The 250137-nt window shown below is 43.4% G+C and overlaps 3 protein-coding genes and 1 long non-coding RNA gene across 46 annotated transcripts; all 4 read left to right on the top strand.

Moving 5' to 3' along the window:
- The first annotated feature begins 22010 nt into the window (after nt 1–22010).
- LOC127664671 (uncharacterized) lies at nt 22011–26606 on the top strand. 2 transcript variants are annotated; one of them, XR_007973220.1, is made up of 5 exons: nt 22011–22142; nt 23994–24057; nt 25053–25153; nt 25698–25857; nt 26139–26606. It is a non-coding gene; the product is annotated as an uncharacterized LOC127664671 (long non-coding RNA). The 2 variants fall into 2 exon arrangements; XR_007973221.1 differs by lacking the exon at nt 25053–25153.
- Nucleotides 26607–64964: 38358 nt separating this feature from the next.
- Nucleotides 64965–219110, top strand: LOC127664680 (T-cell ecto-ADP-ribosyltransferase 2-like). Of its 42 annotated transcripts, XM_052157002.1 has the most exons (6): nt 131114–131193; nt 133355–133470; nt 134226–134360; nt 214856–214924; nt 215407–216133; nt 217768–219110. In XM_052157002.1, exons 4-6 carry the CDS (start codon nt 214871–214873, stop codon nt 217848–217850), a joined length of 864 nt encoding a protein of 287 aa, XP_052012962.1. In that variant the 5' UTR covers nt 131114–131193; nt 133355–133470; nt 134226–134360; nt 214856–214870; the 3' UTR covers nt 217851–219110. The 42 variants fall into 42 exon arrangements, with proteins under 42 accessions (XP_052012895.1, XP_052012889.1, XP_052012721.1 ...); XM_052156761.1 differs by lacking the exons at nt 131114–131193; nt 133355–133470; nt 134226–134360; ... (1 more) ...; nt 215407–216133; nt 217768–219110 and adding exons at nt 65004–65099; nt 135764–135832; nt 136304–137030; nt 138110–138238; nt 138710–139047; XM_052156772.1 differs by lacking the exons at nt 131114–131193; nt 133355–133470; nt 134226–134360; ... (1 more) ...; nt 215407–216133; nt 217768–219110 and adding exons at nt 65004–65099; nt 135767–135832; nt 136304–137030; nt 138110–138238; nt 138710–139047.
- LOC127664865 (T-cell ecto-ADP-ribosyltransferase 1-like) lies at nt 177664–179901 on the top strand. The gene is made up of 3 exons (XM_052157104.1): nt 177664–177726; nt 178187–178913; nt 179891–179901. The coding sequence occupies exons 1-3, from the start codon at nt 177676–177678 to the stop codon at nt 179899–179901; spliced, it is 789 nt and encodes a 262-aa protein (XP_052013064.1). The 5' UTR covers nt 177664–177675.
- On the top strand, nt 198040–201487 carry LOC127664858 (T-cell ecto-ADP-ribosyltransferase 1-like). The gene is made up of 3 exons (XM_052157092.1): nt 198040–198108; nt 198567–199293; nt 200975–201487. Exons 1-3 carry the CDS (start codon nt 198055–198057, stop codon nt 201055–201057), a joined length of 864 nt encoding a protein of 287 aa, XP_052013052.1. The 5' UTR covers nt 198040–198054; the 3' UTR covers nt 201058–201487.
- Nucleotides 219111–250137: the final 31027 nt, after the last annotated feature.

Here is a 250137-nt window from a genome sequence, read left to right on the forward strand (position 1 = left end):
TTTAATCCCTGCCTTTGGAAGGTGGGAACCTGAGAGAACGGGAATTCAATGTCTAGGTCAAAATTACATTCTTGGTCTAGGTCAGTCCCAGCTGTGTGAAATATCAAATATCAAAATCAAAATACAGAAATCCTAGAACAATTTCCCTAGTGTGTAAACAAAATTGTATTTTCGATGAAGACCTGTTAAATAACTTGTACCCCTCCCCACTTTTATTTCAGATTGCTATTGCTTTTCAAAAAGATGCCTAGAGCTGGCCGTGCAAGTCCTTAATCCCAGCATTCCAGGCAGAGGCAAGCAGATCTGATCTCTGAATTTGACAAAGTCTGTTTACTTAGGGAGTTTCTGGACAGTCAAAGCTATGAGCCAGAGTGACCTTGTCTCAAAAGACTTTAAGACTGTGTGTCGGGCAGTGGTGGTGCACGCCTTTAATCCCAGCACTTGGGAGGCAGAGGCAGGCGGATTTCTGAGTTCAAGGCCAGCCTGGTCTACAGAGTGAGTTCCAGGACAGCCAGGACTGTACAGAGAAACCCTGTCTCAAAACAAAAACAAAAACAAAAACAAAATTAAAAAAAGACTCTCTGTGTGTGTATATACACATAAATACATGTATATATGTATATATGTGTATGTTAATATATTTTTAAAGAAAAGGAGATGTTTAGGCTTAGCAGCCAGTGCCTTTACTAGTTGAGCCATCTTGTTTGTTACATAATAGTGAATCTATGAATTGTGCTTCAATTGATACTTTTGTAGTTAGCAGACAATTAGCTATTTACATACCTGTGTGTGGCCTCTTGTGTCTCACAGAATTATAAGACTGGGTTTGAGATTGTCTGGGGTGCTGTTTTACCCTTGTTCAAAGCTATACCTCCCACCGAGTTGTTCCTGACCTAGAGGCTACAGAGAAAGCCTTGTAGGTAGAATGCTTCCTGCTCTTGCACTAGAGCCTCTTAAGCTAGACAGAGGGAACAGTTTGACTTTGTCTGGGTTGCCAGGACTTCTGACAGGCCCAGGCACTTTGCTGGTGGGTTCCCAGGGGTGCCTAGCTGGCTTGTTTGAATCTTTAAAGCGGGTTTTTGGGCTTTCCATCCACCTGATGGCTGAGAGCAGTCCTAAGCCTTGGCCTGCATCTGTCCCACCTGAGGCTCATGCCCGTGTTTACCTGGACATGGAACACACTGGCTGGCATCCATTTTCCTAAGAAAGGCCAGTACTTGACACTTGCCCTATTCTTTGCTTTTTCCTTCTCCACTTCTGGAACTCTTCATAGGAAGTGGATTAGTCTGCATTAAAGCTTGCAGGTGTTGGAGCTGGAGAGATGGCTCAGAGGCTAAGAGGAACTGGCTGCTCTTCCGGAGGCCACAGATCAATTCCCAGAAATCACATGGTGGCTTATAACCATTTATAATGAGATCTGGTGCCCTATTCTGGCCTTCAGGCATACATGCAGACAGAAGACTGTACACATTATACATAAATAGATCTAAAAATATTAAAAATAAAGCACCTTGCTGGTGTTTCTTTCCAGCTTGCCACTTTGACATTGCCTCTACTTCTATGGAATCTTTGACAATATTTAGGAAGTGTTTCTCATGCCCAGATCATGAAGCAATCACACACTCATGCATGACTTTATATTTTATTTCTGGTTATTGGTCTCTTTTGAGTTTACCCCAGTACACCAAGGACCCCCAGCAAAGCCTGTGTTGTTCTGGATGGAAATGCTGTATTATTTACACTCCTTTCACGGTGTGGTGTGTAGATGACCTTCTAGCCCCTTCCTCCTTTGGTTCCCTTTTGTAATACTGTTACACTGTTAGGTACAGATGAGCATTTGTACAAAAGGGGGGGGGGTTGTGTGTGTGTGTGTGTGTATGTGTGTTATACATCTCTATATGTGTCCTGTGTGTATGGGGGAGCCCAAAGGAGGCCAAAACAGGCTCTGGGATCCCCTGTAGCTGGGGTTTCAGGAGGTTGTAAGCTACCATTTGGGTGCTGGGAACCAAATCATGTCTGGTCCTCTGTAAGAACAGAAAATGCTCTTAAACACTGAGTAATCTCTCCAGGCCCATTTGTTTGTTTGCTTGCTTGCTTGCTTGTTTGTTTGTTTGTAGAGACAGGGTTTTTCTGTGTACCATGGCTGTCCTGGAATTCAGTTTCTAGACCAGGATGCCTGATTCTTCCTACTGAGTGCTGGGATTAAAGGCGTGTGCCACCACATGTGCCCTCCGGCCCCTTTTAGTATTACATAGTAATTTTGTTTGTTTGTTAGGACTCAGGACCTTGTGCGTGCTAGAGACGCACTCTACCACTGAGATACTCGGTCATCCCCCTTTAGGGTACTTTTAACCCCACACCTATGGCTAATGGCTTCCAGGACTCTCCTGACTCTTCCCATTTGTGGTTTTATTTCTCATATGTGTTATGTACTGTGTCCTAGAGGAGGGGAGAGCCCTCAGCTCTGGAGATTTCACTGCCTTTCACTGTCTGACTCTTGTCTCCCTAGGAAATATTGACTTCTCCAAATTAGTTTTATGTTCTGTTCCCCCACTTCTTGTGGTTTTTCTTGGTCCCTTGCCTTGGGCTCGCCAGAGCTGTGGCCTGCAGTGGAGATAGCCTGTTTCTTTCTTTCTGGTTAGTGTGTGTGTAGCAACCTTGGTGGGCCTCCCACAGGATCTTTTTTTTTTTTTTTTTTTTTTTTTTTTTTTTGAGACAGGGTTTTTCTGTGTAGCTCTGGCCGTCCTGGAACTCACTCTGTAGACCAGGTTAGCTAACCTTGAACTCAGTAATCCGCCAGCCTCTGCCTCCCAAGTGCTGGGATTACAGGGGTGCACCACCACCACCCGCCCGGCTTGTCCTACAGGATCTTAAATGGGATGTGTGGTCACCTGGTTTCATTCCTGTGTTTTGAGTGCCACACTGGGCACCCTCCCCATTTCTTTCATTTTCTGTGATGATTATAAGTTAGTCAAGCAGGACAGATTATGAGATCCAGCAATATTCTTTAAACATTTTTATTTTACTATTATTTTAATTATGCATGTGTTTATGTGTCTATGTATGTGGGTGGAGGTGTCCAAAAATGCTAGAGGTGTCTTTTAGAAGCTGAAGTTACAGGTGGTTATGAGCTACCTGATGTGGGTACTGGAAACCAAACCACGAGCCTCTAATAAGAGTGTATCCTCTTAACTGTTGAGCTATCTTTCCAGCCTCAAGTATATTCTTTTTCAACATAGACATGCAGGCAAAATACTTGCATACATAAACTTAAGAAAAAAGAGGGGAAAGAGGAGCAGGAGGAGGAGTATAAAAAGAGGAAAAGAAAGAAAGAAGAGGAGAAGGAGGAGGAGGAGAAGAAGGAAGGAGGGGGAGGAGGAGGAGCTGTTTTCCAAAATGAGTGGTACATTTGATACTAGCTTCTCAGTGGCAAGCTTTCTAATCACAACCAACTGCAGGTGGTAGTGGTGGGGAGCTTGGGTTTCGGCTTTCCTTCCACTGATGGCCAGTGGGTAGAACACTGTCTTCTTGCTGTCTTGGTTGTGATATGGTGCATCTTTTTTGTACCATGCAGCTATCTCAAAGCATGAAGTAGTATGGATGTCCCCATTGTCTGAATATCCCTTCCCCTCTTTAGCTATGTCTTTCTAGTGTTCTGCTTGGCTCTGGGCTCACACTGCCTGTCCATAGCACAGAGTTCTGATATTGGCCTTGTAGAGCAAAGAGGATCAAAGGGGCTGTTAAGTGTGCCCAGCCCATGGTGCCAGAGAGGAGTGCCGTTTGCCCAGAGTTTGGGTCCTGCAAACTGGGGACCATTTTAGAGACTAGGTAGTACTTAATCAGCTGCCCCAACCTGAGAGGAACAAAAGGAGAGCGAAGGCCTCTGGCCTCCCAGACTGCAGGTCAGATAGTAGAAGAGGGTTGCTCAGACCTAATGTCCCCAGCACTGATGGATCTATCTTAAGACCCTTCCCAGTAACTTGGTATGATTTAGTTGGATCTGGTTTGACTGAATTTAGTCTGATTGGATCTTGTTTTAAACTGGTTGGCTCTGATACATTTTGTTTAGGTCTTGTTTAATTGGTTTTGAGGGGCGGGAGAGAGGTATTTCAGATCTGGTGAGATCGGATCTGAGATCTCTCTCTCTCTCTCTCTCTCTCTCTCTCACACACACACACACACACACACACACACTATAATTTTTAATGGAAATAAGGAGGAAAAATACTTTTTTTAGTTTAGTTTACTTGTTTAGTGTGTGTGTGTACTTGTGTGTACTTGCATGTACTTGTGGAGTATTGTATGGTGTCTGTGAGTACAGGTATATATGTGCCCTAGTGTGCATGTGGAGTTCAGATAAACTGGTTCTCTCTTACCACCTCCTGGGCTCTAGGTATTGATCGCATGTTCTCAGGCCTGCACACAAGTTCCTCTACCTGCTGAGAGCCACCTGACTGGTCTCAACATTTACACTTTAAATGTGAAACTTATTTTATTTGGAAAGACCTTGAAATGTATTTTTTTTTCTTTCCTAAGATTTATTTTTATTTAAAATTTTTTCTTTTTCTTTTTTTTAAATATTTTTATTTTCTATATTCTTTGTTTACATTCCAAATGATTTCCCCTTTCCCGGATCCCCCCTCCCCGAAATGTATTTTTTATTACATGTATCTCTGTGGGTATATGAAGTGAGGTCCAGAGGCTGGAAGAGGGTATCACGTCCTCTGGCGATGAATATAGATACAGGCACTTGTGAGCCACCGTGGACTGGAAATAGAACCTGGGTCCTCTGCAAAAGCAGCAAGTGCTCTTAACCACTGAGCCACTGAGCCACCTCTCTGGGCCTTGGATGTGAAATTTATATGATATGAATATATTTCAATGACACTATTTAAAAAACCATAGACATGTGACATAGGTCACTTTTCATATTGGGAAATGTATATAATATATATTGTAGTGTTGAGGATATCCACCAGAGAAGACTGCTCGGACACTGCTGTAAACAAATATAAAGTTTTTATTAGCCAGCTGGACTGCACTGGTGTCCAAGAACCCACTATAGCACTGAGCCTTTCTCAGGGTGAGCGTTTAAGCACAAAAAACCATATCCTGTGTTGGCAAACTTCAGTTAACAAGAACAGTTAGCCAGAAGCAGAACTGCAGAAGCCAAAAAGTCCATTTAGAGACTTTTCCAGGTCTGTGGGCTTTGGCGGATCAGGTCCTTGCTTTCATTCTGGCAGCTGGTGCTGTCTCCATGCTGAGTTTCTCGGCCTAAATGGTTCTTCCGCCATGGAGTCCCTGTGCTAGGTCTCAGGGGACTCCTAAGGTCTGGATGTCTGTCACAATAGTTGCATGACCTGTGTGTAAAAATACTTTGGATGTGTAAAATAACTGTGTAACTAATAACTGTGTAATGTAATAAAATAGCTTTGAGGAAATGGACACTCACTGATGACAGTATAAAAGGAAGAAGTTCAGCAGGAGGCTGAGACACCACAGCAAAGCAAAACATTGGAGTTTAAATTATAATTGCACTGGCACATCCAGAAATTAAGAAATTATAAAAAATATTTGTTTTCTTTTTTCTTACCTTCTTTCTCCCTTCCTTTCCTTTTTGTTTTCCCTTTCTTCCTTCCTTCCTTCCTTCCTTCCTTCCTTCCTTTTTTCCTTCCTTCCTTCCTTCCTTCCTTCCTTTTTTCCTTCCTTCCTTCCTTTTTTCCTTCCTTCCTTCCTTTTTTCCTTCCTTCCTTCCTTCCTTCCTTTCTTTCTTTCTTTCTTTCTTTCTTTCTTTCTTTCTTTCTTTCTTTCTTTCTTTCTTTCTTTCTTTCTTTCTCAAGACACTATGTAACCCTGGCTATCCTAGAACTCATTATGTAGTTCAGACTGGCCTCCAACTCACAGAGATCCCCTGCCTCTGTCTTCCAGTGCTAGGACTAAAGTCATTATGCCTAGTTTTTTTTCCCCAAATATTCCTAATAACAAAATATTTAAAATAGCCTGCTGTCTGATATTTGTTCACAGGAAAATTGATTTAAATACATTAAGACACAATGAAATGGACAGACAATGGGGACCTAATTTTTTTAAGTAGCATTTCTGTGTAGCCCAGACTGATGTTGCACTGTCTACAAGGTTGAGGATGGCCTTGAACGCCTGATGTTCCTGCCTCTACCTCCCAAATACTAGGATTACACTTTGGCAAAGGAAAATAGTTGTCCTTGTAACAAACAGGCACAGTGCAGCTGGGGCATTAGGATGACATGCAGAGAAAAAGGAGAGTTTACTTGCCCCACTGAACTTGAAGCATTTACTGTGTGTGTGTGTGTGTGTGTGTGTGAATTATATAGGCTCTCTAACCATACACAGAGAGCTGCTTCGGTGTGAATATTCACTGGTCAATTGCTCATGTTTTACATCAGAGGGGAGACACTTCTGTATCACCCAAACTGGCAATCAGCATTTTCTTTGTGTTGAAACACTGACATCTTGTGGATTTCGAGGTTAATACAGTGGAATACCTCTAAAATCAGAATTTTTGTCCACTCCACTCTGCTCTATGCCTCTCAGTAAATATATGCTAGGTATCCATCTTGGACTTTTGCCTACATTTAAAACTTGAAAAGTTTTTGCAGGGTATGATGGCACATGTCTTTAATCCTAGCACTCTGGAGGCAGAGGCAGGGCACTGAATTTGAGGCCAACCTGGTCTTCATAGTGAATTCCGGGATAACCAGGACCATGTAGAGAAATCTTGTCTCAAAACAAAAACAAACAAACAAACAAACAAACAAAACTTACAAAGTTTTGATAATATTTATTCTCACTTACAGAAACTCAGAGAACATGGAAAAACTGAAGCTGTGTAATGAATAAGACATGGAGAAGTTCGCCCTGCAGCACTCCAGTCAACAGGCAATATCGATACAGTGTTGAGTTGCCATGGAGACAGCTCAGCTGTCTCTGGGAGACCACAGAGGCTGAGTGTCAGGGAAGGCCTCTGAAAAGGAGGTACCCACTATCAGTTCTGGTCCTCTAGAGAACCCCAGGGTTCCTTGAACCCCAAGTGTAAAGTAGAGAGGCCAAAGGGTAAGAAAAGAGGCTCAAATCATCAGGTCAGGCAGGTTAATAGGTCCTCTAAGCACGTTTCCTGGTAATGGACTGGAGGCACTGGAGCCAAGGCTTATTTTGAACCAGTGCTTCCTCTTATTCTGACCATGAACATCTTGCTCTGTTCTCTGGCCTGTGCCTGCTGCTCAACACATCAGACAGAAGAAAGAAGGCTCAGCAAGTCAAAGCACTTGCCTGTTCAACTTCAAAGCCTTGATAGAAGGAAAGAATTGATTCTTGACAGTTGACCTCTGACCTCCACATGTATGTATCTGTATAGATAGAGATGTGGGTATCTATAGATACATGTGGATATATATCCACACGATATCTCCATCTCTATTTTTTCTCTCCCCTTTCTCTCTCTGTCATATACATATACTAATGCTACTACTAATAGTAATAATAATAATAAATACTTAAAAATAAACAAGGGGAAGAGAGAATTTGCTTCTTCTGATGGTTTTAGAGGACCCAGCCGTTGGTCACTTGGACTACACACTTGGGCAGAAACATGACAGCAGCAGGAGTGTGTTTCCAAGGAAAGCAGTTTGCCTGGGGCAGACAAAAATGGAGAAAGGGGACTAGAGGAACAGATGGGGCATGCCTTCAATCCCCCACCTCCTCTAACTAGGGCTCTGCCTCTTAGCTTCCACCAGCTCCCAGTAACATCATCATATTATGACTCTATCAAGGGGCTAATCCTTTCATTAGGTCAGAGACTTCACAATCTAATTGATTTTGAAAATACCATCACTAATGACATCGCCTGATGATTTACTCATCAAGCCACTTAGTCCAATCTTGCTGGCAAGTATCACAGACTTCAGCCTCTGGCCAGGGAAGAGGGAGGAAGCGGCACTAGGCAAGGGAAGACAAAGAATGCTGAGGCAGGCTTAGCCCACCCAGGGCTGGAAGAGAGGCCCAGGGCAGACTGAGATGATGGGGTTTTTGTTTGTTTGTTTGTTGTTGTTTTGGTTTTTCGAGACAGGGTTTCTCTGTGTAGCCCTGGCTGTCCTGGAACTCACTCTGTAGACCAGGCTGGCCTTGAACCCAGAAATCCGCCTGCCTCTGCCTCCCAAGTGCTGGGATTACAGGCATGCGCCACCACGCCTGGCTCGAGACTGAGATGATGTAGACTTTGGATGCCCTGCCTGCTCAGGTACCCACTGAAAAAGCTGGCGTTTGTGTTGTCCCTGGACTACACTTTCTGACTGTTGGGTAGCAAGCGCTTGGTCAGGAGAGCCCGAGTAGATTACCACCATAACTGCCAAACCCTGAGCACTGGTCCTTTAATGATCTATTTTCTAGAGCACTCTGTGCTGGCTACTGTAGGTTGCTGAGATTGGAGCAGACACAGGGTGAAGAAGAAGGTGATCTTGCTTTCCAGATTAGTGTAGAGGGGCCTGTGTGATTAGGGAGCAGGGTTCAGAGGACAGGGTGAGACCCTAGACAGGGTCACTGCTCTTGCTAGGGGCTTCATTGTTGTTGCCCTTTAAAAAGAAATGATTCACATCCTGTCTCTCATTCTTGCTTTCTTGCCCCTCACTCTTTATCTTTTCCATCCTACTGAAATGTCTCCTTGAGTAAGTGGGACCCTGTCACTTTCCATCCACAGTAACACCCTGGGTACAACTTGATCTCTAAATGCCTGTTGTCTGTTGCATTTTGTTATCTCCTTGAGTCAATGTGCTGGGATTATTATAATTTTTTTAAATATTAGACATAAAGAGCCTATCGTGAGGTATGTACTAGTGAAGACCATTTGGACATTGGTTCAAGACAATAGAAAGTCTATCACCCATCTGGTGACTACACAGGGTTTTCAGGACTAAAGTTCAGTCCCAACCCTTTCTCAGGGTGAACTTTCAAGCACAAAAATCACACCCTGGGCTGACACACCTCAGTTAGTAAGAACAGTTAGCCAGAAGCCAAAACGCAAGGTTAGTATGTCTGGGGGCTTTCCTACAACTGTGGGCTTTGATGGATTAGTTCTTTGTTCTTGTTTTGGCAGATGTTACTATCTATGATCTGGGTTCCAAGGCCTGAATGACTCCTGTCATGGCGTCAGTTGTGCTAAGATCTAGGGGCCTGTTCCAAGCCCAAAAATCTAAGAAGGTAAACACAGGGGACTTTAAATCAGGGAAGGGAGCTAGCCATACAAAAGAGCTCTTTAAGCTCTGGAGATCAAGCAATAATTTAGAAATGACTTTAGTTTTTTTGACATAGGGTCTTGCCTTGGTTAGCCTGGTACCCACTATGTAGTCCAGAGCTGCTGCAGCTTTTCAGGGAAGGGGTTATTAGGAGGAAAAAAATGTATGACTGCATTAGTTCTTTTTCTTAAGGATTTGTTTTCATTTCATGCAGATGTGTGTTTTGCCTGCACGTATGACTTTGCGCATGTAAGTGCAGTACTTGTGGAGACCAGCAGAGGGCACTAGATCCCTTGGAACGAATTGCAAAGGCTAAGCCACCAAATGAAATGTTGGGAATCTAACGTGGGTCCTGAGGAAGAGCAACAGGTACTCTTACCTGCTGGGGCATCTCTCTATTCCCAGTGCACTAGGGTTTTTGTTTTGTTGGTGTTTGATTGATTGGTGGATTTTGTTGTTGTTTTCTTTTGAAATAGTGTCTCTCTATGTAACTCCAGCTGTCCTGGAACTCACTGTATAGACCAGGATTGGCCTCGAACTCACAGATTTCCATTTGCCTCTGCGTCCCAAGTGCTGAGCTCACTGTCCTGGAACTCACTCTGTAGACCAGGCTGACTTCGAACTCAGGAATCCGCCTGCCTCTGCCTTCCAAGTGCTGGGATTAAAGGCGTGTGCCACCACTGCCTGGCTCAGTGCACTAGTTCTTACCAGCCTGAACTGGGCAGCTGCTACACGAATGCTTCACTTAAGGAGACCTAAAAGAACTAGAAGCTGGACTGTCATTTTTATTATTATTTTCTTTAGTGTTGGACATTGACCCAGGGACTTACACAGCAAGCGCCCTACCACAGAGCTGTATTTTCAACCCTTTCTCCCTATTAATAGAGGGAAAATAGCTTAAAATAAGAACATACATCCAGTTTCTAGCAGCTATGAATGAGTCAGTCAGTTATACAGAAATCCGGAAAGATTAGAAAATTGGAGACACAGTGGCCCAGGGAATAATAATGTGGCTTGCTTTGTAGACGTGGGTCTCAGGGATTGGTGTTGCTAATATCACTGGCCACTGTCTACTCTCGTGAAGATGCCCGTCAGTGAAGCGTTCAGAGCCACTCTTCTAAGAAAACGTCTATGTCAACCGTGATTTTCACCACAGGCCCAGGCACAGATTAGCTACTGTGATGGGGGATGGAAGATGTGCAAGAACCCAGTGTTGTAGGGATTGGACCAATTGGCTGAGTGTTGTAGGGATTGGACCAATCGTCTGAGTGTTGTAGGGATTAGCCCATGCTGGGGACCAATCGTCTGAATGTTGTAGGGATTGGCCCATGCCGGGGACCAATCGGCTGAGTGCTGTAGGGATTGGACCAATCGGCTGAGTGTTGTAGGGATTGGCCCATGCCGGGGACCAATCGGCTGAGTGTTGTATATGCCAGGGACCAATCGGCTGAGGGCAGGGCCTAGAGCAGGGCGGATGCAAGAGCGTCAAGGGAAGAATCCATTCAGTATCATCTCCTGAGAGACAGGACAGAGAAGACGCACATCTCAGTGTGGGTTGACCTACTCTGCCAGCCTGTGTCCTCACAGGCCTTATTTATACATACAATCATTCCCTCAGAAACCTTATTAATTGATTACACAGCTTTTCAAAATACACTTCTAAAGTCGTCCCTGATTCCGTGAGAATACTGAAGGAGGAACAAGCAAGCAAATAGCGGCTTTATGAGAACCAAAGATAACATTATGATAAAATCAATTTCCTCTCAACTAACTATCTTCTTTCTTCCTTAAGATTGGTGCTGGGAAGCCTTGTGGTTACAGAAGTGCTAGGCAGGATGACTCTGTTTGAATTTGATTCTGTTTCAGTTTGGCACAAGATTAATAGATCAAAGGTTATTTCCTGCTACCTGTTATATCAAACTTGGCTTTCTACAAAATTCCAGTCTCTCTGACCCCTGTTTAATTTTTCCTTTCCTTCCTCTGTGTTTCTTTTCTATTTGGCATAAGATCACCTTTCTTTTTCTTTGATTCTTAAAATACTGTGCACCCCCTTGCTTAAAGCAGTGGCAGACTGTTCTTTGTGTTTCTATGATGTCAGAGAAGTTCTGGTCTGACAAGTCTGTTCAGGAAAGCAGGCGGCTCACTGACCCAAAGTGCTTCCTCTGTGTCTGTCTTGGACCCTTGTTTCAATACGATTCCTGTCTCTACTGCAATTCTGTAAAGAATGAAGGAACATCAGGATCCCTAACACCGCTCCCCTTTGCCTTCAGGAAGGCACCAGAGCTTGTCATTAACTGTATGAGCGCCGTCTCTTCCTAGTCAGTCAGTTCCTAAAACTAGTGATTCAATTACAGTTTGTCAACTCCTAGAACTTCCCTAAGTTGTTGTTGTTGTTGTTGTTCTTCTTCTTCTTCTCCGATTTTTAAATTTACTATATGTAAGTTCACTGTAGCTGTCTTCAAACACACCAGAAGAGGGCATCAGATCCCATTATAGATGGTTGTGAGCTGCCATGTGGTTGCTGGGATTTGAACTCAGGACCTCTGGAAGAGCAGCAGTCAGTGCTCGTAACCACTGAGCCATCTCTCCAGCTCCAAGTTTTTCTTCTTTAATAATTTTTCTCAAAGCCTCTGTCTCATACTTACTAATAACATTCATTACCGATTTAAATGTTTATCTAAGTAATAAGTTCTGAAGAAACACTCAATTTTCTGCATAACTGTTCCTTCCCTCCCCCCCCCCCCCCCGCCTCCTCCAGGAATTTTCATTAATTTCATTTCTTGTTTGCATCAGTTTCCTTTTGTTATCTCAGCTCTGGCTTGCAGAGAGAGGCCTTTAACAGTGAAGAATATATGAATAAGCAAAAGGTGTGCAGCAAATTTCCACCAAGGGCAGTGAAGGGTCAGTCTAGCTCATCCAAGCACTGGAACTTTGTCAAGCGGCATGTTCAGGACACTTGGCACAGCCAGGACCATTCAGATGTGGTACTGCTTGGTACGTCAACAGAAGTGATGAGTGCTGAGGCCAGGGTGTGGTGTCATTCCTTCGGGGCTGACCATGTCTGGTGGTGTGATGGCTAATCCTAGTTGTCAGCTTGACTGCATCTGGAATCAACTAAAACCAAGCAGCTGGACACGTTCATGAGGAGTTTTATTGATTGATTTATGTTCTAGAACTCACTCTGTAGACCGGGCTGGCCTCTAACTCACAGAGATCTGCCTGCCTCTGCCTCCCAAACACTAGGATCAAAGGTGTGCATCATTACTGCCCAGCTACACACACACACACACACACACACACATACACACACACACACACACACACACCTGATCAGCTCTGTTTTTTTTTAGAGAACCCTAACATGGGTGGCAAGGTTATTACAATTGTTTGGTGGAAAGGGAAGTGAGCCCCACTACTGACATTGTCACCTGCTCTAAAATGGTTGCTGCTCTTGTCCCGAGTGCCTTCCCCCACACTGTTGCCCACAAGAGCAGCTTCAGATATCTGATCAACTGACATGGCACCACAAATCATGTTGCCTTTGACCAAAAATTTGTCTTAGGGTAAAGGAAGTGCAAAACAATGACCATAAGGCCCAGTGTCCTACCATATTTCGTGTATCTGAAGGCCGCGGGCAGGGCTGCTGGTGAAATGGCTCCAGTAAGCTGCCAAGCTGAGGGCTGTGTTCTGTGGGTAAGACATTGCCCTCCAAGAAGAATTGTGTTCATTATCTTCTAGCCAGCATATACAGTTGGAACAAGATGACCCTCTTTGGGCCAGGGGTGTAGCTCAGCGAATGAGCATTTACTGAGCACAGGAAGCTCTCTGTGTGATCTGCAGCACTGCAGAAAGGGAGGAGGGGGAGGAGGGTAGGGAAATTGGACCCCCTAATCATCACTTCTAGTGACTAACCCTAAATAGTTATTCTTTCCCTCAACATGTCCTCTGGGAATGGTGGTGGAGAACTTTCCGCTGAAGGCACCATAAAGCCACTAGTCATCTGAATCTATAGCGCAGATATGGTCACTGTGCCCGTGATCTCAAAGGATTTGAAAGCTATACTGATGTAGGCTATTTAGCCTGATGATCCTAACAAGCAGCAACAGCAGCTGAAGACACTGAGGAGAATATTTGCAATGCAGAATTCAATGGTGTGTCTTGCACTTCTACACTTAGAAATAATTGAAGGAGTGATGGTAAAAACCACAGTCTACAAGGTCAAGGAGACAAAGAATGTCATGCTTGAGGAATGAAGGCTGGCGGCACCCTACAAGGCTGGAAAGTAAACAACATGGTGTGCTAGAATGGGTAGTGAGAACTTTTGTTTCTTTAAAAGCACAGATATATTATGGGAATGTGTTTTAATATTATATTTAATTCCAGGTGTGGGTTATGGGGCTGCTTCAGGTTGTCCCCAGCAACTAAGTATGATTTGTCTTGTGCTCTGACAGGGGTGTGATTTTGCCAGCTGAAGACATTTTACACTTGGAATTCTGGGGACTCTTGAGAGGATATATAAATGCGATAGCCCCTATAGAAATGGCGGATTGGCCGGCTGGTTGCTGTCGTTGTGGTTTGTTAAGTAGTTGTGCACAAGGAGACAAGAGGATGAAATTGGATATCCTGACATGAAAATTGGACTTGCCCTGAGGGACTCGATAAGGGAGTAGTCTAACGATATCAATGCCCTCTTCCCCTCTCCTACCTAGTGTTTGGGGGTTGGAAAGGTGAGAAGGGTGGTAGTGAAAAAGAACCCAATAAAGTAGCCAAAAGTTCAGTGACAAGAGTGGAATTCATGGGAGGACACAGTAGAGGAGAAAGAGAGTCATGTCAGTCACTACAGGAAGATTACTACTTGCTCTTGTTTTGTTTTGTGTATGAGAGTTTTGTCTGCTTGTATGTCTATGTATTGCATGTGTAGCTCATGTCCAAGGAGGCCAGAGAAGGTGTCAGATCTCTTGGAACTGGAGTTATGGGTGGGTCCTGGGAATCAAACACAGATCCTCTAGAAGAACAATAGCCAGTGTTCTTAATCATGGAGTCATTTCTCCATCCCTACAGCTTGCCTTTACAATTTCTGTGTATTAAAGCTCTTATGGAAGTTACAGATAGCTACTGTTTTTAACAGGCCTGGATTTAGTAAATTGGATATGAGATAAAAAAGAAGAGCTTGGCCTGGCGTGATGGTGCTGCCTTTTATCCTAGCGCTTGGGAGGCAGAGGTTCGCAACTCTGGTCTACAGAGGTAGATGGATTTCAGTTCATGACTCTGGTATACATAGTAAGTTCTAGGTTAGCCAGTAGTAAACGCTGAGATTATATCTATATCTATATCTATATCTATATCTATATCTATATAATCTATAGTACCAAAATGGTGAAAAGATTGATTATATCAAAACTATTTAGCTTTTCTTGCGTTTTGGCTATTACTATAGGAGTTAATTTTTGTTTGTTCACTTCTGGTACCATCACTGAAGGTTTCATGTTCTCATATTTAAACTCTGTCAGATCCATGGGGCTGGAGGGATGGCTCAATGTTTAAGAGCACTTGCTGTTTCTGTGGAGGACCCAGGTTCAATTCCCAGCACCTATGTTGGATGGCTCAAACCAACTGTAACTCCAGATCCAGAGGATCCAACACTCTCTTCTGGCCTCCCAGGCTCCAGCATAGACATGGTGCAAATGCATACAGTCAAGCTGCACTGTAGATTCCTAAGATCTGCGTGTGTTTCTCCAGGGAGTGGACAGGGAGCTTCCTTGCCTATCCCCACGCTTTCTCTCCATTGCATGGCCCTCCTCCCATCAGACAGCAGGGTACCTCAGCAACGTAGACCCGAGACAGAGACGGTTCTCGCTGTGGGTGTCATGCAAAACTTCAAGTCTTACACTTGAAAGCCAATTGGTTGATGCAGCACACTCGAATGGTCTCTCTCTCTGTGTGTGTGTGTGTGTGTGTGTGTTTTCCTCCAAAATCCTAACAGTTCCACCACGCCGTGGGCCTCTTTTCTCACAGTGGACAATGTACAGTAGAGCAACCTGCCTTTCCTTTTCAAAGCTGAATTTCAACATGTCCCAGGCCGTGGACTCCTTCAGCTTGAGCTGCTTGAGTTTATCTTTCATCTCCCAGAGGGCGTGTGCTCTACCAAAGTACCCAGAATACCTGACACTCCTTGCTCATCAGATCCAGTGAACATAATGACATTAATACAATGAGCCAGCCTTGTATTTTGTAGGCTATCAAGACAATTGAGGCTCCGTCTTAGCTATGTGATGCTGGAAATTGAAGGTTGATGTAGCCCTGAGGTAAATTAGTGAAGGAATACAGCTGTCACGCCACATGAAAGCAGTTTGCTTTTAGGTTGAAAAGGAGACATTTTCCAGATGCCAGGGGCTGTATTGATTAGCTCCAATAAAGACACCATACCAAGGTTGCAGCTATAATTGGATTCCCTTCCCAATTATGTTGATAGTGATCTGTTGTTGTTCTTCAGGATTCATCAAGATTTTTCATCTGCCAAAAGGACAAATTAAATAAGAACATGGGAAGATAATTACCAGGCATCTTTCAGACTCTGGCAAATGGTACCAACCCTTGCAGAAACTTCTGTGGTACATTCATTACGGCTGTGGTACCAAGTGAGATGGTTTTGTTCCCCCAATTACCTACAATAAATAGGTCCTGGCTACTCCAAGTTGGTAGAAATACTGCTTTTGACCACCATAGTTTTCAATGACTCCCTTGTAGAATTTGTTTCCAGTAACTTTCTGTCTGATAAATTCCTCTCTCTCTCTCTCTCTCTCTCTCTCTCTCTCTCTCTCTCTCTCTCTCCCTCTCTCTCTCTCTCTGTATGTGTGTGTGTGTGTGTGTTGTGAATTGGGAGCTGTGGTCACCGTTTGACTTCTCTGGAATCCTCTTGGCAGTGGATCATGATAATGATGATAATGAGAGACATTTCTGTGGTGGAAGGGGTAGCTGACACTCATTCTGTGGTGGAAGGGGTAGCTGACACTCATTTCTGTGGTGGAAGGGGTAGCTGACACTCATTCTGTGATGGAAGGGGTAGCTGACACTCATTTCTGTGGTGGAAGGGGTAGCTGACACTCATTTCTGTGGTGGAAGGGGTAGCTGACACTCATTCTGTGGTGGAAGGGGTAGCTGACACTCATTCTGTGGTGGAAGGGGTAGCTGACACTCATTCTGTGATGGAAGGGGTAGCTGACACTCATTTCTGTGGTGGAAGGGGTAGCTGACACTCATTTCTGTGGTGGAAGGGGTAGCTGACACTCATTTCTGTGGTGGAAGGGTTAGCTGACACTCATTTCTGTGGTGGAAGGGGTAGCTGACACTCATTTCTGTGGTGGAAGGGGTAGCTGACACTCATTTCTGTGGTGGAAGGGGTAGCTGACACTCATTTCTGTGGTGGAAGGGGTAGCTGACACTCATTTCTGTGGTGGAAGGGGTAGCTGACACTCATTTCTGTGGTGGAAGGGGTAGCTGACACTCATTTCTGTGGTGGAAGGGGTAGCTGACACTCATTTCTGTGATGGAAGGGGTAGCTGACATTCATTCTGTGGTGGAAGGGGTAGCTGACACTCATTCTGTGGTGGAAGGGGTAGCTGACACTCATTCTGTGATGGAAGGGGTAGCTGACACTCATTTCTGTGGTGGAAGGGGTAGCTGACACTCATTTCTGTGGTGGAAGGGGTAGCTGACACTCATTTCTGTGGTGGAAGGGGTAGCTGACACTCATTTCTGTGATGGAAGGGGTAGCTGACACTCATTTCTGTGGTGGAAGGGTGAGCTGACACTCATTTCTGTGATGGAAGGGGTAGCTGACACTCATTTCTGTGGTGGAAGGGGTAGCTGACACTCATTTCTGTGGTGGAAGGGGTAGCTGACACTCATTTCTGTGGTGGAAGGGGTAGCTGACACTCATTTCTGTGATGGAAGGGGTAGCTGACACTCATTCTGTGGTGGAAGGGTTAGCTGACACTCATTTCTGTGGTGGAAGGGGTAGCTGACACTCATTTCTGTGGTGGAAGGGGTAGCTGACACTCATTTCTGTGGTGGAAGGGGTAGCTGACACTCATTTCTGTGGTGGAAGGGGTAGCTGACACTCATTTCTGTGGTGGAAGGGGTAGCTGACACTCATTTCTGTGGTGGAAGGGTTAGCTGACACTCATTTCTGTGGTGGAAGGGGTAGCTGACACTCATTTCTGTGGTGGAAGGGGTAGCTGACACTCATTTCTGTGGTGGAAGGGGTAGCTGACACTCATTTCTGTGGTGGAAGGGGTAGCTGACACTCATTTCTGTGGTGGAAGGGGTAGCTGACACTCATTTCTGTGGTGGAAGGGGTAGCTGACACTCATTTCTGTGGTGGAAGGGGTAGCTGACACTCATTTCTGTAGTGGAAGGGGTAGCTGACACTCATTCTCATGAGTGACAATGTTTGTCTTTCATGACATAGAAAGAGTGCTTCTGAGATGCAGGGGATTCTGGGAAAGAAGCCTTGGCAGCAAGAAGTGAGAACTGCAATGACTGTGGCCCTACAAGAGCAAAGCAAGAGAGCTAAAGGTCTGGCTTGTCCCACCAGGCCAGTAACACAGGTCGGCCAACGTTCTCACCAAGATGGCTGGTAGATGAGGGAATGGCAGACACCAACTATGGCCCTGGATAATCCTGACAAAGTAGCTCAGGTGTTAGTGTTCCCCTGGAACTTCATAAAACCTGGCATGATGGTGCATGCCTACAGTCCCAGCACCTGGGAGGTAGAGGCAGGAAGATCAGAAGTTCAAGATCATCATCAACTACATACTGAGTTTTAAAGGCTACATGAAACCCTGTCTCAAAAACAACCAACCCCCTCCAAAAAACAAAAGACAAAACAAAACAAAACCAAAAAAAAACCCCAAACTGTCAGCTATTATCAGCTCTAGTAATGTAGTACTTTGATGTCTTAGTTCTACTAAAGGCAACTGGGCATACACTTGGAGAATTAAATTTTTTTTAAAAAATTATTTTATTATGTATATTGTGTTCTATCTGTATGTATGCCTGCACACCAGAAGATGGCACCATCTCATTTGATCTCATTACAAATGGTTGTGAGCTACCATGTGGTTGCTGGGAATTGAACTCAGGACCTCTGGAAGAGCAGGCATTACTTTTAACCTCTAAGATATCTTTCCAGCCCCTGGAGAATTGAATTTAAATGTCCCTTCTTAGAGGAAAAAATATGAAAGCATCATTTGTTTTTCTTAAGATCTAGTGTTGCTGGGCGGTGGTGGTGCACGCCTAAAATCCCAGCACTCTGGGAGGCAGAGGCAGGCGGATTTCTGAGTTCGAGGCTAACCTGGTCTACAGAGTGAGTTCCAGGACAGCCAGGGCTACACAGAGAAACCCTGTCTTGAAAAAAAAAAACAACAACAAACAAACAAACCCAAAAATCCAAAAAACAAAACAAACAAACAAACAAAAGATCTAGTGTGACTGGGTAAGAGTAGGCCCTTAAACAAGGTTCAGCGTGCCTGGCAGCGTGCCCAGCCTGACTCGCTTACCTGCTTCTCCAGGTGTGTGCCCTTTATAAATAGATTGGTCTCATTTCCTTCTGTCCTTTGGTCTCAGGCTGTCCTCAGGCTGCCTAACTTATCTGCAGCAGAGTCTGTCACAGCTGCTGAATCTGAATCTCACCAACTGTTGCAGCACCGTGGCTGGGCTGACTGGATCCATGAAGCTCTGGCTTCCCCACGGGTTCTCCAGAGTGGACAAATTGAGAGCTCTGTGGGATCGAGTTTGAGCAGTGGGAGGAAATGTGAGAAGACAGAGACAGGAGATAGATGGCCTCCTGCTTCCCAGTCAGACTGCTTTTGTACTGTTCACTGGTGCCATCTGGACTCTCAAGGGTTCCAGTGGCAACCCAGCTGGATGCCCTGAAGATGCTGTGGTTCGGATAAGCATATCCCAGATCACCGTCTCCGCTTCCTTGCCTGACTCGCCCTTTCTTTCACTCTTGCTTTTTTCTACAGAACATCAGCAAAATTGCTTTCCTCAGGCTTCCTATTCTAGGGAAGTTGTTACAAAAGAGATGGGAACAGAGAATGAGATCCTTGAAACTGGCCAAGCATAGGAGCAGCTTGGGTAGAATGGACGGCCTGTTGAGTGCAGGGGAGAGTATCCGCGCATGAGTGCAGGGGAGAGTATCCGCGCATGAGTGCAGGGGAGAGTATCCGCGCATGAGTGCAGGGGAGAGTATCCGCGCAGGACTCTGTTCTTGTATGGGGCTCACATTCAATCCTCGGCACCCACATGGCACCAGGTTTCAGGGGATCTGATCCTCTGGTGGTCTTCCTGGGCACCAGGTATGAGGTATGAGGCACACAGATGTGCATTTTGGCAAAATACCCATACACATAAAGATTAAGAAAAGTTTTAAAAAGTTACATTGTGTGTGTGTGTGTGTGTGTGTGTATGTGTGTGCCAGATTCCCTGGAGCTGGAGTTAAGGGCAGCTGTGAGCTGCCAGACATGGATGTTGGGAACTGATTTTGAGTCATTGGCAAGCGTGTCAGGTGCCGTCAACCACTGAGCCATCTCTCCAGCCCCATGTCTACTTATTTTTAAGACATCCCTGAACTTAGATAACTTTCATGTCCTTTTATTTTTCTTTTCATTCCCTCACCTATTTTATGTAATTCTCACTCTTTATCTTCTTATGAAGAGTCTATTTTTACTTTCTGACATCTCCCTCATAACTATTGTTCTCCCTGATACGCTGTCTGCCTCTTTCACCTTGACTGACAGTGCGCCTGGGTGAGCGCCCCCAGCCGACACAGCTGATGCAGAGGACTTCAGGACCCACTCTTAGCAGGGTGGGAGGGCTTGATGACCTGTGCACAAAACCACGAGTTTATTAATTTATGCGTTTAGTTTTTTATTTTATGTCTGAGTGTTTTACCTGCATGTCTGTGTTTGTGTACCACATGTGTGCCTGACGTCCAGGGAGACCAGAGAAACAGATCAGATCTCCTGGCACTGGGGTTACAGACAGGAGCTACTTTGCAGATGCCGGGAACTGAATCCAGTTCCTCTGCAAGAGCAGCGGGTGCTGTTAACCACAGAGCCCTCTTCCAGGCCCCTGGTTTTCTCCCTTTCATTCTGTTACGTAAGCCTAGCTTCCTCCATCACTCCTACACAGGCTGCTTTCCCACTCAGTGACCCCCATCTAATATGTCATGCCTTTTTATTTACCTGTTCTCATCTGATTTGCAAAACCAACCCAGCTTTCTACAAATATCCAGCCACTGACATGCACGCTCCTACTTTTTTTTTTCCCGGTTTTTCAAGACAGGCTTTCTCTGTGTAGCCCTGGCTGTCTTTGAACTCACTCTGAAGACCAGGCTGGCCTCGAACTCAGAAATCTGCCTGCCTCTGCCTCCCAGAGTGCTGGGATTACAGTTGTGTGCCACCACCACCCCGCCTATAAATGGTTTTCATTGTTCATTTATTCATTCCTTTGAGACATGGTTTCACTACATATCCCAGCCAGCCTTGGCCTTGAAGTTGTTAGTATGTTGCTCAAATTGGCCTCTAACTTGTAGCAATCTTCCTGGCTTACTTACATAGTTTCTGGGTTTACAGGTCTCAACCATTATGCCAAGCTCTGATACATATGTGTCAAAGACAAGGTATTACTAGGCAGCCCAGACTAGCTTCAAGTTCAAATTCTTCCTGACCCAACCTCTTGGGTACTGAGATTATAGCTTCTATACTCAGCTCCAAGCCACATATCAAATCATGGTTTTAGTCTCTGATTTACTGACCTCTGTTTTATGTTTTCTTTGTTTTCCTATATGTGTGGGGTATGTGCACATGCACATGGCTGTTATATGTCCATGTGGAGAAGGACATACAAGAAGATGATGTCTGGTCTCATTCTCTATTGCTTTCAGACCTATCTCCTTGAATATGAGCTCTTTCCTCTCTTCTCCTCTCTTCTAAGCTCTCCTCCCTCTCCGTCTTCCCCCTCCTCCTCTCCCTCCTCCCCCTCCTCCTCTTCCTCCTTTCTCTCCCACCCCTTTCTTTTTTCTTAGATAGGATTTCACTGGCTAGTCCTGGCTAGCCTGGAGCTAGCTATATAGACCAGGAAGAACTCAAACTCTCAGAGATCGAGCTGACTGCCTTCCTGGAGCTGCTTTCGCAAGGCCGGCTGTCTGGTGGGCAACTGGGGTTCACCTGTCCCCACCAGAAGATATCGGCTTTATGGGAACACACGGTCTCGCCTGACTTTTTTGTCTTTAACTTTTTTTTGTGGGGGGGGGATAATTTTTGTTTGTTTGTTTTTTTAAGACAGGGTTTCTCTGTGTAGCCCTGGCTGTTCTGAACCTCACTGGGTAGTCCAGGCTGGCCTTGAACTCAGAGACCTGCCTCTGGGTTAAAGCACTACCACTGCTTAGAGTAAAATGACTTTTCATTCTTGCTACATCCTGGACCAAAAAAAAAAAAAAAAAAAAAAAAAAGAGCCTGTTGTGCAGATTCTGGTCTCTGTATCACAGAAGAGAAAAACATCTGGAGGAAAGTACTCAAAGCAGAGGATGAAACCAGCCTTACTTTAAAAATGCAAGCCTCAAGTGTGGGCGGCCACCAACAGGGATTCATGAAACACTTTTAGTAAATGGTTATTTGCATAAAGAATATCAGTTCTCTTTTGCTTTTGTCTCAAGACATAGCCTAGGCTGGCCTTAAAGTCCCAGCAGTCCTCTGGTCTCAGCTTGCCAAGTGTCCTAATCAGGGGTGTGAGCCATCATACCCAGAAAGAGGGCCATGTGGAGCCGCAGCACCTGCCACATGGTGGGTGCTTCTGTGGAAGCTCTCAGGCTCCGTGAGTAGCCGACTAGAGCTATCTGACTAGAACGATTTAGTACCTTTGCTTCAGGTCAGGGCTCCCTGTTGGGAGCGGAACAGAGGCAGAGACTAGAACAGTGATCATCATTTGAGGGGCGTGGAATGCTGTGGGGAGGTGCCCTAGGCATCGGGGATGCTGGGCAATGATGTGGTTTAGGAAGAGGTAAAATGATCACAGTAGTTCACCTCCATTTTGGGTCTACTCGATGCTGACTCTGGTTCTGAACTCATTGGAAAGGTCACTGTACAGGGTGTTCTTAGAACATTATTTTTTTTTTTTTTATTTGATATAGTTGATTTACATTTCAAATGATTTCCCCTTTTCTAGCCCCCCCCCCCACTCCCCGAAAGTCCCGTAAGCCCCCTTCTCTTCCCCTGTCCTCCCTCCCACCCCTTCCCAGTTCCCCGTTCTGGTTTTGCCAAATACTGTTTCACTGAGTCTTTCCAGAACCAGGGACCACTCCTGCTTTCTTCTTGTATCTCATTTGATGTGTGGATTATGTTTTGGGTATTCCAGTTTTCTAGGTTAATAACCACTTATTAGTGAGTGCATACCATGATTCACCTTTTGAGTCTGGGTTACCTCACTTAGTATGATGTTCTCTAGCTCCATCCATTTGCCTAAGAATTTCATGAATTCATTGTTTCTAATGGCTGAATAGTACTCCATTGTGTAGATATACCACATTTTTAAGCTCAAATCCAAATGGATCAAGGACCTCCACATAAAGCCAGACACTCTGAAGCTAATAGAAAAGAAACTGGGGAAGACCCTTGAGGACATCGGTACAGGGAGAAAGTTTCTGAACAGAACACCAATAGCGTATGCTCTAAGAGCAAGAATTGACAAATGGGACCTCATAAGGTTACAGAGTTTCTGTAAGGCAAAGGACACCATCAAGAGGACAGATCGGCAACCAACAAATTGGGAAAAGATCTTCACCAATCCTACATCAGATAGAGGGCTAATATCCAATATATATAAAGAACTCAAGAAGTTAGACTCCAGAAAACCGAACAACCCTATTAAAAAATGGGGTACAGAGTTAAACAAAGAATTCTCACCTGAAGAACTTCGGATGGCGGAGAAGCATCTTAAAAAATGCTCCACTTCATTAGTCATTAGGGAAATGCAAATCAAAACAACCCTAAGATTTCATCTTACACCAGTCAGAATGGCTAAGATTAAAAATTCAGGAGACAGCAGGTGTTGGAGAGGGTGCGGAGAAAGAGGAACACTCCTCCACTGCTGGTGGGGTTGCAAATTGGTACAACCACTCTGGAAATCAGTCTGGCGGTTCCTCCGAAAACTGGGCACCTCACTTCCAGAAGATCCTGCTATACCACTCCTGGGCATATACCCAGAGGATTCCCCACCATGTAATAAGGATACATGCTCTACTATGTTCATAGCAGCCCTATTTATAATTGCCAGATGCTGGAAAGAACCCAGGTATCCCTCAATAGAACATTATTTTTAACAGTGGAAAGCCAGAACCAGTGTGAATGCCTAATGCTAGAAAAACAGCTAGTTGAGGGAATAGTAATGTGATCTTTTTTAAAAATAGACTTGACTTGCTAGAACAGTTTTAGATTTGCAGAAAAATGGGGAGGAGTACAGAGAGCGCCCTTGTGCTCCGGACCCAGTCTCCTCTGTTATCAGCCTCTTACCTCGGTGTGACGTTTGTGGCAATTGGTGAACAATATTGACTCCTTATTATTAAAGTCTGTCCTTGATCCAAATTTCCTTAGTCTTCACCTGCCATCCTGTGTTCTTTGGGACTCTGCCCGGGATGCCACATTATATTTAATTGCTATGTCTCTTCAGGTTGCTTCTGACTGTGATGGTAGTCATATAGTGGGCTTAAACAATGAGTATCTTCTAATGACATGTAAGTATCTGGGGCTAAGCATGTAATAAGAAATGTAAATAAATGCAAATATGCTGGATTAACAAGGATATGGTTGAATTTACTTTATTAATTTAAAAATGGATTTCTGGATGGTATTTTCTGTTTTGGTTTTATGAGACAGGGTTTCTCTGTGTAGCCCTGGCTGTCCTGGAACTGTTCTGTACACTAGGCTGGCTTTGAACTCAGAGATCTGCCTGCCTCTGCCTCTTGAGTGCTGGGACTACAGCTATGAGGGTTCAAACTCAGGTCGGGGCTTGCAGAGTGTCTCCTGAGCCATCTCCTGATCCCCACATTTTTTTATTTAACCATCTGTGGATGGACATCTAGGTATAGAACATCTGGTTCTATACCTTGGCTGTTATGACTTATTCACATATCTTCTATTCTTTTATTATCTGGTATAAGGTCTCAGTCTGTAGTCCAGCTGTTGTGAATCTTACGGTCCTCATGCCACAGGTTCCTCAGTGCTGTGATTATAAAGCAAACACCTCTGCCCAACTTGCATTATTTTTCATTAGAGTCTAATGCTCATTCAAGTAAATGTCAGTCCTTTCCCTATCATATCCTTATATTGTTTTTGACTCTTGGGTAAACAATACCCCTACAACAACCCACAAACAATAGGTGGAACCCACTGCAGACCTTGGAAGGCTGAGGAATGCAAACACACACATATGAACGCACACAAGCGTACTGTGAGTGCATGCATGTGTGTGTTCCTATATCTACATATGTATATGTATGTATATGAGAGTTTGATTTCTGAGTAGAATGACATTTCTTCTGCTTTCTTCTCATCTCACTTAGAGCTGGACAATAACTATGTATCTGGTGCTGCAGGTCAGACAGGGAAGCTTCTCCAATTTGAGCCTAGAGATTGTCAGGATACTGAAGATTATTTGGTGTAGCTGGGAAATAAATTTTTATTTTGTGATTCTTTACTTCTCCATTTGTGTTTCTTTTCTCTCTTTAAGGAGGAAGCTAACCCCTCTTTCCAGCAACGAAACCCCTCACTACTGTGTAGAACCAGACCACATAGTCAAGGGCAAGCAAGTTTTAGACCTTTTGTGCCCAGGTTAGATATAGGATTTTCTGGGAAGCTGTTATCCAGAAGAGGGGAACTGGTGGACAGAGAACAGAGCTGGATTTTCTGGAATCCAAAAGATTTTGAAGCCACTTGGACAGAATCAAAGGCTTTGGTGGCAGAGAGTGGCCAGATGTTCACTGTCTTAGAGTCTATTGCTGGCCAGATGTTCATTGTCTTAGTTAGAGTCTCTATTGCTGTGAATAGACCCACTGATGAAGGCAACTCTTCTTCTTCATCTTTTTTTTTTTTTCCCCGAGACAGGGTTTCTCTGTGTAGCCCTGGCTGTCCTGGACCCAGTCTGTAGACCAGGCTGGCCTCGAACTCAGAAATCCACCTGCCTCTGCCTCCCAAATGCTGGGATTAAAGGCATGCACCACCACCACCCGGCCCAGAAGGCAATTCTTATAAAGAAAAACATGGGGCTCCTTACAGTTTCAGAAATTTAGTCTGTTATTGTCATGGTGGGAAACATGGTAGCGATCAGGCAGACATGGTGCTGGAGAAGAGCTGAGATCTATATCTTGATCTGCAGGCAGCAGAAGTGAACTGTGTGCCACACTGGGCCTCACTTGAACATATGAGACCTCAAAGTCTGCCCTCAGTGATAGACATCCCCCAACAAGGCCACACCTATGCCATCAAGGCCACACATCCTAATAATGCCACTCCCTATGAAAAAAGCATTCAAACACGTGAGTCTATGGGGGTCATTTTATTTAAACTGCCACATTCACCAAACGTCTTTCTTCTGCTTCCTGGCATATTCTGGGGCTCCCTCCCTCTTCTTCCTTGCAGGAGTGTGTGGCCCTAGCACTGCGTTCTGGCCAGCAGAGTTTGAGAAGTAACGTTTGGCATCTCAAGATGTTCTCATGGAAGGGAAATCGGCAAAACAGAAGCAATCACCCAGGCTGTTCTCTACTACTCAGGGAGAACACCTGTCTTCTCCCTCCTCTCTTTTCATATACAATTTCAGGTGTCCCCACAGACACAAACCACATATTACCTCATGCCCACTTTGGAGTGATAACACAGTTACCTGTGTCCTCTGTGTCCAGCTCCAAGTTCAAGATTCCTAGCTACAACCTGTACCTGGAGTTCAAAGTATTTCTCATGACGTGACTACTGATAGACTATCCAGCAGCTACAAAACAAAGTGTTTCCCTCTGACTCTCTCTCACAGTGCTTTTCCCCACTATTGGGCACTCTCTCTGGGTGATAGAAATCCACAGAGTTTGGCAAAATGAGATAATCTTAAGAACAAGAGATAATTGTCTTGGTCTCTTTGGGTTGACCTCTGCAACGCTAATGGGGGGATTCGTGGGAATGTGGCATTTGCCTTACAGGCTAAGAGATAAAAGCTACCCTCAGATTGTGCTACTTATTGGGGCTCAGCGGGATGCTTTTGTATTTTTCTAGTAAATCACTGTCCCTTTCTACTCAACCCCCAAATCTTTGTGTTTTGTTCGTTCGCTTTTTGAGACAATATCTCATATAAGATCTCATTTAGACCCTGAATCTCTTACATAGCAGAGGACGACCTTGGGAAATGGGGGAAGGATATCACTATAGCATAGACTGACCTGGAATTTACTCTGTGGTCCAGGCTGGCTTGGAACACATGGCACCTTCCCACCTCAGCCTGAGTACCAGGATTAATAGGTACATGTTACCTGTGATGGGGAGCAGCATTGTCAGAAGGTGTGGCCCAGTTCGAGTAGGTGTGTCACCTGTGGGTGTGAGCTTTAAGACTCTCATTCTAACTGTCTGGAACTGTATTCTGCTAACAGTCTTCAGATGAAGATGTAGAACTCTCAGCTCCTCCTGCAACATGCTTGCCTGCACACAGCCATGGTCTCACTTTGATAATGGACTGACCCTCTGAACCTGTAAGCTAGCCCCAATTAAATGTTGTCCTTATAAGAGTTGCCTTGGTCACGGTGCCAGTTCACGGCAGTAAAACCCTAACTAAGACATTCCCACTCCTAGTTTACTTTCTTTACTCAAGCTGACCACCAACTGCTGAGTAGCACTTGGGAGGCTGAGGCAGGGGAATTGTCATGAATTCAAAGCCAGTCTATGCTACGTAGTGAGTTCCAGGACAGGAGGAGTTACAGAGTGAGATCCTGCCTCAAACAAACGAAATGACTTCAAAACAAAACAAGCAACAAACATGAGTTTTATGGAGATTTACCTAAGAACGATGTCTTTGGTTGATTGACATTTCACTGGGATAAGAGATTCCCCTCTAGAAAGAAAATCTAACCCCTGCACTCAAGTTTCAGGTTAAAAACTCCCACCTCTACTTGTTCTTAACATCTGCATCCCTGTTTCAAAGAGCCATGCTTCTGGAGTATTAGTTTGGTGGCAGATGGGGAATATATCGGTGGTGTGAATGTAGTAATGAGAGGGGAACCTTTTTGCTGGATCATGGAGAAGAGAATAATCGAGGGAGGGAGGCACTCCGGGAGATTTGCAGCTACAAGCTGATGGATTTTTGAAGTAGGTGTGAGACGCGAGGGAGCGGCTGAATCGATGAGCACTGACTCCATCTGCAACACTATCATGCGCCCATCTATGGCTCAGATTGAGAGAAGGATCACTTCTGCCCTTTTAGTTGGCAAAAATTAGAAAGCTAATTAATGCTAAGTGTTGGCAGGAAGTCAGTGATGTGGGGATACTCACACACTGCCCGTGGCAGAGCACACTGATATAGCATTCCTACTGCATCCTGGCAGGACTCATTAAAGGGAGAGCTCATGTATTCTACCACCTAATTATTTTCTTCCTGCGTGCACATCCAAGGGAAATTCACACATGTCCAAATGGTAGGTGCATGAGGGTGCACATTGCAAGCTTTGGTTTGTATAAGAAGTGAGTTGCAGGCAATCTACTTACCTGTGACTGGGAGACTAAGTAGGCAAAATATGAGGTGTGGGACATTATCCATCAGTTAGGATCAGCAAATGGGGTGCATATTCAGCACTGTGGCAAGGTCTCACAAATATTGTAGGGCTATAACAACAGAAAAAGAAACATTGAATTATGTTTCTAAAACAACAGAAAAAAACATTGAATTATGGCACAGGTCATCATATAAATAAATAAAAAGTTTCATAATTAAGCCAAGTACTTGTGTACACATGCACTTCCAGCACTCATGGGGTGGGAGTCGGTGGGTCTGCAGGAGTTTGAGGCCAGACTAGGCTGTGTCTGGGCTATACAGGATCCTATCTTAGAAACAAACCAACATAAAATGAAAAGGATAGATACCCAGTATATTAGACCAGGTGCTCATGGTTGGGAATGAGGGATGGCAACAAAGTTGAGTAAATAATCAAAGTAAACTGTATCCTCTTCTGAAAGTAAGGATTTAGGGGAAGAAGGAAGAAGAGTTAATGTCTAGGGAAAGAGTAGTAATTGGAAGGTTTGAAGAAAAATGGCCCCCATACACTCATGTACTGGAATACTTGGTCTCCAGTTGGTGGAACTATTTGGGAAGGATTATGAGGTGTGACCTTGCTGGAAGACTATCGCCAGGGATGGGCTTTGAGGCTTTGAAAGACTCAAGCCATTCCCAGTATGTGTCTATGAGTCCTGCTTAAGATTATGGTGTAAGCTCTCAGCTGTTCCTGTCGCCATGCCTTTGCTCCACCACCATGGACTCTCACCTTCTGAAACCATAAGCTCAATCGAATGCTTTCTTTATACACTGCCTTAGCCATGCTGTTTCATCATAGCAGTAGAACAGTAACTAAGACAGATGACAAGCAAGAATTATCTCATTTTTCTACCTCTCATCATCTATTCAACCCTCATGTGAACCAGAAATTTTTTCTTACTCAGATTTTTTAAAAAATTCATTATATATATGAGTACATTGTCACTGTCTTCAGACACACCAGAAGAGGGCATCAGAGCCCATTACAGATGGTCGTGAGCCACCATGTGGTTGCTGGGATTTGAACTCAGGACCTCCAGAAGAGCAGTCAGTCCTCTTAACTGCTGAGCCATCTCTCCAGCCCCCTTACTCAGATTTTTATAAGAAATGAAAAGAATGCAGCCAGGCCATTAAAATAGATTATCTGCCACTCACAGAACAAGGTCTTGGTCTTATGTTCCTCATGTCCACTTAAAATTCACATCTGGATTGCTATTTTTGTAATGATTAGGTTTTCTAAATTTCAGAACACTCAGAAACGTCAGGATAAGGCCAGCTGAGACAGTTCAGTGAGTAAAGGTGCTTGCTGAGCAAGCCTGGAGACCAGAGTTCAATTCCCAGAGCCCACATAAAGGTTGAAAGAGAGAACCAACTCTACAAAGTTGTTCAATTCCATATGCATTCTGTATCCCTGTTCTCTGTTTATGTTGTGCTGGGACTAGAACCTAGGACTGTGCATGCTAGGCAAACACTCCACTAACTGGTAATAAGCTGCATCTCCTGCCCTGACTTTATTTTAAAGACAGAGTCTTGCTGTATAGCCTTGGCTAGTCTGGAATTTATTATGTAACCTGAGCTAACCTCGAACTTGTAACAATCCTCCTGCCTCTCCTTCCAAAGTGCTAAGATTGCATACAAGTATGCATTACCATGCTCAGCTAATTTACTTTTTAATGTTTTAAAATTTTTAAACATTATTTATTTAATGTGCATGTGCATGCACATACATGTTTATTTGTTTATGCACATGTGTGTAGGTCAGAGGTCAATCTTCAGGAGTTGTTTCTCTCCTTCTATCATGTAGGTCTTACGGATTTAACTTAGATTATCAGGTTCAAACAGTCTCCTCTATCCACTAAGCTATTCCACAAATCCCATTTTCTAAGTTTTGGCACAGCATCTAGCTATGGAATCCTTATTAGCCTGAATCTCACCCCAGAGATCAGGTTGGCCTCAAACCTGTGCCTATCCTCCTATCCAGCCTCTTGAATGCTGGATTCACAGGCATGTAGCACCATGTGCATTCTATTCATTATTATTTTGTTTTCGTTGAGCTAGGATGTCATTCAGACCAGCCTGTCCTTGACCTTGCTGTGAAGCAATGACCTTGAAAACTAATCCTCCTGCCTTTACCTTCTAAGTGCTGAGATAATGGGCAAGTGCCACTACTCCAGTCCCAGTTTTAATTAACTTTTCTATCACTCTAAATAGTAATATGTTTTACTTGTTAAATTATTATTTTATGTTTATTGGTGTTTGCCTGCATGACTGTCTGTGCATGCAGTGTTGGTAGAATCCAGAAGATCCCATGGGACTGGAGTTACAGGGAACTGTGAGCCACCATACGGTACTAGGAATTGAACCCAGGTCTTACAGAAGAGCGGCTAAGCTGTCTTTCCAGCCCCTAACTTTAAATGTTTAAAGAAAAGAAGTAATACCCTGAATTTTCACATTGCACATTGTCCATACACTTGACAATAGCACCCAGAGCCTACATTCAGTGTGTTCCATAGATTAGGTTTTACCAAGGCTCTGAATCCATTATCATCAAGGTGGGAAGCATGGCAGCGTCCAGGCAGAGAAGGAGCTGAGAATTCTACATCTTGGTCCGAAGGCAGCAGAAGACTGTGTGCCACACTGGGTATAGCTTGAGCATATATGATCTTAGAGCCTGCCCCATAGTGACCCACTTCCTCCAACAAGGCCACACCTTCTAATGGTGCCACTCCTTATGGGTCAAGCATTCACATACATGAGTCTATAGGGCCAGGCCTATTCAAACCACCACAAAGGGCTGGCAAGCCGAGTTTGGCCAGGGCTCTTCTTTTATTGGCAGTTTGGAGGAGAGGATGCTACCATCCACTGGGGAAAAGTACCTTGTTGCTTTGGAAACATGGGTAATACTTCACTTTCCATTTTCTGTTTTCTTGCTTTTTTTTTCACCAGTTGGTTCTGGAACACCTAATTTCTCCTCCTGAGCCACAAAAATCGTTAATACACTGAGGAATAGCTGTCCAGGCTACACTACAATATCTGTGGTAATCATACTCTGCTGCGAGGCTCTATTTTGTGGAAGTCCAGATAGCTATCGGGGAGAGGATGACCTCAGGGGATAGAACCCCATGGCTTCTGTCTGTCTACAGAAGAGTAGCCGAGGGAGTCTACCCATGCCAAGGCCAATACCTGCTTCACACCCCAAGCTGTGCCCATGGGCAGGAACTGCCTCAGCAAGGGCTCTGTTTTTGTTTCCTGTTCTGAGACAGTCTCATTTTTCTCAGGCTGGCTTCAAGTTTTCAAGGCTAGCCTTGAACTTCTGATCCTTCCATTTCTGCCTCCCAAATGCTAGGATTATCAACCCCCATTTTCTAACAAAGATGTGGTCTCCCTGACAGTCTGTAATCCCAAAGGGCTGTGTTTTCTCAGAGGAGAGCACTTTTGTTTAAATTGCCTCTCCTGTTCACTCCTGACACACACACACACACACACACACACACACACACACACACACGCACGCACACGCACACGCGCACACACACACACACACAGCAGGTATGCACATCATAGGTGAGGGCTACCCAGAGATGTTTGCTCCAGAGAGAAGGATTCGATACAACAATGAAGGACAAGAAGATAATTTACTGGAGAGAAGAACCGGAGAAGCACAGACTTATTGTCGGGGACCAGATGTGAAAAATATTCTCAGTGCTCTGCCTTGACTCCTTCTAATCTACCTTCTGTTTCAGAACATGAACTCTGAACTTTTGCGTGTAGGCGATAAGGAAATGACAGGCCTCTGGGTTGGTGATGAGAGTGGGTGGGAAATATTGGCCTGACTCTTTCGTGACTTGCATCGCCCTTTGAATTTCCTGTGTGGTTAACTCTCTCTGCCGGCTGTGGTGGTTCCTTGAGCACACCCTTTCTCTGCCTTTCTCTCTTGCAGGTGGCCCTGTAGCTCCCAATATAAACTTCCTGTGAGCCAGGCATGATGTTGCAGGTTTGTAATCCCAGCACACAGAAGCAGAGAAGTAGGATTATAAATTCAAGGCCAGCCTGGGTTACATAGTGAGTCTGAGGTTAGTTTAGCCATAGTCAGACCCTTTCTCAAAAATGAAACTGCCTGCCTGCACTTGAACCTCTACAAATCGACAGAACTGGGGTTGAGAGTGAGATGAATATATGGATGAGAACAATTTCCAGAAGGGCTTAAAATTCAGCTTGAGAGTTTAGACTTGATTTACATGCTGGGTGAAATGTTACTGACACATTTTTTTTTTAAAAGAACATTATTTTCACATTCAAGTTATTAATTTCTAGGTTTCTATGGACCTTGCATTACCCATGGAGTTCTGGCTAATAAAATCTGAAGTTGAAGATGGCAGCCCTCTTATCTCTCAGTTGCTAAAGGAGAAAAAGAAAAAAGAAAAAAAAAGAAATTCTAGGGAGAGAAGTGTTATTAAGGTGTAAGGCAGAATGCAGAGCTCTGAAGGCAGTCCTAAGGCAAAAAAAGATGAAGGGGAAAATAGTCTGGAGATCGTAACTGGCATGGAGGATTTTTATGTGTAGTCATCCTGATCAATATTTTATCTCCTTTTTAAAAAAGTGGCTTTGTAAGACTCTCTGAAAGTCTCCTCGAAAATATTAGGTCTTCAAAAATTTAACATTGTTTCCTATGGTAAGACATTTTGAATCTCAAAGCGTTGTGTAATAATTGGTTGTCAGGGGAACCATGCGACTCTGCTCCGAGTCTGCAACTCCACAACATATATTATAAATAACCAAAGTCCTTTTATTCTGCAGAAGACCCTGAATGCTTCACATGTGATTTGTCTCATTTAGTACCAAGTCAAAATAATCAAGAAAGGAACTCCAGCAGGCTGTGTCCCAAGACGAGACATCTCAGTGTTAGATTTGAAATGTGGCAAATGTGTCTTGTTCCCTTTGTCCTACAGGCACAGGAGCCCAGAACAGGTCTCCGTTGTTTCTCTGTTGAGGCTGTTCCAAAGCTTATAGTCATCTTTAATATGTAGATCCCACTAGCTAATCACAGAGAATGAACCATTTAGGAATCCCAACAGCCAGACTTGGCACATACCTGTAATTCCACCATTTGGTAGCCTGAGGCAGGAGAACTACCTGTTCAAGGCTAACCTGGGCTACCTATTGAGACTGTCTGAGGAAGAAAAGGGAAAATACCAGTTGGTGCAGGTTGGTCAGCTTGTACTGGGATTCCTTCTGCCAGAGGCACCCAGATCTTCCCTGACCAGTTTTTCCCTGTGGTAGGGCTCCCCAAGAAGACAGAGTATAATCAGAAGTCTGTTTAGTGCCTTTGTCAGGGTTACTATGGCTGTGGTGAAACACCACGACCAGAGCATCTTGTAGAGGAAAGTTATTTCAGTTTACGCTTCCATATCACACTTCATTATCAGAGAAGGAGGACAGGAACTCGGACAGGCAGGAACCTGGAGGCAGGAGCTGATGCAGAGAACACAGAGGGGTGCTGCTTACTGGCTTTTTCCCCATGGCTTGCTCAGCCGACTATCTTATGGAACCTAGGACCATCAGCCTAGGGATAGCACCACCCAAAATGGGCTGGGCTTTCCCTATCAATCACTAAGAGAACAGCCTACAGCTGGATCTTATGTAGGTATTTTCCCAGTTGAACAGGAATTCAAAGCAAAGGGGATTTGACAATGTGAATGGTTGATGGCCTCAAGCCTCATGTATAGTGGTTCTCACCCTTCTTAACCCTGCTACCCTTTAACACAGCTCCTCATCCTGTGGTGACCACCAACCATAGAATTATGTTCACTGCTCCTTCATAACTGTAATTTTGCTACTGTTATGAATAATAATGCAAATGTCTGCATTTTCTGATGGTCTTAGGTGACCCCTGTGAAAGGGTCATATGATTCCCCAAAGGGGTCTGGACCTACATGTTGAGAACTGCTGCTCATGAAGGTGAAATTCCCAACCTATCCACTCCTGGGACCAGACAGCTGCTGCATTTCTCACTGTCTCTCAAATGTTTGGTAATAGGACCTTGATGGTGCAGCGCAGAGCTGTCCGGTGTGCATGCCCAACTACCCTCTAGCACTTTCAATACATCGGACCAATCTTTTTCCTTTAAATGCTAGCTAAAAAAATAGTAACAAAACCACAGTTTTCCTAGAGTTGTCTTTTTTTTCCCATAGTTTTTATCTGACTTACAATGGATTCATTACCTAAATAGGCTGAGGAAGCATTGATGTAAATAAAGCCATGTCCTGCTTGCCTGGGCCCCTGTTTCTGTGAATGGCTTTTCTATGTTCCCGCTGTGCTTCAGGATGTGTTGTTCCAAAGCACTGACTCCCCTGACTCCTCTGAGGCCCTGTTTCCCTTATCCACAGCAGGTTAGGAGAACAGAGAGTTCCTCAGTGCAGCCATGAAAGGCTGGAGAGCAAGCGGAGCTGTTGTTTTAACAACAAAATCCAAAAACATTTTATTTACCAAATGAAGACCCAGAAGTCAGACCTGTGATGACAGCCTGCCAGATCAGAGATGCAGAGAAAGCCCCCAGATGACCGTCATGCTCCTCTGATGTTCCAGAAAGAAAAATCTCTCCTTCTGCATGTTATCTTAAATACCCTTTAACTCTAAGTTCCTCCTTTATTTTTCCTGGGTTTTCTTTATGTTTAATCCATGTCAACTGGTTGCTTGCTCTGCCTCTGGACCTATGGATGACTTTATTCAATCTTGTTTACCATAAACAGAAAGCTCTTGGATTAAACGTGTATGCTAGGCTGAGCCACACCACTACTAGAGACAGGTTTTTCCAGTATACAATCTCAGGGTTCACAGTGTGATCAAATATCCTCCAACAAGGAGGGACTGACATACACCAAAAGGCCTAAGGAACCTAGAGGCACATGACAAGTCTTACATTGTAAGGTTGGGGTGCTGTGATGGTAAAAGGGCTTCCTACACAAACCTGGAGACCCAAGTTTGAGTCCCAGACCCGTGTAAAGGTAGAAGGAGAGAACTGACTCCAGACAGTTGTTGGTGTCTGGTCTCCACAGGTTCATCACACAGTGATTCTAAACAAAGCTTAAAAATAAGAATTTTATATCAGTTATTTTTAAGGTAATAAACATTTCTTTCTTTCAACCAGTAGCCTGTGAGCTGATACCTTTAATCGAGGCAAGCTGGCAAGCGTATGTGGAATGCATCAGACAGAAGAAGAGAACTTGATTGGTTTAACATGATTGACAGGAGTATATTTATGGATATCTGCACTGTAGTATTTACCATGAGTGCCCACAAGTGCTTTTGGCAGCTAACTTCTCAAGTCTTCTGAAGGAGACAGGGGTGGCCTACAACCAATTAGAATGACAAATCATCCCGGTTCTAAAATCAGGAGACAGGAAGCAGAGTGGACCTAAAGCCGCATTTTCCTCTGCCGCCCTCACTTACCACCGAGGAAGACTCTTCACTTACCACAGCATTAAGCTAGCACAATGCAGAGAAGCCCTGGAAGCAGTGCCAAAGACAGCAGCGGGGACCCACTGAGAACTGAGCTTACAGGAAATAACGGGATTCCGGATGGGCAGAAGCCAGTGGTAGCTCCTTAAGAATCAAGGTGGCAAATTATGTAATATATTTCAGGGACAGAAGCTATTAGAGTGTTTGGCTTCTGAAGCTTTGAGGTAGAAGCTAATTGATTATAGGTTCCTTAGGCAGGAGCAGATGGGCAATCTACAAATATGGCTTTGTCTATGTGACAATGTTCAGCTCAGCAGGAAATCACTGCCTTACACCCAGTTACCAAAGGAGGTTCCCACGCACAGATTACTGACTGAAGGCAGGATGCAACCATTTAAAGAAGGACCTGGGATGTGTAAGTATATCCGTAAAAGGCCTGCAGTATCTTGCTCAAGCGGCTGTTATATCTGGAGGAAAACAGCCCTACTGTGGGGGAACTATCTATCAGGTAATGATTCTGTGCTCGATTACCCATGGCTCCAAAAGACCCATGGGTCAGAATGTGAGTTTATGGAAGTCATGTGACACATGGAGTTTAACCCTTTCTCGGTCTGCACAGTGGATTCATTGGAACCAGTTATTTTCTTATGTCCCACATCTATAAAAGTCGATATAATTACTAATTGGCCGCATTTCTTTATCTGCTGCACAATTCATTCTTTACTGTTCCTTCTTCGACTTACCGTTATGGGATTTATAGCTCATGACAGAAATGATCAGGAGAAGAGATGCGTAGATGCTCCGGTTAGAACAGATTTGGTGTATAAAGGCAATCATGTCTCACCACAATGCCCAACAGCCATCCATGGTAAATAAATTAAAAAATCAGATGGACAGGATGATTTTGTATGCATGTAACCTCAGCTGGCTTCTTTCTCCAGCCACATCAGTGGTTGCTCGTTGGGACAGATACCAATGAACACTCTGCTCAAGCTAAACGTGGATAGCCCTTCAGCAAAGTTACCATTACTACCAGCTCTGGTGAGTGCCCAGTTGCCACAGCAAAGCTGACACTGCCCCAAGTATGGCACCATTCTCCAGTGGGACTAGCCAGAGGAATCTGGTGGGAAACTGGAATGCTTCCTTCACTGGAAACAGAAATTACACTCTTGGGAATAGATGTATTTCCAGGCTTTTCTTTTCTGTTCCTGACATTTCTGTTGGAATCATTGTTCAGAGAGTCACAAAGATTATCATCTTTACCATAACATGAAACTCATGACTGACAAACTTATTCGATAGCGAACATATAACTAGGATATATGTTATGCAGATACCACTGGCCTGGAAGTGCTGTGAAATGGTGTCCTGGAGGCACACCTGTGTGTATACCTCTCCCACACTTACACATAATTGAAAAAAAAATCTTTGAGAGCCAGGCATGGTGGCAAACAACTTTAATCCCAGCACTTGGGAGGCAGATCTCTGCAAGTTCCAGGCCAACCTTGTCTACACAGCAAGCTGCAGGCTAGCCAAGGATACATAGTGAGATCCTGTCTTTTTTTTTAAATTGGGTATTTTCTTTATTTATATTTCAAATGTTATCCCCACTCCTGGAAAGCCCCGATCCCATCCTCTCTCCCCCTGCTTTTATGAGGGTGTTCCTCCACCTACCTCACTCCCACCCTCGATTCCCCTGCACCGGGGCATCTATCGAGCCATTACAGGACCCAGAACCTCTCGTCCCATTGATGACTGACAAGGCCGTCCTCCCCTCCCCAGAGCCATGCGTACTCCTTGGTTGGTGGTTTAGTCCTTGGGAGCTCTGGGGAGTCTGGTTGGTTGATATTGTTGTTCCTCGTATGAGGTCGCAAACCCCTTCAGCTCCTTCAGACTGTTCTCCAACTCCTCCATTGGGGACTCCATGCTCAGTCCAATGGTTGGCTGCAAGCATTTGCCTCTGTATTTGTAAGCCTCTAGCAGAGATCCTGCCTTTTTTGTTGTTGTTGTTTGTTTGATTTTTGTTTTTTGAGACAGGGTTTCTTTGTGTAGCCCTGGCTGTCCTGGAACTCACTCTAGACCAGGCTGGCCTTGAACTCAGAAATCTGCCTCCCAAGTGCTGGGATTAAAGGCGTGTGCCACCACTGCCCGGCCAGAGATCCTGTCTTAACAAAATGATTACAATAAAAAAATCTTTTAAAAGAAATCTTCATTAAACTCATAGACAACATTGTAACTGATAAATTATATTGTTAACTATAGATGACATAGATTTGTTTACAACTTGGTAGCTAACAGTACACACACAGTTTCCTCTCTCTGGACCTTCATTTTTCTGAGGGTCTTTACCTCTAAAGAGAAGCCCTGGGGTGGCAAGTGGCCAGGGTCTGTTGGAGATGGTGGATCTCAAATAAGACACTTTTTTCTTGAAATGATAAATAAAGACCACAGCACTTTGTTTCTTCCCGTGTCAATCACTGGACAGTCTCTGTACACACCTCATACATGAGCGCTGTGACAAGAAAATGTGCGACTTCAGGCTGAACAAGAGCGAGGTCCATGCTGAGGCCCCTGGGCAGCCTGCAGCACACACTGGATGGAGAAATGAGGTTACTTATTCACAGGACACCAGCCAGGCAGAACTAGGCATGGATGGTGATAGTCACAATCAGTCCATGGGCTGTACTGAAAAAATAAAAATGCACCCAGCTGTTAAAAAAAAAAAGCAATAGGAAGCAAAAGAAAAAAATGTAAACTGAACTTGAAAGCTCCGAGAGAAAAAGGAAACAAACCGTAGCAGAATAAGCGATGCCGTCATTTCCTCAGAGCAGCCCTGGCTGCATGTGCTGCATGTAGCGAGACAGAATTAGCAGGGCTTCAAGAGAATTCCATCAAATCACCCTGCTCCTGCTTCAACGCCTCCCATTATGACTTGACAGGCACTTTTCAGTTTCGCCCTCCAGGAAAGTGAGGCACAGTTTATTGAGACTGTTGTACCAAGTTCCATTACAGCGAGAGTGGAAATATACCTCCTGCGTGATTTACCTCGCATCTATTTTTCAGCAAATAGCCACTCACCCACTATAATTTGGTGGCTTTGGCATCCATTTTCTGAGGGGGTTCCACTGAAGAATGCTGTTTTGTTCCACAGGAACTTAACGGTACTGATTCTAGACAGTGAGGCAGTTTGGAATGTCAGCTTAAAGGCAAACAAATAAATGGCCAGGCAAAGGGAAATACAATATTAACTTTGAAAAAAAGCAAAACAGACAAATAAATGAAAAACTGGCAGTAATTTCTACAGCGTTTCCGGACTTCTACTGAGCCAGGATCTGTGTTGGAGATGGGGCTGCTGGACACATCACAGAGTAGACGAGAGGCTGTTTCCTATCAGAAGCCCACAGGGCAGAGAACACTGAGCTAGCAGTGTGTTGCTGGAGAGTAGTAGTAGGTTTCTAAAAGGCGGTGAAGCTACGAGGGAATAGAGCAACTCAGACTGAGATGACCGGCCGAGCTGGGCGTGGAGGTGCATACCTATAATCCCAACACTGAAGAGGAGGCCAGATCCGAGCTCAAGGTTATTCTTGGGTATAGATCAAGGCCAGAATGGGCTGCTAGAGATTCTTTCAGAACCAAACAAGACACAGGCCATTTCTAGTCCAGTAGAACTCTAGCTAGATTCCCACTGTGCCGAAAGGACAGAGAGATCTGCTGGATACCATTGAAATGAGCCATTGAAACTGAGCCTACGTCTAGGGACATCTCAAAGGGCCACGGGAATCAGGAGATCTAGTTCTAGGTGGAAGAGTGTGGCTGCTAGATATTTCCGGGCAAGAAACCAGGCATCTTAACAAAGCAGGGGGCCAGAGTGATGGGCAGATGTCTGGGGATCAAGCACCTCTATGAGATGCTCTGGGATAAATAAAGCAAGGGCGATAGCCAGACTGAAGTTAATGGTCAAAAACACAGGGTGGGAGTCGGGGTGGGGAAATGGCTCAGCGGTAAAAGGCACTTGCCACACATGCCTAAGAACCTGACTCTGGACTCATTAAACCTATTTAAAAACCAGACTTAGCAGTGCAGGTGGCTGCGACCCTAGCATGCTTATGGGCAATAGGAGGTAAACAGGAGACTCTCTGGTCACTTAAAGACCAGATATGCTGGCTTATGCAGTGGCTGGGAGACCCTGTGTCAAACAGGGCGGAAAGATAAGGACTGACCGCTGAAGACGTCTGGGTTATCTTCATGGTCTTTTTCTGAAAATTCTCTGGAAATTAGCAGCCCCGTAGACACAGGAAACAGAAATTCAAATGATGATTCCAGAGAGAGCTTTGAGCTTTTCCAAGGAACTTTTGCAAGCTTTGAAAATTCCCGTCACGCCTTAGAGGAAACAGCACAATCCGGTAAACAGGCAAGAGGAGGAACGATGCCTCTCCTCCCAGCCTGAAGATCAAATGATTCCCACCAGATACAAAAAAGCAGCAAGGTCTCACCAGGCAGCGGAACACCCATTAACATATGAATAGAACTCAAAGTAATATCCGTCAGCAAAAGTTTATTGATTTCCTGAGCTAGGGAGCTGAGAATGAGAAGCTCAGAAGGCACGCGCCCATCCCCAGCCAGAGAGGCTCCAGGTCTAGACAGGGAGGGCATCTCCCACCTCACACGGGGCTGCGCCGGGGTTTCAAGGTTGCACAGAGACTAGGGCTCGGAGGTTGAGCACAAACAGGTCTCCACCCGTCCAGATGGACAGCTGAAGCCTTTACGGCTCAAGGCTTTGTCACTAGAAGGTAGAGGAGAGTCTAGCCAGGTGTCCATTGGATGGGGACTGGGCGCCCCTCCCCCTGCTTTATTGATTACAGTGGTGCTGGAAACATCTGAGCGGTCCATATTCTGAACCCAAATTCTGAACCTTTTATTCTCTTCCCAGGCTGAACGTGCTGCAGAGACCATTCTCCCACCTTGCTTCCTGGTCCTCTGCATGGACCCTCTCCTGAATAGACCTTGCCTGTTTTCTTTAATGTAGAACAAATAGAAAAGAAAAGAAGAGATCTCGCTGCCTTTTTGTTTGTTTGTTTGTTTTTCTTTTGGATTTGGCTTTTCGAGACAGGGTTTCTCTGTATAGCCCTGACTGTCCTGGAACTCACTCTGTAGACCAGGCTGGCCTCGAACTCAGAAATCTGCCTGCCTCTGCCTCCCAGAGTGCTGGGATTACAGGCGTGTACCACCACTGCCTGGTTGCTTCGCTGCTTCCTAAATTTGTTACAGAACTATCAGAGAGCATGAGAAGTAGAATTTCTTTTTCATTCACAGTGTCATGTTTTGTTTTTCTTGCATAGAAGGCTGTAGCTCTCATAGTTTACACACACACACACACACAATTTTAGAGTGATCCTTTGAGATTTGTTTATTTTATATGTGCAAGTGTTTTGCGTGTGTGTGTGTGTGTGTGTGTGTGTGTGTGTGTGTTTACCATGCCTGGTGAGAGGTCAGAAGAAGGTATGAACTGCAGTTACAAATGGTTATGAGCAACCATGTTGGTGTTAGGAACCAAACCTAGGACCTCTGCTCTTAGCTGCTGAGTCATCTCTCCAGCTACCCATATATTTGCTTTTGCTGGTGAACCTAATGTCTTGGACTTGCAACTGGAGAGATGACTCAGCAGTTAAGAGCAGAGGTCCTAGGATTGGTTCCCAACACCCACACAGTAGCTCACAACCATGCGTAACCACTGGTTTCCGTGGAACCACAGTTCCAGGGAGTCCAATACTTTCTGACCTCTGCAGGAACTGCACACACATGGTGTATATACACACACATAGGCAAACACTCATACACATATTATAAAAATAAGTAAATCTCGAAAACAAGATCTTAGGCATACATGCTAAGCAGCCTCCCTGCCACCACTGCTACTCCCCAGTCTCAAGATCACCTAACTGAGCCTTGTGAGCTCATGATTTATTTGAGGACTTTCTGATTAACACATGTTCCGTGCATATCTTCAGTGTGATTCATGACTTTGTACACTTTCCATGGTGACACTGAAGACATGCGTTGTAGCCCAGAAATAAATGAAAGAAATGGTCTACAAGATGCTCCTCCCGTGTCTTTGGAGTGTTCTGTAGGCTGTGCTAGTTCCTAGCTAGCTCATTCCTCCCACTTACATGAGGTGGATGGACAGAGTACTAGCAGCACTTCCATGGCATTTTGTGATGCCCAGAATGCCCAAGGGAGGTCCTAACAACCATCCAAGGGCAGAGTATCTTGATTTTGGTGAAGCTGGGGACTGGATAAACTTTTATGAGGGCTATTATATGAGTACATGAATAAATACTTGACGGCATGCTTGGTCTGCAGACTATAGATGGACCAAGCCCCCGCACATTATGACAACCAAAAATGTCTCTAGATATTACCAAATGTCCTCTTCTGGGCAAAATCACCCCTGGTTAGAAACCACTGTCTTTGACAAATCCACACACCTTTCCTACTGGAATATGTAACTGAACACTACATTTTGTTGAATCCACCTTCCAGAACTGACTGCCAATTTTATTTCCTCTCTGATTCCAATGTCTTTGGTCTCCTAAGGAAATGTACAGGCATCCTTAAGGAATGAATGTAGCTGAGAAATTACCAGAGGCTGATGTGCAGTGGCAGATGTCAGCCACTGGGTGGCATCTGTACATCACTAGCTCTGCAGAGCCAAACTGGATCTCCCCAGAAGCAGACAGATGTAACTCTGCCCAGACCAAATAGATAAGATCTAAGATCGGGCCTCACCTATTTACAGAGTACTGCGACCTACTTACAGAGTGCCCTGTATCAGGCATTGAGAAGGTATTTCACCCATAATAATAAGCAGATAGCCTTTACTGGATATTTACCCTATGCCAGCCAGACCCTAAGTGCTATGTAATGTGTACTCATCACCTTGAACTCTAATAATAATCCTAAAACGTAAAATTAGTCATTATCATATGTTATAGGAAAACAAGTGAACAAAACCTTAGAAGTACAGCAGAATTAAGAAACTTGAGGGCTGGAATGTAGATCAGTGGTAAAAAACTTGCCCTGGGTTCAATTCCCCAGTACTGCAATAAATAAACAAACAAATAAATAGATAAGTATTAAAAATTACCTAATTATTGCAAAAATACTCAAGAAGGTCATGTAACTGTCAAATATCTAATGTATGCTAGACAGTCTTGTAGATGTGAGATATTAAGTTTAACTCAATTATTAAAGAATGGATCTCAGAATATGAACATTAGAGTCCAAGCTTACACAGCTGGCCACCTTCATGCATAAACTCAAGGGATATGTATCAGAGTCCAGCACGCTCTTCTGCATCATACTGGAACACGAAGAAAGAACCCTGAGCCGTGTCTCCTTCTGATGTGTCTCCCCGAGTTTGCTCTGTGACAGGATGCACCTGCAGGGTGGCAGAAATCACTCTGGGCACCCAAAGGTGGACAGAGGACAGAGCAGACCTTGTTTCCATGGGGCCTACAGTAAAGGAGACGGAAGGGAGCCGCTGACGAGCAACCCATCCCAGGAGTCATGCTGGGTTTGTGCTGGATGTGAGTCATGCTGGGTTTGTGCTGGATGCGGAAGCGGGCAGTGAGCCTGAAAGGCCGGAAGGCTGAGAAGAAGACAGGGGGAAGTGAGCCGGTGTGAGAAATAGAACCCGTTCGCGAGACAGCCACGGCCACTGTTTCTACTACACCCAAGGTTTCCACACGGTTTAAGCTTTTTTTTTTTCTTTTTTCTTTTTGGTTTTGGTTTTGGAATTATTTATTTTATTAGTGGCATGGACTCTGAACTGGATTACCTGGATTTGATCTCTATAGCTATCTTAATGTGTCTTTGGGCAAGTTTATATCTGTAAACTGGGAGCGAAATCCCCCCATCCTTTCAGGCTATTGTGAGGATTAAATGAGTTAGCCAATCTAAACACTTACAGCTGCTGTCCACGGCGCTGCCCACACTGTTATACTGCTGTACACAGTTAGATTGGACTTTCTCCATGTTACAAATCAACTTTTCTCCACAGCACTAAAACTTTCTTTGTTAAGCCGTGTGAGCTTTTGTGTCTGCTTATACATGGAGAGGAGATAAACACCTCCCCAGAGGCCTGGTGGTCACTCCAGAGAGAGAAGGTGGGTGGACTTGATCAGTGTCTCTTCTATAGATCTTTTTATTGCTGTTTTGGAAACACTACCACCACCACCAACAACAACAAAGGACAAAGCAACCTAAAAATAGAATAAAGAGTCCAGCAACAGATCTACAAGTTATTTATGACTGGATTTATGACACTTTGTCAGGGCTATTTAAAAAATCAGGTCGTTGAGATAACTGTGTTGGAAAAAGGAACTCTGACCCCACTCACACAGTCACTGGAAGTTAATTCAGAGTGGGCTACCATCTTCAGTGTGCGGCTAAAATGAAGGAGTCGATCTTCTTGGAGGATATAGAAGGAGTAGGTTTACTAAGAAGAACATGGTGAGCTGAATTTCACCAACATGAAGAACTTCTACACATTAAAATACACCATTAACAGAGCAAAAGAGAGGCCACAGACAGGAATATATATTTGTAGAACATGAACTGGCAGTGTCATCTCAGAAAAGTACATTAGTACATTAGTTCCTGCATACTATATTAATTTACATATAGTATGCCAATATCTCACACATATTAAGCTGTCAGTCAGCATTCCATTACTGTAACAAATACCCACGGAAGTTAACGCAGTGGAATAAAGCAAAAAGGGTGTGGCTGTACATACAAGCAGGAGTAGAGCATGAGGTAGAGGGAGAGAGGTTTATTTTAGTTCAAAGTTTCTGAGATTTTAGACTGTGGCTGGTTGGCTAGTGACTTTGGACCGATGACAGCACACCATGGAAGAGCATGTGACAAAACAAAACTGCTTACCCCATGCCCAGAAAACAAAACAAAAACAAATGAAAACAAAAACAAAACAACAACAACAAAAAAGAAGGTCCCAGGCCCCCCTGGAGGGTATAAATCTTCCCTCCCACAAGTCCCAGTCCAGTCCTTACAGGTCCTTACAGCAGGAATGTTAATCATCAATGAGGAATAACGAACAAACAACTAATACATACAAAAATCCAGAAGATTCTGAAAGACTTGGTGCAAAATGAAGGTTGCTGCATTCTAGCCAAACATCAAAGAAAAAGAATCCGTGACTTCATCACCCATATGCCAGCAAGCGCTGAGTGGGATCGCGGGTCCCACCTTCATCTGCAGCGAGGCACTGAGCTCCCCGCTGGTGAACAGTGGGAAAGCAGGGTAGGAAGTCGGGATTTTCATTCCTGCTGAGCCTTAATAAGACTCCCCCGTCCTGCAGAGACCATGCAGGGAGCCTGGCCTTTAGCTTCCCACAAGGCAGTCCCAGGGAGCCCTCCTCCTTTTGTACAGATGGAACCTGGCAGTTGGAGGCTGGGTGGAAAGTTGTCTCTCCCACACTTGGCAATTACGAGGTGGAGCATGTAGCCCCTTAGGCTGCTAGAACAGATTCAAGAAAAACTCAGAGTCGCAGCACACCAACACCCAAGATTTCGGGGTTTAAGTCAACCACTTTTTCGATCACACCATGCTCACCTGTTCAGGCTTTCATTCACCAGTACCCCTTGTCTGGGTGCCGTGAACCCCAGAATTTACGTCACAGCCACGGAGGCTGTAACAGCTCCAGAGCAAAGTACGAGGCAGTTTGGCTCCCCACGAGTCTTTCTTTTTTAGCATGCAGATGCCTGTTTCCTGCTGCATCCTCCATTACAGGCAATTCTGTGCTCACACGAGGGCCAGAAAGAGAACACGGTTTCGACGCTCTGCCATGACCATCGAGGGTCCTGGAACCTTGACTAGGGGCAGCAAAGGAATGAAGAAGGAACAGACACATACAGGAAGGAAAGTCGGGGTCCAATGGGGGTCCAAGCAGTGATGAATCTGCACCTACTCCGTCCAGCAACCTGGAACCACAACCTGGAACCTCGGTGCATTTATTATGCATAGCACAGGGAGTGGGGCTAGTCTAGGTAGGAGGTCTTCATAGAAGAGCAGTCTCAGGCTATAAACACGCTGGAAGAGGAAGTCACCGTTGCTAGTTTTTGTACATACTGGTCAATCTACTCTAACTGGGACCCCCAAGGAAGGGTTTGACATCCTTTAGCCTGGCCATTAAGGGGAATAGTCTCCCCCTGCCCACATCAGAACTTCACTCAGGACCTCCTCTGCATCCTACAGAGTTCTCCCCTCTGTCTCTGTCTCTCACTACAGGGATCTCCCTATGTAGTCCAGGCTGGCTTCAAAGTTGGGATCCTTCTGCCTCCTGAGTGAAGGATAGCCCAGTGTGTCACCATAGCTGCCGCTTCTTCAGGGAGTATTATCCTCAGCAGAGCACAGCCCCACCCTTACAACTTCATCTAGCCAATTAACCTCTCTAAGACTTCAAATGACCTCACATAGGGCATTAGGGAGTTAACAGATGAATTAAAGAGGAATTAAGCAGTTGGTGTACAGGATCGACCAAGAAGCAGGAAAACCCTAAACTGAACTTCAAAAAGACAACCTCTAGAGGAGCTGAGGAGATGGCTTAGTGGGTAGTGTTTGCTACCGACTGAGTTCAGAACCTGAGTTCAGATTCCTAAGCACGCATGCCCGAGTGCTTGTCCAGTGAGTTCAGTAACCCGGAACTGAGATGTGGAGTCAGTGAAAGAAAGGATTCTGACTTGGTGTCTTTCAAGCAAGTGGCCCCAAGTAGCTCCAGCCGTCTTTGTTATGCAGAATTTCAGAGCATTCAAACACACAGGTTCAAATTTTCCTTAATCATTATCCAAGAATCTCAACAAGTACTTAATAGAAATTCATTTTAAGTTCCCCTTATTTCCTTGTCATCAGTGATTACCTTATCCCACATCTAAGCCGTATAATATTGCAATCCAAGCGATTAAGTCATAGCTAAGCACACCTGAATATTGCCAGCCAAAATGATTTCAGTATTGTACTGCAAGCCAAGCGATTATCTAGCCAGTTTGTGTGCAGGCCGGCAGGTGCTGTTTCAAAGTAAAAGTCAATTATAATCCCAACAAACTTTAACAGAAGTATAATCTTTGTATTTTATCACCTTCTAATTCAGTATGCTCACAATGCACTGTAAGTGTCTTTATGCCATCATCTATATTTTACAGTATGGTCCTGCCCTGTACAACTTTCCTATAAAGAGCAGAAACTGACAATTAACACTTCTCCATCAACTCACACTGCTCTTTCTTTTGTATAAGCCCTTTCCTAAGGCAAAGATGAATCTATCCAACTTATATCTCTTTTAAGCGCACAGCAAATTTTACTTCCTAACTTATCCTAAGGAAGAACTAACTTGACCTGAGAATGAACTCTTTACTGTTGACCTTTAGGCCATATCTTCTCTGAGTTATGAACTTTCCTTCTCTTCAATGTATTGGCGTGCCCAGGTTTTTAGAAGAAGCAGCTGACGTTGCCAAGCTCCTTCCTTTTTCCTCATATATTCCTATCAATTTTGAGACCATCCAATAAGGGATCCCTTAAAGGTCTTAGTCAGTCACTCCTTTACTGAACCTTTGAATAACCTTTTGAAGTCATGGCTCTATCTCCGAAGGATTGATGCAGTTGCTCTGGTTATCATTCCCACTGGTCCTTGCCAAATGGGAGAAAAGCTCCAAGGGGCCTTGCCTCAGGAGCCATTCACAGAACGTTCATGCTCCTTGACAACATGGTTCCCACCACATGCACATAAAAATCCAGATGTGGGAGCAGTGCAGGGGAGGCAAGTCAGGCTCTAAAGGGCTTGCTGGCCAGCCAGTTCAGCTGAATTGATGAGCCACATGTTTAACAAGAGACTATTCCAGAAAGTGAAAAAGAAAACAGAGAATGACTGAGAAAAACACCTGACAGTGACCTCTGGTCTTCTCCTCGTAAGCATGCACACACACACACACACACACACACACCCCACACAAAACAGTTACACTCACATACATTCACTTTTAGACATACACAGTCACATTCACATACACTCACACTCATACACACAGACACACATAACACTTTCTCACACATAACATGTACAATCACACAAAACTCACATCTATACACACAGAGTCACTTGCATATATACACATATCACACAGACACACACACCACAGTCATGCTCACATATACTCTCATACATATAACACACACTCATACACACAAAACACCCACACGGATAGTCTCTCTCTCTCTCTCTCTCTCTCTCTCACACACACACACACACACACATACAGACACACTCATACACACTAACTTATAGATACTACCAGCAAAATTATATCAAGTTTTGAGTTATCTGGCAAAGAATAAAAAATGAAATTATGTCATTTGCAGGAAAATGGATGGACAAGAAGTGAGGGAAAATACAAATATGCTTATTTTGTTTTGTGTTTTGAGACAAAAATTCCTGTCGGTAGCCCAGGCTATCTTTGAGCTCACTATGTAGCCCATCCTGACCTTGAACCTTCTCTGATACTCTGTCCTCAGCTTCTCAAAGCGCTGGGATTATAGGTGAGCTACCATGATTAGATCTATTTTCTTTTGAGCTCTCTAAATTATATCTGATAATTACAGAAAAATTTGTAATACTGTCTGATCTGATTTTAAATGCAAAATGTGGGGGCCCTGCTGCTGGGATTAAGATCCAGGGCAAGCAGCTGAGGTGCCCATTTGACATAACAAAGCTGACCTAGCCTCCAGGTTCTCCTCTTGCTCCTTGCCCCTTGTGCTGAATCAGCAGCTGAAACTTGATCCATTCGCAAACTCTTTATCCAGTGTCTGTATTACCTGTCCAGTTTCTGTTGTATTGATCATTAGGGCTAGCCCTTTTGAGGTTGATTTACATTCATATTTTGGAGAAATCAGTAACTGAGATAGTCTATGAATCATCTGTGCTATCTGATTGATAAAGAATCTTTGTCTCAGGTGATAAGAGCTTTTTTCTGGTCAGATCTAATTTTTCTGCCTCAGGAAAACTCTCCTTCACATGTCTGCCCCAGGAAAATACCATCCAAAGATACCGTAAGTTTCTACTTCACCAGTAGACTACAATGTTATGTATAGACGTATAAAGTCTTCAGAAAAACCATAAAAAAAGATACACAAGGGTATGGATGGACTCAAACATTGTAAACAGGTCTAAGGCGTATCTCGGTGGGTAGAGAGCTTGCCTGGCATTCATGAAACCCTGGTCAGTCCCCAGCCCTACGTTACCTGACTAGGTGCAGTAGCTATAGTCCTAGGACTCAGGTGATGGAAACAGAAGGATCAATAGTTTGTCACCTTTGGATACATAGCAAGCTTGAGGCCTGCCTGGCAACCTTGCCTCCAGACCATTGAAAATAAAATAAATTTCTAAAAAACATTTCAAGTAATCATAGGAAAGTAAGAAACAAGAAGAGGGATAGGGGACAGAATAGTAGAAACAAAATGGTAGATTTAAGCCCTAACATGTTAATACCTATGATATGAAAATGATCTAAGGCTAGCAACTACGATACATAAATATCAGGGCAGGTGATAAAATATGACCCTATTGTATATTCTCTACAAGAAATTCACTTAAAATATAATGCTTTAGGCAAGTTAAAAACAAATGCATGGGAAAAAATATATATGAGAATAACATTTAAAAAATAAAGAGGCTGGAGAGATAGCTAAGAGCATTTGTTCTTGCAGAGGATCTGGGTTCAATGCCCAGCACCCACTTAGTGGCTCACAATCATCCATAAGACAGGACAAAGGACTGTGGGGCGGCCATCTGTTACAGACCAAAGTCTGCCGCGGGATAACCAGGATTCTTTGGTCCAGGAAGGCACAGGTCCAGCGGGATGACAAACTGACACGACCACAGAGGCGGTTTGAAATCTGAATGTATTATTTTAGATATCTCCTAGTTCAGTCAAGTTAACATCTCAAGTTAAACATTACATCCATCTGTAAAAGGCTAGGCTTTCTGGGGCAATACAGGGTGTTTACCCAAATTCCAGGGTGCATGCGGTTAAACGGTTTCTTCATCTTGGTCCCACCGTCGAGCTAGCTCAGGAGCTGAGGAAGGACAGTTCCCATGCCTAGCTTCCTGGCAAAGATGGCGGCATTGTAGAACTTGGGAAGTTACCTGGCTCGCGCTGTCTTCCAAGAGTATTAGCCCCTAACCCGGGGCGAGATCAGCTCCTGTAGCAGCCTCTATCCCCCAGCCTGATGAACTAATTAACTAACTAACTCACTACTCAGAGTGTCTCTCTCTGAGTCGAAAGTATCTACTGCCTCTTGAATTACACCTGGATAAGCTAAAAATGTTGTTTTGCCCAAAACTCCCTAGGTGGGGTCTGCAAAACAATGTAGTTCCTCACAGGCCTCTGTTGCTATCCAGGTGAGCCTGGGTAGAGATAGCCTGTCTGCATAACAAGCAAAAGTCGAGAGTTAAAAGCGGAACAGGATTAACTTGTCTGCTGCTGATGTCTCTGAGGTATTCAATTCAGCTGCAAATTAGCAACTCAAAAAACAGGAAGCCTGGCCTCTGGGATGGGGGGAAGGTAGCTATGAGCTATGCATCAACTCAAATGTAAATTCTTACTACCTGGCCCAACAGCCACTTGTATAGTAAGGTTCTTCAGATGGAGGGCCTGTTGTTTCAGAATCCCTGAACTGCCTTGAACTGCCCTGCTAAAAATGCTTTTTCTACCATATTTGGAATATTATAATATATCCTGTTGGGAGGTAAATGTAATTACACAAATGATTAGAGCAAAGCATAGCAGATCTTTTTTTTTTGCTACAAGATGGATTCTTTCATATCTATATTTGCTTGGTTATACTATGTCCCAGCCACTAGGAAGGAGGAGAGTTTTCAGAAGTATAGTAAATTACCAAGTGAGATTTTCAGCTTCTGAATATACAGGGAGTTCTGCTTTTCCCAGGAGACATTTCTCGCCTCTGTCTGTAGAATATCATTTTACAGGCTTCACTGGGCCACCATGGCACCCATCTCCAAACAATACATCTGCAACCCAACACTTATACCTAAGGCTCAAGGAACATCTCAGAAGCAGATAGGGGTGAAAAAGATTGCAAGAGCCAGAGGAACAGGACGTGCATTGCAAGCCTGTCTTCTACTTTTTACAGGTAAACTACATCCATAAAATCTCAACAATGCCTCACCAAGACCTGAATAATAGCAGCAGCCGATGTGCTTCAGTGGATGAGGAAATCTTACAAGGATCTACCCCTAAATTAAGAGCTACAGGCAATTAAATTCTGCTGGGAGACAGAGTATTAATCTTCCCCAGGGATGAGACCCCTAAATGGTTATCCAATTCCAAGTGATCAGCTCTAAAAATGTATACATACAATAACACTAAATGGATTTAGCTGAAGAATGTGTGTGTGTTTGTGTATGTGCATGTGTGAGAGAGGGGGAGCAGGAGAGAGAGAGGGGGGAGGGGGGAGAGGGAGGGGGAAAGAGAGGGGGGAGGGAGGGAGGGAGAGAGAGAGAGAGAGAGAGAGAGAGAGAGAGAGAGAGAGAGAGAGAGGGAGAGGGAGAGAGAGAGGATTACTGAGCCCTTCCAGGCCTGAGATAAGAGTTTCCATAGTTGCTTAAAAGGAGGCTCCAAGGTCTGACACTATTACTGATGTTTACAGACGGGAACCAGCATGGCTGTCCTCCAAGAGGCCCAACAAGCAGCTGACTGAGACAGACGCAGATACTTAGATCCAACCAATGGACTGAAGTCGGGGATCCTTGAAGTTGAATTAGGGAAAGGCTAGAAGAAGCTGAGGAGGAGGTTTCCACATAGGAGGACAAGCAGTCTCAACTAACCTGGACCCCTGAGATTTCTCAGACACTGAGCCACCAACAAGGCAGCAAACACTAACTAGCTGGTCTGAGACCACACATACAGCAGAGGACTGCCTGGTCTGGCTCCAGGAAGAGAAGATGTGCCTAACCCTTGAGAGACTTGAGGCCCCAGGGAGTGGGTATGTGGTGTGGGTGTGGGAACATCCTGTTAGAGACAGGAGGAGGAGGAATGGGATAAAGAACTGTGGGGAGGTGGACTGGAAAAAACCTAAAATTAAAAGAAAAAAATTCAAAATAATTCTTCATGTCCTATTTATTTAGTTACTACTTCCTTTTCTTTTCTTTGAGACAGGATCTCACTCTGGAGCTACGGCCTTCTTGGAACTAACAGCACTCTTCCTGCCTTAGCCTTTTAAGCGGTGAGCTTACAGGCAAGAGACACCAAGTCTGGTTTAAAGAAAGACACTTTAAAAAAGGTTAAAATTATAGGCAATTTCACTCATTAATATGAATTCCAGAAATATCTTTAAAGTATTAATTCAGTAGTGTAAAGCCAGGCATGAAGGCAGGTGCCTATAATACCAACACTTGAGAAAGAAAGACAGGAGGACTAGGAACTGGCTAAACAATGAATTCAAGGCCAGCCTGGGCTACAGAGATAGCCTCTTAGAAAGGCATATGCTGTGTCTAGGGAATGGAAAGATGGCTTATCTGTTAAATGTATGTTCTGCTGTTACAGAGGACCTGGTACTCACTTCAGAAGACTCACAATAATCTAGAATTCCAGCTCCAGGCTGTCTGACGCCCTCTTCCAGCCTTGGAAGGCACTGCAGTCATGTGCACACCCCCATCCCTGCAATACAACACATGTAATTTCTACAACGTGCAAAAACGCAAACTTCACCCTAAATGGGGGAAACAACCTCAGAAGCATTCCTTCGAGGTACGGGAAGGTGCCCGGGAAAGCCTGTGCCCGCTGCTTCTAGCTAACATATTGAAGACTTGAGCTAGAACATCAGAACAAAGAAAAAGGATATTAGGATCAAAATATTGATAAAGAAGACATGAAAATTCCATTCTCTGAGAACAACACGTGCAAACAAGGGGTGCTGCTAAGTCACTATAGATATTACAGCATTTATAGATAACAGACGATCAAAGACAGCTGTCTCTCCTCAGCTGCAGCTAGAGAACAGGACGGGAATAAAGAAACAGAACAAGCTTGTCTGAGAACTTCGAGTCCTTGGGACTGCATAAATCTATAAGGAAGTTTTCAAGATTTCTGTCTCAGATATTATAAAGAAGCCAGTTCTCCCAAAACGAATCTTCAAACTTAATGTGATTCAAAATAATATCTCAACAGTGTCAGCACAGAAGTCTTCAGATGCCGTTAAAATACATACGGGAAAGGAGAAGGGCAGACATGGTGGTGCATGCCTGTAATCTCAGCATCTGGGAGGTTAAGAGAGGAAGACTGCTGAGAATCTAAGCCTCACGTGGGCTACACAGAGTTCCAGGAGGGCTTAGGCTACAGAGGGAGACTGAAAAACAAAGAAAGAAAGAAAGAAAGAAAGAAAGAAAGAAAGAAAGAAAGAAAGAAAGAAAGAAAGAAAGAAAGAAAGAAAGAAAGAAAGAAAGAAAAGCAAGCGTAGTGGAGGGCTAGGGCTCACCGGGGTGTTTCAGCGGCTGAACTGAAGAAAGGGAAACAGAACCTGAGAAAGGGAATCAGAACCCAAGAAAGTCCGGAAGAGGAGAGACTCGCAGGTTCACAATGAGTTCATCTCCAAGTTCTGTAAGGAACTTCTCCACTCAGCTGACCAATCAGCAGACTTCTGGGATAGAAACCAGGACATCTGCCTTTATACCGCGGAGGTACTAATTTCGAACTGAAGAATGAAGCTGGGGAAGGAAAAGAACAGGCCAGAGAGGTTATTCTTTACCCACAATTCCGAGCGCGTAAACCTCCCATGAACTCATCTGTGGATTCTGTCTGTGGTTGGGGGGTCAGGTGTAGGACAGAGTTAAAGCAATACTTTCAATATTTATAAAAGAACCAACTCAGAATACCATAAAAAAGAAAAACTTAAATTTCACTCCGAAGTCCAAGTTCAAATAAATAATTTTTTTTAATCGCCGGCTTCCTTAATCTCACGTTCTCTGTATAATAAACACCTGTTTGTTTGTGTGTTTATTTGTTTTTGCATAGTCGCCTCTGTATTTACTTGTTCGGTGTTGGGAATTTAACTGAGGACTTTACACATGCTAGGCAAGTGTGTTCTACCACTGAACTGGAGCCTGAGCCTACAATCCTCACTTTATTCTTCATTCTCAAGATCTATTTTCTTTAGCCAGGTGTAGGGGCACATGCAGAGGTAGGAGAAACTCTGTGAGTTCGAGGACCTCATCCATCCTGATCCACACAGTGAGTTCCAGGACCCGCCCCCTCAAAAAAAAAAACCTAAAAAAAGATTTACTTATTTAGCGTATATGAGTGTTTTCCTTGTATGTAACTGCACCGTGTGCGTGAAATACCCACAGAGGCCAGAAGAGGGCGTCAGATCCTCCAGAACTGGAGGTACAGATGGTCGTGAGTGGGATCCTAAACCCCGGTCCTCTGCAAGCGCAGGCATCCCTTTAGCCCCATAGTCATCATTTAATGACCATGTAATCTGGTTTTAAGCATTTATGATGCTCTGGATTTTGACTTTGGGTTTTGTTTTTCAAGATAGGGTTTCTCTGTGTAGCCCTGGCTGTCCTAGAACTTACTATATAGACCAGGCTGGCCTTGAACTTACAGAGATCCACCTGCCTCTGCCTTCTGACTACTAGGTTTAAAGCCATGCATCACTACTACCCAGCGAATTTTGTCATTATTCTAAAAACTGTCCTATGATCATTTTGGGCAGTCATGTTCTTTATTATTTCAGAGCCAGGGTCAGAGAGATAGAGATGTATGCAAGGTTTCCAGTAAGTACATTTTCTGTCTTCTGGAGCCTTATCAAGGGGTCCTATTTCTATAGCTCTCTAGACACCCTTTCCTTGCTGTGTGCTTAATGTTATCTGTATTAGTACAATTCCAGTTTCTACAATAAACCCTGACCACTCAGTGGAGTTATTTAAGCAGCTACTGGCCAATAGTCTTTGATAAAATCAACATTAACACCATCAGCCATGTGATGAGGGGAAATATTACAGAGCATTTTATTTTTTTTATTTGATATATTTTTTATTTACATTTCAAATGATTTCCCCTTTTCTGGCTCTTAATTAGTGGTTGTTGTGGGAGAGTCTAGCCCATTGTAGGTGGTGCTGTCCCTGGGCTGGAAGTTTTGGGTTCTATAAGAAAGCAGGCTGAGCAAGCCATGAAGAGCAAGCCAGTGAGCAGCACCCTCCATAGCCTCTGCATCAGCTCCTGCCTCCATATTCCTGCCCTGTGTGAGTTCCTGTCCTGACTTCCTTTGAGGATGAACTACAATATGGAAATAAATCCTTTCCTCTCCAACTTGCTTTTTCATGGTGTTTCATTGCATCAGTAGAAGCCTTAGCTAAGACACCAATGTAGAATGATAACAGGATGCTGTATAAGACAGAAGAACTGGGGGAGGCTCTCCAGAGAGAGGGTTTTGAGGTTTATGAGATGTTTGTGTCTATGTCTTTCCACTTGTCTGTGAAACCAAAACTGCTTTAAAGAAAATAAAGAGCTTGACATGTTGACAGTGGTGTATGGGATAGGCACAATTAGAAGTCTTGAAGGTGTCTTGGATTAAGAATTTTTGTCAAAGGTTAGGGTTGTAGTTCAGTGGTAGAGTGTGTGCCCAGTATAAATGAGACATTAGAGTCAATCTCTTGTATAGCCCCAGATAAATTGCCAAGCTTCTGACACAAGCGAACATAAGGTAGATCTATGTGACTAGAACATAGAACAAAGACAAGGAATAACACAAGGTGCACATGCGTGCACATACACACAACACACACAAATACACTCACACACACAGCACACACACATACACATATACACACATACACACAACACACACACACACACAGAAATAAAGCATTAATCCTTGAAGGACTTCTTTCAATAAAAATAACTTGCTCAAAGAGAAAAACAAACAAAAACACGAAAAACCAAACCAAAATGAAGAACCCATGGCATGGTGGTGCATGCTTTTGATTCCAGCACTTGGGAGGCAGACTCAGGCAGATTTCTAAGAATTTATGACCAGAGAGAGTTTTAGGCCAGTCAGAGCTATGTAGGTGAGATCCTGATAGGGGTAGGAGAGAGAAAGAGAGGGAGGCAGGAAGAGAAAGAGTGTGAAAGAGTGTTTACTTGAGGTTCTGGGTTCGATTTTTAGCAACACACATACACACACACACACACACACACACACACACACACCACACAGGAAGAAAATGAAAAATAAGATACTATCAAATAACGAAGACAATTTTTCTTGATGTTAAAAAGTTAGTCTATAGGTTATAAGGGCCCATCAATTTCTCAGAACAAATAATTTAAAGGCTCATTCACCTCAAGATCTATCAGGTTTTTTTGTTTGTTTGTTTTGTTTTGTTTGTTTTTGTTTTTTGTTTTTTTGGATTTGGTTTTTTTGAGACAGGGTTTCTCTGTGTAGCCCTGGCTGTCCTGGAACTCACTCTGTAGACCAGGCTGTCCTGGAACTCAGAAATCTGCCTGCCTCTGCCTCCCAGAGTGCTGGGATTACAGGCATGTGCCACCACTGCCCGGCTCTATATCACTGTTAAAGTTCAGAAATCCAAAGAATATTTTGGAAGCTTCCAGAGGGTAACAGAAAAGGAGAAAACAAAATCTCTAAAGAATATATACCTGACTGGATTCTTATACAGACTTTTATAAACAGTGCTTAAAATGAAAAGAAAGCTGAATACTTTGCACAACTTTCTTAAGGGGAAACTACTTTTAACCAGCACTATATACCCAACTAAATGATGCCTTATAAGGTAGAATAGAAACATTTTTCAGATGTAGAAAATACAATATTTTCAAACCTCCTCTGTTTGGAGATTATACTTAACTAAAATAAGTCATTCATTTAGCTAGGTTTCAAAGCAAATATTTACATTCAAATAATTTATTTGTGGGTTTCATTCCAGAAAGCAAGGATCATGATAGAGAAAATACAAAGAATGAGACAGGACTAGTGATGTCTTATTGAACTGGTCACCATGAATAATTAGTTGGCTACTATTTAATGAAAGAATATTGACTATCCAATTAAAAAAGGGAAAGCCTATCCATCCATCCATCCACTCTCCCACCCACCCACCCACCCACCCACCCATCCATCCACCCACCCATCCACTCACCCACCTACCCACCCATCCATCCATCCACCCACCCACTCATCCATCCATCCATCCACCCATCCATCCACCCACCCACCCACCCATCCACCCATCCAACCATCCACCCACCCACCCACCCATCCATCCATCCATCCATCTACCCATCCACCCATCCGTCTATCTATCTATCTATCTATCTATCTATCTATCTATCTATCTATCTATCTATCTATCTATCTGTTTTTTTAAGACAGGGCTTCTTTGTGTAGTCTTGGCTGTCCTGGAACTTATTTTATAGACCAGGCTGGCTTCAGACTCTCAGAGATCCACCTGTCACTGCCTTCAGAGCACTGAGATTAAAGGTGTGTGCCACAATGTCCAGCTTGGGAAAGTTTTTATTACCAAGTGCTCTCTTCCATCATTCTGAGTTGTTCCAGGAGCACAGTGATTTTCCAGCACTTTCATGTGGCACATTTATGAGTGTGGGATCTACACATGCTGTGCTAAGAAGACACCCTATTAACTGAGATGTATCTTTAGGACTATTTTTTTTTTTTAAATCCAAGCCTCACTGTGTAGCTCTTGCTGGAGGGAAAGCACTTCGACTCCTTTGACACCCTCTGTTAAGTCAAATCCATCACAGGATCTTTGCAGCTGTCATCTCTGAAGTGCAGGGGAATTGGGGACAGAGTCACAACTCTGTGTAGCTGGTCTCAGGCCCATCATTGATATTTATTGTTTTTCTTTAATACCCAACAATGGTGTTATAATTATTGTCTAATACAATCTTTCAGAAATGCTAAAAGGGAAGACAAAATATATTTATATGGTTTGTTGTAATAAGCCACACATAATAATAATAATGTAATAAGCTGTGTCTAGGACCCTCCACTTTGCCTTTAGATGTGAGTTATTATCTAATGGTATTTTCTTGCTCAAACACAACTTCTTATATGTGACTGTTTGGGTGTGATTGTTGCATGTGTCATGCTTTTATATAAGTTCAGTTTCATATTGGTGGGAGGTTTTGCAACTGCTTTTTATTCGATGAGGAACAAAAATATTTATGCCTCCTAATTATTACCTGGATAATTACTTTTACTGACACTCTTATTTATTAAAATAGACTTTGATGTGGTAGGATGCCTGTAATTTCAGCACTCAAGTTTGAGGCCAGCATGTGATACATACTGAGTTCCAGTCCAGAGTGGAGTATAGTGTGAAACCTTGTAACAAAAAAACCAAACCAAACAAACAAATGAAACATGAGAACAAACAACAACAATAACAACAAAAAAGCTACTACTGAAAATAAAGCCAGGCTTGGTGACAAGCACCTGCAGTCCCAGCACGTGGGCCCTGAGGCCAGAGATGAGTTGACCATCATCCTCAGCTATGCTAGGCTCAAAGCCAGCCTGGGCTATGTTGAGACCTGTCTCCAAACAAACAGACAAACCAACCAACCAACCAACTAACCACCCACCCACCCACCCAACCAATCAACCAACCAACCAACCAACCAAATAACCAACCAACCAGCCAACCAACCAACCAACCAACCATCCAACCAACCAACCAACCAACCAACTAACCAACAAACCAACCAACCAAACAATCAATCAACCAACCAACCAACTAACCGACCAATCAACCAACCAACCAACCAACCAACGAACCAACCAACACTTATTCCTGTAATTTTACCCTGGCCACTCCTTAGGTTCCCGGTTCTAGTAATCTTTGTCTAATAGATGAAGATGAGACACACTGCAAATGCAGAGGCCAGGCAGAGGTTTGTGGTGCTAGGGATTGAACCCAAGCCTTATACTTCCCTTATAGTTAGGTTTAGCTAGATGACCAAGTTTCAGACTTCACTCCCAAAAGACTGGGTGTTTGTTCTTTCTTCTTGATTTTCTATGTTCTGTCATGTTTCTTGGAACATAGACGATTCCGTATGACCTTGGAATAAACCCTGTCATAGGATGGAGGAGTCATGATATGTAAAGAAACTCAGGTCCCTATGATGTCATCAAACAGCCAAAACATGGCCCTGGAGACTGAGGCAATTAAGAGTAGAAAAGTTTAGCAGCCAGAACCATTTTCTTGGCTCAAACTACCTTTCCCAAGAATGTACTTAGCAACCTGCAGCCCAGTCTGCATTGGACTACCTGGACACCCCACTGCAGACAATGCAATTGATCACATCCTTGGTAAGTGCCCTTTTGTGGCCAATCACACACTAAGACATAGCGTTACATGTATACATGGCACAACACAGCTATCCCCTTGAACATTGTGTCTCTATGATAAATGTTTTCTTCTGGCTTTGTGAAACCTGCTGCACATTTTTATTGTGTCTAGTACCCCTCTTTCATATTTAATTAATTCTCTGTCTCTCTCTCTGTCTCTGTCTGTCTGTCTGTCTCTCTGTCTGTCTGTCTCTGTCTCTCTCTCTGTCTCTCTCTGTCTCTCTCTCTCTCTCTCTCTCTCTCTGTGTGTGTGTGTGTGTGTGTGTGTGTGTGTGTGCGTATTCCCTGCACATAGAGACAGTGATATCCACAGAGGCCAGAAGAGGACATCGAATCTCTAGGAGATGGAGTGTTATGTTGATTATGAGCCATTTAACATGAGTGCTGGGAAACAAACTTATGTTTTCTGATGAGCAATTTCTCCAGCCCTCCTTTCATATGTGTTAGACTTTCCATTTTAGTCCTCCTAAAATAAATGAAGTTTAATGTTTATGTTGAGAGTTTAATCTCTATAGGGCAGTTTGATCTCAATGGGGTTTCTCCAGGTGATTCCTGGTGGATATTTTGAACATCCATTTTGATGATGTATTTCTATCTACCTTATTTCTCTATCTATCCTCTCTCTCTCTCTCTCTCTCTCTCTCTCTCTCTCTCTCTCTCTCTCTCTCTCTCTCTCTCCTATATATCCATCCATCTATCTACCTGACTGCTACTTGATGTGTACTCTTTTACTTTGGCTTGCTGCATAAATAATAACTTAATTAATTCAAAACCTCAAATATGACTATCATAGATCATTCTCAAGACTATACAGACCAGCAATAATGTGCTAATATTGTTTGGTTAAAAGAGGCAGAAAGCCATCTCTCCCATAGAATTTACCCAGGCTCTCCTGAAGAGCTCAGGAGCCCAACAACCTGTGGCTGAGAGGCAGGAGCAAGCCTGGGGCTTCATCTGCTCAGGTGGTGCTAGAGATTCAGGACAGCTGGTTGGTCTCTCAGGCACCCTTCCCTAAAACTTACACGTACCCTCCATAGATCATACAGCAAACAAAGGCCATTTCAAAGGCTTAGTGACAGACTGTTTCAGGTAACTATAACGTAGGGGACAATAGACCTGACGTTAGTCTCTGGTTTCCATATGTTCATGTGTCTGGAGCATACTGTGCAAACAAGGGGACACAACACACACACACACACACACACACACACACACACACACACACACGAATTGACTCTGTAGATAAAGTGTCCAGAAATTGCTTCTGTAAAGGAAATGATAAAGGTAAAATGACAAGCTGTTTCAGAATCCAAAGGAGGGGAGTTCAGGGTGCAGCTGAATGAAGAGAGGTATTTGTAGAAAGCAAAACAAAAGAGACTTGTAGGAAGAATTTGTATGCCATGAGCACAGTGAATTAAGTTGGGTAGGCTTATGTACAGAGTTGATGAGACGAGAGCTTTAGCTGAGACACACGCCCACAATGCCAGCACTTGAGGTGAAGGCAAGAAGACTGGAACTTAGTTATTACTTCCCACCCTACTACATTGTAACATCAAGGCCAGCCTGGGCTACATAAACTCCATTTTAAAACAATCAGCTATTATTAATGGTCTTTCCATTATGTCTTCCATTATCAACTGTGGATTATTGATACAAATACACATTCTATTTTATCTTATAAAATGGAATTAATTTTTGCTATGGAACAATTGGTTTTAGTATCTGTATATAAATTGGACTGGATCAATATGGCTCTGTATACCTCAAAGGACCACCAGTGCTTCACACAGATGGGTGGACTTCCACCCAGACAGGCTGCTGTTTGGACCATTAGGTAAAATGTTGGGGTTGTGCATTCTCCCACACAAAAAGTAATCAAGAGAGTCTCCTGAGGGCTTCTACGACTTAGCCTCAAGAAGCAAGCAGTGGTGTAGAGCTGAAAGGTTTCCATCTATCCTACTCTTAGAATCCCCTTTCTGGATTCCCTTGGGCTTCAACTTTTACTTTAATGGAACATTGATACATTGGTATTTCACACTGACACATTTCATTTTAATCGTCTTATATTTAAGATGCTGGATCTGTAGGGCCTCGTGTAGTCCAAGCTGGTCTCAGTACATAAATAGATGGATGCACCAACTGGTCCTCCAAGAACACCACTCCAAAAGAGGCTCCTCCTTTAAGTTCCTCTTTACCCTAAGTTATAAAAGGATGCCCCTTTGAGTCAGTACAGAGGAAGAAGATGCATAAGGCTGATCAAAAGTTCTGATAGGCAGACTAAGTTTGAGCCGAATTCAATGCGAACTTTTTTTTTTATTTTATTTTTTATTCGATATATTTTTTATTTACATTTCAAATGATTTCCCCTTTTCTAGCCCCCCTACTCCCCGAAAGTCCCATAAGCCCCCTTCTCTCCCCCTGTCCTCCCACCCACCCCTTCCCACTTCCCCGTTCTGGTTTTGCCCTATACTGCTTCACTGAGTCTTTCCAGAACAAGGGGCCACTCCTCCTTTCTTCTTGTACCTCATTTGATGTATGGATTATGTTTGGGGTATTCCAGTTTTCTAGGTTAATATCCACTTATTAGTGAGTGCATACCATGAGTCACCTTTTGAGTCTGGGTTACCTCACTTAGTATGATGTTTTCTAGCTCCATCCATTTGCCTAAGAATTTCATGAATTCATTGTTTCTAATGGCTGAATAGTACTCCATTGTGTAGATATACCACATTTTTTTGCATCCACTCTTCTGTTGAGGGATACCTGGGTTCTTTCCAGCATCTGGCAATTATAAATAGGGCTGCTATGAACATAGTAGAGCATGTATCCTTATTACATGGTGGGGAGTCCTCTGGGTATATGCCCAGGAGTGGTATAGCAGGATCTTCTGGAAGTGAGGTGCCCAGTTTTCGGAGGAACCGCCAGACTGATTTCCAGAGTGGTTGTACCAATTTGCAACCCCACCAGCAGTGGAGGAGTGTTCCTTTTTCTCCACACCCTCTCCAACACCTGCTGTCTCCTGAATTTTTAATCTTAGTCATTCTGACTGGTGTAAGGTGAAATCTCAGGGTTGTTTTGATTTGCATTTCCCTAATGACTAATGAAGTTGAGCATTTTTTAAGATGCTTCTCCGCCATCCGAAGTTCTTCAGGTGAGAATTCTTTGTTTAACTCTGTACCCCATTTTTTAATAGGGTTGTTTGGTTTTCTGCAGTCTAACTTCTTGAGTTCTTTATATATATTGGATATTAGCCCTCTATCTGATGTAGGATTGGTGAAGATCTTTTCCCAATTTGTTGGTTGCCGATTTGTCCTTTTGATGGTGTCCTTTGCCTTACAGAAACTTTGTAATTTTATGAGGTCCCATTTGTCAATTCTTGATCTTAGAGCATATGCTATTGGTGTTCTGTTCAGAAATTTTCTCCCTGTACCAATGTCCTCAAGGGTCTTCCCCAGTTTCTTTTCTATTAACTTCAGAGTGTCTGGCTTTATGTGGAGGTCCTTGATCCATTTGGATTTGAGCTTAGTACAAGGAGACAAGGATGGATCAATTCGCATTCTTCTGCATGCTGACCTCCAGTTGAACCAGCACCATTTGTTGAAAAGGCTATCTTTTTTCCATTGGATGTTTTCAGCCCCTTTGTCGAGGATCAAGTGGCCATAGGTGTGTGGGTTCATTTCTGGATCTTCAATCCTCTTCCATTGAACTGCCTGCCTGTCATTGTACCAATACCATGCAGTTTTTAACACTATTGCTCTGTAGTATTGCTTGAGGTCAGGGATACTGATTCCCCCAGACTTTCTTTTGTTCCTGAGAAGAGTTTTAGCTATCCTGGGTATTTTGTTATTCCAGATGAATTTGTTAATTGCTCTTTCTAACAACAGCTGATAAACAACTTCAGCAAAGTGGCAGGTTATAAAATCAACACAAGCAAATCAGTGGCCTTCCTATACTCAAAGGATAAGCAGGCTGAGAAAGAAATTAGGGAAATGACCCCCTTCACAATAGCTACAAACAGTATAAAGTATCTTGGGGTGACTCTTACCAAACATGTGAAAGATCTTTATGACAAGAACTTCAAGACTCTGAAGAAGGAAATGGAAGAAGACCTCAAAAAATGGGAAAACCTCTCATGCTCATGGATCGGCAGAATCAATATAGTTAAAATGGCCATTTTGCCAAAAGCAATATACAGATTCAATGCAATACCCATCAAAATCCCAATGTGAACTTCGTACGATCTAGTTGTCTGACCATTGAAGCACCAGAATCCCACTCTCCCACACCTAACCACTCACCATGTGACTGCCTCCCATCCTCAGGTAAGGTGTGCGAGATATAGTGTGTGGAGTTTTAAAACACCCTCACAACATTTGTGTTACCTTCTTTTTATAGCCACCCTTTTCTTCCTCACACCCTGGCATATGAAGGTTTTGTCTATTCTGGTCCTGAGAGTTTTCTGATTTAGGCTTTTAGCATCTTCCTGCTACAGTAGCCTTTCTTAACATTCTTCTCACTTTTCTATACCTCTGAGATAGGGTCTTATGTAGTCCAGGCTGGTCTCAAGCATGTAGTCGAGGCTGTCCTTGAACTCCTGATCTACCTACCTCCACCTCCCAAGTGATGGACTTACAGGCACATAAGTCACCACACCTGGGAACACTTGCAGTTTTCAGGTTGGCATTTCTCTGCCAGGAGGAGTTTGTGCCTTTCGTTCAATATCAATCATCAGGACCACACAATGATATGTTCTGTCCAATATGTCATTATGGAATTATAGGATAGTGTTAGAACAAGCCAAGACACAGAAGTCTGCTGAACCAAGATTGTCAGAAAGGTCTAGAGCAAAGGGAGGGTTAGAGCCAGGAGCAGTGATATTATAGTCTCGGCCACTGAGGAGACTTGAGAACAAGACTTCACAGCCAGCCTGGGTAACATAGCAAGACTACGTCACAAAAAGGACAAGGGAGAGAAGGAGGAGGAGGTTTTGGAGGGGATAATAGGGAAAAGGAAATAAGAGGAGGAAGTTAGATTTCTCACTTGTAGGTTCTGAGAAACTGAGTTCCCTCCAAATATACACCAGCACAAGCGTACACTCTTCCAAGTTCTATTTATGTGAAAGTTCACTGACAAAAAAGCTGGATGCATAGAAGGCCCCTGCTTCAGTGAAACGGCTTTCTCTCTCTTTTTAAAGTATCTTCCCTACACATGGTACATGGTAGAACAGGAGGTTATAGGCTTTTGGCCATCTGATCAGTTACTGTGTTTTCTATATATAATGTCACCTTGTCACTGGGTCTAAAGACTGAGGAAGATGATGAATTCGTTGTAAGGATCTAGGATTGAAAGAATCAGGTAGTTCCCAGGGGACACTCTAAGGTCAACACTTTGTTCATATGTTCTAGTCATATGAGAAAATTGTAGCAAGGATGCAAAAATGAGCTTTAAAATTGGTCATTTCTCTTCACCTTTTCTTAGGTCCCCTAAAGGGCTCAGTAATATGGTGGTAGTTTTGTTTTGTTGCCAGGGTCTCACTGTGTAGTCCCGGCTGGTCTCAAATTCACAGAGATCCTTCTATCTCAGCCTCCCAAATCCTGGGATTAAGGTGTGAGCAACTACAACATAATTTGTTAGGCAGGTGTACAAAAGTCAACCAGCTTCTGCTTCTCCATTATTGACACAACACAACACACACACACACACACACACACAGACACACACACACACACACCCCAATAAAACTAGTTCTGTGGCAAGAGAATCAGGAGTTCAGGTTATCATCAGCTACATAGCAAATTAGAGGCCAGTCAGGGCTAATGGGACTTATCTTACACAGAAGCAAAATTAAAAATTTTAGAACAAAAAAGTTAATGGAGTGCGGAAAAGGCATAGTAACAAATACAACTTACCTAATTTAAGTTGTTCAGAAACTACCTGGACGCCTTTTCAACCCTAACCTGAAAGTGAAAGCACATTGTCCACAGGATGAAAGGGACCCCAGCACTGCCTTCTGCAACACTTGCTTTTAGAAGAGGACAGAGACCCAGCTGCCAAACGCCTTCTCAGGTACCTAACAACTCTGAACTCTGACCGGTGAAGGGGAAGGTCTCTAAAGTGGAGGGGACTCCAGAAAAATCTAAGGATGTAGCAGTGGGGTCCATGCCTGAAAGGGTTAAAGCCAGAGGTCAGTTCTGGGTAAGAAGTAGCCCAGGTAGGAGATGGGGTCAGATCTAGAGAAAGGTAAAACAGGCATCAGGCTATAAATGCTTCTAGAAACTTAAAAATATAATGAAGTTTACTTCCCAGGCCCTGCAGGATGCAACAGGAATCCAGGTACATAGTCAGTCTCTTATTTTATTTTATTTTGGTTTTGGGTTTTTGAGACAGGGTTGCTCTGTGTAGCTCTGGCTCTCCTGGAACTTACTCTGTAGACCAGGCTGGCCTCGAACTCAGAAATCCACCTGCCTCTGCCTCCCAAGTGCTGGGATTAAAGGCGTGCACCACCACTGCCTGGACAGTCTCTTATCCAGACCCTTTCTTTCCTGTTCTTGCTGGGTTTTCAAGCCAGAGCACGGATATCCTTCATCAATGCCATCTTCCTCCCAGCTCCATGCAAACATTACCTTCTTTGCTTTACTTATCCTTTATTTTTTGTGTGGAGGGCAGCTTTTGAGGCAGGGTTTCTTATAGTAGCCTGGGCTGTTCTAGAACAATCTCTGTGGATCATGCTGGGCTCAAACTCAAAGAGATCAACTTTCCTCTGCCTCCCAAATGCTGAGATTAAAGATTTCAATCACTACTGCCTGGCTACCTATTTTTTTTTTTAAATTTATGAGTTCACACCTTTGCTGAAGAAATTGATAGGAGCATATTGAAATTAATGAAAATAGTTCTTTCTATGTAGAGAGATGTCACATCAACACTAACATTCATTATCTTAATGCTATAATTTTAAAAATGTTGAGAATTAAGAATATTGGGAGATGTATAGGTAGAAATTGATGAAATAAATTAATAGGTATTTAGGATTATATGTTAATTTCACTTTGTCTTGTATTAAATATTTGAGTGTGTGTCTGAGTGTCTGTGTGTTTGTTTGGTTTAAGATGGGGTTTCACTATGTAATGTAGTCCTGTTTGTCTGGGAGCTTGCTGTGTAGATCAGGCCAGCCTGGAACCCACAGAGATCCACCTGCCTCTCCCTCCTGAATGCTGGGAGGAAAGGTGTACACCACTCAAGATGACATGGTTTTCATGTTTTGAACAAGGGCCTCATGATGTCCTGATACTTATAGTCCAGGGTGACCTGAACGTCTGATGGTTCTGTCTCTCCCTCTGAGGAGCTGGAATTATAGCTTTTGCCACCACAGTCAGTAATTCTGAGCTCTTCAGTTCAGGAACTCCTGGGTACCAGGTTGCCCCTTTACTGACTGAGATACATTTTCAGCTTATAATTTAAATACTTTAAATGAAAACTTTTACATTTATTTTTTTAGACAAGAAAGTTTTTGTTTTAAATTTTATTTTGTAATTTTTATTTATCTTTACACGTATGGTTATTTTGTGTGTATGTCTGTGCCTCAAAGGGTTGCAGAGCCCTTAGAAGCCTAAAGAGAAGGTCAGATAAAGCTGGGACAGGAGTTACAGACAATTGTGAACCAACACGTAGGTGCTGGGATTTGAAAAATGGTCCTTTACTAGAGAAACTACTCTTAATCCCTGCACTGCGTCTCCAGCCCTTATTTCTAATGTGCAGCTCCTCTCTGCCATTCTCAGGATGTGGGGAGAGTATTGTCTTGTCAGATTAAGTAGAAATTCTGTGGAAAGTAATATAACAGGCTTAAATAATTATGGAGTGAAATTTCTGCGGTTTTCCAAAGACACAATGTAGGAAGGAATGAAGGGATGGGTAGCAAGCCATAGAGGAGTGAGCGCTCCTCCTCACGCTTTACCTGCAACTCGGGGCACACTTTAAATCTCCACCCACAGGAAGCAGTGAAAACAATACACATTCATAAGACACCCCTCTAATTAAGGCAGGCTGTGCTGGCCTGTTAGCTTTCTTTTTCCTTTTCTTTATGTGTGCATGGCTCCTACTCAGGTATGTGCTTGCATGTGTGGGTACATGCATGTATGTGCTTGCATGTGTGGGTACATGCATGTATGTGCATGCATGTGTGGGTACATGCATGTGGAAGCAGCAGAGGACAACCTCTGCTCTCTTCCCTAAGGCACTGTCCACCGTTTTGCTAAGACAGGGTCTCTCCCTGGCCTGAGGCACATCGAGTAGGCTGTTCTGACAGTCTAGCAAAGCTTGGGGTCTCACAAACCCATTCCCCTCCCACTCCCAGTGCTGCAATCACAAGTGCATTCACCAGACCCTGCTTTTCTCCTTAGGGTTCTGGGAACCAAACTCAGGTCTATGTTTGCAAGGCAAGAACTTTACTCATTGAGCTACAACCTCAGTTTGTGTCTTGAATTACTTTTACAAAATTCTTGATGCTGCAAAGGTTATAGTCCATGTGTCTACTTAGTTCACAGTCTGATAGCTGGAAAATATCATGACAACGCTGCTGGCTGGTTAGGGTTTTCCTGGCAGAGTCACAATATGGAGGAGATGCCATTGCCATGTGCAGAAAGGCATACGTGGAAAGAGAGGAAACCAGAGAGGCTGAGGCCAGACTTGTTCTTGCAAGAACTGAGTAGGATCCCACAAGACTTAATTGATCTCTTCTGAGGGTGATGCCCTCCAGGTCCTGGTTCCTTCCCAATAGACCTCACCTCTTAAAGGTTTCACTTCCTCCATACAGGCACACTGGGAACATTGGTGGACAACCATTCCTAAAGCATAGAACATAGTGAATACTGACACAATTAGGAGACTTTCTTCAGAGGTGTCAAGTTGATTGAGAGCCACAAGGTAATCAAACACGGACAACAGTTAACATATCTGTGCAAAGGAAAACACTACACCCTATCAGAGATCCGAAAACATATATCCTGTTTTCTGCTGGCAACGTACATTCTATGCAGCTCTGTGTATTAGCAAGATTGATTCATCATAGCACCTTACTAGGTAGAGAAGATATAGATGAGTGTGCCACTGGTAAGGAACTCAGGCAGATGGGTTCACAGAGTCCTCATGTGCCATTTGGGGGCAGTGTGGGCAGGAGCCTGTATGTGACATAGAGATTGAGTCATTAACCCAGAGTTGCACCATCAAATGTCTGTTAAACGACTGTGTGCACACCTCTTTCATTGTCTTATATTTGTTTGCAGCAGTTTTCGAATTGATGATGACACCAAAAATTTGCAAGTTCTTCCTAACTTGGTGGCTAATCCAGCAGGTAATATTCTCAACCCACATCCTGTTGACCTCACTTTAACCTGCCCACTTCTTTGCAAGATGACAGTTCCCAGGGTTGAGTCTGTGGTAGCGGATGTTAGAGGACATGAACCTTGAAGAAGTAACGTAAAGATAATATCAGAGGGTTTTGTGTGTGTGTGTGTGTGTCGTGAATATGAACAATCTGCAATGATATCTGAATGTGAAAAGGTCATGATGAGACCTCTTGTTTTGTGTGCTCACTAACGAATTAATTGAATAAAGAAGGAAATATAATATCTGAAGGGGACTTAAAGAGAGAGAATGGGGGTTAAGGGAGTGTGGCATGGCGATGTGGGGGAAGGGGGTGCCCAGGCGGGCCCATGTCCAAGTACCTCTTCCCCCTGAGGAACCACACACACACAGGCATGGTATAGAATAGAGTTTATTCAGGGTAGAGGTTGGGAGTTAGTGGTATAAAGGGCGTAGAGAAAGGCAGAGAGAGAGTAGAGAGTAGAGAGTAGTGGAGGCTGGTCATGACCACGTGGAGAGAAGGGGGAGAGGAGGGCAGCCCAAGGGGCAGAGAGGTGAGAGTGGGATGAGAGAGAGCAAAGAGAGGAGAGAGAGAGGGGAGGGGCAAGCAGCTCCTTTTATGGTCGGTCAGGTCTATGGGGTGAGGCATACCTGGCTGTTGCCAGGTAAGTGTCGGGTGGAGCTTAGACAGAATACCAACAGTATCTATAAACACAACAGAATCAGAGATCTCAGCCTTGTCTTTCTCCATTCTTATGATATGACAAGATTGTGTGCATCCATGAGCTATGTGTGAGGTTGGAGTATGTGACATCTCATGCTGTAGGCTCCACAGCTTCCAGCACAGACTGGAAACTTAGCAAACTTAGCGAGTAACAGAGGACCCTGATTCTTTCCTTCAGGTGACTGGCCTGCCATTGCCTCCCATGCTGGACATGGCTCCCAATGCATTTGATGATCAGTATGAGGGCTGTGTTGAAGAAATGGAGGAAAAGGCACCTGAGCTGCTACAGGAAGACTTCAACAAGAATGAGAAGTTAAAACTTGAGTGGGAAAAAGCAGAGATACAATGGAAGGAGATAAAAAATAGTTCGAGTTATCCTGAAGGTTTCCAAGATTTCCATGGAATAGCTTTTTTAGCCTACACTGGGAACCTCGCTATAGATTTTAACAGAGCTGTTAGAGAATTCAAGAAAAATCCGGGTAACTTCCATTATAAGGCCTTCCATTACTACTTAACAAGAGGTCTTCAGCTTTTGAGTACCCAGGACTGTCATTTAGTTTACCGAGGCTCCAAGACCAAGTTTCATTACACTGGGACAGGCTCTGTGCGATTTGGGCAATTCAGTTCTTCATCTTTAACCAAGAGTGTAGCTGTTTCTCCATCATTTTTCAGTGATCATGGGACATTATTTATCATCAGAACCTGCTTGGGGGTTAATATCAAAGATTTCTCCTCATTCCCTCGTGAAGAGGAGGTGTTAATTCCAGGCTATGAAGTATATCACAAAGTCACAATACAAAATGAGAAAAGTTATAGCCAAATTTTTCTGGAGGACCCACGAAGCAAGAAGAGCAACTTCAATTGCTTCTATAATGGTTCGGCTCAAATAGGCAATATTGATTTCAGCATCTCAGGTGAGTCTGTGTCTGTGTTAGAGATGGAGGTGGCAGGGGACCTCATGAAATGGAAGAGAGGGTGCTCTCTACCGGAGCAATGTGAGAGTGCGCACATGAGGGTGCCGGGAACGGTAGATGGTAGCATTGTTAAAGCCAAGGGCATGCACCTCAGGAACTGCATTAGAGATGATTGAAACGGTGAGCAATGTGAGGAAAAAAACCAGGTAGAGGAGCCCTGACACCCTGAAGGGTTTCTGGAAACACAAGAAGTCTTTGGAGGCAGAAGTGGAACTATGGGAAGAGATCACAGGGATCTTATGCATTTGCATAGAGAAATTTGTAATTTGCATCAGTCTCAGGGAAACCCTGACACCTATTCAGGTACAAGAATGATTCTGCCCTTCTGAGCCAAATGGTTCATGTCCAGTCCAGGTAGACTGAGAGTCACACGTAAGCTCTAGTCACACCAGCTGGTAAAGAAAATGTGCTGCTTCAACAGTAGACCTTCAGAAGTTTCACACACAGAATCCTCTTCTTGGGCGAAGAGGGAAAGCCTGCAGTACTCTCTAGAAGGCCAGGGAAGATCCTGGATAGGGAAGGCTTTCTATCACCATCACCATCACCATCACCATCACCATCACCATCACCATCATCATGATTATTATTATTATTCTAGGCAGTATCTTAGACGATAGAACTTGGGAGGTAGTGGGAGTCCATCCATTTGCTCACTCTCTAGGTATTTGACTACTTTATGCATCCTAAGAACGCTGGAAGAGTCTAGCCAGTACCCTAGCCCTCTAGAGCCTACTGTCTTGGGGTTTGAGCTATATATAGAGTTCTGGATGTTTAGGGGAGATATCCATGTCCTGAGAGATCCCACACTGACACCTCTCTCCTCCCTTCTTCAGGATCCAGACAGAGCTGTGTATCCCTGTTCCTTCTGGTTCTCCTTGGTCTTCTGGTCCAGCTGCTTGTTCTTGCTGAGTGGTAGCCCTCTCCTATCTGCAGTTTGAGGGTTTGAGTGCTCAATGGAGGCCAAGGGACAAACACCTGATTGGTTGTTCAAGATCTGTGTCAGGAGGAAGGGTGGGATCCTTTCAGGAGAGTTCTGATTTAGCATTTATGACTTCGAAAAGCATCCAAGGAACCCCCTGGGTCAGTCACTAAAATGTACACCTGACTTCAAATTTACTACCCTTTTACAGTTTGCTATGATCAGAAGACAGTGTTTGTCTGTGTGGACAGCAGTAAGAGGTTTTTGTTGCTGTTATTTTGGTTGTTTTGTTTTTTCCCAAACATTTCATTGCTTTTTTTCCGTTAATTTAGTATCACACAGTCCAGAGCCACTCATCTTCCTGTCCCTTCATATCAACACTCTGCCCTTGCAACCTCCCCCGCCCCCCCAGAAAAACCAACCAAACAAGGAAAATAAAGAACACAAAGCATAGAATCCATCTCAAGGCGGAAGCTCTACTATGTCATGATATATCCCATAGTATTCCCCCAACCACACGCCTTTATTGCAATGAGCCATTGATCTGGTTCCAGGTCTCGGCTCCTGGGGCACCATCCATATGGGACCCGCACCAGGACTCCTCCCGGTTATCCTGTTGCTGCCCTGTGACATGCATCTTTGAATCAGTAGGACCGGCCCTTTCAAGCATCCCAATGGTTCACAGATAATGTAGACTTTTGGGTGGACGACCTGGAAGCCCTGGAGCTGGCCCTGGGTGGTTACTGAACAGGTTGGCCCACTGCTCTCCCTTATCCACACCACCAGGGCAATCTCCTCAAGTACTGCTCTGGCTGGGCCACCCAGTGCTGTCACTGGCAGGAGGCGGGGTCACCTCTCCTGTCCTCATGCCCTTAGGTCGATTACCTGCATCCATGGCTCCATAGCCAGCTCTACTGTGCTTCCCAGTTGACCTGCAGGGCCCAGAGGTCATGGAGGGCTGGAAGAGCTGTCTTGCTCTCACTCCATCAGGCCATCTACCCTGCGCCCTGACCGCTAGTGCCAGCTCCACTGTGCTTACCAGGGGAGGTGGGGGGGCCCACTCCCCTAAGTTCTGCAGTCAGCAAGGGGCAGGCCCAGCTCACTTGTTCTCAAGACCCATGGGATAGTCAGCTCTCCCCACTACCTCAAGGTGGCAATGGGTGATGGGGCAGAGGCCATCATACCCCCGCTCAGACCACTACTCAGAAGATGAGTGACGGGTTCACTCTCCCTAGTGCTACAGCCAGGGAGGGGTCAGAGCCAGCTCTTCTGCTCTCATGACCTCTGCCCCCCCATCCCTCGTGGCAAGCTGCTGCAGGTGGCAAGGGGCAAGTTGGGGTAGTGTCCATGCCACCTCACAGCAGATGAGCTGATGGGCAGGATCAGCTTTGTCACACTCAGCCTCTGGACCTGCTAACCAGTCCCACACTACCCACCACGGCCAAGTCCACTATGCTACCCAGTCAAAATGCCGGGCTAAATCTAAGGGTCTCTGCTAAGCGCTGCTGTTTATGGGCGAGAAGTGGAAGCAGCTCTCCAGAGCCAGTGGGGGTGAGATCAGTTCTGCACAGGCCCCTGGACATCCACGTGGTCCCAGGGATGCTGCTGCCCACACTGGGACCTTCGCATGGTCTCTGGGGTAATATGAGTCATGTGCAGTGACAGAGCTCCAAGGCCCCGACGTGGCCCTCAGTGGCTGCATCGGCAGGGACTTCACCATGGCCTCGAGGTGGCACAGCTGGGTACTCGCGACAGACTATTCCTGTTCTCCCTCGCATCTCCATTTCCATCTCCCTTCACAATGCCCAAACTGCCAAACTGTCCTGCTTCTCCTTCTGTCCACACTTGTACACTGTAGTGGTTCCTGTTGCAGGCTGGCAATGTGGCTGGTGGGTCTCTGGTGGCCGCAAACGGACCCCTGGTTGTTTACAGTCAGCCTCTGTGCCATGGGGCTGGGCAGGTCTATGGACATTTCCCACTTCCTGGCAGGAAGGCAGGCTGGCCTCTGTGTGTCTATGGCCTGCCTGAGTCATACAACAGAGCTCGGGTCTCTGGGCCTCTCTCTCTGCCACTGCCCCAAAGCAATGGCGGTTGGCTGTTCTTGGGATGTCTTACTCCAACTACTCTGTCTTGCATGAAGGTAAGCAGGGCTCTGTGTGTCCTGTGCCTGCCAGAACCGTACAGTTGAGGGAAGTCTCTGTGAGTGTCTTCCCCCACTAAGTCAGCTTGGCATGTTGGCGGGCAGCCCCACAGATGTCTTCTTCCTCCTCCTTAGGTTTACTGTGAGGGTAGGTGGGGCCCTGTGTCTATGGTCACATGAGCTTGCTGAGCATGGAGAGCAGGTCTGTAGGAATCTTCCCCTACACATACCAGGTGGCATGGCAGTAGGCAGGACTCCAGATGTCTCTTAGATTTATTTTAACCTCCATTGCTTCCCACAGTCCTGGGATACTGTGATGCTCTCATTGTCACTGACTTCAGCACAACAGTCAGAGGCCCCAGCCCAAGGCAAGTCAGGGCAGTAACAGTTTAAAATACATGATTTGTGATAAATGTTGCAATTTAAGGAAATAAACCGTTTATAACCACATCTTGCTTTTCTGTCATTTCTATAGACTGTGGTATTTTTTTTGAGAGACCCCTGTAAATTGTGAGGTCTGATGCCCACACTTCTACAGCTGAGTAAGTTCATGTGGCACATTTGTCACACACAGATGCTCTTGCAGGACGAATTGAATGGGCCTTAAATATAAGGGCTGACCCAGATAAATGCCACTCTCTACTCCATGATAAATGCAACCTGCTACTGAGCCCTGCCAGTTTACTTTAATAACTTTGGGTATGTCTACAGAAATGGGTAACTACATTCATTTTCAAAATATCCTTACTGTATGTGTAGGATGCCTGTGGCCTCATGCCTTGAAATGTGTCTAGGGGTCAGAGGATAACCCTGTGGTATTAGTTCTCCGCTTCCATCTTTGTGTAGGTTCCAGGGATCAAATCTAGGTTGTCAGCTTGCACATGAAGCCTTGTTTAAATGTGGTGACCTCACCTCCCAGGCAGGCAAAGTTTGAGGTATATATGGATCAGGAAGTCTGTGTCCTGTGCTCGCCAAGAGTGGGTTTAGCCTTGGTGTGTAAAGTTTCCCTTACTCCCCATGTTATGGAGTTAGAGAGCCCTGGAAAAGAGCACAGACTCAATCTGGATTACAGTTGTAATTAGTTACATGTATTGTAGCTGTCATCAGGACAACAGTATCCGAGCCAACCAGAGAAGGTTGAACCAAGAGGGGTGTATGGAGAGAAGGATTTTTAAATGTGAGTATGGAAAGAAGACCTTGAGTATCTGCACAAATGAACCAAGGGCTTTTCAGGAGATCTCAGAATGATCTTTGAATGTCTGCATAAACAGGTTACAGAAACCAAAAAAGCAGTTAGCCATATAACAATCACCATCAAAAGAAGAGGTCATGGCTGTACATTTCTGGTGAAGGTCACTGAGTCAGGGTTACTGGGAACGTATTTTCCAGGGATTGGAGTCAGAGTCAAATTGCTATTAGGTGTTCAGATGGATGCTGTGGTGGTTTGAATATGCTTGGTCCAGGGAGTGGCACTATTAGGAGGCATGGCCTTGTTGGAGTAGGCGTGGCCTTGTTGAGGGAAGTGTGTCACTGTGGCTGTGGGCTTTAAGTCCCTTGTCCCATCTGCCTGGAAGCCAGTCTTCTGGTGGCCTTCAGATGAAGATATAGAACTCTCAGCTCCTCTTGCACCATGCCTGCTGACGCTGCCATGGTGATTCTCTCCACTCCTAAGGTGGTGAATGTAGCTGGCTTTACCCCATGGATCCACCACACCCAGGCCGAGAAATTGGAAGCCACAGATGCTACTGGCAAGTGGACTGTCTCTCGCAATGGCGGCCCATTAAGTGTAAGGTTTATTGAGACCTGGAGCCTTCCACCCATGCTTCTCTACTTCCTCCTGAGTCTTATGATTGATATGAATACAGGATCATGGTCCAACCCCCCACAGCCCTCAGGCCTGGATAAGGGAACTGAGAAATATGGAGGGAAGGTGAAAGCTAATGTAGCTACAGACTGGCAACCCATATTTCATCTTGTGTTTTACTCACTGATGCCTGCTTTAAATGTCTGGTTGTACCGGAAAAAGGAAAGACATGGAAGTTCATCTTTTGAGACAAGAACCGAGTTTACAATTCTATGCATGCCTTGTTTCTGGACTCCCTAGTTGCCAGGAACAAGCGAGTTTTTTTTTTTTTTTTGAAAGACTTAGGATTGTAAATCAAGCTTCCTGAAAACACGTGGATGAATAAAGAAAGTCTCTCCTAGGGAATGTACAGAAGAATCATGGAATCTAATGGCCATAAAATTAAAAAATATGAAAATTCCATTACAAAGATTCTGGCCTTTGTGAAACAGGGGAGACCTGAGGAATCAGACTCTATGCCACAGGAAGGGACCCTGGGGATAGAGTTGTTCATTCCCAGACAGAAATTAGCCAGGATTGCTGGTTATACTTAGACACCAGCCCCAAGACTACATAGGGTTAGGGACTAGCCAGGCTATCAGCCCAAAATACATTATGACTGGGAGCAGACTAAATTAATATTAGAGGACTTATGAGGGTCTGAAACTTGTCTATTATATAAAAATTTTATCCTAGGCACATCCCCCTATTCTGATGCATGGTATTCTGCCTTGCAAATTTATTTCTCTGGACAACTGCAATATTAGTAGGCTCTGAGACTACTTGGTGGGTATATACTAATGGCTTGATTTAATGGGCCCCCGTCTGATCTTTTATATAGTGGAACAAATGAGAAATGATACATTTTAACATGGACATTGGGCCTCAAAGAGAGAGAGAGAGAGAGAGAGAGAGAGAGAGAGAGAGAGAGAGAGAGAGAGAGAGAGAGAAGATAATTGATGTCAGTCTCCGTTCTCTCAATTTCCCCAGCTAAGTGAGTACTCTGTTCCTGCACAGCACTGACTGGCCCTTTAGTTCTCCCTCTGATTAGATAAAGTGAGGAGTCCTGCATTTTACTATAAGCAGTATGAGTCCATGATTCGACTCATTTACATAGACTAGCAGGGAATGTACCAGGGACCCAAACCTTAGTCCAACTGATTCCATGATGGAAGTACTATTTAAGCCATAAAACTTACCATATAAACAGCGCCACCTGCCAAAACAAAAACAAAGACCTGATCCATTGAAGTTTATAGTACTGGGAAAGTCCCTAAATGTAGTTTGCTTTTTGGTTATGTAATTAAGCATTATATGTATATGTATATGCATATGTATATGTATACGTATACGTATAGTTGCTATGTCCTCTGTTGTTTCTTAATATCTGTTGGGGATTTCTTCCCCACTTTTTCAGTTTAGCTCTCAAGAAAACAACACAAATACTATAATTTATTAATAATCTGTACTATGCCGGGCAGGTTCTGAGCCAGTCCACATGTCCCAAGCTGTTCAAACCAATTAAAAGCCCCATCACTTGCTCATCAGTCCTGCCTGGGTGGCTTCAGCTATGGTCTGTCCTCAGGGTGATCTCCTCTTCAACGTGCTCCTAGCCCATCCCATCTCATGCCGACTTCCTTCCCCTTCCACCTCCTCCTCCTTCTTCTCATGATCTCCCTGGAGAGTCCTCCACTCGATCCTAAGTCCCTTCCTGTCCTGTCTGCCCAGTCATAGGGTTCAGCCTTTTACTAACCATCCAGGGGATATTGGGGAGCATTCTTTACAACATATTGGTTAGGACAGTGCCCCAAGACCAGGTTTCAGTCTGAACAGGGGCACAGAACTCAGCTTCTGAATACACAGCTCACAGACTAACCCCACCTTTTATGCCTTTTAGATCAATGAAAGGCTCTTTGTCTTACAATCATAAACTATACATAATAAAAGCAATTATGAAAACTATCCTGTAAGAGTTTCATTCACAATCTCCAGTCCATTTGAATTTGCCAATCTAGAAGAAAATGCTCTGTTACAGATCCTATCTTGGTGAGTTTGAAGTTATGTATCTAAATGATTTCTGTCATTCTTTTTATTACCTTTTTCTTGTCTGTAGCTGAGATCATCAAGGGGTCTTCCCTGTCATATCTGATTTTGAACATTTTGGAAGAAATCCATTGCTTCTATTTTTCCTTGGAAACATATACAAAGCCTCTTCCCCAGCACAAAACATTTCCTTCCCTCCACTTGGAAGTAAAGACATTTTTAATGAACACAGCCTGGCTTAATTCAGCAGTTTTTTTCCCAGTATCCAATGTCTCTCAGTAGCTTTTGTTTTACGTTTATTAGCATTCAACAATGTTTTTAAAAAAAGATTTATTTATTTCTTATATGTAAGTATACTGTTCCTGTCTTCAGACACACCAGAATTGGGCATCACATTGCATTGCACATGGTTGTGAACCACCATGTGGCTGCTAGGAATTGAACTCAAGACCTCTGGAAGAGCAGTCAGTGCTCTTAACCACTGAGAAATCTCTTTAGCCCAGCATTCAAGAAATGTAAAGTCAATACAGCAGTATGTAATCTATCTCTGTGTGGTTTGTGACTCCTTTTTGTTTGTTAAGCATCTCCTTTAATTTTCAGGTAGATTTCTCTACCATTGTTTGTCCTATAGGAGTGTGTAGTCTACCTAATATGCTTTACTTTATAATATGCAAAAACTGATTCATTTTGCTAGAGACATATGCTGGAGCATTGTCAGTCTTAATATGTACAGGTATTCCCATAGTGTCCATAACTTCTAATAAATGCTTAATCACAGAATCAGCCTTTTCAGAATTTAAAGCAGTAGCCCACTGAAATCTTGAACATGTATCTATAGTATGGTGCACAAGCTTTCATTTACCAAATTCTGCAAAGTGAAACACATCCCATTGGACAAATTTATTTGTGTACCTTTAGGGTTACTTCCTGCAGGAATTAGAGGTTTGATTATATAAAGAACAAGGAGGATATTTCCTTGTAATTTCCTTGGCTTGTTTCCAAATGATAGAAAAAAAATTTTTTTAAAATCTTTCGTGTCAACATGATATTTTTAAACATGAAATTCTGAAGCTTCAAATGTTTTTCCTAGCAATAGCTATCAGCGTTATCATTACCTGTGCTCGAGGGCCTGGTAGACCTGTATGGGATGTGATATGTATTATGTATAATGAATCGTTTCTAGTTTTGATTATTTGTTATAGTTGAATAAATAGTGAAGTTAATTTGGAATCATCCTAAATAGTTCAACTGTTTGTATATGCAAAACCACTCTTTGTACATATTGAGAGTCACTTATTATATTATGATATTATGAAAATCTAATAACACCAAAAGAATTCCATATAATTGTGATTTTTGAAATAAATCATAATGACTCTTAACGTTATCCGTTTTCTGATGTATATCCTGCCTTTCGTGATTTTTTGCATTAGTATAATCTGGAGGGGCACCAAAAATTGGTCCCTTTCACTATATGAGGGAGAATCCTATTAATTGTTGTTACAAATAGAACTTCCTTTCTGGATATTTGTCCAAAAAAAATTATAGCAAGCTATTTGTCAATGTTCATTTTTTGCCCACAAATGACACAATCTTAGTCTTAGGAAAAGGTACCACAGTTTCAGAGGGATCTATTTATGCTGACAAAGTCTTATTTCTACTTTAGGGTCAATTCAGAAACTTTTTCTTTTTCCTTTTTCTTTTTCTTTTTTCTTTCTTTCTTTGATTGTTTCTTTGCTTCTTTGTTTCTTTCTTTGTTTCTTTCTTTGTTTCTTTGTTTCTTTCTTTGTTTCTTTGTTTCTTTCTTTCTTTTCTTTCTTTTCTTTGTTTCTTTGTTTCTTTGTTTCTTTGTTTCTTTGTTTCTTTCTTTCTTTCTTTCTTTCTTTCTTTCTTTCTTTCTTCCTTCCTTCCTTCCTTCCTTCCTTCCTTCCTTCCTTCCTTCCTTCCTTCCTTCCTTCCTTCCTTCCTTTCTTTCTTTCTTTCTTTCTTTCTTTCTTTCTTTCTTTCTTTCTTTCTTTCTTTCTTTTTTGTGTTTTTTTGGGATAGGGTTTCTCTGTGTAGCCCTGGCTGTCCTGGAACTCACTCTATAGACCAGGCTGGACTTGAAATCAGAAATCTACCTGCCTCTGCCTCCCAAGTTCTGGGATTACAGGCATGTGCCACCACTGCCCTGCCAGAAACTTTTTCTATATAAGCTTTTAATTTTTTGCTCTATGTGCTAAAAATCTCTTCTAAGCTATGACATTTCATCTGCATCAAAATTCCTGTGGGACAATGAGTAGCAGGCAAGACAACTCAAACGCAGGCCATCTTTGGATCAAGATGATTTATTTGTGCAGCTTGTAATTTATTTTCTACCAGAGCCAATTCCCTTCCTTGCCTCAGCTGTTAATTTTCTTGGACTCTTTAAGTCTTTATCAACTTGTAAGGATTGAAACAAATTACCTTGCTCTCAAGAGTTAATTTCAATATAAGTTGAAGCAGTTGATATCTTCCAGCAAGTTCTTAAAATAATTAAGTGTTCTTATTTGATCGTTCCTAATTTGCACTTTCAGTGGTCAAATATTTTGTAGACCCATCACATATCCTAGATAATTAGTAGGATCTGCTCTTTCCATTTTTTTCAGGGGTAACTTTTAATCCCCAACATGTAGTTTCACTTCTGTCAAAATGTCCTTAGTAACTGAGGTATGTCAACCCAGATTATGTTTTTTGTCCATAAACACTCACTCTGAGAAAGGCTTGATACTACACTGTAATTGTCCCTAACACTCATTGTAGTTGATGACTGTCTAATAAAGACTTTCTATTGGCTTAAACCCGTGCCTGAGCAGGCTTCTCTGATGGGTCCCCACAACTCCTTCTTTAAATCCTTGACTGTAAAGCCAGAAGTTAGAGGCTGAAGCTGCTAAGTTCTGCTGCTTGATGTGCCTGGAATGTGGCCCCATCATTAAAATAATTTTCTTCAGCTTTCTGTTTTTTGATGGTTTCCTTCACTGCTTAAACTTTCTCTCAATTCCTTTTCTTGAGTTGGAAGATTGGTTGGGTGACATTTGCCTTGAGCTCATCCTTCCTTTATTCCATTTGGCATTAGGCTTTTCTTTAATTTTTTTATCTCCTTCAGCACCTGTCTTACCTCCATTACTCCTGACATCCTGATGCTCTTTTTCTCCTCAGTCTACATGTTGTATTTTCCCTTGCTCAGGTTGCTCCTTTTCCTTATAGAGCTGCATAAGAATGGTCCCTAGTAAGCAAAACACCAAGTTGCTAGTGAATCTGGCATGGTGCCTGATAAATCCTTCTTGTGTATTGCCCAAATTTGAACATCATAGGCTATTCTGTAGGTCCTTTCATTGGTCAGCCAGCTCTTGACATTCATCTTGGGAGTGTCTGTGGTATTCACTTGCAGAGGCAGGGGAATAGCCAGTAATGTAGTACTTCTGTTGTTAGTAGATAAAATTTAACTATAAAGTAGTATTTTGCTCTTAGAAGAGCTTACCTCCTAAATTTCTTTCCACCTAATGAAATGGTCTGTCAGTTACTTACTTTCATGTCACTACAAATGGTCCAGTACACATACTCTATATTGGCATATGACTATGTGATACCATGCCAGTGCCTAGGTTTCTCTCTGTTAATGAATCCCTTTTCCAAACACAGTTTAGACTTGCTCACTACTGACAGGACACGAACAGGTAATGGGGGAAGTGTTCTCAGCTTGAGAGCATGTCTTGCAGTTTAGTGCATTAGTGCAGCAGTGTGGGAAGCAGGAGGTGTAGGCAGGTGTCTCCTGACCAGACTGTATGCTGCAGCATCTGTACAATAATGTTGGCGTGATCTGAGCCAGCCAAGAGGAGGCTGCGAGAGTAGAAGCTTGAGCTTCTTAGTTAAACTGAAGACTTAATTTGACCTCAACAAGTAGTCTCACACCTTGAGCCACAACTTCCCAACCACCCACCATGCAGCTGGCTCCCATCATCAGGTAAGGTGTTTGTGACACAGCATGGTGAGTTTTAAACTCTCTCAAGACACTTTTGTCACCTCCTTTCTACAACCACCTTCCTCTTCCTCACACCCTGGCATTTGAAGGTTTTGTCTATTCTGCCCCTGAGAGTTTTCTGATTTGGGCTTTGAGCATCTTCCTGCTACAGTCGCCTCTCTTAACATCCTTCTTACTTTTTTTCTATTGTTGGGATAGGGTCTTGTGTATTCCAGCCTGATCTCAAACATGCTATGGAGACAAGGCTGTCCTTGAACTCCTGATCTACCTACCTTCACCTCACAAGTGATGGGCTACAGACACAGAAGTCACCACACCTGGGAACCCTTGCAGTTTTCAGGTTGGCATTAGAATTTCATGCCATTAGTTTAATATCAGTCATAAGGACCACACACTGATATTCTGTTCAATATAACAGTATGGGACTGTACAATAGTGTTAGGGCAAACCAAGACAGTAAGGTCTGCTGAGCTAGGATTGTCAGATAGGTCTAGAGCAAAGGGAGACTTAGGGCCAGGAGCAGTGATTTTATAGTCTCAGCCACTGAGGAGACTTGAGAACAAGACTTCATGGCAGCCTGGGTAACATAGCAAGACCTTGTCACCAAAAAGAAGGACAAGGAAGATAAGGAGAAACAGCAGCAGGAGGAGAAGGAGAGGAAGCAGGGGGAGGAAGAAGAAAGGGAGGAATGAGGGAAGGGAAATAAGAGGAGGAAGGAAGTTAGGGTTCTCACTTGTAGGATCCGAGAAACTGAGATCCCTTGAAATCTATGCCAGCACAAGCATACTCTCCTCCAAGTTGTATTTATGTGAAAATTCACTGACAAAAAAGCTGAATGCATAAAAGGTCTCATGGGTATTTGTCCAGAGCCATATTGGGGCAGTCATGCACTTGGTTGGAGTTTGACATTGGTCAAGGACAATCCCTGGCTTCGGGCAGGAATCTGCCATTAGGACATAATAGGGAAGTAGGTTAAAGCAGGAATTTTTATCCTAGGGTGGAGAAGCTCAGTGAAGGTTAAGTTCTTTGTTCCTCCAGGTCTAGGAATTCCTGAATTAAGCAGGTGACCCACCCAGCTGCCCGAGCAGTCAAGACAAGGACCTCCAAGAGAAGCTAGACAACTTCCACCAGAACTCAGCCTAGAGTCTGGGGGGAAGGGTTTGCCCAAACTGTTAAAAGGTCTGGCGCCATTAAAGTTTCCGGCCTTGATCAGTGAACGTTGTCTTGGCCCTTCTTTGCCCCTTCCCTATCCATCCCTCAGCTTCTGTTCCAGCAACCCAGTTCGTAATAGCTGCAGGCAGCTAAGGAATACAACAGGTATTGCATCAGTGGAATCTCTCTCCCTCTCTCTCCCTGTTCCTCTCTTTCCCTCTCCCTCTTCTTCTTCCTCCCCCTCTCCCTCTTCTTTTGCCTCTCCCCTTCCCCTCCCCCTCCCTTTCCTTCTCCTCTCCTTCTCCCCTCCCTCCCTCCCTCCCTCCCTCCCTTTCTCTCTCTCCCTTTCTCTCTCCCTTTCTCTCTCTCTCTCTCTCTCTCTCTCTCTCTCTCTCTCTCTCTCTCTCTCTCTCTCTCTCCCCCTCTCCCTCTCCAAATTATCTTCCCAAAACTTCATAGAATTTTGGCCACCTGGTCTCTTATTGTGTTTTCTATATACAATGCCACCTGGCCTCTGTGTTTAAAGACCCAGGAAGATGATGGATTCATTGTAAGGATGATTGAAAGCATCAGGTAGTTCCCAGAGGAAATTCTAAGGTTAACACTTAGTTCATATTCTCTAGTCATATGAGATACTTGTAGCCAGGAACAACTAAGGAGACAAAAATGAGCTTTAAAGTTGGTCACTTCTGTTCACCTTTCCCTAGGTGCCCTAAAGTTTCAGGTAATATGGTGGTAGTCTTGTTTAGTTGCCAGGATCTCACTGTGCATATCCTGGTTGGTCTCAAATTCACAGAGATCCTTCTGTCTCAGCCTCCCAAGTCCTGGGATTAAGGTTTGAGCACCCACAACAGGCTTTCCTGTATTTGTTAAAATGGAGTTTAGGGCAAAGTCAACCAACTAATGCTTCTCCAGTACCTACATAACACATGATGGCACACACACGCACACACACACACACACACACACATACACATACACACACACACACACACTCCTGTGGAGATTACAGAAAGGCCCTAACTCTTTAAGGAATAGATGCTGAGGGAGGGGTGTGGTTTGGTTGGTAGAATAATGATTGCCTAACACTCTGAGGGCCCTGTGTTTCATTTTAGCATCAATAAATCTAGTTCTATGGCAAGAGAATTAGTAGTTCAGATTATCCTCAACTAAATTACAAGTTAGAGGTTAATCTGGGCTAATGGGGATTTGTTTCAAACAAAACCATAACTCTCCTAAAAAACAAAACAAAACAAAACAGAACAACCCCCCCCCCAAACCCCAAAAACCCTCAGAACAAAAAATAGAAAATGGAAAAGGTACACGAACAAATACAACTTACCCAATTTGAGTTGTTCAGAAACTATCTGGAGGTCCTTCCAACCCAAACCTGAAACTGAAAGCACATTGTCCAGAGGATAAAAGGGCCATAGCAGTGCCTTCTGCAACACTTGCTTTGAGAAGAGGACAGAGACCCAGCTGCCAAACATCTTCTCAGGTACCTAACAACTCTGAACTCTCACCTGTGAAGGGGAAGGTCTCTAAAGTAGAGGGGACTCCAGAAAACTCTGAGGGCTGGAGTGGGCCCATGCAGTGGGATCCATGCCTGAAGGTCAGTTCTGGGTAAGAAATAGCCCAGGTAAGAAGAGATGGGGTCAGTTCTAGAGAAAGGCAGGACAGGCATTAGGCTATAAATGTTTCCAGAAAAATAAAAATACAATGAAGTACCATACAGTTTACCTTCTAGGTCCTGCAGGATGCAACGGGCATCCAGGTATAAACTCAGTTTCCTATGTACATAGACTTCTTTCTTCCTGTACTTCCTGGGCTTTTAGGCAAGAATATGATCATCCTTAAGCAAGTCCCACTTTCCTTCCAGCTACACGGAAACATCAGCTTCTATCTCTTCCTTGCTTTATTTATCCATTTTTCCTTCCAGAGTTTTAAAAGATATACTTTTAGAAGATACATAGTTCCTGCTGTATAGCTCAGTCTAACGCAGAACCCAAAGTCTTACTGCACCAGCACACAAGGTCCTCCTGCACCAGATCTCCTGCATGTTGAGAACATCGGCTTGTTCCTGTTTTAGTGTAGGATCTTGGAGATTGAGGGCAGATAGGAAGTGTGAGAGACAGAGAGTGAGAAGGAGGGAGGAAAAGTGGGATGGGGATGACAGAAGAGAGCACTGTGGATGTTTATGTTGAGGTCCAAGGTGTTAGCTAACCAGGTTTCCAGGGGAATTTGTCAGGCACAAATCCCAGGTCATGGTGGGGCTGAAGTGACTCATGCTGCACATCTGCAGCCTGTATGAGTTGTGAGGGCATCGGTGCCAGTGACTGAGGCTGTTCCATAGGGAAGCAGACAGCAGCCTTGTGAGACACAGACATTTGGATGAACCACTCTGAGGAACTAGAGAGGGGAGAAGTGAATGGAAAAGCCAGTCCAGGATGGCTGAGCCATGTGTCCTGCATGAGGAAGTCCCTGTACTGAGAGATGTTTCTGCTGGTTCTGGCATCTGGGATTTCTTAAATATGTTGCTTTCAGAATAGAGCTTTGAAGCCTAAGGTTAAAGTCAAGAAAGGGGTGGTTCTGGCTGAGGCTGGAGAAAGCTGGACAGTGGAGATATGCCCTATGTCAAGAGCCTTCACCCTCCATCTGGGTATGGCTCAGTGGAAAGGTGCTTGCCTGGACTGCATAATGTTCTGAGTTCAATCCTCAGCATCGATGAGTTGTCATCTTATGCTGTGCAGGACTTCCTCAAAGCAAACTGAGGTCTGGAGAGGAGGCTCAGTGCTTAAGAGCAGGTGCTTGCTCCTACAGGGGGATCAGAGTTCAGTTCCATCCCCTGTGTCGGGTGTCTCACAGGAGTCTGTATCTGCAGCTCCAGAGGATCTGACACCTCTGGACTGAGAGGGCACCTGCATTCAGGTGTACACACCACCCCCACCCCACCCCTGCAGATATACATGCATATTCATTACTAAAAATAAGAGAAATGAACCTTTATTCAACAGAAAGCAATCTGTGAAAAATTAGCTTGACTTTGAGTCTGGTGTCCAGGAATCTCCTTTGATGACATGTTTCCAGAGAACTTCCTATACATCCAAACTTCAGGAAGCCTTATAAGGAAATAGTGGGATCCTAAATGGCTCTGCTCTGAACACAAGGCCAGAGGAAATCGCTGTGTTTCTATTGCTGTCCAGAGCTTAATTTTACCATTGTTATTGTTTTTAGAGTCTCATTATATCTTAACGTGGCCCGGGACTTGAGCTTGGCCATGTCTGATTTATTCAGGGGGATTTTAAGAATTTAGGAAGGATGGCTAGAGTTTTGAGACTGCTTAAAGAAGGACACATAAGGGTTCACATCTTTGCCTGAGGAAAAGGAAATTGATAGGAGCATATTGCAATTAAAGAAAAAATAATTTTGTTGCTTATATATAGGAAAATGTTGAAGCAATACAAACATCCATTTTCTCAATGGCATAATTTCAAAATTCCAACAGTCATAAGGATTTCCGGAGTGATGTCATCAAGGTATAGGTTAATAAAAATATTAAGTTAGTTTTTGTAATATGTGTCAGATATAATATATGTTGTATTAAATTTTTTTGTATTTGTTTTTTAAGACAGGCTCCCTTTTGCAGTGCAGCCCTGTCTGTCCTGGAGCTTTCTGTGTAGACCAGGCCAGCCTGGAACTCACAGAAATCCACCTGTATCTGCCTTCTGAGTGCTGGGATTCAAAGTGTGCACCATCCACCATGACACTGCTCTCTTGTTGTGAGATGAGGGTCACATGTAGCCTACTGTGTCCTGAAACTCATCATTTAGTCTAGGGTGACCTGAGTTTCTGATGCTCCCATCTCTACATCTGAGAGGCTGGGATTATAGGTTGTGCCACCACAGCCAGTATGTGCGTGTCTGTGTCCATGAGTGCAGGTGTCTGCAGAGACCAGAGACATTATAACCTGGAGCTGGATTTACAGACTATTGTTAGCTGCTTGACCTGGTGCTGAGAATTGAACCCAATTCCTCTGAAAGTGTAGTGCTTGAGGAGTACTTGGTTATTTTTGGGTGATACTGATGTATTTTTGTTTTTTGTTTATTGAATTTCTATTACAATATTTATTTCTTTTTATGGACTGGACCAGCACCATTTTTTTTTGGCAAAGAATTCATTGTATATATCTGTCCATTCTATCTTTTATTGGAGGAAGCTCCCTGGCTGGCCAGGAACTCACTATATAGACCAGGCTGGCCAGAAACTGACAAAGTTACCTCTGCCTCCCATGTGCTGGGTACCACTACCCCGGGTTGTTCAATCTATCCAGACAGAAAGTTAAAGTAATGTGTTTGATATCCTTGAGAGTAGTGACTTACGCAAACAACAGCGATCCTGTGCTCAGCTCTTCTCTAACTGACTATAGTTCTTTTACAGTATTTAATAATTGTTTAAGGTTTAGTGTGTAGAGAAGGTGGGAACTGTCACTGCAGTGCAGAACTCAGCCTGTTGGCTCTGCAGTGTTCCCTAAAGACTCAGGCAGGAGAAGCCAAGCTGAGGAGGAACCAGAAGTCCAGCCTTCCTAAGAACAACTGGTTAGCCTCAATGTGCAGCTCCTCTCTGCCATTCTCAGGATGTGGGGAGAATATTGTCTTGTCAGGTTAAGTAGAAATTTTGTGGACAGTAACACAACAGGCTTAGATAATTATGGAGGGGAATTTTTGTGGTTTTCCAAACGCACAATGTAGGAAGGAATGAAGGGATGGGTAGCAGGCCATAGAGGAGTGAGCGCTCCTCCTCACGCTTTACCTGCAACTCGGGGGACACTTAAAATCTCCACCATCAAGAAGCAGTGAAAACAATAAACATTCATAAGACACAACTCTAATTAAGGCAGGCTGTGCTGGTCTATTAGCTTTCTTTTTCCTTTTCTTCATGTGCTTGCATGTGTGGGTTCATGCATGTGGAATCACCAGAGGACAACCTCTGCTCTCTTCCCTAAAGCACTGTCCTCCATTTTGGTAAGACAGAGTCTTTCACTGGCCTGAGACACATTGAGTAGGCTGTTCTGTCTAGTGAAGCTCGGGGGTCTCACAAACCCATCTCCCTCCAACTCCCAGTGCTGCAATTACAAATGCATTCACCAGACCCTGCTTTTCTCCTTAGGGTTCTGGGAACCAAACTCAGGTCTATGTTTGCAAGGCAAGAACTTTACTCACTGAGCTATCTCCTCAGTTTGTGTCTTGAATTACTTTCATAAAATTCTTGATGCTGCAAAGTTATAATCCATGTGCCTACTTAGTTCACAGTCTGATATCTGGAAAATATCATGACAATGCTGGCTGGTTAGGGCGTTTCCTGGCAGAGTCACAATATGGAGGAGATGCCTTTGCCATGTGCAGAAAGGCATACATGGAAAGAGAGGAAACCAGAGAGGCTGAGGCCAGACTTGTTCTTACAAGAACTGAGTAGGATCCTACGAGACTTAATTGATCTCTTCTGAGGGTGATAACCTCAAGGACCTGATCCCTTCCTAATAGACCTTACCTCTTAAAGGTTTCAGTACCAACATATGACCACACTGGGTACATTGGAGGACAATCACACCCAAATCATAGAACATAGTGAATACTGACATGATTAAGAGACTTCTTTCAGAGGTGTCAAGCTGACTGATTGCCACAAGATAGTCAAACACGAACAACAGCTAACATATCTGTGCAAAGGAAAACACCGCAGCCTATCAGAGATCTGCAGACATGCTTCCTGTTTTCTACTGGAAACCTACATGCTGCTCAGCTCTGTGTGTTACCAGGAATTATCAAAGCCTCTTCCAGTAAGGACCTCAAGCAGATGGGTTCACAGAGTCCTGATATGCAATTCAGGGGCAGTGTGAGCAGGAGTCTGGATGTGACTTAGAGATTGAATCATTAACCTAGAGCTGCTCCATCAACAGACTGTTAAACGACTGTGTGCACACCTCTTTCATTGTCTTATATTTGCTTGCAGCAGTTTTGAACTTGATGGTGACACCAACAATTTGCAAGTTCTTCCTAATGTGGTGGCTAACCCAGCAGGTAATATTCTCAACCTACATCCTGTTGACCTCACCTCCCCCGCCCACCTCTTTGCAATATGACAGTTCTCATGGTTGAGTCTGTGGTAGCAGATGCTAGAGTGCATGAACCTTAAAGAAGTAATGTAAAGATATTATTATATGGTTGTGTGTGTGTGTGTCGGGGGAAATGAACAATCTGCAATGATATATGAATGTGACAAGGTCATGATGAGGCCTCTTCTTTTGTGTGCTCACTAAAGAATTAATTGAATAAAGAAGGAAATATAGTATCTGTAAGCACAACAGAATCAGAGATCTCAGCCTTGCCTTTCTCCCATCTTATGATGTGATGAGTTTGTGTCCATCTCTAAGTCACGTGTGAGGTTGTATGTGACATCTCATGCTGCAGGCTCTACAGGTTCCAGCACAGGCTAGTAACTTAGCAAACTTATTGAGTAACAGAGGACCCTGCTTCTTTCTTTTAGGTGACTGGTCTGACAGGGACTACCATGCTGGACATGGCTCCCAATGCCTTTGATGATCAGTATGAGGGCTGTGTCCAAAAAATGGAGAAAAAGGCACCGAAGCTGTTACAAGAAGACTTGAAAATGAATAAGGAATTTAAACATGAGTGGGAAAAGGCAGAGAAAAAATGGAAGCAGATCAAAAATAAGAGTTACCCCAAAGGTTTCAATGATTTCCATGGAACAGCTTTGGTTGCCTACACTGGGGACAACTACAGCAGCTTTAATAAGGCTATTGGAAACTTCAAAAAAAAAAATCCTGCTAAGTTCCACTTTAAGGCCTTCCATTACTACTTAACAAGAGCTCTTCAGCTCTTGAGTAACCAGGGTTGTCGTTTAGTTTACCGAGGTTCTGATACCACATTTGAATACAATGGGAAGGGCTCTGTATGATTTGGGCATTTTGTATCCTCATCTTTAAATCAGAGTGTAGCTTTTTCTCCACCATTTTTCAGAGGTCATGAGACAAAGTTTTTCATCAAAACCTGCTTGGGGGTTGATATCAAAAAGTTTACCTACTACTGTGAGAAAGAGGAGGTGTTAATTCCAGGCTATGAAGTATATCACGAAGTCACAACAAAAAAGGAAAAGGGTATATCAAAATTTATCTAGACTCCCCGGAAAAGAAGAAAAGCAACTTTAATTTCTTCTATAGCAGTTCTACTCAAAAGAGACAGCATTAGCATCTCAGGTAAGACTGGGTCTGTATAGAAACAGAGCTAGAAGGGGACCTCAGCTAGTGGAAGAGAGGGTGCTCCCCTGTAGAAGCCACAGGAAGATCTTGCACATGTAGCATTGGTAAGCCCAGGGCACGCAGCTCAGTGACAGTGTGTCAGAAATGGTTGAAACAGTGAGTAACTTCAGGAGAAAGCTCTTGCCAGGGGCTCCTCATGATGAGTGACATGTGTCATCTGCAACTATTTCTCCATCCTTTCAGTCTAAAAATGTTTGTGTTTGGGGTCTCTATGCATGTGTACCCATCATCCTTTGTGGCCTAGTTCTTTCATCCCTGACCAGATACCTTATTCAATACAAGCAAAGACTTCTTCAATTTTGTCATGGCAATTTCCTTTCAAGTCACAATTCAAGTATCACTTATTATGGTAATCCTTCCTTAATACTTCCAGAAAAAATTACTGTACCATCATGCCTCTGCCATAGCTTTGGAGTCAGACTCAGTGATATTTTGGTTCAAACATCATTAGTTCTTAGCATATTACCAGCTATCTGTGCCTCTGTTTTTCCACTTCAGTATTAAAGACCCAAATAACAAATATTCTTGTAGGATTGCCTTTAGAATTAAAAGAAATTCATTCAAGGTATATTAATTGGCATGTAGATAGAATTCAACAAATGTTCTTTGATTTTGAATAGGAAGAACACTGTTCACATCTCAACCATTTGATTCAGTCTCATATTGATGAGGAACTCAATACTTACAGAAACACTCTTGCTTACAATCTAGAGACCTTGTCTCCCATCACCCACCACTCAGGATCTGGAGAGTGTCTGACTTACATCCTGACTCCACTAAATGTTGTCCAGGATTCTTATGTTTGACTGAGAGCCCAAGGAGCCACCCTGAAATGAGTTACAGTTAGAGGAGTGAGCACAGTGCAGTCTTAGGTCTAAGCAGTCCTGACACTCTGAAGGGTTTCTGCAAACAAGAGAAGTCTTTGGAGACAGAAGTAGAATGATGGGAAGTGATCACAAGGATCTTATGCATTTGCATAGGGAAATTTGTAATTTGCATCAATCCCAGGGAAGCCATGACACCTACCCAGGTACAGAGTCCACCATGAAGAATTTTGCCCTTCTGGGCCAAATGGTCCATGTCTAGTCCAGGGATGCTGAGGGCCACAGGTAAGCTCTAGTTCACACCAGCAGGTAAAGAAAACATGCTGCTTCAACAATAGACACCCAAAATCTTCTTCTTAAGCAAAGAAAGGAAAGCCTGTAGTACTCCCAAGAAGGCCAGGGAAGACTCTGAATAGGGGAGGCTTCCTATTGTTCTTGTTCTAGTTCTATTTCTTGTTTTTGTTCATGTTCTTGTTTTTTTATTTTTCTTCTTGTTCTTGTTCTTCCTCTTCTTCTTCTCCTCCCCCACTTTCTCCTCCCTCACCTTCTTCTTTCTTCTTCTTCTTCTTCTTCTTCTTCTTCTTCTTCTTCTTCTTCTTCTTCTTCTTCTTCTTCTTCTTCTTCTTCTTCTCCTCCTCCTCCTCCTCCTCCTCCTCCTTCTCCTCCTCCTTCTCCTCCTCCTCCTCCTTCCTTCTCCTCCGCCATCTTCTTATCATTATTATTGTTATTGTTATTGTTTCTATTACTATTTTAGGCAGTATCTTAGAGCACAGAACCTAGGAAGTGGTGGGAATCCATCCATTTGCTTACTCTCCTGGTATTCGAGTACTTTGTGAATCCTAAGGAAGCGGGAACAGTCTAGCCAGGCACCCTAGCCCTCTACAGCCTCTTGGGGTTTGAGCTATATAGAGAGTTCTGGATGTTTATGGGAGATATCCATGTCTTGAGAGATCCCACACTGATACATCTCTTTCTCCTCCCTTCCTCAGGATCCAGACAGAGCTGCATATTCCTGTTCCTTGTGGTTCTCCTCAGTTTTCTGGTCCAGCTGCTTGCTCTTGCTGAGCTGTAGCCCTCTCCTGTCTGCAGTTTGAGGGGTTGAGTGCTGAATGGAGGCTAATGGAAAAGTACTTGATTGATTAAGATCTATGGTGGGGGAAGGGTGGGATCCTTTCAGGGGAGGTCTGATTTAGCATTTATCACTTCCATAAGCATCCAAGGAACCCACTGGGTCAGTCACTATAATTTACACCTTACTTCAAATTTACTACCCTTTACAGTTTGCTATGATCAGAAGACAGTGTTTGTCTGTGTGGATAGCAGTAAGAGGTTTTTCTTGCTGTTATTGTTGTTGATTTGTTTTTTAAAACATTTCATTGATTTTTTTTTTTTTGTAAATTTAGTATCACACACTCCAGAGCCTCTGACCTTCCTGTCCCTTCATATGCACCCTCTGCCCTTGCAATCTCCCTCCCACCCCCGAAAACCAACCAAACAAAGAAAATAAAGAACACAAACAAAGCATAGAATCTCACGGTGGAAGCTCTACTATGTCATGATGTGTCCCACAGTATTCCCCCCGACCACACACCTTCATTACAATGAGTCATTGATCTGGTTCCAGGTCTCTGGAGACCTGAGACCCCATCCATACTGGATCCTCACCAGGACTCCTCCCGGTTATCCTGTTGCTGCCCTGTGACATGCAGCTTTGAATCAGTAGGACTGGCCCTTTCAAGCATCCCAATGGTTCACAAATAATGTAGATTTTTGGGTGGACCACCTGGAAGCCCTGGAGCTGGCCCTGGGTGGTTGCAGAGCAGATTGGCCCACTGCTCTCCCTTATCCACACCACCAGGGCAATCTCCTCAAGTACTGCTCTGGCTGGGCCACCCAGTACTGTCACTGGCAGGGGGCAGGGTCACCTCTCCTGCCCTCATGCCCTTAGGTCGATTACCTGCATCCATGGCTCCATAGCCAGCTCCACTGTGCTTCCCAGTTGACCTGCAGGGCCCAGAGGTCATCGAGGGCTGGAAGAGCTGTCTTGCTCTCACTCCATCAGGCCATCTACCCTGCACCCTGACCGCTAGTGCCAGCTCCACTGTGCTTACCAGGGGAGGTGGGGGGCCCACTTTCCCAAGTTCTGCAGTCAGCAAAGTTCAGGCCCAGCTCACTTGTTCTCAAGACCCCGGGGGAGTCAGCTTTCCCCACTACCTCAAGGTGGCAATGGGTGATGGGGCAGAGGCCATTATACCCCGGCTCAGATCACCACATAGATGAGTGTCGGGTTCACTCTCCCTAGTGCTACAGCTAGGGAGGGGTCAGAGCCAGCTCTTCTGCTCTTATGACCTCTGCCCCACCCCCACCCCCTCATGGCAAGCTACTGCAGGTGGCAAGGGGCAAGTTGGGGTAGTGTCCATGCCACCTCACAGGAGATGAGAAGAGGCAGGGGTCAGCTTTGTCACACTCAGGATCTGGACCTGCTCACCAGTCCCCCACTACCCACCAGGGCCAGTTCCAATATGCTACCCAGTCAAAATGCCAGGCCAAATCTAAGGGTCTCTTCTAAGCACTGCTGTTCATGGGTGAGAAGTGGAAGCAGCTCTCCAGAGCCAGTGGGGGGCAAGAACGGCTCAGCACAGGCCCCTGGACATCCACTTGGTCCTAGGGACGCTGCTGCCCACACCAGGACCTTCCCGTGGTCTCTGGGGTAATATGAACCGTGGACATTGACAGAGCTCCAAGGCCTGACATGGCCCTCAGTGGCTGCATCGGCAGGGACTTCACCATGGCCTCGAGGTGGCTCAGCTGGCTACTCGCGACAGAGTATTTCTCTCCTCCCTTGCATCTCTAGTTCCATCTCCCTTCACAATGTGTGAACTGTCCTGCTTCTCCTGTCCACACTTGTACACTGTAGTGGCTCCTGTTGCAGGCTGGCCACACCGCTTGTGGGTCTCTGGTGGCTGCAAATTGGTCTTCTCATTGTGTCCTGGATTTCCTGGATGTTTTGCGTTACAAGCTTTTTGCATTTTGCATTTTCTTTAACTGTTGAGTCCATGGTTTCTATGGTATCTTCGGCATCTGAGAATCTTTCTTCTATCTCTTGTATTCTGTTGTTGATATTTGCATCTATGGCCCCTGATTTCTTCCCAAGGTTTTCTATCTCCAAAGTTGTCTCCCTTTGCGATTTCTTAGTTGTTTCTACTTCTGTTTGTAGATCCTGGATGGTTTTGCTTAGTTCTTTCACTTGCTTGTTTGTGTTTTCCTGTAATTCTTTAAGAGAGTTTTGTGTTTCCTCTTTCATGACCTCAGCCTGTTGACCAAAGTTCTCCTGTATTTCTTTAAGTGATTTTTGAGTTTCCTCTTTATTGGCTTCTGTATTCTGAATTTCTTTCAATGATTTTTGTGTTTCCCTTGTAAGGGTTTCTAACTTGTGATCCATTTTCTCCTGAATTTCTTTAAGAGATTTATTTATGTCCTTGATGTGTTCCTGTAACAGCATCATGACCAGTGATTTCACCTCATACCAGTCAGAATGGCTAAGGTTAAAAACTCAGGAGACAGCAAGTGTTGGCGAGGATGTGGAGAAAGAGGAACACTCCTCCACTGCTGGTGGGTTGTAAGATGGTACAACCACTTTGGAAATCAGTCTGGCGGTTCCTCAGAAAACTGGACATGACACTTCCAGAGGACCCTGCTATATCTCTTCTGGGCATATACCCAAAGGATTCCCCAGCATGCAATAAAGAGACATTTTATCCTAGGCAAGTCCCTTTATTCTGATGCATGCTATTCTGCCTTGCAAATTCATGTCTCTGGACAACAGCAATATTACTTGGCCTCTGAGACTACTTGGTGGGCATATACTAATGGCTTGATTAAATGTGCCCCTTCTTGTGCTTTACATAGCAGGAAAAAAGAGAGATGAAACATTTCAATATGGACCCAGGCCTACAAGGAAATAAAGAAAGAAAGTAAGAAGAAGAAAGATAGAAAGAAAGAAAGGAAGGAAGAAAGGAAGGAAAGAAGGAAGGAAAGAAGGAAGGAAAGAAGGAAGGAAGAAGGGAAGGAAGGAAGGAAGGAAGGAAGGAAGGAAGGAAGGAAGGAAGGAAGGAAGATAGGAAGAGTTGTCCCCATCCACATCCCACTCTGGCTGGAGCAATCATACCCACCTCAACAGTACATTATCCTTTATCTTGGGAGATAAAGACAAAGTAGACACATTAATCAGGATATACAAATATTAAGATTTCAATTACTGAACAAAAATAACAGAGTGCTTTGTAGAAGTGGTCCTACAAAATTAGAAAATTTTAGAGTTACTTCTCATGAGAAAAATGGAGTATGTATGGCTTTGGGAGAAACATGTTGTTTTTATTCTCATTGACAGGAGTTGTTAGAACAAAATTGTCATGGATAGGGAAGACAAGACAGACAGAGAGAGAGAGAGAGAGAGAGAGAGAGAGAGAGAGAGAAGGGAGGGAGGGAGAGAGGGAGAGAGAGAGGAGAAGAAGAAGACAAAGAAGAGAAGGAGGAAGAGAAGGAGGGAAGGGAAGAGAAGAGATGAGAAGAGAAGAGAAGAGAAGAGAAGAGAAGAGAAGAGAAGAGAAGAGAAGAGAAGAGAAGTGAAGAGAAGTGAAGAGAAGAGAAGAGAAGAGAATTGATGTCAGTCTCTGTTCTCTCGGTTTCCCTAGCTTAGAAAGTACTCTCCTACAGCACTGAGTGGCCCCTTAGTTCTCACTCTGATTAGATAAAGTGAGGGGTCCTGCATCTTACTGTAGAGCAGTATGAGTCCATGATTTGACTCATTCACATAGACTAGCAGGGAATGTAACAGGGCCTCAGACCTTAGCCCCGACTGATTCCATGATGGAAGTACTATTAAAGCCATAAAACTCAGCATGTAGCTAGGACCACCTGTTATAATGAAAACAAAGACCTGATCTTTTGAAGTTCATAGTACTGGGAAAGTCTCTAAATGTAGTTTGCTTTTTGGTTCTGTAGTTATAGTATTATATTTTTCTTGGGGGAGGGTTGCTATGCCCTCTGTTGTTTCTAAATCTCTTTGGTGATTTCTTCCCCTCGATTTCAGTTAAGCTATCAAGAAAACGACACAATGATACTATAATTTATTAATAATTGGTACTATGCCGGGCAGGTTCTGAGCCAGTCCACACCTCTCAAGCTGTTCAAACCAATTAAAAGCCCCATCACTTGCTCATCAGTCCTGCCTGGGTGGCTTCAGCTATGGTCTGTCCTCAGGGTGATCTCCTCTTCAACGTGCTCCTAGCCCATCCCATCTCATGCCAACCTTCTTCCCCTTCCACCTCCTCCTCCTTCTGCTCATGACCTTCCTGGAGAGTCCCCCACTCAATCCTAAGTCCCTTCCTGTCCTGTCTGCCCAGTCATAGGGTCCAGACTTTTACTAACCATCCAGGGGATATTGGGAAGCATTCTTTACAACATATTGGTTAGTACAGTGCCCCAAGACCAGTTTTCAGTCTGAACAGGGGCACAGAACTCAGCTTCTGAATATACAGCTCACAGACTAACCCCACCTTTTATGCCTTTTAGATCAATGAAAGGCTCTTTGTCTTACAATCATAAACTATACATAATAAAAGCAATTATGAAAACTATCCTGTAAGAGTTTCATTCACAATCTCCAGTCCATTTGAATTTGTCAATCTAGAAGAAAATGCTTCTCTTTTACTGTGGAAACATATACAAAGCTTCTTCCCCAGCACAATACATTTCCTTCCCTCTACTTGGAAGTAAAGACATCTTTAATGCACACAGGCTTTTTAAAATTTAATATATTCTTCATTTACATTTCTTTTCTTTTCTTTTCTTTTCCTTTCCTTTCCTTTCCTTTCCTTTCCTTTCTTTTCTTTTCTTTTCTTTTCTTTTCTTTTCTTTTCTTTTTTTTTCCTGAGACAGGGTTTCTCTGTATAGCCCTGGTTGTCCTGGAACTCACTCTGTAGACCAGGCTGGCCTCGAACTCAGAAATCCGCCTGCCTCTGCCTCCCAGAGTGCTGGGATTACAGGCGTGCGCCATCACCGCCCGGCTTCATTTACATTTCTTTCTTTCTTTTTTTTTTATTGAAAAGGGAAGTAAAAACACTTTATGATAAAATTAAAGATTTACATGGAAAATATTTCAGATAAACACTTTAGAATTGACAATTTTCATGGAAAATTAAAGAGTAAAGTGGTAGACATGTAAAACATTGCTAAATTAATTGAAATAGTGGATAGAAACATTTTATGATAGAACTGAAGATTTACATGGAAAATACTTCTGATAAAATTATAGAAAAATGTAGAAAACATTTTAGAATTGACGATTATCATGAAAAATTTTATATAGATATAATAATGGTAGGCATAAAAGTATTCCTAAGTTGATTGAAAGTGGAATTATAAACATTTTCTGATAAACTTGAAGATTTACATGAAAAATAATTCTAATAAAATTGAATAAATATATAGAAAAACATGTTAAAATTAAAGATTATCATGGAAATTATACAGATAAAGTGATAGGCATAAAGATAATTCAAAGTTGCTTGAAGGTGGAATTATAAACATTTTCAGATAACATTGAAGATTTACATGGAAAATATTTCTGGTAAAATTCAAGAAATATATAGACAAACACGTTAAAATTGACTATTTCATGGAAAAATTTACATATAAAATAGTAGATATAAAAACTCTAAATTAATTGAAGGTGGAATTAGAAATATTTGTAATAAAATCAAAGATTTACATTGGAAACATTTCTGATAAAATAGAGGAAGTATATAGAAAGACATATTAAAATTGAAGATTATCATGAAAAATAATACAGATAAAATGGTAGACATTAAAAACACTACTAAATTAATTAAAAGGGGAATTACAAACATTTTTTGATAAAATTTAAGATTTATATGAGAAATATTTCATTAGTCTATGTCTTTTTATTGGGGGAGCTGAGTCCCTTGTTGTTAAGAAATATTAAGGAATAGTGATTGTTGCTTCCTGTTATTTTTTATGTTATTTTTATGTTTGTGTGGTTGTCTTCTTTTGGGTTTGTTGGAAGAAGATAACTTTCTTACTTTTTCTAAGGTATAGTTTCCCTTTTTGTGTTGGCATTTTCCATCAATTATCCTTTGTAGGGATGGATTTGTGGACAAATATTGTGTAAATTTGGTTTTATCATGGAATATCTTGGTTTCTCCATCTATGATGATTGAGAGTTTTGCTGGGTATAGTAGCCTGGGCTGGCATTTGTGTTCTCTTAAAGTCTGTATGAGGTCTGCCCAGGATCTTCTAGCTTTCATCATCTCTGGTGAGAAGTCTGGTGTGATTCTGATGGTCTGCCTTTATAAGTTACTTGCCCTTTTTCCCTTACTGCGTTTAATATTCTTTGTTTAGTGAATTTGGTGTTCTGATTATTATGTGCTGGGAGGACTTTCTGTTCTGGTCTAGTCTGTTTGGAATTCTGAAGGTTTCTTATATGTTCATGGGCATCTCTTTCTCTAGGTTAGGGAAGTTTTCTTCTATAATTTTGTTGAAGATATTTACTGGGCCTTTAAGATGTAAAGCCTCGCTCTAGTCTATACCTATAATCCTTAAGTTTGGTCTTCTCATTATGTCCTGGAGTTCCTGGATGTTTTGGGTTACCAGCTCTATGCATTTTGCATTTTTTTTTTTTGACTGTTGAGTCAATGTTTTCTATGGTATCTTTGGCACCTGAGATTCTTTCTTCTATCTCTTGTATTCTGTTGTTGATGCTTGCATCTATAACTCCTGAATTCTTTCCAATATTTTCTATCTTCAGAGATGTTTTGCTTTGTGATTTCTTTATTGTTTCTACTTCCACTTTTAGATCCTGGATATTTTTGTTCAGTTCCTTCACTTGATTGTTTGTGTTTTCCTGTAATTCTTTAAGGGATTTTTGTGTTTCCTCTTTAAGAGTTTCTGCCTGTTGACTGATATTCTCCTGTATTTCTTTAAAGGAGTTATTTAAGTCTTTCTTGATGCCCTCTATCAGCATCATGAGGTATGATTTTAAATCCGACTCTTGCTTTTGAGGTGTGTTGGGGTATCCGGGACTTGCTGGGAGAACTGGGTTCTTTGTTTTTCTTGTTTGTTTTGTTTTGTTTTGTTTTTCAAACAAAGGGTTTTCAAACACAGGGTTTCTCTGTGTAGCCCTGGCTGTCCTGGAACTCACTCTGTAGACCAGGCTGGCCCTGAACTCAGAAGGCCTGAGCCTGCCTCTGCCTCCCAAGTGCTGGGATTAAAGGCGTGTGCCATCACTGTCCGGCGAGAACTGGATTCTGATGTTGCCATGTGGCCTTGACTTCTATTGGTAGGGTTCTTGTGCTTGCCTTTCACCATCTGGTTGTTTCTGGTGCTAGTTGGTATTGTTGTCTCTGGCTTGAGTTTGTTCCTCCTTTGGGCCTATAAGCCTGTGTCCTTACTCCTCTGAGCTCAAAAGTGAAAGCACTGCTGGAAGATCACTCTCTCCTGGCAGGCTATGCAGAGAAGGCTGTGGAGTCTCTCGGCTCCCTGGTGCAAATGGTGGCAGGAAGACTTCCATCCCAGCTCTCCATTGATGTTATGCCATGTGTGCTCCTAGCTGGTCCCCTCTAGAGAGAAGGTGGAGATCTCACGTCTGCGCTCAGAAGTGAAAGTGCTGCTGGGAGACCACTCTCTCCTGGTGGGCTGTGCACAGAAGGCTGTCCTCCAGTCCATTTGAATTTGGCAATCTAGAAGAAAATGCTTGGTTATAGATCCTATTTTGGTAAGTTTGAAGTTCTGTGCCTAAATGATTTCTGTCATTCATTTTATTTCATTTTTCTTGTCTGTAGCTGAGATCATCAAGGGGTCTTCCCCTGTCATATCTGATTTTGGTCGTTTTGGAAGGAAACCAGCACTTCTCTTTTCCTGTGGAAACATACAAAGCCTCTTCCCCAGCACAACACATTGCCTTCCCTCCACTTGCAAGTAAAGACATCTTTAATGTACACAGGCTGGTGTAGTTCAGAAGTTTTGTCCATGATCCAGTGTTTCTCAGTAGCTTTTGTTTTTCGTTCATTAGCATTCAATAATTTTTTAAAAGATTTATTTATTTAAATGTAAGTACACTGTCGCTGTCTTCAGACACACCAGAAGAGGGCATCACATTGCATTGAACATGGTTGTGAACCACCATGTGGTTGCTAGGAATTGAACTCAAGACCTCTGGAAGAGCAGTCAGTGCTCTTAACCCCTGAGCAATCTCTTCAGCCCAGCATTTAAGAACTTTAAAGTCAATACAGCAGTATGTAATCTATCTCTGTGTGGTTTGTCACTCATTTTTGTTTGTTAAGCATCTCCTTTAATTTTCAGGTAGATTTTTCTACCATTGTTTGTCCATAGGAGTGTGTGGTCTACCCATAATATGCTTTACATTATAATATGCAAAACTGATTCATTTTACTAGAGACATATGCTGGAGCATTGTCAGTCTTAATATGTACAGGTATTCCCATAATGTCCATAACTTCTAATAAATGATTAATCACAGAATCAGCCTTTTCAGAATTTAAAGGAGTTACCCATTGAAATCTTGAACATATATCTATAGTATGATGCACAAACTTTACCAAATTCTGCAATTGAAACACATCCCCTTGGCCAAAGTTATTTGGGTACCTTTAGGGTTACTTCCTGCAGGAAATAAGAGTTTGATTATACAAAAACAAGTAGGATATTTCCTTGTCTTGCTTCCAAATGATAGAAAAATCTTTCTTTAAATCTTTTGTGTTAACATGATTTTTTAAAAATGAAAATCTAAAGCTTCAAATGTATCTCATAGCAATGGCTGATCAGTGTTATCATTACCTGTGCTAGAGGGACTGGTAGACCTGTATGGGATGTGATATGTATTATGTATAATGAATTGTTTCCATTTCTGATTATTTGTTATAGTTGTATAAATAGTGAAGTTAAGTTGGAATCATCCTAAAAAGTTCAACAGTTTCTATACGCAAAACCACTCTTTCTACATATTGAGAGTTACTTATTATATTAAGATATAATGAAAATCTAATAACACCAAAAGAATTCTATATAATTCTGATTTTTTAACTAAATTATAAGGACTCTTAACCTTATCTTATTTCTGATGCATACCCTACCTTTCTTAATTTTTTGCATTAGTATAATCTGTAGGGGCACCAGAAATTGGAGCCCCTTTTATTATATGAGTGAGAATCCAATTAATTCTTGTTACAAATTCTAGTTGTTCTTTGTGGGTATTTGTTGTTAATTTCTACCAAAAATTACAGCAAGTAATTTTTTGTCAATGTTCATTTTCTGCCCACAAAAGGTACCACAGTTTCAGAGGGATCTATTCCTGCTAACTGGAAAAGTCTCATTACTCATTTTAGGATCGATTTAGAAACTTTTTCTATATAAGTTTTTAATTTTTTTCCTCTGTGTACTAAACACTTCCTCTAAGCTATGTATTTCATCTACATAATAATTTGTGTGGGACAATGAGTAGAGGGCGAGACAACTCAAACCCAGGCCATCTTTGAATCAAGATGTAATTTCTTTTCTACCAGAACCAATTCCATTTCTTGCCTCAGCTGTTAGTATTTTGGACTGTTTAAGTCTTTATCAACTTGTAAGGTTTGAAATAAATTATCTTGCTCTCAAGAGTTAATCTAAATATAAGTTGTAACCAGTTGATATCTCCCAGTAATTTTTGGAAATCATTAAGAGTTCTAATTTGATCTTTTCTGATATGCACTTTCTGGGGTCAAACATTTTGTAGACTTATCATATGTCCTAGATAATTAGTAGAATCTCCTCTTTGTACTTTTTCAGGAGCAATTTGTAAGCCCCATCACGTAGTTTCACTTCTGTCAAATCATACTTAGTAACTGAGGTATGTCAACCCAGAATATGTTTTTTTTTTTTGTCCTTAAAAGCTCATTCTGAGAAAGGCTTTATACTGCACTGTAGTCTCTTGTTAGAGTACATTGTAGTTGATGACTGTCTAATAAAGACTTTCTATTGGCTTAAACCCATGCCTGAGCAGGCTTCTCTAATGGGTCCCCCACAACTCCTTTTTTAAAATCCTTAACTCTAAAGCCTGAAGTTAGAGGCTGAAGTGACTTAGTTCTGCTGTTTGATGGGCCTGGAATGTGGCCCCATCATTAAAATACTTTTTCTTCTGCTTTCTGTTTTTTGATGGATTCCTTCATTGCTTAAGCTTTCTCTCAATTCCTTTTCTTGAGTTGGAAGATTAGTTGGGTGACATTTGCCTTGAGCTCATCCTTTCTTTATTCTGTTTGGCATTAGGCTTTTCTTTAATTTTTTTTTATCTCCTTCAGCACCTGTCTTACCCCCATTACTCCTGACATCCTGGTGCTCTTTTTCTCTTCAGTCATCATGTTATATTTTTCCTTGCTCAGGTTGCTCCTTTTCCTTATAGATCTGCATAAGAATGGCCCCTAGTGAGCAAAACACCAAGTTGCTAGTGAATCTGGTATGGTGTCTGATAAATTCTTGTATGTTACCCAAATTTAAAAGTCATGGGCTATTCTGTAGATCCATTCATTGATTAGCCATCCCTTGTCATTCACCTTGGGAGTATGTTTGTGGAATTCACTTTGAGAGGCAGGGTAATAGCCAGTAATGTAGTATTTCTGCTGTTAGTAGATAAAATTTAACTATCTAGTCATACTTGGCTCTTAGAAGAGCTTACCTCTAAATTTCTTTTCAGCTAATGAAATAGTCTGTCAGTTACCTACTTTCATGTCACTACAAATGGTCCAGTTCATATACTCTATATTGGCATATGACTATGTGATACCATGCCAGTGCCTGGGTTTCTCTCTGTTAATGAATCCCTTTTCCAAACACAGTTTAGACTTGCTCACTACTAACAGGACACAAACAGGTAATGGGGGAAGTGTTCTCAGCTTGAGAGCATGTCTTGCAGTTTAGTGCATTAGTGCAGCAGTGTGGGAAGCAGGAGGTGTAGGCCGGTGTCTCCTGACCAGACTGTATGCTGCAGCATCTGGGCAATAATGTTGGCATGATCTGAGCCAGCCAGGAGGAGGTTGGGTGAGTAGAAGCTTGAGCCTCTTAGTTAAACTGAAGACTTAATTTGGCCTTAACAAATAGTCTCACGTTGACAAGTTGAGCCGCAAACTTCCCTTACAGTATGCTCTACCCCAGCTAGACACACACACACACACACACACACACACACACACACGAATTCTGCTTGGGGTTTAAGAGGTGAACAGAGAAATATGATGAGGTTTGTTTAATGGCATACTGTACTGGAACGCTGAAGACCTGCAGCAGATGTAAATTCCAAGTCTTGTTATAATTTTTTAAGATTGTGAAATCATCAAAATGCATATGAATCAAGTTTTAATATACTGTCTGGGTGGATGAGACTGTCATTGCACCATTTTGTTCTGTGGGTTCTCAAGTATGTTTTCAACAGTACAAGAGCTCTGTAACATTTAACATTGAATAAAAAGTAAACCTATGGGGGGGAAAAAGAATTGTCCCTTGCAATCATATGACACAATCAGTTCTAGACTGCCTTGAGACCTCCTCTGCCAATGCCATTAATTTAAAGCTCTTCAATTTAACCTCAGACAGTTTGTTTTTGTAGAAGGACAGAAAGCAGCCACATCTTTTGCCAAAATATTATAAAAAGTGCAGTTAGTTATATTCTTTTCTGAAACTTACTGAGCTGGGGTCCTCACAGGTCAAATCTCCCTTAGCACCATTGTCTTCCATGCTCCTAGTAGAACGGCCTGTCAAGCCTTGCTTAAAATGTGGAACTGCTTGACTAACCCAGACCCCAAAGCCCACACCAGGCCAACAGGCAGCAGGGTCAGTCCTGCCTCAGTGATCCTCCACTCGGGGTTCCAACCTCTGACTTCATCATATTTCTATCACTGTGAAGAGCAGTCCATTTGAATTTGGCAATCCAGAAGAAAATTCTCTGTTACCTATGCTATCTTGGTGAGTTTGAAGTTCTGTGCCTAAATGATTTCTGTATACAGGCTGGTGTAGTTCAGCAATTTTTTTCATGATCCAATGTCTCTCAGTAGCTTTTGTTTTTCGTTCATTAGCATTCAACAATTTTTTAAAAAGATTTATTCATTTCTTATATGTAAGTACACTGTTGCTGTCTTCAGACACACCAGAAGAGGGCATCACATTGCATTGAACATGGTTGTGAACCACCATGTGGTTGCTAGGAATTGAACTCAAGACCTCTGGAAGAGCAATCAGTGCTCTTAACCACTGAGAAATCTCTTCAGCCCAGCATTCAAGAAATTTGAAGTCTTACAGAAATTCTGTGATTTTATGAGGTCCCATTTGTCAATTCTTGATCTTAGAGCATAAGACCAAGACTATTGATCTTATTGGTGTTCTGTTCAGGAACTTTCCCCCTGTGCCCATGTCCTCAAGGGTTTTTTCCAGTTTCTTTTCTATTAGTTTTAGTGTGTCTGGCTTTAAGTGGAAGTCCTTGATCCACTTGGAGTTGAGCTTAGTACAAGGAGATAAGAATGGATCAATTCACATTCTTCTGCATGCTGACCTCCAATTGAACCACCATTTGCTGAAAAGGCTATCTTTTTTTCACTGGACGTTTTCAGCTCCTTTGTCGAAGATCAAGTGACCATAGGTGTGTGGGTTCATTTTTGGGTCTTCAATTTTCTGTAAGGCAAAGGACACCATCAAAAGGACAAATCGGCAACCAACAAATTGGGAAAAGATCTTCACCAACCCCACATCTGACAGAGGGCTAATATCCAATATATACAAAGAACTCAAGAAGTTAGACCCCAGAAAACCAAATAACCCTATTAAAAATGGGGTACAGAGCTAAACAGAGAATTTTCACCTGAAGAACTTCGTATGGCTGAGAAGCACCTTAAGACATGTTCAACTTCATTAGTCATTAGGGAAATGCAAATCAAAACAACCCTGAGATTTCACCTCACACCAGTCAGAATGCCTAAGATTAAAAACTCAGGAGACAGCAAGTGTTGGTGAGGATGTGGAGAAAGAGGAACACTCCTCCACTGCTGGTGGGATTGCAAACTGGTACAACCACTCTGGAAATCAGTCTGGTGGTTCCTCAGAAAACTGGGCACAACACTTCTGGAGGACCCTGCTATACCACTCCTGGGCATATATCCAGAGGATTCCCCAGCATATAATAAGGATACATGTTCCACTATGTTCATAGCAGCCCTATTTATAATTGCCAGAAGCTGGAAAGAACCTAGATGTCCCTCAATGGAAGAATGGATGCAAAAAATGTGGTATATATACACAATGGAGTACTCTTCAGCCATTAGAAACAATGAATTCATGAAATTCTTAGACAAATGGATGGAGCTGGAGAACATCATTCTAAGCGAGGTAATCCAGTCTCAAAAGAACACTCATGATATGCACTCACTGATAAGCAGATATTAGCCTAGAAACTTGGAATACCCAAGACACAATCCACACATCAAATGATGTTCAAGAAGAAGGAAGGAGTGGCCCCTAGTTCTGGAAAGGCTCAGTGCAGTAGTGTAGGGGAATACCAGAACAGGGGATTAGGAAGGGGTGGAGGGGGGAACAGGGGGAGGGAAGAGGGCTTATGGGACTTTTGGGGAGGGGGAGATCAAGGAAAGGCAAATTCATTTGAAATGTAAATAAAGAATATATCGAATAAAAAAGGAGAACAAACAAACAAAAAAAAGAAATTTAAAGTCAATAAAGCAGTATGTAATCTATCTCTGGTGAGGGGATTATCACTCATTTTTGTTTATTAAGCATCTCCTTTAATTTACAGGTAGATTTCTCTACCATTGTTTGTCATATAGGAGTGTGTGATCTACCCATAATATGCTTTACATTATCATATGCAACCGATTCATTTTACTAGAGACATATGCTGGAGCATTGTCAGTCTTAATTTGTACAGGTATTCCCATAATATCCATAACTTGTAATAAATGCTTAATCACAGAATCAGCCCTTTCAGAATTTAAAGCAGTAGTCCATTGAAATTTTGAACATATATCTATAGTATGGTGCACAAACTTTTGTTTGCCAAATTCTGCAAAGTGGAACACATCCCATTGGCTAAATTTATTTGTGTACCAGCAGGGTTACTTCCTGCAGGAATTAGAGTTTGAGTATAAAAAGAACAAGTTGGATATTTCCTTGTAATTTCTTTGACTTGTTGCCAAATGATAGAAAAATATTTCTTTAAATCTTTCCTGTTAACATGATATTTTTAAAAATGAAATTCTGAAGCTTCTAATGTATTTCCTAGCAATAGCTGATCAATTTTATCATTACCTGTGCTAGAGGGACTGGCAGACCTGTATGGGGGTGTGATATGTATTATGCATAATATATGGTTTCTATTTCTGATTATTCATTATAGTTTAATAGATAATGAAGTTAATTCAGAATCATTCTAAATAGTTCAACAGTTTCTACATGCAAAAACCACTCTTTCTACATATTGAGTCACTTATTAAGATATTATGAAAATCTAATAACACCAAAAGAATTATATATAATTCTGATATTTGAACTAAATCATAAAGGACTCTTAACCTTACCTTTTTTCTCATATATAACCTGCCTTTCTTGAATTTTTGCATTAGCATAATCTGGATGGGTATCAGAAATTGGAGTCCCTTTTATTATATGAGGGAGAATCCAATTAATTCTTTTTACAAAAAGAAGTTCCTTCCTTTCTGGATATTTGTTGTTAATTTCTCCCAAAAAATTACAGCAAGCTCTTTGTCAATGTTCATTTTTTGCCCACAATGAGACAATCTCAGTCTTAGTAAAAAGTACCACAGTTTCAGAGAGATCTATTCCTGCTTTAAAAAAGTCTCATTTCTCATTTTATCATCAATTCAGAAACTTTTTCTATATTGGCTTTTTATTTTTTGCTCTGTGTGCTAAAAACCTATTCTAAGCTATGACATTTCATCTGCATAAGAATTCCTGTGGGACACTGAGTAGAAGGCAAGCCAACTAAAACCCAGGCGGTCTTTGGATCAAGATGATTTATATGTTTAGTTTGTAATTTCTTTTCTACCAGAACCAATTCCCTTTCTAACCTCAGCTGTTAATTTTCTTGGAGTATTTAAGTCTTTATCACTTGTAATATTTGAAACAAATTACCTAGCTCCCCAGCAGTTAATCTAAATATAAATTGTAACCAGTTGATATCTCCCAGAAATTTTTTGGAAATCATTAAGTGTTCTTATTTGATCTTTCCTGATTTGCACTTTCTATGGTCAAATATTTTGTGGACATATCATATATCCTAGATAATTAGTAGAATCTGCTCTTTCTATATTTTCAGGGGCAATTTGTAATTCCCAACATGTAGTTTCACTTCTGCCAAATCATACTTAGTAACTGAGGTATGTCAACCCAGAATATGGTTTTTGTACTTAAAAGCTCATTCTGAGAAAGGCTTGATACTACACCGTAGTCCCTAACACTCACTGCAGTTGATGACTGTCTAATAAAGACTTTCTATTGGCTAAAACCCATGCCTGAGCAGACTTCTCTGATGGGTCCCCACAACTCCTTCTTTAAATCCTTGACTCTAAAGCCTGAAGTTAGAGGCTGAAGCTGCTAAGTTCTGCTGCTTGATGGGCCTGGAACGAGGCCCCAACATTAAAATACTTTTTCTTCAGCTTTCTGTTTTTTTGATAGTTTCCTTCAGTGCTAAAGCTTTCTCTTAATTCCTTTTCTTCAGATGGAAGATTAGCTGGGTGACATTTGCCTTGAGCTCATCCTTCCTTTATTCCATTCGGCATTAGGCTTTTCTTTAATTTTTTTTTTTAAATCTCCTTCAGCACCCGTCTTACCTCCATTACACCTGACATCCTGGTGCTCGTTTTCTCCTCAGTCTACATTGTGTCTTCTCCCTTGCTTAGCTGCTCCTTTTCCTTATAGAGCTGCGTAAGAACGGTCCCCAGCAACCATATGACACAATCAGTTCTAGACTGCCTTGACTCTTCCTCTGCCAATGCCATTAGTTTAAACCTCTTCAGTTTAACCTCAGACAAATTTTTTTGAACGGGGACAGAAAGCAGCCACATCTTTTGCCAAAATATTACAGCAAAGTCCAGTTAGTTATACTCTTCACTGAAACCTACTGAGTTGGGGTCCTCACAGGTCAAATCTCCCTCAGCACCATTGTCTTCCATGCTCCTAGTAGGACAGCCTGTCAAGCCTTGCTTAAAATGTGAAACTGCTCTACTAACCCAGACCCCAAAGCCCACACCAGGCCAACAAGCAGCAGGGTCAGTCCTCCACTCGCGGTTCCAACCTCTGACTTAATCACTTTTCTATCTCTGTGAAGAGAAGTCATAAACACAACAACTTTTATAAAAGAAAGCATTTAATTGAGACTCATAGTATCAGAGATTTAGTGCATTATCAGCATGGCAGGAAGCATGTTGGAACTCAGACAGTCCAGGTCCTGGAGAAGCAGCTGAGAGGTCTACACCCATATCCGTGGGTGGCAGTAAGAAAGAGACTCTGGGTGAATGGCTTTTTGCAATCTCAATGCCCACTCCAAATGGTCCTTTTCCTGCAAACAGGCGGCACCTAATAATCCTTTCAAATAGTCCCACTTTCTGGTGGCCAAGATGGAAACCTATGAGCCGACAGGTGTGTGGAGAGTCTTATTGGGGTGCCGTGCTACCTGGCAGTAGCTTGACATTGACCAAGGACCAGAGCTCAAGCAGGAATCTGACATTAGGGCATAATAGGGAAGTAAGTTAAGGCAGGGATTTTTATCTTAGTGTGGAACAAGGGAAACAAGCTTCAGGCAAGATTCTGGGCTTGGACAAGGAAGTAGGCTCAGGTATTTTGCTCATCCTTACACACCCTTGGAAACAACTGTCACTGAAGTTATGTGGAATTTTGCTTACTGCCTTGACAGTTTTGTGTTTACTGTCTTGCTTATTCCTTATTGTACTACTATTGACTTTAATTCCTGCATGTAATTAAATCGGTATAAAAATGGATTGAGAATTATTAAACCCGCCCTTCAGTCTCAGAATGGACTGGGGTCATGCTGCAGTTTTGTCTAATTGTCTCTTTCTTTTCAATCCTCACTCCCTTGCTGGAGAACCTGTTGACTGACTGAGCGGGCTTGGTCAGGTGGTGCTTCAATATCAGGCTCCAGAAAGCAGGGTACAGTGATGGACACCGAGGGAAAAGGAAGCGCATGCAGAGGAAAAGTGGGCCAGCGGTGATAAACCTTGTAGAAGGACAAGGTGAAGGAAAAGTGTGTTCTGTGTATGTGTTTAGAGTCATGCTAAAGTTTAGAGAAGCGAAGGTTCTTTTTTAAGGTGCTTTTAGTCTTTGGACTCTGTCTAGAGACAGTTTACACCCTAGACATAAGAGAATGGGCTAGAGAAAAGCAGTCCTTTCCGACTGTCTGGGAAGCTTTGGCAAAAGAGAAGGAAAATGAACTTAATCTGTCTCAGAGCTCTCCTAGGGACAGAAGGAGGTCTGGAGAAGTCCTGCCTCCTCTGCAGCCTACTGGAGGAATGTTTGATTCTGGGTCCCTTCAGAACCTCTAATTCTCTTCCCTCTCTGCCTATTGTATGTCCTTGGTGCACAGTTTGTCTATGTCTGTCAAAACTGACTGTTTTATGTTAAGTCCATGTTTTCATTTTGTGGTTTGATTGTTCATGTTTCATGTTCAAAAGAAAAAATGGTTAAAACTTTATCTGTTGTTTGTTCACCCTTTGATTTAGTTTTAACTAATTTCATAAAAAGAGAAAAAGAGAAAAAGAAATAAAAAGCAGTCTCAATCAGCTTTTGGAGACTGACACCTTTAGTTAGGAGTCTGGCACAGCTGAGAGGCCCTGCCAGGAGCTTCTCTGTACAAGCTGATCTTAAAGGGGCCAGCAGCTTCTCGGCTTCTACGGTAAGGGAGCTGGTGGCTGTTTTTCCTACAAAAATCTCTGTGATTGTGATTATTGGGTTCATCAGGTAACAAGGAGCTCCTCTCTTGAAATTACAGCTAAAAAGATAAGAAAAATGTTGTTTGGTCAAATTTATAAGATGTATGTAACCGCTTCATGTTATTTCTGATTGGTTTTAAAGGTATAAATATATCCTGCATGTCTTGGTTATAGAGTGTTGGCTTATAAGTTATTGGGTATGATTAAAAACCAAATGTTGGTAAAAAAGGTTAGCTTGGAACTGGTAACTCAGGGTTGGAGTCATTTTAAACAACAGATGGCATAAACCAGCCCAGGAAGTCAGGCCTCAAAAGATACTTCTAAATTGAGATAATATTTTGTGTTAATTCTTATCTTAGAAATGAAACTTATAAAAGATAGGATTTAGGGCAGTGTCTCTTTGAGGTATCACTGAGGCTTCACTGTCATGCATTTGAGTGTAAGAATTGGCAGACAAAGTTTGTAAAGTTAAAGTAATGCCTTTGGTATTGATTGTAAAGAGAATGGATTGTTTAAAATTGGGTTTTGTTTTCCATAGTTGTAGTTATGCTCTGATATTGGAAAAAAAACTTAACAATTAAAGCTGAACTGCCAGTGTTCCATTGACTGCAGTTTGCAGTCTGATCGCAGGCTCATGATTCTTAACCCACCCATATTTTGTAATTTGATTTCTAGAGTGAAAAAAGATTAACAACAGCTGTGGACAGCATGGGCCTGCTGCCACTTTGCACAAGCTTTATTGGATACAGTGGGAGAAGCAAAATTTAACCCCCCAAGATTGGAAAGGAGATCTTAGTGGGAATTTATTTGTTATCAAACAGGTTCCTGATGAACTGTTTCAGGAATGTATGGACAGAGCTAGACTTTTCGATTGAGACCCTCAAGTAGGGGTTTCTTTTGCTATACAATTGGATTATGAGAATGCTAATGTAGTCTGCCACACAGCCATCCAGCTATCCAAAGCAAAGACAGATTTAAATTGGACCCTCATACAATCAGAGTCTGGCTATGACTGCTGCCTTGCAGGGGTCTAGAGTACAAGTAATGCTTTCACAGTGCTGAGGTGATAAGGAGTGATTTAAGTATGGGGCATAAATAATTTTAGGAAATATTGTTCAAAAAAATTAAAGACAGACAGGTAGTAGAATTGCTCCCCTGGAATCTGTCTTCACGACAGGAGGGGTCTTTTTTGGGCCTGGCCTCAGGCAATAGTCTCAGATAAAGAAATATTTACATTTGAAGTTGCAAAGCTCAGAGCAGCCTCAGAGGCTTGCATGGCCCTCCCTGCCTAGGGAAGTTTTTTGGGCCCTCACCTGGCCTTCAGCGAATTCCCCTTAGGCCAAGGCAGCATTATTGCAGATATATCAAAGTGTTGTTCAAAATAAAGTTCAAATTTAAGATTTATGAAAGGATAATGAGGCCATAGAACTTACAAAGTCATTAAAATCTGGTCTACCTACTACTTATAGAGTTATTATGGATTTGGAGAATTGTTTTTATGTTATTCCTTTGCATACTGATGATGGTAAAGTGTTTGTGAAGTGATATCATTGGAAAGTTTTGCCTCAAGGAATGGCTAATAGCTTCACATTATGTGAGAAAAAAATTTGTTTTGTTTCTGTTTCAATACAAGAAGCTAGGACTTTGAATCTTTCAGTGCATATTATTCATGGAGTTTTACTACAGGCCTTTGCTCTTACAGTTGGCTTTAAACTTTTGGGGGTAGTTGTTGCTCCAGAAAAGATTCAAAGGCAATATCTTTTTCAATATTTGGGATATCAGTTATATCCTAAACGAATTGTAGCACAGAAAATTCAAATAAGGAAAGATAATTTACTTACTCTGAATGATTTTCAAAGGTTATCAGGAAATATTAATTGGCTAAAAACCTCATCTTAAACTTACTTAAACCTCTGTGTGATACCCTCAAGGGGGATGCAAATCCTAATTCCCCTAGACAATTAACTAATGAGGGAAGAATAGTTTTGCAGAAAGTAGAGGAAGTAGAGGAAAAGTAGAAGAAAGTAGAGGAAGCTATTAACCAACAACAGATACATTATATAGACTATGATCAATTATGGGCTGCTTGCATTCTTGCTACAAGTCACGTGCCAACAGCAGTCCTTTGGCAAAAGTGACCTCTAATGTGGATTCATCTTTCTTTGTCTCCAAAGAATGTTTTAACACCTTATTATGAAGCTGTTGCTGTGTTAATACAAAATTATAGGATAAAATTGAAAAAATATTTTGGGAAAGAACCTGATGAAGTATTTATTCCTTATTCCAAACAACAATTAAATTGGTTATTGCAAAATACTGATATTTGGCCTATTGCATGTGCAAATTTTCTAGGCAAAATTAATAATCATTATCCAAAAGACAAATTGTTACAATTTGCTTCTATGCATGCTTTTATATTTCCTGTGAATTTACACATGCAGCCCATAGAGAATGCGCTCACTGTATTTACAGATGGCTCATCTAATGGGAAGGCTGCATATGTGATTGAATCACAGGTTCATTCTCTTGAATTTCCCCCTGCTTCAGCACAAATAATCGAACTATGTGCTATAGATGCTGTTTTTGAAATACTAAAAAACCAAGCTTTAAATTTGTATACTGATAGCCAATATATAACTCATGGCTTACAATTACTCGAAACCGTTCCTTTTTTAGATACTGCTAATTCTCAAATTTTGCAATTATTTATGCAAATACAACTCAATTTAAGAGAACATGCAGTTCCCTATTTTGTAGGCCATTTAAGAGCTCATACTGGATTGCCAGGACCCCTTAGTGAGGGCAATGCCACAGCAGATTTATATACCAGGAAGGTTATAGGTCTTACACAGGAACAATTAGCCAAACAATCTCATTCTTTACATCATCAAAATAGTAATAGCTTGAGATGGCAATTTGGTATTTCTAGAGAATGTGCACGTCAAATTACAAAGACTTGCCCTGAATGCCCTCAATTTCTACCTGTACCACATAATGGTGTTAACCCTAGAGGACTTATACTTAATCAATTATGGCAAATGGATGTTATTCACATTTCTGATTTTGGAAAAATAAAATATGTACATGTGACTATTGACACCTTTTCAGACTTTCTAATTGCCATTTCTTTACCAGGAGAAGCAACTAAATACGTAATTAGTCATTGCCTGCACTGTTTTTCTATATTGGGTGTTCCCAATCAGATTAAAACAGATAATGGAATTGGCTATTACAGTCAAGCACTGGAGATGTTTTGTCGACAGTTTAATATAACCCATATTACTGGGATTCCTTATACTCCTCAAGGACAAAGTATTGAGAAACAGGTATTGTGGAACTTTAAAACAATATCTTTATAAAATAAAAAAGGGGGAGTTATATCCTCCATATATACACCACAAAATTATTTAAATCATATTCTTTTTTATTTTAAAAATTTTTAAAATTTGGATGCCAAAGAATTCTCTGCTGAGTGTCTATGGCACCCTACATCTAGGCATTGCTTATACCTAGGTGAAATGGAAAGGATCCACATACTGGTGTATGTCATGATCCCAATCAGGTATTTAATATGGGGAAGAGGACATGTTTGTGTTTTTTCCTCAGGATGCTGAGAGTGCTAGCTGCCAGAGTGACTGCTGTGACATGCTGATGCTGGGACAAAGAATGATGCTGACCTGTGAGCTTGCTGAGTGACCTGACAATGGTGACAGAAAAGCTGTTTTGGACATTTGTTCCTGACCCACCTTTGCTTGCCTATATCCACAGTTTGGACAAGTTGGCTTGCCTCAAGCTTTTAGAACTTGTGGGACAGAGAACATGGAGTCTGGAAACTGACTTAGAAAAATTAATCAAATAGAGAAGTTGTTATAATGATGACTCTTCTCTATCCTTTAGTGTGACCAGTTAGTCTGACTCAATCATGGACTGGTATAGAAATCAATCCAATATTGGAAATGACAGTCTTCATTTGGAAGGCTGGTTCTGGACATTTTCAGAGACATATTTGGAAGTTAGCTGCAGTTCTCTATGATGTTATGTTAGCATTTGATAAAATTGGGACAGGATATGATTTCAAACGAGTGTTAGTGCTCCTAATTTTTTATTAATTGGTCATGTCAAAATTACTTTTGTCTCTTCTACAGTATTTAATGTAAGCTGTATTAATTGTACACTTTCTAATTGTGTTAGTGTATTGAAACCTAGCATGTCTGTTATGGTGGCCTATCAACCAGATTTTGTCTTATTACCTGTAAATATTACAGGACCCTGGTATTCTGAAAAAAGCTTGCAGGTACTGGAGGAAGTGAGTCAGGCTTTAAGCAGGAGCAAGAGGGAAGTGGGCTTGATTATTGCTGGTATAGCAGCTTTAATTGCATTGATAGCTAGCGCCACTGCCTCTGCAATTGCCTTGACACAAGAAGTTAAGACAGCTAATTTTGTTAACCATTTAGCAAAAATTTTATTAATGTTCTGAGTATTCAAGAAGACTTAGATAGACGTTTGGAGCAATGGATTGATGCTCTTTATGATACCATTCAAATTATTGGAGAGCAGCAGGTCCAGAGTTTAAAAGTAAGAAGTCATCTTGAGTGCCATGCTAAATACCAATAGATTTGCATTACTTCTAAAGTTTACAATGATAATCACTATAATTGGGAAAGGGTTCAAAAACACTTTTAGGGTATTTGGCATAATTCCAACATCTCTTTGGATATTTTAGCTTTGCATGCTGAGATTATGAATTTAAAGAATGCTGCTCCACTGAGCTTTGATGCTGCCGATATTGCTGGCAAAATTATCCATAGCCTGAAGTCAGTAATTCCATCCTGATCAAGCTTTAAGAATGGCATATATGTCTTAATCAAGCTAGCCCTTCTTGTCCTGGAGATACTTTTATTCCTGCCCATTGTGTTAAACCTTGTCTTTAACAATATTAAGCTGTTGGCAGCCAAGGTACATGGCTTGAAACTGAGAACAAACCCCCAAACAGAGTCACTAATATAACAGGCTGGCAAGCCAAGGACTGGTAAGATTCTACACAAAGCCTTACTGACTTAAGACAGAGACATGTGCCAAAAGGCCTTGTTTATTAATAAATACTAATAAGGCAGTGTTTGCTTATTAGTAAACACTAAAAGGCCATGTTTGTTCAATTAATGCAAATAAGCTGCGCATGAGCCTGACGACGGGTAAGGAAGGCCCTCTGTGAGAACAACCTAAAACAGGCTCAGCCTTGTTAATGAAATAAAAAAGGGAGACATGTGGAGAGCCTTATTGGGGTGCCGTGCTGCCTGGCAGTAGCCTGACATTGACCAAGGACAAGGGATCAAGCAGGAATCTGACATTAGGGCATAATAGGGAAGTAGGTTAAGGCAGGGATTTTTATCTTAGGGTGGAACGAGAAACAAGCTTCAGGCAAGATTCTGAGCTTGGACAAGGAGGTAGGTTCAGGTATTTTGGTCATCCTTATAGACCCTTGGAAACAACTGTCACTGAAGTGACGTGGGATTTTGCTTACTGCCTTGACAATTTTGTGTTTACTATCTTGCTTATTCCTTATTGTACTACTATTGACCTTAATTCCTACATGTAATTAAATCGGTATAAAAATGGATTGGGAATTATTAAACCTGCCCTTTAGTCTCAGACTTGACTGGTGTCATACTGCAGTTTTGTCTAATTGTTTCTTTCTTTTCAATCCTCACTCCTGCACTGGAAAACCTGTTGACTGACTGAGCGGGCTTGGTCACGGGTGCCTTTCTAATTTAAACCACCACACACCTTGACTCCATTTATGCACCTAACCACCCATGATGCAGCTGGCTTCTATCATCAGGTAAGGTGTGTGTAACACAGAATGTTGAGTTTTAAACTCTCTCAAGACACTTTTGTCACCTCCTTTTTACAACCACCTTCCTCTTCCTCACACCCTGGCATATGGAGGTTTTGTCTATTTTGCCCCTGAGAGTTTTCTGATTTGGGCTTTGAGCATCTTCCTGCTACAGTAGCCACTCTTAAGATCCTTCCTACTTTTTTTTCTATTTTGGGGATCAGGTCTTATGTATTCCAGGCTGATCTCAAACATGCTATGGAGACAAAGCAGTCCTTGAACTACTGATCTACCTACCTTCACCTCACAAGTGATGGGTTACAGACATAGAAGTCACCATACCTGGGAACCCTTGCAGTTTTCAGGTTGTCATTAGGATTTCATGTCATTAGTCCAATATCAGTCATAAGGACCATACACTGATATTCTGTTCAATATAACAGTATGAGACTATACAATAGTGTTAGGGTAAACCAAGGCAGTAAGGTCTGCTGAGCCAGGATTGTCAGATAGGTCTAGAGCAAAGGGAGAGTTAGGGCCAGGAGCAGTGATATTATAGTCTCAGCCACTGAGGAGACTTGAGAACAAGACTTCATGGCAGCCTGGGTAACATAGCAAGACTTTGTCACTAAAAAGAAGGATGAGGAAGATAAGGAGAAACAGCAGCAGGAGGAGAAGGGGAGGAAGGAGGAGGAGGAAGAAAGGGAAGAACGAGGGAAGGGAAATAAGAGGAGGAAGGAAGTTAGGTTTCTCACTTGTAGGATCCGAGAAGTTGAGTTCCCTTGAAATATATGCCAGCACAAGCATACTCTCAGTGTATTTATATGAAAATTCACTGACAAATAATGCAGGACACATAAAAGTTCCCAGGGGTATTGTTTCAGTGGAATCTCTCTCTTTCTCTCTGTCTCTCTCTGTCTCTGTCTATCTCTGTCTCTCTCCAAAGTACCTTCCCAAAACATGGTAGAACATGAGGTTATAGAATTTTGGCCACCTGGTCTGTTACTGCGTTTTCTGTATACAATGTCACCTGGTCTCTGTGTGTTCGGACCTAGGAAGATGATGGAGTCATTGTAAGGATTGGCAGCATCAGGCAGTTCCCAGAGGAAACTCTAAAATTAACCCTTAGTTCTTGTGCTCTAGTCATGTGAGACACTTGTAGCAACTAAGGATTCAAAAATGAGCTTTAAAATTGGTCACTTCTGTTTACCATTCCCTAGGGTCCCTAAAGGGATCAGGTAATATGGTGGGAGTTTTGTTTTGTTGCCAGGGTCTCACTGTGCACATCCTGGCTTGTCTAAAATTCACAGAGATCCTTCTGTCTCCCAAGTCCTGGGATTAAGGTTTGAGCACCCACAACACACACACACACACACACACACACACACACACACACACACACACACAGAGGCACACGCACATACACATTCCTGTGGAGATTACAAAAAGGCCCAAACTCTTTAAGGAAAAGATGCCAAGATAGGGGTGTGTGGTTTGGTTCATAGAATGATTGCCCAACAACATGAGGGCCCCAGGATCCATTTAAGCATCAATAAATCTAGTTCTGTGGCAAGAGAATCAGGAGTTCAGATTATCCTCAGCTACATAGAAAGTTAGAGGTTTATCTGGGCTAATGGGACTTTTTCTCAAACAAAAGCATATCTCCCGAAAAACAAAACAAAACAAAAGAAAACTTAGAACAAAAAATAGATGGAAAATGGAAAAGGTACACAAACAAATACAACTTACACGATTTGTTTAGAAACTGTCTTGATGTTCTCCAACTCAAACCTGAAACTGAAAGCACATTGTCCAGGGGATAAAAGGGCCACAGCACTGCTTTCTGTAACACTTGCTTTGAGAAGAGGACAGAGACCCAGCTGTCAAACATCTTCTCAGGTATCTAACTGAAAGGAGTTAGAACTTCTCAGAATACATAATTAAGGCAGCGAACAGACCTAGAGAAGGGAACAGAACGGTAGAAACCCGGGCATGCCTGTACAGGCCTGAGACAAGGCTAGTAACTGACTGACCATAAAGATAAGGGTCTGGCCCGGATAATATCTGCCGTCATGAGCTATCTGGACTGGCGACACCATGTCCCCCGCTTCTTTACCCATGGTTTGATGTTAACCAGACTGCCTGCTAACAAAGATAAGCCTCCTGCCCGTCTACATTGCTGATGCACAGATCTGCACGTACTACCTGCTGATATAATTGTGTGCCACTTCCTCCACCGGGTGCGCACCATCCCGAGACTTGAGTGGGGTAACCCGGACGGGGGGGGGGGGGGGGGATCCTACACTGTTGGGGTTTTGTCTAAGCTCCACCCCACACCTACCTGGCAATAGCCAGGTATGCCCCACCCCAGAGATCTGGCCCACTATAAGAGGGGCTACTTGCCCCTCCTCTCTCTCTTTGCTCTCCGCTCTCCCACATACTCTCACCTCTCTGCCCCTGGGGCTCTTTCCCCCCCCCCCCCACGTGGTCATGGCCGGCCTCCACTCTCCTTCCACTCTCTCTCTCTCTCTCTCTCTCTCTCTCTCTCTCTCTCTCTACCTCTCTTTCTCTACCACTAACTCCCATCCCCTATTCTGAATAAACTCTATTCTATACCATGTCTGTGTGTGTGTGGTCCCTCAGGGGCAGAGTTGCCCAGGCAAGGGCCCGCCTGGACACCTTCCCCCACGCCGCCTAGCCACACTCACCTAACCCCTATACTCCCACCTTTAAGCCTCATCATCCTGCTAAATCCTTCATTGAATCCTTCATTGAATCCTTCATACACTAACAACTCTGAACTCTGACTTGTGAAAGGGAAGGTCTCTAAAGTGGAGGAGACTCGAAAAAAATCTGAGGGCTGGAGTAAGCATAGCGGTGGGGTCCATGCCTGAAAGTCAGTCCTGGGTAAGAAATAGCCCAGGTAAGAAGAGATGGGGTCAGATCTAGAGAAAGGCAGAACAGGCATGAGGCTATAAATGTTTCTAGAAACTTAAAAATATAATGAAGGGCCATACAGTTTACCTTCCAGGTCCTGCAGGATGCAACGGGCATCCAGGCACATAGTCAGTCTCTTATGTACTTAGACTTTTTTGTTTCTGTACTTCCTGGGCTTTTAGGCAAGAATATGGTTAACCTTAAGCAAGTCCCCTTTTCCTCCCAGCTACACAGAAACATCAGCTTCTATAATCTGCTTTATTTATCCACTTTTACTTCCAGAGTTTTAAAGGATATGCTTTTAAAAGATTCACAGCTCTTGCTGTATAGCGCAGTCTAACGCAGAACTCAAAGTCCTACTGCACCAGCACACAACAACCAGATCTCCTGCTTGTTGAGAACATCGGCTTATGTTTTTTTTAGTGTAGGATCTTGGAGATTAAGGGTAGATATGAAGCAGGAGGGACAGAGAGAAGGACAAAGGGAAGTGGGATGGGGATGACAGAAGAGAGTGTGGATGGTTTTTCTTTTCTATATTCTTTGTTTACATTCCAAATGATTTACCCTTTCCGGTTCCCCCCTCCCATGAGTGCCATAAACCCTCTTTGTCCCTCCCCCTCTAGCATTGAGCTAGGCTTTTCAGCCTCAAGGTCAACCTGCTACATTCCTGGCCACCAGCCCCCAGCTTTCTGCTTGTGTTAACCCTGGGCTTTGTTCTTCAGAGAACAATACAGCTGCTTTCAACTGGAAGTCATGTCAGCCTCAGGGCAGTCTCACCTGAAAGCATCCTGGACCAGTTAGACTTGAAGTGCTCTGATCGCAGCAGGCAACCTGCTGAGATTGGAGCCAACGAGTTCTCAGATCTCTCCTTAAAATCTGGGGGCAGGGATTTCTTCCGAAGGCTATATATTGACTAAATATTATTAAAGCTTTGGTCATGATCAGCGAATGCCATCCTGACTCATTCTCTTTTGTCGCCTCCCCGTACATCCCCAGAATTCTCTTTCAGGTCTCCTGTTCACCTGTAGCTTCTAGCAGCAACACCTCTTCCCTCTGGCCATTCCACAATCAACCCCCTCCCACTTTTCTGTCCTGATAATCCCCAACAATACTGCATCAAGCCTTTCCAAGACCAGGGCTCTCTCCTTCAAACTTCTTGGGAATAATTTGATATGTTAATTGTGTCTTGGGTATTTAGAGCTTCTGGGCTAATATCCACTTATCAGTAACTGCATTCCATGTGTGTTCTTTTGTGATTGGGTTACCTCACTTAGGATGATATTTTCCAGATCCAACCATTTGCTTAAGAATTTCATGAATTCATTGTTTTTTAATTGCTGAGTAGTATTCCATTGTGTAAATATACCACATTTTCTGTATCCATTCCTCCATTGAGGGACATCTGGGTTCTTTCCAATTTCTGGCTATTATAAATAAGGTTGCTATGAACATAGTGGAGCATGTGTCCTTATTGCATGCTGGGGAATCCTCTGGGTATATGCCCAGGAGTGGTATAGCAGGGTCCTCCGAAAGTGTCATGTCCAGTTTTCTGAGGAACTGCCAGACTGATTTCCAGAGTGGTTGTACCAGCTTGCAATCCCACCAGCAGTGGAGGAGTGTTCCTCTTTCTCCACATCCTAGCCAACACCTGCTATCTCCTGAATTTTTATTCTTAGTCATTTTGACTGGTGTGAGGTGAAATCTCAGGGTTGTTTTGATTTGCATTTCCCTGATGACTAAGGATGTTGAACATTTCTTAAGGTGCTTCTCAGCCATTCGAAATTCTTCAGGTGAAAATTCTTTGTTTAGCTCTGTACCCCATTTTTAATAGGGTTATTTGGCTCTCTGGAGTCTAACTGTTGGGGTTTTGTCTATGTTCCACCCCACACCTACCTGGCAATAGCCAGGTATGCCCCGCCCCAGAGATCTGGCCCACTATAAGAGGGGCTACTTGCCCCTCCTCTCTCTCTTTGCTCTCAGCTCTCCCACATACTCTCACCTCTCTGCCCCTGGGGCTCTCCCCCCCTCCACGTGGTCATGGCTGGCCTCCACTCTCTCCCCTCCCCCTCTTTTCTTTCTCTTCCCCCTTTCCTTCCTGCCGGCTACCCCTTCCCCTTCTTAAATAAAGCCCACGTTGAGCTATCTGGTCTAGTGTGTCTCATTGCGGTTCACGGTTCCACCGCAGCCCGCGGCCCGGTGCCCGGGGTGCGCACGTGTGGGCCCGGTCAGCAGCGGCAGCCAGAGAAATCAACGCAGAAACCAACACTGGCGAGCCGACCCAGGAGCACTCCCAGCATTCCCTCCCTCCCGCCCGTGCTACGACTGCCCGCGCCACTGCTTCTTGCACCGCCACAGCTGCAGCCGCTGCCCACAGCCACCGCTGCTGCCTCCCGCACATGCTGCTGCACTGCCTGCTGCCCGCCGCTGCCCCACGCGCCACCGCCGCCGCCACACACACCGCCACCACTGCCACTTGGTTTGCCTCTGAGCCACTAAACCAAATAGTTCCACGTTCCCGGATATCGGATTGCACTTCCTTAGCAAACACCATCGGCCTAAAAAGGTAAGGTCTTTCGGTTCGCTGGGCGGTTTCTTAAGTTCAGAAGGGACCTGGCCAATCTTTTCTAGTGCTAGGAGCCTCCTCAGCTAACACTCGTTTTACGACACTCACAACCCCAGGTGTCTCCTACTCCAGAAGTATTCCTGAGTCTCCCCCAACTGGCTTCCAGCTGTTCACTCAAACCCTGGCCAGGTGGGATACTTCTTCCGGCTTTTGCCTCAGCTCCCAGGGGCCCTCACGACGGTCTGGACCCTCTGGCTTAGCTGCCGTTATTTGTTATATACACTCTTCGGGACGCCGATTGTGTAATAACAATACCCCCACACACCTGATGGGTAATAGAGAGTCTTCGCCGGTACCTCCAGGCACCCCACTGGGATGTCTCCTGGAAAATCTCAAGTCTCTGAACTAATAAACCTCTGCAATAAGGTCTAGACAATAATTCAAAATGTCCACCTAATGGCACCCTAGATCCAATTGTTTTAAGGGATCTTAATACATACTGTCAGCAATCCGGTAAATGGGACCGAATTCTATACGTTCAAGCTTTTATCTATCTCCGGTCTAAGCCTTCTCTTTGCGCTGCCTGCTCCCCATCAGTGTTCCCACACCCTTAGCTCATTTTACTCCTATAGCCTGTGTATGTTAACAAGCCTAAATCTGCCTAGACACCACAATTTTATCCATTGCTGCCAGCTTTCTTTCTGTGATCCTAGCATCTTTACTAACCAAGGCAATATACATTCCTTTACCTATGCAACCTGTCAAAGCTACTTAAAATTTCCATTCCTAGTCTCTCTTTAACTATTGCTCTCCTATCTTGCTCTCAATCTTGTCAGAAGTTTGCTATTAGATTTAAGACAGACAGAATTCCCAAAGGCCTGACAGCTTCTCCTAGGAGGTCTCAGAAGAAAGATAGACACCGCCACAGGACGCTGCCTGAAAGTTCAGTGGACAAAACCGGATACCTTGAGTCAAATGACTTAGCTAAACAAAGGTAAGCCATTTCTCATGTCATAGGTATCCATTCCACAGAGAAAAGCCGTGCATCTTCTGTGCTTGAAAGCCAGACTGACAGCCAAAGCCGCCATGGAGACCAGAGACCACAAAGAACTGCTGGCTACTGGAATCTGTCATTCTTTAATAATATAACTGCTAAGTTATTGTTTATTCCTCAGACTTCTGACTACATTGACAGCTAGACAGTTATCTCCTTACCTAAACTCTGTTTCCATTAAATGCTTCATATTTCCTCTTCTTGCTCTGTCACTGTCCCAACCTTCAATTCTATTCCTTCTGATCCACAAAGGCTCATCTTAAAGACTGTTCATGTGGTTAACTCATGTTGTTATCTCTTTAATAAACTTGTTAGCTACAGGAACCTACCCAAATCTACTGCTCATGGACCAAGTAGGCTCCATCCAGATAAGTACATCTGCCCAAGTACCCACTTTACTACCTTTCCAAAGGGTGGGATTCCTCTGGGTTTCAATTGTACATCTTAAGAAAATTTTCCTTTCTCCCAAATGTATTTAGTCTTATTCCCTAACTATACTAATGTGTTACAACATCTTGTTAAGTCCAGGCCCTTGCCATATCTAGGACAGCTCCAGAGAAGCAACCTTCAGATGCTCCAATCTCCTCTCAGCTTCTCCAGACGCAGACAGCTTCTACTGGACCTGTTCTCCTAACCTATCTTCAAATGGCTCTACAAATCCTGGACAGCAAAGAAGCAGCCAGTCCTCCTGAGACTGGACAATCACCCCCCATACCCCTTTCTCTAGGTTCCCCAGAGACACACCGCCCCAATGTCAGCATGAAGCAGCCAGATCACAACAACGACCCTATTCCTGCTTCGCCGTATTCGCCGTCACTTTTCTTTTTTCTTTTTCTTTTATTAATTAACCAAACATTGGGGAATGTTGGGGTTTTGTCTAAGCTCCACCCCACACCTACCTGGCAATAGCCAGGTATGCCCTGCCCCAGAGATCTGGCCCACTATAAGAGGGGCTACTTGCCCCTCCTCTCTCTCTTTGTTCTCTGCTATCCCACATACTCTCACCTCTCTGCCCCTGGGGCTCTCCCCCCCCACGTGGTCATGGCCGGCCTCCACTCTCTCCCTCTCTCTCTCTCTCTCTCTCTCTCTCTCTCTCTCTCTCTCTCTTTCTCTCTCTTTTCTTTCTCTTCCCCCTTTCCTTCCCACCGGCTACCCCTTCCCCTTCTTAAATAAATCCCACGTGGAGCTATCTGGTCTAGTGTGTCTCATTGCGGTTCATGGTTCCACCGCGGCCCTCGGCCCGGCGCCTGGGGTACGCACGTGTGGGCCCGGTCAGCAGCGGCAGCCACATAAATCAACGCAGAAACCAACACTAACTTCTTGAGCTTTTTGTATATATTGGATATTAACCCTCTGTCAAATGTAGGGTTGGTAAAGATCTTCTCCCAATTTGTTGGTTGCTGTTTTGTCCTATTGACAGTGTCCTTTGCCTTACAGAAGCTTTGTAATTTTATCAGGTCCCACTTGTCAGTTCTTGATCTTAGAGCATAAGCTATTGGTATTCTGTTCAGGAACTTTTTCCATGTGCCCATGTCTGCCCAAGTTTCTTTTCTATTAGTTTCAGTGTATCTGATTTTTTGTGGAGGTCCTTCATCCACTTGAAGTTGAGCTTAGTACAAGGAGATAAGAATGGATCAATTTGCATTCTTCTGCATGCTGACCTCCAATTGAACCAGCAACATTTTTTGAAAAGGCTATCTTTTTTCCACTGGATGGTTTTAGCTCCTTTGTCGAAGATCAAGTGACCATGGGTTTGGGTTCATTTCTGGGTCTTCAATTCTATTCCATTAATCTACCTGCCTGTCACTGTATCAATACCATGCAGTTTTTAACACTATTGATCTGTAGTACTGCTTGAGGTCAGGGATACTGATTCCCCCAGAAGTTCTCTTAGTGTTGAGAATAGTTTTAGCTATCCTGGGATTTTTGTTATTCCAGATGAATTTGAGAATTGCTCTTTCTAACTCTATAAAGAACTGAGTTGGGATTTTGAAGGGGATTGCATTGAATCTGTATATTGCTTTGGGCAAGATGGCCATTTTTACTGTATTAAACCTGCCAATCCACAAACATGGAAGATTTTTCTATTTTCTGAGGTCTTCTTCAATTTCCTTCCTCAGAGACTGGAAGTTCTTGTCACACAGATCTTTCACTTGTTTGGTTAAAGTCTCACCAAGATATTTTATGTTGTTTGTGGCTATTGTGAAGGGTGTCATTTCCCTAATATCTTTCTCAGCCTGCTTATCCTTTGAGTATAGGAAGGCTATTGATTTTCTTAAGTTGATTTTATATCCAGCCACTTTGCTGAAGTTGTTTATCAGTTGTAGGAGTTCTCTGGTTTTTTGGGTCACTTAAGTATACTATCATACCATCTGCGAATAGTGATAGTTTAACTTCTTCCTTTCCAATTTGTATCCCTTTGACCTCCTTATGTTGTCTAATTGCTCTAGCTAGAACTTCAAGTACTATATTGAAAAGATATGGAGAGAGGGGGCAGCCTTGTCTAGTCCCTGATTTTAGTGGGATTGCTTCAAGTTTGTCTCCATTTAGTTTGATGGTGGCTACCGGATTGTAGTATATTGCTTTGACCATGTTTAGGTATGGGCCTTGAATTCCTGTTCTTTCCAAGACTTTTAAAGGATGCTAATTATATTTTCTCTTTTTTTCTATTTGGTATATTTTTTATTTACATTTCAAATGATTTCCCCTTTTTCTGGCCCCCCCACTCCCCAAAAGTCACATAAGCCCCCTTCCCTCTCCTTGTTCTCCCATCCACCCCTTCCCACTTCCCTGTTCTGGTTTTGCCCTATACTGCTATACTGAGTCTTTCCAGAACTAGGGACCACTCCTCTGTTCTTCTTATATCTCATTTGATGTGTGGATTATGTTTTGGGTATTAAAGTTTTCTAGGCTAATATCCACTTATTAGTGAGTGCATACCATGACTGATCTTTTGAGACTGGGTTACCTCACTTAGTATGATGTTCTCCAGCTCCATCCATTTGCTTAAGAATTTCATGAATTCATTGTTTCTAATGGCTGAATAGTACTCCATTGTGTATATATACCACGTTTTTTGCTTCCATTCTTCCGTTGAGGGATACCTGGGTTCTTTCCAGTTTCTGGCTATTATAAATAGGGCTGCTATGAACATAGTGGAGCACGTATCCTTATTACATGCTGGGGAATCCTCTGGGTATATGCCCAGGAGTGGTATAGCAGGATCCTGTGGAAGTGACGTGCTCAGCTTGTTTTCTGAGGAATCGCCAGACTGATTTCCAGAATGGTTGTACCAATTTGCAACCCCATCAGCAAGGGAGGAGTGTTCCTCTTCCTCCACATCCTCACCAACACCTGCTGTCTCCTGAATTTTTAATCTTAAGGATGCTGAATTTTATCAAATGCTTTTTCAGCATCTAATGAAATGACCATGTGTTTTTTTTTCTTTGAGTTTGTTTATTTAGTGGATTGCTTTGATGGATTTCTGTATATTGAACCATCCCTGTATCCCTGGGATGAAGCCTACTTGACCATGGTGAATGATAGTTTTGATGTGTTCTTGGATTTGGTGGGCAAGAATTTTATTGAGTATTTTTGCATCAATATTCATTAGGGTAATTGGTCTGAAGTTCTCTTTCTTTTTTGCATCTTTGTGTGGTTTTGGTATCAGCGTAATTGTGGCTTCATAGAACAAGTTGGGTAGTGCTCCTTCTGCTTCTATTTTGTGTAATCGTTTCAAGAGTATTGCTGTTAGTTCTTCTTTGAAGATTTGATAGAATTCTGCACTAAAACCATCTGGTCCTGTGCTTTTGTTGGTTGGAAGACTTTCAATGACCACATCTATTTCTTTAGGGGTTATGAGCCTGTTTAGATGATCTATTTGATCCTGATTTAATTTTGGTATTTGGAATCTGTCTAGGAAATTGTCCATTTCCTCCTGATTTTCCAGTTGTGTTGAGTATAGACTTTTGTAGTAGGATCTGATGAATTTTTTGAATTTCCTCAGTTTCTGTTGTTATATCTCCCTTTTCATTTCTAATTTTGTTAATTTGGATACTGTCTCTGTGCCCTCTGATTAGTCTGGCTAAGTGTTTATCTATCTTGTTGATTTTCTCAAAGAACTAGCTCCTGGTTTTGTTGATTCTTTGTATGGTTCTCTTTGTTTCTACTTGATTGATTCTGAGTTTGATGATTTCCTGTCTTCTACTCCTCCTGGGTGAATTAGTTTCTTTTTGTTCCAGCACTTTCAGCTGTGCCATTAAGCTGCTAGTAGATGCTCTCTCCAGTTTCTTTTTGGAGGCACTCAGGGCTATGAGTTTTCCTCTTAGCACTGCTTTCATTGTGTCCTATAAATTTAGGTATGTTGTACCTTCATTTTCATTAAATTCTAAAAAGTCTTTGATTTCTTTCTTTATTTGTTCCTTGACCAAAGTATCATTGAGTATTGTTCAGCTTCCATGTGACCCGTCCAGCAGGTCCAGTTATTCCAGTGTTCCAAAGGGGGCACTACCTGAGGGTCAAAAGGGGGGTGTGGACAAGAACGGAGACCAGGCAGAAGGAGGTTCAATTGTCGAGGTCTTGTTTAATGTTCTGGGGTACACAGGTTTTAAGCTCTCAGAGGAAGAGTTCTTCTCAAGGCAAGAACAAAGGAAAGAAGGGCAATCTAGCAGTTTCAGCAGGAAGAGATAAGGGTCCTCCAGTGGAGACATCTGGTGTTTGCACAGGCTAGAGCCTACCGCAGTTATCTCAGGACTTCCTTCCACCGCAATTACTGGAGAGGCTCTTCTTTGTTTTACTCAGGACCTTTGCCCTGTCAGCTCTCTGGGTCAAAGTGAGGATCTCTAATGGCTTCCCACATCCATGTGTATGTGGGCTTTCTGTTGTTTTTGGTGCTATTGAAGACCACTCTTACTTCATAGTGATCTGATAGGAGGCATGGGATTAGTTTGATCTTTTTATATCTGTTGAGGTCTGTCTTCTGACCAATTATATGGTCAATTTTGGAGAAGGTATCATGAGGTGCTAAGAAAAAGGTATTTTTTTTTTGTTTTAGGATGACATGTTCCACTATATATATATATATATATATATATATGTGTGTGTGTGTGTGTGTGTGTATGTGTATGTGTATGTGTATGTGTATATGTATATGTATATGTATATATGTATATGTTAAATCCAATTGGTCCAAAGCTTCAATTAGTTTTACTGTGTCCCTGTTTATTTTCTGTTTTCCTGATCAGTCCATTGAGGAGAGTTGAGTGTTGAAGTCACCCACAATTATTGTGTTAGGTGATATGTGTGCTTTGAGCTTTAGTAAAGTTTCTTTTATGAATGAGGGTGCCCTTGCATTTGGAGCATAGAGGTTCTGAATTGAGAGTTCTTCTTGGTGGATTTTTCCTTTGACCAGTAAGAAATGTTCTTCCATGTCTCTTTTGATGACTTTAGGTAGTCAATTTTATCTGATATTAGAATGGCTACTCTGGCTTGTTTCCTGAGACCATTTGCTTGTAAAATTGTTTTCCAGCATTTTGCTTTTAGGTAGTGTTTGTCTTTGACACGGAGGTGTGTTTCCTGTATGCAGCAAAATGTAGGGTCTGTTAGTCTATGTCTTTTTATTGGGGAATTGAGCCCATTGATGTTAAGAGATATTAAGGAATAGTAATTATTACTTCCTGTTATTTTTTATGTTATTTTTATGTTTGAGTGGTTATCTTCTTTTGGGGTGGATGAAAGAAGGTTACTATCTTGCTATTTCCAGGGTGTAGTTTCCCTCCTTGTTTTGGCGTTTTCTACCTATTATCCTTTGTAGGGATGGGTTTGTGGAAAGATATTGGGTAAATTTGGTTTTATCATGGAATATCTTGGTTTCTCCATCCATGGTGATTGAGAGTTTTGCTGGTTATAGTAGTTTTGGCTGGCATTTGTGTTCTCTTAGAGTCTGCATGAGATCTGCCCAGGATCTTTTAGCTTTCATGGTCTCTGCTGAGAAGTCTGGTGTGATTCTGATAGGTCTGCCTTTATATGTTACTTGGCCTTTTTCTTTTACTCTCTTTAATATTCTTTCTTTGTTTAGTACATTTGGGGTTTTGATTATTATGTGAATGGGAGGTATTTCTGTTCTGGTCCAGTCTGTTTGAAGTTCTGTAGGCTTCTTGTATATTCATAGGCATCTCTCTCTTTAGGTTAGGGAAGTTTTCTTGCATAATTTTGTTGAAGATGTTTGCTGACCCTTTAAGTTGTAAATCTTCACTCTTATCTATACCTATAATCCTTAGGTTTGGTCTTCTCATTGTGTCCTGGATTTCCTGGATGTTTTGGGTTATAAGCATTTTGCATTTTCTTTGACTGTTGAGTCAATGCTTTGTGTGGTATCTTCGGCATCTGAGATTCTTTCTTCTATCTCTTGTATTCTATTGTTGATATTTGCATCTATGGCCCCTGATTTCTTCCCAAGGTTTTCTATCTCCAAAGTTGTCTCCCTTTGCAATTTCTTGTTTCTACTTCTGTTTTTAGATCCTGGATGGTTTTGCTCTGTTCCTTCACTTGTTTGTGCTTTCCTGTACTTCTTTAAGAGAATTTTATGTTTCCTCTTTCATGGCTTCTGCCTGTTGATCCAAGTTCTCCTGTATTTCTTTAAGTGATTTTTGCATTTCCTCTTCATTGGCTTCTATCTGTTGACCCATATTCTGCTGCATTTCTTTAAATGACTTTTGTGTTTCCTTTGTAAGGGCTTCTACCTTTTTATTTTAGTTCTCCTGTATTTCTAAAATTCAGGAGACAGCAGGTGTTGGAGAGTGTGTGGAGAAAGAGGAACACTCCTCCACTGCTGGTGGGGTTGCAAATTGGTACAACCACTCTGGAAATCAGTCTGGCGGTTCCTCCAAAAACTGGGCACCTCACTTCCAGAAGATCCTGCTATACCACTCCTGGGCATATACCCAGAAGGCTCCCCACCATGTAATAAGGATACATGCTCTACTATGTTCATAGCAGCCATATTTATAATTGCCAGATGTTGGAAAGAACCCAGGTATCCCTCAACAGAAGAGTGGATGCAAAAAATGTGGTATATCTACACAATGGAGTGCTATTCAGCCATTAGAAACAATGAATTCATGAAATTCTTAGGCAAATGGATGGAGCTAGAGAACATCATACTAAGTGAGGTAACCCAGACTCAAAAGGTGAATCATGGTATGCACTCACTAATAAGTGGATATTAACCTAGAAAACTGGAATACCCAAAACATAATCCACACATCAAATGAGGTACAAGAAGAAAGGAGGAGTGGCCCCTAGTTCTGGAAAGACTCAGTGAAACAGTGTTCGGCAAAACCAGAACGGGGAAGTGGGAAGGGGTGGGTGGGAGGACAGGGGAAGAGAAGGGGGCTTACGGGACTTTCGGGGAGTGGGCGGGCTAGAAAAGGGGAAATCATTTGAAATGTAAATAAATTATATCGAATAAAAAAAAAGAACTGGGGAAAAAAAGAGATTTATTTATGTCTTTCTTGTAATCCTCTAACAGCATCATGATATGTGATTCTAAATCCAGATCTTGTTTTTCTGGTGTGGTGGGATATCCAGGACTTGCTGTTGTCAGAAAATTGGGTTCAGATGCTACCATATTGCCTTGATTTCTGTTAGTAATGTTCCTATGTTTGCCTTTTGCCATTTGGTTATCTCTGGCGTTAGTTAGTCCTGTTGTCACTGGCTGGTGCTTGAATATCTTGTGAGCCTGTAAGGCTGTTTCCACACCTCTGGATGACTGGGTTTCCCCTGGCACAGATTTCTGATGGGCTGCCCTACTCTTGGGTGCCGTTGGAACCCTGGTGTGCCTTACCACAGGCAATGTCATACTCGGGTTGTCTCTGTGAACCTGGTGTTGCCTGTCTGGTCCATCTGGGAGCCAAGAAGGCAGAAGCTGTGGGGACCCCTTCCAATTGTCGATCACTCTGCAGGGCAAATGTCCCCTGACAGACCTGGCACATAGATGCCCCGCAGAGCTGCCCAGACCTTGGGCACAGGCAGAAGTCTGGCAGGCTATGTCCTGAGCATTGTTGGACTCAGGATATCTCTGTGTACCTAGTGCTGCCTGTATGGTCTGTCCGGGAGCCAAGGTGGTGGAGACCACTTCCAAAGATGTGGATGTTTATATTGAGGTTCAAGGTGTTAGCCAACCAGGTTTCCAGGGGAATTTGTCAAGCACAATATCCAGGTCATTGTGGGGCAAAAGTGACTGATGCTGCACATCTGCAGCCTGTATAGGTTGTGAGGGCCTTGGTGCCAGTGACTGAAGCTGAACCTCACATGTAGCCTATTGTGTCATGAAATTCATCATATAGTAAAGGGTGACCTGAGCTTCTGATGCTCCTGTCTGTACATCTGAGCCTGGGATTAGAGGTTGTGCCACACAGTAAGTATGTGCGTGTCTGTGTCCATGAGTGCAGGTGCCTGCAGAGGCCAGAGAAATTATAACTGGACCTGGATTTACAGACTATTGTTAGCTGCTTGATCTGGTGTTAAGAATTGAACCCAATTCCTCAGAAAGTGTAGTACTTGATCTTAACTGCTCAGTAACCCCTCCAGAGCCCTTGTTTATTTTTTGGTGATACTGATGTCCTCTTGTTTTTATTTTTTAATTGAATTTCCGTTACTTTTTTTTTTTAATTTCTTTTTATGGCCTGGGCCAACACCATTTTTTTTTTTTTTACGAAGACTTCATTGTAGATTTCTGTCTATTCTATCTTTTATTGGAGGAAGGGTATGATACCAGCTTCCTGACTGACTAGGAACTCACTATATAAACCAGTCTGGCCTGCAACTGGCAAAGTTACCTCCGCCTCCCATGTGTTGGATGTCATTACCCATGGTTGTTCAAACTATATTAACAGAAAGTTAAAGTAAAGTGTTTGATGTCCTTGGGAGTAGTGACTGTATAGGAGCAAAGGTGACACTGTGCTTAGCTCTTCTGTAGCTGACTATAGTTCTTTTACAGTATTTAATAATTGTTTCAAATTCAAGGAATAATGAAGGTTGGAGCCTTCACTGCAGTGCAGAACTCCTCGCTCTGTCATCTCGTCAGTGTTCCCTAAAAAATCAGGCAGGAGAAGCCAAGCTGAGGAGGAACCAGAAGTTCAGCCTTCCCAAGAACAACTGGTCAGCCTCATAGTGCAGCTTCTCTCTGCTATTCTCAGGATGTGGGGAGAATATTGTCTTGTTAGATTAAGTAGAAATTCTGTGGAAAGCAACACAACGGGCTTAGATAATCATGCAGTAGAATTTCTGTGGTTTTCTAAAGCTGAAATGTAGGAAGGAATGAAGCGATAAAGCACATTGTCCAGAAGATAAAAGGGCCACAGCACTGCCTTCTGCAACACTTGCTTTGAGAAGAGGACAGAGACCCAGCTGCCAAACATCTTCTCAGGTACCTAACAACTCTGAACTCTGACCTGTGTAGGGGAAGGTCTCTAAAGTGCAGAGGACTTGAGAAAAATCTGAGAGCTGGAGTGGGCCCATGCAGTGGGGTCCATTCCTGAAAGGTCAGTTCTGGGTAAGAAATAGCCCAGGTAAGAGATGGGGTCAGATCTAGAGAAAGGCAGGACAGGCATTAGGCTATAAATGTTTCTAGAAATTTAAAAATACAATGAAGGACCATACAGTTTACCTTCCAGGTCCCGTAGGATGCAACAGGCATCCAGGTACAACTTCAGTCTCTTATGTACAAAGACTTCTTTATTCCTGTACTTCCTGGGTTTTTAGACAAGAATATGGTTATCCTTAAGCAAGTCCCATTTTCCTCCAAGCTACATGGAAACATCAGCTTCTATCTCTTCTTTACTTTATTTATCCATTTTTCCTTCCATAGTTTTAAAAGATATGCTTTAAAAAGACTCATAGCACTTGCTGTATAGCGCAGTCTAACGCAGAACCCAAAGTCCTACTGCACCAGCACACAAGGTCCTCCTGCACCAGATCTCCTGCATGTTGAGAACATCGGCTTGTTCCTGTTTTAGTGTAGGATCTTGGAGATTGAGGGCAGATAGGAAGTGTGAGAGACAGAGAGTGAGAAGGAGGGAGGAAAAGTGGGATGGGGATGACAGAAGAAAGCGCTGTGGATGTTTATGTTGAGGTTCAAGGTGTTAGCTAACCAGGTTTCCAGGGGAATTTGTCAGGCACAAATCCCAGGTCATGGTGGGGCAGAAGTGACTCATGCTGCACATCTGCAGCCTGTATGGGTTGTGAGGGCATCGGTGCCAGTGACTGAGGCTGAACCTATCTGTCCCATAGGGAAGCAGACCATAGCCTTTTGAGAGACAGACATTTGGATGAACCACTCTGACGAACTACAGAGGGGAATGCGAATGGAAAAGCCAGTCCAGGATGGCTGAGCCATGTGTCCTGAATGAGGAAGTCCCTGTTCTGACAGTTATGTCTGCTGGTTCTAGCATCCGGGATTTCTCAAATATGTTGCTTTCAGAATAGAGTTTTGAAGCATAAGGTTAAAGTCAAGAAAGGGGTGGTTCTGGCTGAGGCTGGAGAAAGCTGGACAGTGGAGATATGCCCTATGTCAAGAGCCTTCACCCTCCATCTGGGTATGGCTCAGTGGAAAGGTGCTTGCCTGGACTGCATAATGTCCTAGGTTCAATCCTCAGCAGTTGGCATCTTATGCTGTGCAGGACTTCCTCAAAGCAAACTGAGGTCTGGAGGGAAGGCTCAGTGGTTAAGAGCACGTGCTTGCTCCTACAGGGGGATCAGAGTTCAGTTCCATCCCCCATGTTGGGTATCTCACAGGAGTCTATATCTGCAGTTCCAGAGGATCTGACACCTCTGGACTGAGAGGGCACCTGAATTCAGGTGCACACCGCACCCCCACCCCACCCCTGCAGATATACATGCATATTCATTACTAAAAATAAGAAAAATAGATCTTTATTCAAAGAAACAATCTGTGAAAAATTAACTTGACTTTGAGACTGGGGTCCACCAATTTCTGTTGACATGTTTCCAGAGAACTTCTTATACATCCAAACATTAGGAAACATTGTAAGGAAATAGTAGAATACTAAATGGCTCTGTTCTGTACACAAGGCCAGAGGAAATCGCCTGTGTTTCTATTGCTGTCCAGAGCTTTATTTTACCATTGTTATTGTGTTTAGAGTCTCATTATATCTTAAAGTGGCCTGGGACTTGAGATGTGATCCCAAAAGCTGGCTTCACAGATGTGTGGCCATGTCTGGTTTATCCAGGAGGACTTTCAGAATTTAGGAAGGTTGGCTAGAGACTTGAGACTGCTTAAAGAAGGACACATAAGGCTTCACATCTTTTCCTGAGGATAAAGGAAATTGATAGGAGCATATTGCAATTAAAGAAAAATAATTTAGTTGTTTTTATATAGAGGAGTGTTGGAGCAATATAAACATCTATTGCCTCAATTGCATAATATTAAAATTCCAACAGTCAATTAAGGATTTCTAGAGTGATGTCATCAAGGTATAGGATAATAAAAACATTAAGTTAATAGTTTTTATAATTATTTGTCAGATACAATATATGGTGTATTAAATTTTTTTGTATTTTTTTTTTAGACAGGCTCCCTTTTGCCGTGTATTCCTGTCTGTCCTGGAGCTTCCTATGTAGACCAGGCCAGCCTGGAACTCACAGAGATCCACCTGTCTCTGCAGTCTCAGTGCTGGGATTCAAAGTGTGTACCATCCACCATGACACTGCTCTCTTGTTGTGAGATGAGGGTCACATGTAGCCTATTGTGTCCTGAAACTCATCATATAGTCTAGGGTGACCTGAGCTTCTGATGCTCCCATCTCTACATCTGAGCCTGGGATCATAGGTTTTGCCACCACAGCCAGTATGTGTGTGTCTGTGTCTATGAGTACAGGTGTCTGAAGAGGCCAGAGACATTATAACGTGGAGCTGTATTTACAGACTATTGTTAGCTGCTTGACCTGGTGCTGAGAATTGAACCCTCTTTCTCTGAAAGTGTAGTGCTTGATCTTAACTGCTCTGCCACCAGTGTGGAGCTATTGTTTATTTTTGGGTGATACTGATACATAATTTTTTGTTGTTAATTAAATTTTTCTTACATTTTTTTAATTTCTTTTTAGGGCCTGGGCCAACACCATTTTTTTTGCAAAGAAATCACTGTAGATATCTGTCCATTCTATCTTTTATTGGAGGAAGGATATGACATCAGTTCCTGGCTGGCTAGGAACTCACTATATAGACCAGGCTGGCCTGCAACTGGCAGAGTTAACTCTACCTCCCGTGTGCTGGGTGCCACTACCCTAGGTTGTTCAATGTATCTTGACAGAAAGTTCAAGTAAAGTATTTGATATTCTTGAGAATAGTGTCTGTGTGCAAACAAAGGCGATCCTGTGTTCAGCTTTTCTGTAGCTGACTATAGTTCCTTTAACAGTATTTAATAATTATTTAAAATTCAAGGAATAGAGAAGGAGGGAGTCTTCACGGCAGTGCAGAACTCCTAGGTCGGTTGGCTCTGCAGTGTTCCCTAAAGAATCAGGCAGGAGAAGCCAAGCTGAGGAGGAACCAGAAATCCAGCCTTCCCAAGAACAACTGGTTAGTCTTAATGTGCAGCTCCTCTCTGCCATTCTCAGGATGTGGGGAGAGTATTGTCTTGTCAGATTAATTAGAAATTCTATGGAAAGTAACACAACGGGCTTAGATAATTGTGGAGGGTAATTTTTGTGTTTTTTTTTTCCAAATGACAGAAGGTAGGAATGAATGAAGGGATGGCTAACAGACCATAGAGGAGTGAGTGCTCCTCCTCACTCAATTACCTGCAACTCAGGGGATACTTTAAATATCCACCCACAAGAAGAAAACAATAAACATTCATAAGATACAACTCTAATTAAGGCAGGCTGTGCCTTCTTTTTCCTTTTCTTTATGTGTGCACACTCTCCTACTCATGTTTGTGCATGCATGTGTGGGTACATGCATGTGGAACCAGCAGAGGACAACCTCTGCTCTCTTTCCTCAGGTACTGTTCACTGTCTTGTTAAGGCAGGGTCTCTCACTGGCCTGAGACACATCAAGTAGCCTTTTCTGAGGGTCTAGTGAAGCTCGGGGGTCTCACAAATCCATTTCTCTCCAACTCCCAGTGACAGAATTACAAGTGCATTCACTCTACCCTGCTTTTCTCCTTAGGGTTCTGGGAATCAAACTTGGGTCTATAATTGCAAGGCAATTATGTTACCCAATGAGCTATCTCCTCAGTTTGGTTTCAATTACCTTCACAAAATTCTTGATGCTGGAAAATTTATAGTCAGTCAGTGTGTCTACATAGTTCACAGAGTGATATCTGGAAAATATCATGACAATTCTGGCTGGTTAGGGTTTACGGCAGTAAAGCCATTGCCAGGTTCAGAAGGGCATACATGGCAAGAGAGGAAACCAGAGAGGTTGAGGCCACACTTGTTCTTGCAAGAACTGAATAGGATCCCACAAGACTTAATTTGATCATTTTTGAGGGTGATGACCTCAAGGACCTGGTCCCTTCCTCATAGACCTTACTTCTTAAAGGTTTTACTACCTCAATATGGGCACCCTGGGCACATTGGAGAACGACCATACCCAAATCGTAGAACAATTATGAGATTTCATTTAGTGGTGCCAAGCTGACTGAGAGCCACAAAGGAAACAAACATGGACAACAGTTTACATATTTGTGCAAAGTAAAACAGAACAGCCTATCAGAGTTCTGCAGACATATGTCCTGTTTTCTACTGGAAACCTACATGCTTCACAGCTCTGTGTTACCAGGATTGATCAAAGCCACTCATTGTTAAGGACCTCAAGCAGATTGGTTCACAGAGTCCTGATATGCCATTCGGAGGGGCAGTGTGAGCAGGAGTCTAGATGTTACATAGAGATTGAATCATTAACCCAGAGCTGCTCCATCAACAGACTGTTAAACGACTGTGTGCACACCTCTTTCATTGTCTTATATTTGCTTGCAGCAGTTTTTGACCTTGATGATGACACCAACAATTTGCAAGTTCTTCTTAACTTGGTGGCTAATCCAGCAGGTAATATTCTAAACCCATATCCTGTTGACCTCACCTTCCCCTGCCCACCTCTTTGCAATATGACAGTTCCCATGGTTGAGTCTGTGGTAGCAGATGTTAGAGAGCATGAACCTTGAAGAAGAAATGTAAAGATAATATCAGATGGTTGTGTGTGTGTTTGGGGGGTGTGAATGAACAATTTGCAATGATAAATGAATATGAAAAGGTCATGATGAGACCTCTTGTTTTGTGTGCTCACTAAAGAATTAATTGAATAAAGAAGGAAATACAGTATCTGTAAGCACAACAGAATCAGAGATCTCAGCCTTGCCTTTCTCCCATCTTATGATGTGATGAGTTTGTGTTAATCCCTGAGCCACGTGTGAGGTTGGAGTATGTGACATCTCATGCTGCAGGCTCCACAGCTTCCAGCACAGGCTGGACACTTAGCAAACTTAGGGAGTAACAGAGGACCCTGCTTCTTTCCTTCAGATGACTGGTCTGTCATTGTCTTCCATGCTGGACATGGCTCCCAATGCCTTTGATGATCAGTATTCGGGCTGTGTTGAAGAAATGGAGAAAAAGGCACCCCAACTGTTACAAGAAGACTTCAACATGAATGAGTTGTTAAAACTTGAGTGGAAAAAGGCAGAGAAAAAATGGAATGAGATCAAAACTAAGAGTTATCCCAAAGGTTTCAATGATTACCATGGAATAGCTTTGGTTGCCTATACTGGGAAAATCCACAGCAGCTTTAATAATGCTATTAGAAACTTCAAAATATATCATGCTAGCTTCCACTTCAAGGCCTTCCATTACTACTTAACAAGAGCTCTTCAGCTCTTGAGTAACCAGGGTTGTCGTTTAGTTTACCGAGGTTCTGATACCACATTTGAATACAAGGGGAAGGGCTCTGTGCGATTTGGGCATTTTTTATCGTCATCTTTAAGTGAGAAAGTAGCTTTTTCTCCACCATTTTTTAAAGGTCATGGGACAAAATTTTTCATCAAAACCTGTTTGGGGGTTTATATCAAAGATTTTTCCTACATACCTAAGGAAGAGGAGGTGTTAATTCCAGGCTATGAAGTATATCAAAAAGTCACAATAAAAAAAGCAAAAGAGTATAACGAAATTTATCTAGACTCCCCGGAAAAGAAGAAGAGCAACTACAATTGCTTCTATAGCGGTTCTACTAAAACAGACGACATTAGCAGCTCAGGTAAGACTGGGTCTGGGTTAGAGATGGAGCTGGCAGGGGTCCTCAGGAAATGGAAGAGAGGGTACTCCCCACATAGTAGATCTTGCACATGCCTAGTGTGCCTAGAACCGTGAATGGTAGCATTGGTAATCCCAGGGCATGTATCTCAGTGACAGTGTGTCAGAAATGGTTGAAACAGTGAGCAACTTCAGGAAAAAGCTCTTACCAGGGGCTCCTCATGATGAGGGACATGTGCCATCTGCAGCTGTGTCTCCATCCTTTCAATCTAAAGATGCCCATGTTTGGGGTCTCTATGCATGTATACCCATCATGCTTTGTGGCCTGAGTTCTCTTCATCCCTGACAAGTTATCTTATTCAATGCAAGCAAAGACTTCATCAAATTTGTCATGGCAATTTTCATTCCAAGCACAGTTCAAGCATCACTTATCATGGTAATCTTTCCTTAATACTTTCAAAGAAAATTACTGTACCATCATGCTCTCTGCCACAGCTTTGGAATCAGACTCAGTGGTATTCTGGTTCAAACATCACTAGTTCTGTGTAACTCTTGGTGGGTTACCAGATATCTATGCATCTGTTTTTCCATTTCAGTATTGAAGACCCAAATAACAAATACTCTAGTAGTTTTACCTTGAGAATTAGGAGAAATTCATTCAAGGTATATTACTTGGCATGCATATATAATTCAACAAATGCTATTTGATTTTAAATATGAAAAACTTTGTTCACATCTCAGCCATTTGATTCAAACTCACATTGATGAACTCAATACTTGCAGAAAAAAAAAACAAACTCCTGCTTACAATCTAGAGACCTTGTTTCCCATCACCCACCACTTAGTGTCTGGACAGTGTCTGGCTTACATCCTGGCTCCACCAAATGTTGTCCCGGATTCTTAAGTTTGACTGAGAGCCCAAGGAGCTAACCTGAAATGAGTTACAGTTAGAGGACTGTGCACAGTGCAGTCTTAGTTCTAAGTAGCCCTGACACTCTGAAGGGTTTCTGCAATCAAGAGAAGTCTTTGGGGCAGAAGTAGAACTATGGGAAGTGATTGCAGACATCTTATTCATTTGCATAGAGAAATTTGGAATTTGGATCAGTCCCAAGAAAACCATGAATCCTACTCGTGTACAGAGTCCACTAAGAAGGATTTGGCCCTTCTGGGCCAAATGGTCCATGTCCAATCCAGGCTTGCTGAGAGACACAGGTAAGCTCTTATTCACACCATCTTTTATAGGACACATGATGCTTTAACAGTACACCTTCAGAAGGTTTATACTCAGAATCCTCTTCTTATGTAAAGAAGGGAAAGCCTGTAGTACTGCCAAGAAAGTCAGAGAAGACTCTTGAGTAGGGAATGCTTACTATTGTTCTTGTTCTTCTTCTTATTGTTATTATTATTACTATTACTGTTACTATTTCTATACTAGGCAGTATCTTAGAGCACTGAATGTGGCAAGTGGTGGGAGTCCATCCGTTTGCTCACTCTCTAGGTATTTGAATACTTTATGCATCCTAAGGACGCTGGAAGAGTCTAGCCAGGCACCATAGGCCTCTATCTTACCCTAGCCTACTGTCTTGGGGTTTGAACTACATATAGAGTTCTGGATGTTTAGGGGAGATATCCATGTCCTGAGAGATCCCACACTGACATCTCTCTTTCTCCTCCCTTCTTCAGGATCCAGATAGAGCTGCATATCCCTGTTCCTTGTGGTTCTCCTTGGCCTTCTGGTCCAGCTTCTTGTACTTGCTGAGTTGTAACCCTCTCCTGTCTGCAGTTTGTGTGTCTAAGTACTGAAGGGATGACAAGGTGTATGCACCTGATTGGTTGTTTAAGATCTGTGTTATGGGGAAGTGTGGGATCCTTTCAGGAGAGGGATGCTGACTTTGACAAGCACCCAAAGAACCCACTGGGTCAGACACTAAAATTTACACCAAACTTCAAATTTACTACCCTTTGATCAGAAGGCAGTGTTTGTATGTATGATCACCAATAAGAGGTTTTTGTTGCTCTTATTTTGGTTGTTTTGCTTTGTTTTGTTTTGAACATTTTATTGATATTTTGTCATGAATTTAATATCACACACTCCAGAGGCACTCATCTTCCTATCCCTTCATATCCACCCTCTGCCGTTACAAACTCTCCCCCTCACAAAACCCAAACAAAAATGGAAAATATACAATTTTTTTTGTAAATTTAGTATCATGCAGCCACTCATTTTCCTGACCCTTCATATGCACCCTCTGAACTTATAATCAACCCCCCCCTAAAAAACAAAGATGGAAAATAAAGAACGCAAACAAAGCATAGAATCCATCTCATGGCTGAAGCTCTACTATGTCATGATGTGTCCCACAGTATTCCCCCGACCACACACCTTCATTACAATGAGTCATTGATCTGATTCCAGGTCTTTGTCTCCTGGGACACCCTCCATATGGGATCCGCACCAGGACTCCTCCTGGTTATCCTTTTGTTTCCCCTGTGACATACAACCTTGAATCAGCAGGACTGGCCCTTTCAAGCATCCCAATGGTTCACAGATAATGTAGATTTTTGGGTGGACCACCTGGAAGCCCTGGAGCTGGCCCTGGGTGGTTGCAGAGCTGGTCAGCCCACTGCTCTCCCTTATCCACACCAGGGCAATCTCCTCAAGTACTGCTCCTGCTGGGTCACACAATGCTGTCACTGGCAGGAGGCAGGGTCACCTCTCCTGCCCTCATGCACTTAGGTTTGGTTACCTGCATCCAAGTCTCCATAACCTGCACCACTGTGCTTCCCAGTTGACCTGCAGGGCCCAGAGGTCATCGAGGGCTGGAAGAGCTGTCTTGCTCTCACTCCATCAGGCCATCTACCCTGCACCCTGACCGCTAGTGCCAGCTCCACTGTGCTTACCAGGGGAAGTAGGGGGGGGCACTCTCCAAAGTTCTGCAGCCAGCAAGGGTCAGGCCCAGCTCACTTGATCTCATGACCCCGGGGGGAGTCACCTCTCCCCACTACCTTAGGTGGCAACAGGCAATGGGCAGAGGCCTTCACACTCCTGCTCAGACCTCTACACGGGAGATGAGTGCCGGGTTAGTTTCCCTTAGTGCTACAGCCAGGGAGGGGTCAGAGCCAGCTCTTCTGCTCTCATGACCTTTGCCCCCACCCCCACCCCGTCGTGGCAAGCTGCTGCAGGTAGCAAGGGGCAAGTTGAGGTAGTGCCCATGCTACCTCACAGCAGATGAGAAGAGACGGGGGTCAGCTTTGCCACACTCAGCCTCTGGACCTGCTCACCAGTCCCCCACTATGCATCAGGGCCAGGTCCACTATGCTACCCAGTCAAAATGCCGGGCCATATCTAAGGGTCTCTTCTAAGCACTGCTGCTCATGGGCTAGAAGTAGAAGCAACTCTCTAGAGCCAGTGGGGGGGGGGTGAGATCAGTTCTGCACAGGCCCCTGGACATCCACGTGGTCCCAGGGAGGCCTGGACCTTCCCATGGTCTCTAGGGTAATATGAGCCATAGGCAGTGACAGAGCTCCAAGGCCCGACGTGGCCCTCAGTGGCTGCATTGGCAGGGACTTCACCATGGCCTTGAGGTGGCACAGCTGGGTACTCGTGACAGACTATTCCTGTTCTCCCTCGCATCTCCATTTCCATCTCCCTTCACAATGCCCAAACTGTCCTGCTTCTCCTTCTGTCCACACTTGTACACTGTAGTGGCTCCTGTTGCAGGCTGGCCATGTGGCTGGTGGACCCCTGGGTATTTACAGTCTGCCTCTGTGGCATCGAGCTGGGCAGGTCAATGGATACTTTGCCCTTCCTGCACTGAGTGCAGGCTGCCAGGAAGGCAGGCTGGACTCTGTGTATCCATGGCCTGCCCAAGCCATACAGCAGATCTCAGGGCTCTGGGCATCTCTCTCTGCCAGTGGCCCATAGCAATGGTGGTTGGATGTTCTTGGGATGTCTTACTCCAACTACTCTGTCTTGCATGAAGGTAGGCAGGACATGTGTGTGTCCTGCTCCTGCCAGAATCCTGCAGTTGAGGGAAGGTTTTGTGAGCGTCTTTCCTCACTAAGTCAACTTGGCATTGCAGTGGGCAGCACTGCAGTTGTCTTTCTCCTCTTCCTTTTGATCATTATGGTGACAGGCAGGCCCATGGTCTGATCTTGCTGAGCATGGACAGCAGGTCTGTGGGAATCTTTCCCTACACATGCCAGGTGGCACGGCGGTAGGCAGGACTCCAGATGTCTCTTGGCTTTACTTTTAACCTCTGCTGCTTTCACACAGTTCTAGGATGCAGTGATGGTCTCCTTGTCACTGACCTCAGCACAGCGATCAGAGGCCCCAGCCCAAAGCAAGTCAGAGCAGTAACAGTATAAAATAGGAGATTTGTGATAAATGTTGCAATTTAAGGAAATAAACCGTTTATAACCACATCTTGCTTTTCTGTCATTTCTATAGACTGTGGTATTTGTTTGTGAGACCCCTGGTCTGATGCCCACACTTCTACAGCTGAGTAAGTTCATGTGGCACATTTCTCACACACCAATGCTCTTGCAGGATGAATTGAATGGACCTTACATATAAGGGCTGACCCAGATAAATGCCACTCTCTACCCCATGATAAATGCAACCAGCTACTGAGCCCTGCAAGTTTACTTTAATAACTTCGGATATGTCTACAGAAATGGGAAACTACATTCATTTTCAAAATATCCTTACTGTATGTGTAAGATGCCTGTGGCCTGGTGCCTTGAAATGTGTCTAGGGGTCAAAGGAAAACCCTGTGGTATTAGTTCTCCCCTTCCATCTTTGTATAGGTTCCAGGCATCAAACCTGTCAGCTTGCACATGAAGCCTTGTTTAAATGTGGTGACCTCACCTCTCAGGCAGGCACAGTTTGAGGTATATATGGATCAGGAAGTCTGTGTCCTGTGCTCACCAAGAGTGGGTTTAGGCTGGGTGTGTAAAGTTTCCCTTACTCCCCATGTTAAGGAGTTAGAGAGCCCTGGAAAAGAGCACAGACTCAATTTGGATTACAGTTGTAATTAGTTACATGTATTGTAGCTGTCATCAGGACAACAGTATCCGAGCCAACCAGAGAAGGTTGAACCAAGAGGGGTGTATGGAGAGAAGGATTTTTAAATGTGAGTATCAAAAGAAGACCTTGAGTATCTGCACAAATGAACCAAGGGCTTTTCAGGAGATCTCAGAATGATCTTTGAATGTCTGCACAAACAGGTTACAGAAACCAAAAAAGCAGTTAGCCATATAACAATCACCATCAAAAGAGGAGGTCATGGCTGTACATTTCTGGTGAAGGTCACTGAGTCCGGGAACTTATTTTGCAGGGATCGGAGTCAGAGTCAAATTGCTATTAGGTGTCCAGATGGATGCTGTGGTGGTTTGAATATGCTTGGCCCAGGGAGTGGCACTATTAGGAGGCATGGCCTTGTTGGAGTAGGTGTGGCCTTGTTGAGGGAAGTGTGTCACTGTGGCTGTGGGCTTTAAGTCCCTTGTCCTATCTGCCTGGAAGTCAGTCTTCTGGTGGCCTTCAGATGAAGATGTAGAACTCTCAGCTCCTCTTGCACCATGCCTGCTGACACTTCTGTATTAGTTCGGGTTCTCTAGAGTCACAGAACATATGGATAGTCTTTATATAGTTAGGAAATTTGTCAATGACTTACAGTCTATAGTCCAACTCCCCAACAATGGTCAGCATCAGCTGTGGATGGAAGTCCAAGGATCCAGCAGTTGCTCAGTCTCACGAGGCAAACAGGCAAGGAAGAGTGAGTAAATCTTCCTTCTTCCAATGTCCTTATATATCTCCAGCAGAGGGTGTAGCCCAGATTAAAGGCTGTAGGTCTCCAACAGAGTGTGTGGCCCAGATTACAGGCGTGTGGGTCTCCAGCAGAGGGTGTGGCCCAGATTAAAGGCATGTGCCTCCATGCCTTTAATCCCAGATGATCTTGAACTCAGAGATCTCCTTGTCTTAATCTTCTGAAATTCATAGCCACTATGCTTCAAGATCTCCATGCCAACCTCCAGGTCAGAAACTTATATCTCTGAGCCTCCAGATTAGTATCATAGGTGAACCTTCCAATTCTAGATTGTAGTTCATTCCAGATATAGTCAAGTTGACAACCAGGAATAGCCAGTACAGCTGCCATGGTGAGTCTCTCCACTCCTAAGGTGGTGGATGTAGCTAGCTTTACACCATGGATCCACCACACCCAGGCCAAGAAATTGGAGGCCACAGATGCTGCTGGCAAATGGACTGTCTCTCACAATGGGGGCCCATTAAGGGTAAGGTTTCATTGAGACCTGGAGCCTTCCACCCATGCTTCTCTACTTCCTCTTGAGTCTTATGTTTGATATGAATACAGGATCATGGCCCAAACCCCCACAGCCCTCACACCTGGATAAGGGAACTGAGGAGGGAAGGTGATAGCTAATGTAGCTACAGACTGGCAACCCATATTTCATCTTGTGTTTTACTCACTGAGGCCCACTTTAAATGTCTGGTTGTAGTGGAAAAAGGAAAGACATGGAAGTTCATCTTTTGAGACAAGAACAGTGTTTACAATTCTATGCATGCCTTGTTTCTGGACTCCCTAGTTGCCAGGAACAAGAGAGTTTCTTTTGAAAGACTTGGGATTGTAAATCAAGCTTCCTGAAAACACAAGGATGAATAAAGAAAGTCTCTCTAGGAAATGTATAGAAGAATCATGGAATCTAATGGCCATAAAATTAAAAAATATGAAAATTCCATTACAAAGATTCTGGCCTTTGGGAAACAGGGGAGACCTGAGGAATCAGACTCTATGCCACAGGAAGGGACCCTGGGGATAGAGTTGTTCATTCCCAGACAGAAATTAGCCAGGATTGCTGGTTACACTTAGACACCAGCCCCAAGACTACATAGGGATATGGATTAGCCAGGCTATCAGCCCAAAATACATTGTGACTGGGAGCAGACTAAATTAATATTAGAGGACTTATGAGGGTCTGAAACTTGTCTATTATATAAAACTTTTATCCTAGGCACATCCCCCTATTCTGATGCATGGTATTCTGCCTTGCAAATTTATTTCTCTGGACAACTGCAATATTAGTAGGCCCTGAGACTACTTGGTGGGTATATACTAATGGCTTGATTTATTGGGCCCTGTCTGATGTTTTTTTTTATATAGTGAAGAAAAAGGAGAAATAATACATTTTAACATGGACCTTGGACTACAGAGAGAGAGAGAGACAGAGACAGAGACAGAGAGAGACAGGGGGGGGGAGGCACGGAGGGAGGGGGGTAGGGAGGGAAGAAGGAAAGAAGGAAGGAAGGAAGGAAGGAAGAAGGAAGGAAGGAAGGAAGGAAGGAAGGAAGGAAGGAAGGAAGGAAGGAAGGGCAAGTTGTTCCTGTCCTCATCCCACTCTGGCTGGAGCAGTCCTAGCCACCTCAACCGCTGTTGGCACATTAGCCTTTGTCATGGGAAATAAAGTAGCCATATTGTTCAGGACCTACAAATATTAAAATTTCTATTACTTAATAAAAGCAATATTTAGACTCATTTGCAGAAGTTGTCCTACAAAATAAGAGAATCTCAGAGTTACTTCTCATAGATGAAGGGACTATGTATGACTTTGGGAGAAATCTGTTGTTTCTATACTAGTTGATCAGGTATAGTTAGAACAAAATTGTCATGAATGGGGAAGACAAGTGTGTGTGTGTGTGTGTGTGTGTGAGAGAGAGAGAGAGAGAGAGAGAGAGAGAGAGAGAGAGAGAGAGAGACTAAGAGATTAGATCATTGGTGTCAGTCTCTGTTCTCTCAGTTTCCCCAGCTACTGCACTGACTGGCCCTTTAGTTCTCACTCTGATTAGATAAAGTGAGGGGTCTTGTATCTTACTATAGAGCAGTATGAGTCCATGATTTGTCTTATTCACATAGTCTAGCAGGGAATGTATCGGGGCCCCAGACCTTAGCCCAACTGATTTCATGATGGAAGTACTATTAAAGCCATAAAACTCAGCATGTAGCTAGGACCACCTGTTATAATGAAAACAAAGACCTGACCTTTTGAAGTTCATAGTACTGGGAAAGTCTCTAAAGGTAGTTTCCTTTTTGGTTCTGTAGGTATAGTATTATATTTTTCTTGGTGGAGGGTTGCTATACCCTCTGTTGTTTCTTAATATCTGTTCAGGGTTTCTTCCCCATTTTTTCAGTTTAGCTTTCAAGAAAATGACACAAAGATACTGTAATTTATTAATAATCTGTACTATGCCTGGCAGGTTCTGAGCCAGTCCACACCTCCCAAGCTGTTCAAACCAATTAAATGCCCCATCACTTGCTCATCAGTCCTTCCTGGTATTATAACAATAGTTCTCTTCAGCTTAGCATTCTAGAAATTTAAAGTCAATAAAGCAGTATGTAATCTATCTGTGTGTGTGTGGGGGGGGGTTGTCACTCCTTTTTGTTTGTTAAGCATCTTTTTAATTTACAGGTAGATTTCTCTTTCATTGTTTGTTCTATAGGATTGTGTGGTCTACCCATATTATGCTTTACATTACAATATGCAAAAACTGATTCATTTTACTAGAGACATATGCTGGAGCATTGTTAGTCTTAATATGTACAAGTATTCCCATAAAGTCCCTAACTTCTAATAAATGCTTAATCACATAATCAGCCTTTTCAGAATTTAAAGGAGTTACCCATAGAAATCTTGAACATGTATCTGTAGCATGATGCACAAATTTTAGTTTACCAAATTCTGCCGAGTGAACACATCTCATTGGCCAAAATTATTTGGGTACCTTTAGGGTTACTTCCTGCAGGAAATAGAATTTGATTATATAAAGAACATGTAGGATATTTTCTTGTAAATTTTCTTGGCTTGTTGCCAAATTATAGAAAAATCTTTCTTTAAATCTTTCCTGTTAACAGGATGTTTTTAAAAATGAAATTCTGATGTATTTCCTAGCAATAGCTGATCAATTTTATTATTACCTGTGCTAGAGGGACTGGGAGACCTGTATGGGATCTGATAACATGTTATGTATAATGGATAGTTTTATTTCTGATTATTTGTTATACTTGAATAAATAGTGAAGTTAATTCGGAATCATCCTAAGTAGTTCAACAATTTCTATATGCAAAACCACTCTTTTTACATATTGAGAGTCACTTATTATATTAAGATATTATGAAAGTGTAATAATACCAAAAGAATTACATATATTTCTGATTTTTAAACTAAATCATAAGGACTCTTAACCTTATTTTTTACTGATGTATAACCTGCTTTTCTTGATTTTTTTTATGTTAGTATAATCCATAGGGGCACCAGAAATTGGAGTCCCTATTATTATATGAGGAAGAATCCAATTAATTCTTGTTTTAAATGGAAGTTCCTTCCTTTCTGGGTATTTGTTGTTCATCCCCCCCCCCCCAAATTACAGAAAGCTCTTTGTCAATGTTCATTTTCTACCCACAATGAGACAATCTTGGTCTTAGGAAAAGGTGCCACAGTTTCATTGGGCCACTAACTGACAAAGTCTCACTTTTCCTTTTCCAATCAATTCAGAAACATTTTCTTTATAGGTTTTTAATTTTGCTCTGTGTGCTAAAAATCTATTCTAAACTATGATTTTTTAATTGTATGAGAATTCCTGTGGGAGAATGAGTAGAGGGCAAGAAAACTAAACCACAGGCCATCTTTGGATCAGTATGATTTATTTGTGCAGCTTGTGATATCTTTTCTACCAGAGCCAATTCCCTTTCTTACCTCAGCTGTTAATTTTTTTGTAGTATTTAAGGCTTTATCAAATTGTAAGGTTTGAAACAAATTACCTTGCTCTTGTAAGACCCCCCAAAACTGAGGGTGCCCCAGTACCCCACACCTTGGTAGGCGACATCCAAATCACTCGAGAGAAGCAGTCTCGATGCAATAGCATGAGGATTTCTTTATTCCAGAATTCTGGGTTCCACAGCCATACACCACACAGGGGTAGAGGACTGAGGACCCCGTGCAACTGAAGTCAGGGGTATTTAAAGGGGAAAAATCATAAGACAAGGGTTGGAGGACACAATTAACAAGGCAAGTGGTGGAGGACAAAACATGCACGGATTGGGGAAGTACAGAATGATGAAGTAAGGAAGGTTAGAGATTATCTGGAGCAAAAGTCCTTGGGGCATTGTAAAGTTAAACATTGGAACTAGAACAGGGTTGGCTATCTTTCTCAAGCTGAAAGCAGAAAAACAAGTTACTCTGTGCTGGGCTAGTTGTTTAGAGGTCTAAAAACATTGAGTTGGGGGGGGGGGGGGTGTCTCTCATTCCCCACTCCTCCTCTTCTTAATAGTTCTAATCTTAGAACTATAGAATTAAATCTCTGACTCTATATATTCTGGATTGTCCTGCCCTAATCTCTGATATTGTTGGCATAGCATAAGAATCTGCACAGCACTTATACGTTTCCTTAATAAAAGCTATTAACCTGTTAGTCACACAGGTTCCAACTGTAAGCAAAAGGAGTAAAATTACAAAGGGTCTCATCAAACAGAAAGCAGGGTGGTCAAGAGTACAAGATAAGGGCCTTTCCATTAAGTCTCAAGGTATTCTGTGCAGTGGCGTCTAACGTAGACCAAACCTCCAACTTGGAAATGACTTGCAAGTCTCTTTCTCCTGAGTAGGCCTCCCGGAGCTGCTTCCATACTTGCTGCCTCACCCATTCGAGGGCCTTGAGCCTAGAGAACAAAAGCCTGAAGCAAAAAGGGTAGGAGAACTATCTGATCATTAACACCAGTCTCTGTGGTCAATTTGGTGAGGGTTTCTTTCATCAGGGTTCCAGCAACAGTTCTTGAAGCCTTCTTATACAGATCTAGTGCCTATCTGGAAGCAGTGAGGAGTTTCTGGCATGCTTGGAGCATTTAAGGCAAATCTCATATTTTGGGACACCTCCTTCAGCCCTGGGTGAAGACAGTGACTAGGGGAGATGGGTTTTCTGACCACCTCCCCCAACCCAGGATAACTGTAAAAGAGTTACCCACTCAGTTCTTGGTGGACACAGGGGCTCAACACTTGGTCTTCCAAGCCAATGGCACTGTTTCCAAGAAAAGATCTTGGATCCAAGAAGTCCCTGGCAACAAAATGTATTCATGGGCTACCTGAAGAACAGCAGACCTAGGGATGGGATGGGTAGCCCATTCATTTAGGGTCAACCCAGACTGTTCCTACTCTCTGTTGGAATAAGACATACTCTCCAAAATGGGGAGGGGCCAGATATGCTTCCTGCCCAACGGGCTGCAGCTAACTGGCCCAAAAAGAGAGACTGACCCCTGCTGAAAGTTGCTACAGACCGGAGCAGTTTTCTCCATGATGGAAGCAGGTACTGTTAAGGTGGACGGCACAAATGTCATCTGGGTAGAAGAATCTTTACCCACTGGCATGTCAGCGCAGAAAGTGGAGCTCATTGCTTTCACCAAGACCTTGGAACTTGGAACACATCCACAGGGATATATGCCAAGAGGACTGCTCACATCAGAGGAAACCAACAGGAAATCTTGGACCTCTTAGATGTTCTAATGAAGTCAGCCACTATGAGTATTCACTGCCCAGGACGTGCAAAGGGAAAAGACTCAATGGGCAATAACCAGGCAGAGCAAGTGGCTCCAGGAATGGATATGCAGGATCCTATACTGATTATGGGTCTGTAAGAGACACCCATTGGGAAATGGGACAAAATTAAGGAACAAAATTAGCCTCACTTAAAAAAGGACTGAGATTGCTAACCACCCTACCACCTATTACCAAGAGAGGGTGCACACAAGAAGGGAGAACTATACTCCCCAGGAAGTAAGCCAAAGACTCACTAGGCCAAATGCATAGATGGACTCATTTAGGGGATTAAAAAAAAAAACAACTCTGTCCTGGCAGTTAAGGGACCAAACATATATATTTATGACTCAGGTTTTAGGCTAGAGAGATAATAGAACAGTATAAGATACGCCAGCAAATAAATGCTTATGCAGTAAAGAGTAAACAGGGCAAAAGACCTAGAAGAGAACAGCCTAGAGTACATTAAGAGATTTTATAAAAGCTAAGGCAGGAGAATATGGTTATAAAATACCTTCTAGCATTTATAGATACTTTCTCTAGATGGGTTGAGACTTTCCCCAGTAAGTAGGAAACAGCCACCAAGGTTAGAAGAAATTTTCCCAAGTTTCAGAGTGCCCAAGGTAATTGGAACAGATAATGGTTCTGTTTTTGTTTCTAAGGTAAGTCAGAAATTGACAGAGATATTGGGGACTAATTGGAAACATTATTGGACATACTGTCCCCAGGGCTCAAGGAAGACAGAGAATAAACAAAACCCTATGAGAGACCTTAACTAAATTGACCTTGGAGACTGGCTCAGGCTGGGTAGTGCCTCTCCCTTTGTTTCTGAACAGCCCCTATCATTTTAACCTGATCCCCCTAGAACTCCTCTTTGATACCCCAACTCCTTTGGTGTCCACTGGGTCCTCCCAGGAGGTGTCCAACTATATATGATTTGCCTTAAATGATCCAGGCATGCCAGAGACTCCTCACTGCTTCCAGATAGGTGACTGCATCTATATAAGAAGGCTTCAGGAACTGTTGCTGGAACCCTGATGAAAGAAACCCTCACCAAATTGACCACAGACACTGGTGTTAATGATTGGATAGCTCTCCTACCCCTTTTGCTTCAGGCTTTTGTTCTCTAGGCTCAAGGCCCTCGAGTGGATGAGGCAGCAAGTGTGGAAGCAGCTCCGGGAGGCCTACTCAAGGGAAAGAGACTTGCAAGTCCCACATTGCTTCCAATTTGGAGATTCGGTCTACGTTAGACGCCACTGCAAAAAAAACCTTGAGTCTCGGTGGAAAGACCCTTATCTTGTACTCTTGACCACCCTGCTTTCTGTTTGATGAGACCCTTTGTAATTTTACTCCTTTTGCTTACAATTGGAACCTGTGTGATTAACCGGTTAATAGTTTTTATTAGGGAACGAATAAGTGCTGTGTAGATTCTTATGCTATGCAAACAATATCAAAGATTATGGCAGAACAATCCGGAATATATAGAGTCAGAGATTTAGCTCTATAGATCTAAGATTAGAACTATTAACAAGAGAAGAACTGGGGAATGAAAGGATAGAAAATAATACAGCCTAACTCTAATGACCCCAAGAAATCAGAAGTTTAAAATGCTATCTTGCTTTGTTAGAAACTAGGTAAAAGGTCACATTCCAGAGCCTGCCCTTTGTTTAGAGATAGCAGAAAGGCTTTGAATAGGTGATCCTGGCCCCATAAGGTAACTGGAAATGGGCTAAGCTTATCTTGCTTCTGTAAACTGCTTACACCATTACCCCTATGCAGGAGTTCACGCAGCTATAGACATTCGAGAAAATAGGAAACAAATTGGTCCACTGAGCACGGGGTCCGATCATTTAAACTGATTGGCCTAAAAACTATGGAGTGGTACAAATTTATTGGCTCGCATTTTGCGGGCTCTCCATGCTAAGAAATGATTGGTTTGTAATTCGCAGGCTTTGTTGTAAACTTATAAAAGCTTAATTCGGCACTCGTGGTCCACAGTCCTCTAACCCTGCACGGTGTATGGCTGTGGAACCCAGAATTCTGGAATAAAGAAATCCTCATGTTATTGCATCGAGACCGTTTCTCGTGAGTGATTTGGGTGTCGCCTTCTGGAGCGTGCAGTACTGGGGCACCCTTGGTTTTGGGGGGTCTTACAGTAGAAATTGAGGACACCTAGAACAAGTCTTTACAATTTGATGTGCACATTTTCTAAAAATACAAAATTATTCTCAAGCCATTACTATTTTGATGATGTAAAGAATATGATTGAATGGACAATTGTTCCTATATAAGGTCTATAGTCTTCCCGGGATACAAATGTCTTGCAGCCTTGCCTTAGGGGTCTTGTCTAGGCAATTTAGGATGAGCTCTTTTTTAAAGATTAATTCATTTATTATATATAAGGATACTGTAGCTGTCTTCAGACACACCAGAAGAGGGTGTCAGATCTCATTATAGATTGTTGTGAGCCACCATGTGGTTGCTGGGAATTGAACTCATGACCTTTGGAAGAGCAGTCAGTGCCCTTAACTCTTAACTGCTGAGCCATCTCTCCAGCCCCTGGATGAGCTCTTAAATATCCAGAGGACAGTCATTTAAAGGAATAGTACCTTTTCTTAACTTGAGTTGTATTTGCACAAATAATTGCAAAATTTAAGAGTTAGTAGTAAGTGTGGGAGGGTGGACTGGTGGAAGGGGATCTTCAGAGTAGAGGATGGCTTGAGACTCACCCTGCCAGGACTCTGCCTGCATCCAGGAGCTTGGCTGCACTACAGCAGTCAGCTGGGCACCTACCCTGCCAGGAGTCATCTGCCCTATAGGGAGGTGGGTGGAGGGAGTCCAGCACTTGGAGTAGGGCCCTGCCATCTGCGCTCCAGTAACTGTGTGGAGGGGCAGAATAGTGGGCAGGGATCACCAGAGTAGAGGATCACTTGGAACAAGCCCCGCCAGGACTCTACCTGCACCCAGGAGCTCTGCAGCACCACAACAATCTGTTCCAGGGGAAAGCAGGTCACCCAGGGTTGCTGAGATAGGCTTGCAGGCACAGAGAAGGGGTAAACACCAGCCAGTGACAGCAGGACCAACTAATACCAGAGATAACCAGATGGCAAAAGGCACACTTAGGAACGATGCTAACAGAAATCAATATGGCACCATCCAAAGCTGTTTTTCCCACAACACCAAGTCCTGGATACCCCAACACACCAGTAAGGCAAGATTTGGATTTAAAATCAGAGGTCATGATGCTGATGGGGGACTTCAAGAAGGACATAAATATCTCCCTAAAAGAAATACAGGAGAAGACAAGTAAACAGGGAGAAGCCCTTGAAGAACTAAGGGAAAACACAACAAAACAGGTGAAGGAATTGAACAAAGCCATCCAGGATCTAAAGATGGAGGTAGAAACAATAATTAAATCACAAAGGGAAACAACTCGGGACATAGAAAACCTAGGAAAGAAGTCAGGAGTCATGGATCCAAGCATCAACAACAGAATACAAGAGAAAGAAGAGAAAATCTCAGATGCAGAAGCTACCATAGAAAGCATTGATACAACAGTCAAAGAAAATTAAAAGTGCAAAAAGCTTCTGATCCACAACATTCAGGAAATCAAGGACAAAATGAGGACAAACCTAAGGTATAGAAGAGAGTGAAGATTTCCAACTTAAAGGGCAAGTAAATGTCTTCAACAAAATTATAGAAGAAAACTTCCCTAACCTAAAAAAGAGATGCCCATGAACATACAATAAGCCTACAGAACTCCAAATAGTTTAGACCAGAAAATAAATTCCTCCCATCACATAATAATTAAAACACCAAATGTACTAAACAAAGAAAGAATATTAAAAGTAGTAAGGGGAAAAGGTCAAGTAACATATAAAGGTAGACCTATCAGAATTACATTGGACTTCTCACCAGAGACTATGAAAGCCAGAAGAGCCTGGGAAGATGTCATACAGACCCTAAGGGAACACAAATCTCAACCCAGACAGCTAAATTTAGCAAATCTCTCAATTACCATAGATGGAGAAACCAAGGTATTTCATGACAAAAACAAATTTATATAGTATCTTCCCACAAATCCAGCCCTTCAAAGGATAATGAATGGAAAACACAAACAAAAGGAGGGAAACTACACACTAGAAAAAGTAAGAAATTAATCTTCTTTCAACAAACCCAAAAGACAATAACCACACAAACATAAAAATTACATCAAAAATAGCAGGAAGCATCAATCACTATTCTTTAATATCTCTTAACATCAATGGACTCAATTCCCCAATAAAAAGACATAGACTAACAGACTGTATATGTAAACAAGACCCAGCATTTTGCTGCATACAGGAAATGCATCTCAGTGTCAAAGACAAACACTACCTCAGAGTAAAAGGCTGGAAAATAGTTTTCCAAGCAAATGGTCCCAGGAAACAAGCTGGAGTAGCCATTCTAATATCCAATAAAATAGACTTTCAACCAAAAGTCATCAAAAAAGACACAGAAGGACACTTTATACTCATCAAAGGAAAAATCTACCAGGAAGAATTCTCAATTCTGAACATCTATGCTCCAAATACAAGGGTACCCTCATTTGTAAAGTAAACTTTACTAAAGCTTAAAGCACACATCACACCCCCACACAATAATTGTGGGTGACTTTAACACCCCACTCTCCTCAATGGACAGATCAGGGAAACACAAACTAAACAGAGACACAGTGAAATTAACAGAAGTTTTGGAAAATGGGTTTAATAGATATGTATAGAACATTTCATCCTAAATCAAAAATATACCCTCTTCTCAGCAACTCATGGTACCTTCTCCAAAATTGACCATATAATTAGTCCCAAAACAGATCTAAACAGATATAAGAACATCAAACTAATTTCATGCCTCCTATCAGATCACTATGAAGTAAGGGTGATCTTTAATACAGAAAGCTCACATACACGCGGAAGCTGAAGAATACTCTACTCAATGATACCCTGGTCAAGGAAGAAATATGGAAAGAAATCAAAGACTTTTTAGAATTTAATGAAAATGAAGGCACAAACATACCCAAATTTATGGGACAAAATGAAAGCAGTGCTAAGAGGAAAACTCATAGCTCTCAGTGCCTCTAAAAAGAAGTTGAAGAGAGCATACATTACAGCTTAACAGCACACCTGAAAGCTTTAGAACAGAAAGAAGCTAATACACCCAAGAGGAGTCATCAAACTGAGTCTGAAATCAACCAAGTTGAAACTTGGTTATATAAACAATCAACAAAACCAGGAGCTGGTTCTTTGAGAAAATCAAGAAACTAGATAAACCTTTAGCCAGACTAACCAGAGGGCACAGAGACAGTAACCAAATTAACAAAATCAGAACTGAAAAGGGAGAAATAACCGAAACTGAGGAAATTAAAAAAAAAAATCAGATCCTACTACAAAAGCCTATATTCAACACAACTGGAAAATCTGGATGAAATGGACAATTTCCTAGACAGATACCAAGAACCAAAGTTTAATCAGGATCAGATAGACCATCTAAATGGTCCAATAACCCCTAAAGAAATAGAAGTGGTCATTGACAGTCTCCCAATCATAAAAAGCACAGGACCAGATGGTTTTAGTGCAGAATTCTATCATACCTTCAAAAAGACCTATCACCAATACTCTTCAAACTATTCCACAAAATAGAAAGAGAGGGAACAATACCCAACTCATTCTATGAAGCCACAATTATGCTGATACCAAAGCCACACAAAGATCGAACAAAAAAAGAGAACTTTAGACCAATTTCCCTTATGAATATCAATGCAAAAATACTCAATAAAATTGTTGCCAACCAAATCCAAGAACACATCAAAATGATCATTCACTATGATCATGTAGACTTTATCCCAGGGATGCTGGCATGGTTCAATATATGGAAATCCACCAATGTAATCCACTACATAAACAAATGCAAAGAAAAAAAAACCCCACATCGTCATTTCATTAGATGCTCAAAAAGCATTTGAGAAAATTCAGCATCCTTTCATGTTAAAGGTCTTAGGAAGAACATTAATTCAAGGCCCATACCTAAACATAATAAAAGTAATATACAGCAAACCCATAGCCAACATCAAACTAAATAAAGAGAAACTTGAAGCAATCCCACTAAAATCAGGGACTAGACCAGGATGTCCTCTCTCTCCATATTTATTCAATATAGTACTTGGAGTTCTAGCTACAGCAATTAGACAACAAAAGGAGGTCAAAGGGATACAAATTGGAAAGGAAGACGTCAACTTATCACTATTTGTAGATGATATGATAGTATACTTAAGTGACCCAAAAAACTCCACCAGAGCCAGGCAGTGGTGGCACATGCCTTTAATCCAAGCATTTGGGAGGCAGAAGCAGGCTGATTTCTGAGTTTGAGGCCAGCCTGGTCTACAGAGTGAGTTCCAGAAAAGCTAGGGCTATATAGAGAAACCCTGTCTCAAAAAATAAAACAACAACAACAAAAAAATCAAAAACAAAACAAAAACAAAAAAAACTCCACCAGAGAACTCCTACAACTGATAAACAACTTCAGTAAAGTGGCTGGATATAAAATTAACTCAAGCAAATCAGTAGCCTTCGTATACTTAAAGGATAAACAGGGTGAGAAAGAAATTAGGGAAATGATAACCTTCACAACAGCCACAAACAATATAAAGTATCTTGGTGTGACTGTAACCAAACAAGTGAAAGATCTGTATGACAGGAACTTTAAGTCTTTGAAGAAAGAAATCAAAGAAGACCTCAGAAGATGGAAAAATCTTCCATGCTCTTGGATTGGCAGGATTAATATAGTAAAAAATGGCCATCTTGCCAAAAGCAATATACAGATTCAACACAATCCCCATCAAAATCCCAACTCAATTCTTCAGAGAATTAGAAAGAGCAATTCTCAAATTCATCTGGAATAACAAAAAACCCAGGAGAGCTAAAATAATTCTCAACAGTAAGAGAACATTTTGGGGAATCAATATCCCAGACCTCAAGCAGTACTACAGAGCAATAGTGTTAAAAACTGCACTGTATTGGTACAGTGACAGGCAGGTAGATCAATGGCATAGAACTGAAGACCCAGAAATGAATCCACACAACTATGGTCACTTGATCTTTGACAAAGAAGCTAAACCATCCAGTGGAAAAAAGATAGTCTTTTCAACAAATGGTGCTGGTTCAACTGGAGGTCAGCATGCAGAAGAATGCAAATTGATCCATTCTTATCTCCTTGTACTAAGCTTAACTTCAAATGGATCAAGGACCTCCACATAAAACCAGATACACTGAAACTAATAGAAAAGAAACTGGGGAAGAGCCTTGAGCACATGGACACAGAGGAAAATTTCCTGAACAGAACACCAATAGCTAGAACACCAATAGCTTATGCTCTAAGATCAAGAATTCACAAATGGGACCTCATAAAATTACAAAGTTTCTGTAAGGCAAAGGACATTGTCAAAAGGACAAAATGGCAAGCAGCAAATTGGGAAAAGATATAAGCCAACAGATGGCTTATATCCAAGGTATACAAAGAACTTAAGAAGTTAGACTCCAGAGAACCAAATAACCCTATTAAAAATGGGGTACAGAGCTAAACAAAGAATTTTCAACTGAGAATATTGAATGGCTGAGAAGCACTAAAGAAATTTTCAACATTCATGGTCATCAGGGAAATGCAAATCAAAACAACCCTGAGATTTCACCTCACACCGATCAGAATGACTAAGATCAAAAACTCAGGAGAAAACAGGTGCTGGTGAGGATGTGGAGAAAGAGGAACATTTCTCTACTGCTGCTGGGGTTGCAAGCTGGTACCAGTTCTGGAAATCAGTTTGGCAGTTCCTCAGAAAACTGGGGCATGACACTTCCGGAGGACCCTGTTATACCACACTTGGGCATATACCCAGAGGATTCCCCAGCATGCAATAAGGATACATGCTCCACTGTGTTCATAGCAGCCTTATTTATAATAGCCAGAAGCTGGAAAGAACCCAGATGTCCCTCAACAGAGAATGGATACAGAAAATGTGGTACATTTACACTATGGAATACTACTCAGCTATTAAAAACAATGAGTTCATGAAATTCTTAGGCAAGTGGGTGAAATTGGAGAATGTCATCTGAGTGAAGTGACCCAATCACAAAACAACACACATGGTATGTACTCACTGATAAGTGGATATTAACCCAGAAGCTTGGAATACCCAAGAAACACAAGAAACAATTCACATATCAAATGATGCTCAAGAAGAGGGAAGGAGAGGCCCCTGGTCCTGGAAAGGCTCAGTGCAGCTTTGTAGGGAAATACCGACAGGGGAAGCAGTAAGGGTTGATTGGGGAACAGGGGGAGCAAAGAGGGCTTATGGGACTTTCATGAAGGGAGAATCCAGAAAAGGGGAAAATCATTTGAAATGTAAATAAAGAATATGTCAAATAAAAAAAAGTTAAAAAAAGAAGAGTTAGTAGTAACTAAAAAAGGAACAATTTCAAGCAATTGTAAAGCCCATATATATATATATATATATATATATATATATATCAGCTACCATCAGCTACCAGTATACATTTTAAAATTAGTATGTACAGCACCCAATTCAATTATCTGTGCTGAAGCAGGGCAAAACAAAAAAGTATAAACATGTTATCCAATTACATGATCTTCCCTCCCCATAAAAGAGCTGTTTATAAATATAGTAGATGCCATTCATTATGGGATGCATGCATAAATCTATAGGAAATACATAGGCATGCATGCAAGCAGATTTTAACAACTTATCTTTTGGATTTTGCCATGCAATCAACCAGCTATCTGATGGAAGTTGAAAACAAAATGGAGTCAAGACTTTACAGAATCCACAGCCTGGGCAAAAGGCAGGCCAGGGACAGGCCTGGGCAAGCCCGGACAAGCCCAGGCAGACTGGGCCCCACTCAAGGTCATTAAGACATTCCAGGAACTAGCTGGCCATAAAGATAAGGAAGTTGCCTGAGCAGCCTCCGCTAAGTCATGGACCATCTGGACTCCCTCCCCTCACCCTATCCTCTTTGATGTAGTATAATGTTAACCAGACCCTCTGCTAACAAAAGATAAGTTTCCTGCTCTCCTCCATTGCTGATGTGCCGCTCTGCACGTACTGTCTACTGATGTAATTGTGTATGAGTTGACCAATCATGTGAAAGTGCGTGGAACCCCCCTTGCCTTTCCTATAAAAACCCCTAGATTCTGAGCTTCAGGGTCGGCTCCTTTGTCTTTTGCATAAGACACGTGTCAACCCAGAGCTCCGCCATTAAAACTGCCTAGTGTTCTTGCATCAAGCCGGTCTCTCGCGTTTCCTTGGGTGTGCAGCGACCTGAGACTCGAGTGGGGTCTCCCGTTCGGGGGGAGGGGGGTTCCTACATTGTGGGGGCTCGTCTGGGATCCCCGCAACACCCAGGAACACCAAAGACCCCTTGGAGGTATGTTTGCATGAGTTTGAGTGTTTGAGTGCAGCACCGCTGTGTCTGTATTTTGGTTTCAATTTGTGGTTGAATAGAGCAGACGTGGAACCCTGCTCTTGCAGCTGCCGCTGTGAGCCATAAGGACCCAGCGGCTGCGGAGGGGCATGCCCTGGAACCGCAGGCTGCAACCCTGGAGGACACTCCAAGGGTCAGAGACGGTCAGGAGAGCCTGACCATGTTTTTCTGGAACGAAGGAGACGGAGTGCTCCTTCTCCCGGAGAGAGAGAGAGTGCGAAACCCCACTCCATTGGAGGTTGCGTTTGGTTGTTTGTTCAAGACCAGACATGGGCAAGTGTGCTTGGACGAACTGGTGACTGTTGTTTGTATTTTGTTTTTGTGGTTTTTGTTTTTTGCTATGGGACAGACAGTGACGACCCCTTTGTCCTTGACTATGGACCACTGGACGGACGTTAGGGCAAGAGGATGAAATTTGTCAGTAGAAGTTAAGAAAAAGCCCTGGCAGACTTTCTGCACCTCAGAATGGCCTACTCTTAGAGTAGGCTGGCCACCCATAGGGACTTTTGATTTGCCCACTATCAGGGCTGTGAAGGCCGTTGTCTTTCAGGAAGGTCCTGGATGGCACCCAGAGCAGCAGTCGTACATCACGGTATGGGAAGACCTGGTACGGTCCCCACCTGAATGGATTCGGCCATTCCTCACCTCCAATCATTCCTTGATGATCCGGCCATCTGCCTTCCTTTCCATCCCCCCCCCTCCTCCCCTCCACCTCTCCAAAATCCTGGCTGTCCGGGAAGGAGCTGCGGACGAGAAACCGAAACCGAAAAGAAGATGGAGGACACGGGAGTTCACTGGTACCTGTCCCAAAGATTTACCCTGAGATAGAAGAAATCCCCGAGTGGCCCACTCCCCCACCTTATCCTCGTGCCCCACAGCCAGCACCCCAACCTTCAGCTCCCAGCCCCTCCTCTGGCTCCGGCTCCTGAAGCTGGGGAGTGGGAGGGCCCTTCCGCAGGAACAAGAAGCCGGTGAGGAGCCACCCCTGAAGGACCGGCTAACTCCACGGTGGCACTCCCCCTTAGGGCTGTCGGGGCACCCCCAGACCCAGATGACCAGAACAGCTTACAGCTTTTACAATATTGGCCTTTCTCTCTCTTTTTTTTTTAATTTGATATATTTTTATTTACATTTCAAATGATTTCCCCTTATCTAGACCCCCACTCCCCGAAAGTCCCATCAGCCCCCTTCCCTCCCCCTGTTTTCCCACCCAACCCTTCCCACTTCCCTGCTCTGGTTTTGCCCTATACTGCTTCACTGAGTCTTTCCAGAACAAGGGGCCACTCCTCCGTTCTTCTTGTACCTCATTTGATGTGTGGATTATGTTTTTGGTGTTCCAGTTTTCTAGGTTAATATCCACTTATTAGTGAGTGCATACCATGATTCATCTTTTGAGTCTGGGTTACCTCACTTAGTATGATGTTCTCCAGCTCCATCCATTTGCCTAAGATTTTCATGAATTCATTGTTTCTAATGGCTGAATAGTACTCCATTGTGTATATATTCCACATTTTTTGCATCCACTCTTCTGTTGAGGGATACCTGGGTTCTTTCCAGATTCTGGAAATTATAAATAGGGCTCCTATGAACATAGTGGAACATGTATCCTTATTACATGCTGGGGAATCTTCTGGGTATATGCCCAAGAGTGGTATAGCAGGATCTTCTGGAAATGATGTGCCCAGTTTTCGGAGGAACCGCCAGACTGATTTCCAGAATGGTTGTACCAATTTGCAACCCCACCAGCAGTGGAGGAGTGTTCCTCTTTCTCCACATCCTCGCCAACATCTGCTGTCTCCTGAATTTTTAATCTTAGCCATTCTGACTGGTGTAAGGTGAAATCTCAGGGTTGTTTTGATTTGCATTTCCCTAATGACTAATGAAGTTGAGCATTTTTTAAGATGCTTCTCCGCCTTCCGAAGTTCTTCAGGTGAGAATTCTTTGTTTAACTCTGTACTCCATTTTTTAATAGGGTTATTTGGTTTTTTGGAGTCTAACTTCTTGAGTTCTTTATATGTATTGGATATTAGCCCTCTATCTGATGTAGGGTTGGTGAAGATCTTTTCCCAATTTGTTGGTTGCCGATTTGCCCTTTTGATGGTGTCCTTTGCCTTACAGAAACTTTGTAATTTTATGAGGTCCCATTTGTCAATTCTTGATCTTAGAGCATAAGCGATTGGTGTTCTGTTCAAGAACTTTCCCCCTGTACCAATATCCTCAAGGGTCTTCCCCAGTTTCTTTTCTATTAGCTTCAGAGTGTCTGGCTTTATGTGGAGGTCCTTGATCCATTTGGATTTGCGCTTAGTACAAGGAGACAAGGATGGATCAATTCACATTCTTCTGCATGCTGACCTCCAGTTGAACCAGCACCATTTGTTGAAAAGGCTATCTTTTTTCTATTGAATGTTTTCAGCCTCTTTGTCGAGGATCAAGTGGCCATAGGTGTGTGGGTTCATTTCTGGATCTTCAACCCTGTTCCATTGATCTGCCTGCCTGTCACTGTACCAATACCATGCAGTTTTTAACACTATTGCTCTGTAGTATTGCTTGAGGTCAGGGATACTGATACCCCCAGAATTTCTTTTATTATTGAGAATAGTTTTAGCTATCCTGGGTTTTTGTTATTCCAGATGAATTTGAGGATTGCTCTTTCTAACTCTGTGAAGAATTGAGTTGGGATTTTGATGGGTATTGCGTTGAATCTGTATATTGCTTTTGGCAAAATGGCCATTTTAACTATATTGATCCTGCCAATCCATGAGCATGGGAGGTTTTTCCATTTTTTGAGGTCTTCTTCCATTTCCTTCTTCATAGTCTTGAAGTTCTTGTCATACAGATCTTTCACATGTTTGGTAAGAGTCACCTCAAGGTACATTATACTGTCTGTGGCTATTGTGAAGGGGGTCATTTCCCTAATTTCTTTCTCAGCATGCTTATTCTTTGAGTATAGGAAGGCTACTGATTTGCTTGAGTTGATTTTATAACCTGCCACTTTGCTGAAGTTGTTTATCAGCTATAGGAGTTCTCTAGTGGAGTTTTTTGGGTCACTTAGGTAGACTATCATATCATCTGCAAATAATGATAGTTTGACTTCTTCCTTTCCAATTTGTATCTCTTTGACCTCCTTATGTTGTCTAATTGTCCAAGCTAGTGCCTCAAGTACAATATTGAAAAGATAAGGAGAAAGGGGGCAGCCCTGTCTAGTCCCTGATTTTAGTGGGGTTGCTTCAAGTTTCTCTCCATTTAGTTTGATGCTGGCTACTAGTTTGCTGTATATTGCTTTTACTATGTTTAGGTATGGGCCTTCAATTCCTATTCTTTCCAAGACTTTAAGGCCTTTCTCTTCCTCTGACCTTTATAACTGGAAAACTAATCACCCTCCTTTTTCAGATAATCCAGCAGGGCTTATGGGTTTAATAGAGTCTCTGATGTATTCACACCAGCCTACTTGGGATGATTGCCAGCAGTTTTTGTAGACCCTGTTCACCACTGAGAAGAAAGAGAGAATTGTTCTTGAGGCCCGAAAGAATGTTCAAGACAATGCTGGACACCTTGTCCAGACCCCAGAGGGGATAGATGAAGGATTCCCCTTGTCGAGTCCTCAATGGGATTATAACACGGCACAAGGTAGGGAACGGCCAGGCTCCAATTACTGCCAGGCTCTAGTGGCGGGTCTTTGAGGTGCCGCACGAAGGCCCACAAATTTGGCTATGGTAAGGGAGGTCATGCAGGGACCAACTGAGCCTCCTTCAGTTTTCTTGGAGAGGCTCATGGAAGCATACAGAAGATATACTCCTTTCATCCCTACGTCTGAAGGGCAGCGAGCCTCCGTGATTATGGCTTTTATTGGGCAATCGGCCCCTGACATTAGAAAGAAATTGCAAAGGATTGAGGGATTGCAGGATTATACAATAAGAGATGTGGTTAGAGAGGCTGAGAAAGTGTATCAGAAAAGGAGACAGAGGAGGAAAAGCAAGGACGAGAGGAGAGAGAGAGGAGAGAGGAGGAGGATAGGAGAGAGAAAAAACAAGAGAAGACTCTGACTAGGATATTGGCCACAGTAGTAGACAGGGACAGGAGAGACAGGAATAGACAGCTAGGGAACCTGGGAGGCAGAAGGTGGCAGGAGCCAAGGAGACCCAGAAGAGACCATCTTCCCTTGGGGAAAGATCAATGTGCACACTGTAGAGAAAAAGGACACTGGGCCCGTGAGTGCCCCAAGAAGAAGCAGGGGACAAAGGTATTGTTCCTCGAGAATGATGAAGACTAGGGGAGACGGGGCTTGGCCCCCCTCCCCGAGCTTAGGGTAACCCTACAAGTGGAGGAGACTCCCATAAGTTTCTTGATTGATACAGGTGCAGAATACTCTGTCCTGAAAACTCCTCTGGGTAAGGTAAAAAAATGAAAAAACACTGGTAATCGGGGCTAAGGGACAGAAATCCTACCCATGGACCACCTCTCGGACGGTAGACTTAGGGAAAAATGTAATAACCCACTCATTTCTAGTCATTCCTGAGTGCCCTATATCCCTACTGGGAAGAGATTTGCTGACCAAATTAAAGGCACAAATAACTTTCACCTCCTCCGGACTGGAATTGTCCTGGGGAACTGCACCTCCTCAGGCTCTGGGACTATCTTTACAATTAAGAGTAGAATACCGGATTTATCAGAAAAAGGCAAAGGCTGCCACCACTGAGGGGCTGAAGGAGTGGCTCAATTAGTTTCCCTTGGCTTGGGCTGAAACAGGAGGAATGGGAATGGCAAAGTAGGCCCCTCCAGTAGTGGTAGAGCTCAAGTCTGGAGCCACCCACATTAGGATCCGGCAGTACCCTATGGGGAAGGAAGCTCGGGAAGGGATACGTCCTCTCATCGACCGGCTAATCCATGAAGGGATCCTGTGCCCTGGTAAATCTCCTTGGAACACCCCCTCCTTCCAGTAAAGAAACCAGGGACGGGTGATTATTGTCCTGTACAAGACCTCAGAGAGGTTAACAAAAGAATACAGGACATACACCCCACTGTCCCCAATCCATATAACCTGCTCAGCACTCTGCTGCCTGAACGAGTCTGCTAAACAGTGTTAGACCTTAAAGATGCCTTCTTTTGCTTGAGATTTCACCCTAATAGTCAGCCCCTGTTCGCCTTCGAATGGCGGGATCCTGAAAGTGGCAGGACGGGACAGCTCACCTTGGCAAGGTTACCTCAAGGGTTCAAAAATTCTCCAACCCTGTTTGACGAAGCCTTACATCAGGACTTGGCTCTTTTTCAAGCCCGCAATCCACAGGCGACCCTCTTGCAATACGTAGATGACCTTCTCCTTGCGACCTAGACACGCGAGAAATGCGATCTTGGGACACAGAATCTCCTGGCTGAGCTAGGTGAGTTGGGGTACTGGGCCTCGGCTAAAAAGGCACAGCTGTACCATACTGAGGTGACCTATTTGGGGTACACCCTGAAGAATGGACAGTGATGGCTCATGGAAGCCAGAAAATGGACAGTGACACAGATCCTGACCCCAACCACCCCTCGCCAGGTAAGAGAATTCCTGGGAACAGCAGGGTTCTGCAGACTCTGGATCCCAGGGTTTGCCACCCTGGTGGTCCCCTTATACCCTTTGACCAGAGAAAAAGGGGAATTTGTTTGGACTAAAGAACACCAATTGGCTTTTGAGACCCTCAAAAAGGCACTGCTACAGGCCCCCACTCTAGCGCTACCTGATCTGAAGAAACCTTTTACCCTGTACATCGATATTGGGAAGTTGATTTTACCGACGTAAAGCCAGCAAAGCAAAAAACAACCTTCTGAATCCATAATAATTTTTTTATGGTGTAGGCAGGCAAGATTTTAAGGCCTTCATAAATTCTACATAGCCTTATTAACCTTTTACAGATCTTAAGTTTGAACTTTATTTTGAGCCGCACCTGAATAGAACTGTCAATAATGCTGTTTTGGCCTGAAACTTCCTAGGTGGGATTTGCAAGACAAAAGCAGAGCCTTATAAGCCTCCACTGAAGCAGCTCTGAGCTTTGTATTAACTCAAATGTAAATATTTTCTAATCTGAGCCTATTGCCCAAGGCCAGGTCCAAAGCCCGCCTGTCCTGCAGGGCAGCAGCCTGTAACCAGACTCCATTGTATGAGGATCAAATAACAAAAGGAACCTGTGTTTGAGTTTCTGGGAAAAATTCTACTTGCTGTTTTTAACTTTTATTACTCTTGAAATCATCTTAATTACAAAAAATGGTTGAGTTGAGAATGGTGAGCCTTCAATCAGACTGCAAACTGCAGTCAATGGAACACTGGACGTTGTTAACCATAATTCTTAATTTGCAACATTAGAGTATAACTACAACTTTGGAAAGCAAAACTCAATTTTAAACAATCTATTCTCTTTAAAATCAATGGAAAACGCATTACTTTCTGTTAGGATTCTGTCTAAGCTCCACCCCACAATTATGTCAACATTTTAGTATGTCCCTCCCTATAGTTACCTGGCAACTACAAAAGAGGTTGCTTGGCCCCTCTAACGTCTCTTACCCCTCTTACTTCTCTCATCTTCTCTCTTGCCCCCTCTTGGGCTCTCCTCCCTTCCCCACTCTCTCCATGTGGTCATGGCCAGCCTCTGCTTCTCTATTCTCTCCCTCTCTCTGCCTTTCTCTGCCTCTACTACCCTCTTAAATCCCTTCCACGTGCCCTGAATAAAATCTATTCTATACTATGCCAGTTTATGTCTGGTGCCTCAGGGGAAAGGGATGCCATGGCATGGGCCTGCGGAGGCACTCCCTTCCCCCACACAGCTGTATACCATATTCTCATAACTCTTTCTCTTTTTATGATCACAACACTTTCACGTTACAAAGTTTGTCTGCTAGTTCTTAAGTTTGAATGCATGACAGTGCAACTTATAATTCATCATTAAAGAGACATTGTTTTAAATCTTATCCCTTACAAGTCTAATTTCTAGGATAAGAATTACATAAAATATTATGTCAATTTAAAAGTATCTTTAGAAGCTTGTTTTTCCTGGGTTGGGTCATGTCACATGTTGTTGTTCAAGATAACTCCAACCCTGAGTTATCAGTTTTAAACTAACTTTCTTGATACCAATGTTACAATTTTAATCATGCTCAATAATTTATAAGCCAATACTCTATCGTCAAGACATTCAAAACATATTTAATGACAAAATTAATTTAAGACCAATCAGAAACAAAAATGAAATGACTACACAAATCCTATAAAATTAAACCAAATGAAATTTTTTCTTTTACTAGCTGTAATTTCAAGCGAAAAAGCACTTTGGATCCAATAATCACAACTGCAGAGATTTTTCTAGGAGAAATAACCATCAGTCTACTTGCCCTAGAACTTGAGAAGCTGCTGACCCTTTTAAAAGCATCTTTTTCTCCAGCTGTGGTTGACTCCTAGATGAATGCAGGGCAGCTTAAATCAGCCTCTGCTGTGTAAACTGAGACTGGTTCAAGAGACGGACTGCCAGCAGATAAAATTTTTGCCATTTTTTTTCTTTCAACATGAAACATAGAACAGTCATTCAAACAACATCATTCAAACAATGAACCAAATGCAGACACAAATTTACATGTGGACAAATTGGTGCACCAAAGACAGATAATACATAGAGAGGGAAGAGCACTTGTTGGACAGTACTAAGAATATCTTGAGTAGGGTTCATAGAGGAAACAGGATGTCTCCAGATTTCCCCTTGTCCTTAGGAGAGTGCTGAAATTCATTTTCCTTCTCTCTTTCTCTCTCATGTTTCTAAAATCTGTTTGTTGTTGTTTTACTCTTTCTATTTTATTTTATTTTATTTTATTTTATTTTATTTTATTTTATTTTATTTTATTTTATTTTATTTTATGCCCCTTTCCTCTTGCCCGATGCAGTGGACAATTTGCCTAATAAGATTTGCCATCTCAATTTGCTGGCACATCCTATGCTGTATTCAGTCTAGCCTGTATCCCTTTTGCACCAGCAGATAAAGTTTTTACCATTTTTTTCTTTCAAAATGAAACATAGAACAACAGTCATTCAAACAATGAAACAAGGACAGACACAAATTGACATGTGGAAAAATTGCTTCATTTATAGACCTAAATTTAATGTTGTATGCTGCTTACCATACCATAACTTTTTTCATTCCTGTGGAGCTCCACCTGAGACAGCATGCTTCCGTTGGTCTCTACATTTCCAACTAATCTGTAGCCACCTGCAGTTAAGGGAATATAGGATTGCAAAATAGTGTTAGGGCAAACTGAGGCAGTAAGGTCTGCTGAACCAAGATTGTCAGATAGGTCTAGAGCAAAGGGAGAGTTAGAGCCAGGAGCAGTGATATTATAGTCTCAGACACTGAGACTTGAGAACAAGACTTCATGGCAGCCTGGGTAACATAACAAGACTTTGTCACTAAAAAGAAGGACGAGGAAGATAAGGAGAAACAGCAGCAGGAGGAGAAGGAGAGGAAGGAGGAGGAGGAGGAAAAAGAAAGGGAGGAATGAGGGAAGGGAAATAAGAGGAGGAAAGAAGTTAGGTTTCTCACTTGTAGGATTTGAGAAACTGAGATCCCTCGAAATATATGCCAGTACAAGCATACTCTCCTCCAAGTTGTATTTATGTGAAAGTTCACTGACAAAAAAAAGCTGGATTCGTAAAAGGTCTCAGGGGTATTGCTTCAGTAGAATCTCTCTCTCTGCCTCTGTCTCTCCCCCTCTTCCCCTCTCTCCCTCCCTTCTTCCCTCCCTACTGCCCCCTCCATCCAAAGTATTTTCCCCAAACATGATAGAACATGAGGTTATAGAATTTTGGCCACCTGGTCTGTTATTGTGTTTTCTATACACAATGGCACCTGGTCTCTGGGTGTAAGGACCCAGGAAGATGATGGATTCATTGTAAGGATCTAGGAAAGCAAGTTCATGTGCTTTAGTCACAGGAGAAATTTGTACCCAGGAGCAACTAAGGATACAAAAATTACCTTTAAAATTGGTCACTTCTGTTCACCTTTCCCTAGGTCCCCTAAAGGGATCAGGTGATATGGTGGTAGTTTTGTTTTCGTGCCAGGTTCTCACTATGCATATCATTGCTGGTCTCAAATTCACAGAAATACTTCTGGGTCAGGCTTCCAAGTCCTGGGATTAAGGTTTGAGCATCCACAACAGGCTTTCATGTATTTGTCAAAATGGAGGTTAGGGCAAAGGTCAACCAACTAACGCTTCTCCGGTAGCTATATAGCACGTACACACACACACATACACACACACACACACACACACACACACACACACTCCTGTGGAGAGTACAGAAAGGCTCTAACTCTTTAAGGAAAAGATGCTGCAGTTGGGGAGTGGTTTGGTTGGTAGAATGATTGCCCAACTTTGGCTGGAAATTTATTTTATTGGATATTAGAATGGCTACTCCAGCTTGTTTCCTGGGACCATTTGCTTAGGAAACTGTTTTCCAGCCTTTTACTCTGAGGTAGTGTTTGTCTTTGACACTGAGATGTGTTTCCTGTATGCAGCAAAATGTTTGGTCCTCTTTTTTTTTTTTTTTATTCGATATAATTTATTTACATTTCAAATGATTTCCCTTTTCTAGCGCCCCCACTCCCCGAAAGTCCCGTAAGCCCCCTTCTCTTCCCCTGTCCTCCCACCCACCCCTTCCCACTTCCCCGTTCTGGTTTTGCTGAATACTGTTTCACTGAGTCTTTCCAGAACCAGGGGCCACTCCTCCTTTCTTCTTGTACCTCATTTGATGTGTGGATTATGTTTTGGGTATTCCAGTTTTCTAGGTTACTATCCACTTATTAGTGAGTGCATACCATGATTCACCTTTTGAGTCTGGGTTACCTCACTTAGTATGATATTCTCTAGCTCCATCCATTTGCCTAAGAATTTCATGAATTCATTGTTTCTAATGGCTGAATAGTACTCCATTGTGTAGATATACCACATTTTTTGCATCCACTCTTCTGTTGAGGGATACCTGGGTTCTTTCCAGCATCTGGCAATTATATATAGGGCTGCTATGAACATAGTAGAACATGTATCCTTATTACATGGTGGGGAGTCTTCTGGGTATATGCCCAGGAGTGGTATAGCAGGATCTTCTGGAAGTGAGGTGCCCAGTTTTCGGAGGAACCGCCAGACTGATTTCCAGAGTGGTTGTACCAATTTGCAACCCCACCAGCAGTGGAGGAGTGTTCCTCTTTCTCCACACCCTCTCCAACACCTGCTGTCTCCTGAATTTTTAATCTTAGCCATTCTGACTGGTGTAAGATGAAATCTTAGGGTTGTTTTGATTTGCATTTCCCTAATGACTAATGAAGTTGAGCATTTTTTAAGATGCTTCTCCACCATCCAAAGTTCTTCAGGTGAGAATTCTTTGTTTAACTCTGTACCCCATTTTTTAATAAGGTTGTTTGGTTTTCTGGAGTCTAACTTCTTGAGTTCTTTATATATATTGGATATTAGCCCTCTATCTGATGTAGGATTGGTGAATATCTTTTCCCAATTTGTTGGTTGCCGATTTGTCCTCTTGATGGTGTCCTTTGCCTTACAGAAACTTTGTAATTTTATGAGGCCCCATTTGTCAATTCTTGATCTTAGAGCATACGCTATTGGTGTTCTGTTCAGAAACTTTCTCCCTGTACCGATGTCCTCAAGGGTCCTCCCCAGTTTCTTTTCTATTAGCTTCAGAGTGTCTGGCTTTATGTGGAGGTCCTTGATCCATTTGGATTTGAGCTTAGTACAAGGAGACAAGGGTCTTCCATTGAACTGCCTGCATTGTATTGGTACAGTGACAGGCAGGTAGATCAATGGAATAGAACTGAAGACCCAGAAATGAGCCCACACACCTATGGTCACTTGATCTTCAACAAAGGAGCTAAAACCATCCAATGGAAAAAAGATATCCTTTTCAAAAAATGGTGCTGGTTCAATTGGAGGTCAGCATACAGAAGAATGCAAATTGATCCATTCTTATCTCCTTATACTAAGATCAACTCCAAATGGATGAAGGACCTCCACATAAAACCAGACCCACTGAAACTAATAGAAAAGAAACTGGAGAAGAGCATTGAGCACATGGGCACAGGGGAAAATTTCCTGAACAGAACACCAATAGCTTATGCTCTAAGATCAAGAATTCACAAATGGGACCTCATAAAATTACAAAGTTTCTGTAAGGCAAAGGACATTGTCAAAAAGACAAAATGGCCATCAACAAATTGGGAAAAGATTTTTATCAACCCTACATCTGACAGAGGGCTAGTATCCAAGATATACAGAACTCAAAAAGGTAGACTCCAGAGAGCCAAATAACCCTATTAAAAATGGGGTACAGAGCTAAACAAAGAATTTTCAACTGAGGAATATCGAATGGCTGAGAAGCACCTAAAGAAATGTTCAACATCCTTAGTCATCAGGGAAATGCAAATCAAAACAACCCTGAGATTCTACCTCACACCAGTCAGAATGGCTGTTTAAAAACTCAGGAGAAAACAGGTGCTGATGAGGATGTTGAGAAAGAGGAACACTCCTCCACTGCTGGTGGGGTTGCAAGCTGGAACAGCCACTCTGTGAATCAGTCGGGCGGCTCCTCAGAAAACTGGGCATGATTCTTTCAGAGGACCCAGCTATACCACTCCTGGGTATATACCCAGAGGACTCCCAGCATATAATAAGGACACATGTTCCACTATGTTCATAGCAACCCTATTTATAATAGCCAGAAGCTGGAAAGAACCCAGATGTTCCTCAATGGAGAAATGGATACAGAAAATGTGGTATATTTCAACTATGGAATGCTACTCGGCAATTAAAAAACATGAATTCAGGGCTGGAAAGATGGCTCAGTGGTTAAGAGCACTGACTGCTCTTCCAGAGGTCCTGAGTTCAAATCCCAGCAACCACATGGTGTCTCACAACTATCCATAATGAGATCTGGCTCCCTCTTCTGGGGTCTAAAGACAGCTACAGTCTACTTACATATAATAAATAAATAAATCTTTAAAAAAAATACAACAAAAACAAAAACAAAAAAAACAAACCATGAATTCTTGAAATTCTTAGGTATATGGTTGGAACTGGAAAATATCACCCTAAGTGAGGTAACCCAATCACAAAAGAACACACATGGAATGCAGTCACGGATAAGTGGATATTAATCCAGATGCTCTGAATACCCAAGACACAATTCACATATCAAATGATTTTCCAAGAAGAAGAAAGGAGAGGGCCCTGGTACCGGAAAGGCTTGATGCAGCATTGTAGGGGATTACCAGGACAGAGAAGTGGGAGGGGGTTGATTTGGGGAATGGGCTGAGGGAAGAGGGCTTATGGGACTTTTGGGGAGTGGGGAACTGGGAAAGGGGAAATCATTTGCAATGTAAACAAATGTAGAAAATAAAAATTAAAAAAAAGAATTTTGGAAGGATGGCTAGAGCCTTGAGACTCCTTAAAGAAGGACAGGTAAGGGTTCACATCTTTGCCTGAAGATAAAGGAAATTAATAGGGGCATATTGCAATTAAAGAAAAATAATTTAGTTGTTTTTATACAGAGAAATGTTAGAGCAATGCAAACATTCATTATCTCAGTGGTATAATATTAAAATTCCAACAGTCAATTAAGGATTTCTGGAGTGATGTCATCAAGGTCTAGGTTAATAAAAATATTAAGTTAATAGTTTTCATAATTATGTGTCAGGTATAACATATATTGTATTAAATTTTTGTATTTGTTTTTTAATGCAGGCTCCCTTTTGCAGTGTATTCCTGTCTGTCCTGGAGCTTTCTATGTAGACCAGGACAGCCTGGAACTCACAGAGATCCACCTGTATCTGCCTTCTCAGTGCTGGGATTCAAAGTGTGCACCATCCACCATGACACTGCTCTCTTGTTGTGAGATGAGGGTCACATGAAGCTTACTGTGTCCTGAAACTCATCATTTAGTCAAAGGTGACCTGAGCTTCTAATGCTCCCATCTCTACATCTGAGCCTGGGATTAGAGGTTGTGCCACCACAGCCAGTATGTGCGTGTCTGTGTCCATGAGTGCAGGTGTCTGCAGAGGACAGAGACATTATAAACTGGAGCTGGATTTACAGACTATTGTTAGCTGCTTGACCTGGTGCTGAGAATTGAATCCAATTCCCCTGAAAGTGTAGTGCTTGATCTTAACTGCTCAGTCACCTCACTAGATCCCTCGTTTATTTTTGGTGATACTGATGTCTTTTTGTTTTTGTTTTTTAATTGAATTTCTGTTACATTTTTTTATTTCTTTTTATAGTCTGGGCCAACACCATTTTTTTTTTTTGCGAAGAATCCATTGTATATATCTGTCCATTCTATCTTTTATTGGAGGAAGGATATAACACAAGCTTCCTGACTGGCCAGGAACTCACTATATAGACCAGGCTGGACTGCAACTGGCAGAGTTACCTCTGCCTCCCATGTGCTGCATGCCACCACCCCGGGTTGTTCAATCTATCCTGACAGGAAGTTGAAGTAAAGTGTTTGATGTCCTTGAGAGCAGTGACTGTGTACAAACAATGGCGATCCTGTGCTCAGTTCTTCTGTATCTGACTATAGTTCTTTTACAGTATTTAATAATTGCTTAAAGTTCAGGGTGTAGAGAAGGTGGGAGCCTTCACGGCAGTGCAGAAGTCCTCAGTCTGTTGGCTCTGCAGTGTTCCCTAAAGACTCAGGCAGGAGAAGCCAAGCTGAGGAGGAACCAGGAGTCCAGCCTTCCCAAAAACAACTGGTTAGCCTCGTGGTGCACCTCCTCTCTGCCATTCTCAGGATGTGGGGAGAGAATTGACTTGTCAGATTAAGTAGAAATTCTGTGGAAGTAACACGACAGGCTTAGATAATTATGGAGTGCAATTTCTGTGGTTTTCCAAAGATAAAATGTAGGAAGGAATGAAGGGATAAAGTACATTGTACAGAGGATAAAAGGGCCACAGCACTGCCTTCTACAACCCTTGGAAGAAGAGGACAGAGACCCAACTGAGAAATGTCTTCTCAGGTACCTAACAACTCTGAACTCTGACCTGTGGAGGGGAAGTTCTCTAAAGTGAAGGGGACTCTAGAAAAAAATCTGAGGGTTGGAGTGGGCCCATGCAGTGGGATCCATGCCTGAAGGTCAGTTCTGGGTAAGAAATAGCCCAGGTAAGAAGAGATGGGGTCAGATCTAGATAAAGGCAGGACAGGCATGAGGTTATAAATGTTTCCAGAAAAATAAAAATACAATGAAGTACCATACAGTTTACCTTCTAGGTCCTGCAGGATGCAACGGGCATCCAGGTACAAACTCCATCTCCTATATACATAGACTTTTTCCTTCCTGTATTTCCTGAGATTTTAGGCAAGAATATGATCATCCTTAAGCAAGTCCCATTTTCCTCCAAGCTACACAGAAACATTAGGTTCTATCTCTTCTTTACTTTATCCATTTTTACTTCCAGAGTTTTTAAAAGATAGGCTTTTAGAAGAAACAGAGCTCCTGCTGTATAGCGCTGTCTAAGGCAGAACCCAAAGTCCTACTGCACCAGCACACAGATCTCCTGCATGTTGAGAACATTGGCTTGTTCCTGTTTTAGTGTAGGATCTTGGAGATTGAGGGCAGATAGGAAGCAGGAGGGACACAGAGTGGGAAGGAGAAAGGAAAGTGAGATCTGGATGACAGAAGAGGGATCGATGTGGATGCTTATATTGAGGTCCGTGGTGTTAGATAGCCAGGTTTCCTGACAATTTGTCAAGTACACAGTACAGGTCCTAGTGGGGCAGAAGTGACTCATGCTGCACATCTGCAGCCTGTATGGGTTGTGAGGGCATCGGTGCCAGTGACTGAGGCTGAACCTATCTGTCCCATAGGGAAGCAGACAGCAGCCTTGTGAGACACAGACATTTGGATGAACCACTCTGAGGAACTAGAGAGGGGAGAAGTGAATGGAAAAGCCAGTCCAGGATGGCTGAGCCATGTGTCCTGAATGAGGAAGTCCCTGTGCTGACAGTTATTTCTGTTGGTTCTGGCATCCGGGATTTCTCAAATATGTTGCTTTCAGAATAGAGCTTTGAAGCATAAGGTTAAAGTCAAGAAAGGGGTGGTTCTGGCTGAGGCTGGAGAAAGCTGGACAGTGGGGATATGCCCTATGTCAAGAGCCTTCACCCTCCACCTGGGTATGGCTCAGTGGAAAGGTGCTTGCCTGGACTGCATAATGTTCTGGGTTCAATCCTCAGCATCGATGAGTTGGCATCTTATGCTGTGCAGGACTTCCTCAAAGCAAACTGAGGTCTGGAGAGAAGGCTCAGTGGTTAAGAGCTCATGCTTGCTCCTACAGGGGGATCAGAGTTCAGTTCCATCCCCTGTGTCGGGTATCTCACAGGAGTCTGTATCTGCAGCTCCAGAGGATCTGACACCTCTGGACTGAGAGGGCACCTGCATTCAGGTGCACACCGCACCCCCACCCCACCCCTGCAGATATACATGCATATTCATTATTAAAAATAAGAAAAATAGATCTTTATTCAAAAGAAAGCAATCTATGAAAAATTAACTCAACTTTGAGACTAGGGTCCTGGAATCTCTGTGGAAGACATGTTTCCAGAGAAATATTATACATCCGAACTTTTGGAAGCATTATAAGGAAATAGTGGGATCCTAAATGGCTCTGCTCTGTACACAAGGCCAGAGGAAATCGCTGTGTTTCTATTGCTGTCCAGAGATTAATTTTACCATTGTTATTGTGTTTAGAGTCTCATTATATCTTAAAGTGGCCTGGGACTTGAGATGTGAGATGTGATCCCAACAGACCAACAGTCTGTGTGGTCATGTCTGGTTTATCTAGGAGGACTTTAAGAATTTAGGAAGGTGCTTTGGTTCCTCTGAGAAAGAGAACAAAATACTCACAGGAGCAATAAGGGAGAAAATGTGTGGAACAGAGACTGAAGTAAAGGCCACCCAGAGACTACCCTACATGGGGATTCACCCTATAAACAGTCACCAAACCCCAGCACTACTATGGACAACAAGAAGTGTATACCAAAAGAAGCATGACATGGTTGTCTCCTGAGGGGCCCTGCCAGAGCCTTACAAATACAGAGGCAGATCCTAGCAGTCAACTGTTGAACTGGGCATGGGGTCCCCAATGGAGGAGCTGGAGGGTGGTCCGGAGGAGTTGAAGGGGTTTACAGCCCCATGTGAAGAACAATGATTTTAGCTACCCAGAAGCCCCAGGACTCCCAGGGACTAAACCTTCAACAAGGGGTACACATGGTTCCAGTCAAAAATGTGGCAGAGGAATGCCTTGTTGGGCATCAATAAGAGGAGTTCTGCTTGGTCAGGTAAAGGCTCAATAGAAGTCCCAACAAAGGAAAATCGGGGTGGGGGGAGAGGTGGGAATGGGTTGGGTGGAGGGGCATATACGGGGAGGCAGGGGGTGAGAGAAGGGGTTGGGGGTCTTTAAGGAGGGGGAAATCAGGAAAGGTTTTACCAATGGCAATGTAAATGAAGACGATATTGAATTAAAAAAAAAGAATTTAGGAAAGATGGCTAGAGTCTTGAGACTCCTTAAAGAAGGACACATAAGAGTTCACATCTTTGCCTGAGGATAAAGGAAATTGATAGGAGCATAATTAAAGCAAAAGAATTTATTTGTTTTTATATAGAGGAATGTTGGGGCAATATAAACATCCATTGTCTCAATGACATAATATTAAAATTCCAACAGTCAATTAAAGATTTCCAGAGTGATGTCATCAAGGAATAGGTTAATAAAAATAATAAGTTAATAGTTTTTATAATTATTTGTCAGATACAATATATGCTGTATTAATTTTTTCATATTTGTTTTTTAGACTTCCTTTTGCAGTGTATTCCTGTCTGTCCTGGAGCTTTCTATGTAGACCAGGCCAACCTGGAACTCACAGAGATCCACCTGTATCTCTCCTCTGAGTGCTGGGATTCAAAGTGTGCACCATCCACCATGACACAGTTGTCTTATTGTGAGATGAGGGTCACATGTAGCCTATTGTGTCCTGAAACTCATCATATAGTCAAAGATGACCTGAGCTTCTGATGCTCCTGTCTCTACATCTGAGAGCCTGGGATTATAGGTTGTATCACCTCAGGCAGTATGTGCGTGTCTGTGTCTGAGTTCATGAGTGCAGGTGCCTGCAGAGGTCAGAGTCATTATATCCTGGAACTAGATTTACAGAGTGTTATTAGCTGCTTGACCTGGTGCTGAGAATCGTATCCAATTTCTCTGAAATTGTAGGGCTTGATCTTAGCTGCTCTGCCACCACTCCGGAGCCATTGTTTATTTTTGGGTGATATTGATGTATTTTTGTTGTTGTTAATTGAATTTCTATTACATTTATTTTATTTCTTTTAATGGCCTGGACCAACAGCATTTGGGGGGGGGGCAAAGAATTCATTGTATATATCTGTCCATTCTTTTTTTTTTTTTTTTTTTTTTTTTTTTTTTTTTTAGTTTTTTGGATTTTTGGTTTTTTCGAGACAGAGTTTCTCTGTATAGCCCTGGCTATCCTGGAACTCACTCTGTAGACCAGGCTGGCCTCGAACTCAGAAATTCGCCTGCCTCTGCCTCCCAGAGTGCTGGGATTACAGGCGTGCACCACCACTGCCTGGCCATTCTATCTTTTATTGGAGGAAGGATATGACATCAGCTCCTGGCTGGCCAGAAACTCACTATATAGACCAGGTTCTCCTGCAACTGGCAGAGGTACCTCTACCTCTCATGTGCTGGGTGCCACTACCCCAGGTTGTTAATCTATCCTGACAAGAAGTTGAAGTAAAGTGTTTGATGTCCTTGAGAGTAGTGAATGTGTGGAGAACAAAGGAGACCCTGTGCTCAGGTCTTCTGTAGCTGACTATAGTTCTTTTACAGTATTTAATAATTGTTTAAAGTTCAGGGAATAGAGAAAGTAAGAACCTTCACTGCAGTGCAGAAGTCCTTGGTCTGTTGGCTCTGCAGTGTTCCCTAAAGACTCAGGCAGGAGAAGCCAAGCTGAGGAGGAACCAGGAGTCCAGCCTTCCCAAGAACAACTGGTTAGCCTCAATGTGCAGCTCCTCTCTGCCATTCTCAGGATGTGGGGAGAGTATTGACTTGCCAGATCAACTAGAAATTCTATGGAAAGTAACACAACAGACAATTATGGAGTGGAATTTTTTCGTTTTCCAGAATCAGAAGTTAGGAAGGAATGAGGGGATGGGTAGCAGGCCAAAGAGAAGTGAGTGCTCCCCCTACTCTTTTACCTGCAACTCAGGGGACAGGTAAAGTTAAATCTCTACCCTCAAGAAGCAGCGAAAACAATAATCATTCATAAAACACAAGTCTAATTAAGGCAGGCTGTGCTGGTCTCGTAGCTTTCTTTTTCCTTCTCTTTTTGTGTGTGCATGGCTCCTGCTCATGTGTGTGCATGCATGTATGTATACATACACATGGAACCGCAGGGGACAACTTCTGCTCTATTCCCTCAGGCACTGTCTACTGTTCAGTAATGTCGCAGTCTCTCTGTGGCCTGAGGCACATTGAGTAGGCTGTTCTGACTCTCTAGTGAAACTTGGGGGGGGGGTCTCACAAACCCATCTCCCTCCCACTCCCAGTGCCAGAACTACAAGTACTTTTACCATACCCTGCTTTTCTCCTTAGGGTTCTGGGAATCAAACTTGGGTCTATGTGTGGACCCTCATTATGTTACCCACTGAGCTATCACCTCAAGTTTGGTTTCTATTACTTTCACAAAATTCTTGATGCTGCAAAGTTTATAGTCGGTGTGTCTACATAGTTCACAGTGTGACAACTGGAAAATATCATGACAATTCTGGCTGGTTAGGGTTTTCCTGGAAGAGTCACAATAAAGCCATTGCCATGTTCAGAAGGGCATATGTGGCAAGAGAGGAAACCAGAGAGGTTGAAGCCACACTTGTTCCTGCATGAACTGAGTAGGATCTCACAAGACTTCATTTGATCACTTTTGAGGGTGATGACCTCAAGGACCTGGTCCCTTCCTAATAGACCTTACCTCTTAAAGGTTTTACTACCTCAATATGGGCACCCTGGGCACATTGGAGGACAACCATACCCAAATTATAGGACATAGTGAATAGTGACACAATTAGGAGATTTCATTTAGAGGTGTCAAGCTGAGAGCCACAAAGGAAACAAACATGGACAACAGTTTACATATCTCTGTGTGTACAGCACAGCCTATCAGAGTTCTGCAAGACATATGTCCTTTTTGTACTGGAAACCTACATGCTGCTCAGCTCTGTCTGTTACCAGGATTGATGAAAGCCCCTTACTGGTAAGGACCTCAAGCAGATGTGTTCACAGAGTCCTCATATGCTATTTGGGGGCAGTGTGAGCAATAGCCTGGATGTGACATAGAGATTGAGTTATTAACCCAGAGCTGCTCCATCAACAGTCTGTTAAACGACTGTGTGCACACCTCTTTCATTGTCTTATATTTGCTTGCAGCAGTTTTTGAACTTGATGATGACACCAACAATTTGCAAATTCCTAACTTGGTGGCTAACCCAGCAGGTAATATTCTCAACCCACATTCTGTTGACTTCACCTCCTCTTTGCAATATGAGAGTACCCAGGGTTGCGTCTGTGGTAGCAGATGTTAGAGAGCATGAACTTGAAGAATTAATGTAAATATAATATCAGAGGGATGTGTGTGTGTGTTTGGGGGTGTGAATGAACAATCTACAATGATATCTGAATGTGAAAAGGTCATGATGAGGCCTCTTGTTTTGTGTGCTCACTAAAGAATTAATTGAATAAAGAAGGAAATACAGTATCTGTAAGCACAACAGAATCAGAGATCTCAGCCTTGCCTTTCTCCCATCTTATGATGTGATGAGTTTGTGTCCATCCCTGAGCCACATGTGAGGTTGGAGTATGTGACATCTCATGCTGCAGGCTCCACAGCTTCTAGCACAGGCTGGTAACTTAGCAAACTTAGCGAGTAACAGAGGACCCTGCTTCTTTCCTTCAGGTGACTGGGCTGCCATTGTCTTCCATGCTGGACATGGCTCCCAATGCCTTTGATGATCAGTATGAGGGCTGTGCCCAACAAATGGAGAAAAAGGCACCCAAACTGTTACAGGAAGACTTCAACATGAATGAGGAATTTAAACATGAGTGGAAAAAGGCAGAGGAAAAATGGAAGCAGATCAAAAAGAAGAGTTACCCCAAAGGTTTCAATGATTTCCATGGAACAGCATTAGTTGCCTACACTGGGGACATCTACAACAGCTTTAATAATGCTATTAGAAACTTCAAAAAAAATCCTGCTAACTTCCACTTCAAGGCCTTCCATTACTACTTAACAAGAGCTCTTCAGTTCTTGAGTAACCAGGGTTGTCGTTTAGTTTACCGAGGCACTGATATCACGTTTGAATACAATGGGAAGGGCTCTGTGCGATTTGGGCAATTCCTATCCTCATCTTTAAAGCAGAGTAAAGCTTTTTCTCCACCATTTTTCAGTGGACACGGGACAAAATTTTTCATCAAAACTTGTTTGGGGATTTATATCAAAGATTTTTCTTACTACCCTGAGGAAGAGGAGGTGTTAATTCCAGGCTATGAAGTATATCAGAAAATCACAACAAAAAATGCAAAACAGTACATAGAAATTTATCTAGACTCTCCGGAAAAGAAGAAGAGCAACTTCAATTGTTTCTATAGCGGTTCTACTAAAACAGATGACATTAGCAGCTCAGGTAAGACTGGGTCTGTGTTAGAGACGGAGGTGGCAGGGGTCCTCAGGAAATGGAAGAGAGGGTATTCCCCACATAGTAGATCTTGCACATGCCTAGGGTGCCTAGAACCGTGAATGGTAACATTGGTAATCCCAGGGCATGTATCTCAGTCACAGTGTATCAGAAATGGTTGAAACAGTGAGCAACTTCAGGAAAAATCTCTTACCAGGAGCTCCTCATGATGAGGGACATGTGCCATCTGCAGCTGTGTCTCCATCCTTTCAATATAAAGATGCCCGTGTTTGGGGTCTCTATGTATGTGTACCCATCATGCTTTGTGGCCTGAGTTCTCTTCATCCCTTGACTAGATATCTCATTCAATGCAAGCAAATACTTTATCAATTTTGTCATGGTAATTTCCATTCCAAGCACAGTTCAAGTATCACTTATGATGGTAACCCTTCCTTAATACTTCCAGAGAAAAGTACTGTACCATCATGCTCTCTGCCACAGCTTTGGAGTCAGACCCAGTGGTACTCTGGTTGAAACAACACTAGTTCTGTGTGACTCTTGGTGGGTTACCAGATAGCTATCCCTCTGTTATTCTACTTCAGTATTAAAGACACAAATAACAAATATTCTAGTAGTATTAACTTGAGAATTAAAAGAAATTCATTCAAGGTATATTACTTGGCATGTAGATGTCATTCAACAAATGTTGTTTGATTTCTAATATGAAGAACACCGTTCACATCTCAGCCATTTGATTCAAACTCATATTGATGTGGAACCCAATACTTACTTACTTGCTCACTCTCTAGGTATTTGGCTACTTTATGAATCCTAAGGACGCTGGAAGAGTCTAGCCAGGCACTCTAGCGCTCTAAAGCCTACTGTCTTGGGATTTAAACTATATATAAAGTTCTGGATGTTTAGGGGAGATATCCATGTCCTGGGAGATCCCACACTGACACCTCTCTTTCTCCTCCCTTCTTCAGGATCCAGATAGAGCTGCATATTCCTGTTCCTTGTGGTTCTCCTTGGTCTTCTGGTCCAGCTGCTTGCACTTGCTGAGCTATAACCCTCTCCTGTCTGCAGTTTGTGGGTCTGAGTGCTGAAGGGAGGACAAGGGGCATTCACCTGATTGGCTGTTTTATTGTTTATGATCTGTGATAAGGGGAAGGGTGGGTACTTTCAGGGGAGGGATGCTGACTTCCATAAACATCCAAGGAACCCACTGGGTCAGTCACTATAATTTACACCAGACTTCAAATTTACTACCCTTTTATAGTTTGCTATGATCAGAAGGCAGTGTCTGTATGGCCAGCAATAAGAGGTTTTTCTTGCTATTATTTTGGTTGTTTTGTTTTATTTTTAAAAACATTTTATTGATATTTTTGTGAATTTAATATCACACACTCCAGAGCCACTCATCTTCCTATCCCTTCATATCTATCCTCTGCCCTTACAAACTGTCCCCCTCACAAAAACCAAACAAAAAAGGAAAATAAACAACAAAAAACAAAGCATAGAGTCCATCTCATGACGGAAGCTCTACTATGTCATGATGTGTCCCACGATATCCCCCCGACCACACACCTTCATTACAATGAGTCATGGATCTGGTTCCAGGTCTCTGTCTCCTGGGACACCCTCCATATGGGATCTGCACCAGGACTCCTCCTGGTTATCCTTTTGTTTCCCCTGTGACATGCAGCTTTGAATCAGTAGGACTGGCCCTTTCAAGCATCCCAATGGTTCACAGATAATGTAGATTTTTGGGTGGACCACCTGGAAGCCCTGGAGCTGGCCCTGGGTGGTTGCAGAGCTCGTCAGCCCACTGCTCTCCCTTATCCACACCAGGGCAATCTCCTCAAGTACTGCTCTGGCTGGGCCACCCAGTGCTGTCACTGGCAGGAGGCAGGGTCACCTCTCCTGCCCTTAGGTTGGATTACCTGCATCCAAGTCTCCATAACCTGCACCACTGTGCTTCCCAGTTGACCTGCAGGGCCAAGAGGTCATCGAGGGCTGGAAGAGCTGTCTTGCTTTCACTCCATCAGGCCATCTACCCTGCACCCTGACCGCTAGTGCCAGCTCCACTGTGCTTGCCGGGCAAGGTGAGGGGGGGCACTCTCCCAAGTTCTGCAGCCAGCAAGGGTCAGGCCCAGCTCACTTGCTCTCATGACCCCGGGGGAGTCACCTCTCCCCACTACCTTAGGTGGCAATAGGCAATGGGCAGAGGCCTTCACACTCCTGCTCAGACCACCACACAGGATATGAGTGCCAGGTCCGCTCTCCCTAGTGCTACAGCCAGGGAGGGGTCAGAGCCAGCTCTTCTGCTCTCATGACCTTTGCCCCCACCCCCACCTCCTCATGGCAAGCTGCTGCAGGTGGCAAGGGGCAAGTTGGGGTAGTGCCCATGCTACCTCACAGCATATGAGAAGAGACGGGGGTCAGCTTTGTCACACTCAGCCTCTGGACCTGCTCACCAGTCCCCCCACTACCCACCAGGGCCAGGTCCACTATGCTACCCAGTCAAAATGCCGGGCCATATCTAAGGTTCTCTTTTAAGCACTGCTGCTCATGGTCTAGAAGTAGAAGCAACTCTCTAGAGCCAGTGGGGGGGGGTGAGATCAGTTCTGCACAGGCCCCTGGACATCCACGTGGTCCCAGGGAGGCCTGGACCTTCCCATGGTCTCTGGGGTAATAAGAGCCATGGGCAGTGACAGAGCTCCAAGGCCCCGACGTGGCCCTCAGTGGCTGCATCGGCAGGGACTTCACCATGGCCTCGAGGTGGCACAGCTGGGTACTCGCGACAGACTATTCCTGTTCTCCCTCGCATCTCCATTTCCATCTCCCTTCACAATGCCCAAACTGTCCTGCTTCTCCTTCTGTCCACACTTGTACACTGTAGTGGTTCCTGTTGCAGGCTGGCAATGTGGCTGGTGGACCCCTGGGTATTTACAGTCTGCCTCTGTGGCATCAAGCTGGGCAGGTCAATGGATACTTTCCCCTTCCTGCACTGAGTGGCAGGAAGGCAGGCTGGACTCTGTGTGTCCATGGCCTGTCCTACCCATACAGCAGACCTCAGGGCTCTGGGCATCTCTCTCTGCCCATGGCCCACAGTAATGACAGCTGGCTGTTCTTGGGATGACTTACTCCAAATACTCTGTCTTGCACAAAGGTAGGCAGGGCTCTGTGTGTCCTGTGCCTGCCAGCTCTCTGAAGTTGAAGACAGGTCTCTCTGTCTGTCTATTCACACTAAGTCAACATGGCATGGCGGTGGGCAGCACCACAGATGTCTTTCTCTGCCTCTGTTTGTTCAGCGTGGAGACAGGCAGGCCCTGGGTCCATGGTCTGATCATGCTGAGCATGGAGAGCAGGTCTGTGGGAATCTTTCCCTACACATGCCAGGTGGCACGGCGGTGGGCAGGACTCTATCTGTCTCTTGGCTTTAGTTTATCTTCCATTGCTTTCACACAGTCTTGGGATGCTGTGATGGTCTCCTTGTCACTGAATTCAGCACACCAATCAGAGGTTCCAGGCCAAGGCAAGTCAGGACAATAACAGTTTAAAATAGGAGATTTATGATAAAAGTTGCAATCTAGGGAAATAAACCATTTATAACCACATCTTGCTTTTCTGAGATTAGACATTATATAGACTGTAGTAATTGTTTGAGAGACCCCTGTAAGTTGTGAGGTCTGATGCCCACACTTCTAGCACTGAGTAAGTTCATGTGGCACATTTCTCACACACCAATGCTCTTGCAGGACGAATTGAATGGACCTTACATATAAGGGCTGACCCAGATAAATGACACTCTCTACCCCATGATAAATGCAACCAGCTACTGAGCCCTGCCAGTTTACTTTAATAACTTTGGATATCTCTAAGGAAATGGGTAACTACATTCACTTTTAAAATATCCTTACTGTATGTGTAGGATGCCTGTGGCCTGGTGCCTTGAAATGTGTCTAGGGGTCAGAGGACAACCCTGCGGTATTAGTTCTCCACTTCCATCTTTGTGTAGGTTCCAGGGATCAAACCTAGGTTGTCAGCTTGCACATGAAGCCTTGTTTAAATGTGGTGACCTCACCTCCCAGGCAGGCACAGTTTGAGTATATATGGATCAGGAAGTCTGTGTCCTGTGCTCACCAAGAGTGGGTTTAGCCTGGGTGTATAAAGCTTCCCTTACTCCCTATATTATGGAGTTAGAGAGCCCTGGAAAAGAGCACAAACTCAATCTGGATTACAGTTGCAATTAGTTACATCTATTGTAGCTGTCATCAGGACAACAGTATCTGAGCCAACCAGAGAAGGTTGAGCCACGTGGTGTGGATGGAGAGAAGGATTTTTAAATGTGAGACTCATAAGACCTTGAATATCTGTACAAGCGAACCAAGAGCTGACCAGGATATCTCAGAATAGTCCATGAATGTCTGCATAAACAGGTTACAGAAGCCAAAAAGCAGTTAGCCATATATCCATCACCATCAAAAGAAGAGGTCATGGCTGTACATTTCTGGGTGAAGGTCATTGAGTCAGGGTTGCTGGGAACGTATTTTCCAGGGATTGGAGTCAGAGTCAAATTGCTATTAGGTGTCCAGATGTATGTTGTGGTGGTTTGAATATTCTTAGCCCAGGGAGTGGCACTATCAGGAGGTGTGGCCTTGTTGGAGTAGGTGTGGCCTTGTTGAGGGAAGTGTGTCACTGTGACTGTGGGCTTTAAGTCCCTTGTCTCATCTGCCTGGAAGCCAGTCTTCTGGTGGCCTTCAGATGAAGATGTAGAACTCTCAGCTCCTCTTGCGCCATGCCTGCTGACGCTGCCATGGTGATTCTCCCACTCCTAAGGTGGTGAATGTAGCTGGCTTTACACCATGGATCCACCACACCCAGGCCGAGAAATTGGAAGCCACAGATGCTACTGGCAAATGGGCGTCTCTCACAATGGGGGCCCAATAAGTGTAAGGTTTATTGAGACCTGGAGCCTTCCACCCATGCTTCTCTACTTCCTCCTGAGTCTTATGTTTGATATGAATACAGGATCATGGCCCAACCCTCCACAGCCCTCTTGCCTGGATTAGGGAACTGAGAAATATGGAGGGAAGGTGATAGCTAATGTAGCTACAGACCGGCAACCCATATTTCATCTTGTGTTTTACTCACTGATGCCCACTTTAAATGTCTGGTTGTACTGGAAAAAGGAAAGACATGGAAGTTTATTTTTTGAGACAAGAATATAGAGTTTACAATTCCATGCATGCCTTGTGTCTGGACTCCCTAGTTACCAGGAACAAGGGAGTTTTCTTTGAAAGACTTGGGATTGTATAACAAGCTTCCTGAAAACACATGGATGAATAAAGAAAGTCTCTCCTAGGGAATGTACAGAACAAACATGGAATCCAATGGCCATAAAATTAAAATCTGAAAATTCCATTACAAACGTTCTGGCCTTTGGGAAACAGGGGAGACCTGAGGAATCAGACTTTATGCCACAGGAAGGGACCCTGGGGATAGAGCTGATCATTCCCAGACAGAAATTAGCCAGGATTGCTGGTTGCACTTAGGCACCAGCCCCAAGACTACATAGGGTTAGGGACTAACCAGGCTACCAGTCCAAAATAATTGTGACTGGAAGCAGATTAGTGTTAAAGTACTTATGAGGGTATGAAACTTGTCTATACACAAAACTTTTATCCTAGGCACATCCCCTTATTCTGATGTATGATATTCTGCCTTGCAAATTAATGTCTCTGGCCAACAGCAATATTAGTAGGCCCCTGAGACTACTTGGTGGGCATATACTAATGGCTTGATTAAATGTGCCCCTTCTGATGCTTTATATAGTAGAAAAATGAGAAATGATGTATTTTAACATGGACCCTGGCCTACAAAGAGATGAATAAAGGAAGGAAGGAAGGAAGGAAGGAAGGAAGGAAGGAAGGAAGGAAGGAAGGAAGGAAGGAAGGAAGGAAGAGTTGTCCCTGTCCGCATCCCACTTCTGGCTGGAGCAGTCCTAGCCACCTCAACAGTTGTCAGCACATTAGCCTTTGTCATGGGAGATAAAGACAAAGTAAACACATTGATCAGGACATACAAATATTAAAATTTCCATTACTGAATGAAAACAACAGAGTTCTTTGCAGAAAGGGTCCAACAAAATCAGAGAATCTCAGAGTTACTTCTCATGAGAAAAATAGAGTATGTATGGCTTTGGGAGAAAACTGTTGTTTCCATACTAGTTGATCAGGAGTTGTTAGAACAAAATTGTCACGGTTAGGGAAGATGTGAGAGAAAGAGAGAGGGAGAGGGAGAGGGAGAGGGAGAGGGAGAGGGAGAGGGAGAGGGAGAGGGAGAGGGAGAGGGAGAGGGAGAGGGAGAGGGAGAGGGAGAGGGAGAGGGAGAGGGAGAGGGAGAGGGAGAGGGAGAGAGAGAGAAGATAATGGTGTCAGTCTCTGTTCTCTGTTTCCCCAGCTAAGTAAGTACTCTGTTCCTGCACAGCACTGACTGGCCCTTTAGTTCTCCCTCTGATTAGATAAAGTGAGGGGTCCTGCATCTTATTATAGAGCAGTATGAGTCCATGATTTGACTCATTCCCATAGACTAGCAGGGAATGTACCAGGGCCCCAGACCTTAGTCTAACTGATTCCATGATGGAAGTACTATTAAAGCCATAAAGCCTAGAATATAAACAGCACCACTTGCCAAAACACCTGATCCATTGAAGTTCATAGTAATGGGAAAGTCTCTAAATGTAGTTTGCTTTTTGGTTCTATAGTTATAGTATTATATTTTTCTTGGGGGAGGGTTGCTATGCCCTCTGTTGTTTCTAAATCTCTGTTGGGGATTTCTTCCCCTTTTTTCAGTTTAGCTCTCAAGAAAATGACACAATGATACTATAATTTATTAATAATCTGTACTATGTGGGGCAGGTTCTGAGCCAGTCCACACGTCCCAAGCTGTTCAAACCAATTAAAAGCCCCATCACTTGCTCATCAGTCCTGCCTGGGTGGCTTCAGCTATGGTCTGTCCTCAGGGTGATCTCCTCTTCAACGTGCTCCTAACCCATCCCATCTCATGCTGACTTCCTTCCCTTTCTACCTCCTCCTCCTTCTGCTCATGACCTCCCTGGAGAGCCCCCCACTTGATCCTAAGTCCCTTCCTGTCCTGTCTGCCCAGTCATAGGGTCCAGACTTTTACTAACCAATCAGGGGATATTGGGGAGCATTCTTTACAACATATCGGTTAGTACAGTGCCCCAAGACCAGTTTTCAGTCTGAACAGGGGCACAGAACTCAGCTTCTGAATACACAGCTCACAGACTAACCCCAACTTCTCCCCCTTTTAGATCAATGAGAGGCTCTTTGTCTTACAATAATAAACTATACATAATAAAAGCAATTATGAAACTATTATGAAAACTATCCTGTAAGAGTTTCATTCACAGTCTCCAGTCCATTTGAATTTGTCAATCTAGAAGAAAATGCTGTGTTACAGATCCTATCTTGGTGAGTTTGAAGTTCTGTTCCTAAATGATTTTTGTTATTCTTTTTATTTCCGTTTTCTTGTCTGTAGCTGAGATCTTCAAGGGGTCTTCCCCTGTCACATCTGATCTTGATCATTTTTGAAGGAATCCATTGCTTCTCTTTTCCTCTGGAAATATATACAAAGCCTCTTCCCCAGCACAACACATTTCCTTCCCTCCACTTGGAAGTAAAGACATCTTTAATGTACACAGGCTGGTACAGTTCAGCAGTTTTTTTCCATGATCCAGTGTCTCTCAGCAGCTTTTGTTTTTCTTTCACAAGCATTCAAGAATTTTTTTTGTTGTTGTTGTTTTCAAGACAGGGTTTCTCTTTGTATCCCTGACTGTCTTGGAACTCACTTTGTAGACAAGGCTGGCCTCGAACTCAGAAATCTGCCTGCCTCTGCCTGGCAGAGCTGGGATTAAAGGCATGTGCCACCACCACCTGGCTCAAGAATTTTTTTTAAAAGATTTATTAATTTATTATATGTGAGCACACTGTTGCTGTCTTCAGACACCCCAGAAGAGGGCATCACATTGCATTTCACCATGTGTTTGCTAGGAATTGAACTCAAGACCTCTGGAAGAGCAGTTAGTGCTCTTAACCACTGAGCAATCTCTTCAGCCTACCACTCAGGAAATTGACAGTCAATAAAGCAGTAAATATATAATCTGTCTCTGTGGGGTTTGTCACTCATTTTAGTTTGTTAAGCATCTACTTTAATTTTCAGGTATATTTCTCTACCATGGTTTGTCCTATAGGAGTGTGTGATCTACCCATAATATTCTTTACAGTATAATATGCAAGAATTGATTCATTTTACTAGAGACATATGCTGGAGCATTGTCAGTCTTAATTTGTACAGGTATTCCCATAATGTCCATAACTTCTAATAAATGCTTAATCATAGAATCAGCATTTTCAGAATTTAAAGCAGTTGTCCATTGAAATCTTGAACATGTATCTATAGTATGGTGCACAAACTTTAGTTTAATAAATTCTGTGAAGTAAAACACATCCCATTGGCCAAATTTATTTGGGTGCCTTTAGGGTTATTTCCTGTAGGAAATAGAGTTTCATTATATAAAGAACAAATATGATATTTCCTTGTAATTTCCTTGGCTTACTGCCAAATGATAGAAAAATCTTTCTTTAATTCTTTCCTGTAAACATGATATTTTTAAAAATGAAATTCTGAAGCTTCAAATGTTTTTCCTAGCAATAGCTATTAGTGTTATCATTACCTGTGCTCGAGGGCCTGGTAGACCTGTATGGGGTGTGATATGTATTATGTATAATGAATTGTTTCTATTTCTGTTTATTCCTTATAGTTGAATAAATAGTGAAGTTAATTGTATAAGGGTTCAATAACAAAATGAACCTGTGTTTGAAGGTTTCCTAAAAAATTCTACTTGATGTTTTTAACTTTTATCACTCTTGAAATCTAATCTTAATTACAAAAAATGGTTGAGTTAAGAGTAGTGAATCTTCAATCAGACTGCAAACTGGAGTCAATGGAACACTGGCAGTTGATCACCATAATTCTTATGTTTCTCTTGCAATATTAGAGCATAACTACAACTTTGGAAAGCAAAACCCAATTTTAAACAATCTATTCTCTTTAAAAACCAATGGCAAAATGCATTACTTTCACATTACAAAATTTGTCTGCCAGTTCTTATGTTTGAATTCATGACAGTGAAACTTATAATACCTCATTAAAGTGCCATTGTTTTAAGGCTTATCCCACATAAGTCTAATTTTTAGGATAAGAATTATATAACATATTATGTCAATTTACAAGTTTCTTTAGAGGTCTGGTTTTTCTGGGTTGGGTAATGCCACGTGTTGTTGTTTAAGTTGACTCCAAGCCTGAGTTATCAGTTTTAAACTAACTTTTTTGATATCAATGTTACAATTTTTTTTAATGTTACAATTTTTAATCATGCCAAATAACTTACAAGCCAATACTCTATAGTCAAGACATGCAAAACATATTTATACCCTTAAGACTAATCAGAAACTGAAATGAAGTAACTACATGAATCTTATAAATTTAAACAAAATGAAAATTTTTTCTTTTTCTAGTTGTAATTTCAAGAGAAAAACCACTTTGAACTCAATAATCACAATTGCAGAGATTTTTCTAGGAGAAATAACCATCAGCTTACTTGCCCTATAACTTGAGAAGCTGCTGGCCCTTTTAAAAGCATCTTTTTCTCCAGCTGTGCTTGACTCCTAGCTGAATGTATATAGAATTTTTTTCTTCTTGTCCTTCCTGGGTTTTTAGGCAAGAATATGATCATCCTTAAGCAAGTCCCATTTTCCTCCCAGCTACACAGAAACATGAGCTTCTATCTCTTCTTTGCTTTACTTATCCATTTTCCTTCCAGAGTTTTAAAAGATAGGCTTTAAAAAGATACACAGTTCCTGCTGTATATCGCAGTCTAATGCAGAACTCAAAGTCCTACTGCACCAGCACACAAGGTCCTCCTGCACCAGATCTCCTGCATGTTGAGAACATCGGCTTGTTCCTGTTTTAGTGTAGGATCTTAGAGATTGAGGGCAGATAGGAAGTGTGAGGGACAGAGAGTGAGAAGGAGGGAGGAAAAGTGGGATGGGGATGACAGAAGAGAGCACTGTGGATGTTTATGGTGAGGTCCAAGGTGTTAGCTAACCAGGTTTCCAGGGAATTTGTCAGGAACAAATCCCAGGTCATAGTGGGGCACTTTGAGTGGGGCACTTTGAGACTGGTGTCCAGGAATCTGTGTTGATGACAGAGAACTTATTATACATCCAAAATTTAGGAAGCATTGTAAAGAAATTGTGGGATCCAAAATGACTCTGGTTTGTACACAAAGTCAGAAAAAGTTGCCTGTGTTTCTATTGCTGTCCGGAGCTTAATTTTTATTATTGTTAATGTTTTTAGAGCCTCATTATATCTTAAAGTGGCCTGGGACTTGAGATGTGATCTCAAAAGCTGGAATCAAAGATGTGTGGCCATGTCTGATTTATCCAGGAGGACATTAAGAATTTGGGAAGGAGGGTTAGAGTCTTGCGACCACTTTAAGAAGGACACAGAAGGGTTCACATCTTCCCTGAGTATAAAGGAAATTGATAGGAGCATATTGCAATTAAAGAAAAAATAATTTATATGTTTTTATACAGAGGAATGTTAGAGCAATACAAACATCTGTTTTCTCAATTGCATAATTTCAAAATTCCAACAGTCAATTAAGGATTTCTAGAGTGATGTCATCAAGGTATAGGTTAATAAAAAATATTAAGTTAATAGATTTGTAATTATGTGTCAGATACAATATATGTTGTATTCAAATTTTTTGTATTTGTTTTTTAAGACAGGCTCCCTTTTGCAGTGTAGTCCTGTCTGTCCTGGAGCTTTCTATGTAGACCAGGCCAGCCTGGAACTCACAGAGATCCACCTGTCTCTGCAGTCTCGGTGCTGGGATTCAAAGTGTGCACCATCCACCATGACACTGCTCTCTTGTTGTGACATGAGGGTCACATGTAGCCTACTGTGTCCTGAAACTCATCATATACTCAAGGGTGACCTGAGCTTCTGATGCTCCCATCTCTACATCTGAGAACCTGGGATCATAGGTTGTGCCACCACAGCCAGTATGTGCGTGTCTGTGTCCATGAGTGCAGGTGTCTGCAGAGGACAGAGACATTATAACGTGGAGCTGGATTTACAGACTATTGTTAGCTGCTTGACCTGGTGCTCAGAATTGAAACCAATTCCTCTGAAAGTCTAGTGCTTGAGGAGTACTGGATTATTTTTGGGTGATACTGATGTACTTTTGTTTTTTGTTCATTCAATTTCTTATTTATTTATTTATGTTATGCATATGAACACACTATCACTCTCTTTACCAGAATAGGGAGTCAGATGGTTGTGACCCACCATGTGGTTTCTGGGAATTGAACTTCGGACCTCTGGAAGAGCAGTCAGTGCTCTTAACCCCTGAGCCATCTCTCCAGCCCTCTTTCAATTTTTGTTTCATTATTTAATTCTTTTTATGGCCTGGACCAACACCATTTTTTTTTTTGGCAAAGAACTCATTGTAGATATCTGTCCATTCTATCTTTTATTGGAGGAAGGGTATGATACCAGCTTCCTGACTGACTAGGAACTCACTATATAAACCAGTCTGGCCTGCAACTGGCAAAGTTACCTCCACCTCCCATGTGTTGGATGTCATTACCCTGGGTTGTTCAAACTATACTAACAGAAAGTTAAAGTAAAGTGTTTGATGTCCTTGGGAGTAGTGACTGTATAGGAACAAAGGTGACACTGTGCTTAGCTCTTCTGTAGCTGACTATAGTTCTTTTACAGTATTTAATAATTGTTTAAAGTTCAGGGTGAAGAGAAGGTAGGAGCCTTCACTGCAGTGCAGAAGTCCTCTGCCTGTTGGCTCTGCAGTGTTCCCTAAAGACTCAGGCAGGAGAAGCCAAGCTGAGGAGGAACCATGAGTCCAGCCTTCCCAAGAACAACTGGTTAGCCTCAATGTGCAGCTCCTCTCTGCCATTCTCAGGATGTGAGAAGAGCATTGTTTTGTTAGATTAAGTAGAAATTCTGTAGAAAGTAACAAAAAAATCTATTCTAAGCTATGATATTTCATCTGCATAAGAATATTTGTGGGACACTGAGTAGAGGGCAAGACAACTCAAACCCAGGCCATCTTTGAATCAAGATGATTTATATGTGCAGTTTGTCATTTCTTTTCTACCAGTGCCAATTCCATTTCTTGCCTCAACTGTTAATTTTTTTTGGACTATTTAAATCTTTATGAACTTGTAAGGTTTGAAACAAATGACCTCGCTCTCAAGAGTTAATCTAAGTATAATTTATAACCAGTTGATATCTCCCAGCAATTTTTTTAAATCATTAAGTGTTCTTACTGGATCTTTCCTAATTTGCACTTTCTGTGGTCAAATATTTTGTAGACTTATCACATATCCTAGATAATTAGTAAACTCTGCTCTCTCTATTCATTCAGGGACAATTTGTAATCCCCAACATGTAGTTTCACTTCTGTCAAGCGTACTTAGTAACTGAGGTATGTCAACCCAGAGTGTGGTTTTTGTACTCAAAAGCTCACTCTGAGAAAGACTTCATACTACACTGTGGTCCCTAACACTCACTGTAGTTGATGACTGTCTAATAAAGACTTTCTATTGGCTGAAACCCATGCCTGAGCAGTCTTCTCTGATGGGTCCCTACAACTCCTTTTTTTAAAGCTTTGACTCTAAATCCTGAAGCAAAAGGCTGAATCTGCTAAATTCTGCTGCTTGATGGGCCTAGAACATGGCTCTATCTTTAAAATACTTTTTCTTCTGCTTTCTGTTTTTAGATGGTTTCCTTCACTGCTTAAGGGTAGCTGCCTGCAGCTAAGGAATCCAAGGTCACCTGGGATGACAACTGGGGATGAAATAGAATGGGCCTGTGAGAGGAAATAAGGAGCCAGGACAAAAGGTTTTCTGACCACAGCTCTAGGTTTAATGGAGGACTCTAAATATAAAGGCCTGGGGAGGAACGAGGGAAGGGAAATAAGAGGAGGAAGGAAGTTAGGGTTCTCACTTGTAGGATCTGAGAAACTGAGATCCCTCGAAATATATGCCAGCACAAGCATACTCTCCTCCAAGTTGTATTTATGTGAAAGTTCACTGACAAAAAAGCTGAATGCATAAAAGGTCCCATGGGTATTGCTTCAGTGTAATCTTTGTCTCTGTCTGTCTGTCTGTCTGTCTGTCTCTGTCTCTGTCTCTGTCTCTGTCTCTGTCTCTGTCTCTCTCTCTCTCTCTCTCTCTCTCTCTCTCTCTCTCTTGCACTCTCTCCTTCTCTCCTTACCTCTCCCTCTCTCTTTCTTTCTCTCCCCTCCTCTGTTTCTCTCTCCAAAATATCTTCCCAAAGCACGGTAGAACATGAGGTTATAGGATTTTGGCCACCTGGTCTGTTACTGCGTTTTCTGTATACAATGTCACCTGGTCTCTGAGTGTTTGGACCCAGGAAGATGATGGAGTCATTGTAAAGATCTAGGATTGAAAGCATCAGGCAGTTCCCAGAGGAAGCTCTAAAGTTAACACTTAGTTCATATGCTCTAGTCATGTGAGACACTTGTAGCCAGAAGCAATTAAGGATGCAAAAATGAGCTTTAAAATTGGTCACTTCTGTTCACCTTTCCCTAGGTCTCCTAAAGGGATCAGGTAATATGGTGGTAGTCTTGTTTTGTTGCCAGGGTCTCTCTGTGTGCATCCTGGCTCATCTGAAATTCACAGAGATCCTTCTGTCTCCCAAGTCCTGGGATTAAGGAATGAGCAACCACAAGAGGCTTTCAAGTATTTGTAAAAATGGAGTTTTGGGCAAAGGTCAACTAACTAATGCTTTTCTAGTAGCTATATAGCACAAGCACGTGCGTGCGCGCGCTCGCACACACACACACACACACACACACACACACACACACACACACTTGTGACCATTACAGAGAGAACCTAACTCTTTAACGGAAAGAAAGATGCTGTGGTTGGTGTGTCGTTTGTTTGGTAGAATGATTGCCTAAAAACATGAGGGCCCTGGGTTCCATTTTAGCATCAATAAATCTAGTTCTGTGGCAAGAGAGTCAGGAGTTCAGATTATCCTCAGCTACGTGGCAAGTTAGAGGTTAATCTGGACTAATTGGACTTTGTCTCAAACAAAAGCATAACTCAACTAAAACAACAACAACAACAACAAGAACAGAAAAGTTCAGAAGAAAAAATAGATGGAAAATGGAAAAGGTACAGTAACAAATACAACCTACCCAATTTAAATTGTTCAGAAATGATCTGGAGGTCCTTCCAACCCTAACCTGAAAGTGAAAGCACATTGTCCAGAGGATAAAAGGGCCACAGCACTGCCTTCTGCCACATTTTCTCTTAGAAGAGGACACAGACGGACCTTCCAAACATCTTCTCAGGTACCTAACAACTCTGAACCCTGACCTGTGAAGGAGAAGATCTCTATAGTGCAGAGGACTTGAGAAAAGTCTGAGGGCTGGAGTGGGCCCATGCAGTGGGGTCCATGCCTGAAAGGTCAGTTCTGGGTAAGAAATAGCCCAGGTAAGAGATGGGGTCAGATCTAGAGAAAGGCAGGACAGGCACGAGGCTATAAATGTTTCTAAAAACTTAAAAAATATAATGAAGGACCATACAGTTTACCTTCTGGATCTCGCAGGATGCAATGGGCATTCAGGTACAACCTCAGTCTCTTATGTACATAAACTTTTTTTCTTCCTGTACTTCCTGGGCTTTTAGGCAAGAATATGATCATCCTTAAGCAAGTCCCATTTTCCTCCAAGCTACACAGAAACATCAGCTTCTATCTCTTCCTTGCTTTATTTACCCATTTTTCCTTCTAGAGTTTTAAAAGATATACCTTTAGAAGATTCACATCTCCAGCTGTATACGCAGTCTAAGGCAGAACCCAAAGTCCTACTGCACCAGCACACAAGGTCCTCCTGCACCAGATCTCCTGCATGTTGAGAACATCGGCTTGTTCCTGTTTTAGTGTAGGATCTTGGAGATTGAGGGCAGATAGGAAGTGTGAGAGACAGAGAGTGAGAAGGGAGGAAAAGTGGGATGGGGATGACAGAAGAGAGCGCTGCGGATGTTTATGTTGAGGTCCAAGGTGTTAGCTAACCAGGTTTCCAGGGGAATTTGTCAGGCACAAATCCCAGGTCATGGTGGGGCTGAAGTGGCTCATGCTGCACATCTGCAGCCTGTATGGGTTGTGAAGGCATCGGTGCCAGTGACTGAGGCTGTACCGATCTGTCCCATAGGGAAGCAGACAGCAGCCTTGTGAGACACAGACATTTGGATGAACCACTCTGAGGGACTAGAGAGGGGAGAAGTGAATGGAAAAGCCAGTCCAGGATGGCTGAGCCATGTGTCCTGCATGAGGAAGTCCCTGTACTGAGAGATGTTTCTGTTGGTTCTGGCATCCGGGATTTCTCAAATATGTTGCTTTCAGAATAGAGCTTTGAAGCATAAGGTTAAAGTCAAGAAAGGGGTGGTTCTGGCTGAGGCTGGAGAAAGCTGGACAGTGGAGATATGCCCTATGTCAAGAGCCTTCACCCTCCACCTGGGTATGGCTCAGTGGAAAGGTGCTTGCCTGGACTGCATAATGTTCTGGGTTCAATCCTCAGCATCGATGAGTTGGCATCTTATGCTGTGCAGGACTTCCTCAAAGCAAACTGAGGTCTGGAGAGAAGGCTCAGTGCTTAAGAGCAGGTGCTTGCTCCTACAGGGGGATCAGAGTTCAGTTCCATCCCCTGTGTCGGGTGTCTCACAGGAGTCTGTATCTGCAGCTCCAGAGGATCTGACACCTCTGGACTGAGAGGGCACCTAAATTCAGGTGCACACCCCACCCCCACCCCACCCCTGCAGATATATATGCATATTCATTACTAAAAATAAGAAAAATAGATCTTTATTCAAAGAAAGCAATCTGTGAAAAATTAACTTGACTTTGAGACTGGGGTCGAGGAATCTCCTTTGATGACATGTTTCCAGAGAACTTCCTATACATCCAAACTTCAGGAAGCCTTATCAGGAAATAGTGGGATCCTAAATGGCTCTGCTCTGAACACAAGGCCAGAGGAAATCGCCTGTGTTTCTATTGCTGTCCAGAGCTTAATTTTACCATTGTTATTGTGTTTAGAGTCTCATTATATCTTAAAGTGGCCTGGGACTTGAGATGTGATCCCAAAAGCTGGCTTCACAGATATGTGGCCATGTCTGGTTTATCCAGGAGGACTTTCAGAATTTAGGAAGGATGGCTAGAGTCTTGACTCCTCAAAGAAGGACAAGTAAGGTTTTGCATCTTTTCCTGAGGATAAAGGAAATTGATAAGAGTATATTGCAATTAAGGCAAAATAATTTAGTTGTTATACAGAGAAATTGTGGATCAATACAAACACCCATGTCTCAATGGCATAATTTCAACATTGCAACAGTCAATTAAGGATTTCTGGAGTGATGTCATCAAGGTAAAGTGTGATAAAAATATTAAGTTAGTAGTTTTTTAATTGTGTATCAGATGCAATATAAGTGGCATTAAATATTTTTGTATTTGTTTTTTAGACAGGCTCCCTTTTGCCGTGTATTCCTGTCTGTCCTGGAGCTTTCTATGTAGACCAGGCCAGCCTGGAACTCACAGCGATCCACCTGTCTCTGCAGTCTCAGTGCTGGGATTCAAAGTGTGCACCATCCACCATGACACTGCTCTCTTGTTGTGAGATGAGGGTCACATGTAGCCTATTGTGTCCTGAAACTCATCATATAGTCTAGGGTGACCTGAGCTTCTGATGCTCCCATCTCTACATCTGAGAGGCTGGGATTAGAGGTTGTGCCACCACAGCCAGTATGTGTGTGTCTGTGTCCATGAGTGCAGGTGTCTGCAGAGGCCAGAGACATTATAACGTGGAGCTGGATTTACAGACTATTGTTAGCTGCTTGACCTGGTGTTGAGAATTGAACCCAATTCCTCTGAAAGTGTAGTGTTTGATTTTATCTGTTCAACCGCCCCTCCGGAGCCCTTGTTTATTTTTGGGCGATACTGATGTATTTTTGTTTTTTATTTATTGAATTTCTATTACATTTTTTATTTCTTTTCACGGCCTGGACCAACACTTTTTTTTTTTTTTTTTTTTTTTTGCAAAGGATTCATCGTAGTTCTGTCCATTCTATCTTTTATTGAAGGAAGGATATGATATCAGCTCCTGGCTGGCCAGGAACTCACTATATAGACCAGGCTGGCCTGCAACTGGCAGAGTTACCTCTGCCTCCCATGTGCTGGATGTCATTACCCTGGGTTGTCCAATCTATCCTGACAGGAAGTTGAAGTAAAGTGTTTGATGTCCTTGAGAGTAGTGGTTGCAACAAAGTAGTGGTAGGAACAAAGGCGAGCCTGTGCTCAGCTCTTCTGTATCTGACTATAGTTCTTTTACAGTATTTAATAAATGTTTAAAGTTCAGGGAATAGATAAGATTGGAGTCTTCGTGGCAGTGCAGAACTCCTCGGTCTGTCATCTCTGCAGTGTTCCCTAAAGACTCAGGCAAGGAGAAGCCAAGTTGAGGAGGAGCCAGGAGTCCAGCCTTCCCAAGAACAACTGGTTAGCCTCATGGTGCAGCTCCTCTGAGCCATTCTCAGGATGTGGGGAGAGTATTGTCTTGCTAGATTAAGTAGAAATTCTGTGGACAGTAACACAACAGGCTTAGATAATTATGGAGTAGAATTTTTATGGTTTTTCCAACACAGAAGGAAGGAAGAAATGAAGGGATCAGTACCAGGCCAAAAAGGTGTGAGCCTTCCTCCTCACTCTTTGCCTGCAACTCAGGGGACACTTTAAATCTCCACCCAGAAGAAGAAAACTATATACATTCCTAAAGCACAACTCTAATTAAGGCAGGCTGTGCTGGTCTATTAGCTTTCCTTTTCCTTTTCTTTTTTGTGTGTACGAGGCTTCTACCCATGTATGTGCTTGCATGTATGGGTACATGCATGTGGAACCGGAGGACAGTCTTGCTCTCTTTCCTTAGGCACTGTCCACCAGTTTTGTAAAGTCACGGTCTCTCACTGGCCTGAGGCACATCGAGTAGGCTGTTCTGACTCTCTAGTGGAGCTTGGTGATCTCACAAACCCATCTCCCTCCATCTCTCAGTACCTGAATTGCAAGTGCTTTCACCATAACCTACTTTTCTATTTAGGGTTCTGGGAATCAAACTTTGGTCTATGTTTGCAAGGCAATTATGTTACCCACTGAGCTATCACCTCAGTTTGGTTTCTATTACTTTAATAAAATTCTTGATGCTGCAAAGATTTTAAAGTCAATGTGTCTACTTAGTTCATAGTCTGATGACTGTAAAGTCTAAATATCATGACAATGCTGGCTGGTTAGGGTTTTCCAGGCAGAATCACAATATGGCAGAGAAGCCATTGCCATGTAAAGAAGGGAGTTGGTGGCAAGAGAGGGAGTCAGAGAGCTTGAGGCCACACTTGTTCTTGTACGAACTGAATGGGATACAACAAGACTTAATTGATCTCTTCTGAGAGTGATGCACACCAGGTTCTGGACCCTTCCCAATAGACCTTACCTGTTAAAGGTTTCACTACCTCCACATGGGCACACTGGGAACATTGGAAGACAACCATACCCAAATCATAGAACATAGTGAATACTGACATGATTAAGAGACTTCCCTCAGAGTTATCCAGCTGACTGAGAGCCACAAGGTAACAAACACGGACAACATTTTACATATCTGTGCAAAGGAAAACACCACAGCCTATTAGAGATCTAAAAGCATATGTCCTGTTTTCTACTGGAAACCTACATGCTTCAGAGCTCTGTGTGTTACCAGGAATGATCAAAGCACCTTACTGGTAAAGAACTCAAGCAGATTGATTCACAGAGTCCTCATATGCCATTTGGGGGCAGTGTGATCAGGAGTCTGGATGTGACATAGAGATTGAGTCATTAACCCAGAGCTGCTCCATCAACAGACTGTTAAACGACTGTGTGCACACCTCTTTCATTGTCTTATATTTGTTTGCAGCAGTTTTTGAACTTGATGATGACATCAAAAATTTGCAGGTTCTTCCTAACTTGGTGGCTAATCCAGCAGGTAATATTCTCAACTCACATCCTTGCTTACCCCTGCCCAATTTGCAAGATGACAGTGCCCACCATTGAGTCTGTGGTAGCTGATGTTAGAGAACATGAACCTTGAAGAAATAATGTAAAGACAATATCAGAGAGTTGTGGGTGTGTGTGTGTGTGTGTGAATGAACAATTTGCAATGATATCTGAATGTGAAAAGGTCATGATGAGGCCTCTTGTTTTGTGTGCTCACTAAAGAATTAATTGAATATAGAAGGAAATATAGTATCTGTAAGCACAACAGAATTAGAGATCTCAGCCTTGCCTTTCTCCCATCTTATGATGTGATGAGTTTGTGTCCATTTCTAAGTCACGTGTGAGGTTGTATGTGACATCTCATGCTGCAGGCTCCACAGCTTCCAGCACAGGCTGGTAACTTAGCAAACTTAGGGAGTAACAGAGGACCCTGCTTCTTTCCTTCAGGTGACTGGCCTGCCATTGTCTTCCATGTTGGACATGGCTCCCAATGCCTTTGATGATCAGTATGAGGGCTGTGTCCAACAAATGGAGAAAGAGGCACCGAAGCTGTTACAAGAAGACTTGAAAATGAATAAGGAATTTAAAAATGAGTGGGAAAAGGCAGAGAAAAAATGGAAGCAGATCAAAACTAAGAGTTACCCCAAAGGTTTCCATGATTTCCATGGAACAGCTTTGGTTGCCTACACTGGGGACATCCACAGCAGCTTTAATAATGCTACTAGAAACTTCAAAAAAGATCCTGATAACTTCCACTTCAAAGCCTTACACTACTACTTAGCCAGAGCTCTTCAGCTTTTGAGTACCAAGGACTGTCATTCAGTTTACCGAGGTTCTAATACCAAGTTTGAATACAATGGGAAGGGCTCTGTGCGATTTGGGCATTTCACATCCTCATCTTTTGATCAGAGTGTAGCCTTTTCTTCACCATTTTTCAATGGTTATGGAACAAAGTTTTTCATTAAAACCTGCTTGGGGGTTTATATCAAAAAATTTTCCTACTACCCCAAGGAAGAGGAGGTATTAATTCCAGGCTATGAAGTATATCGCAAAGTCACAACAAAAAAAGCAAACGGGTATATCGAAATTTATCTAGACTCGCCAAAAAAAAAGAAGAGCAACTTCAATTGCTTCTATAGTGGTTCTACTCAAACAGACAACATTAGCAGCTCAGGTAAGACTGGGTCTGTGTTAGAGATGGAGCTGGCAGGGGTCCTCAGGAAATGGAAGAGAGGGTACTCCCCACTAGAAGCCACATGGTAGATCTTGCATATGATTAGGATGCCTAGAACCATGAATGGTAGCGTTAGTAAGCCCAGGGCATGTATCTCAGCAACAGTGTGTCAGAAATGGTTGAAACAGTGAGCAACTCCAGGAAAAAGTTCTTACCAGGTGCTCCTTATGATGAGGGACATGTGCCATCTGCAGCTGTGTCTCCATCCTTTCAATCTAAAGATGCCCATGTTTGGGGTCTCTATGCATGTGTACCCATCATGCTTTGTGGACTGAGTTCTCTTCATCCCTTGACCAGATATCTCATTCAATGCAAACAGAGACTTCATCAATTTTGTCATGGTAATTTCCTTTCAAGGCACAGTTCAAGTATCACTTATCCTGATAATCCTTTCTTAATACTTCCAGAGAAAAGTACTGTACCATCATGCTCTCTGCCACAGCTTTGGAGTCAGACTCTGGTACTCTGGCTCAAACATCACTAGTTCTGTGTGACTCTTGGCAAGTTGCCAGATATCTGTGCCTCTGTTTTTTCCATTTCAGTATTAAAGACCCAAATAACAAATATTCTAGTAGGATTTTCTTGAGAATTAGGAGAAATTCATTCAAGGTATATTACTTGGCATGTAGATGTCATTCAACAAATGATGCTTGATTTTAAATATGAAGAACGCTGTTCACATCTCAGCCTTTTGAATCAAACTCATGTTGATGAGGAACTCAATACTTACAGAAAAACTCTTGCTTACAATCTAGAGACCTTGTCTCTCATCACCCACCACTCAGGATCTGGAGAGGGTCTGGCTTACATCCTGGCTCCACCAAATGTTGTCCAAGGTTCTTAAGTTTGACTGAGAGACCAAGGAGCCACTCTGAAATGAGTTACAGTTAGAGGAGTGAGCACAGTGCAGTCTTAGGTCTAAGCAGTCCTGACACTCTGAAGGGTTTCTGCAAACAAGAGAAGTCTTTGGAGGCAGAAGTAGAATGATGGGAAGAGATCACAGGGATCTTATGCATTTGCATAGAAAAATTTGTAATTTGCATCAGTCCCAGGGAAGACATGACACCTACTCATGTACAGAGTCCACCATGAAGGATTCTGTCCTTCTGGGCCAAACAGTACATGCCCAGTCCAGACAGGCTGCCACAGGTAAGCTCTAGTTCACACCAGCTAGTATAGAATACATTATGCTTTAATAATAGACCCTCAAAAGTTTCACACCCAGAATCCTCTTCTTGGGCAAAGAAGGGGAAAGCCTGCAGTACTCCTGAGAAGGCCAGGGAAGACTCTGAGTAGGGAAGGCTTTCTATCGTTATTTTTATTACTATTATAATTACTATTACTATTATGATTACTATTACTATTACTATTCTAGGCAGTATCTTAGAGCACTGAACCTGGGAAGTGTTGGGAATCCATCCATTTGCTCACTCTCTTTGTATTTGAGTACTTTGTGAATACTAAGGAAGCTGGAACACTTCCCAGGCACTCTAGCTCTCTATCTTACCCTAGCCTACTGTCTTGGGGTTTGAGCTACATATAGAGTTATGGATGTTTAAGGGAGATATCCATGTCCTGAAAGATCCCACACTGACACCTCTCTTTCTCCTCCCTTCTTCAGGATCCAGACAGAGCTGTGTATTCCTGTTCCTTGTGGTTTTCCTTGGTCTTCTGGTCCAGCTTCTTGTACTTGCTGAGTTGTAACCCTCTCCTGTCTACAGTTTGTGGGTCTAAGTACTGAAGGGATGCCAAGGTGTATGCACCTGATTGGTTGTTTAAGATCTGTGTTAGGGGGAAGTGTGGGATCCTTTCAGGAGAGGGATGCTGACTTCGACAAGCATCCAAGGAACCCACTGGGTCAGTCACTAAAATTTACACCAGATTTCAAATTTACTACCCTTTTACAGTTTGCTATGGCAGAAGGCAGTGTTTGTCTGTATGGTCAGCAATAAGAAGGTTTTGTTATTCTTATAGTTGTTGTTTTGGTTTTTAAACATTGATTTTTTTTTGTAAATTTAATATCACGCAGTCCAGAGCCACTCACCTTCCTGACCCTTCATATGCACCCTCTGAACTTACAGCCCCCCCAAAAAAAACAAAGATGGAAAATAAAAAACACAAACAAAGCATAGAATCTCATGGTGGAAGCTCTACTATGTCATGATGTGTCCCGCAGTATTCCCCCGACCACACACCTTCATTGCAATGAGTTATTCATCTGGTTCCAGGTCTCTGGACACCTGGGGCACCATCCATATGGGACCCGCACCAGGACTCCTCCTGGTTATCCTGTTGCTGCCCTATGACATGCAGCTTTGAATCAGTAGGACAGGCCTTTTCAAGCATCCCAATGGTTCACAGATAATGTAGATTTTTGGGTGGACCACCTGGAAGCTCTGGAGCTGGCCCTGGGTGGTTGCAGAGCTGGCCAGCCCACTGCTCTCCCTTATCCACACCACCAGGGCAATCTCCTCAAGTACTGCTCTGGCTGGGCCACCCAATGCTGTCACTGGCAGGAGGCAGGGTCACCTCTCCTGCCCTCATGCCCTTAGGTCGATTACCTGCATCCATGGCTCCATAGCCAGCTCCACTGTGCTTCCCAGTTGACCTGCAGGGCCCAGAGGTCATCGAGGGCTGGAAGAGCTGTCTTGCTCTCACTCCATCAGGCCATCTACCCTGCACCCTGACCGCTAGTGCCAGCTCCACTGTGCTTGCCAGGGGAGGTGGGGGGCACTCTCCCAAGTTCTGCAGCCAGCAAGGGGCAGGCCCAGCTCACTTGTTCTCAAGACCCCGGGGGAGTCAGCTCCCCTCACTACCTCAAGGTGGCAATGGGTGATGGGGCAGAGACCATCATACCCCTGCTCAGACCCCTCTCCCACAGGAGTTGAGTGCCAGGGTCACTCTCCTTAGTGCTACAGCTAGGGAGGGGTTAGAGCCAGCACTTCTGCTCTCATGACCTCTGCCCCCCCAACCCTCATGGCAAGCTGCTGCAGGTGGCAAGGGGCAAGTTGGGGTAGTGTCCATGCCACCTCACAGGAGATGAGAAGAGACGGGGGTCAGCTTTGCCACACTCAGCCTCTGGACCTGCTCACCAGTCCCCCACTACCCACCAGGGCCAGGTCCACTATGCTACCCAGTCAAAATGCCGGGCCAACTCTAAGGGTCTCTGCTAAGCGCTGCTGCTCATGGGTGAGAAGTGGAAGCAGCTCTCCAGAGCCAGTGAGGTGGGGGGGAGAACAGTTCTGCACAGGCTCCTGGTCATCCACACGGTCCCAGGGAGGCTGCTGCCCACACTGGGACCTTCCCATGGTCTCTGGTGTAATCTGAGCCGTGGACATTGACAGAGCTCCACGGCCCTGACATGGCCCTCAGTGGCTGCATAGGCAGGGACTTCACCATGGCCTCAAGGTGGCATGGCTGGCTACTTGCGACAAACTATTTCTCTCCTCCCTTGCATCTCTAGTTCCATCTCCCTTCACAACACTCAAACTGTCCTGCTTCTCCTTCTGTCCACACTTGTACACCGTAGGGCTCCTGTTGCAGGCTGGCCACACCGATGTGGGTCTCTGGGTATTTACAGACTGCCTCTGTGGCATGAAACTGGGCAGGCCTATCGCCTTTTCCCCTTCCTGCACTGAGTGTCAGGACAGCAGGCTGTACTCTGTGTGTCTATGGCTTGTCCTACCCATACAGCAGACCTCAGGGCTCTGGGCCTCTCTCTCTGCCACAGACCCACAGCAATGGCGGTGGGTCTGTCTTGGGATGTCTTGCTCCAACTACTCTGTCTTGCATGAAGGTAGGCAGGGCTCTGTATGTCCTGTGCCTGCGAGAACCCTGCAGTTGAGGGAAGGCTTTGTGAGCGTCTTTCCCCACTAAGTCAACTTGGCATCACAGTGGGCAGCACCACAGATGTTTTTCTTCTCTATTTGTTCAGCGTGGTGACAGTCAGGCAATCTAAGGAAATAAACCGCTTATAACCACATCTTGCTTTTCTGTGATTAGACATTTGTATAGATTGTGGTATTTGTTTGAGAGACTCCTGTAAGTTGTGAGGTCTGATGCCCAGACTTGTACAGCTGAGTAAGTTCATGTGGCACATTTCTCACACACAGATGCTCTTGCAGGATGAATTTAATGAGCCTTAAATATAAGGGCTGACCCAGATAAATGCCACTCTCTACTCCATGATAAATGCAACCTGCTACTGAGTCCTGCCAGTTTACTTTAATAACTTTGGGTATCACTAAGGAAATTGGTAGCTACATTCATTTTTAAAATATCATTACTGTATGTGTAGGATGCCTGTGACCTGGTGCCTTGAAATGTGTCTAGGGGTCAGAGGACAACACTGTGGTATTAGTTCTCCCCTTCCAACTTTGTGTAGGTTCCAGGGATCAAACCTAGGTTGTCAGCTTGCACATGAAGCATTGTTTAAATGTGGTGACCTCACCTCCCAGGCAGGCACAGTTTGAGGTATATATGGATCAGGAAGTCTGTGTCCTGTGCTCACCAAGAGTGGGTTTAGCCTGGGTGTGTAAAGCTTCCCTTACTCCCCATGTTATGGAGTTAGAGAGCCCTGGAAAAGAGCACAGACTCAATCTGGATTACAGTTGTAATTAGTTACATGTATTGTAGCTGTCATGAGGACAACAGTATCCGAGCCAACCAGAGAAAGTTGAGCCACGTGGTGTGGATGAAGAGAAGGATTTTTAAATGTGAGACTCATAAGAAGACCTTGAATATCTGTACAAGCGAACCAAGAGCTGTCCAGGATATCTCAGAATAGTCCATGAATGTCTGCATAAACAGGTTCTTGGTAGAGGGTTGCCATACCCTGTTGTTTCTTAATATCTGTTGGGGATTTCTTCCCTACTTTTTCATTTTAGCTCTCAAGAAAACAACACAATGATACTATAATTTATTAATAATCTGTACTATGCCGGGCAGGTTCTGAGCCATCCCACACCTCCCAAGCTGTTCAAACCAATTAAAAGCCTCATCACTTGCTCATCAGTCCTGCCTGGGTGGCTTCAGCTATGGTTTGTCCTCAGGGTGATCTCCTCTTCAACGTGCTCCTAGCCCATCCCATCTCATGCCGACCTCCTTCCCCTTCCACCTCCTCCTCCTTCTGCTCATGACCTCCCTGGAGAGTCCTCCACTTGATCCTAAGTCCCTTCCTGTCCTGTATGCCCAGTCATAGGGTCCAGACTTTTACTAACCAACCAGGGGATGTTGGGGAGCATTCTTTACAACATATTAGTTAGTACAGTGTCCCAAGACCAGTTTTCAGTCTGAACAGGGGCACAGAACTCAGCTTCTGAATACACAGCTCACAGACTAACCCCAACTTCTCCCCCTTTTAGATCAATGAGAGGCTCTTTGTCTTACAATAATAAGCTATACATAATAAAAGCAATTATGAAACTATTATGAAAACTATCCTGTAAGAGTTTCATGCACAGTCTCCAGTCCATTTGAATTTGTCAATCTAGAAGAAAATACTCTGTTACAGATCCTATCTTGATGAATTTGAAGTTCTGTGCCTAGAAAATTTCCATCATTCTTTTTATTACCTTTTCTTTGTCTGTAGCTGAGATCATCAATGGGGTCTTACCCTGCCATATCTGATTTTAATTATTTTGGAAGGAATTCATTCTTTCTTCTTTCCTGTGGAAACATATACAAAGCCTCTTCCCCAGCACAACACATTTCTTTCCCTCCTCTTGGAAGTAAAGACACAGGCTGGTTTAATTCCGCAATTTTTTCCATGATCCAGTGTCTCTCAGTGGCTTTTTGTTGTTGTTCATTAGCATTCAAGAATTTTTTTTAAAGATTTATTTATTTCTTATATGTAAGTATACTGTTGCTGTCTTCAGACACACCAGAAGAGGGAACTACATTGTATTGCACATGGTTATGAACCACCATGTTGTTGCTAGGAATTGAACTCAAGACCTCCAGAAGAGCAGTCAGTGCTCTTAACCACTGAGCAATCTCTTCAGCCCAGCATTCAAGAAATTTAAAGTCAATAAAGCAGTAAGTATGTAATCTATCTCTGTGGGGTTTGTCACTCCTTTTTGTTTGTTAAGCATCTCCTTTAATTTACAGGTAGATTTCTCTACCAAAGTTTGAATATAGGAGTATGTGGTCTACCCATAATATGCTTTACTTTATAATATGCAAAAACTGATTCATTTTACTAGAGACATGCTGGAGCATTGTCAGTCTTAATTTGTACAGATATTCCCATAATGTCTATAACTTCTAATAAATGCTTAATCACAGAATTAGCCTTTTCAGAATTTAAAGCAGTTACCCATTGAAATCTTGTACATGTATCTATAGTATGGTGCATAAAGTTTACCAAATTCTGCAAAGTGAAACACATCCCATTGACATTTGGGTACCAGTAGGGTTACTTCCTGCAGGAAATAGAGTTTGAGTATAAAAAGAACAAGTTGGATATTTCCTTGTAATTTCTTTGGCTTGTTGCCAAATGATAGAAAAATCTTTCTTTAAATTTTTCATGTTAACATGATATTTTTAAAAGTGAATTCCTGAAGCTTCTAATGTATTTCCTAGCAGTAGCTGATCAATTTTATCATTACCTGTGCTAGAGGGATTGGTAGACCTGTATGGGGTGTGATATGTATTATGTATAATGTATGGTTTCTATTTCTGATTATTCATTATAGATGAATAAATAGTGAAGTTAATTCAGAATCATCTTAAATAGTTCAACAGTTAATATATGCAAAACCACTCTTCCTACATATTGAGAGTCACTTATTACACTAAGATATAATGAATATCTAATAACACCAAAAGAATCACATATAATTCTGATTTTTGAACTAAATTATAAAGACTCTTAACCTTTTCTTTTTTCTGATGTATACCCTGTCTTTCTTGATTTTTTGCATTAGCAAATCTGGAGGGGCACCAGAAATTGGAGTCCCTTTTATTATATGAGGGAGAATCCAAATAATTTTGTTACAAATAGAAGTTCCTTCTTTTCTGGATATTTGTTGTTTATTTCTCCCAAAATTTACAGCAAGCTCTTTGTCAATGTTCATTTTTTACCCTCAAGTGAGACAATCTCAGTCTTAGTAAAAAGGTACCACAGTTTCAGAGGGATCTATTCCTGCTGACAAAGTCTCATTTCTCATTTTAGAATCAATTTAGAAACTTTTTCTATATAGGCTTTTAACTTTTTGCTCTGTGTGCTAAAAATCTATTCTAAGCTATGACATTTCATCTGCATAAGAATTTCTGTGGGACACTGAGTAGAAGGCAAAACAACTCAAACCCAGGCCTACTTTGGATCAAGATGATTTATATGTTCAGCTTGTAATTTCTTTTCTACCAGTTCCCTTTCTTACCTCAGCTGTTAATTTTCTTTGAGTATTTAAGTCTTTATCAACTTGTAAGGTTTGAAACAAATTACCTTGGTCTCAAATAATTAATCTAAATATAAGTTGTAACCAGTTGATATCTCCCAGCAAGTTTTGGAAATCATTAAGTGTTCTTATTTGATCTTTCCTGATTTGCTCTTTCTGTGGCCAAATATGTTGTAGACTTATCACATATCCTAGGTAATTAGTAGATAATTAATAGACTTATCATATATCCTAGATAATTAATAGACTCTGCTCTCTCTATTCATTCAGGGGCAATTTGTAATCCCCAGCACGTAGTTTCACTTCTGTTAAATCATACTTAGTAACTGAGGTATGTCAACCTAGAGTGTGGTTTTTGTCCTTAAAAGCTCACTCTGAGAAAGGCTTGATACTACACTGTAATTGTCCCTAACACTCACTGCAGTTGATGACTGTCTAATAAAGACTTTCTATTGGCTGAAACCCATGCCATTCTCTGATGGGTCTCCACAACTCCTTCTTTGAATCCTTGACTCTAAAGCCTGAAGTTAGAGGCTGAAGCTGCTAAGTTCTGCTGCTTGATGTGCCTGGAATGTGGCCCCATCATTAAAATACATTTTCTTCAGCTTTCTGTTTTCTTGATGGTTTCCTTCGCTGGTTAAGCTTAATTCCTTTTCTAGAGATGGAAGATTAGCTGGGTGACATTTGCCTTGAGCTCATCCTTCCTTTATTCCATTTGGCATTAGGCTTTTCTTTAATTGTTTATTTTAATCTCCTTCAGCACCCGTCTTACCTCCATTACACCTGACATCCTGGTGCTCGTTTTCTCCTCAGTCTACATTGTGTCTTCTCCCTTGCTTAGCTGCTCCTTTTCCTTATAGAGCTGCGTAAGAACGGTCCCCAGCAACCATATGACACATCAGTTCTAGACTGCCTTGAGTCCTCTTCTGCCAATGCCATTAGTTTAAACCTCTTCAGTTTAACCTCAGACAAAGTTTTTTGATCAAGGACAGAAAGCAGCCACATCTTTTGCCAAAATATTACAGCAAAGTCCAGTTAGTTATACTCTTCACTGAAACCTACTGAGTTGGGGTCCTCACAGGTCGAATCTCCCTAAGCACCATTGTCTTCTATGCTCCTAGTAGGACGGCCTGTCAAGCCTTGCTTAAAATGTGGAACTGCTTTACTAACCCAGACCCCAAAGCCCACACCAGGCCAACAAGCAGCAGGGTCAGTCCTCCACTCGCGGTTCCAACCTCTGACTTAATCACTTTTCTAGCTCTGTGAAGAGAAGTCATAAATACAATTCTTATAAAAGAAAGCATTTAATTAGGACTCACAGTATCAGAGATTTAGTGCATTATCAGCATGGCAGGAAGCATGTTGGAACTCAGACAGACCAGGTCCTGGAGAAGCAGCTGAGAGGCCTACACCCCATATCCATGGGTGGCAGTAAGAAAGAGACTCTGGGTGAGGAATGGACTTTTTGCACCCACTCCAAGTGGTACTTTTCCTGCAGACAGGCAGCACCTAAAAGTCCTTTCAAATAGTCCCACTTTCTGGTGGCCAAGATGTAAATCTATGAGCCTATGGGTGCCTTTCTAAAGCAAACCAACACACACCTTAACTCCACATATGCACCTAACCACCCACCGTGTGCCTGGCTCCCATCATCAGGTAAGGCCTGTGACACAGCATGGTGAGTTTTAAACTCTCTCAAGACACTTTTGTCACCTCCTTTCTACAGCCACCTTCCTCTTACTCACACCCTGGCATATGGAGGTTTTGTCTATTCTGCCCCTGAGAGTTTTCTGATTTGGGCTTTGAGCATCTTCCTGCTACAGTCGCCTCTCTTAATATCCTCCCAACATTTTTTCTATTTTTGGGATAGAGTGTTATGTATTCCAGGCTGATCTCAAACATGCTATGTGGTATGTGCTATTCAATATAACAGTATGTGATTGTAAAATAATGTTAGGGTAAACCAAGGCAGTAAGGTCTGCTGAGCCAGGATTGTCAGACAGGTCTAGAGCCAAGGGAGACTTAGGGCCAGGAGCAGTGATATTATAGTCTCAGCCACTGAGGAGACTTGAGAACAAGACTTCATGGCAGCCTGGGTAACATAGCAAGACCTTTTCACCAAAAAGAAGGACAAGGAAGATAAGGAGAAACACCAGCAGGAGGAGAAGGGGAGGAAGGAGGAGGAGGAAAAAGAAATGGAGGAATGAGGGAAGGGAAATAAGAGGAGGAAGGAAGTTAGGGTTCTCACTTGTAGGATCCGAGAAACTGAGATCCCTCGAAATATATGCCAGTGGAAGCATACTCTCCTCCAAGTTGTATTTATGTGAAAGTTCACTGACAAAAAAGCTGAATGCATAAAAGGTCCCAGGGGTATTGCTTCAGTGTAATCAACCCCCCTCTCAAGCATTTTTCCAAAACATGGTATAGCATGAAGTTATAGGATTTTGACCACCTGGTCTTTTATTGTGTGTGTTATATAGATAGATAGATAGATAGATAGATAGATAGATAGATAGATAGATAGATAGAATGATACCTGGTCTCTGTGTGTTTAGACCCAGGAAGATGATGGACTCGTTGTAAGGATCTAGGATTGAAAGTACAAGGCAGTTCCCAGAAGAAACTCTAAAGTTAACACTTAGTTCATATGCTCTAGTCATAGGAGACACTTGTAGCCAGAAGCAACTAAGGATGATAATATGAGCTTTAAAATTGGTCACTTCTGTTCATCTTTCCCTAAGTCCCCTAAAGGGATCAGGTAATATGGTGGTAGTTTTGTTTTGTTGCCAGGGTGTCGCTGTGTACATCCTGGCTGGTCTCAAATTCACAGAGTTCCTTCTGTCTCAGCCTCCCACATCCTGGGATTCAGGTTTGAGCAACTACAACAGGCTTTCAAGTATTTGTCAAAATGGAGTCTTGGGCAAAGTCAACCAACTAATGCTTCTCCAGTAGCTACATAGCACAAACACACACACACACACACACACACACACACACGGGGGGGGGGGGGGGAGAGAGAGAGAGAGAGAGAGAGAGAGAGAGAGACTCCTGTGGAGATTAAAGAAAGGCTCTAAGACTTTAAGGAAAATATGTCAAGGGAGAGGTGTGGTTTGGTTGGTAGAGTGATTGCCTAACAATATGACGGGCCAGGGATCCATTTTAGCATCAATAAATCTAGTTCTGTGGCAAGAGAATCAGAAATTCAGATTATCCTCAGCTACATAGAAAGTTAGAGGTTAATCTGGACTAATGGCTATTTGTCTCAAGCAAAAGCATAACTCTCCTAAAAAACAAACAAACAAAAAACAAAAACAAAAACAAACCCAGAACATAAAAATAGATGGAAAATGGAAAAGGTACCCTAACAAATACAACTTACCCAATTTGAGTTGTTCAGAAACTATCTGGAGGTCCTTCCAACCCAAACCTGAAAGTGAAAGCACATTGTCCAGGGGATAAAAGGGCCACAGCACTGCCTTCTACAACACTTGCTTTGAGAAGAGGACAGAGACCCAGCTGCCAAACATCTTCTCAGGTACCTAACAACTCTGAACTCTGACCTGTGAAGAGGAAGGTCTCTAAAGTGGAGGGGACTCCAGAAAACTCTGAGGGCTGGAGTGGGCCCATGCAGTGGGATCCATGCCTGAAGGTCAGTTCTGGGTAAGAAATAGCCCAGGTAAGAGATGGGGTCAGATCTAGAGAAAGGCAGACAGGCACGAGGCTATAAATGTTTCCAGAAAAATAAAAATACAATGAAGGACCATACAGTTTACCTTCTAGGTCCTGCAGGATGCAATGGGCATCCAGGTACAAACTCTGTCTCTTATGTACATAGACTTCTTTCTTCCTGTACTTCCTGGGCTTTTAGGCAAGAATATGATCATCCTTAAGCAAGTCCCACTTTCCTCCCAGCTACACAGAAACATCAGCTTCTATCTCTTCCTTACTTTACTTATCCATTTTTCCTTTCAGAGTTTTAAAAGTTATGCTTTTAGGAGATACACAGTTCCTGCTATATAGCACAGTCTAACACAGAACCCAAAGTCCTACTGCACCAGCACACAAGGTCCTCCTGCACCAGATCTCCTGCATGTTGAGAACATCGGCTTGTTCCTGTTTTAGTGTAGGATCTTGGAGATTGAGGGCAGATAGGAAGTGTGAGGGACAGAGAGTGAGAAGGAGGGAGGAAAAGTGGGATGGGGATGACAGAAGAGAGCACTGTGGATGTTTATGGTGAGGTCCAAGGTGTTAGCTAACCAGGTTTCCAGGGGAATTTGTCAGGCACAAATCCCAGGTCATGGTGGGGCAGAAGTGACTCATGTTGCACATCTGCAGCCTGTATGGGTTGTGAAGGCATCGGTGCCAGTGACTGAGGCTGAACCTATCTGTCCCATAGGGAAGCAGACAGCAGCCTTGTGAGACACAGACATTTGGATGAACCACTCTGAGGAACTAGAGAGGGGAGAAGTGAAGTCCAGGATGGCTGAGCCATGTGTCCTGAATGAGGAAGTCCCTGTGCTGACAGTTATTTCTGTTGGTTCTGGCATCCGGGATTTCTCAAATATGTTGCTTTCAGAATAGAGCTTTGAAGCATAAGGTTGAAATCAAGAAAGAGGTGGTTCTGGCTGGGGCTGGAGAAAGCTGGACAGTGGGGATATGCCCTATGTCAAGAGCCTTCACCCTCCATCTGGGTATGGCTCAGTGGAAAGGTGCTTGCCTGGACTGCATAATGTTCTGAGTTCAATCCTCAGCAGCAATGAGTTGGCATCTTATGCTGTGCAGGACTTCCTCAAAGCAAACTGAGGTCTGGAGAGAAGGCTCAGTGCTTAAGAGCAGGTGCTTGCTCCTACAGGGGGATCAGAGTTCAGTTCCATCCCCTGTGTCGGGTGTCTCACAGGAGTCTGTATCTGCAGCTCCAGAGGATCTGACACCTCTGGACTGAGAGGGCACCTGCATTCAGGTGCACACCGCACCCCACCTCTGCAGATATACATGCATATTCATTACTAAAAATAAGAAAAATAGATCTTTATTCCAAGAAACAATCTGTGAAAAATTAACTCGACTTTGAGACTGGGGTCGAGGAATCTCCTTTGATGACGTTTCCAGAGAACTTCCTATACATCCAAACTTCAGGAAGCCTTATCAGGAAATAGTGGGATCCTACATGGCTCTGCTCTGTACACAAGGCCAGAGGAAATCGCCTGTGTTTCTATTGCTGTCTGTAATTTTACCATTGTTATTGTGTTTAGAGTCTCATTATATCTTACAGTGGCCTGGGACTTGAGATGTGATCCTAAAGCTGGCAACACAGATGTGTGGCCCTGTCTGGTTTATCCAGGAGGATTTTCAGAGTTTAGGAACGATGGCTAGAGTTTTGACTCTTCAAAGAAGGACACAGAAGGGTTCACATCTTTGCCTGAGAATAAAGGAAATTGATAGGAGCATATTACAATTGAAGGAAAATAATTTAGTTGTTATACAGAGAAATGTTGGACCAATTGAAACACCCATTGTCTCAATGGCATAATTTCAACACTGCAACAGTCAATTAAGGATTTCTGGAGTGATGTCATCAAGGTAAAGGTTAATAAAAATATTAAGTTAATAGTTTTTTAATTATGTGTCAGATACAATATAAGTGGCATTAAATATTTTTGTATTTGCTTTTTAAGACAGACTCCCTTTTGCAGAGTAGCCCTGTCTGTCCTGGATCTTCCTATGTAGACCAGTATAGCCTGGAACTCACAGAAATCCACCTGTATCTGCCCTCTGAGTGCTGGGATTCAAAGCGTGCACCATCCACCATGACACTGCTCTCTTGTTGTGACATGAGGGTCACATGTAGCCTATTGTGTCCTGAAACTCTCATATAGTCTAGGGTGACCTGAGCTTTTGATGCTCCTGTCTCTACATCTGAGAGCCTGAGATTATAGGTTGTGTCACCACAGCCAGTATGTGCATGTCTGTGTCCATGAGTACAGGTGTCTGCAGAGGCCAGAGACATTATAACCTGGAGCTGGATTTACACACTATCGTTCACTGCTTGACCTGGTGCTGAGAATTGAACCCAATTCCTCTGAAAGTGTAGTGTTTGATTTTATCCGCTCGACCACCCCTCTGGAGCCCTGGTTTATTTTCGGTGATACTGACGTATTTCTGGTTTTTGTTTATTGAATTCCTGTTTTTTTTTTTTTATTTCTTTTCATGGCCTGGAACAACACCATGTTTTTGGCCAATAATTCATTGTAGATATCTTTCCATTCTTTCTTTTATTGGAGGAAGAATATGACACAATCTTCCTGGCGGGCTAGGAACTCACTATATAGACCAGGCTGGCCTGCAACTGGCAGAGTTACCTCTGCCTCCCATGTGCTGGATGTCATTACCCTGGGTTGTCCAATCTATCCTGACAGGAAGTTGAAGTAAAGAGTTTGATGTCCTTGAGAGTAGTGACTGTGTGCAAACAACGGCGATCCTGTGCTCAGCTCTTCTGTATCTGACTATAGTTCTTTTACAGTATTTAATAATTGTTTAAGGTTTAATGTGTAGAGAAGGTAGGAGCCTTCACTGCAGTGCAGAACTCCTCAGCCTGTTGTCTCTGCAGTGTTCCCTAAAGACTCAGGCAGGAGAAGCCAAGCTAAGGAGGAACCAGGAGTCCAGCCTTCCCAAGAACAATTGGTTAGCCTCATGGTGCAGCTCCTCTGTGCCATTCTCATGATGTGGGGAGAGTATTGTCTTGTCAGATTAAGTAGAAATTCTGTGGACAGTAACACAACAGGCTTAGATAATTATGGAGGGGAATTTTTGGGGTTTTCCAAAGACACAATGTAGGAAGGAATGAAGGGATGGGTAGCAGGCCATAGAGGAGTGAGCGCTCCTCCTCATGCTTTACCTGCAACTGAGGGGACACTTTAAATCTCCACCCACAGGAAGCAGTGAAAACAATACTCATTCATAAGACACCCCTCTAATTAAGGCAGGCTGTGCTGGCCTGTTAGCCTTCTTTTTCCTTTTCCTTATGTATGTACATGCATGTGTGGGTACATGCATGTGGAACCAGCAGAGGACAACCTCTGCTCTCTTCCCTAAGGCACTGTCCACCGTTTTGCTAAGACAGGGTCTCTCCCTGGCCTGAGGCACATAGAGTAGGCTGTTCTGACTCTCTAGTGAAGCTTGGGGTCTCACAAACCCATCTCCCTTCCACTCCCAGTGCCGCAATCACAAGTGCATTCACCAGACCCTGCTTTTCTCCTTAGGGTTCTGGGAACCAAACTCAGGTCTATGTTTGCAAGGCAAGAACTTTACTCACTGAGCTACAACCTCAGTTTGTGTCTTTAATTACTTTCACAAAATTCTTGATGCTGCAAAGGTTATAGTCCATGTGTCTACTTAGTTCACAGTCTGATAGCTGGAAAATATCATGACAACGCTGGCTGGTTAGGGTTTTCCTGGCAGAGTCACAATATGGAGGAGATGCCATTGTCATGTGCAGAAAAGCATACGTGGAAAGAGAGAAAATCAGAGAGGCTGAGGCCGGATTTGTTCTTGCAAGAACTGAGTAGGATCCCACAAGACTTAATTGATCTCTTCTGAGGGTGATGCCCTCCACGTCCTGGTCCCTTCCCAATAAACTTTACTTCTTAAAGGTTTCACTACCTCCATTTGGGCGCACTGGGCACATTGGAGGGCAACCATACCCAAATCATAGAACATAGTGAATACTGACATGATTAAGAGAGTTCCTTCAGGGGGTCAAGCTGACTGAGAGCCACAAGGAAATAAAAAATGGACAACAGTTTACATATCTGTGCAAAGTAAAACAGCACAGCCTCTCAGGGATCTGCAGACAGATGTCCTGTTTTCTACTGGAAACGTACATGCTTCACAGCTCTGTGTTACCAGGATTGATCAAAGCCACTCACTGTTAAGGACCTCAAGCAGATTGGTTCACAGAGTCCTGATATGCCATTCGGAGGGGCAGTGTGAGCAGGAGTCTGGATGTGACATAGAGATTGAATCATTAACCCAGAGCTGCTCCATCAACAGACTGTTAAACGACTGTGTGCACACCTCTTTCATTTTCTTATATTTGCTTGCAGCAGTTTTTGACCTTGATGATGACACCAAAATTTTGCAATTTCTTCCTAACGTGGTGGCTAATCCAGCAGGTAATATTCTCAACCTTCACCCTATTGACCTCACCTTCCCCTGCCTACTTATTTGCAAGATGACAGTTCCCAGAGTTGAGTCTGTGGTAGCAGATGTTAGAGAGCATGAACCTTGAAGAGTTAATGTAAATATAATATCAGAGGTGTGTGTGTGTATGTGTGTGTGTGTGTCTGTGTGTAAATGAACAATCTACAATGATAAATGAATGTGAAAAGGTCATGATGAGGCCTCTTGTTTTGTGTGCTCACTAAAGAATTAATTGAATAAAGAAGGAAATATAGTATCTGTAAGCACAACAGAATCGGAGATCTCAGCCTTGCCTTTCTCCCATCTTATGATGTGATGAGTTTGTGTTCATCCCTGAGTCACGTGTGAGGTTGGAGTATGTGACATCTCATGCTGCAGGCTCCACAGCTTCCAGCACAGGCTGGAGACTTAGCAAACTTAGGGAGTAACAGAGGACCCTGCTTCTTTCTTTTAGGTGACTGGTCTGACAGGGACTACCATGCTGGACATGGCTCCCAATGCCTTTGATGATCAGTATTCGGGCTGTGTCCAAATTATGGAGAGAAAGGCACCCAATCTGTTACAGGAAGACTTCAACATGAATGAGGAATTTAAACATGAGTGGAAAAAGGCAGAGAAAAAATGGAAGCAGATCAAAAATAAGACTTACCCCAAAGGTTTCAATGATTTCCATGGAACAGCATTAGTTGCCTACACTGGGGACATCTACAGCAGCTTTAATAAGGCTACTAGAAACTTCAAAAAAGATCCTGATAACTTCTACTTCAGGGCCTTCCATTACTACTTAACAAGAGCTCTTCAGCTCTTGAGTAACCAGGGTTGTCGTTTAGTTTACCGAGGCACTGATATCAAGTTTGACTATGCTGGGAAGGGCTCTGTGCGATTCGGGCAATTCACATCCTCAACTTCAACTGAGAAGAATGCTTTTTCTCCAGCATTCTTCAGTGGTCATGGTACACAGTTTATCATCAAAACCTGCTTGGGGGTTTATATCAAAAAGTTTTCCTACTACCCTGAGGAAGAGGAAGTGTTAATTCCAGGCTATGAAGTATATCACAAAGTCACAACAAGAAAAGCAAAAGGGTATAACGAAATTTATCTAGACTCCCCGGAAAAGAAGAAGAGCAACTACAATTGCTTCTATAGTGGTTTGACTCAAACAGACGACATTAGCAGCTCAGGTAAGACTGGGTCTGTGTTAGAGACGGAGCTGGCAGGGGTCCTCAGGAAATGGAAGAGAGGGTACTCCCCACATAGTAGATCTTGCACATGCCTAGGGTGCCTAGAACCGTGAATGGTAGCATTGGTAAGCCCAGGGCACGTAGCTCAGTGACAGTGTGGCAAAAATGGTTGAAACAGCGAGCAACTTCAGGAAAAAGCTCTTACCAGGGGCTCCTCATGATGAGGGACATGTGCCATCTGTAGCTGTGTCTCCGTCCTTTCAATCTAAAGATGCCTGTGGTTGAGGTCTTTATGCATGTGTACCCATCATGCTGAGTTCTCTTCATTCCTGACAATGTATCTCATTCAATGCAAACAGAGACTTCATCAATTTTGTCATGGTAATTTCCTTTCAAGGCACAGTTCAAGCATCACTTATCATGGTAACCCTTCCTTAATACTTCCAGAGAAAAGTGCTGTACCATCATGCTCTCTGCCATAGCTTTGGAGTCAGACTCTGGTACTCTGGCTCAAACATCACTAGTTCTGTGTGACTCTTGGCAAGTTACCAGATATCTGTGCCTCTGTTTTTTCCACTTCAGTATTAAAGACCCAAATAACAAATATTCTAGTAGGATTTTCTTGAGAATTAGGAGAAATTCATTCAAGGTATATTACTTGGCATGTAGATGTCATTCAACAAATGTTGTTTGATATTAAATATGAAGAACGCTGTTCACATCTCAGCCTTTTGAATCAAACTCATGTTGATGAGGAACTCAATACTTACAGAAACACTCTTGCTTACAATCTAGAGACCTTGTCTCCCATCACCTACCACTCAGGATCTGGAGAGGGTCTGGCTAACATCTTGACTCCACTAAATGTTGTCCAGGATTCTTATGTTTGACTGAGAGCCCAAGGAGTCACCCTGAAATGAGTTACAGTTAGAGGAGTGAGCACAGTGCAGTCTTAGGTCTAAGTAGCCCTGACACTCTGAAGGGTTTCTGCAAACAAGAGAAGTCTTTGGAGGCAGAAGTAAAATGATGGGAAGAGATCACAGGGATCTTACGCATTTGCATAGAGAAATTTGTAATTTGCATCAGTCCAGGGAAGCCATGACACCTACCCAGGTACAGAGTCCACCATGAAGGATTCTGCCCTTCTGGGCCAAACAGTACATGCCCAGTCCAGACAGGCTGAGGGCCACAGGTAAGCTCTTGTTCATACCATCTAGTATATAATATATGCTACTTCAACAACAGACTTTCAGAAGTTTCACTCAAAGAATCCTCTTCTTAGGTAAAGAAGGGAAAGCCAGTAGTGCTTCAGAGAAGGCCAGGGAAGACGCTGGGTAGGGTAGGGTTTCTATTTTTATTGTTATTATTTTTACTATTACTATTACTATTACTATTACTATTACTATTCTAGGCACTATCTTAGAGCACTGAACTGGGAAGTAGTGGGAATCCATCCATTCGTTCACTCTCCTTGTATCTGAGTACTTTATGAATCCAAAGGAAGCTGGTACTGTGTAGCCAGGCACTCTAGCCCTCTACAGCCTACTGTCTTGGGGTTTGAGCAACATATAAAGTTCTGGATATTTATGGAAGATATTTACACTGACACCCATTCTTTCTCCTCCCTTCTTCAGGATCCAGACAGAGCTGTGTATCCCTGTTCCTTGTGGTTCTTCTCAGACTCCTGGTCCAGCTGCTCGCTCTTGCTGAGCTGTAGCCCTCTCCTGTCTGCAGTGTGTGGGTCTAAGTGCTTAAGGGAGGCCAAGGGACAAGCACTTGATTGGTTGTTTAAAATCTGTAAAGAGGGAGGGGTGGGATCCTTTCAGGAGAAGTCTTCTTTAGCATTCATGGCTTCCATAAGCATCTAAGGACTCTTCTGGGTCTGTCCTTGAACCTTTATACTCCCACTTCCAATTCATGACTCTTTGCTATGATCAAAAGCAATGTTTGTCTGCCCTGTCAGCAGTAAAAGATTTAAAGTATGCAATTCGTGATGAATTTTACAATATAGGGAAATAAAAATTTATAGTCACAGCTTGCTTTTCTGTAACTAGATATTCCTATAGATTGTGTCATTTGTCCAAGACGCTCTTCTGAAGTGTGAGATCTGATGCCCACACTTCTGCAGCTGAGAAAGCTCATATACCACATTTCTTACAGATGCTCTTGCTGGACAAATTCCATGTGCCATAAACATCAGTTTTGACCCAGTTAAAATCTATTTCCTATTCTGCCCCATTAGAAATACAACCAGCTACTGAGCCCTGTCAGTTTACTTCAATCACCTTGATTGTCTCTAAAGACATAATTAAGCAAATTAATTTTTTGAGTCAGGGTTCCTCTAACACACCTGTCTGTAGTAGAAATTGCTCATAGAATAGGCTAGCCTCAAATTCACAGAGATCTGCCTGCCTCTGCCTGCTGAATGCTGGGATTAATGGCATGCACCACCACTGCCTGGCTAATGACATTAATTTTTAAAATTATATCGTTACTGTATGTGCATGATGTGGGTGTGCTCAAGCCTCATAATGTGGGTAGGGGTTGTTGGAAACAAGCAAAAGAGACTTTTTCTAAGTGCTGCCATTTTGTTTTCAGACTCCATTTAATCATAGGGGGAAACTAAGCTCAAAGTCTGACACTGCTCTAGGAGAGCTGGGGACTTCTCAGTAGCTGAACAGTGTCTGTTGTAAGTGACAGTTGTCTGGGTTCAGCTATCTCAGGGACAACTTCTCTGTTTTGCTGGCAGGGTCAAACTAAGTTCATGTTCCCAGGCCCAGAGACCAACTCCTATTCTGATTGGTGGAAACTCCCTTGCTCAATCCCTTATGTCAAAATGTGATCAGAGAATGCTACAGCCCACCCTCCTTGTTTTATGATTTCATTCAGGATTGGAATTCAACTCCTGAGTCTGTTCTGGGTGCCCTGATTCATCCGTTGTTCAATCTGCTTGATTAAAATGTATTTTTGTCACCTGCCTTGGCCTGGTGTTTGAGTTCTGTTGGATCTAAGCAGACTCCATAACAGGGTCAGAGGAGCACTCAGAGCACCAGGTCTCTCCTTCCACCCTTATGAACAGCCCAGGAGTCAAACTCAGGTTCTCAGGGTACACAGCAAGCATTTTAACTGCTGAACCAAGCTCACCTCCCAGACAGGCACATTTTGAGGCATATAAGGGTCAGGAAGTCTGTGCCCTGTATTCACCAAGGGTGGGTTCAGCTCAAGTGAACAAAGATTCTCTTCCTCCCCCTTCCCCATTCTCCACGCATGAAGACAATCCTGTCTTGTTTGCCAGTAAGCAACAGCCAATGTTTTAATTGTGCAGAATGAAACAAACTGATCTGGTTGTGGTGGTGCGTGCCTTTAGTCCCAGCACTCAGGAGGCAGAAGCAAGAGATTCTTGTGACTTTGAGGCCAGTCTGGTCTATGTAGCAAGTTCCCAGGGTACCAGAGATACATAATGAGACCTGCCTTAAAACAACAACAAAACAAAACAACAAAATACACATACACAACCCCCCACCCCCCAAACCAGCAACAACAAAACCTTGGAGACATAGTAAAAGAAACTGAACCATGCAGGCACAGACAGGAAGTATATGGCAGGGGTGGCCCTTGAAACGCAGGGTAGGAAGCAGATTCAATAAATGGAATGAAGGCAGCTGGCTCTCAGACCCCTACATGTACCTGTTAAGTAACACTCATGGTAAACCACTGCTTGGAACCCAGCTCCCATGTGAGGCCCCGGCTCACCCGCTCTCTTTCTTGCTTCTGAAACCAGCACCCACTGCTCAGCAGGACAGCATCCTGGTTCTGTTTTGTGGGACAAGATGTTGCCTGGCTCTGGAGTAGATATTAAAAAGCCAATTCAATCTCTAAACTAAACTTGCTCTCTCTCTCTCTCTCTCTCTCTCTCTCTCTCTCTCTCTCTCTCTCTGTTTTTCAAGACATCATACATAAGAGTTCTCCTGAAGAGGGACTGGAGACGTGCCGCAGTGCTTAAGAGCACTGTCTCCTCTTCCAGAGGTTCTGAGTTTAATTCCCAGAAACCACACAGTGGCTCTCAACCATCTGTAATGGGATCTGATGCCTTCTGATGTGTCTGAAGACAGTGTATTCACATTCATAAAATAAATAAATCTTTTTTAAAAAGTTATCCTGAAAAACTTAAAGGTTTAAATGTAAAAATAATTAACCTCTGAAATTATTACTAAAATGTAGGAAAATGTTGAGCATCAGGGCAAGGGGGGTTAGGAGAGGCTTATTTCTTCTCCATGCCTATTCAGACCACCCAGGGCTCTGCTCATAGTCACTTCTGGACGCAGGATGCTTGGGCACCAATACAACCATTCTCCCACAGTTTCTGGGGCAAGATAAGAGGACGATACGAAAATGTGACTGGATCCCTGGGTCTTACTTATCACTGTTCATAATGATGTTATCTCCTTGGTGTACTGTTCGGTGATCAAAGCAAGTCGCCCAGCTATCTCCAACTTCAAAAAAAAAATGCCTCCAAGGTAACTGCAAGGGCAAGAAAGGGAGGGCATTCATAACAAACCTGACTCATTGAGAAATATTTCTCAAGACCACGAAAATCACAAAGAGAAACAAAGCTGGCAAAATTGTAAGTGTTGTGTTCATTGGTTTTCTTACCGCTGTGATCAACAACTGGAGCAGTTTAAGGGAGAAAGGATTTATTTCAGCTCAAGGTTCAGGGAATGAAGGGTTCATCAGTTGCCAGGCATAGTGGCCAGATCTTTGATCCCAGCACTATGGAGGTAGAGGCAGACAAATCTCGGAGTTTGAGACCAGCCTCTTCTACACAGAGAGATCCAGGACAGCCAGGGCTACATGATGGATCCTGTCTTAAACACAAAACAAAGATTCCATCAAGAGGGCTCAGTCTACAGATGCAGAACCCCACAGCTAAACATGAGACAGAGCTTAGGGAGTCCTGACGAGGAAGGGGAGGAAGGCTTGTAGGAGTCAGAGGGGTCAGGGCCACCACAAGAACACGGCCCACAGAATCAACTGACTGAGACTCCAGTGGGCTCACAGAGATCAGGGAGCCTGTAGGGGTCTAACCTAGGTCCCCTGGTGTACATATGTTATAGCTATATATCGTGGTGATCTTATAGGATCCCCAACAGTAGGGACAGGGGCTGTCTCTGGCTCATTTGCCAGCTTCTGGGAACCTTTTCCTTCTACAGGGTTGCCCTGTCCCCACTTGATATGAAAATATGTGCTGTATTTTGTTAATGTCCCTGGAAGGCCTGTTCTTTTATGAGAGGAGGTGGAGAGGGGTTGTGGATCTGGGGGACAGGGCAAGTGCAGGCAAACTGGGAGGAAGGAAGGGAAGGGAGGGAAGAAAGGGGAGGGAGGGAGGGCAGGGAAGGGAACTGCAGTCGGGATTTAATATATGAGAGAAGAATAAATTAAAGAGAAAAAATTCATGGTCCAAGAAGTAACTAAGAAGTCTCAGGGAGTTCTGGAAATTCACAAGATTCACAAGGTTGCTCCCAAAGCCTGTATAATCAGGGACAATCACGGTGGAAAGGAGACATGTCACCAGCCCAGCAATCTTAAAGGCCAGCAGGGGGCTTGAGGAATTTAGTTTCATAAAGTCTTGTCCATGCTCAGAAGGGCTTTCTGGAGAAACAACTGTCTTCAGTATTTGTGTTTCTATAAGTAACCCCAATAAGCTCTCTGATTCACTAAGCCTGAAAAAAGGGAGGGGCTCAGTTTGTGGCAGTAGATGCCTATAGCACACGTTTTTTTTTCAGGGGCACAGACCAGGGAGCACAGAGCTTGTGCCTGAAGCAAGGCCAAGCTATAACTGTTGGTAGACGTGTAAGCCCTGTGTTTCAAAGGTCCCTACATCACCCCCAAACAGTGACGCCATCTGGGGACTCAGTAGTCAAACACGTTCACCCTCAAACTATAGCAGATATGAACAGTTAAGGTGAACTGGCAACTTACCATTTATCGGGCACTCACTGTGACAAACACCTTACAGATTTAATTCTCAAGACAGGGCTATCAATATAGCTCAGCAGGTGGCATCTGCCACTACCTGGTGACCTGAGTTAGATCTGAAGGACTCACATGGTGGAGGGAGAAAGCTGACTCCAGGTTGTCCTCTGACCTCTACACACATGTCACAGTGCATATACCTGCACACACCCACCCACAAACATATGAATAAAAATTCAATGAAAAATTTTTTCATATAGCTTCTGTCTTAGAGTTTTATTGCTGTGAAGAAACAACATGGCCATGACATTATTATTATTATTATTATTATTATTATTATTATTATGGTTTTGTTTTTCAAGACAGGATTTCTCTGTGTAGCTTTGGTTAAACTTACAGAGATCTGCCTATCTCTGCCTCCCAAGTGCTGGGATTAAAGGCATGCGCCACTACCACCCAGTTAACCATAGCAACACTTATAAAGAAAACATTTCATTGGGGCCAGCTTACAATTCAGAATCATGGTGAGAAGCATGGAGGCAGACATGGTGCTGGGGAAGGAGCTGAGAGGTCTGCATCTTGATCTGCAGGCAGCAGAAGGGGACTGTGAGTCACACTGGGCATAACCAGAGCATATATAAAGCTTGCCCTCACAGTGACCCACTTCCTCCAACAAGGCCACACCTAATAGTGCCACTCCCTATGGGCCGAGCATCCAAACGCATGAGTCTATGGGGTCCATGCCTACTCAAACCACCACAACTTCATAAGACATGTTCTACTGAAGTAGGCTAAGATGACAGTGGGACTGAAGGGAGGGGCCACAGGAAAGGAGCCCTCCACTCAGATCTGATTTAAGTCTCATGTTGTCTGGGAGCCAAGAAGTTCAAAAGAAATGACTAAACTTACAAAGGACTAGACTCCTTTCTCTAAGAAAATCCCAAAGTCAAAGTTATGAACCATGTTATCATCAGCGTGCGTCTCGGCCTCCTTGTGACCTACATAGAGTAAGAATGGCTTGGAGCTTGTAGGACAGAGGTTTATGCCTTACTCCTTTCTCATTAGAAACTTCTACAGTGCACCTTATAAACTAGCTCATACTCTCAATGAGCCACGAAAACTTCTTTAGGTAGAAATATGTAGGCACTGGGGATGGCTCTGTTGGCAAAACACTTGCCACCCAGGCATGAGGTCCTGAGTATGGGTTCCCAGCATCTGTGGGAAAAGCCAGATGTGGCAGCCTGTGCCTGTAATCCCAGAACTGAGTGTGGGAAAAAAAACTAAAAGGAGCCTGGGTGCTTGTTGGGTGACCAACTAGGTAAACAACAGGTTCAGCAAGAGACTCTGTCTCCGAGGATAGTGTGGCAAGTGATTGATGCTGTCTTAAGCTCCAGCGATAGACGAGTCAATGGGACAAATCAGTGATGACCTCAAAGAATTCATATGTGGCATCCTCAACCCAGTGAGAAGTTGGGTCTCTCAGAGGTTCTTAGCGCTGACCAGCACTCTCCTCAGTCACAGACTGAAGACTTCATCGGAGTGTGACCATATGGTCAGGGTTCAGCACAACACTAACCACATTTTTCTATATTTGTCTTTTTTTTTTCTTCTGCCCAACTACGTGAGAAGCAAGTTAAGAGAAGAAAGATTTATTTTGGCTGAGAGTACAATGCATCAAGGCGGCAGCGGCACAGAGGAGGGCGTGGCTGAGATCGGCAGGGGAAACAGGCTGCTTGGTTTTTCCTGGGCAGATCCAGTGATCAGGAACAAGCCCTGCCACCCCAGCAAGCAACTTCCTCCAACTCCTAACGATTCCACACCCCAAACAGCACTGCCAGGCCGGGTTCTAACACACGACCTATGGCAGAATTATATACCCAAACCATGATTGCTATGAGACCGGTCATGTGGGAAGAGTCCTGGTCCTTAGTTTTCAATGAACGCCAAGATCTGTGCATGGGCACCTGACCACCCTGGTCTAGGTTCCCAGAGGGGTTCATCAGCTTTTGAATTCCATTGTAAACTTTCACTATCTTTTCTGATTCTAAACTATGAAAGGCACAGAGGCAACTCAGATGAGAGTGATCTAAGCTTAAAAATAAACCTTCAGAAAACGTTTAGAACTCTGTCAACAGACGGTGTATCAACACTTGCACTGTATAAGATTCAAAAGTACATCTGTACTTATTAAAATGTATTTGGGAAGCCAACACTTCCCTTGTACAAAAGCAAATTTTCCTTCTTGGCTGAGGGAGGCTTGGTTTCTCTTCTCGTCTTGTTGGTTTTTCCCACCCTGTAGCCTTGAAAATCTTTTTCCTTACAGTATTGAGTTCTGATAACTTTAGCATATTTCACATGTGCTAAACTTACCTGGAAGTCTTTTTATTTTCGTCCATGGAAGCAGCACAGAGTTTTATACATAAGGGTGGATTAGTCACTTTCTGTTGCTGTAATAAGATACCATAAAATACCCGGAGCAACCTAAGGGAGAAAGTATATTTTGGTTTATAGTTCAAGAAGTAGGAGGGGCATGCCAGAAGGTAGCTGCAACAGGAAGCTAAGACGTCACAGTTCAACTGTGATTAAGAAGCTGAAAGAGGGTGCCCTCCATGCATCTCCCTTCCCTGGGAGGGGGACCTAGGGGCAACATTTGGCATGAAAATAAAATAATTAACTAAAAATAAAAAATATTGAAAACTAAAATTCTATTTAAATGTCAAAAAAGAAGGAAGAGAAAGGAGGAGAAGGAGAAAGAGGAGAAGGAGGAGGAACAAGAGGAGGAAAAGGAGAAAGAAAAAGAAGAAGAGGAGGAGGAGGAAGAGGAGGAGGAGGAAGAGGAGGAGGAAGAGGAGGAGGAAGAGGAGGAAGAGAAGGAGGAAGAGGAGGAGGAGGAAGAGGAGGAAGAAGAGGAGGAGGAAGAGGAGGAGGAGGAGGAAGAAGAGGAGGAGGAAGAGGAGGAGGAAGAGGAGGAGGAAGAGGAGGAGGAAGAGGAGGAGGAAAAGGAGGAGGAAGAGGAGGAGGAAGAGAAAGAAGGAGGAGGAGGAGAAGGAGAAGGAGAAGGAGGAGGAGGAAGATGAAGGAGAAGGAGAAGGAGAAGGAGAAGGAGGAGAAGGAGGAGAAGGAGGAGAAGGAGGAGAAGGAGGAGGAGGAGGAGGAGGAGGAGGAGGAGGAGGAGGAGGAGGAGGGGAAGGGGAAGGGGAAGGGGAAGGGGAAGGGGAAGGGGAAGGGGAAGGGGAAGGGGAAGGGGAAGGGGAAGGGGAAGGGGAAGGGGAAGGGGAAGGGGAAGGGGAAGGGGAAGGGGAAGGAGAAGGAGAAGGGGAAGGGGAAGGGGAAGGGGAAGGGGAAGGGGAAGGGGAAGGGGAAGGGGAAGGGGAAGGAGAAGGAGAAGGAGAAGGAGAAGGAGAAGGAGAAGGAGAAGGAGAAGGAGAAGGAGAAGGAGAAGGAGAAGGAGAAGGAGAAGGAGAAGGAGAAGGAGAAGGAGAAGGAGAAGGAGAAGGAGAAGGAGAAGGAGAAGGAGAAGGAGAAGGAGAAGAAGAAGAAGAAGAAGAAGAAGAAGAAGAAGAAGAAGAAGAAGAAGAAGAAGAAGAAGAAGAAGAAGAAGAAGAAGAAGGCAAGAGAGACACTAAAGCTGAGATGAGACCAGGCTATAGACTCCTGAAGCCCGTCCTCAGCAAGCTTCCAAGTCCAAAAAGTTCTGTAACTTCTCCAAACAACAGCACAAACTGGAGTCTAAGGGCTTGACTACAAGTGCCTGTGGGAGACATTTCTCATTCAAAATCACCAGACAAGCAAGAGAGAAAATCCTTGGTACCAACTAATTCTTTTGGAAGCACTAAAAGATGGCTTAGGGGAAAAGTCTAGCCTGCTCCTGAAGGTTCTAGATACAGGGCCACCTGCTAGAGCAGGAGACCATATGAACAGGGCTCTAAAGGATGTCAGTTTAATCAGTGGATTAAAGTGTGTGAGACCAGTAACCACTGCAGCTTACTCAGTAGTTAACCAGGCTAACCGGGTTCTCAGGAGGCTATGGAAGATGGTAACACCAGCGTAGTGAGAGATGAGAACCCTTCATGGATGTCCTGATTCATTTAGAATGCTCCAAGAAGGCATCAGGATCTGGGAGGATTAGAACAAGAACTCCATCAGGTACCTGCCACACAAACACGAAGGCCTGAGTTTGGTTACTAAAAGGCCAGGGATGGGTGGCGTTGGAGAGCTGGCTCAGCAGTTAAGAGCCCTTGTTCTTGCAGAGGACCTGGGTTAGGTTCCCGGCACCTACAAGGTGGCTCATAAATCCACAAATCCAGATGCCCTCTTCTGGTCTCTATAGACACCAGGCACAAGTGCACATACTTGGTGCACACGCACACACACAGGCAAAGCGCTACACAAATGAACCGAATAGAGAAAAAGTCCTGGGGATGATGACATGTATGAAAACCCTATCCTGTGGTGGCAGAGACAGGGTGATCACTCAGGTTTGCTGGCCAGCTAGAGAGCCCTCAAGAGCTAAGGCTGACCAATCCTGCAGCGCACCATTCAAAGTTGACCTGTGGCGTACATATCCATCCCACCACCACCTCTACCCAAAGAGAGAGAATTTTTAAAAAATGAAACAAGATTACACACCTATTTTTCTGTTCTGAGTGCTGGGAGATGCAACTTCAAAGTGCCACTGGGTTTGGTTCTGATGAGGCCCCTTTGCTGGCCCTTCGCTACCCATCATTCTGCTGTGCCCTCTTATGGCAGAGGGCACAAGTTGGTTCTCCGGGGTCCCTCTGTACACAGCCCATCCGTGGGAGCTCTGTCTTTGTGACCTAATCAGTGCCTCTGCCCTTAGGCGCTCTCACACAGAGACCCAGGACACCTTGGGGAAGCCACACTGCATCCATATTTGTGTGACGCAGAACTGCAGGATGGTTCAAGTTCCCCAGGACAGCCCTTAGCCAAAGGAGGACAGAAATCAAAAGATTAAAGCAAGTCATCCCTGCCCCCCAGGAAGCAAGGTCATCTCATCTGGGAAGCGCACAGCTCTGGCCCCCCGGCAGATGCACTAGGATGCCCAGCTCTCTCCTCTCTTGTTTCCCCTCCTGATACCACCCTGCTGCTTAGAGTCATTTTCCTCACAAATTGCCTAAACACAAGCCTCAGGCTGTGCACACACTCCATGTGATAATGCCAATGCAATCAAATGACAACGGCTAGTCTTAAAGTTTTAATGAATGTAATCAAGCATGTTACCAAGAAGAGTTTATGACAGACACATGGACTAGTTTATGTTCTTAATATGAAAGTGTCAGAGACCCAAAGTGTGTGTGTGTGTGTGTGTGTGTGTGTGTGTGTGTGTGTGTGTGAAATTAAATACTTGGGTCAGAAACATGTCTGGGCTTATGTAGGGATTTATTTGTTTGTTTTTAGCTGCCCCCACCCACTGCCCGCTCCCCTAGAGTAGCCCTGACTGGCCTGGAACTCACTATGTAGATCTGGTTAGCCTTACAAAGATGGACCTGCTTCTGTGTCTCCAGGGCAAGGAAGGGTTAGAGGCATGCCCCACCACACCCGAGGATCATGTAGTTTTTGCATAGTTACTTTTCTTTTGATTTTATCTTCTTTAAAGGATTCCAGGTAAGGGTGGTGGTGGTCACTCGGGAGGCAAAGGCAAGTGAATCTCTGAGTTCAAGGCTAACCTGGTCTACAGAGCAAGTCCCAGGACCACCAGGATACACAGAGAAATCCTGTCTCAAAAAACAAACAACAAAAAGGTTTCCAGGTAATTAGGAGTAACTTTTTGTCTCATTGTTTCTGCCGGGGCAGTGGTAGCACATGTCCTTAATCCCAGATCTCCAAGAGTTCAAGGCCAGCCTGGTTTACAGAATGAGTTCCAGGACAGCCAGGGCGCCACAGTGAAATCCTGTCTTGAAAATCCAGAAACTGTCGTCCTTATCATCATCATCATCATCATCATCATCATCACCTCATCATTTATGATTGATAAACACTTATAAATTTTAGAAAAATACTGTTAAATCAATCATTTTGATTATGAGGGTTTGGGGCATCATGCATACAGGTGTAATAATAAGAGATCCTAAGAGAAATATAGTGACTAAAGTATTTACTTCAAGTGGAATATTTTGAATATGTGTTATATGAACATAAAAGAACCAGTTTATAAAATATTGATTCTTAAGAATAATTCAGCTAGTAGAATACTCATGTTTGCATTCACCATCTCTTGTATGTCAGTAAAAGAAATGGGAAAAAACCCCATGGAATTTGTATATTCCACTTCATTTGGCTCTTTCAAACATTAAAATCTGAAGCCCAAGGTCCTTCAGGAACTAAAATATCACATTTACATTTTTGCTTCTACTGTGTGGGAGAAAGACCCACAGTCATCTTTTAACTAAAATTCATGGTGTCTTCCCCTCAAAGCTTTTGCTTTAATGAAGAGTAGTACTAAATGCACATGCACTGGCATTTAATTTCATCATTGTTTTTAATTTTTTCCCCACTTCATGTCTGTTGCTTTGAGAGACCTTCTGGCTAAATCCCAACTGATAAAAGTGCATTGCTGAGAGATACCTAGGGGACCTGGGGACAACTAACCCAGACTCCATCTCATAAAGGACATGCTTGGGCAAGATTTGATGGTGTTTACTCTTTTTCCTTTTCTTCCCCGGTCTTCAAAACACAGCAAATCTAAACCAGCAGCTGAATTCGAATGAGTCTGCTCCACACAGCCCACTCTCACTGTGAAGGCTTCTGTTACACGCGTTTAAAATATCCCTCAACTAAGACGGGTTACAGAAGATGCATATTCATACTTGAAACACGCTCTTCCTCCACATTATGAGCATTTCGGGGTACCCACAAAGTTAGGGTTCTGCTAAGGTTCTTGGTCAAACAAAACCAATATCTGAAGGACAGTAGTATCTAAGGACGGATGGAGTAAGATTTGCAGAGCCCACAGTAACAATAGCCCATACCACAGAAAGGCTAAAAGTCTTTGCCCTGTGACACGAGGAAAGCTGAGATAACTAAAATTCCAGTTGCCCACTCGGCAGAAGCAGACCTTTCTGTTCCAGTTAAAATCTAAACTGAATTGATCCTGGGTTTTTTTTTTTTTTTTTTTTTTTTTCACTTTATAAAAAGGAGAAGAGAAAGCTATTGAGAAATAGACTGGCTGAAGTAGGTATGTTTGGGAGAAGATGGCACAGTTTCCACTTTTTACGTGTGGGCTAGAGTCGTTTTACATTTGGGTTACAAAATGTTCTTTTGAATCCGAAGAGTCGAGAGCACCGCACCAGGAGATGCCTGGGAATGTAGAGACCTACTTGCTGCTCTGGGATGTAGGGCAGTGGAGCCAGTGCTTAGCATTTCCAGTCTGCAGTGAGCACTAGTAGCCACGAGGGGGCGCAGTGCATAGTTAACAAAGCCTTTCTGAGCACTGGCATCTTTCAAGGCCGGTCTAATACTTCATGCAGATTAGAATCTTGCTTTCCAGAGAGGTGAGTTATGAAGTCCAAAGAAGAGGAAAGTATGCTTGAGGGCAGGGAACTAATAAGTTGAAGAACGATGGTCAGTGCTCTCTGTAAATCACCATCTGTCTTTTACCTAGAGATTCCCCAGGTTAAATTAAAACACAGGATAAATTAAAACAGGAACACCAGAGGAAATGAGACGACTTGGAGGTTCCCAATAGAATTTTGATTGAAACTGTAGAATCTCTGCGCATTCAACAATTTATAAACTGGGTCAAATGTCATGTGCCCGGGCAGCAAAAGGAAGTCCTATCATCTGCAGACTTGAAGGAAGCCCCCTGCTGAGGCAGCGCCGAGGAGGCCATTTGACGTCAGGGCTCCAGGGCGTCTTTATATTTATTTTAGATAAGAGTTGTCTCTATAACTATGGCTTCTGGACATGTGGATCCAACAATAATATCAGGCTGAAAATATTCAGAGCACATGCGCACGCGCGCGCGCGCGCGCGCGCGCGCGCACACACACACACACACACACACACCACAGATCCAGAAAAAATATTGTGTCTTGCTGGACCATGGTGGTACATGCCTTTAATCACAGCACTTGGGAAGCAGATGCAGGTGGATCTCTAAGTTCAAGGCCAGCCTTGTCTACAGGCAGGCTTTAGGCTGTACCGAGAAATCCTTTCTCAGAAAATAAGGGGGCAGGGGGGGGTCTCAGCGAGTCTCAGGCATGTACAGAATTTGATTTTTTTGGTGGGGGGGGGGCGGTATTGCTATTCCCTAACCATACAGGCTAGCAATGGTTTTCATAGCATTTGCAGTGTATGAGTCATTGTAAGTAATCTAGAGATGATTAAAGCACACAGTGGTTATATGCAAATACTATTCAATTTTATAGAAGGGACATGAGCATCTTTGGATTCTGATGTCCAAGGTAAATTCTAAAACAACTATAATCGAATCCTCCCTCTCTCTCTCCCTCCCTCCCTCCCTCCCTCTCTCTCTGAGTGTGTGTGTGTGTGTGTGTGTGTGTGTTGGATGTTTATGTACCATAGCCATCATGTGAAGGTCAAAGGACGACTCCAGATAAGAACATTTCAGCCCTCACCTCTGCCTTATTTGGAACAGGCTCCAGCTGGTCCCCACCGCGTGGGCAGCCTAGTTGGCCTTTGCACTTCCGTTGTCTCCATCTCCCTTCTTGGTCTTGGCTTTGCGTGAACTCGGCTCCTCACACTTTGCCTACCTTATTTCTGAGATAGGGAGTCCTTACGCAGGCAGTCCGAGCTGGCCTGACCTAGAACTCTGTGGAGACCAGACTGGCGCTTACAGAGATTTGCCTACCTCCGACAATTGAATGCTGGGATCAAAGACACGCGCAGCCATCCCTGACTGTACCAGAATCCTTTAAACCGTGATTAGAGTCTTACTACTGAAAGGTTTCCTAAAATTTCTACACTACCAATTTTTGACCTGACTGGATTTACATATTATCGGGACTGATCTGCATATTTATTTTATAACCAGGAGGGGACCTTGAAGCTATTCAACCAAAGATATTCTTTTCTTTTTCTATCCAAAAACAATAAGGGCTTAGATTTGAAAGCAAGAACAGTCCTTAAATTAGCATTAACAAATTTGTTTTTCAGGATTATTTACACACACAAAATATTTTGTTTTGTTCTTATAAAAATGTGAAATTTACCTTTTACCCAAAGGTTTTAACTCAATAGGCAGCTTCTTCCTTTTCATTTACAAGCTGGTTCTTTTTTTCTAAACAGAAAACTGTTAAAAGATTCATCCTTTTGAAGACTAATTTCTTTAATCTTTTTAAATGTATTAGCATAAATTACAGAGTAAAATTTGCACCTCACTTCTTTGTAAACATGGCGCTTTGCTATTGATTTCCCCTATTGTTCCCTAGCCTGAAGGACTTTTCACTCTTCTGAACCCTCCCCCGCCCCCTACCTCTTTAATCCTACCCCACACCTCCCCAGTCTCTTTATCCTTGATTTATGGGAGTGCTTGAAACCACTATTACGGGGTCTCTTGAAACCACTACAAGTGGGAAATGCACAGAGGCCAGGAGTCCTAGCAGAAGCCTACAGAGGAGGTCTAATTAATTACAAGCCACCTTTGATATCAAATGCATGTCTTTCCGGACTACGGCATATCCAGGTCAGTCTTCCAGAAACAAACAAGCTCAATGTCTGTTGGCTTTCTAGAATCACCTTGGATTCCATACTTCAAGCCCTCCAGTTCAGGTCCATTCAAACTCACTGGGCTATTACATAGGGCGAAAACTTCTCCATTAAGCAAAAACAATTATTGCAATATCTGCCAAGATAAAATTTAAGCAGTAGCATTTTCTCTAGAAAAGGAAAAGAAAATCTTGCATATATTTGAGACTCCCGGTGAGTCACTGGCTTCCCTGAAGGGTCATACACCTATTTATCCTCTAGAGGGCAGAAGTTCTCTGTTTCTGGTGGGGGAAAAAAAAACAGGATGGTTTTGCTTTCTCTGGGGGGAAATTGATTTAGCTGGGTCTTAATTGGAATAGGAAAAAAAAAACCCACTCTAACTTCTAATCAGATAACATTATAACCCAGAAATTAGAGGCAGTCATTCCAGAAGAGAGATACACAAAGTTCATTCACTCTGATGATAATGTGTGGCCTCGAAGGTGAGACTCCACCTCTGAGCCTCTGAGCTCCAGACAGACAGACAGACAGATAGACACACACACACACACACACACAGCAGCTGGCCAAGCCTTGGGCATCAGTGCAGGAAACAACAGTGCTCTCTTCACCTCTGATGCTGTGTAGATGATCTTCGACAGCTGCTCTTGGAAGCTCCTGTACTGGGTGGTATTTCAGAAAGAGGTGGGCATTCTGTGATGACTCAGATGAACTGACTGTCATAGCCTGGGTTCCCTTAAAAACACCAGCCTGGCTGGAGAAGTCGCCCCCATGAAGATTTACTTAGTAGGTGATGTCAGGGTGCAGGAATGAGGAATTGTCACGCTGACCAGCTGTCCCTGCTTGTAGAACACTGAGAGGTTTTCTAAGAGGTGAAACCCAAGAAGTAGGTATGAGAGGAGCAGTCAACTGGTGAGTTGCTGGACCCAGAAGAGGGCAAGCCCGCCGAGGCTGGGTTTCTGACTTGTTTCAGTCCCATAGTACCCAGCATAGAATTGTTCACCTGTAGGGTGTGGGAGGGGAGAAGGGTTCATTGGCTCCCAGGTGTGTGTGGTGTTTCTGTTGGGAAGGTTAACTCCCACAGCACCTGGGCTTGTGCTCCTCCTGGGGGCCTGTGACCCTCCATCTGCATCAGGGAAACTGGGTAGAAGGGAAAGAGCTCAGCAGGAGGAGACACGCTGTGGGCTCCGCCTACACCATTCTGCTGCCGCAATTGTTGGAGAACCAAACTCACAAATGTGGGGAGGGGGTCAAGATGTGGCCCACGCACGAAGACTGATTCTACCAGCCTTCGCTTGGCTCGTCTGTGGACTCAGCAGGAGATCATAACCTCTGCGTTAGCTTCCAACTAGTTTATTAATTTAATGGAGATAAAATGGTCTTTGTTTTAAATAAGAAATCCAACAACAAAATTGTTTCCCTTCCCCTTGTGTATATAGTACACAGAAGCTGAATTAATAAGCTCATCTAGCTAAAAGGGAAAAGTCTCAAGCTGTTGTACCTTTCCCCCAAATTGAGGTGTGGATTTAGACGTCAGCTCCAGTGGAAAACATAGGGTCGGAGGAACAATTGCTGAGTTTTTAGCAATTACAAAGTCTGGGGCCAGCTGCAGTGACACATTCCTATCACCCCAGTCCTAGGCAGGCAGAGGCAGGCACATCTCTTTGGGTTAAAGGTCAGTCTTGTTTACAAAGCAAGTTCAGGGCCAGCCAGGGAAACTTGGTAAGATAGTATATGAGAAAAGTTAGGGAACTTGTTGGTTCTACCCCCAAAAGAAGGAAGGCTAGAACTGACTAGCCAGAATTGTCTTCTGACCTCCACATTTGAGCTGCGGTATGTGTAGATATACATGGATATCACACAGACAGCATCAGGAACAACATTAGTTGTTGTAATAAAAACAACTTTTTAGATTTGGGTTTTTTTTAATTCTGAGTCTTTTGTCCTCGTGTCTGTATGTCTTCCATGTGTTTGCCTCATGCCCTCAGAGATCAGAGGGCATCAGAATCCCTGGAAATGGGGTTAGGATGGTTATCAGCCATCGTGTGGGTGCTAGAATCCTAGCCCGGGGCATCTGCAAGAGCAGCAAGTGCCCTAGTGTGGAGTCATCTTTCCAGCTCCAATTATACTACTTCTAAAGTCGATCACGTGTCACAGCGACAACCTGGCTATGACCTTGCAGAGCTCCCTTCTGGACCACATATTGCAAATATGATTTAGATATTGTTTGCTTCCATGATTCTGTTAAACCTCTTACAGTAGAAAATTTTAGAAATATACAAAAATAGAAGGGAATCATGCAACCTCTTTTTAATCTTTCTGTTGTGCAGAATCTTAGAAGTAAACAAAACTAGAGCAAATGCCGGATGTGCCCCTGTGCCAACCACAAGCGTCCTGCTTGGGTCATTCTTTTTCCGGCACCCTCAGTGAAGAAGATATGCTGTAGCAACCAACAGAAAGCCTACTTTATACGTCTTTAAACCAAAGCACCATTAGCCCCAAGATTGTATAACATAGATATGCAGTCCAGGCCTCTGCGCAATGGAATACTGTCTTCAGAAATTGAGTTGACTATCGCTTTGTTCTGCCTTTAGAATGGGAGTGCAAAATGGCTGCCAAGCCTCTAGCAACCTGGATCTTTGTGAGGAGGGACTCAGAGACAGACTGACACACTGAAGGACAGATGTCCTCCTTGAGCTTCCTCTGAACCCTTTCTCTGGGGTTTCATCCACATTCACTTCTCCTCAGCTCTCCTCAGCTGAGCACTGGGTCTCTATTTTCTGCAAGAGGATTATGGGAGGCTGGGGACACAGTCACCCTGAATAAAGTCTAGATCCTGTCAGGAAGAAGGAGACTCTGCCCCTTCACCCCGTCTTCCTCTGCTTCCAATGCTCCCCCCCACCACAACCCCTCAGGTTACCACCTCATTCAACTAATAGTCACTGAACGTCCACTCCCTGCTGGCTCCAAGGCCATGTCCTGGGTCTCTAGAGAGAAATAAGTTGTTTTTGCTTTAGAAGAGGTCCTAATCTAACTTATAGCTGGAGCCAATCCATAACATCTAAACTCAATCAAGTCAGAGTCACACAAACACATTATTTAAAGATGTAGACGCAACCCCTTGAAGATAGAAAACTGGAATTGTTCAAAGGGCTTGGTTGCCCTTGGAGACTAGACTGGGGGCAGGGAGGCGCAGAACAGGATTCTGGGTAGCATTACTCATTGCATGTATTTCTGCAATTGCTACCGACGTAGTTAATAGTTTTAAGTGTGTGTGTGTGTGTGTGTGTGTGTGTGTGTGTGTTTGGGGTGGAGTCATCCACTGCTACAGATTGAACGGTTTAAGTGGACTGGCACGTGCAAACCACCAGGCACCGCACAGGCACTCAGCACACATTAGTGAGAAACAAATTAATCACCGGCGTTTTGTCCAGACTCCAACCCCTTCCCCGGGGCCCCTGCAGAGCAGTGCCGTTCTCTGGTTCTCCGTGCCGTTCCTCTGGGTCTTCTGTGAGCATAAACAAGACTGGCAGCGAACAGCTTTGTGCCAGAGTCAGTTCAGGGTTTTGGCAGCGTCCTTTTGGGATAGATTCCTAGAAACGGGTAAATGTGTGTGTAATTTTGCTAGCTGTTGCCTTGTTCCCCTCCTGTGGGGATCAGGGCATTCTCTGCTCCCTCCTACCACGTGTGAGCCTGTTTGTCCCCCACAGCCCCACTAAGACAGGTTAAATCCAACCGTGGGAGGTAACTCACTCAAGAATGGGCCTGGCTTACTTCTCGTTCCTCCCTCTGCTTGCTTTCCCCTCGTCTTCACCCTGCCCCCAACCTCTTTTCTTCCCCTCCCCTCCCCTCCCCTCCCCTCCTCTCCCCTCCTCTTCCCTCCTTCTCTCCCTTCTCTTTCTCCTCCAGTCCTTTCCTTTCCCCTTCTCTCCCCTCCCCTTCCCTCTCATTTTCTCCCCACCCCCCCCCCCCCACTCCCCTTGGTTGGAACCATACCCGACAGGTTGGTTACATCTAGCTAGAACCAGTATATCAAGCCAGAACCAATCTCGATGAACTTTGAATTTCCTTTCCTTTCATCTTCGGTGCGGTCCCGTTACCCCCTAAGCCACCGCCGGTTACTCCCGCTCGCTGGTCTAGCTGTTCGTTCTGTACCTCTGAAAGACCGGCCCGTTCCAGTTCCACCGCTTAGCCCTCCCCAGGCCTCAGCTGGGGGCCTCAGTAGCCCACCCACGCTGACTCTTTCTCAGATGGGTGGAGCCTTCCCGGTCTCTCTGTAGAGGAGCTCTCTACTGACAGAGGTCCTGCAGGCAGGGCAGGCGAGCGACTTAACTAGTATAAGGAAGACACTCTCTCTGCTCGGTTAGGAACCCGGTGCAGTCGGCTCATTTATTCTCCAGGAACACGACTGCGCAGGGAACTCTGATGCTGGCACCTTGGAGGGTCAGCAGAGGTAGCGCCAACACCTGCTTTGGTGATTGGGAGAACCATGCTGTCAGCCAGGGAAGAGCCTCATAGAGGCCACGGTGACCTCTCCATCTGTGCGGCTTTTGCTAGAGAAGCTGAGTGCAAGGGCCCCTGACATCCCCAGAGACATCCCTTCATTCTCCCAGTCAACATCAGTGTGAGGCACGAGGCACCGATGTCCTCAGACTCCGCCTACTCCCATGGGTCTCTCCAGAGCTGCTTCCCAGCCCAGCCAGGCAGTGATTAAACACTGCAAGGCATGGCGCGCCTATCTCTGCTTTAAGTCCCACTTTTCACTCCATTAAAGGCTCCCAACGAGGCCCGGGGAGAGAGCTCAGTCAGTAATGCGCTTGTTAGCCCAAGCACCTGAGTTTGAATCACATAAACAGGCAGAACACATAGAATTTGTAATACCATGAAGGGGCTCCCTGGCTGGTCAGTCTAGCACACTTGGTGAGCTCCAGGCCAATAGGACACCCTGTTTCAAAGGAGCTGGATAGCATCTCTGAGGGTGACACCCAGGAGTGTCCTCTGGCCTTCCTGTGTGTGCGCGCACACGCACACGCACGCGCACGCGCACGCACACGCACACACACACGCACAAGCACACGCACATGCACAACATGCATTAGAAAAAGGCTCACAGCCACACTTGCATCTGTTTGCTCCCTGGGAGGATTTCCCTCCCATCCTGCCTGGGGCTACAGTGGAGCCGCAGTCTGTTTTCATCTCACATCAACCTACAGGCACACCTGCATACAAGACTCAGGCCCCAGTGATCTCGGCATCTATCTTCTGGTTAGAGGAAGCTCCAGGGGGCTGTGTGGGCTGCGGGGGAGGGATCCTGACCCCCCTGCTGTGTGATTCACTTATGCCCCGTCCTAGATGTGCCATTTCCGTAATGTGATGGGTTGCTACTGTACACTCCAGACCTTATCATGATTTGACAGCTTTAGCAATACCCTGCTCGTGAGAGACAGCTGCAATTTCATAATTACTTGATGTCTGCCCCACAGTCGCTGTGAGGGCTCCGCAGCATAGCAGAAGCTGCTGCTGCTCCTGTTCCTCCTCCTCCTCCTCCTGCTGCTGCTGCTGCTGCTGCTGCTGCTGCAACAGGATTCCATTATATAGTCTTGGCTATCCTGGAGCTCACTACGCAGACCAGGTTGGCCTAGAACTCACAGACCTTGAGGCCTGCCTCTGCCTTAAGAATGCCGTGACTAGACGTATGTGCCACCACTCCTGGCAGGCGCATAGTTCTTGGATACAGAAGGTAAGGCCTAGCTAGAGGTGTATGCTGTGTGTCTCCTCTCAGTGCTGCTCAGAGACTATTTTTATTCCTGTCTCCATGGATACCTCTGAAGCAGTGGACAGAGCTTTTTACCTGGCAGCCTGGTCCTGAAGTTGTCAGGCTTCTGACCATTCGATAGGAACACAAGAATAGTCTTCTCAATGTGACTGTATTGCCTCTGAAATCCAAATACCCGACATGTGTTTCTCACTTAACAACAAGGTACAATAACTTGTACCTCAGAAGGGCTGTCATAGCAAGTTCCAGGCCAGACTCCCTAAAACTTTCCAGACAGAAATATGATTCTGTAGAGTTTACCTCCATCCTCTCACAAGTTTAAGTTTTATTAGGAAATTCAACATGATAATGTATTTCTGTTTTCCCAAATGCATGGTGTCACGGTGGTAGACTAGCGTGCCTTCCACAAAAAATCAAAGCCACCAAGCTGTTGGCATGTTGTATCCTAATGGATGACAGAGGCTGCCATGGCCTTGGGGTACCCGACAGGCGATGAATGTGACTGTTCTTCCCATCTACGGGTCAACACCTCCCCATTCTCCACACTAATGGTACTGAAAGAATACGTTGACAGAGTCAAAGGCAAAAGGGAGATGTGGGGCTGACGTAGTCAACAAAGACGCTTCGTCCAGGTAAGCACTTGACACTTAAGCTGAGGTGTCCTAAGGGACCTTTGTAGACACAACGACGACAACGATGACAGACTACATGGTGGGTGGAACGGGGACTACCACCCATGTCTTTTATGTCTTCAAGAATGACATTAATTTCTGAGCCCAAATTGCCAACCTAAATGTGAACTAAATAAGTGGTTTCGACTTTAAAGCAACTATTTGGGGCATGGCTGTCATGAAGCAAAAGCCACATTTGGTACACGGGCTGAAAATAAAGATGAGGAATATAGAAGAGCAGGATTTAGGAGTGTTCTAGTTTGCTTTCTATTGCTGTGATAGAACACTCTGACAAAAGCAACCTTGGGAGGAAGGGGTTTATTTGGCTAACAGGTCATCAGCCAATATTTGACAGCCTATCGTCAAGGGAAGCCAAAGTCAGAGGCACTCAAGGCAGGAGCTTGAAGCAGAAACCACAGAGAAACACTGGGCACCCGCATCCCCACCTCCACACTTGCTGGCTTCCTGGCTCCCCTTCCTAGAACACCCAAGCCCCCCTGACCAGGGATGGTATCAGCATAGCTAGGGAATGATGCCACTCACAGTGGACATTCTTCCCAGCTCAGTTAACATAATAATCAAGACAATCCCCACCTCCAGACATGGCTGGAGGGCCATTTCCCAGATGATTCAGTCAAGATGAAATTGACATTAACCTTCACAGTTGTTAGCCACCAAGAACCTTACTAAGTAATTTTCTTACCTCTTTTCCACCACTCTGCTTCCCACAGCCATCCTGGTCTCCATGCTTCAGGCCATACATTAGGTAGGCCTGCTTCCTGGACCTTAGAAAACAGTGGCCTTGGGAGAATGCCTGCTCTGTGGCAGGCCAGCCCCTGCAGCACAGGCTATGCATTGTGGCCTGCAGCCACTGCTATCCCAAGCTGAGTGTCCCCCGCTGCAGCCTTATCTCCTTTTCCCACTGCCCCACCTTGAGGCAAAGCTTCCTTCTAAGTTGCCCTCAATACTCTCTGATGCAGTCTTCCCCACAGAGGGACTCTGACCACAGCGTTCTACCATCAGTCCCATTTGCCCAGGACTGAAGGGTTCTGGGGCAGTAGCTACTACTACTAGAACCAGGAGTTTCCTCGGCAAAGCTGGGCAGAGTGGTAAGAATGGCTCATGTGACTGTCCAAACCAGGCATTCAACAGAGGGGTGGCACGACCATGACTTCGTCAGACTAATGAGAATTTCTGCCCAAGGAGTGAGAGAGGGGATTAGCTTTCCTGAACATGGAACTGTGAGCAACCAAACAATAAGGCTTTCTTACGGTGCAGTAGAAGGAAGAAAACTCTTGAGTGTGCAATCATCAACATAAGTGATTATTATGGGGTATCATTATAATTGTGTTATGATTATTAAATGAGATATAATCATTCTCTCGTGCTGTTGCTGTGAAGATTAGACAAAATGACTTATGACATGCTTTGCATAGAGAACTAATAATAGTCTCTTTTTATTAAGCACTTACTGTGTCCAGAGCTCTGCTCTAAAGGCAACCCTGTGCATTGAAAAGGCATTACATGTGTTCTGTCACACAGTCAATGTCCCAGGGAACAGAAATGCAAGCTCCATTTTACATGGGTTTCGGGGACACAAAGAGGCCAAGCAGCTAGGAAGCAGAGCCAGAACTCAACCACAGTCTGACAGTGTGATGCCCCCCTTTTTACACACACACACACACACACACACACACACACTTGCATGCTTACACTCAAACACATAGACACCCACACAGCATTACAGTCACACTGACACACTCACATACACTCAAACATACCATATCACAGTCACATTTTCACATGCTTACACACACAATCACATATGCTTATTCACATCCACTCATGCACGTACACACTCTAAGACTCATATTTGCACACACACACACAAAGATGCACAGCCACACATGCTCACATAAACACATACACATGCTCATGCAGACACATTCATTCACATACGTGGTCACATATGCACTCATACGTTCTCATGCACACTCAGTATTGTCCACACTCTCATGCTCACCTGCACACACCACACTATTACAGTTGTACACAACATATAAACACAGGTCACAGCCACATTCAAAATAACACATAGGCATATAATCACACACTATCATAGGCACACTGACACACTCACATATTTTCACACACAGTCACACATAAACACTCTTATAATCTCTCACACAGCCATACAGTCACATATGTACACACTGACAAAGTCTTACATGTGCACACCCACTCACACTCACACTCATATACTCCCACTTATATACCAACACTCACAATTATGTACACACTCAGAACACTCGCATTTTCAAGTACATAAAGCACTTATACACATGCTAATGCAATTCTCACACTCATTAACATACATGCTCACCTATGACTGCAACTCTCACACAAAAGCTAACACCCATTCACAAACACTAATAGTAACACCCACTCACAAACATGCTTTCACACACACTCATGTCACAATCAAACACACATGCTTGTACAGTTGTGCATAATCACACTGACATAATAATCACACATTCATCCATAGTAAGATCATATATTCATGCACACTCATGCTCACACTCAAAGTCTCACACCCATGCATACTCATGTCAGCACAGGAACACTCATGTGCACACCCATGTGATTACACAGTCATTCATGTTAACATACTCTTGCCATACTCGATCACCCACTCACACTTGTACACTCACGTTCACACAGATTTGAGCATGTGCACACTCCCACTTAGTCGCTCAACCACACAGACACCCACACTGTCATATCCTCATACACATTCAGCTCACATAGTGTCACACACAGTCAGACTCACCTTCACAATATTGCATGACCCCCACACCTTTACACCCACACTCCTGCACGCTCACGCACATACACTTTCAGACTGTCAATGTGCTCATCGTTGACAGACAGAACATGTAGAGTAACTGATGGTAAAAGCATGGCCATGTGACCCTCATCTGTCATCTCAGCAGTATCCGGTATTCCCAGCCCCATAGCGTGACTCCAGGACCATAGACTTAGCCCAAAGCACTATGATAAGGCTTTCTTCAGAGTCAGCAAAATGAGCCCCTATGAGACATGCTTGAAGGACATTGGTGGCATTTTCTGCTCATAGTCAACCAGGCAGACACTTCAAGTCTTCTTTTAATTTTTTTTTTTTTGTTGATGCACAGGTAGCTGAGCCATTTAATAATCCTCCATCCCATCTGTGCTTATATTTGAAATTTTCATACACTGCTTGCTTTCATCACTTCTGGCTTGAAATTCTGCTCAGGTTGCATTCTTATTGAAAATCATGGAACCAGCATGACTGAGAATAGCAGCACAGGTTGACACTCCATAAATAAATGAACCACCGCAAAGAGACTGTCCTAGTTAGGGTTACCGTTGCTGTGAGTCACGGGGGTAATAATGTCCCTGTTCGTCACCAAAGGAAGCAAGGACAGGAACTCAAGCAGGACGCGAACCTTGAGGGAAGAGCTGATGCAGAGAGCATGGAGGGGTGCTGCTTACTGGCTTGCTCCCCATGGCTTGCTCAGCCTGCTTTCATATAGAATTGAGGACCACTGTCAGCTGGGGGGGGGGGATGACACACCCACAATGGTCTGGGACCTCCCACATCAACTGCTAATTAAGAAAATCCCCAAAGGCTTGCCTATATCTACAGAGGCATTTTCTCAGTTGAGGTTCCCTCCTCTCCAGTGACTCTAGCATGTGTCAAGTTGACATAAAACTAGACAGCACAGGCATGTCTCATAAAGTGATATTCTGCTGCTGCTGCAGTCAAGTCAGACTAGGCCAGCAAAGTGCTGCCTTAGTTTCTCTGCCTGTTACTAAGGCAGCATACCCTGACAAAAGCATCGTAAGGGAGAAGGGTTGTCGGCTGTCAGCTCACGATTCTAGGTAAGGGCCCATCCCTGTGGGAAAGTCAGGGGAGCGGGGACTTGAAGCAGCCGATAGCATGGCTTCCACCACCTAGGGTGGAGAGTGATTCGTACACCATGCCAGCGCTCAGCTAGCTTTTCCCTGCCTTTTCATTTGGCTCAGGACCCAGCCCACCCACATTCAGGGTTGGTCTGTCCATCTCAGCTAACCCAGTTAAGAAAATCCCTCACATGCATGCCCACAGGCCAACCTAATCTAGAAGATTCCTCTTTGAGATTCACTTCCCAGGTGATCTGCCCACCACACCAACAGCTGGAAAGGATGGTTCTCAGCTGCCTCTCTTCCTCCCGCTAGCCCAGCTGTACCCCATGACCTCAGTCTTCTCACTGGCTTCACCCACTGGGTTAATTCCTCAGGGCACTGAAACCAAGGATCATCAACCGGGTGGCTTCAAGGTCATGGAATCGGTGGTGGGGATCAAAGGCTAAAGTCCTGTGAGAGGTGTCCTGCTCTCCATGGAGGCCCTAAAGGAGGGGCTTCCCTTGCTTCCTCCGGGCCCCACAGCCCCCACAGCCCCCACAGCCCCTCACTTCCCTCCACTTAGGTCCTGGTCTGCTTCCTCCTGCCATAACAATTCAAGGAAGGAAGAATTGGTTTTAGTTCATAGTCCAAGGATGCTGCCTATCATATCAAGGAAGGTGAGAAGCAGGAACAGGAAGCAGAAGTCACACGGCATCTCCATCAGGACACAGGGATGCTGGGATGCTGGAACTAAACTGGTTTTCCTCCTGGGTAGGCAGTCCAAGATCCCAGGCCCCTTGGGTGGTGCTGTCCAATGTAGAAAAATCCCTCAGACAGGCTTAGCGACTTGTTTCCAGGTGATTCAAGATCCTGTCAAGTTGGCAATCCATCACACTGGGTAATTCATAATGAACAGAACTGCATCCGGCTCACACTTCTGGAGGCTGACAAGTCCCAGGTCAAGGGACTGGCATTTGACAAAGGACTCACATCCTACATCATCTCATGACCAAAGGAAGGGTGAAGACAAAGGGGCACCCTGCCTTTTTATTTTTGTGGACAGTCTCCCCATGTAGTCTATGTGAGGTCTTCCTGCCTCAGGAAGTGCTCCTGATCATAATCCTGATCCTCCGAGTGCTGTGATCATAAAAGCATGTGGCTCTTATCTCTTTCATAATGAACATTCTCACAAAAATGAGCCCATCCCTGGAACAGTGGACCAACCCCCTCACCTCACCTGTTCACCTCTTGGGGATTAAGTATTAGCACAGGGACTCTGGGAGGATTTAATCATGCCCGTCTTCATGTGGCCTTCCTCCCGTGGCTCTCCGCCCCTCTTCCTATAAGGACACTGGATTTCAGACCCACTATGACTTTATCATATCATGAGCACATCACTCTATTGCCACATCAGGGTCACATTCACAAGAACAGGAGGCAGGGACTTGAGTGTATCTGAGGGCACACAACTCAACCTACAATACTGTCTTAGTCACTCTTCACGTCTCTGTTTCTGTGACAGGAACAATCATTGTGGTTGAGGTCTGGTTCATGGTCACTTGGCTTCATCGAGGCAGCAGGAACAAGTAGCAGAAGAAATTCTTTGCGCCATCTCAGTGTGGCAGGAGGGGGCCAGAGATAACACGCTTCTAAGAGTCTGCTAATGGCCTATTTCATCCAGCTAACCTCCTCATCCTAAGGGTCTTGCAGCCCCTCAAAATGGCACCAGTTTTAGGAGACTATCTTTCAGTGAGGGAGCCTCTTGGAGGGACACTTCAACTCTAGACCGCAGAAGATGCCCTCCAATCTGCTGCTATAAGAACTCAAAACTCTTCTGCCCTTAGTGAGTCTAAAGTCAAAGCTATCATGGAAGCTCCCTTCAGACCCGTTAGCCTTGTCTGAAGCTACAGTTATACCCGGTTCCCAGAAATGCCTCTTCAGGAAGCCCTGAAGCTCAGACAGATGCAGCTCTGACAGTGAAGTCTCTTGTGTCCCCTCTCAGCTAATCAGCAGGAGCCTGCACAAGGTTCATTCTCTTTTGTGTGTATGTGTGCATGTGTGGGTACAGTTGCACATGTGTGTATGTATGCATGTACATATGTGAGCATGCATGTGGGAGCCAGAAGACAAACTTAGATGTTGTCCCATTGAATCCACCTGCCACCACTTCCCAACTGTTAGGATTAAAAGTATGAATGACCATGGTCAACGTTTAGAAAAGTTAAGCAAATCAAACTCAGTTTCTTGTCCTTACAAAGCAAGCCCTTTACTAATGGAGCCATCCTCCCAGCCCTCAGATGCTTGTAAATACTTCCATTTGTAAAGGAGGAAATCAAGACCCAAACTGAGCAAGGTCATGGCAGAGCAGGGATCTGAACCGGGCCACCAGATGCTGCAGTCCGCACAGCAGTCTACCCAAGTGCCTCCCAGCTGTCAAAGGGCCACCTAGCAACTAAGAAGGGTGTCCTGGGAAACTCTGAAAAGACTAAGGAAGGACGCTAAATCAGGAGACTGGTTTGTTTTACATTTATTTATTTACCTAGTGGGGAGAGGGTCACATGCTATAGCATGTATGCAGAGGTCAGAGAGCAACTTGCAGGAGTCAGTTCTCTCCTTCCATCGTGTGGGTGTCAAACTCAAATCATCAGGCTTGGCAACAGGCACCCTGTGTGTGTGTGTGTGTGTGTGTGTGTGTGTGTGTGTGTGTGTGTGTGAGAGAGAGAGAGAGAGAGAGAGAGCGAGAGAGAGAGAGAGAGAGAGAGAGAGAGAGAGAGAGAGAGAGTGAGTGTGTGAGTGTGTGTGAGTGTGTATGTGAGCGTGTGAGTGTGTGTGTGAGTGTGTGTATGTGAATGTGTGTGAGTGTGTGTGAGTGTATGTGTGTTTGAGTGTGTGTGTGTGTGTGGTTTGTTTGGTTGGGTTTTTTGTGTGTTGTTGTTTTGTTCTGGTTTGGTTTTTTGTAAGTAGTAGACGTCAGGGAGAGAAAAGTATCCCAGGTCACCTGTGTAAATGAAAGTACGTGTGTGGCGGCAGTTTCCATTCAGGGGAGTTTGATATTTTCAAATAGATTTGATGGCAATATAATGTAAATCTGGTTAGCTTCCTATGCCACATATGTGCTCTACTTTTGGTAGAAATCATTTGGTATCCCCGAGCCTGTGCTGTACTAGACGCTAGTTTGTTTTGATCGACACTAGAGCCGGTCACGCAAGCCTGACTCTGCCATGAACATGATTTCTTCTGCTGGGTGGCTGACTGCTCATCACGCAGATACAAGTTTGTCAAGCAGGCTATTATCTTGTGCTGAATGAAGTGACTCTTGCATGGCCACGTTCACCACAGAGATATTCCCAAAGATATGTGGGGCCGGGCCGACTTCCTTGGGAGATACAGTCACTCAGATTGGATTTTTAATAATAGCAACTGTATTTCATTTTAACATTCACTGACTCTGTTGAACACATGCTGTCTCAGATTCTGTGTAAGTGATAAGGATAGAGAAAGAGACTAAGTCTCCCCGTCGGGCAGCTCAGGTCAGATTGGAGGGACAGTTGATTACAGCCAATGGTCTCTCCATGATTCCAGAGGACAGCATCAGTTGGCATTCTTAGCTTGCACACTACATAACGTGAAGCAGACAGAGGGAGGCAGGCTCAGTGTTTCTGAACATTCAAACCCAGCAGGGCCGGGGGACAGGATGGTCCACCTCACCTCTGGAACTCTGGTGGAAAGGACATCACTATTCCACCACCTCTAACTTCACACCCATGTGAAGAGCTAGGCATGAGAGACTTCTCCATGAGCGTCCTTGGCCCTCATCACAGTCTCCCCCTCAATGATCCTGTCTCCCCACTCCAGCCCTCTGTGTCCACGATGCTTCTTTCGAGAACCTAGGCCACATAGGCAACCTAAGACATAGGGCAGTTTGAGAAATGTCATTTCAGTCTTGAAATCCCGAGCTGGAGTCTGAGATTGATGACTTAGGAGACAAAGCTTGGCTAGGCGTGGTGGTGGCAGCGGCGACGGCGGCGGCGGCGGCGGCGCGGCGGCGGTGGTGGTGGTGGTGGTAGTGGGAGGAAGAGGTAGGAGGATCTCTGAGTTTGAGACCAGTCTGGTCTACAGAGTGAGCTCCAGGACAGCCAGGGCTACATAGAGGAACCCTGTCTCAAAATAACAGAGAGAGAGAGAGAGAGAGAGAGAGAGAGAGAGAACCTGGCATCTCTCCAACAGGAAAGAGAATCACCTACTCTGATTGTGGATCCTTGTTTGCATGTTAAAGTCTCCGCCCAATAGGACCAGGACACCCCTAGTCATCTGGGCCAGAAATCAGTCAGGATGCTGTATCCTTTCTGTAGACCTGCCTTGGAGCTTCTGCCCAAGCTTTGTCAAGATATACTAATTTCCCCCATAGGGTTCTGTCCTTGTAAACTTCTGTAAGGAGGCATAACTCACGCGGGAGCAAGCCAGCATCCCTGAGGCTCTTCAGAGTACTGAGCAGACATGCAACCATTTCAGCTGAGCCTGCCTGTCAGGTGATCACTCTCTAAGGACTGAACAAGTGGGTCAACCTCCCCGATTCATTATCTACCGATGAATTCATCTATTCATTCATGTGGACTCGCCCAAGCCATCCACTCATTAACCTCTTTATCCATTCACTCCGGCTTTCTGGTGCTCACTCATTCAGAGTCCACTGATTCATTCACCCATGAACTTACTACTTCAATCACTTTGCTGATTTCTCCTTCAAGTGTTATTCATCTGCCTGCCCACCCACTTCCTTCCCTTACTTGGTAAGCATGTTCAGAGGCCGTCTGCAGGCCAGGAATCAGGGACTATGACTCTCTGAAACAGCTAAGGCCTGTTTCAAACAAGAGCAATTAAGGAACTCTGGGAGGGCTGGCTGTGTAGGAACCTATTTTTGTTGTTGTTGTTGTTGTTGCTTTTGGACCTCAGGTGCAGAGGACGGATCTAATCATATGCTTAGTACACAACATTAACACACTGCTGATCATCAAAAGGTCCTATTCTTTTTTTTTTTTTTTTTAAACATTCATTTATCCATGTTGATCTCTTTGGGGGAGGTGGCGGGTATGTGCTGCAGCACATGTATGGAGGTCAGAGGACAGCTTTCAAAGTTGGTTCTCTCCTTCCACCAAGTGGGCCCTGGGAATCAAACTCAGGTGGTAAGCCTGGGCAGCTAATATATTGACCTGCTAAGCTGCCTGTCACCCTCAAAGCCCTGCTTTCATGCTTCCTTCTTCTTCTTCTTCTTCTTCTTCTTCTTCTTCTTCTTCTTCTTCTTCTTCTTCTTCTTCTTCTTCTTCTTCTTCTTCTTCTTCTTCTCCTCCTCGTCCTCCTCCTCCTCCTCCTCCTCCTCTTCCTCCTCCTCCTCCTCCTTCTTCTTCATCTTCTATTTTTATCTTATTTATATGAATACACTGTATTTGCCTTCAGACACACCAGAAGAGGGCATCAGATCCCATTACAGATGGTTGTGAGCCACCATGTGGTTTCTGGGAATTGAACTCAGGACCTCTGGAGAGCAGTCAGTGCTCTTAACTACTGAGCCATCTCTCCAGCTCTAGGTATTTTCTTTTAACCCCATTCATCCATACTGTTCTTCCCTCTCCTTCAAGAGCAGTCATAGGCCTAATGTCTAGTTTTTTTGTTAAATGCATTCTGCAATTGTGAATGCTTGGGTTTAAATTTCTGTAATTGAATGATAGATCTTAATCTCTCTTCTCTTCTCTCCTCTCCTTTCCTCTCCTTCCCTTCCCTCCCCTCCCTCTCTCTCTCTCTCTCTCTCTCTCTCTCTCTCTCTCTCTCTCTCTCTCTCTCTCTCTCTCTCTCTGGATTCATAGTGCTAGGTACATGTATATATTATCCTTACCTGCTAAATATCACCCGACATTGCCTTCCCATCAGTGCACTCATTATACACTCAGTCATCATCAGCATCCTTGTTCCAACAGTTCAGAATTATGTGAACACCCAGAAGTTGACCTGAAGGTTATAGGGCATACATATACCTCTATGCATATGCATATGCAAGTTGCCAGGTTGGTGTCTACAAAAACATTAGCCCATACTCCTGTGGACAGTCTCAAATTCCACCTTCCTACTTCCCACCTGCAGGTGACATCATCATCTGACTGGTTTCTGCCGGTCTACCAGGTATAAAATGGTTTGTTGTTGCCCTTTCTGTTTCTCTGGTAACCAAGGAGCTTGAGCAGATTTTCTAAATGCTTTTGAGCTGCTTTTTTCCATAAATATCTTGTTCCAGGGATTTCTTCTTTTTATTATTTTTTTTCTAATGAGATTGATGTTTTCTTGCAAGAATTTATGTATCCTAGATATTAGCACCTTGTCAGTCTTAAACATTGCAAATAACTTTCCCCCATTCCACTGCTCTTTGTCTTTGTCTGGGACACGTGTTACCGATAAGACATCTGAAATCTCCAATTCCTGAGTAATTGGATTTCCAATGGCTTGTCCTCTCTGCACACAGGATTACTCTGCGTTTTCTTCTGTTTGTTTTTGACTAGATTTTTTTTTCCAGATTGATCCTCACACACCCCAGGCTAGACAGATGCTCACTCTGTAGCCAAGGCTGGTTTTGAATGCCTAATCTTCCTGTTTCCATTTCCTGAGTGCTGGGATTATAGACAGCCACCGCCTAGCCTGGCTACCTCCTCTCCAGTTCCATTTTCCACCTTTTACCTTTAGGCCTAATTCACGAAGCATCCTCCTGTGCGTATGGAATGCAAAGGAATCCAGCGTTCCCCTCCTCTGTATCACAGGTGAGTTTCCGAACAATCACACTTTCTCCAGGTGCTGCTGCCCGCCTTTGTCGGGTAGCACAGTGGCGGTCCTAATTGCCACATGCTCTCCTCTGAGCACCGATTCCCTGTTCTGTTGGCCCAGTAGCTCTTTCTACATCGATACCATTTAAGATGACGTCCCTCTTAATTTTCATCTTTCAAGCCTATTTTTGTATTCATGGACTTTGCTTTTTTGTTTTTCATCATTTTATGAATATCTATTAATTGTACATAATGGATTGCATTGTGACATTTGTATACATGTATGTGATATATCAATCATATGCAGTACCCGTTGCTCTTCTTTCTTTCTTTCTGTCTCTGTCTCTCTCTGTCTCTGTCTCTCTCTGTCTTTGTGTCTCTGTGTCTCTGTGCCTCTGTCTCTGTCTCTGTCTCTCTGTGTCTCTGTCTCTCTGTCTCTCTCTGTCCTCTCTCTCTGTCCTCTCTCTTTCTCTCTCTCTCTCTCTCTCTCTCCCTCTCTCTCTCTCTCTCTCTCTCTCTCTCTCTCTCTCTCTCTCTCTCAAATGACCAGTGAATTTCATTAGGATTTCCCAGAGTAGTATGAGAAGGAGCTGTTCACAGGCACAGTGCCTTACCAGTGGCTACCCCATGCAGAAAACGTCTCTTCCTCTAGCAACCAGGAACTTCTTATAAATCCTCAGGGCAGGGTAGGGCCTGGAGAACCCCTGCCTTTGTGATGTTAGTGGGTTCAGTCTAGTGCGGGTAACAACAGCTGCTACAGATTCAAGAGTGCAATGGCCGAACCATGCAGAAGTTCGCATTTGCCTGTCCCCACACTTCCTCTGGTTGGAATACACTTTCTGCCCCCCTCTCCTGCCCTGTGCTTTGGGCGTCAGGGGATGATATAGATGTCCCATTTACTGCTGAGCGTTCAGCCATCATTTATTCCCATTGTTTCCACCAGTTATGAGCTTCTGCATTTATGGCTGTCCACTGCAAAACGAAGCTTCTCTGACCAAAGCCGACAGCAGCACTCACCCATGGGCATAAACACTCATCCAGAAGGCAATTTGATGGGCACATTGTGCCTGCCCACTTAGCAAAACAACAGCGGCTGCTTCCCTACTAGGGCCTATGACCCTCCAGACATATTGGCCATTTCTTTTACAGTGCAGAGCATAAAAC

Source organism: Apodemus sylvaticus, chromosome 1, assembly GCF_947179515.1.
Source record: "Apodemus sylvaticus chromosome 1, mApoSyl1.1, whole genome shotgun sequence".
NCBI lineage: Eukaryota > Metazoa > Chordata > Mammalia > Rodentia > Muridae > Apodemus > Apodemus sylvaticus.

Excerpts from the sequence above, each read along its gene's own strand:
- LOC127664680 (XM_052156761.1), top strand. The coding sequence starts at position 65,019 with ATGAAAGGGACCCCAGCACTGCCTTCTGCAACACTTGCTTTTAGAAGA. Across the intron at positions 65,100-135,763 it reads GCTGCCAAACGCCTTCTCAG|CAGTTTTTGACCTTGATGAT; the intron begins GTACCTAACAAC and ends ATTTGCTTGCAG. Across the intron at positions 135,833-136,303 it reads CTTGGTGGCTAATCCAGCAG|ATGACTGGTCTGTCATTGTC; the intron begins GTAATATTCTAA and ends TCTTTCCTTCAG.
- LOC127664865 (XM_052157104.1), top strand. The coding sequence starts at position 177,676 with ATGATGACACCAACAATTTGCAAATTCCTAACTTGGTGGCTAACCCAG. Across the intron at positions 177,727-178,186 it reads CTTGGTGGCTAACCCAGCAG|GTGACTGGGCTGCCATTGTC; the intron begins GTAATATTCTCA and ends TCTTTCCTTCAG.
- LOC127664858 (XM_052157092.1), top strand. The coding sequence starts at position 198,055 with ATGATGACATCAAAAATTTGCAGGTTCTTCCTAACTTGGTGGCTAATC. Across the intron at positions 198,109-198,566 it reads CTTGGTGGCTAATCCAGCAG|GTGACTGGCCTGCCATTGTC; the intron begins GTAATATTCTCA and ends TCTTTCCTTCAG. Across the intron at positions 199,294-200,974 it reads AGACAACATTAGCAGCTCAG|GATCCAGACAGAGCTGTGTA; the intron begins GTAAGACTGGGT and ends TCCCTTCTTCAG.